Source organism: Planococcus citri, chromosome 5 (assembly GCF_950023065.1).
Source record: "Planococcus citri chromosome 5, ihPlaCitr1.1, whole genome shotgun sequence".
Lineage (NCBI taxonomy): Eukaryota > Metazoa > Arthropoda > Insecta > Hemiptera > Pseudococcidae > Planococcus > Planococcus citri.
In genome coordinates, this window is record NC_088681.1 from 63,413,846 (window position 1) to 63,687,907 (window position 274,062).

Below are 274,062 nucleotides of genomic sequence, written 5' to 3' on the forward strand. Positions count from 1 at the left end.
AAGTGGCAACACTGATTTTTATGATATCACCAAAAAGCCATTCAAAACCCCTAACTATGGGGAAAAGTTCCATTTTGGTAGGTATCGCGGTTATCGAGTAATCCACTGCTGAAATGGATGATATTTTAGGTTCACTGAAAACTTTGACACCCCCTGGCTGCCGTTAAAAATGGGCTAGAGGGCTGCGATTTGCGCCATTGGTCATCCCTTCGGAAGGTCTTTCCACAGAAAAAATTTCAAAAAAATCGCTGAACCCCTGTACCACTTCTTGGTCCAATTGACGTGGAATGACCCTATAGATTTATTTCGTATAGTTTACATAAGTCCGGTGGGAAGAAAATGTTCTCTGATTCGTTCTTACCAAAATACTCGTACCTAATACGTAGTCTAAAATTTGAAATGAATTACATTGATGAAAAAACTGAATAATTGCACCCCCTCCCCCTCCGCCGATCCTCTGAGATAACTTTTTTCTGAAAAGGGACATCCTAAGGAACATTTTAAAGCAAACTATTCAAAAAAAAGGTTGCTTTAATAACAAAATTGTGGCCTCTTTGATTGACAGGTCAACCGAAGTCGTATATTTGCTTTCCAACATAAGACTTGCTAGAAATTTTTTGAACTAGACAAAAAATTCGAGTGCTAAACTGCACTTTTCGATTTTTGGTGAATTTTAAAAAATTAAATTTAGAGCAAAAATGAGAAAAAAAAATCAAAATTTTACCAAATTGACGTAGAAAGCTGAAATTTGGGATATACCCTGTTTTCGACCTTCTAAATTGATTGGAAACAGTATCAAACGATTTTGAGCAGTTCTGGAGCCTCCAGCAGATTTTTGAAACTTGGAATTTCCACAAAATTCCATCAAATGACATTGGAAATCCAAAATTCACGCTGGTTCCTAACTTCACGCTATCATATCTACTTCTGGTGGGTTCAAGTCATTTTGGAGACTCCAGCGACCTTTTTGGAAATTCTTGGAACCTCCAGAAGATTTTTCAAAGTTGAAATGTCTACAAAATTTCATCAAATGTTCAAATAGTCGCTGGAGTCTTCAAAATGACTTTAACCCATCAGCTATCGATTTGATAGTGTACTCATTTACTCCAGTTAGGGTACAGCGTAGATTTTGGCTTCCCAAATGCATTTTATGAAATTTTGGGGAAATTCCAAGTTTCAAAAATCTGCTGGGGGCTCCAGAATTGCTCAAAATAGGTTTAAATCGTTTCCGGTGGATTTGGCAGGTCAGAATTAGAGTATATCCCAAATTTCAACTTTCTAGATTAATTAGGTAAAATTTTGATTTTTTTCTCATTTTTGGCCTAAATTGGATTTTCAAAAATTCACCAAAAATCGAAAAGTGAACTTAAGCACTCGAAATTTTGGCTACAAGTGAATTTTTGCATGCTCTTTCGATCTAGCTTTGTCTAGTTCAAAACATTTCTTGCAAGTCTTACGTTGTTGGAAAGCAAAATCTGCGATTTCGGTTCACCTGTCAATCGAAATGGCCACCATTTTGTTTTCAAGGCCAACTCTTTTTTTGACAAGTTTGCTATAAAATGTTCCTTGAGATATCCTCTTTAAGAAAAAAGTTGTCTCAGGGGATCGTTGTGGGGAGGGGGGTGTGCAATTATTCCTATTGTCATGTACCGAACTATATGGAGGGGAAGAAGCAATTTTTTTGATAACTTGATAAAATGTTTATAACTCGATAGGTAATTTTTTCCCCGAAAGTCAATACTAGTTGGAAGTCGGAATATTTCAATAAAAAGAAAATTCTCTGAGTTGCAGCTGCCCGAATTAAACATTTCGAGATTTTGAGGAATTTTTTTTATTGAGAAAACTGGACCCAAAAAAATTCTCTCGAGTGACAATAATAATGTCCAGGGCTCAAATTTTCAAAATTTTGGTTCCTAAAGTTACTTCTTTCAATTTTCAAAAATTAAACTTTTCCAAATCTTGGTTCTAATGTTTTCAAAAAAAAAAAAAAAAAAAAAAAAAAAAAAATGTTAATAATTCACGAAAATATTTACTTTTTTATTTTTTTCGGGGTGGTTACACTCGAATTACGGTTACATACGAGTAGCTTTGAGTTTAGCTAAAATTTTCATACCTAGTCTGAAATTTTGCCTTGAGTAGCAGGACGTCTCGTTTTTGTCAAAATTGTCGAAAGATGTTGAATCTTGCTAAAAATTGTCGCTTATTATTAGTATTTGCACAAATCCCAAATGTCTCACATTTTTGTTTCAAAAATTGACTAGAAATCCAGCTTTGTTACCAAAAATTATCAAAAAGCCTTGCTTTTTTGTTATAATTATCAAAGCTTCGTTCTTTGCCAACGTTTTCCTATAAAAATCACTTTTCCACCAGAAAGTTGCAAAAAAATCTCAAAAAATCACTTTTTTTGTAAATAATTTACGTAATGCTTGCTTTTTTCTGAAAAATTGATCAAAATTTCTCGCTTTTTACCAAATTGCTAAACAATCTGTCTTTTTTTTACCTTAGTGACCGGCCTAAAATAATTGTCAAGAATTTTGAGTCACGCTTTTTTGCCAAAAAGTTGAGAAATAATTTTTTTCAGTAGGTAAATGCCGAAAAGTCTTACATTTTGCTAAAATTGTCAAAATCTCAATCGAGTTTCATTATTTTGATTTTAATTTGTAATGTTTATTGTTTCGAAGTTTTATTTCACATTTTTAATCAAAATGTTCTGGTTTTTTTTTTGCTCAGGTCTCTAACTTTTTTTGTCACTTCTTTGAACTTTTTTAGTTGCAAATGTTACTCTTTTTTCGTAGAAATAGTCCTGTATGCCAAGATTGAGCCTCTCAAACTGTTAGTTTAATTTAAATATGACCAAAAAGGTGGTTTTCTGCAATAGAACGTGGTGAAGTTTTGGACAATTTTGGAAAATTTAAAACAAAGAGAGAGAAATTAATAATGTGAGTCCTTGTTGCAAACTGCTTCACTTGTAGAGATATATTTTCCTCTGTATGTATTTTTAAATTTCATTTGTAATGTGTATTACTTCTGTAACTGACTCAGGAAATTAAAAAGAGGGACAGGGTGTCCACTTGGATTTCTGTAATGTACCTAATCATGAGTATAGATAATCGAGTACTGCAATAATTTCATCATTTTAATATGTATTTTCGAAATGATAAAATATTTATCATTTGTCGATTTTAATTTAAAAAATTTTCCTACATAAAAACACGTGTGCTTTTTAAGCACCTTTATATAATACATATTTACCTTTTTTTAAAGAAAAAAATAAGTACTAAATCAATACAATTATTTCACAAAAAAAAAAACTTAATCCTATAATATTGCAATACTATCACATGAAAATTCAACTAAGAATATCTTTTTTTTTCGAGAAAAAAGATCATCACTTTTAAACATAAATGGCAATTCGATTATCACTTTCTTCGGGCGTGATCTTCGTTCGAAATGGCACACCACCTCCGGTATCGTCGAAAAATCGTCTAAAAGTGAATTCGAAAAATCCATGGAATGGTTTACCATCATCCGATGCCTCGGAAAAATCAGATGTTACGGAATTACACTCGTGAAGACTCTCAGGATCGATAGGATCGAAGTTGGAGGTATCGGTGAGATAATGTATGGTAGGAATATAGGGTGGTGTAATCTTTCGTACTCCGTTTTCGAAATTAATATCTGAGAAGAACGGATGTTTCTTTATTTCGTCGACGTTTTTACCTAATCTTTGATCTTGGCCCGTGCATAACTTCAAAATTAAATCTATTCCTTCGGCAGATACTTCGCAGTTGGGTGGTATTTTCAAGGTACTTTTCCAATTTATTATCTGCAATGAGTAAATTATTAGTACGAGTATTTGATTTCATCCAACTCTTCTATGTGGATGATGGATGGTTATGATTACCTTATATTGAGTCTCAGTAGGGGTATCAGCTGAAAATGGCGGCGATCCTATCAGCATTTCGTATAAAACTACACCTACGCTCCACCAATCACAAAGTTGCGAGTAGCCAGTTCTGAGGAGGACTTCAGGAGCTATATAGTTAGGTGTTCCGACTAAAGAATGGGCTTGACATCTTTGATGTTCTCGACGTCGTCTCCTTTCCAGTGGTTTGGACTGGGAACATTTACAATTCACAGTGCTGCCTTGATTCCACATATTATCAACCAAGTCCAAAGAGTTGTCGCGATTGTGACCATCTGACATGAGTACAAAAATTCGAGGATCAACAGAGGGGTTCATCGGGGGGCAAATTAGGCTTGTAAGTTCAACTCACCATTATTGTAGTATTTGGAGTCGTGTGTCCATCGAAACCCTGTGCAGAGACCAAAGTCTGTAAGTTTGATGTGACCGTCTCGATCGATCAAAATATTATCTGGCTTTATGTCTCGATGAATGAAACCTATTTTGTGGACACTTTCTACAGCACAAGTCAGTTCTGCTAAATAAAATCTGAAACAAAATAATTATATCGGTGTGAGAAAAAAAACAGGTAGGTAATTTTGGAAGGATAAGATTAATTCTGTCCCAATTCGAAAAAAAATTGAGAAATTTGTCTCATTTAGCGAAAAAATGTTGGATTTCCTCGCGATAATCTTCACTTTGGGGTACTCAGCCAAAAAAAAAAAAAAATATTGAGTCATTTAATGCTTACTTCGCTAAAGATTCTTCGAATATACCAAATTTGATGAGTAAAGACATCAGATCACCTCCAGCAATATATTCCATTATAAAATACAAGTTGTCGTTATCCTAAAATGGAAAAAATTCAATAATATTAACACTTTTGATACAATTTTTTGATCATTCTGCTTCAAAATATCTTACCTGAAAAGAATAATACAATTTGACCACCCATTCGTTATCAGCTTCGGCCAAAATATCCCTCTCAGCTTTAACATGAGCTACTTGTTTCCTCTTGAGCACATCCGCTTTTCGTAACGTCTTCATCGCGTACAAATGATTAGTATCGGTTTTCCGAACCAAAGCCACCTCTCCAAAAGCCCCCACTCCGATGACTTTGATACTGGTGAACATGGATTTATCCATTTTGGCTCGTTTCAGTCGAATATAATTGGATTCCTTCTTGCATAACATCTTACGCATCTGATCGCGAGTCTCATCGCTCAAACCAATCTTCTCCATTTCATTCTCCAGCTGGACTCGTCTAAAGATACGTTGTCTGCATGATTTATGCACGTTTTCGACTCGTTGCTCCATGAAGAACTTAAAAGCTTGGGACGAATAATTGCGAACTTTACAGTCTTTCTGTTGCTTGCATTGTTTGCGTTCGGGTATAGGAGAATGATGCTGGACTGGAGGATGAGGAGGAGGGGTTACTGCCGGAGGTGTATCGATACGTTGCTGCATGGCACTGGCGTAATTTGGAGGGTCTTTGGTGGGGGCAACAGGTGGTGCTGAGGCGGTTTGCAGCAAAGGTCTTGGAACCTGGGTGCTTTTTACAAATTGTGTTACCAGTAGAGGAGAACAAGGAGTTGGTGGAAGGTTATGTGACCAATTTGCGCCGCTATTATGACCAGGTGAGTGAGTTGAATTGTCTAGTTCTGAAGATACACTCGATGGACTCGGTGAACCGGCTGAACAAGAGTAGAATCCAGACGAAGGTGAATTCCGGTAGTCGTATGGTTTAATGGGGTGTTTGTCTAGTACGCTGCTGCAGCCTGAAGAGCAGGATATCATCGATGGTGATGGATTGGGGATCTGGCATAAGGGTGGTGATTGATGGTACGTAACTTGAGGAGGGTATTTTGGAGCTGGAGTGCTGGATGAGGATATCTTTTGCCGTAGATGCAGCGAAGGAGGTGGTGGTAGAGGTGGTGGTCGGCATGCTAGGTGTCGAGGTGGTGGTAGAGGTGGTGGATCGTTGCAGGTGCGCTGGATTCGGGTGCAAGATACTGATCGAGGGGGTTCACCGGTGGTGTTTGAGGCGAGATGGGCTGGAAAGAGATAAAAGTGTGTTATTAATGTGTAATGGATGGTTTTGGGTGGATTTAGAGTGGGTTTTTGGTTTGTAGGGGAGGAAGTGGGTGCACAACTTATTGGAAAGTGATCGGTGAATCTGTGTTATTGTTTTGAATTTTGATAAAAATAAGTAACCTCTTGAACTGGCAAGCTCGGATTACAGGTGCTCAAGTTCATTTTTAGAATTTTTGGGCATATTTTTGAAAATTGGAAAAAAATTCTAAAAATCTGTTTTCAGAGAGATTTTTAAATTTTTTCATAAAGTGTAAATTTTTTTAGGAAAGTGAACCAATGCGAATAATCCCTTCAATTCAACTCCAACACATCAACAACTAGTAGTTTTGGGCCATTCTGGAGCCTCCAGCAATTTTTCAATTTTCTCCAGAAATTCCAAATTGCTCTAAATGGGTTAAAAATAAACGTTGACGACTATAAATTTGGTGGGTGCTTATTGGGCACCCTCTCAACCGTTTTTGGTGGTCACACAAAATTTTGAGAGTTCGAGTTCATAAATGAATTTTTGGCCTATTTTTAAATTCCAGAAAAAGTGAAAAAATCAAATTTTCAAAGATGCCATAAAACGAAAGTTTTTTTTTGCAACATATCATGTGGTGTGTCTGAACAATCCCACAATTCGAAAACGGTCGCAATTTGACCCCTTTGAAGCCTCCAGGGATTTTTCAAAGTTTTCCTGAAATTTAAAATCACTCTGTAGGGGCAACAAATATACCTACTTGAGAACCTTTTGAAATTTCTGAAGAAATTTGAAAACTCGCTGGAGGCTCCAGTAAAAATTTGATGTTTTCGCATTTTCTGAAATTCACAAATTGGCCAAAAATTCACTTTTGAACTCACATTCCTGGAATTTCGCGATAACCACTTAAAACGGTCTAGATGGCATCCAATAAGCACCTACCTACCAAAGTTATAGGTGCTAACGCCAAAGTTGATTCGATGTGTGGGAGTTGAAGGGGATGGGGGAGGGGATGATGAGGGGAAAGGGGGGAGATGAGAGGCTAGAAACCTCGACACAAATTGACAAGAAAAATGGTCCAGGAAAGTCATGATGAAATAAAATTTTGAAAATTTTAAGAATCGTGAAAAAAATTATTTTTTTCAAGGTGTCCAACTTGTCCAACTGTTTATTTACTTGAATTTTATTTTAAACTTTTTTTGGAATTTGATGAAGCTCATCAAAAAAAAATATTATAAAATTGTTCAAAAAAAAACAACACTCACAGGAAGATCTGAGCACTTCAAGTTCATTGACCCCCTTCCACCTCTCATTCCACATTTGAAAAAGCTCGTTTTGAAATTTTGAGAACAATTTTTTGATTCTATCCAGACTTGAATAAATTTCAGCTCCTGAAGTTCATTTTTGAATTTTTGACAAAATACATAATTTTAAAAATTCAAAAAACTGTTTCGAGGGCGATTTTTAAATTTCTTTTTGAAACATAAATTTCAGGGCTCGTGACGGATTTTCTCTCCTAAAAAAGTAACTTTAGTTGGTCTAACCAAAAAAGCTCAAAAAATTACCTCCCCCCTCCCCCAAAAAATAATCAGAACATTTCAATTTGAAATCTAAAACGTACATAAAAAAATGAGATATCCTGCGTTTCTTGAGAAAATTTCAACCCCCGTAACCCAAATTTCAGGTCTTAGCTCATTTTTAGATTTTTGGTCAATTTTTCAGTTTTTTTTTTTTAAGAAACCAAAAATGATCAAAAAGTTACAAAACGAGAGCAAAATATTTTTAATGTAGAAAAAATGACAAAAAACAGAATATTTTAATAAAAAACTTGACCTTACCAACTCGATTTAAATCTCATACGACGGGTGTAATAATCAAGTAATTACAAACACCCAAAAAAAAAAAAAAAAAAAAAAAAAAATAATTTAACAATTACATATTGGCAAAAACTTGAAATTTTTCATGATTTCTGGCAAAATTCTTATTTTTGGGAAAAAACGAGACTTTGAAAATTTTAGCATAGGTAATTTAGGGCTTTTCGACAATTTCTTGTAAAAAAGTGAGACATTTAGAGAATTTTTGGAAAAAAGTAACGTACGATCCTCTCCTCTTCCATTTTCCTTTAAGAACTATAAGAAACTTGAGTTTCAATATTTTGTATTTTTTCAAATTTTTAAAAATAATTATGTTTTTGGAAAAATTTAATTGAATAATTGAAAATGGAATTATGAATTAAAATTTTTTCATGGTAGGTAGGTAATATTTTTTTTCAAAAAGCTCCAACTTTTCCACTGGGAAGTACTTTTGTAACATTTTCATGAACCTTTCCCTCAGCCAACACCTCAAACCTCACAACTCAAAAGTCAATTCGCAGAAGCTTCAAACTCCAATTGTTTTTGTTTTTTTTTTAGAGGGGGAGGGGCGGGGAAATCTTATTGTGTAGTGGGAACAAATTGGTTTAAATTTTGGATTTGGATTTTATCAAAAATTCAGGCTCAAAAATTGGGGGAATTTTTTGACACTCTCATTTTATAGAAACATCAGGACTTAATATTCTTTAGATAGCTTATTGATGTACCTAGATACATTTCAAATGAAAAATTCTGACAATAAAATTGAGATTTGTGACCACCAAACAGAAAAAACAGCTCTACAAAGGTCAGTTTTTTCTCTCAATTTTTTTCCCTCTCAATCTCACAACCCCCTCTCTCCATATTATTCACATCAAAAATATTAGCTTAGAACAAAAAAAAACTTCTGCAAAAATTTTCAAGTGGTTTTCACTGTTTGAAGCATTTTATTTTTATTCTCCAAATTTCAGAAATTCTCTGACTTTACAACAAACCATAAAATATCATTTTAATATTTTTTTTTACTGAAAGAATTTTTCAAATTTTTGAAGTTTGAGGCACCCATATGGGCGACTTTTAGATATATTCTGATAAGGACTAAAATTGTGGAAGAGCTGCCAAGGAATAATTTCCGTTTCAAAGATTTCTTGTAGAATCAAATACCTAACTTGATGGAGTGACTCACATGTCTTCAAGATTAGGAGGATGAATACTCGAAGAATGAGTTAGGGAAAGAATAGTCTCTTGAGTAAAATTGATTCGTGAAATAAAGTAAATTTTTAACCTAAACTCTTTTTACCGCTTTATTGATAATTTTTCGATAAGTTGTGCACTCACTAAATACCATAAACTAAGACTGAGCCCATATTACTTCATCTTGAGTAAAATTAAATCCTATAATGGAACTGATTTATGATCAAGCCTTCTTTTACTCTGTTATTAATAATTTTTCAATAAGTTGTGCACTCACTAAATACCATAAACTAAGACTGAGCCCATATTACTTCATCTTGAGTAAAATCAAATCGAATAATGGAACTGATTTATGATCAAGCCTTCTTTTACTCTGTTATTAATAATTTTTCAATAAGTTGTGCACTCACTAAACACCGTAAACAAAAAACAAACCCACTTTAGCTCATATTTTGCCACATTATGAAGTTATTACAGCGTATTTTTTAGTTCCTGATGTCAATTCGACGATGCGACGCGCGACGTCATCTCTGTTCATTTTTCAATTAATAGAGTTTACAACGAGTGCACAACTTATCGATCAAATATTCATAAACTCGTATTATTTCGCGAAATTCGATATGCGTAATATACAATTGCTGTATGTACCTGAAGAAAAGTTATCTCTGCTCGTATTATCTTCAGCAACCACTTGTTGCTTGAGCTGCTCCAAAGTAGCTTCGTATTTCTCATTAGACAGCCTTAAAGCTTTCAAAGCAGATTCCTGTGCAAAAAATATTGAAATTTATAGGTGTAATTTGTGCTTAATAAAATGCATTTTAATCGAAGCTTTTTTAAACAAACCTGCAGTGAACAGCACAAATCCAGTAACCATTCTTGGTTTTGAGTTACCGATGTGAAACACGAAGGGTTACTCGTTGAATTATTTGTAATTATGGTATTATTATCGAAGTAATATTGTTGCTGTTGATGTTTCTTATTTAAAAAATTCTTCGTATCGTTAACAACACCGTTGTAATTTATATTTCCAGGTATGTTGCCATTGGTATCGCGTATGGAATATTTTATCTTATCGACCGGACGCTTCGCCTCTAGTTTGGGTTTTTGCGATTGAATATTGGCTATATTTCTATAAGATGGCATGGTTTTCCAGCATCAAGCACCTGCGTTCAATGAGATAGGTAAATTATTTACAAATATGTACTATTAAGTGAGTTCATATATACCTAGGTTGTGAGGTTGCGAAGTGATAATTTAAGATTCATTGACATTCGCTTACCTGTCAGCCGATAAATATACGATGGTATTTGTCGATTTTTACATCACCAGTCCATCGTTTTGGCGATTTTTTTGATTAAAATTTTACACACTGGACGCGAACATGTATTTTAAATTAAAAAGTATACACTTATACACTTTACCAAGATGAGAAGACGTAATGGTAATGCCGAAGCCACATACGTGCATTCTTTAAGGTATTCGTATACATAAACACAACACACACACACTACGAAAGAGAGCTAGACGTAAGGTACTTAACGACACCAGCACACAGAAAGACTGTAGACAGAAAGAGAGAGAAAGACGTATTATTGTAACGCGAAAGAATTTCTATTATTTCTCAACAAATACCTCCTTTAACAACGTGTATCGCGTATCATGCATTCTACCGAAGTATTCCATAATTAAAATGCATCTCAAAGACGACGCCATCTCGACGATATTGTGCAAACTAAAACCATTTGAGAAATTTCAACCATCTCATACGTGAGCATTGTAAACCTGTGGCATTGCCTTGCTCTTAGTCTTCGCCATACCAAATTTTTTTCAATTAATAAATTCGCTATGAGGTAAAATACTTAACCAGTGGTGGGAGGTGTTTCAATGTGGACGAGTTCCCGAATTACAGATTACCTACCCATTACGCGTACTAGTTATGAAGATCGAACCGAGCGCGGAATTTTTTCGCGTCGTCATCAAAAAATACCACTTACGCGGTGCACAACTTCATGCGGTGTGCATAGGCTTCCATGGCTTAGGCTACGAGTTGGATCATTAGCCACGTTCGAGTATGTAAATTCGTGTTTAGTTAGACTAGGTCAAAGGTAAATCGCACATACGAGTGTATGCAGTTGATTGCGAATTAGATTTTTTTTTGGTCGATGGTGAATGGATTGTGGTTATCGTGTTCTATGACGATTTGATCTGTTTTTAGTGATATTATAATAATTAGACTGGATGGTGATTTCCAAAAATTTTCTGGAGACTCCAGAATTGCTCAAAATGATTTTAAAATCGCTTCTAGTCGATTTTCGAGGTCGAGTGTGTGGTACTTTCCGAATTTCAATCCTTCAGCTCCCTTGAGTAATCTTTTGTGGGAATTTTGCGGTTTCCAGTAATTTGCTGGAGGCTCTAGAACTCCTCAAAAATGATTTCAAGTCAATTTTAAAGATTGAATGTATGGTATATTCTCAACTTCGGCAATTTAGCTATATTTGGTAACATTTCTTGTGAATTTTGTAATTTCCAAAAATTTGCTGGAGGCTCCAGAATGGCTCAAATTGACTTTGGAATCGTTTCCAGTAGGTTTTCAAGGTTGCATTTATGGTATATTCCAAGTTTTGGCTTCTCAATTTCGTTTGTTGACGTTTTGTATGAGTTTTGTAATTTTTCAACATTATGGCTGGAGGCTCCAGAACTCCTCAAAATAACTTCAAGTCAATTTTGAAGGTTGAATGTGTGGTATATTCTCAATTTCAGCTTTTTAGCTGTATTTGGTAACATTTCTTGCGAATTTTGTAATTTCCAAAAATTTGCTGGAGGCTCCAGAATGGCTCAAATTGACATCGGAATCGTTTCCAGTGAATTTTCGAGGTTGAAATTCATGATGTATTCCAAATTGCAGCTTTTCATCTTTGTTTGCTGATATTTTATAGAAGTTTTGTAATTTTTCAACATTGGCTGGAGGCTCCAGAACAGCTCAAAATCATTTTAAAATCGCTTCCAACGAATTTTAAATATAAATGTGCGTTAGTTTCCGAATTTCAGTCTTTCAGCTCCCTTTACGTAATATTTTTTAGGAATTTTGTCATTTCCAAAAATTTTCTGGAGGCTCCAGAATGGCTCAAATTGACGTCGGAATCGCTTCCAGTGGATTTTCGAGGTTGAATTCATTTTTTAAGGTTTGTTATTTGCTGACATTTTGTAGGAGTTTTGTAAATTTTCAACATTGGCTGGAGGCTCCAGAATAGCTGAAAATCATTTTAAAATCGCTTCCAGTTGATTTTCAAGGTTGAAATGTGTGGTAGTTTCCGAATTTCAGTCTTTCAATTCTCTTACATACCTAACACTTTTTAGGAATTTTTAAATTTCCAAAATTTGCTGGAGGCTCCAGAATTGCTCAAATGGACTTTGGAATCGCTCTCAGCGGATTTTCGAGGTTGAATTCATGGTATTTTTCAAACTTCAGCTTTTAAACTTTATTTGCTAACATTTTGTAGGAGTTTTGTAATTTTTCAACATTGGCTGGAGGCTCCAGAATAGCTGGAAATTATTCAAGAATCGCGTCCAGTTGATTTTCAAGGTTGAAATGTACGGTAGTTTCCGAATTTCAGTCTTTCAGCTCTCTTACATAATACTTTTTAGGAATTTTTTCATTTCCAAAAATTTGCTGGAGACTCCAGAATTGCTCAAATGGACTTTGGAATCGCTTTCAGCGGATTTTCGAGATTGAATTCATGGTACATTTCAAATTTCAGCTATTAAACTTTATTTGCTAACATTTTGTAGGAGTTTTGTAATTTTTCAATATTGGCTGGAGGCTCCAGAACAGCTGGAAATTTTTTAAAAAATCGTTTCCAGTTGATTTTCAAGGCCGAATGTGCGATAGTTTCCGAATTTCAGCCTTTCAGCTCCCTCACGTATTTTTTTTGCAGCAACTTTGTGACTTGCAAAAATTTGCTGGAGGCTCCAGAATTGCTCAAATTTACTGTGGAATTGTTTCCAGCGGATTTTCGAGGTTGAATTCACGGTATATTCCAAATTTCAGCTTTTAAACTTAATTTGCTAACATTCTGTAGGAGTTTTGTAATTTTCCAAAATTTGCTGGAGACTCCAGAATTGCTCAAATGAACTTTGGAATCGCTTTCAGCGGATTTTCGAGATTGAATTCATGGTGTTTTTCAAATTTCAGCTTTTAAACTTTATTTGCTAACATTTTGTAGGAGTTTTGTAATTTTTCAATATTGGCTGGAGGCTCCAGAATACCTGAAAATTATTTAAAAATCGCTTCCAGTAGATTTTCAAGGTTGAATGTGTGGTAGTTTCCAAATTTCCGTCTTTCAGCTTCCTTACGTAATACTTTTTTTGAGGAATTTTGTGACATCCAAAAATTTGCTGGAGGCTCCAGAACTCTCTAAAATGTCATTGGAAACGCTTTTAGTTTATTTTCAGGGGTAAATTTGTGACAATTTTTTAAATTTTAGCTTTTTAGCAGTATTTGGCAGGTAGCATTTAAAAAAAAAGTATTTTGTAATTCCCAAAAATTTTCTGGAGGCTCCAGGATTGCTCTAACAACCTTGGAATGGTTTCCAGTTGATTTTCGAGGTTAAATGTGTGGTACTGTACAAATTGCAGCCTGTTAGCTCTATCAAGTTAATAATGTAGAAATTTTGTTATTTTCGAAAATTTGCTGGAGGCTCCAGAACTGCTCATAATGACTCGGAATCTTTCCCAACAATTGATTTTCAAGGTTAAATATGTGATACAGTCCAATTGTTGGGCTTTAAGCTTTATTAGGTGAAATTTTGAAGCGAATTGTAATTTCCAAAAATGTACTGGAAACTCCAGAACTGCTCGAAATGTTCGGAACCTCTTCTAATTGATGTTTGAGGTTGAATGTGTGAGGTACATTGCGAATCTCTAGCTTTTAGTTCCATCAAGTAACATTTTTTTCTTGGGAATTTTGTAATTTTCAAAAATCGACTGGAGCCTCCAGAACTGCTCAAAATGTTCGAAACCTCTTTAAATTGATTTTTGGGATTGAATGTGAGGTACATTCTAGCTTTTAGTTCTCTCAAAAAAACATTTTGTAGGAATTTTGTAATTTTCGAAAATTGACTGGAGGCTCCAGAACTGCTGAAAACCACTTAGAACCGCTTCCAATCATTTGGAAGATTGGGAAACAATAAAAAATCATGTCATTTACCGAATTTTAGTCTTATAGCTCAAGTACGTTTTTCTTTGAAAGAAATTTTTGTTCCCTAAAATTTGCTGGAGGCTCCAGAGTTTCTTAAAATGCCTCGGAATCTTTACAAATTGATTGGGTTGAAAGTTAAAAATTAAGTACATATTAAATTTCAGTTCTTTTGGGCAATGACGTGAAATTTTGAAGGGAATTGTAGTTCCTAGAAATTTTCTTGAGGCTCCAGAACTACTCAAAATGGTTCAGAGTCTTTTACAATTGAGAAAGAAGTGTCGTAAGAATCAAATACGTGCTGGATTTCAGTTCACTGGCTTAAACAAGTAAAATTTTGAAGCGAATTATAGTTTCTAAAAAATTGCTGGAGGCTCCAGAACTGCTGAAAATCGTTCAGAGTTTTTTCTTATTCTGGAATGAGGGTCATAAAAATTGATTACGTGCCGAATTTCAATTCCCTGGCTTAATCAGGTAAAATTTTGAAGCGAATTATAGTTAGTAAAAATTTACTGGAGGCTCCAGAACTGCTAAAAATCATTCAGAGTCTTTTCTTATTGAGGAAGGAGGATCAAGAATCAAATACGTTCTGGATTCAAGTACCCTGGCGCAATCAGGCGAACTTTTAAAGCGAATTGTAATCTCCAAAAATTTGCTGGAGGCTCCAGAATTCCTCAAAATGGCTCGAAATCTATTTCAATTGAAGGGATTGAGGATCGAAAACCAAGTTCATACTAGGTCGTAGTTCTCTAGCTCAATGAGATGAGATTTTTGAATGAATTGTAATTTCCAAAAATCACTGGAGGCTCCAGAATTCCTCAAAATGGCTCAGAACCTTTTTCTAATTGAAGGAAGTTGGGGGTGTTGGGTGCAAATATCACCTTAGTGTTTTTATCTGAGTCTCCCAACTCTTACTGCAGGTTCACCGCCAATTTTTCAATTCATTGAACAGTTCTTCAATTTTTTTTTTTTCAATTTAAAGATTTCCATTCTCGAAGAACGTGACAAATAAAAACGAAATGATTACACAGCCTTTAGAACATTTTTATTTCGCGAATTATTTTGTTGTTTGAACATCGTTTTAAAATAAATATAATAAATACACATACACGAATTCTAACGTATTTTTTTTTCAATTTTATTTTCTTTTTTTTCTCATCTTCAACATTTTTCGTCACACACAAACAACTTCTTTTCATTTTTTTTCATTTTTCAATCGGGGTTAATTTAATAAATTACATATCTAGCTACATATAATACATATGTATATCGTGTAAATTACACTCGAAAAAAAAATAATCATAACCAAAAAAAAAATCAACGCGTTAAAAAAAATAATCTTCTTTTTTTTACAAATTATATACACACGCACAAGAAGAAAAAAAACTGTATTAAAACAGGTAACAATAATCAATTTATAATATTTTATTTAAATTTTTCTCAATTTTTTTTTCTACACAATGTAATTTGTACTAATTTTTATGTCAATGTAAAAAAAAAAAAAAATAGTAATAAAATTACATAAAAATATATTTTTAAATCACAGTTATACATAATTGTCATTAAAGCTGAGAGAAAAAATAACAATTTTCAAACAGGTATCAAAGAAGAAGAAAAGAAGAAAATCCTATCGTATGTACATTCGAAAAACAATGAAAAGAAAAAAATAAAATAAATAATAAAACATAAAAACATGACTTTTTGTTTTTTCAATAATAAAAATACACACGCAAACACACAAAAAAAATAATAAATTGCCCTCGACTAACTGCGCGAACAGTACAAAAAAAAACAAAAATAACAAACTTACGTACGTTATTGAGCAAACGACAATAAACTCGATTTTAAAACAGCTGATATTTTCTCCTGCTAATTTAAAAACAAAAAATTTCTTCGATCGAAAAAACAGATTTAAAATTTTTTTTGCACTTCTTACTGCTTATCTTATTTTTTGCTTTGAAGAAAAAAAAATCATTATTTTTATTTTCTAATTCAACATTTTATTAAATTCGTCTTACTTGTGTTGTGACTAGAAAGAAAGTTACGCTGCGGGGAAACGAGAAATTTGGAGTGTGCGTAATAATATGATGGCTTATATCAATAAAAATAGAAAAAATTCATCAGTTACACTCGATTAAAAAAAATATACGTAATATTATAGCGAATTAGTTTGAAAAATATTTGTCAAATTATATCTATTCCTTAAAAAAATGGCTGATTATCATTAGAACGAATAACAGTCTTATGATTGCTTGAAAAAAAAATTATCAGATTTATTTAACACGATGTACTTAATTGACGTACTGTTTCATGTGAAAAAAAAATAAAGGCACGAATCAAAAATAAAATTCAGAAAAATACAAAATAGAACACAGAAGTAAATCCAAAATATAAAAAGATTAACCATTCTTGTGAAAGGAATTTAAAAAAAAAAAAAAGGATAAAAATCCACCTTCGATTATACTAAAGCTAGGTACAAGTTGAATAATTCAACCGGTATTCGTCACTGGAAAAGTTTAACAGTTTCATCGATTTCATTTTTGAAAAAAATTATTTAAATGAACTTTCGTCTCAACCATTTTCATTTTTTTTTTTTTTTTTAATAAGTTCCATTCAAAACTGAGCGAATTGTAATTCAAACGTTTTCTATTGGTTAACTCATTGTAAAGCTACACAAGGATATCTCATCGTTAAATTTGAGCATGAGCTTGCTCTAGAAGATTACTTTGCAGCTTTGGTTAAAATGACTCAAGTAAGATATGTATGTGATACAAGTACATAAGAATACAGCACGTAGTATAAAAACACAGAATAGTAGTATAAGACACAAACAGCAATAGTAAAATACTGAATAAGTTGAATATAGGAGTAGATACCACGTTAATACACATTAATTATCCGTTTTACTATACCAAAGGAAAGACATAACGATTGAGGAAATCGAATTCCAACAAAGACGAGCATCCAACGATGTAAAGGAGAAGAATTCTTTCAGCAGCAGGAAAAGCACGTTGTTTGAAATAAATCCATTTTACGAATTTATTTTTTTATGATTTTTTTCCACGTTTGGAATCGAGTTCTTAATATGATCAGGTACATACGAATTTTATCTCATTTATTAATTTATTCAAGTTTAAGTAGAAAGCCAATTAATTTATGAGTGTTTTTGCAGGCTTTTCAGACGACCTTTCACCATTCCATTCAGACATAGGTAACTTTTATGTGCTGAAATCTTAGGTGTTTCAATTTATCAATTTTAATCTCACTGACTGATGAAATTTCAAAGTTTTCATTTTTCAAAAATACTTCTCAATTTTAATTCACTGAAGTGAAGAAAATTTACATTGAAAATTCGGTCTGTTTTTGTGATGCAAAAAAGTTGATAAATTTTAAAATTTAGTCCATGGAATAGGGTTCCAAAGTTACATTTATTGTGATTAAAAAAATAGAATTTTTGAAAATTTTCTGCTGTATTGGTCGTTCATTATCCTATTGCTTGGGAATATTTCTGTTTTTGTGATGATAGTGTAAATTTTAGAATTTTTAAAATTTCACTCCCCAGAAGTTGTGCACTTCAAATTAAACTTTTTGAAAAATTTCAGCTGATTTTCGAGGTTGGTAATTTTAGTTTTCATTTTCATGGATTTTTTGATTTTCAAACGATTTTTCTGTGTATAGGAATTTTGAAAATTTTAGCACATGGCCCAAATTACTGGCACAGCTTTTTTTTTTTTTTTTAAAGAAAATTTTCGAGGTAAAATGGTACCTAGGTAGGTATTGTTTTTTTTTTCTCAAGAAAAAGTGTAAGATTCCAGTTTCTATCTTATCAAAATACTGATTTTTGAACGATTCCCCCATTTTTGGAAATTTTTCTTTCAAGAAAATTTCCAAAAAATTGATATGTTTTTTTTTAAAAGCAAGTTACGATGGACGAATCTAGTTTCAATTTTCAACAAAATTTTTGACTTTTGGGTAATATTTTCCATTTTTGGAAATTTTTCATTTTTCTAAATAACTTTTCGCACCAATTTTCTCAAAATACTCGTCAAAGTTTTTTGAAAAACTGATGCAGTTGAAGTTGATTTTTTCACAAAACTTATGATACATTTATGTAGATTATTCTAGTTCACATTTTCATCAACAATTTGTTGGTTTTTTAACGAATTTTACATTTTTAAAAATTTCTTGGAGCGATTCTTCTTCAATTTTTAACCCCCCCCCCCCCCCCACTCTTCTTCCAATATGAAAAAGTAAAAACTAAAGCAGTTGATTTTATGATTATAGTTTCCCTTTTGAACTATTTTTTTCATTTTTAGGGATTTTTCTAATTTCTTTTCTGGGTCAATTTCCACTCCAACCCATTTAAAAAGAAAAAAAAAAAAAGTCAATAAGAATTGAAAATTTTGATGCAATGATCAAAGACTTTGGTTCGGTTCTACTTTTCTTCAATATTTTTACAAACGAAAACATTTTTATTTTTGGAAATTTCTAATTCGCAAGTGTTGCTAGTCTTTTTTTGTGTGTGTGAAAAATGAAGGGAGATTGAAAATTGATGCAGATGGCGTCAATTTTTTTTAATTAATGAATAATGATTGATTTCACTTTCCATTTTGATCAATATTATTTGATTTCGAAACGATTAATATGGATATGTTTTTTGCCTCGAGAGTCATTCAGAAATCAGGCTTTTGAAAACTTGATAGAAAATTGATCGATTTTTTTGAAAATTCGTTGATTTTTTCTCATTACGTCAAATGTTTTTTTTAAGCCATAATGAAGGATAGTTGTAGTTTCAATTTTTACCCATATTGATTTTTAAACGATATTTTTTTGAACAATTTTCACATTTTAAAAAATTTCTAATTTCTTGGCCAACTTTTTTTTTTTTTGAATAAAATAATGAAAATGAAAATTGATGCCAAGGACATGATTTTTTAAAGCCATAATAATGAATAGTTTTAGTTTCCATTTTTACCCATATTTTGATTTTCAAACGATATTTTTTTAAACAATTATCACATCTTAAAAAATTTTTCATTTCTTAGCAAACTTTTTTTTTTTGAATAAAATAATGAAAATGAAAATTGATGCCAGTGACATGATTTTTTTAAGCCATAATGAAGGATAGTTGTAGTTTCCATTTTTACCCATATTGATTTTTAAACGATATTTTTTTTGAACAATTTTCACTTAAAAAATGTCTAATTTCTTAGCCAACTTTTTTTTTGAATAAAATAATGAAAATGAAAATTGATGCCAAGGACATGATTTTCTTAAGCCATAATGATGGATAGATTCAGTTTCCATTTTTACCCAAATTTTGATTTTCAAGCGATATTTTTTTGAACAATTTTCACATTTTAAAAATTTTTCATTTCTTAGCAAACTTTTTTTTTTTGAATAAAATAATGAAAGTGAAAATTGATGCCAGTGACATGATTTTTTTAATCCATAATGAAGGATAGTTGTAGTTTCCATTTTTAACCATATTGATTTTTAAACGATAGGTATTTCTTTGAACAATTTTCACATTTTAAAAAATTTTTAATTTCTTAGCCAACTTTTTTTTTTTTTTGAATAAAATAGTGAAAAATGAAAATTGATGCCAGCGACATGATTTTTTTTAAGCCATAATGAAGGATAGTTGTAGTTTCCATTTTTACCCAAATTTTGATTTTCAAACGATTTTTTTTTTTCAAAGTTTCCATGTTATTAATCGAACATTTTTGATTGGACGATAATTCGATATTAATTTGAAAAAAATGTATGCAATTTTTTCAAATTAACGTGAAATTATCATTGTTTTCATTCCCACCGTGATTTCTGATTCTTGAAATTTTTTCTCTATTTTTCATTTTCAGCTTCAAAAAATCTGACAACTTGCTGCTTTAGCTTGGGAGATTTCCATGGGTATTTTGGAAAAATCACCATACAATTGGTTTTTTCGAAAGAAGATCAAAAATATTTCGATAGAGAGTCAATATAAAATTGCCTTTTTTGTATTTTGACAAAAATTTGTGGTTTTTTTCTGCAATAAGAATGATGTTTTTCGATGAAAATAGCTCAAAATTGACACAGGTCTGGTGGTCTTTGGGAAAAAAATGTTCCATCAATAAGAGAGGAGGGGGAATATCCAGGGCTTTCGAATGAATGGGATTGAACGAAAGACTTTAAAATTCTTATTGTGTTTTCATTCCCAACCAAAGAGGCAAAGCAGAATAATGAATCTTTTTGAAAAATGAAAATCATCCATATATTTTAATGTTTTTTCTTTCAATGATTTGATGAATCAAACTAGAAGGTCCTTGAAAATTTCCTTAGTCAGTTTTTCTTTTCAATTGCCAAAAATAGGTATTTTCTAGATCACGTCGTGGCTTTTTGGAAGGTGATGGTGTCTGAAATAGCTCTTGTACGTAGACAAATTCGTACATCAACCTTGACTGTAGTTTTTGTTGTTCGGTCTGTCGTTATTAAACATACATCTGACCAAAATTCAAATTGAGTCGTTCAAAAAACAAACGAACGAACGACGATACACTAAAGCATCAACATGCGTACATTTCCCGTTCCAGAGGAAACATACCAACAATAAATACCTAGACGATGTTATAAGTAAAATGCATCACTCATCTCCATTATATTATCGAGACATTAGAGATGCGAACTCGATATTAAAGAGCAGAGAAATAAACAGCGAGGCTGATGAAAACCCACAAGGAAACGGACACAACGGATATACGAGTATGTAAAAACACAGATAGAGAGTAAGAAGAAAAATAGAATTCCTTCTCAAAAAAAAAAACACTCCAAAAATTGGAGAATATGCAGCTCAATACATATGGCAATTTTCTCTCTACCTTTTACATAGATGCACGCTAATGGCAGCGATACGACAAGCACAAGTTCACAATTCGGCCTCGTTGTTACCTTTCACACGTAAACTGCTCCTTGATTATCATTTTCATCGAGATTGATCCGTGATGGAAAAGGTACCGCGCCACCGTCGTCGAAAAATCTACGAAAGGTGAATTCGAAGAATCCGTGAAAAGGTCCTCCGCCGGTTAGCTCGTCTGGTCTTTCGGATTCGTTTGCTGTTGAATTTCTCAGCTTGTCCGGATCGATTGGATCGAAGTTGGATGTATCGGTAGAGTATTGAATTTTCGGAGTATATGGCGGCGTAAGACGTCTGACTCCTTCTTTGAAATTGATACTGGCGAAGAATGGGTGCTCTTTTACTTCGTTGGCGTTTTTACCGAGTCTGCGATCTGAGCTGGTGCATAGTTTTAATATGAGGTCGATACTTTCGCGGGAGATTTTAGGTTGTGGAGGGATTTTCAGCGTCGTTTCCCAGTTGATGACCTGAAAAAGGATAGAAAATGGTATGATTAGTGATGTTGAGGGGTATTTTTAGTACATATTTGAGACTCGATGGTCGAATCTTACTTTGAGTTGCGTTTCGGCCGGACTATTGGCTAAAAATGGCGGCTGACCGATCAGCATTTCGTATAGGATTACACCGACACTCCACCAATCGCAAAGCTGCGAGTATCCTGTTCTCAGCAGCACCTCGGGAGCGATGTAGTTCGGGGTGCCTACTAACGAATGGGCTAAACAACGTTGATGCTGTTCGCGTTTGCGTCGCCTTTCCAAAGGCTTCGTCGGGTAACATTTGCAGTCGGCGCTGTTTATCCATTCTTCCGTCGGTTCCAGCGAATCTTGACGATTGTGTTCGCCTAAGAGAGGGAGAAAGATATTACGTGATTATAGAGAGGTTGTGATAAGGGAGATTACCCAGAAGCTCGTAGTTACGTAAGTGAGCGAAAACTTACCATTGTTTTGGTAATATTTAGAATTATGAGTCCATCTGAATCCGGTACATAGACCGAAATCCGTTAACTTGATATGACCGTCTCTATCGATTAGTATATTATCCGGTTTAATGTCTCGATGAATGAAGCCCATTTTATGGACACTTTCCACCGCACAGGTCAGTTCGGCTAGGTAAAATCTGCGAAACGAGAATTAAAGATGAGAATAAATTCGAAAAATGAGCCATTTGGGATATTTCATTCCACATATCAAAATTTATATTCTATCGGAAAAATATGATTATTGACCTCTTGCCTCTTCCCCCCCAGTTTTATAGCCTAATTTTGAGACCCCTCATCAGCTAAAGCCCCAGCAATGGATGTGTTCGACTGATTGCATGTGTGCTTAGATCAAGAAATTCAAAGGATAAAAGGCTGTTGATAAAAATGGTCAAAAATTATGCTCATAAATTATAGGATCGTAGTATGTAGTTCAAAAATTTTTGTCACTTTGAAGTATCCTGATGATTCTTACTGGTGATTCTGGCCCCTGCCTATTTATCTCGTTGGAAAAAATCCATCTTAATAAACAAAACATCGTCCAGTAAACTAGAATTACTCAATTTTTTTGTCCCAAAATATCTCAAGAATAATCTGTGGAAAATTTCTCACCCCATTATTTTGTTTCTCTTCATTTTTTTTTCAGGAACCCTCGGTTTTTTCAAAAAGGGTTTTTTGTTTGTTTCTTACGAATAATCAACCCAAGTTGAACTTCTCAAGTTCAGCTCCAAATAAGATCTCGAATAAAATTACGTTTTTTTTTTCAAATTTGTGAAACAAAAAAGTCCAGTTTTATTTGAATGAATTTTGACTCGAGCCCCAATTTTGAATTCTTTTTTTTGCTCTTTTTTTGAGGACACAAAAATGTTGACTTTGATAAATTTCGAGCCAACATCCCTCTTACTCCTCCTGCCCACCGAATTGAAGTACATATTTGAAAGTATTTCCTGTCTGAAGTTTTGCTTTTTTTACCAAAATATTTCCCAGAACGTCCTGCTTTTCTGTCTCAAAATTGCTAGAAATGCATTTTTTTCCCGTCAAAATCCCAAGTCTTGCTTTTTTAAAATAATTGATTTGCTTTTCAGAATTTTGAATTTTTGTAATTTTTTTCAGGTTGTGTTTTGAGGATAGAAAAATATTGACTCGAATAAGTTTTGGGTTCACACCCCCTCCTTCCTCTTCCCTTTCCCCTTCCAAACTGGAACATTTGAAAATATTTTTAGTTGAAAGACCTGCTTTTCAGTCAACATTTCAAGAAAAGTCCTTGTTTTCTAGCTAAAATAACAAAAAAGCTCTCGAACAAAATTTTTATTGAGTACTTATCTTGTATTTTTGTTTTTTTTCAGTGTTTTGAATTTTTGTTTATATTTTTTGGTTCTTTTTGAGAATAGAAAAAAGTTGACTCGAATTAGACCTCCCAATCAAAAATCAATTTTGATCCCTGAAATAAACTTCCTGATGAAAAATTGATCTATTTAAAATCGATCCATTGGCTTCCCCCCCCCCAACAATAAAAATCAATTCATTTTTCGATTTTCGATATCGTATGATCGATAATGTTCGAAATGAAAAATCAGTTTTTGGTTCTGAAATGGATTTCTCGATTGAAAATCGATCATTATCGTATCGAAAAACGAATAATCGAACTTCAGAAATCGATTATTTCTCGATTTTTTTTATTTCGTATGATCGATTATGTTTGATGAAAAGCAAACTAACTTTAGCTTCAAAATTTTGCTTTTCGACTGAAAATCGATTAATTTCCGATTTTTTGATGAATCATGTTAGAAATTAAAAATTTGCTTTGGGTTCTGAAATAAATTTCTTAATCAAAAATCGATCATTATCGCAACGAAAATCGAAAATCGATTGATCGAACTTCAGAAATCGATTTTTTTCATCTCATATAATCGATTATGTTGAAAAAAAAACTCAATTTTCATCTTAAAATTTTGCTTTTTGACCAAAACTGGATTCATTTTTTCCGATTTTCGATTTTATATGATGAACCATGTTTGAAATGAAAAATCAGTTTTGGGTTCTGAAATGAATTTCTTAATCAAAAATCGATCATTATCGTATCGAAAATCGAAAATCGATTAATCGAACTTCAGAAATCGATTTTTTCATCTCGTATAATCGATTATGTTTGAAAAAAAAACTAAATATTTTCATCTTGAAAATTTTGCTTTTCGACCAAAAATCGATTCATTTCCGATTTTCGATTTTATATGATGAACACTGTTTAAAATGAAAAATCAGTTTTGGGTTCTGAAATAAATCTTTAAAAATCGATTATTATGATCGATTAATCGAATTTCAGAAATCGATTTTTTATCTCGTATAATCGATTATGTTTGAAAAAAACTCAATTTCATCTTAAGAATGTTGCTTTTCGACCAAAAATCGATTCATTTCCGATTTTCGATTTTATACGATGAACCATGTTTGATGTTTGAAATGAAAAATAGGTGCATTTTCCTAGCCCCCCCACCACCGCCAAAAAGGGTCTAAGTAAGGTCATTCGTTTGTGCTTCGTTAGTGCTTGTTTGTGCTTCAAGTCCGGTCGTTTGTGCTTTAACCCTTTCGGAGATATTGAGAAAAGTTTGTGGGGGGGCTGGGGAAACGTGAGCCCCCCCACCACGGCCATTTGGGTTGAAAATGGTGTCAATCGTTTGTGCTTCGTTAGTGCTTGTTTGTGCTTCAAGTCCGGTCGTTTGTGCTTTAACCCTTTCGGAGATATTGAGAAAAGTTTGTGGGGGGGGGCTGGGGAAACGTGAGCCCCCCCACCACGGCCATTTGGGTTGAAAATGGTGTCAATCGTTTGTGCTTCGTTAGTGCTTGTTTGTGCTTCAAGTCCCGTCGTTTGTGCTTCGCCCCCTCCCAAGAAAATGAGGACACCTTGTGGGGGGGCTGGGGAAATGCGAGCCCCCCCACCACCGCCGATCGGATTGAAAATGGTGGCAATCGTTTGTGCTTCGTTAGTGCTTGTTTGTGCTTCAACTCCCGTCGTTTGTGCTTCGCCCCTTTCCAAGAAAATGAGGATAATTTGTGGGGGGGCTGGAGAAATGGTTTTTGAAAAAGGGGTTAGAAATGGAAATTAAGGGGAAAAAATTGATGAAATCGTTTGTATTTCGTTTGTGCTTGTTTGTGCTTCAATTCATATCGCTGCAACTCCCCTCCCCTTCGAGTTGAGGTTCCTCAAAACAACATGTCAAATAGGGGTTCCCTTAATAATTACAGTAGGGTCATTCCATGTTGATTCGACCAACGTTTTTGAGTCATGTCGTTCGATTTCGCTCAAATTTTTTTTACAATATCTACCCACCCAATAAGTAAAAAACCCGCAATCAGTTTGGTACCAGCCCTCTCAGGGGGCGGGTGGGGGGCCTTCCATTATTTTCACATCGTCTCGAGGTACTGAACTACAGCAGCGCATTTCTCCAAAACTATAGTACTTTGATAAAAACTGATTTAACAGTTCGAAATGGCATTGCATTTTGAACTTTTTAAGCATTTTGAAATTTTCGAAAGTTAAAAATTGAACTTTTAAATTGAAAGTTCAAATTTTAAAATGGCGCTGTAAGAGCGTGCTACCATTTTAAATTCTGAAAAATTTCTGAAATGTATCTTTTGATGATATTTTTAAATATTCAAGTATCGAGATGAGATCTTTCTATGGTGAGGGAGCACCCCCTCCCCCCAAATTTGGGCGAAACTTTCAAAAAAGGTCTGGGGCATGTGATACATCGAATTGTATGTTTTTGGTGACGCTGAACACGAATATGACGTCAGATTTTTGATTGGACCCCATCCACGACCCTCAGCACTACCCCAAATCGGGTAAAAGTTCAAAAAGGGGGTTTGTTCGTGCGACACATGAAATCGCAAGTTTTTGGTGACGCTGAACACGAATATAGCCTTAGTTACCCAAATCGACCTAATTTTACGTATTTCTTACTTATATTTTACTCTGAAACTTGCCATTTTATTTTGAAAAAGCGAAAAATTTGAATGTAAAATTTTGCCTCGACCACCCCCTTCTCTTCTTAAAAAATTCCAATAATTTTAAAAACGTCATGCTATAAGTCCTGCTGCAAGTTTTTAAAAATCGATTTTCGGGGGCAGGGGGTTGAAAATATTTTGGAGGTGACGATTTTTTTTCGAAAGGTAGTGAAAAACTAGTGATTTTTAGTCAACGAATTCCTCTAGACACCCTTTTGGACTTTTACCCATTGGAGTAGGTTCTGGGAGCCATGGGTGAAGTCGATTTGAATAAATAAGGCTATATTCGTGTTCAGTGATATCAAAACATACTATTTCATATGTCACACAAATGAAACCCCCTTTTTTTTAGGTTGCCCTCATTGGAGAGGTGCTGGGAGGCGTGGATAGGTCCGCAATCAAAAATCGAACGTCATATTCGTGATCAGCGTCACCGAAAACATGCGATTTCATGTGTCGCACGAACAAACCCCCTTTTTGAACTTTTACCCGATTTGGGGTAGTGCTGAGGGTCGTGGATGGGGTCCAATCAAAAATCTGACGTCATATTCGTGTTCAGCGTCACCAAAAACATACAATTCGATGTATCACATGCCCCAGACCTTTTTTGAAAGTTTCGCCCAAATTTGGGGGGAGGGGGTGCTCCCTCACCATAGAAAGATCTCATCTCGATACTTGAATATTTAAAAATATCATCAAAAGATACATCTCAGAAATTTTTCAGAATTTAAAATGGTAGCACGCTCTTACAGCGCCATTTTAAAATTTGAACTTTCAATTTAAAAGTTCAATTTTTAACTTTCGAAAATTTCAAAATGCTTAAAAAGTTCAAAATGCAATGCCATTTCGAACTGTTAAATCAGTTTTTATCAAAGTACTATAGTTTTGGAGAAATGCGCTGCTGTAGTTCAGTACCTCGAGACGATGTGAAAATAATGGAAGGCCCCCCACCCGCCCCCTGAGAGGGCTGGTACCAAACTGATTGCGGGTTTTTTACTTATTGGGTGGGTAGATATTGTAAAAAAAATTTGAGCGAAATCGAACGACATGACTCAAAAACGTTGGTCGAATCAACATGGAATGACCCTACTGTAATTATTAAGGGAACCCCTATTTGACATGTTGTTTTGAGGAACCTCAACTCGAAGGGGAGGGGAGTTGCAGCGATATGAATTGAAGCACAAACAAGCACAAACGAAATACAAACGATTTCATCAATTTTTTCCCCTTAATTTCCATTTCTAACCCCTTTTTCAAAAACCATTTCTCCAGCCCCCCCACAAATTATCCTCATTTTCTTGGAAAGGGGCGAAGCACAAACGACGGGAGTTGAAGCACAAACAAGCACTAACGAAGCACAAACGATTGCCACCATTTTCAATCCGATCGGCGGTGGTGGGGGGGGCTCGCATTTCCCCAGCCCCCCCACAAGGTGTCCTCATTTTCTTGGGAGGGGGCGAAGCACAAACGACGGGACTTGAAGCACAAACAAGCACTAACGAAGCACAAACGATTGACACCATTTTCAACCCAAATGGCCGTGGTGGGGGGGCTCACGTTTCCCCAGCCCCCCCACAAACTTTTCTCAATATCTGCGAAAGGGTTAAAGCACAAACGACCGGACTTGAAGCACAAACAAGCACTAACGAAGCACAAACGAATGACCTTACTTAGACCCTTTTTGGCGGTGGTGGGGGGGCTGGGGAAATGCACCTATGAAAAATCAGTTTTGGGTTCTAAAATGAATTTCTTAATCAAAAATCGATCATTATCGTATCGAAAATCGATTAATCGAATCGAATTTCAGAAATCGATTTTTCATCTCGTATGATCGATTATGTTTGAAAAAAAAACTCAAAAATTTCATCTTTAAAATTTTGCTTTTCGACCAAAAGTGGATTCATTTCCGATTTTTGATTCCATATTATGAAGAACCATGTTCGAAATGAAAAATCAGTTTTGGGTTTTGAAATAAATTTCTTAATCAAAAATCGATCATTATTGTGTCGAAAATCGATTGATCGAATTTCAGAAATCGATTTTTCATCTCGTATGATCGATTATGTTTGAAAAAAACAAACTAATTTTAGCCTCAAAATTCGACCTCTCGACCGAAAATCGATTCATTTCCTGTTTTTGATCTTATATGATGGACCATGTTCGATTTTTTCTTCGTCCATTTGACAATACATACATAACAATAATTGACCAAAATTCAAAAATATGCAGATTTTTTCGATAAATCGTTTTTTCTCAACTTTTTGATTTTGATCATAAGAAGTGATCGATCGATCTTATTAAATTCATTTTTATTTTTGATGGAAAAAAATTGACAAAAATTATGATTTTTTTGTTTCAAACACTGATATTTTTGATCGATAAGAAAATGATAGATTTGACCAAAAATTATTGAAAGATCTAACTTGAATAAATTTTGAACCTAATACAAAAACCCTTCCTCAAAATGGAACATTTTAAAAACAGCTTGTTGTAAGTCGTGCATTTTTTCAAAATCGTTCTGAAAAAATTCCAATTTTTTTTTTACCAAAATTACCAGAAATTTCTGTAAATTATTTTTAGTCAAAATCGCTCAAAAATTGTAATTTTTTTCTATTAAGTAAAAAAAAAATGAATCTTTAAAATTTCACATTGATTTTTATGGATACTTTTGAAATTTTAATTATTATATCTAGTTCTTGGCAAAAGTTGTAATGAAATGCTGATTTTCCCTCCCTTTCACTTCACCCTCTAAATTGAAGCATTCTCGGCTAATAGCCTTAATTTTCTATCGAAATCGCAAAAATCCATTTTTTTTGACAAAATTACCAAAAAGACCTGCTTGGGTTATTTGTTTCAGAATTGCAATTTTCCTCTTTTTTTTTGTTTTGGTTGAAAATGGAAATATTTTGGCCGAAAAAAAAATACAAATTATGTTTTTTTCCTCAAATTCACTTTTTACCAAAAGTCGACTTGAAAAATAAAAATAATGAAAATTTAATCACACGCAATCAATTTTTAGGAAGAAGTCAAAAAAATCAAAGAATAATTGTTGATAATGAAATTTTCCATTAAAATATTCCGAGTAAAAATTCGAAAAGCTCAGTTTTTTGTAACTTTTTTTTGTGAGTTCATATTGGCATTGAGTCACCCAAAAAGGCTGATCTCGAAGTGAGCCTTTTCCACCTCCACGTACTTCACCAGCCCTCAGGGAATCTAGTCATTGAACGAGAATGAAAAGGTTGAAACTGAATTCAAACTTATCAAAACAAGAGGTCAAACATTTCTCAAAATTATCCTTCAATAAATTGTATAATCAAGCTCGAGTAAAATCAATCACTTACCTCGCTAATTGTTCGTCGAAAATTCCAAATTTTATAAGTAAACTCATCAAATCGCCTCCTGGTATGTAGTCCATCACAAAATACAGATTATCTTTATCCTGTAATACAGAAAACAGAAAAAAAAATACGTACCATTAGTAAGTATTCGATTCATACTCATAAAAATCCATACAGACGATAATGTTTCTTTGGAAAAATTCTTTCATAATTATTCCAGGTTGGTAAAATTTCGATTAAGTACGAGAATTGGTGGAATCTATTATTTTATGTTCTTAATGCAGATTTTACGAGTATATATTTCTTCGAAAACACCTTTCGATGCGGTAGAATGAATATTTCCTTATGAATCGCAGCTCTACAGAGTACATACTAGAAGTACAAAGTGTTCGAAAATGTGGTAAAGAAAAAAATTCCATACATGGTATAAAAAAGATTTCGCTGTATCCGCTCTAATGACCACACAATCGTATGTTCAAAATGATACATAGTGTAAGCCTTCGGATGACTCATTGTCGGGTGTCCGACGAAGAAGAGCATCGAGTATATACTCGTCATATGATGGGACGACATCGATAGCCCTTGAGTCATCATCATCGCCACCATCGGCCACGATATCGAGCCTCATCGAGAGGCAAACTTGGAAATATTTACAAACACCTCTATACTAGTAAATAATCCAATAATAGTTGATTTTCTTTTCGAATGGGGGGGAGGGGGCAACAGAACGTCTGTATGGTTGGATAGGAAATTTAAAGACAATATAATAAAATTACGTACCTGAAACGAATAATACAATTTGACTACCCATTCGTTATCAGCCTCAGCCAAAATATCTCTTTCAGCTTTGACATGAGCTACTTGGTTTCTTTTGAGTACGTCTGCTTTGCGTAAGGTCTTCATGGCGTACAGGTGGTTGGTATCGATCTTGCGCACCAAGGTGACCTCTCCGAAAGCTCCGACGCCGATCGGTTTGATTTTGGTGAAGACGGATTTATCCATTTTGGCACGTTTGAGTCGAATATAGTTGGACTCCTTTTGATAGAGCATTTTACGCATTTGACATTGAGCTTCGGCGCTGAGACCGATTTTGGCCATCTCAGTCTCGAGTTGTACTCGTCTGAAGAGCCGCTGTTTGTACGATTTGTGAACGTTTTCGATATGCTGTTCCATGTAGAATTTGAAAGCTTGCGGCGAGTATATTCGTACTTTGCAGTCACGTCTCTCCTCTTCTTTCTCTTTGGACATGTGTTTGCGCTCTGGTATGGGCGATTGGTGATCGATTTTGTACGGTTTTTTGTCGATGCCGTTCTGCACGCAGTTGGCCGACGATGAGGCGGAGGGTGGTAAAGGAGGGGTTCGCGATTCGGCCGAAGAAGCCGAAGCCGGACTTTCGGATCGCGATTCGGACGGAGAGAATTTACGTTGCAGCATTGGATGCACGGCGGATGTCGCTCTGGGAGCCACCAATTGGTCCGTCGGCGTGTTACAGTTGTGGTTGTTGGGGCTGGTGCAGTTGTTGTTGTTGTTGGTAGCTGAGGAGGAGTTTACGTGGTTCGTGTGGTTGACCAGGTTGTTATTGAGAGCTTCGTCTTTGGCGCTGGAATTGTACGGGGGTAAGTTGACGGCTCGTTGGAGCATGGTACTAGCGTAGCTGGGGGGTTCGGTGGTGGGCACGGTGGGTGAGGCTGTGGACAGCGAGGCTTGCTGAGGCGGTGGACAAGGACTGGAGCTGACGGCTTTCTGGCACTGAGGCGAAGACTGTTGTTGCTTTTGCTGTATGGACGATGCGTACGATGGCGGAGGAGGGGGTGGTTGAGAAGATACGGATACAGCTGCTGCTGCTGCAGCGGCTGCCGCAGCTGCTGCCGTCGCTGCTGTGGCCGAAGACGGAGCGGTGGGTGCGATGGCCGTTTGCAGGACGGGTTTCTGCACCTGGGTACTCTTGACCGACTGCATGATGATGGGCGGCTGCGTTTTCGCCTGGCGGGCGCTCCATCCGGGTAGCGGCGCAGCTCTGGTAACGGATGCGGCCGGCACCGACCCGGTCGATCCGACCAGCGACGATACGTTGGACGTCGGGCTGGGCGAACCGGCCGACGCCGAGCCCGAGTAAATACCGGACGAAGGCGATTTCCGGTAATCGCCTCCGGTCTGCGATTGCGTCGGACTCTGCCGATTCTGTATGCTGATGGCGTAAGAAGGAGGTGGCGGCGAAGCGACGCCCCCCGTTGACGCCACGATCGGATAAGGCGGCGGTGGAGGATCGACGACACCGCCGCCCGGAGCGTTTTGGTAAAGGCTTAGAGCCTGGATTTGCTGCGTCAGCTGTTGCTGCACTTGCGGACCGTTCTGGATGATCATCGGTTGGCGGCCGGCTACCGCGCTCACTGGGCTATTGCCTCGTTGGTGATTTGGCGTCGAACAAGGGCCGGTGGGTGTGGGTGCCGGAGGTCGCGATGGTACCACAGGGGCCGGAGACATGCGTTTCAACATTTGCTGCATATTCGATGGTACGTTCGGGTAAGCGTGAGGTGGCGGAGGCGGTGGTGGAGTGGAACTGTTACGGGGTGGAGGCGGTGGCGGTGGTTCTGAGAAATTGCTGGGTGAGTATTGGCGCGAGACGAGTTGATGCCCCAGGATATCGTTCAGCTGACGAGGACTGTCCGATCGACTGCTGCCCGCTCCGCTATCCATGGTGGCGGCCGGACTGCTGCGGTGGACGCTGATCTCGCGTTCCAGGCTCGACTTGCGCATCAGTTTCGTGCCCAGACATACGCCTCCTGAAATTGAAAGAAATAAAGTCGTGGATTAGTCAGAGAGTACGATAAGGATGCATGGACTACAAATACATTATAGATCTTTATGTTCTACTGTCTCTAGATGAGATCCAAAAAACGTTTTTTTAAAATATCAAACCCTTTTGTTGGGGGGGGGGGGGTCTAAAAGACATTCACTCCAACTCCTTTATTCAACATTATTCGGATGAAAAGTGCAAGTCAGTTGGTGGTACGATGAGGATGAAATCAGGATGTCTAACAAAATTTCTCCGAAGAAAATATGCAGTACTTTTACAGTAGAGGAGAAGGTACAATTATGGACCCAGGTACAAATATGGACCCCCTATGGTTTAGTGTACAACCACTAGCGCTACGGTCATGCTGGGTACTAAAAATTATACTAGTAGTGTAGTATCGATGATCCATGTACTTGTTTCGGATCCATGCAAACTTGGGTGTCTCTCATCAGCAATTGTTTTTTTTTGCGCATTATTTTCTTGCCAATGGAAAATTTTACAAGTTTTTCATTCAGTAATTCATCAACTTCAAATAAAGTTTGGAAAAAAAATTATTAGCGAAGTAAGTAGCTTAAAATGTGTACTTTCAAAATATACTTTCATATTTGTCTGTACTTCAACTGATTTTCATAATTTTTTTCATTTTTCAAAAACTGATCCGATTTTTTGCATGGGTATAAATATGGACCCCAGGACCCCTAAATTTTTTTACTTAATTCTGATTCAATATTTTTTAGAATATCGAGAAAAGTGTTATTAACAAAGAAGACAAGTCCAAAGTGTCAAAATGGAACCATGATTTTTTCATTTTTCATAAACTTGGCCAATTTTTGCATGGGTATAAATATGGGGTGTGATTTATCGGCACGACAGAAAAAGGCGTTTTAACAACGAAAAAAGGGCATTTTAACAACAGAAAAAGGCATTGCACGGGAAAAGAATTATTTCACGACGAAAAAAGTTTTTGAACAACAGTAAATGATTCTTAACGACGATATAAGGTATTGCCCGACAGAATAATTTAATGCACGTCTATATAATACATTTAACGACAAATCGTGCACGGCAAAAAAATAAAATAGTGAACGACATAAAAAATACGAATTGCACATCCAAAAATTGATAAAAAGCACGACATTAAAAAAAAACACACAGTTCATCTAGTAATTAAGTATTATTGCACAAGTAGTGCTTTTTTGGCTTTTGAGGATCTGCCTCTCTTCCGCTTCTGTCCCAAAGGAATTGACTTCCCTTGAGCAGGAACTTCAATGAACTTTGAGACGAATGTGCATAGGTACATACAGTATGCTTGCACAGTGCTGATTTAGTGTTGTAGGGGCAGGAACAAATTGACGTACATACACTTTTCTTGGCTCGACTCATGCAGATCACCTGGCAGCAAACTCAAATAAAAAATTGGAAAATCGCCAAACGAATTAAAGTCTGAGCTGAACTGAGCAAGAGGCAGGAGACAGTTCACCTTCCTTCCTCCAGAGTGATTTTTAAGTTGAGAAATTGTTTAACAAGAGGAAATTGAGAAAAATTTCAGTTTCTAATTGAAGAAAGAGAAAATAGTGTTTTTAATTGAGGTTTATAACTCAAAGTATATGAGTTTTTTGACCTTGCTCAGCAATTAGTTCAGTCATATGAAATAAAGAAACTCAAATATAAACTTCTTGCATAACAAAATGAGTTATTTCTCTGGAAAAAAATATTTCGGCGGGGAATGATTTATTTTTCCGGGCAATTATTTTTTTGGCGGGGAATAATTTATTTGGATGTGGATTACATTTCTTTCGTCGTTTGTATGAAATCGAATTGTCGTTTGTACCACCCAAGTTGTCGTGCTGGACTGTCGTTGAAAATTGTCATTAGAATGCCTTATTTTGTCGTTCGAATGTTCTGTCGTTCGAATCACTTTTTCTGTCGTGCCAATATATATTCCCCATAAATATGGACCCCTAAATTTTTTTTCATCTGATTTTGATTCAATGGTTTTTAGAATACCGAGAAAAGTGTTACATATTAATAAAGAAGACAATTCCAAAGCATCGAAAAACATCTTTAAATAAATTTTTGTTCAATTTTCTGAACTTTTTATTCATTTTTTGAGGGGGGTCCATATTTGTACCCGAGTCCATATTTGTACCATTTTATGTCACTTTTCTAAATTTCAAAGTTCTCCGTGAGTTTTCAACAAAAAAAATAAATTTTTTTACACAATACATAATTATACTCTTTCAAATGGTATACTCGAAAAAAATTTTTGATAATTTTTTCTACCCTTCAAAGCCAAAAAGCTAGAGGGGGTCCATATTTGTACCTTCTCCTCTACCTTTTGCATTACCTTATTTTTTTTTATCCAGCTTACACCGACCCCCCCTGCCCCCCCCAGAAAAAAATATTTTTGAACCGGTTGGAATTTGTCGATAAAATTTTTTTACAAGTATTAATTTAACAAGTGTTGCCATCTTTTGAGGTACAAAATGAACTTTTTTTTTTAATTTTCACCAATTAATTCATTTTGAGGTTTTTAAAACATTTTAAATCAATGATTCTGAGAAAAAATAAAGTACTCTTCAGGCAAAATGCAGTACTTTGCAGTACTTGCAGTACCGAGGATTTCAATGCAGTACTTTTACAGTACTTGCAGTACTTGCAGTACCTGTTAGACGTAGACACCCTGGAAATAAAGCAAGGCAAGACGAATTTTTTTTTTAAATATCGCATGGGAAAGCATTTTTTTGGTCACTTTGCAGACTCAAATATCAACAAATTTCAAATTCCCCCCTCCCCAAGCTTCGCCTCTCATTCAAGTTTTGAAAAATGGGTGCCGAATTGCCAAATTTGGAATCCACAAGATTAAAAATATTACTTTTTTTTACCCTACATTTTTCCATAATTCTGCCTCAAAATCCAAAAAATTTTTCGATTGTGCTCCTACTACTTGAAAGATTTTTTCTGGGTAATATTCCAGCTAAATAACGTTTCAAAGCCCATTCTCGACACACCATATGAAAAAAAAACTGTATTCTTTGTACCCAAATTTTTCCATAATACTGCCTCAAGCTCAAAATCCAAAAAATTTGGGATTGGGTAGTTAAAACTCTGAAAATCTGTCTTCTGGGTTATATTTCAGCCAACCCGCACCTTTGAGAGCCACTTTCAGCATAGGTGAGAAGAAGTGTATTCCTGATTCGAATTCTCCTCCCTCACTTCTTCAGAAAATAACTGGAAATCCCAAAATTTATATTTGTGCTTCGGCAACTCTGACAATGGTCATCCTTGGTCGCATTTCAACTGAGCCAACGCGTTTTGAAGAACTCTTCTGATATAAATGGAAAAAAGTGGATTTTTGGGGCAGAAATTTTCAAAAAAAAAAATCTCCAAAATCTCAAAATAATGCGTTTGAGCAACATTAATTTTCCAACTAACGTGTCTTGAGGGGCACTCTTCGACTTGAATGAGAAAAATTGAATTTTTCGGTCTCACATTCTTATGAAAAAAAAAACATTTTTGAATCCTTGAAATGAGCGATTGAGCCATGATAAATCAGAAGGAATATATTTTTATTTTTTTTGGATCTTGTACCTACTAATAAAACTAATATTTCTTATGGTTCACTTTCGACATGAGTAAGTACTTAAAAAGTGCATTTCTGATCCCAATTATCTTCCCTCCTCAAAAAGAAAATAAGAATTGAAAATCTCTAAATGTGTGATTGGGCTGCAACAATCTTAGAAATCTACCTCATAGGTCAAAGTCATTTTCCAACTACGAATGAGTGAGTTCTAAGAGACATTTTCGACTTCAGTCAGAAAATTTAAGTATATTTTTGGACACAGACTTTTTCAAAAAAAAATACTTCACAATCTAGAAAATTATGAGATCAGGTTGCAAAAATTATGAGATTTTTTTTCTACGTAATTTTTCATCCCACCCTCGTGCTTTGAGAGCTATTCCTCGACTTGAATGAGAAAAAGTGTATTTTTTGGGCCCACAACCTTTCAAAGGAATGCTCTTGAAACCTCGAAATGTTCAATTGGACCAAGCCGACATAATTTGATTGCCATTTCACACTTTTGACCCATACCTATGTGAAAGAACAAAAAATAGTAAAATTGTAGGTATCTATGTATGTATTTTTGGATACATTTTTTTTTCCTAGAAAAATGCTTCAAAATCTTAATGTATAATTGAGCAGCTCAGCCCAATTTTTCGCAGAAAAAAAAGAATAAAAACCCTTAAAAAATAGATTGGAGCGTTTTTTGGGCGTAATTTTTTGCAGAAAAAAAATGTTTCAACATCCCAAAATGTGTAATTAGGCAGTAAAGCCTCCCCTCGCTGGTCGCTCCCTCCCAATGAGAAATCTCAAATTTTTTGATTGGACAGATACCTCCGGAATTTTTCTTCTTGAGTCCATTTTCACTGGACCGCATATTTTGAGTGCCACTTTTGACCCAGGTGTGCAAAAAATCGAAAAATCGTATTTTTAAGCCCATTTTTTTCAGAAAAACGCCTCAAAATTTTAAAATGTTGGTATAATTGGACAGCTGAGCTCAATTTTTCGAGAGAGAAAAAAAAACAGAAAATATCTGAGAAATTTTGATTGGTCAGCTATAAATTCTGGGTCGCGTTTTGAGAACCACTTTGAACGCAAGTGAAAAGAACTGAGTTTTCTTGGACGTAATTTTTTTTCAAAAAAATTACCTCAAAATTCCAAAATATTTAATAGCCCATCAATTCCCCCTCCCCCTCCTCATTTTGAGAACACTTTCGAACGCAAGTGACTAAGTGAGAGAAAAAGTATTTTTGGGCGCAATTTTTTTCAAAAAAATTCCACAAAATTTTAATATTATGTTGAAGAAGTTGAGCTCCCCCTCCCCCCCCCAGCATCCCCCTAATGGATAATCTCAAAATGTTTGATAATCTTTCTTTTAAACCTAATTCCATGCAACTGAATCTAAATATTTTGAGTGCCACTTTTAACATGAGTGAAAAAAGTTCCATTTTTGAGCTCAATTTTTTTGAAAAAAATGTCTCATAATCTCAAAATATGTAATTTAGGCAACACGAGCCTCGCATTTTGAGAATCACTTTCTGAGAAGAAGTGTATTTTTTGGAGGCAATCCCTCCCCTCTCCCCTCAAAAAAAAACATTCTCAAAATCCCAAAATTTGTAATTGGGAAGTTCAGTCCCTCCTTTGCTCTCTTAATGGAAAATCTCCAAATGTTTGATTGAGCAGTTCCGGCTTCGGAAATATTTATTTCAGACCAGATTCCAACCTCTGAAGGGTTTTGAGGACCACTTTCAAAATGAATGAGTAGAAAATATGTATTTTGGGGACAATTTTTTTCAAAAAAATGCCTCAAAATCTCGAAATAATTAATTGATTGATTAAATGCAATTCTGAAAATCTTCCTTGGCGTATTTCGAGCACCACTTTCACGTAAATGAAAAGAAGTGTATTTTTGGAGTCCATTTTCATCTTCCAAAAACATGCCTCAAGTTCCTAAAATGTCTAATTGGATTTAAATATCCCGAAATGTCTGATTGGACATCTGAAACTCCGGGGATCTTTCTTCTAAATCGGAATGTCTACTAAAACCAAAAAAGCAAATTTCTTGCTTTTTTCTTGCCTACTTTGTGTTTTTTTCTTGCTTTTCAAATATGACATTTTGTACCCCCCTCATATTTTATAAATAATCTTCGCTACCGGCCCTCCCGTTTTCCTTAAAAAAATTATTCGTTGAAGCAAGAAAATAAAAAATTGGCATTTTGGGTAATTTTCCGAAAATTCTTCATAATTAATTAATATTTCATCAAAACGAAGGCAAAATTACAGCTCGAGCGAAATTTTTTTTCAAAAAATCAGTGGTTTTGTTCAAAAAAGAATAAAAAACTCACACTTTTCAAAAATGGTTTGAGTGCTACGAGTATTTCTGGCATTTTTTTATTTACTTAAGTCTTGAATTCTGAAGAGTCCGAGCGAAGCGAGGGCAAAAGCTTTGGAAAATTTGTAATTCGAAAACTAGAATAACACCAATATTAATTAAAGGATTCTACTTTTCTGATCTTCACATTTTTCAAAATTGGTGGGAGAACTTCAATGTTTCAGAGATTTTATATGTGCATTTTTTGGAAATTTTCTTGCTTTTCGAAGGGATTTCTATACTATCTTCTTGCTCTCTTGCCACCCATGTCAATTTCTCACCTTTTTCTTGCTTTCTTGCTATTTTCTTGCCAGTAGACACTCTGTAAATCATACTACAACTCTACTGACGCGGAAATGACAATTGAGTGTATTTTTTGAGCCCAATTTTTTCAAAAAAAAAAGACTCAAAATCTTGAAATGTGCAGTTGATTGCTACAAATTTTGGAATTCTTTATTTTTGATAATTTTGATCATATTTTTACCAGCGTTGGGTCGTATTTTTTGAAGGCCATTTTTGATATATTATTCGAGCTGGAAAAAGTGTATTTATGCCCTTTATTTTGATTGTAATTCGAAGAGGGCTTTTACTAATTTACGTAATTTTTTATTTCTTTTTGTAAAATTTGAAATCTCATCGTATGTTTTTAAATTCTTAGTTCAGGTAGCTGATTTTTTTTTGGGGGTGGGGGGAGGGAGTGCCCTATATTGGCTTTGGTTCTCGATGCTGTGGCAAAAATAAATCGATTGAAAAAATTAGAAAAACAAATCACCGAACGAGTAATCAACGTAATCGAATCGACGTTTAAAATTTTATAAGTTGACGTCAAGTTCCATCGCAAATGAATCAATTTCTTCTACTTCAGTAGTTCTTTTGCAGTATATTTTGTAAATCATCATTTTTTTCTGAAAAGAAACTATTGTTTCGAATCCGGTATGGATTTTTTATGGGGAAAGAAGATAGGGGTGTGTGAGACGATGTGAACATCCATCGTTGAAAGCATTGTAATTCCGAATTTCGATTACATCGCAGAAAATATCTACACTCGAGAGAAATACTATAGAAAACTATTCATCGTATAGGTAGGTATCTAATTGAGCGCTAACCCCTTACCTAGGCACTTTTGCAACTAGAAAAAAAAATTCATTATTGAATAGAAAAAGAATAGAAACAACGTATTAAGTATAAAATGCATATCATGTACTTTCAGACAATAGTATACGTCTATAGGTATGAGTAATTTGAAAAATGAGAATATACGAAGAAGAAAAAAAAAACTCAACTCTGCAGCGTTCAGACAACAGACAATATTTTCTCTTATCGGCGAAATTCATCGAATACCTTCGCGTCTATCGCGATTGTATGCTCATTACTATGATCTAATGTTATCTGCACATTATCTCAGGAATTTAACGCGATTCGTCGCTCACCCTCCCACTGTTTGGTTGGTGAATTTTTTTTTTATCTCAATTTAACGACGTACGATATGAGTTATGATTATGACTGACTGCTGCTGGGCGGAAACGCGAAATCTCGAACTGCTTCATTTTATGTAAAAAAAAATTACGCTTACTTAATACGAGTATGTATGTACCGACGTAATACTGTATAACGTGATACGCAGACGTAAGTGCAACAATTTAACATACTTGTGAAGCATGCGATGTGCAGTACAAAGATGAACAGAGAGAGAGACAATTACAATTTACACAATTTATGTACAATACATTTAAGTACGTACTTATAGTATTGTACATACAATATTATGTGTTATGTGCGTATATCAATGTTGTATTGTAAATGCCATGGTATGTGATGTGTGATGTGTTTTAAAACCCAGACGTGATGCTTATTAACCGCTTAATTACACCACATTAATGAATACTGACATCATTACCGATTCTACGTCTACGTAAATGTTGTACGTATGGTATATAAATGACTCATTGTCGAGAGTGGACATGGACAAGGAGGCGGCGAGGCGCGAAGTCATATTTTACAATCTATCATCAATCTTTATTTACACCATATAAACGTACGAATTGCATTCGTTGTCAAATTACATTATTAGAGAGAAAAAAATGCAAAAAACATAGCGAAGAAGGAAGAAAAGACACGCGCGAATGTGGCCAGCTGCTTTTACGATGAATCGACGATTTTGTTTTGGCGAACTGCGCAACGTGTTCGGAGAACGTGTTTTTTCTAAATCGCTGAAATCGAGATATTTTTTCTCTCTCATTGTTCTGGATTAATTACTTACTAGATGTGTGAAATGCATCGTCATGTGCGAGGGATGAGGTAAGCATTATTCCTTCGCAGACCCATCATCGTGTTATTTTTTTCTTCATATTCGATGTATGTAAGTTTTGATGGTACAAAATTTTAGTTTTGGGGCCAAAGTTGAAATCATCGTTATTTTTGAACTCGGCGTCAAATTTTAATCCATTTCGAAAGGTTACAAGATCAAATCGCAGAATTGAATGGAAAAAATATCGTTTTTGAAGCTAAAGGTTTCAGTTTTGGGGCCAAGTTGAAATCACCGTCATTCTCGAATTCAGTGTCAAATTTTAACCAATTTCGATAGATTTCGGGAATATTTGCTAAGTAAATGACAGAATTCAGCGAAAAATTGTCATTTTTTGAAGTTTGGAATTTCAATTTTGGACCCAATGTGAGAATCATTATTAATTTTGAATTCAGCAGCAAATTTTAACCTATTTCAATGGACCACGAGAATGTTTTTGACCAAATGGCAGAATTTCACTAGAAAATTTTGCATTTTTGAAGCGTAAAATTTCAGTTTTTAGGTCAATGTCGAAATCATCGTTATTTTAGAATTCAGCGCTAAATTTTAATCTATTTTGATAGGTCGCAAGGACGTTCTTATCTGAAATGGTTAAAATGCATGTTTTCCATGGGCAATCGTGAGTTTGCGCTACTTCAAAAGTGTCCCACATTTTGCGAACCAATTTTCGAAAATAAGGTCTCGTTGGACGCACCGGACAGATCGAGTGTATTTTTGTAATTCTGTTTGTTGTTGTTGTTTTTGCAGTCATTGAATTGAAAAAAAAGAGGTTTTAGGCCTTCTTCCTTCTCCCCCTTGTGCAACCTGGGGCTGACAAAATTTTCGTTGTGCGATTTTTTTTGAGTCCTTTTTTTTGATAGACTATGTGGTAAATTTAGATCATTTATCAAGTTGCGATGCTCAGTAGATAATGCAAGTCAGGAATTCATAACAATTTTTTAGGTGCTAATACCGCAAACTGAGCGTAATTTACCGTAATTAGATTGTATTTTTCATAAATAAATGGTAATCACCCTAAATTTTTGGGAATTACCGGTAATTGCCTGGAATTTCGGAAAATTACGGTAATTACCTAGAAATTTTAGAAAATTATGGTAATTACCTGAAATTTTAAAAAATTACGGTAATTACCTGGAATTTTGAAAAATTACGGTAATTACCTGGAATTTTGGAAAATTATGGTAAAATTACCTGGAATTTTGGAAAATTATGGTAATTACCTGGAATTTTGGAAAATTACGGTAATTACCTGGAATTTTGGAAAATTACGGTAATTACCTAGAAATTTGAAAAATTACAGCAATTACCTAAAATTTTGGAAAATTATGGTAATTACCCAGAATTTTGGAAAATTACGATGATTACCTAGAATTTTGGAAAATTACAGTAATTTCCTGGAATTTTGGAAAATTACGGTATTTACCTGGAATTTTGGAAAATTACAAAAATTACCTGCATTTTCAAAAAATTACGGTAATTACCTGGAATTTTTAAAATTTTTGTGATCATTTGGTAATTTTGGTAATTACTGGTAATTTAGTGATAATTTTGGTAATGACTCAGCATTTTAAAAAATTATTCAATTATTGGTAACTTTCTGGTATTTTTTGGTAATTACTGTAATTACCTGGTATTTTTTTGAATACATAATTATAGCGATTTTGGTAATTACGTGGTAATTTTGGTAATTATGATGAGGTAATTTTGATAAATTTCCTATAATTTTTAAATCTGATAAATTTTCTAGTATTTTTGGTAAATTACTGTAATTACCTGGTATTTTTTTGGACGTTCACTTAGGATTACATGGTATGTATCTTAGGTAATTACTAATTAGAGTAATTAGCTTGTATTTTTGGCATATAATTACTCCTGTATTTTTGGTAATTACGTGGTAATTTTGGTAATTTGTGGTAATTTTCTGGTATTTTAGATGTTTACGGGGTAATTACCTGGTATTTTTGGTAATTACTGTAATTATGTGATATTTTTGGTAATCACTCAGTATTTTAAGAAATTAGTCGAGTATTGGTAATTTCCTGGTATTTTTGGTAATAACCGTGATTACTTGATATTTTTGATAATTACTGTAATTACATGGTATTTTTGGTAATTACTCAGTATTTTAAGAAATTAGTCAATTACTTATTGGTAATTTTCTGGTGTTTTTGGTAATTACTGTAATTGCTTGGTGTTTTTTTGGATAATTACTGGTGACTACCTGGTATTTTGAGTAATTATCTTGTATTTTTGGCACGTAATTAACCCGTAATTTTTGGTAATCACTGGTAAATATGTAATAGTTTTGGTAATTAGTGGTAATTCTCTGGTAATTTTGGTAAATTTTCTAGTATTTTTGGTAATTACTTCAATTACCTGGTATTTTTTGGACACATACTGGCGATTACATGGTATTTTAGGTAATTAGCTTGTATTTTTGGCATGCGATTACCCTGTATTTTTGATGATTACGAGGTAATTACCTGGTATTTTTGGTAAAATTACTGGTAATTATTTTGTGTTTTTCATTTTTTTAGCCAAAGTGCACATAATTACCTTCTCGATCGTGAATGCATTTACGTACAAACAGACGTTAGTTTTCGACTCTTGGTTCATTATTGAAATTTCATTTTGAAACCAGAATATAAATTTTTCATCTTGGTAGAACAAATACAAAAAGTCCTGCTGCAAAGTTAGAATTTGAAATTCTATGGCAGAAAGACCTGCTCCAATGTTTGGTTCCAAACTGGTTCGAAACTGGTCGCATTCATTTCAAGGTTCACTTTTCTGATTTAGAAATATTGGTATACTACGCACCAAAAAGTCATTTTCATATTTTTCGAAAATTCAACTGAAAACTAATGAAAATTCAAATCTTGGCAGTAGATTGCGTGCCTTTTTTTCAGTGTGTCAAATTTCGAGCTTCATTGAAATTGACGAGCTTTCAATATCTTCTGCCTACCCCCCTCCCCTCCTATCCGAAGCCTTACCATGTACTTTTAATATGTACATTTCTATTTAGGTGAATTCATTATTGATGATTTGATGGTGAATTAACTTTGTTTTTTTTTTTTGTTACCAGGTGAGAACCAACATATGTACATGTACTGTTGCAAGAGTTGAAGAGCTCAATAATATTAAGCGGGTGAGTCAATTGCTGGTATAATTTACGCAAAAACAGTTATCGATTCTACTTCAAATCCTCCCCTCTCCCCTTCCTCTTATTTTTTCAGTATTGAATCGATAATTTTTACCAAGTTCAAACTCTCGAGTATTATGAAGTGCCCCATTCTCCTCTCTAAAGAGCTCATACCAAAATAAAACCTACATAGGAAAAATGCACTCGTATTTTATATAAAAATTGGCTATAGTAATGAAAATTGAAAACTCACCCGCACCAGACGATTTCCCAAGCCCATTACACATTTCTACCGGCGACGGTTGCTGTTTGAGGTAATTCACCGCTGCTTCGTAAGTGCCATTGGATTGCTTCAGTGCTCTCAATGCTGATTCCTGCGAAACAAACAAAATAAATGAAAAATAAAAGTGAAATTAATCGTCTGGCGTACCCAGACCTACACCTTGGTATTCGAAGTATTTATTAATAGCTGATATTCCAATGCACAGCTGTCGTTATCGTATACGTCTAGATTCTGGCGCCTGGCGCACACTATCTTAGATACTATGTGTATGTACCTATTTCAACAAACATTCGTAGATATGGCCCCCTTCTCTCTTCCCTATCCTCAATGTGACGCGGTGTCCGGGATGGTGGCATTTGAACGCTCGAAAAAAATATGCTGATACAGCGTAAAATTGCTGATATCGTGGCTTTCTAATCGGATAAATAATTCGTACGTTGATATTTTCCTTCTCCTAATCTGATGTTGATTGAATCGATCTGTAGACGTTCGTCTAGTCTAAATTAATGCGATAGGTCACGTTATTATTACGTCGCTGTGCAAGGTGATCTTAAAAATTTTTTTCATCGAATTGCTTACTTAGTTATAGCTCGACCATGTAACGAAATTCCTACCTTCCTATAGTGATAACGGAGTGTATTTTATCACGCTGATTATGACATCTATGTAGTCGCGTCGCGTCCAGACGCCAAACGAAAAATGTGATACAAGGTCAGAGAATTCACCGTGGTCTTTGTTTGTATACTGGGTTCGAATTTTAGTTGTCATACTTTGTATAGTGAAGAGTAAAAGGGTGAAAGTTTTATCATATCGCATGATTGAGCTCTTAGTGCAAGTTTTTGATGTAGCTTTTTAAGAGCAAAGTCTGATCAAAGCTCGTTATTCATTTTTTGATGTCCTTTTGGTCTTTCAGTCTTTTTTGAAATTGGGTACTGGAGGACGAGTATTGATGGGCCACTTCCTGAAAAAATATCACTTTTAGGCCTCTCGAAATCGAATTTTCAAAAACTTTCGCCCTAGCTTCGCTCGAGTCAATTTGTTTCTTGTTTTAAAATTTAAAAAATCACATTTGGGCCCCAAAAATACAAAACAGAAAATGAAAATTTTTATAAGTCATATGAATATGATTCTGAAAATTTTTTGTTGCTGAAAGAAGTTGGAAACAAAGTGTGAAAAATTTTCATTCTAGAAAAACAATGTTCAGAAGGTATTAAATTGGCAATTTATATGGTCAATTTTATTCACTAAATTGACCACGGTTCACTACTCAAAAAAATCTGAAAAAATAAAAAAAAGTAATATAATCAAAATTCTAAAACACTTTTTTTGGAAAAAAAATTCAAAATTTTCTCACGAGATTTTTGGCTAGAATGCAGTGCAAAAAAATTATCTGAAACAATTTCCACGAATTAGTCTCCATGTTCGCCACACACACCACCAAAATTTCAAAATTTTTGGTCGAGTGGTCGAAAAATAGGATTTTTTAACGCGGAATTTCGCGATTTTCTCAAATGCAGAGAGAGGGGGGAGGGGAAGACAACAAATTTTGACCTTGAAAATGTTTTTTGGTTCTCTAAAGATACTTTTGGATCACATAAATATATTCAAAATCCGAGCCGAGGGTCTATTCATCACTCCACACATTTGGGTAGGTGTCCTGTGATGCGAGGTTCTGGTGGGGAGAGAGGGTAGGAGAAGTGAAATTTCAATTTTGACTCGATATTCGTGTTCAGAGGCATCGAATTACGCGAAAAGGACACCTCAATCGTCAAAAATGATTTTTTCAAAAAAATGATATTTTTATTCGTCTCCCTTCCAGTTTTTCCAATTTTTAATCACGGTCCACTCAAAATGTTTTTCTGAAAAAAATGTTATTGGGGGAGGGGGGGAGATTAAAAACTTGTTTGAAAATGCCAGTTTCGTAGGTGTGCTCATTTATCAATCATCATATCTAAAAAAAAAAAAAATAAACAAAGTTGGAAGAAATTATAGAAGGAGGGGGGGAAGGATAACTTTTTTGAGGGATGACTCTCATAGGTACAAAATACTGAAAACTTGCAAAAAAAAATTGGTTCACATGAAGCTGAGAAATTTTTTTCATCTCTATTTCACAAAAAGAGGGATGCCTTAAAAATGGGTCAGGGGGTCCTGGGGGTCTAAAATTTTGCACGTGAAGCTCTATGGTAGGTATCTACTTATTTATGTAGCATGCAAATATCAACTCCAAAGCTTCCGGGGGCCGAATCACCATTTTTATCCCCTTAAGGCCTTTCTCATTTTGGAGGGAAAATTTATCAACTCCCTGGAAATGTTCCTGACCTTTCCAAAAATGCGGAATTCACCGACTTTGGCCAGATTTCCAGGCACTGGACATCCTGCAAATGTACAAGAATATGACCTGCAGATTCTAAAAATACTGTCTGCTCCTCTCTCTCCGGGCTGAAGATTAGCCTTCTACTGTAAGACTGCGACAATGTCCATCAATCGATGGCAGAGGCAGAATATAATGAATGAGTGAAAGAAGAACCCATCACAGGTACGGTATGGTGTACCATGTACCTTTATGTGCCTATTTATTCCAAACAAGAGAAACATTTTTGTCATAGCTTTAATGAAAAATATCGTAAGGCGAGAAAGAGGAGAGATTTCGATGCTCGTATAATACAGTAGAAGATACCCACGAGTATATATAATGGTTTACAACCGCAGCATAATCGTTCGAAGCTGATGTTGTGGTGTGATGCTGGTGAGAAGAAGGTAATCATCATCGGAATAGGAAATTCTTCGCATTACTTTCTTCTCGATATAACAGAGTGTTTCGGTGTCTACGTGTGTCTGTGTTGGAGTTTGAGTTCTGTGCTCTGTTACATTTATATGTATTATAAAGAGGCTGCTTCTATTACAGTTTCTTCTTTAATACTGATTCATGCACCAATACAACGATGATAAATGCAGCATGTACATACATACGAGTATTCGTGCAGTGTGTAGTTGGAGACTGACTTACGAAAAGTATACTTACCATTAGCTACTTCATAGGTAGTATCTATATCTTCTCTGGTATAATATTATGTACTTCTCTACTTGTATGTCTATGTACATTGTACTGCTGTCTATCTCTTTCTGTCTCTACCTTACCACCACAATTTACCTAGACGTCGCGCCACTACCATTGCCACCACCATCAGCCCCGCGAAGAGTATACGCAACGGGCCCAAGTGAAGTGGAAGTCGCATGCCATTCCTCGAATATGCGGGGCGGCCTTGTAGAAAGCGACATTTTTGTCGTTCTTTTTTCCACGACGACGACGACTATGACGCGACGTGGTGCACCGCGACTGCAACCAGTTGACGAGGTGGTAATCTCGACTCGACTCGACTTGACGCAGGCACAGGCACAGGCACAGGCAGAGGCAGTGGTTTTTACACGTGCGTTTTGTTTTGTGTACTTCTTTCTCTCTTTATTCATCTTATTATGATACAATGTTTTGCTCGTTGTCCGTTGCTGGCCGTCTATTGTAAGCTGGTCTGTTTTGCTTTTTGGTGTTTCGTGTCAGGTATTGGTTTAGTGTGGTTTGGATATTGGTATCAGCTTTGCCACGTGATTTTGGCACTCGTGTGTATTCGTGTGAAGAATAATGTTGAATTTGGGTACTTCGAATTGTCTGGATAGGTCGAATGAAACCTTTGGGGGGTATAGGGTCCGAATTTTGGGAGGGAATTGTCCCCAAAAACATACGGTTTTATGTAAGGGCCATTCAAAAAAGACTATACAACTTCAAACGCGCGTTATAAAACAACAGTGCATTTTAGCGCTGATCTCTTGGCAGCACTGAATTGCTTGAAGAATTTCATTTTTAAAACACTCCTCACGAAGTCAGTTTGGTATAAACGTTCGTCCGCCAGAACGATTTTTGTAAAAAAAAGTACATTTTTACACAAAAGCTCATTTTTACCATGTCACAAATTTTGAAAGTCGAAAGCTTTGGTACAGAACAAGAAAGTTTTATGAAAAAGTTCAACTGCCCGTGTGGAAAGAAACCAGAAACCCTTTCCATAAAATTCAACAAAAAATGAATTTTGGCGATGTGCTCAATAATCAGTTCAGTGCAGTAAAGTTGAACTGGAAAAAAACTTGTGCACAACTTGCACGATTTGAAATTTGTGAGAAAACAAAGGAATATCTGTGATATGTTAGTATGCTGTGCTGCGCAGAACATCACCGATATTCCTCTTGTGTCATCACGAATTTCAAATTGTGCAAGTCGTGCACGAGTTTTTTTTTCAGTTCAACTTTACTGCACTGAACTGATTATCGAGCACGTCACCAAAAATTCATTTTTTGTTGAATTTTATGGAGAGGGTGTTTATTTTGGGTCTCTCTGGTTTCTTTTCACGCGGACAGTTGAACTTTTTCATAAAACTTTCTTGTTCTGTACCCAAGCTTTCAATTTTCAAAAGTTGTGACATGGTAAAAATGAGCTTTTGTGTAAAAATGTACTTTTTTTTTTACAAAAATCGTTCTGGCGGACGAACGTTTATACCAAACTGACTTCGTGAGGAGTGTTTTAAAAATGAAATTCTTCAAGCAATTCAGCGCTGCCAAGAGATCAGCGCTAAAATGCACTGTTGTTTTATAACGCGCGTTTGAAGTTGTACAGTCTTTTTTGAATGACCCTGTATTATATTTGATTGGATATTGTTTACCTCAAATTTTGATTATTTTTGAAAGGATAGAATGATGGTTCTGAACATAAAGACACTGACTAATCGAAAAACAAAGGCTATATTCGTGTTCAGCGTCGTTGAAAACATATCAATCGATGTGTCACACTGTTTGGGACCATTGGTTTGAATTTTACTCTTACATGGAAGTGGAAAGGAGATGCTAGGACCCTTGGAGAGGACCCAATTGAAAAAATAAGGTCGTATTCGTACTCAGCACCTTCAGAAATGTACTCATTGATGTATCACATGCTATGTTTCTTTTTTTTTTGGGGGGGGGGGCAGATTTTCAACTCAAATTTGGGGAGAGCTATTCTTCTCGTTCACCTTCAGTTCTCGACTTGAAAATAGAAATCGTGTCTCAAAATAGGACCAAAAGTTCAATCTATGGTAACTTTTCAATTACATAATAAAGTGACCCTCACTTGGAGCGTCCATGGAGTGTTGAATATTCAACTGGAAAACTGAACATTCAACTATAGAATTCAGTAAGTATTCAATTCGAATAAAATTCATCCTACTGAAAATTGATGGAAAGTTTGATATTCAATTGAGAAGTTAGACATTCGACTGGAAATTCTGGGTATTACTGCATTCAGCCAAAAAGTTCAGAATTCAGTTGGAAAATCCAATATTCAACTAGAAAGTTGCACATTTGAACATTCAACTGGAAAAAAATCAACAATAAACTGAAATTTCAGAATTCAGGGGGGGGGGGGAATTGACATTCAATTATAATTTTCTGAAAAGATCAACATTCAACTGGAAAGTTCAACGTCTGACTGGAAGTTTTTTCAAAGCTGAACATTCAAATCGAAAATTCAACTTTCGACTGGGAAGTTCAACTTTCAATAAGTACGAGTGTCCAACTGGAAATTTGAAAAAAAAAATGTTTTTCGATATTCAATTGAAATGTTTGATACCTAATTTAAAATATGGAAAAAATTAATATTCAATTGAAAAGTTCAAAATTCAATATTAATCAACTAAGAATTTCAGAAATCAGCAGGAAAAATCAACTTTTAATTAGAATTTTCTGGAAAGATCAACATTCAATTGGAAAATAGGACAATACAACATTCAAAAGAAAAATTCAGCTTCTGAAATTTTTGGTTGAACGTTCAACCAAAAACTTGGATGTTCAATTCAATTAAAAATTTCAACTGAAAGTTTTTCAAACGACAAACATTCAACTTTGACCAAAAATTAAAGCACACCCAAATAAATATTTTCCAAACCCATCAGAAAAATTAAACAAACCCAAACAATATCACGAAACTACGTCGAATAAGAACCACACAGCAACCAGATACTTAGTCAGAAAGATCCCAAGAGTAAGGTGCCGACAGACGAAGAAAGGAGGAGAGAGGGCATGCAACATTACGATACCTGACGAATAAAAAATTGCTATAAGCGCCGGAAGCGATTCGAATCTGCGGATTAACTTCCTCGAGGCGCCAACCTCGATAGACACGCCGGTGATTAGTCGATTATGTAGATTTTGTTGCTTAGCAGCACAGCAGACCAGAGCAAAGCAAAAGCAGGCAATTCTATGGTGGCGCTGGATGGCGACGACCGACGACGACGTTGACGTGGTCCGAAATATGCAACACGGTTTGTTATATGTATTATGGTGCACTTGATTCGATGAAAAATACGTATAGTCGATGGGCAATTCACTGCTATACTATAATAACTTCTCTTAATAAGTATCTATCCATCCACGCAGGTATACGAGTATTATCGAATGCTAAGATTATTTTGCGGTCTACTATACTTACAGTTCGTTAAGGTTCAGTGCATTCTGAGAAATCTCAAAAGTAGATATTTTTTTTTGTAATGACGTATTTTCCGCTAAAAATCATTCTATGTACATCCTCATTCCTTATCGTATGATCGTGGGCTTCTACGTCGTCGTGTTGTTGTATGGTGATCGTCATTCAACATTATCCAAGTATTATTAGCTTAGCTGTGTTGAAAACTATATCTGAGAAGTCATATTCATTAACACGCCATGGATAACTAATAATTCGTACGTTCGGAAATTACTTCAATGAGTCATATTGGGCATCTCAGTTATGTAGGTATGCTACAAATACATCGTCATTCCATATTAATTTCTACCAGGGTTTGGATTATTAGAAGACAAATTTAAACGAAAAGTTGAGACTTTTGGGGGAACATTGGATGATTTGGGAAAAGTTGAGAAATTTAGGAAAGTTGGGAAGAAATTGTGTCTTCTTGAAGCGTAAATTCACCCTTGCTTGGCTCGGGTCAGATCATTTAACTAGACATATCAACTTCTCACATCAAAAATAATGTTATTTTAGTTGAAATTTTCCACAAAAAAAGCTGTCTCCAATGCATTCCAGTCAAAACTGCCAGAAAGTCCCAACTTCTGCTGAATTATCAAAAAATGCCATATTTTTTGTGAAAAATTCGGAAACAATAAGCAAATTTCTAATTTTTGTAAAAATTGTAATTTCTTGAACTGGACAAAAATAGATCAAGAGTATGCAAAAATTCATTTCCAGCCAAAATTATGGAAATTTCAAGTTTCAAAAATCTACTGGAGGCTCCAAGAATTCTCAAAAAGTCGCTGGAGGCTCAAAAATCACGTGAACTTGCCAGCAGTCCACTCGAAAGTGTGTTTAAATTGGGGTGCAGCGTAAATTTTTGATTTCCTACTTCATTTGATGAAATTTTGTGGAAATTTCGAGTTTCGAAAATCTGCTGGAGGCTCCAGAACTGCTCGAAACGGGTTGAAATCGTTTCCAATCAACTTGACAGGTCGAAAATAGGGCATACCTTGAATTTCAGCTGTCTTAATCAACTAAGTAAAATTTTGATTTTTTTTTCTCATTTTTGACTTGAATTTGATTTTCAAAAATTCACCAAAAATCAAAAAACGCACTTTGGCGCTTGAAATTTTGGTTGGTGATAAATTTTTGCATGCTCTTTCGATCTAGCTTTGCCCAGTTCAAAAAATTTCCTTTGAGTCTTATGTTGAAAAGCAAAATTTGCGATTTCAGCTCACCTGTCAATCGAATTTTTTTGCACTTCACAAATCGTAAATTTTTCTGAAGCTTTCGCCCAAGTTTCGCTCGAGCAAAATCGAAAATGTTTCATTCTCTTTTTAAATTTGATTTTCAGAGGCCAAAAGCCTAAAAAAAAAACGCGAAAAATGAGATGAAAAAATTACAAATTTTGGATTTTAGATTTCAGTACCAATCTTGCAATAGAGCAATGGGAGGGAGGGGGACTTGAATGAAAAGTTAGGAAAATCTGGCGAAAAAGTTGGGTAAATGTCAGTCTCACACCCTCCTCCTCCGACACATTCTCATAGTTAGGGTTTTTGAAAGGCTTTTTGGCCATATCATAAAAACCAGTGTTGCCACTTTACTATTTCGTGAAGTCGATTTTTAAAAAATTGAAAGTTTACGAAAAAATTCGATTTTTTTATTTAAAACACGAAAAAAGGTTTTTATTGGTGAAGTTGACCCATTTGACCCCTATTTTTACGTACTCGTTGAAAAAGTTGAAAAACCCCCTTTCACTCGATGAAATGAACTCATCACAAAAAAAGCAAAATTCGAAAAAATTCAATTTCCAATTCCAAACATCAAAAAAAGTTTAAATTTACTCAGTTGTCTTATTTTGACCTTTTTTTTTGACGATTTTCATGAAGAGATTGATAAAAATTACACTCGTAGCAAAAAAATTAAAATTCGTTTATTTTTTCAATTCACTCAGAATTTTATCGAATTTTGATTTTTTTAAGTGAAAGGGTTACAGGTTTTTGGAGGCCCTGAATTAAAAATAATCAATCGTAAGCTTGTTTTTCAAAAAATTCTGTTTTATGTTTCATCCAAGAATGCATCAAAACAACCACATTCAAATGCCTCATGAGTATGCAAAATCAAGATTTCTTAACAGAACTGACATCTCAAACCTCAAACAGACGTCTTCGTCCTAGGTTAGCACCAGATATACTCAACTTCATCTAACTTATCTTTCGCGTGAAATAGCGTATACCGCTGAGCCGTAAGATGTACAAATTAATAATAATAATAAAGTTTCAGTTTTCAAATTTCATTTCAAGTTTCATTTTTTGTACAATTTGACGAAACAGAAAAAATGCTTGATTTTACCTTTGCCTAAGGGGAGGGGAATAAAATGGTAATGTATGTTTCAGTGTTTTTTTTTTCTTTAAAATTGGGATGGCACTATAACTATGTCGCAAAGTTGATTTTTTGATTTAAAACACCAAAAAAAGTTTTTAGTGGTGAAGTTGACCCATTAGACCCCTACTTTTACGTATATTTTGAAAAAGTTGAAAACCCCCTTTCATTCGATGAAATAAACTCATCACAAAAAAATCTCAAAAAAAATTCAATTTTCAATTTCAAACATCAAAAAAAGTTTAAATTTATTCAGTTGTCTTATTTTGACCTCATAAAAATCGCACTCATATAGCAAAAAAATCTAAAATTTGTTTATTTTTTGAATTTTTTCGAATTTTGATTTTTTTTGAATTTTGATTTTTTTGTGATGAGTTTATTTCATCGAGTGAAAGGGTTTTCTTGAATTTTTCAACAGATACGTAAAAATAGGGGGCAAATGGGTTAACTTCACCAATCAAAACCTTTTTTCATGTTTTAAATCAAAAAAATGAATTTTCTCGCAAACTTTCAATTTTTTTAAATCGACTTTGCGACATAGTACCATCCCAATTTTTTGATATGTTGTTCAGCATGAAAAGTTGTCCATAATATATTTTTTTCAGAATTTTTGAGAGTCGGAACGATATGAAAACTACATTATGAAACTTTTTGAGCTAATTTTTTGTGCGAAAAAAAGTGGCAACACTGATTTCTATGAAATCATTAAAAAGCCTTTCAGAAGCCCCAACTATGGGAAAAATTTCCATTTTGGTAGGTATCGCGGTTATTGAGTAATCCACTGCTAAAATGGATGATATTTCAAGTTCACTGAAAACTTTGACACCCCCTGGCAGCCTTTAAAAAAGGGCTAGAGGGCTGCAATTTGCGCCACTGGTCATCCCTTCGGAAGGTCTTTCCACAGTAAACATTTCAAAAAAATCGGCGATCCCCCCCCTTACCAGTTCTTGGTTGAATTGACGTGGAATGACCCTAATTAAATTGATGCATGATCGTGTCAAATGGTCCACTTTTGAGTTTAGGAACTTCGATATTTCGCTCAAAAGTTTTTGGGGCAGGTGGCTGAGGACGTGTTCTTTTTTTCAGAAATTGAAATTTGACCACAATCGTCTGACCTAAACCGAAACCGACCTCATTTGACATAGAATGGCCCAGGGATACTTTTCTCACTCGATATTTTTTTCTAATCAGAATAAATACCTACTCCTGGGATACATTGCAGTTCAAAATCCGAGTTTGAAAGTCGTGTTTTTATCAAGTCGAAATTTCAAATTACACGAAGAAATTTTCCAATTTCCAATCAATCATTTCCGAATTGATCGAGTACTCGAATTCAAATCCAAAGGTATCGAACACGATTTCATATACTCGTAAGTACAGGGAGAAGAATGATAGATACTCTTATGATCTATAGCAAGACCAAGTAATACAAATTCCATTATAATCACCCTGCCACTATGCCTGCACATCTTCAGCTAATGGTGTATACCTGTTGGAGTCACTGCTGCTGCTGTTGTTGTTTTTATCTGATCACGAGGCTGCTTCTGGTTCACTCGATGGACATACACACCATATACATTACAAACACACATATAGCGAGTAGATAGGTATTTTATAACAATTCACATTTTGGTGTTTTGGTATGTATGTACTTGTGTGTGTGTTTGTTTCTGGTGGAATACTCGCATCCGAGATGTGATGTGTGTTATTTTAAAACTAGTTTGATTTGTTCTCTTTTCATAGTTTTTTTCTCACTCTTACGATCAGATGCATGGCAGTGCACTTTTTTATGGAATATTTCGATTTCGTGTACAATTGTTACGAATTCTCCAATATATTTTAGAATATGGTAGAACTTGACTAGATATCATTCTGTAGTACTCGTATTACGATGGCAAATCTTCGCAATACTGGTTGCCTGCCTCTATCTGGGTATACAGCACTATATGTATAATGCTGCTACACTATATGCATAATATACTGCATCTGTATACGAGTATCTAATATGTGCATATTGCATAGTTTTCAAAGTGCATTCAACGTACATACGAGTATCTTATAGATACTATAGCCAACGTATCGTATAAGGTATAAACAGTTCTTTCACAGCGGTCTGCTTCAGCTTGTGCGCCCCTCGCGATGGTATTTGGTGCATCTACTCTAGTCGTATCTAGCTCTGTTTTGCCTTCTGGCGGACACAGAAGGCGCGCGCCTGCCTACCTCTCTTGTATGGCTCTCGGTCTCGGATTCCACTGTGTGTAATGGTAAGAACGCGGTCTCTCACTCTCCGCTCCAAGGTGCCTGTGCCCGGTGCCCGGTGCCCGCTCACTCCGAACCACACGGCTGGTGGCTGGACCTATTTGATGATAATGTATACGAGATAAAATGACTACTGGTTACCGGTGTTACGCGTTTTATACTCGTACGCCGAGCAGCATAGGTTTAGGTATTAGGTATACCTGGTGCAGGAAGAGAGGCAGAGTATACAGAGATACACAGACACACATACATACATGGAAGGAAATATGTGTGTAGTGGTGGTACGATTTGTGTGTGTGTGAGAGATGGTAGTATATCTTCTCTTTATTCTTCGACGTTATATGTTAGAAAGAGAATAGCGTGCGTATTCCAGTAGCTAGATACCTATATACGAGTACTATGCTGGAGAAAAAAGAAGTTGAACGCACCCTTCACTTCACACACGTCGCTGGTTCTTCCAGCTGTGTTTGTCTTCTCTACAGTTCTACTGGAGACGTGATCTTTCAGAGCTACATAGCTAAATGTGGTTGATGGTCGTTTATTTTTGCAACGTTGATTGTATATTTTTTTTGTTTTGTTTGTCGATTTTTCGATTCGAGTAAATGTTTTATTCGACCAGGCTTTTGATTAGGTATTGGTAAAAATTGTGAAAGAAATTGCATAGTTCGTTTGGTTCAGAAATGAACTGGCTAAGCTAAGGTGACTTTTCAATACGTATTCGAGAAGATTAGGTGTTCAGAATTCGATAAGAATGGCTTATGAACTTGAAGAAACGAGAGCTTTTTAAAAAATGTCCAACTAGAAAGTGCCACCTGGACATTTTTCTTTCCAACGTGGAACTCACTCTTTTCGATTTAAACGAAACCAAGCTAAATTCATAGAACATGCCCTAAAACCCCTGTACTCAAAATTTCAGGTGCTAAAATTCATTTTTTGGTTTTTGGCAAATTTTTGAAAATTGAAAAACATTCAAAAAAACTGCTTTGAAGGCGATTTTTAAGACTTTTTATTCTCATTTTTTGAGGTATAAGTGAACCGAAATGTGAAATATTCCTCGAATTCAACTCCCACACATCAACATTGTATAGTTTTGAGTCATTCTGGAGCCTCCAACGGTTTTCTAATTTTCTCCAGAAACCTCAGATCGCACTGGAAGGGACAAAAATGACTTTCAGCTCCTATAACTGGAGTCAAAGCTTATCGAGCAACCTCTCGACTCTTTAAGGTGGTTAATGTGAAATTCCAGAAGTACGAGTTCAAAATTGAATTTTTTAACCAATTTGTAAATTTAAAAAAAAATTAAAAAATCAAGTTTTTAAAGAAAATTTGAATCAAAAACGGTCAAAAGGATCTTCAAAATAAGCACCAATCAAAGTTATAAAGATGCTCAACGTCATTTTCAGCACTTCGAAGGCAATTTGGAATTTCTGAACAAATTTGAAAACTCGCTGGAGGCTCCAAAGAGGTGAAATCGCGATTGTTTTTGAGTCAGGCGATCGTGTAGACGCACCAGACAGTTTTCACTTTTTCTGGAATTCGAACTCAAATTGGGCAAAAATCAACTTTTATACCAGAACTCCTTGAATTTTTGATAACCGCTTATGAAACGGTTTAGAATGCGCCCAAAATGAACACCGATCAGAGTTATTGGAGTTCCGAGTTCATTTTTCGGATCTCTCAACAGAAGCATCATTCAGAGATGAAATCATTGATTCAACAAAATATAAAAATGATCGATCTATCAATGAATCAATTTTAATCGTATTCTCATCACTTAATCACCTGAATGAAATACCTAATTCGACAAAAAAAAAAAAAACGAGAACCTGAACTAAAAACTTAAAAAAAAAAAAAAAATGAGAAAACCGATTGATTTTTGAAGAAAACTGAATCTTAAACTAAAACCGAAACTCTAATCAGAAAAACTTTTGAAACCTGAAGTTAAACTAAAAAAAATAATTATAGTTGTTCTTGAAAATTTTTCTCCAAAAATTTCATCGAAAATTAGTGAAATTCAACAAAATTGATCGAGAGAAACTTAAAATCCTGAACTTGGAAGCCACGACAATTCTGTGTGATCACATTTTGGAACCGGTTCATTGGTTCGCATCATTTAGCAACCATGTTTTTGACAATCGTCACCTGAAAATTGAAGATAAAGAAAAAAAGTTTGAAACAAAAGTTGTAGAGCGTGAAAAATTGAACCATTTTTGCTGATCGGATTTTGAAACCGGTTCGTAAATTTGCAACTAGTTATCAAAAATTATCTCAGAATTGTGTAATTTTTCACGGCCCTACAACTTTTGTTTCAAGCTTTTTTCTCGGTCTCCAATTTTTAGGTAATTTTGGATAACTGGTTGCAAATTATGAACCGGTTTCAAAATCCGATCAGCAAAAATGGTTCAATTTTCCACGCTCTACAACTTTTGTTTCGAGCTTTTTTCTCTATCCACCAATTTTTAGGTGATTGTCAAAAACTGGTTGCTAAATGTGAACCAATGAACCGGTTTCAAAATGTGATTACACAGAATTGTGTAACTAATTTTTCACGTCCTACAACTTTTGTCTCAAGCTTTTTTCTCGATCTCCAATTTTGAGTATTTTTTGTCAACTGGTTGCAAAATAATGAACCGGTTTCAAAATGTGATTACACAGAATTGTGTGGTTTTTCACGCCTTACAACTTTCGTTTCAAGCTTTTTTCTCGATCTCCAACTTTTAGGTAATTTTTGATAACTGGTTGCAAATAAATGAACCGGTTTCAAAATCCGATCAGCAAAAATGGTTCAATTTTTTACGCTCTACAATTTTTGTTCTAAGCGTTTTTCTCTATCTCCAATTTTTAGGTGATTGTCAAAACTGGTTGCTGAATGCGAACCAATGAACCAGTTTCAAAATGTGATTACACAGAATTGTGTAATTTTTCACGCCCTACAACTATTGCATCAAACTATTTTCTCTATTTACAATTTTTGAGTATTTTTTGTCAACCGGTTGCGAATTAATGAACCGGTTTCAAAATGTGATTACACAGAATTGTGTAATTTTTCACGCCTCACAACTTTTGTTTCAAGCTTTTTTTTGATCTGCAATTTTTAGGTAATTTTGGATAACTGGTTGCAAATTAATGAACCGGTTTAAAAACCCGATGAGCAACAATGGTTCAATTTTTCACGCTCTACAATTTTTGTTTCAAGCTTTTTTCTCTATCTCCAATTTTTAGGTGATTGTCAAAAACTGGTTGCTAAATGTGAATCAATGAACCGGTTTCAAAATGTGATTGAAAAGAATTGTGTACTTATTCACGCTCTACAACTTTTGTATCGAGCTTTTTTCTCTATCTACAATTTTTGAGTATTTTTTGTCAATCGGTTGCAAATAAATGAACCGGTATCAAAAAATTCATATCATGTTTTTGGACCCTTGGTGTGTGAGCCAATAAAAACCGGTTTGAATTTTTTGACCAAACGGGTTTTTCAATTTGTGGACACCCTGTGCATGGACCTGAAATTTTCATCAGATTTCTCTGGCCTGTATTGTTCAAATTTCAATACTTTTCCAATTGATAGATGACTTGCTCCCTTCCCTTCCCTTCCCTTCCCTTCCCATCCCATCTAACAAGAATTCAACATCTACTCTATCATGTGTCTCTACCCGGTTTGAAAATCGTTAAAATTTCTATACAGCGAATCTCCGGATGAAAAAATTTAAAAAATTGCACCATAGATTTTTGGCATCTTGCTCGTCGCTTTCTTCTCTTTTGTATTCGCTGATTACTTATTGCACTGATCGGCGCCGCTCTGCTCATTCGTTCGAAGCATCTCGCGAAGTATACATACCGTTTATAGAAATCGAATGTAAATAAAGAACACAATCCCTTCTTTTGGTGCCTTCTATTATGGCGTTATTGATACCTAGACCTAGATATATGCCCTGTGAGAAATTCTTTCACACGTTAATACATAGTTTTATTATTATTCCGAAAGCACATTGTAGGTAGGCTATTTTCAAAGGTATATGTACCACCACCTTGGATGGCGAAAACGATTCCTCCTCGTTCGTGTGGATCCGTCCGCGTCCATCTCGTCTATCGAATATTTGATTTTCTGCTTGAGGCGAATTTGTGTTTTTTATGCTTTTTTAAACGACTAGCTCAGTGTTTCAGACTATCTTCGTAATGACTCAAATGATTGTATCGAGCGATCGACGCCTTTATTCAATTCGCTATCGAATCGATACAGATACATACAAATTCATACCTACGAAGAGTCTATTGTGAAACACGTCTGGCATTTGTGAAATTTAATCGAATTCGAAAAATGGAAAACTCGTACGTTTTATATCGATATAAATATTCATAATCAAAGATTAAGTATTCTATTTTATAAACAGAACGACCATAGAGATGACTGAGATGAGTATAGGAGAAAATACACAGTTCAAAAAAAAAAATGATAAATAGTGAAACTCGAAAGGACACCGATGTGTTGAGAAGTTACATATACCAGACAGAAAATACCCACATTATGTATAGGTATTCGTATCGGTCGAATTATTGAAATCAGTCAGCCAGCATTTAGCCTTGTTTCGGGTTCGACGAGCAGATGACCAATTATTATTGACCATGCCACAGTACCTACGAAAGAAATTATACTTTCTTCTTCTTCTTCTTCACATAACTAATGGTACCATCCTTCTCACGTCAGAGACAGAAACCACAGCAGGCTCCAACGCGAGTAGCGTGTCTGGCATTCCACGAATTCCACTACAAAATGCGTGTATTCGAAATATGTACTGCTGCTCGTTAAGAAAAGGAAAAAAAATCAAAGGCTACAAGGGTGGATCTGGTTTTGTTGACATAAACCACATGTTCACGTATATGGGGTACTACGAATAGTTACTTTACTCGATAGCTTCGTATGTCATGATGTTGTCAACTCAACTGTCAGTTGATGGAATTTAATTGGGAGAGAGATGAGCTAGAAGGTGGAGAGAAGAGGAGGGTTGAGAAATGGTGTGATATGACAGAAAAAGTGTATAGGAGATTCGATGTTTGATAAAAGTGGCGTGTTTAGTGGACCACTTGAAATGATCGAGTCTGATCTCTAGAGGAGTTGATTTCAAACCCCGGCAGCTAAAATTTCAGCTGCTTGATGGATTTTTTGGATTTTTAAAATTGAAAAAGGAATTAAATTTCGATAAAAATGTTGACTAGAAAAAAAAACTGCAACGTTTGTGAATTTTTTGAGTAAAATTTTGATTTTCATCCTAGCATTTTGAGCCCCATCTGGAGCCTTTAGGGTTTCGATTACTTTCAAACGTGAGCACAAATCAAATTTACAAGAGTTCAAATCAGTTTACATTTTCCTTCTTTTTGTACCACTGATTTCAAAATGTTACGATGAGGAACATTTGAATTTCCTTGAAAAGAATAGATTGGCTAAAAGTAAATTGAAATGAACTTCCGAAAAAAAAATTGAAGTTTTAAATCGTTGTTACGTATTTTGCTTGAAACTTGATAATGAAAAAAAAGGAACCTTGCAATATTTTTTTTCAAAGTCTGACAATATGTTGAAAAGTTACTTTTGAAAATTTGACCTATTTACTTGAAGTATATCAACAATGTTCCAAGAAATTGTTACCAAGTTCAACTCAATTTTTACCACAATAATTCATTGGTTTTCGGCAATTTTTAGTCATTTTCAAGTGTACTTTTTGCTTTTATTCTACTTTGACGATTGATCAAATTTTATTGGTGATTTTTCATAATTTATGCAATTTTTACGACATTTTGCTGAAATTTTGAAATGTTTTACTAATTTTTGGACATTTTTAGTCGTTTTTATGCCATTTTACCATACATACGTATAGTTTTGGCAAATTTTACGAATTTCATTAAAAGTTGTTTAATTTTTAAAGAATTTTTATACAGTTTTTCGATGAAACTCTACGTAATTTTTTCAAAATTTCATTCAATTTTGGTAATTTTCCAATTCTATCAGATTTTCATTACACAAATTTTAAGATATTTGATCAAATTTCAATCACTTTCGACCATTTTTGTGACATTTTTACAAATTTTTCAGCAATTTTTGAAAAGTTTGGGTACCTACTTAAATGTATTGGTTTGTTCATCAATTTATGGTAATTTTTATCAACCGAGAATTCAGTTTGACAAATTTTACAACACTTTCTAAAATAAAGATAAATTTTCATGCTGGTAAAAATACTCAATCGATTTTTGTGATAATTATATCGAGGAAATTTTAGATTTTGGTCGTTTTTAGATGTTTTTATGTCACTCTAATAAGGGAACGTTTTGATTTTGAACGAAACTGATCTTGACCTAAAGAGCATGCTCCGAAACCCCCGCGACCAAAATTTCAAAACTTGAGTCCATTTTTAGATTTTTGGCGAATTTTGGAAAATTTGAAAAATTGAAAAAATAATCAAGTTTAAGAGCGATTTTGAAATTTTTCATAAATTATAATTAGGTATCTATTTTTTTTTAAAAAGCGAAGTAAACCAAAAAATGAATAATTTTCTCGATTGAACAACTATTATTTGTAATTTTGGGCCATTCTGAAGCCTCCAGCGATGTTTTAATTTTCTCCAAGATATTTCAAATCGTCAAATGATACAGAGTAATATGTACATCACCATCAAGTAATGCGTTGATATACGCGAAAAAAAAATTAATACAAAGCCAGACTCTAAGCTTTAAGAGTCCGAAGTGCACGCGAGAAATTCATCATCATCTTCGCCATCCCCCAGCTACTGTGCATCGTGTTATCTCGGCATGTAGCCGAACCGTATCTGTCTGACATGAGCACGAAAAATATGACCAATAGAACGACCGTCGCCATCAAGGAGGAGTTTTCAGTGTATAGAAGTAGCTCGGGTAGGTACTCGGTGCAGCGCGGCGCAGCATCATCTACGATGCAATATACACTGCACTATGCTGCACTGTATACGAGTATGCTGTACGTACACATATGTCTTCAATATATACCTACATCTACAATGCATACTCGCGCACGCGAATTCTAATCTGTGTTGTAGTATCACGTTCCGACAGCAAGACAAACGGGATTAGGATTGGGACTGGGTAGTGGGTACTACTAGGGGAGACATCGGCGGCCAGAGAACAGAACAGATCCAAGACAGTGTGATGAGGTGGTAGTGGTGATTGCGATGATGGTGATGGTGCTGGTAGCGGCGGCAATACACATACACATATAAAGGAATTTTTCATCTCTTGGATATTTGCTCCTCTCTTCTTCGAGTACACACGCGAACGTACACTCATATACATATAAGAAGCGGGCGCGCGCGCGACAGGGGTTAATTTGAGATCTCTCTGTCTCTCGCGCGCGACCACATCTGGAGTATGGAATGTGGGCGCAAATAACCTCTCCTCGCCATACTATACATAGTACCCCCTGGTATATTACGTATAACATTCGGGTCGAGTTTTTTTCTCCTCTTTTTTTTTCCATTTCATTGCCGTTTTTTAGAGGCTGTAATAGTAGTCGTAGTACCATTAGGATGGTTTGTTGTTGGTGTTTTTTTTTTTGGTGTGGAGTTGCCCTCTTCTTATCTTCCCATCTTTTTACTATTCTTTGTGTGAAATGTCTCCTATTGTAGCACCAATGTCGCTGGCTCACTTATTCCACGAGAATTTGGTCATCGAACTATTGCCAATGTTAGAAGAATGGACTCAGAGTATATCTAGCTACGGGATTTTACTCTTCAAGTCTATACCCAAATTTTGGCGAGAGAAAACTTTCAACTTTTTCCAACTCAGCAAACTTTTTTCTGCGATGGGGGGGGGGGCTAAACACCCCCATACAATTGTAAATCACCATAAAAGAATAGAATAATTTTTGAAAAAGTTGACTGCAAAATGCAGCCAAAATTGTAGGTATAAAAATACTCTTGAATATTGTTTATCAGCAGTATTTTGTAGGATGAGAGGTGAGGGGAACTATAAACGCGTTTTTATTGGTCGGAGTGAATTTCAGATTCCCTGTGCTGGTAACGACTAAAAACGAAAACTGTCGAGAGGATCTCCAAAGTATAAGCACCAACCAATACCAAAATTGAAGATGCTCTACGTCATTTTCGGCGCTTTCAGAGCAATTTGGAATTTCTGGACACATTTGAGAACTTGCTGGAGGCTCCAGAAAAGCCAAATTGCGATTTTTTTCGCGTCGGGCGATTGTGTGAACACATCAGACGATATCTCGTCGAAAAACCCGTTGGTGATAGGTCTCTTTTGAAAATATAGATATTTTTTTCACTTTTTCTGGAATTCCCAAATTGGTCAAAAATTCACGTTTGAACTGAAACTGCTGGAATTTCGCGATAACCGCTTAAAACGGTCTACAGGGTGCCCAAAATGACCACTGATCAGAGTTATACGTGCTTTAGTTCATTTTTGGGACTTTCAAAGTGATTTGAAATTTTTGGAGCGGTTTTTAGATTGGTCTAAAACTAATAATTGTAGATGTATGGGAGTTGAATTAAAGATACTATTCACTTCGGTTCACCTCGTTTAATAAAAAAAAATTATGTTAAAAATCTCAAAATGAACTTGAGATTTAAGATTTTAGTGGGGAGGGGAGGGGGGTTGGGACGTGCTCTTCAAGTCTAGCTCACGTCAGTTTTGTACAAATCGAAGTGTGAGTTCAAATCAAAAGGTTCCCTTATCAGTGTGACATAAGAACATCTGAAAACGACCGAAAAATTACCTTGAATTGTTCAAAAAATCAACACATTTTCGCAAAACTTAAAAAAATGCTTAAAAATTTGTAAAAATGCTACAAAAATGGTTGAAAGTGACTGAAATTTGATCAAATATCTGTAAGTCTGAGTGAAATATCCCAAAAGTGCTCAAATACCGAACGAATTGTATAAAAGTATGAAAAATTTGATGGACTATTACCTGCAAAAATGAATGAAATTTTGAAAAAATTGCGTAGTGTTTCTTTGAAAAAACGTAGAATAAAAATCTCTAAAAATTATTTTTAAAATTCAATCAAATTTTGATGATATTGGCAAAAGTTGCAAAATTCACGCCCCCCCCTCGCTCCCAAAAAACCCCTCACAATATGAACATTTTTTCTGACAAAATTTCACACCTCTTGAAAATGTGATTTCTGCCCACTTTTGAAGGCAATCAAAACGCTGAAGGCTCCAGATGAGGACTCAAAATGCTGAAATTTGTTCGAGAGATAGAAATCAATTAAGTAATGGAGAATAAAATTTCACAAATTTTACTCAAAACATTTCACAAACGTTGCAATTTTTTTTATTGTTAAAAAGTCAACATTTTCATCTAATTTTAAATTTTCAAAAACGATGCTTTTATATGAAAAATTTGAAGTTTTTCATCAATTTGGTCATTGTTTTTGAAATGTCTCAAGTTGATTTTCTATGTTTGAAAATTTTTGAAAATTCGTCCATCTTCGCAATTCTCCCAACTCAACAGCTTCTTTCCGGTTTTTCACTACTCAGCAAACTTTTCCCGCAAATTTCTCAACTATTTGCCAAGTGTTTGTGCCATTACCCCTCCTCCTAGTCGGTATACGCCTCTGATTGAAAAAAATCACCAAAAAACGATGAAATTTTTGTAAAATTTTTATTAAATGCAGCCAAAATTAAAATCAACAAAAATGACTTCGAACAGAAAAAAAGTAGGATAAAATTAGGCAAGTAAATTGCAGAAAAATTGCACAAGACATTGCAGAAATGACTCAAAAATATAAATAAAGCATTAAAATTAATAAAAATTTTGAAAAGTGAAGAAATTTTAGTAAAATTTGACAAAATTTTCCAAAAATTCGTGGAAAAGTGTTGAAAACGCGGTAATTAAAATTTAAAACTATGTAAAAAAAAAAAAAAAAACCTAAAAAAGGATTAAAATGTAAAACTTTGGTGAAATTTGTCAAAATGCATGAAAAATTATTCAAAACTAAATAAAAACCTAATGCACTGAGAAAAGAAATTTTAATCATTGAAAACAAATAAAACTCATTTCAAAATATTAAAAATGTCTTAAACTGATGTATTTGTAAAAAAAAAAAAAAAAAAATTAGAAACGCCTTGAGAAATCACTGAAGCATAACAAAAAACTGCTGGAAGTGCATGGAAGTGTTGAAACATGTGAAAATGAGTAAAAACTCACAAAGATGGGGGGGGGGGGGGGAGAAGAGAGCGAAACGAAAGAAATTGACTTTTTGTGAAAAAAATAGGTACTCAATAATTTATTTTTCTTGAATTATAAATTTTGGAAAACTTCAGTCCTCGCTTTGTTCAGGTCTGTTGGTTTTTCTTTTTCAAAATCAAATTTTCTAAAAATCTATTTTTTACACTTTAAAAAATAATTAGGTAAATCAAAAAATAAACTCTCATAAAATTTAAGGTTTTTTTACTTTTTGAAACTCAAATTCCAAAATTTTTAAACCAAGAAAATCAAACTCTTCGCATAAAAAACATTGCTTTTTCAATCATCATAATATGAATTTTCGAAAGATGTTGCCCTCAGTTCGTTTGGGTCTGTTTGCTTTTCTATCAAACTTAAATCTATACAAAATCGTCATTCAAATTCTACAATTTTGAAACCGAAAAGATCAAACTTTTCACATAGAAACATTGTGTTTTTACCTCCACACCGATAGCTGGAACGCTCGGAAACGCACCATTCGATAGCCAAAACTATAAGGTTTTTTTGTGTTAGCAATTTTATTTCTGCAGATTCACTTGTAACGATGCCTGAATGGAATGAACAACATTACAGTCATTACATACAAAGTGGCTAAAAAGTTGGTTCTGATTTTCAAATTTCAAAAAGTTTTAGTTTTTCGCCAAAAAATCAAAAACTAAGCATCCTAGAAAAAAACTAACGACATTATGTCGATTGGAAATTTAATTCTCTACAATTTTCCTCAACCTCATTTTTTCGTAGGACACTTCGTTTCGCCTCCAGATCGATTTTCATGAGCAGAGTTTACAAATTTTTCGAAAGTTCTTTGCAAAAAGTTTTTGTTTTTTGCCAAAAAAATCAAAAACTAAGCATCCTAGAAAAAAATTAACGACATTATGTCGATTGGAAATTTAATTCTCTACAATTTTCCTCCACTTCATTTTTCCATAGAGTGCTTTGTTCCTCCCCCAGATCGATTTTTATGAAACGCAGTTTGCAAATTTTTCAAAAGTTCATTTCAAAAATTTGCAAACTGCGTTTCATAAAAATCGATCTGGAGGAGGAACAAAGCACTCTATGGAAAAATGAAGTCGAGGAAAATTGTAGAGAATTAAATTTCCAATCGACATAATGTCGTTAGTTTTTTTCTAGGATGCTTAGTTTTTGATTTTTTGACAAAAAACTAAAACTTTTTGAGATGAACTTTTGAAAAATTACGCAAAATGAATGTATTTGTTAATTCCATTCAGGCATCGCGTCGTTACAAGTGAATCAGCAAAAATGAAATTGTAACACAAAAAAGCGTTATAGTTTTGGCTATCGAATGGTGCGTTTCCGAGCGTTCTAGCTATCAGTATTGCCAAGTAATGATTTTTTAAAATGTGATACCCCTATTTGGATGACCCTTTTGCCCTCCCTTGTTTCCCTTTTAAAATAAAAATGTCCATGTTTGAGGCTTCTAAAAATTGAACAGGGAAAACAAATTTTTTTTATTTTCTCATCTTTCTTTCTATTCGGAAAAACTGATATTCCCCCATACCCGTCGGAAAATTTTCAGTCCCCCCCCCCCTCCTAAAATCAAAACCTTTAGTTTCGTTACTGATCAGATTCAATCAATCATTTGAAATCAGTGATTAAATAAATGAAAATAATTCGATTTTATGATTTTTTACAACTATTAGGTATGATTCAATTCGTTCTTTTCTCATTTCTACTTCCTGACTGATCCCATCAGTCAGGATTGCTAAAGTTACTGATTCGACAAAAATGAAAATGACTGATTAATTATTCAATGATTTTTCACTGTTCTGCCAATAAATAACATCAAAATCAGTCGATCATTTGCAGTGGCGTAGCCAGGATTTTCTCAAGGAGGGGGCAAAACCAGATTTATAGTCATGAAAAATCGCAATGAGGGGTAATTTTCTGGAAATCTATTGTAATGTGTGGTGATTTCATGAAAATTTTCGGAAAAAATGGGTTCAAACAACGAAAAAACGTCCATTTTTGCATGTTTTCTTTCAAATTTTTGCTCTCAGGGGGGGGCATGGCCCCCTTCGCCCCCCCTTGGCTACGCCACTGATCATTTGGAGTTATCCGATTAAGCAGTCATTCAGTCACGAATGACTCAGTTTTGGGTTTGGCTACGTCATGAGGAGAAATTTTGAGTACTGAGCACTGAGCAGGTATACCTTTCTAAATGATAATGATTCTTCTGTCCTGCTCCTGCTCCTGCTCCGATTTTTTGTCGAGGGGGGAGGGGGGTATATTGCTCTAGATCATTCCTCGAGTTAATCGACCTGTCCAAATCCCACGTGATTCGCTACCCAACAAACAACCTGTCGAATCTTTCCACCATCGCTCGATGGATGCCTCATCATCAAAAATCTGTTCGAGCTATCAAGTTACACTAACGTGTACGTAAGATGTTCGCCAATAACAAACCGCTCGTACGAGTATAATACACCGTATGCGTTTATTACTAAGTACGTTACGTAATCGTGAAAATATGCATGCACGCTAGCTTACAATTAGCTTAGCTACTCGTACAACTACAAATACACGCTGTCGAAAAAAGTCACACTACCGAAGTTGGTTGTATGTTGTATAGGTGAAATGTGAAATGAAATTGTATACCATACAGACGATAATTAGTCGCATATTCGCCGGTTGTGAGAGGTTGTATTTGGTCAGAGTGTGCAGTATTATTACGATGTAGTAGAGCACGCTTGCATATTATGCTGATTATCGTAGGTACTCGATATACTGTTATCATATCGTGGTGTACGCCGACAACTACTTACTGCTGGTAGAGCGATGGTGATGATGGTGGCAAAGAGTGAGACGACTCGACGACTCTATAGCTCATCGTGCACGAGGTTTCTGCGAATCTCGGCAAATATTTTTCCCATTATAATTATGTACTTATGCTTACTTAGAGAGACTCCAACACGAAGTTAAAATTCTTCTTCTCAGCATTATTATGATAGTCTATACAGTAATAGGTACTTAGTATATACCCTACGATGTATCATTTCCAAGTACATTGACATCGTATATGCGTTGGTCAGCAAAATACGTTACTACTTTTCGCGTTACGACATTTTTTAAAAGATTTTTTTCTTCTTTTTTCTATTCTAGCTAGACACGGCGGGTTTCTTCGAAGTCTCTTCGACATCGCAGCTAGTACGTCGTCCTACGTATACCTACGAGTAGATGTATAGATATTATACGAGTATACCCCGGAGGATACCTTGTTCTGGCTGTCTGAGTTGTGGTGCTTATACCTACACGTTGGTTTGGTCGTGTGACAAGGCAACGAAGAAGAAGGAGACAACAACCGCAGGTGTTAAATAGCAACGATGCAAGGACATCCTCGTTCCAGCGGCAATGCTCCTTTTTAAACTCGTCGTCGTATGCGATCGTACGATAGAGACCAATATTATTAGGTCAAGTAGTTTCGGTAAGTGTAATTTTTGACAATAATAAAAGGTGTTTTGAAATTGAAACTAGGTAGAGTTGGTTAATAGAATGGTTATTTGCTCGGTAGCGATGAATTTGCATCCGTTTTTGTGGCGGAATTCTACTGTGGTGGGAGGGTTTGTGAGAGGGGAAGGAAGCAGGGGCGATCACTTTAAATTTTGATCACTGTGAGTGGTCATTTTAGTCATTTGCATTTGAATGTCTCCAAAAAATTGAGAGATCGAGGTGGATTAGTTGCACTGATGATAAAAGTTGACCAGGAATGACCAATTTTTTATGTTTTTCGGTCGATTCATTAGGAAGTTTCATTACCAAACTGATTAAATTAGATCACTGAATGTTTTCAAGAAACCAACGGATTCGATTTAATGATTTTTCACCGCCATTCCAGTGATTAATATCTGAATCAGACGGTCATTTGCATTTCCACGATCTAGTCATAAAATTTACAGTTTTTGAAGGTCAGCATGGGAAAAATACTCTTGATGCAGAAGTTACGTATGTTGCATTATTTTTAATTACTCTAGTAAAAATGAAAATGAAAATTTCTCATCTATAGGACGAGAAAAGTCGAAAAATTGTGGTGGAGGGGGGGGGTAAGGGTAGGTTGAAATTAGCCCATTGCAAATATGTGTGAGAATAATATGAACTTGATCATTTGTAGAAGAAAAGGAACTTCATTCTGGATTCTGTCAAGGTATAAGAGAGAAAAAGTGTATGTTTATTATGTGGAATGTGGCAGTGTTGAAATTCGCGTCTGGTGTCTTTCTGGTTTATGTTAGGAGTGTTACGATAGCATCTTCACCACGCAAAGATGTACTCTTCTGGTATTGAAATCCCCATTTAAAAGATGGAATCTCGTCCTTTCAAAATATACCTACCTACTCGAAAAGCGATAATTTTATTTGTCAAGGTTTGAGGTGTTGATGGAAAATTTGGTCGTTTTCGTTTCATCGTGTTTATGGATAAAAATTGTATTGGTTGGGGAAAAAAATCCTCCATTTCAAAAAATGAAGAATAAAAAATGCCAGAAAATGGTCCAAGTTTATATAAACACTGAAAGGGAACTGGGAAGTGTCAAAGAAGTGGAGCAGAGTATCGTATGATTGGTTATGATGAGTTATGATTTAAAGAGCAGAGGAAGAAAAAAAAACAACAAAACTGAACTAGAATCGCAAGTGAGAACATAACTGTAACAACACGACGCGATGAACACTTAATTACAAAGAACCTGAATGTCTGCTTATTTCAACGTACGTACTAAATGCGGATTTATTTGCGATAAACGTGTAAATAATTTCCGATAAATAGGTTCGAGATATGGCAACAGGATAGGATGATTGAAAACTACTCGAGAAGCTGGATGTTTGAGCGAGCATATTTACCTATCTGGTTCTAGAAGTGAGCTCAAAGCAGAACATGAATGTGGATAGGTGACCCCTGGGGCCCTGGGGTACAGTTGCCTGAACATTTGAGCCAAAGAAGCAGAAATTTGAGCACATTTTACCCATCCAGCTGTGGAAGTGTGCTCAAAACTGATGGATAAGTGAGCTTGGGGCTCGAGTGCCTCAATTCTGTTTAACCAAAGATGCAAAATTTTGAGCACATCGACCTATCTGACTCTAGAATAAAGCTTAAAGTGTAAAATCTGTGGATAAGTGGACCCTGAGGTTCAGGTGCCTAAACTTTTGAACCAGATGAACCAGAGAAGAAGAAATTTGAGCGTATTTATCCATTCAGCAGTGGAAGTGGGCTTAAAATAGGTGGATAAGTGACCCTGGGGCTCAAATACCTCAATTTTGTTGAGCCAAAGGTGCAAAAGTTTGAGCACATTGACCTATCTGGCTCTAGAATAAAGCTTGAAGTGGAAAATCTGTGGATAGATGGACCCTGAGGCTCAGGTGCCTAAACTTTCGAACGAGCCTTCATCCTTGCAATTTTGATAAAGGAAGTACAATTTTTCTGCAATTTTGGTGAAAAAACTGGTGGGTTTTAAGGCAAATGATGACAAGAAAAAAACAGTTCTTTTTGGGATTTTGGCAAAAAAAAAACTAGACCTTTTGGCAATTTTGACAAAAAGCGGATCTTTTTTACTGTTTCTACTGAAAGTGTTTTTTTTTAATTCTGACAAAAAAGTAAATTTTTTGAGAATTTTGATAACAAGTAAATGAATTAATTTATTTGAGCAAAAAAATAAGAGTTATGGAAAATTTCGACCAAAAAAATGTTTTTTTTTGCAATTTTGGCAAGAAACTACTTTTTTTGGAAATTTTGACAAAAAGTTAGTTTTTTTTACAGTTTTTCAAAAAATTGTTTTTTATTGACAATTTTTATTAAAAAACTAATTTTATTGCAGTTTTGACTTAAAACCAGTTTTTTTTTCTTAAATGCAAAACATTTAAAACTTTTTAGAAATTCTGACTAAAAAAAGAGGGTTTTCTGAAATTTTGACAAAATGACAAAATGTGAGTCTTTATTTTTACTGTTTTTACAAAAAGGTGTTTTTTCTGCAAATTTGGTAGAAAAACTGTGTTTTTTGCATTTTTTTTACGTAAAAATCAGACTTGTTGATGCAAAAACAGCAAGACTTTCTAAAAATTTCGAACAAAAAAAATTTGGAAATTTCAAAAAACTGATTTTGTTTTGGTAATTTTGACCAAAGAACTGGATTTTTTGGCAATTTTGACCGAAAAACTGATTTTTTGGTAGTTTTGACTTTGGAAAACCAGCTTTTTTTAAAAAAAATACAAAACATGCATGACTTTCTAGAAATTTTGACTAAAAAAAGAGTTTTCTGTAGTTGTGACAAAATGTAAGTTTTTTCACTGTTTTTTCAAAAAATTGTTTTTTTTAAACAATTTTGACCAAAAAATTGATTTTATTGGCAGTTTTGACTTAAGAAACCCAGTTAAAAAAAACAAAAACAAAACAAGCAAGACTTTCTACAAATTTTGACTAAAAAATGGGGTTTTTTCTAATTTTGACAAAATGTGAGTCTTTATTTTTACTGCTTTTACAAAAATGTGTTTTTTTTTACAATTTTGATTTAAAAAAATCAGACTTGTTGATGAAAAAACAGCAAGACTTTCTAAAAATTTCTAACAAAAAAAATTTGGAAATTTGGATTTACAAAAAGTTTTTTTACAATTTTGGCAAAAAACAAGATTTGTTGGTAATTTTTACAAAAAGTGAATGTTTTTTACAGTTTTTTCAGAAAAGTGTTTTTTGATGACAATTTTAATAAAAAAAAAACAATTTCTTGCCAGTTTTGACTTTGAAAAACCAGTTTTTTTTTTAAAAAAAGTACAAACCATGCCAGATTTTCTAGAAAGACTAAAAAAATTGGGTTTTGTGCAATTTTGACAATAAGTGAGTTTTTTTACAGTTTCTTCAAAAAAGTGTTTTTTTGACAATTTTGACCAAAAAACTGATTTCTTTGGCAGTTTTGACTTTGGAAACCCAGTTTTTAAAAAAAATACAAAACATGCATGACTTTCTGGAAATTTCGACTAAAAAAAGGGGGTTTCTGCAATTTTGACAAAATGTAAGTTTTTTTAGTGTTTTTTCAAAAAAGTGTTTTTTTATGGATAATTTTGATTAAAAAATCGATTTTTTAGCAGTTTTGACTTATGAAACCCAGTTTAAAAAAACAAAACAAGCAAGACTTTTTTACAAATTTTGACTAAAAAAGGTGATTTTTTGTAATTTTGACAAAATGAGTCTTTTTTACTGTTTTTTCAAAAAAGTGTTTTTTTTAATGGATAATTTTGATTAAAAAATTGATTTTTTAGCAGTTTTGACTTAGGTATGAAACCCAGTTAAAAAAAACAAAACAAGCAAGACCTTTTACAAATTTTGACTAAAAAAAGGGGATTTTTTGTAATTTTGACAAAATGAGAGTCTTTTTTACTGTTTTTTCAAAAAAGTGTTTTTTAGACAATTTTGATCAAAAAACTGTTTTTTTTTTGACAGTTTTGACTTTGGAAACTCAGTTTAAAAAAACAAAACAAAACATGCAAGACTTTCTACAAATTTTGACTAAAAAAGGGAATTTTCTGTAATTTTAACAAAAAGTGAGTTTTTTAAAATAGTAATTTTTGACAATTTTGGTAGAATTTTTTTTTCCATTTTTGACAAAAAAAAAGTATTTTTCTCCAATTTTGACAAAAGCAAGATTTTTTGGCAATTTAGATTGACAAAAGTTTTCTTGAAAATTTTGAGTATTCCTATCTCCTTTGTAAATGCTTTTTGAGAACTGCAGTTTGCGCCATTAGTCTTCTCTTATCGAGTTCTATCTACATACATCAAAAATGGTTGACTCTCGACGCTAAAAGCTCGACGATTTGACTCAGATGCCTCAATTTTATCTAACTAAAGCCTGGGACAGACGATCCAATATATTTGACAAACCAGGTTTGTCAAATTGACATCGTTGATAAAATTTATCAACATATAATCAACATATATTTGGTTGCATCAGTTGCATGGAAAGTCAAATATATTAGATCATGTAAACGCTCTGATAATCTAAGTTTTTTTTCTCCAAATTTTCAACGTTTTGTTGATCGATGACACCAATTCTGAAAATAGAAATTATTTATATTTTCAGAATTGTTGTCATCGATCAACAAAGCTTTGAAAAATATGGAAAAAAACTTAGATTATTAGAGCGTTTACATGATCTAACATATTTGACTTTCCATGCAACCAAATATATGTTGATAAATTTTATCAATTTGACAAACCTGGTTTGTCAAATATATTGGATCGTCTGTCCCAGGCTTAAAGGAGCAGAAATTGGAGTTCATTGACCTATCCTGCTCTAGAAGTGAGCTCAAAAACAGAACATCTATGGATAAGTGACTCTGGGGTCCACGAGCCTGAGTTTCGTCGAACCACAACCAAATGAGCATCGACCCATCCGGCTCTTGAAAATGCGCTCAAAATTTTGGATGGACAGCCCTGGAGCTCAGATGGCCCAGTTTTGGGAAACCAAACATTGACCTACTCTGCTCTAGAAGTGAGCTCAAAACAGAGCATCTATGGATGGGTGACCCTGACCTCCTGGGGCCCAGGAGCCTCAATTTCGTTGAATCAAAACCAAACAGGGTGACTTTTGAGCTCGTCAACCCATCCGGCTCTTGAAAGTGTGCTCAAAACTTCGGATGGGCGACTCTGGAGCTCTGGTGCCTCAATTTTATTCGATTATTGAGCCAAATTGAGCAGACGTTTGAGCCCATTGACCTGCCCTGCTCCGCAATTATGCTCAAAATGGACCACTTGCGAATACTGGACAGGGCCCTGATGCTCCGAAACCTCAATTTGCTTTCTATGGAACCTGAGCTGCCACCATCCTCTCTGGTCCTCTGGAGCCCCCTTGCCCCATTCTTACGACAATATATTTATACTACATATTAATTGTCAGCATCTTCTCTTACCTCAGTATATCCCATGCTGATGATCTGCGTCAACGTTTGTCTCAGCGCATTTAAATCCTTATTGTCGAGTCCGTTCGAATTACTGCTCAGGCCGGATGCCGAACTAACGCCGGATGTCGTCGATATAGTCGAGATTGTGCTAGCGGCGCTGGAATAATTATCGTTGCTGCTGGCTCCTCCGCCGTTGGCGAACGGCAGCAGCGAATTGCGAATCTCAGCTAATGCCTTCTGATGATATCCCGAAGCTCGGGTATTCGATCTGCCGGATGTTGCAGGGTTCATGTTTAATATTATGGGCTCTTGGCCCATCACTAACGAAGCGAGCCGTCTATGGCCCACATTAGAAAAAATCGCGCGACAACGACGCACACTCGATTTTTACTATAATATCATTTTATTATTTCGAAAAAAAAAACCAACGAACGAACACACTATAGAGAAAAATACTCGATTTTTTTTGATTTCGATTTCCAACACAAGTAGTGATGTAGGTAAGATAAATTAACCACTACCTACAACGTTTTCGCGGAAACATATCGAAAGATTAATATATTTTCTCGAATAACCAACGACTATGTGTACACATATTTCATCTGAGCCATCGGATTACCGCGCATTTATACTCTTTTTTATCGCTCGGATTGGTAGCTCTTGAGATAATTTCCAATATGGCCGAATATGTACCTGGAAAAATTCAAGTCAAAGGTTAAAGGTCGAGTACATAAAATTATACATACTATGGTATATACTCAGCTATAGCTTATTAGGTTATCAATCTAATAAAATGGTCGAGATTATTTTGTTGTTTGCTATTGTGAAATATTTGAACTACGAACAACATTAAGTAAGTATTGGAACCATAAACCAGAATAATATCACTCGAAAATAGACATAATTTGTATTAAAAATTGATTACAAAAATTATAGTAATGATGCAACAAGTGAACATTCACATCAATTAAATTGATAAGTTTTTTTGATTCTATTGTATTTATAGGAACATTTTGTGAACTGAACCGCAGCAATTAACAAGATATTCTAGTAATCTAGCATTGAAATCAAATTTTAATTGAGGAAAGAATCCGTCGAATGAGTACAAATGCCATAGAATTTGAAAAAAATTAAGTGTGTTGAAGTGATTAGTTCTACATGATTAGAAAACTGTTCATATTGGTGTAATTTATCGTGTGTTTTTTTGAATAGAACTGTATCAATAGTATTTTATGATGTGATACAGTCGATTAGTTGCTCCATTCGTCAGAGAAGTTCATCAAAAAATGAGTTATTCAAATCGAATAATCGAGTAAGGGACTATAGTAGTGTCAATGTTAACACTCGGATATCACTTGAAAATGTAATTCAAATTGTGCATCATTCTGTTGAAATTATTGAAACCTTGCTTGAAATTTCAATGATAAATTAATTACTAGAGGAACACCACTCGACGAACAATTTAGTTCAATTTTATTCACATATTTCACTGACAACGAACAATCTCAAAAAAGTACAAGAGAAGAAGGTATTCTATAATAGGAAAATATTTGTACTAATTACCGAATTATGGTGAATATTTTGCAGACTGGACGATTTGAATACGGATATTGAACGAACAAATGATACAATAATCACTGATAGAATTTATTCGCAATGTAGTTGAAAATTTATCCGAGATAGAAAAAAAATTATAGAGAAAAAACACACACAGAGAACTACTATGCTGGTACACGAGACGAATTCTTGCAAACAAAAAGAATTTAGAACGAAATATAAAACATGGTAACGCGATTAATAAAACAAATATACACGCGAATGATTTCGAAATTATAATATTTTATTTGCACTGAACAAATGCACACGAATTATTACACGACACTAGAATTTTCACACTCGTTCAGGCAGCCATCTTGCTAGTTTTGGGTTTGTGAACTACATTGGAATGTTAGGAATTTATCAATAGAGGACACAACTACAAGGATATCAAACAACGGATTGGTATGAATTTACTAGAGTGATAACAAAGACGATTACTTTCACACACAGAGTAAAATGGTGGATTTAAATTAGCCATTTTTATCGTTTTAATCACTCCGTTGGGCGAATAATTAGCGATTAGGGATTGATTATGGAGCTAAAAATGGAGATAAATTAGTAATAGGGTGGAATCCAGCGTTGAAATGAGGTAAATTAGAGAGAATGTTGAAATTCCTGTAGTGATGCGATCAGGATTTGTGTCAGAAGTGGTTGGGTAGGTAGCGGAGTTGAAATGATAGGTTTGTGGCGTAATTACGCGGTAATTACGGTTCAATAGTGAAATATGTGATAAGGCGTTATCACTAGTGTGTTTTTGACTAATCGTTAGCCGCCGCAAAACTGGATTTTACTCCGACCAATGAAAACGCATTCCCCACACACAAAAGGATATAGTCAGTATAGCATACTTACAATTTTTATTAAAAATAGATTCAAACTGCCTAATTTCGCTATTTCGCGTGATATTAATTTATTGTTTCAATTATTATTCATTACAAATGACTAATGAGTAATTTTTCTATGCAGTACCTACCTACCTATGCAATCATGTCATTTCATTTATTATAAATAAATAATTGATAATTTGATAACTGTAGCAACTAGCAAAGCTTGCTCGCGATATTACAACTCATTTCAAAAATTTCCAGATAATTCTTCAGTCTGAAAAGAATAAATTTTGATCTACATACGTACATTTTACAAATATGAATGATCACTCTGATCTAGAAATCGATTAGATTAGAATGAATTGACTTTTCAAAATGCCGAAGGGCTTAATATGGTAAAAAATGATTTGTATTCTCACTCTCTTATTATATTTCCTTCTCATTACTTATTTTGTTTTTTCTCGTCATCTAATTCTAAAGTAGGTAGTACAAGTTACAAGTAGTTTTTCAGTTCTCAAAATTTCTAATTAATAATAGGTACGTATTCTCCTTTCTAGACCTGGAAATCAGTCTACTGTGGAAAATCAACTCAGAAAATGTTGAGTAAAATTCCAGATAACTGAGATAACTAAATATACTTATTCATCAAAGAAGTTCGTGAATCGGTTATGGCTTATGAACGTTTATTTCACTCTCCTTTTTTATTTTTTCACAATTCTAAAATTGAAGATTGAAATTTACAAAAATAACACGCAACACTCACAACAGTGTTATCACAATTTCAGTGGGAGGTTATGGAAACATAAAACACGTCGTTTTCATTGGTCAGAGTAAAATCCAATTTTGCGGCGGCTAACGATTAGTGTGTTTTTGTGATCAAAAGTGTTTTCGGATTCTATTGAATAATTTCACATTTTTGAATAGTTCTTTTGTTAATTATTATTATTCTATGAGTGTTTTTGATGTGAAATTCAATAGTTTAATTAATCAATCGTATCTCCAGTGACTTGTGAAATTCTTTTGTATTTTCTATTGTTAATAGAATTATATTGTGAAATGGTTTGATGTAACTTTCGATGGTGTTTGATGCAGTTTTCAAGATAGAAAATGGAGAACATCGCTCAATTGGACGAATTTCTCACGAACGTTGTTCGTTTCACTGCTCAATACAGCTTTGACAAAGCTAAGGATATATGTGTAAGTGATCTAGGATTTTATTCTACGAAGGAAATTTCTCTTTTGGCCTCAACGAGGTTCCTCAAGATGATGGTTTCTAATTCTAATTCCAATTCCAAACACTTCGAATGTGTTTAATGTATTATTTTTTCAGAGAAAAGAGAAGATAATGACGAACACAGGAGCTTATAAAGATCTCCTGAGCCTATTACCCTACATGATCAGCGTTGAAAAGAGCTATTCCGAAATGGGATTTCTAACTGCTAAAAGTAAAGTTGCAGTCAAAAAAGATGTGAGTTGAAAAATAGTTTCAATTCTATTGGATGTGTTTTTTTTTTTTTACTGAGATGATTTTTTTTTACAGAATACTTTGAAGTCAGCTTATTTAGAGATAAAATCCGATTGCGAAAAAATACAACCGAGCGAAGCCGAATACGAACGTATCCTCAAGGAGATCATCTCCTGGACTGAAATCAGATGCCAGCTAATTGATTCGTATCCTTTGATGTGATAATTTATGCTCAATGAAATCAAACGATTCGAATCAAATTGATATTATTTCCTATCAGAATTGATACAGTTATAACAAAATGTACACCACTGCCACGTACAATAAGCATTTAAAAATGCAGGAGTTCATAGATTCGTTGAACAGTATTGTGAACAATGCAATGGCGTCGTATGCGCCTAAAACTATGGCGAATATGAAGATACTCATTGAGTAAGATATTCTATTGATGATGATTTTTTATGTGATCATTGAATTTTGAAATCAATACCTAATAGTTGATCTATTGATATTGTTCTTTTTGATTCCAGATTAGAAACGTCTTGCTTACTCGATCTCATTTACGCTCAATACTTTCTAGAGAACTGGAACCTAGTTCGGTGCACTTCTCATATCAGCTCAGCAAAGTCGAATCTTGTTATTTGGGAGAATACCTTACAAAATAAAGAAGTCAGTATTTTTTTTTTTTAAAGAAAAAAAATTATATTATTGGATATTGAATGAAATGGCTGATCATGCTCGATGTTTGTTTACAGACTTGGAGATTGAATTTCTTACGCATGAATACGGTACCGGAGCTGTACAGATGGCTGATCAAATTCAAGACCTTCCTACTGGAGAAATTCTCCGTATATTTTTACATGATCATAAGACAGCAAACATCTGTCAGCGATTTGAAAACAATCTGTGGTAAAAATCGACTGGAATTTTTACAAAAGTAAGTGTCCTCTCGTGTAAGTTTTTGTGAAAATGGATTGATTTTTGTGTCTTGTTTCCGCCATTTTTATTACGAATATCTGTCGATATTACAAGTATTATGTGTGGTGAGTTTTGTAGTGGAGGGATTACTATCGACTAAAGTAAACAGACAAGAGAGGATATAATGTTTTCGTGGTGTTTACATTTCATATCTCTTATCTAACGTAATTCCTTCGCGAGGCGTGTCTTCTTCAGAACCTCCCTGCTTAGGTCGATCGAACGTGTGAAATGTGTTTTATTTGAAAGAAAAATGAGGCTAGCAACAAGTGTGATGAAAATTATTTATAGGCTGTAGCTTGAAATTCGACGAACAGCTGTAGGTACCAAAAAAAAAAAAAAATCAAAAATGACAACAGATAGCACATTGAAAATCATACTATGATCATGATGAAAAAATATCTCAAGTTTATAAAAAAAAAACTGAAAAATCAATTTTAAAAAATAAAAAGATTGATACTCTGTAATCTCCGTGTCAGAATATCAAATTAATTTCAATCGTCTTTGATTTCAGCTTGAAAAAATGTGCTTATTCATTTTTCTATTCGAATCGTTTAAAAAGTAAAAAATAAAATAAAAATTATTATAATTTGAACTCCTGAAAAGTATCAAAATCATTTCAAAAATGATGAGATGTCGGCAAAATTTTGCATAATTTTTAACTAAAACTTGTTAGAAATGGCATAAAATTGCTCAATGTACAAAAAGACTAAAACATTACCTGTTGGTATCATTGAAAAATCACTGAGCACCTTTGAAATGATTTTTCAAATCAATAAAAACAGTTGAAATTTTAGTAATACTTTGAAAAACTTGACAAAAATTATTGCCAAAGAACATATTGAAATGTTATAAAAACACAAAATATTACAAAAATCATTGAAAAATCACTAAAAACTGATGAAATGCCATGAAATGTTGCCAAAAAAACAAAACAAAACAGGAAAACACTAAAATCACTCAAAATATTACCAAAAAGGTGATGGCATTCCATTGAAATTGAGAAAATTTGCTCAAAAAATCGCAAAAACTTGTTGAAAATACTACCATGAAAACACCAAAGAAAAATTTATTAAAACCGATAAAAGAAAATTCTCAAAAACGAATAATTTTGTTAAATCGTGTTTAGATTATTGATGATTGCCTAAAAATGATGAAGTATCGGTGAAACATAAAAATTGTGCATAATTTTGAAAATTACCAAAAAATTGAAAAATTTTAGTGGAATTGATAAAAACGTATACAAAACTGTTTAAAATACGTAATGGTCAAAACCTTTTTGAAATGACAGGAAAATACTGAAAATACATTAAAATTATCCAAAACCATACAGAAATTTACCAATGAGTGATAAAATTTCAGCAAGATTGACCATAATTCTCATTAGACATTGTGAAACATGTTTAAAATAACATTAAAACGCTAAAAACAATAGAAACAAAAACACTTATAGCATAAAAAATGTTGTTAAATTGTGGTTTTACAAATTATTGCGAATCAGTAGTGTAACTTGACACCCCTTCTTCAGGGGAGGGGGGAGGGTTCGAAATCAAGATACAAGATATCGTATAAAAAAGTGTATTTTTATCGAGCAAAAAATTAATTTTTTCAGGGTGGGGGGGGGGGTCGTTCCCCAAGAGTCAAAAATGATGAAAAAAATCGAAAATTCACCCATGCTAGGTCCAATTTAGGTAGAAAAGTTTGAAATGTGACATCCTCCTCTTTTCCAAAGCCGGCTTGGGAAGTAGAATTTAGTTTGGAAGTCCTTTTAGAGGTGATTTTAAATCGTTCTGGAGCATCCGGTGACATTTTGAAAATTCCCAGTTCCCAAAAAATCCTTCAGAAGCTATCCGAGTAAATTTTTCCCCCATTTTAAACGCGATTGAGTCTTGTTAGTGACCCATTTGACTGAATGGGGGGGGGGGGGGAGTAGATACACACAATTTTTGTAAAACGATTAAGATTTTGATTTTTTTCCGTCTTTTTTTGGCTCGAATTTGATTTTTAAAAATTTCTATAAGTTTCAAAAATTGAAAATTTTGAGCTCTTGCAATGTTTTGGTCAGAAGAGTATTTTGATGCTCTTTTAATTTAACTTAGTCTTATGCATAAATTTCTTCCCAGAAAAAATATTTTTCACAAAGACTGACTTTTTTCCCTCAATTTTTTGAAATAGAACCATCGATTGAATTTTTTGTTTAAAGTATCAGTTTGAAAACTGATTTTTCTATAAATTCAACTTTTGCTGAAAATCACTGCTGCCTTCCGCCAATGTGGGCCAGGGGTAAAAATGTCAAGTCTGGTGAGAATAGTTCACATTCCCTCAAGTTATGAGGATGATTTTTCATTTTCATTTTGAGGTCTTTCGCTTAGTTTTCACTCAGTGTTTGTTTTTAGTTTTTAGTTTCTGCTTTCATTTTGGTTACTTACTTACTTACTTACTTACATTCATTTCTATAGAAAAATTACCTAATTTTTACATTTGTTTTCCAATTTTCATTTTTGTTATTCATTTTCTTCATTTCATTATTTTTTCTCATTTTGTTTATAATTTTTTTTACTTTTTCGTTTTTCATTAATTTTTCAATCTTCTCTTCTTTTGTTATTTTTTTGGTCTCTTTTTTTATTTTCATTAAATTTGTATTCTTCATTTCATTTGGTTACATTTTTTTTGGGATGGCAGATACCTATTTCATTTTTTATATTTTTTCTCTTTTTTCAATTTTATTTTAAAAGTTATTTTGTATTCTCCATTTTTAATTTTTTTTTCACATCAATTTCTCATTTTTTCACTTTTTTAGTTCATTTTCATAATTTTTTATCTTTCATTTTTCAACAGTTTTTTTTTCATATTTAATTTACAATCATAATTAATTTTTGTTGTAATAATTTTAGGATTTTTTTTTTGTATTTTTGATACCTATCGTTTTAATTCGTTTTCAACACTTTTTCATGAACTTCTGGCTAATTTCTTTCAAACTTAATTAGGTACTTACTATAATGCCAAGTTTTTGTGATTTCAATTTTTTAAAAATAATTTTCACATGATTAACTACGTATTTTAAATCTTTTTTCATGCATTTTTGGCAAACTCCATTCAAATGTTACTATATTCTTTGGTAACTTTCAAAGATTTCAATGCCTTTTTTTTGAGTATTTTTATAGTGTTGTTGTTTTCAATTCTTTTTCATCCATTTTTGGCTAATTTTATTCATAATTTCATCAATTTCTGCTACTTTACAGTAATTTTGATACTTTTTGAGGGTGTTTACTTCATTTTAACGATTTTTCATGCGTTTTCATTAATATTTCACAGGTTTTTTTTTCTGATTTTCAGTAATTTCAAACCTTTAAACATTTATCGTTTAACACGTTTTTAATGGTTTTTCATGCATTTTGGTCACATTACTCACATTTCATTCGGATTTCTTCAATTGTGGTTTACAGTTTTGCAGGTTTTCTTGCTCTTGGTTTTCAATTTGATCAGTTTTTTTCACGATTAATTTCGTTTCCAGAATTTTATTTTCATGTTTTTCCATTATGTTTTCTCAAGTTTGTTTCTTGCTTTTTACGGACTTTCGTTTGCGAACAAGTCATTTATACGAACCAATTTGTTCTGATTCGTTCGCGAATGAGTCACTTACATGAATCAATTCGTTCGCGAATGATTCATTAAAAATTGAGTATATGAATCGATTCGTTCGCGAACGAGTCACTTACACGAATCAATTCGTTCGCGAATGATTCATCAAAAATGGAGTAGGTAAATGAATCGATCGTTCGCGAACGAGTCACTTAAACGAATCAATTCGTTCGCCAATGATTCATTAAAAATTGAGTAAATGAATCGATTCGTTCACGAACGAGTCACTTATACGAATCAATTCGTTCGCCAATGATTTATCAAAAATGGAGTTAATGAATCGATTTGTTCGAGAACGAGACGTCGAGTCGAGTCACTCATACGAATCAATTCGTTTGCGAATGGTTCATTAAAAATTGAGTAAATGAATCGATTCGTTCGCGAACGAGTCACTTATACGAATCAATTCGTTCGCCAATGATTCGTCAAAAATGGAGTAATGAATCGATTTGTTCGCGAACGAGTCGTCGAGTCGAGTCACTCATATGAATCAATTCGTTCGCGAATGATTCATTAAAAATTGAGTATATGAACCGATTCATTCGCGAACGAGTCACTTATACGAATCAATTCGTTCGCCAATGATTCATTAAAAATTGAGTAAATGAATCGATCGTTCGCGAACGAGTCACTTAAACGAATCAATTCGTTCGCCAATGATTCATTAAAAATTGAGTAAATGAATCGATTCGTTCACGAACGAGTCACTTATACGAATCAATTCGTTCGCCAATGATTCATCAAAAATGGAGTTAATGAATCGATTTGTTCGCGAACGAGTCGTCGAGTCGAGTCACTCATACGAATCAATTCGTTCGCGAATGATTCATTAAAAATATGATTCATCAAAAATGGAGTAAATGAATCGATTCGTTCGCGAACGATTCACTTTCAAAAATGGAGTAAATGAATCGATTTGTTCGCGAACGATTCGGTAACTATTGAGCAACTCGTTCACGAATGATTCACCTAGAAATCAGATTTTTATTTGAAGAAAAGTTGGTCTTCTCAAGCTAAATTCGTGAGAGTTTTTTTTGGCTCTAAATTCGATTTTTTTTTGTATCGATTCATTTTTTTCACGACCGATTTTGTTTCTAAAATGTCATTTTGTGTTTACATTTTCTTTTCTTGCGAGTACAATTTGTTTTTTGGTTTTGATTTTCGATTCGATTCGATTCTATTTCTTTCATTTCGAATCAGTTTTTTCAAGATCGATTTCATTTCTAGAATTTCAAGTTTTTGTTTTTCCATTTTGTTTTCTCGTGTTCAATTTTGTTTGTAGAATTATTCCTTTGTTTTCATTTCAAGGTTGTGAAGATGAAAAGTTTTGGTTCCTTTTCACAATGAGGTTTTTCAATTTTTGATGCCTGTTTTTTAAGGGTGGGGAAGGGGTAGTGTAATGCCATGGAAAATTGATAATGCACCGTAGAATAATTGGTCAACTTTATTTGAAACTTGAAATCATGTGTTAAAGTTTCTAGAAAAATTAATCCATATTTTCAAAGTTGATTTTTTTCAAATGATTTTCCCCAATTTTTTATTCATTTTTTTTCATTATTCTCACCTCAGGTTCCAAAATATATCTCGTAAATGTGGCCACGAAACGACCAGTGTGATGTTGGTATTCGACGCTTGCGGTATCAAAAACTGGCACGGTCCTGGGTACAGATGCCCATTAAAAAATACCAAAACCGAATCACCAAGTACCTCGTACTACGTCATGTTACGTCATCCCGAAGTGAGTACTCAAAAGACAAATTTCTTGAAAATAATGATAGGGTAGAGGGTCAATATCGTACTAATTAAATCTGCTTCATTTATGACGAAATCATACCAATGAGTATTTTTTTTTATCAATGTGCAGAAACCAAGCGAGCCTTTGAACGTAATGCCAACGATACGACGCATCCTGGTGGAACATTTTTCCGATATTTTATTCTTAGATCGAGTGGTGTGTCGTTACATTAGCGAAGAAAACAGCACGTATTTCATTACCAGTATCGAGGAGAAAATCAGCCTAGTCGCTTATTACAATAGTAAAAAGGACGATAAACAATCGGACATCGATAATTATATACTCGAGTTGGCTTGGATGATACGTAGTCATAGGGTATTTCTAAGTTTGAATTCGAATAGGTAGATGAGCAACATGCCACATTTACTTACCAAAGAGTTATATTGATGAGAAATACTATATTTGCCACTGTGATGTGTTTACCTTTATACCTATACATAGTTTTATATTCGATTGTTATGCAAAAAGCTATTATCTAAGCTGAAAAACGATAAATAGATATTATTAATTACGCGTTGAACAATTCCAATTACAATATTGTCAATCAAATTCTTCGAAACGAACCTAATACTCGGTTACTGAGAACTATATACAAAGGTATGAAAGAGAGGCAACTCGACTCGACTCGTATTCGTATCCGCAGTAGGTATTGACTCGCGATAATCGCAGAATGGCTTACGTTTTACACATGCTCAGCGTATTTCGCTTCACGTCCGGATTAAGACCCGGCTCGAGCGTAGATAACCCTACTTTAATCTGCGTAACAGCAGCTGCCTACCTGATTCTGATGGCTGGTGAAATTAACGCCTTCCTTTATACCTCAGACGGTGTGTACAGATTCGAAATATCGTACCAGTTTCTATGCTACGTGTACGTAGGAGGCACCCAGATCATATCGTGGTATAATCGACATTCGGTCATAGCCTTATGCCACCGATTGGCCAACCGGTTGCCGGAATTCATGGGAGATGCGGCCGCCATCGAGACCGAAACCACATTCAAGAAAATTGCTCGCAGCTTCGGTGTCGGGTACTGGATCACGATGGGGTTGTACGTATCGGCTCCTTGGATCAATTTCCTACTGCAGAAATTCAACTACCACGATCCGAAGTCCTACCCGATGCCATTCTGGTTCGCTGCCCTCGAGATCGACTCCATTCTAAAGTACTTGGCCATCAATGTTTTGCAGACGATTATGTGCACTATGGTGTTCGTCGTGTATTCGTGCTCGTTTAGTTTCATTATTTGCGTGTTGATTAATCTCAAGGCTCATTTGAAAGAGATTCGAAGAAGAACGAAGGAGCTTACTAGAAGCATGAAGCTACTACATGATGAAAAATTGAGAATGATCGTAAATGGTGCCAGTAAAGAGGAGTATCAACGGTATGAAAGCATTCTGGTCGATGAATTTGTGGAAATTATCAGATATAAACAAGTGTTATACGTGTAAGTATTGAGTCCTGTGCAGAGGCGTGCCAAATGGGAGACACCACCCCCCTCCCCCCCACTTCCTCTGACAGAAAAATTTAAGCGAAAAGTTGGGAATTTTGGAGGCAAATTGGGTGAGTTGGAAAAAGGTTGGAAAAAATTGTGCAAGCAGGAAAAATCAAAGAACTATCAAAAATCGTGGGTTTTTACTTCTTAAATTATACATTTTCAAAAGTTTTCACTGTCGTTTCGCTCGAGCCTGATCATTTTCCTTTTTCTTTTTTCGATCAAAATGAAAGAGTAGAAAAATTGACTTCTTACATCAAAAATAATGTTGCTTTACTTGAAATCCCCCCCCCCAAAAAAAAGGTCTCTCCAATGAATTTCAGTCAAAACTGCCAGAAAGTTACAACTTCTGCTGAATATATCAAAAAATGCCCTATTTTTCGCCGAAAAGAAACAATATCACTAATTTTTGGCCAAAATTGGTTGTTTTTGATAATATAAAAATAATTATGTACTGAAAAAAATGAAGAATCATTTTGAAATGTTGAAGCTATGAAATTCAACTTTTTGCACTGAGGCAAACTTGGATTTCATTGTGCAAATTTTACAAAAATTTTCAAGAATGAAAAATTAACTTCAGAAATTCTATAAACATAACCAAATCAATACCTACTACAGGGTTCCTGCAAATCCTGAAGTTTTTACTCGATATGATTTCAAATTATCAAATTCATTTATCCTTTTCCTGGCATTTTGAAAAACATTTCGTTAAAAAGGGCTCATTTGCCGATTTTTTTAGAACTTGAATTAACACACTTTTGAGAGCTTTTGCCACAGCTTTTCTCGGGCTCTTTACTCTTCATTTTCCTAATAAAAAAAACGTACTGTTCAAATTTTGAACAATTTTCCAAGTTTGAATCTGAAAAATAAACTCCTTGCATTATGAATTTTTTTTTACTGCTCAAAACACTAATTTTTGAAAATATTTGGCCTCGCGACACTCAAGTTCATTTGCTTTTCTTTTTAGAATTTCAACTTTTTTTTAAAAATCGTCATTGTAATTTTAAAATTTTGAAACAAAAATAATAAACTCCTTATAATTCTTTACATAAGAAAACATCGTTTTTATATCACTCGAAATACTAATTTTCGAGAGCTTTATTTTTTTCAATTTTCTATCAATTCTTTCCCATTTTTCAAAAGTTTGTTTATGTTGTAAAAAGTTTTTTATATTTTGGCGTTGAAACTTCTTATATTGAAAATGATTTTTTTTACCTCATGAATTGTAAATTTTCTGAAGCTTCGCTCGGGCAAAATAAAAATTGTTCTGTTTTTTTTTTTAATTTGATTTTCCAAGGCCAAAAGGCTAAAAAAAACACGAAAAAAACTCCAAATTTTTTCCAACCTTGCGATAAAATAATTCAAATTTTTTTGAAAATTAAAAATTATTCAATATTTTTGTTCCTAACTCCTTCCAAAATTTCTTCGAACCGCATCTGGCTAATTATTAGAATGGAGAAATACTTTAGAGGAGGGGGCCGGGTCTGGGTTAAAATATTGAGAAAATCTGGCGGGAAAGCTGGGAAAATTGCAGTTTCACCACCCCCTCTACCCCCCTCCCCCCAAAAAAAAACCACACATCACTTCGTCACGCTTCTGGAGCTGTGCGAAAATAATGTGAATAAGAGTGAAATGTGTAGTACCTGCGAGGTGAACCTTTTCCTGATGTGTTTCAGGTATGCCAAAGATGCTGCCGAATATTTAAGGTGGATATTTAACGCGGCTCTGGTCTGGTGTATCATGGAGATTGTGATGACTACTTATATGGCTACTCAGGTATGCAAAATGATTAGCTGGAGAGGGAAAAGGTATTTGTCTTGGGTTGGGGGTTTCAATTGTCCACTAGTGTAAAGTCAAAAGTGCGTTCTTGTGCTGATTTTATAGATTGATGCGGATGTTGTATTCAAAATGAAGATAATGTCAGTGGTTACCAACGTGACTGGGTCGTTTTTGCTGTTCTGTTATGTCGCTGAGACCATCAGCCATATTGTAATTGAGTATTTTAAAATGATGCATTTTGATTGCTTTAAATGAAGTGCTTGCTCGAACAGAAATGCCAGTTTGATTTTTTGATAAGTTGGAGGATGGATCCGAAATTATTTTTGGTCCTTGACTCGAACCCCAGACTTGACGATTTTCATTTTTTCTCGCTTTCTTTCGACATCATCTCATAATTTTTTCGCAAATCACACCCTTCAATTTTCCAACAAAAAAAATCCAAAGGCAACTCACCCTAATGCGGTTAAAATCTCGGTTTCTGAGATTTAAAGAGTGTTTCTAGCCTTACCTCGAAATTAAAAGTTGAGGTGATATTTCGTAAATTTTATCATTTTTTAACAGTTTTTTTTTCTCAATTTAACAATTTTTTGGACTTTTTTGCTACTTTTTTTCAATTTTAAATAATGAAATCTCTATTCGTTTGAACATACCTTACCTAATTTAATTTTTTCCAAACATTCAATTATTTTCTTTCAAGTTGGAAAAAATTTCCATTAATTTTGATCAATTCTTCGCAATTGAATGGACATTTTTAATTTTGTCAATTTTTTCCTCGGAATTATCGACAAGTTCTACGTAATTTTTGCGTTAAAAAATAATCTGGGGTCTGGGATGAGTTGAGGAGGGGGAAGGGAGATTGAAATTTCAAAAATATTTCAGGTGCATGATTCTCCTTTCGAGGCTAATAATCAACTCGGTAATGAAATTCTTGAAACTAAAGGAAATGAAAAGTGTACCGGTTTTTCAAATTTTTGGGTGCATTCAACCTCATCCCCTTCCCCTTTCGCTCTTGCCAAACATGATCTTTAATTATGCACATTTTATTACCATTTTTGAAAATGTTGAGGCACATGAATCCTCCCCATTGGATCTAAAGGTGATGAAAACTATTTCCTGAACTAAACGTGGCAAAAAATTTAAAAAATATATGAAAAATTTCGATTTTACAAATTTTGAGACATTTTTATCTTTTGTGCCCCCTTTCTTTACTCGATATGGGCTCCTCATAGGTATTTCAATTGTTTATTATTTTTCCAGATTATTCGTTTCATTTTATCAATGCAAAAAAAATTCTTTAAACCAAAATTGGGCCTCTAGAGAGTTACATGGCACTCAAAATTTTAGAAAATTCAGGTTTTTGAAAACGCTGATTCTAATTCTAAAACTAGTTTGACATCGAAATTGTGCACGTAAGCCACAGACTGAGAGGGAGCTCTGGGCCTAAAATTTCGAAAAATCCAAAATCAAAATTGAGCCCTTCAAATTCTAAGGGGGGGGGGGGAGGAGTTTGAGATCTGTGAGAGGAGGGAGAGTATTACCTAACTGGAGCCGAATAGATGATAATTTATCAAGTTACCGTATAATGTATGTAGATCAAAAGACCATACCCATTTGCTAATTACCTAAGGACAGAGTAATAAAAGGAGGCTACCAAATTCGTCATTCCCTGACTCACCAAAGTAGTAATCAACAACACTACGCGTTTGTGTTTCACTGATTTAATTAGTATGAATATAACCGAATTAGCCGAAGTTTAACACATTATCCGAATAATCACTCAAGTCGCGAGTCAAAACGATCACGAATCGAGTAGATTCAATTGAGGAGCGATATTCCAAAACGCCCTTAGTCCACTTTTTGAAATTTTACAGGAGAAGGAAAAAACGTGGTACGTAAGAGGTTACGTTACATTTGGCATTGGTGATTGTTCTGTTACCTACCCAAACACTTCCCTGGTGCTATGATTTAAACATTTTTACGTGATATGTTGATTAGTGCCTCTGAGCGTTCATGAAAGTGACCTATGTTGACAAAGGCCGTTTTGGAAAATTTTTTTCAAAATGTAAAGTGATTAATGTTTTAATAGCTATTTCTCAACTGTTCGTCGAGATTATTTTTTTTAAAGTTGTTTTTCATTTCATCGGGTGAAAGGGGTTTTTCAACTTTTCCGACAGATAGGTACGTAAAAATAGGGGTCAAATGGGTCAACTTCACCTATAAAAACTTTTTTTCATGTTTTGAATAAAAAAATCGCGTTTTTTTGCAAACTTTGAATTTTTTAAAATCGACTTTGCAACATGTTACCATGCCACTTTTTTAATATTATGTTGTTCAGCATAAAAAGTTGTGCATAATATATTTTTTTCAGAATTTTTGAGAGTCCGAACGATATGAAAACTATGTTTTGAAACTTTTTGAGCTAATTTTTTGTACAATATAAAGTGGCAACACCAGGCATCGTAGCCGGTCACTTTTATAGTGACTTAGGTCACTTTTATCACGAAATGTAACTTTTGGTAACTTTTTTCATCAAAAAATCACTATTGGTCACTTTTCTTCCAAAAAAAGTCACTTTTTTGTTGTTTTTTTTCGTTTTTTAAACAAAATTTTCATCCAAATTATCGTTTTTTTACTCATTTTCAAAGGATTTTATGACAATTTTCTTTATTAAACAATTTCAGAATTTTAAGAACACAAATTTTTACTTTTTGAAACATCAATTTTCGAAAGCTTTTGCCCTCGCTTCGCTCGGGTTTGTTTTCTTTTCTTTTTCAAAATAAAGAGATTTTTTTTAAAAATCAAGTTTTAAAGCCAAAAAATAAACTTCTTACAAAAAAACATGTTTTTTTGCCTCTCAAAATACAAATTTTCAAGAGCTTTCGCCCTTGATTAGGCCTATCTTTTTTCATTTTCAAAATCAACTTCCTTCAAAAAAACATCATTCGAATTCTAAAATTTTAAAAATAAAAAAATGAACTCCTCGTTCTTACATTTTTGTTTTTAAACGGATTTTCCGGTGGGGCCAGGCGGGAGAATAAAGTAATAATTTTTAGGTGAGATATTGAAAGTTTTTTTGCTTTTGTTTTTCGATTTTTTGCTCTCCTGAACGCTGGAATTTAAAAAAAAATGGTCACTTTTTTGGTCACTTTTTTCACTGATAAAAGTCACTAAAGTCACTTTTTTTAGAAAAATTTGGCTACGATGCCTGGGCAACACTGATTTTTAAGATATCACCAAAAAGCCTTTCAAAACCCTAACTATGAGAAAAAGTTCCATTTCGATAGGTATCGCGGTTATATTGAGTAATCCACTGATGAAATGGATGATATTTGAGGATCACTGAAACTGGCTACCTTTAAAAATGGGCTAGAGGGATGCGATTTGCACCATTGGTCATCCCTTCGGAAGGTCTTTCCACAAGAAAAATTTCAAAAAAATCGCCGAACCCCCTACCACTTCTTGGTCCAATTGACGTGGAATAGCCCTGCTCTTTAATTAAAACACATTTCCAACAATCATTGGATGAAGGCCGTTTTGGCGGGACTTTCATTTTTTAATTTTTTTAAAAATTGGCTTTTTAGATGGGATTCGCGCTGTATTTGGGTAGATTAGAAGTGTAGGTATGAAAGTCCATACATTATCCACCAGAAGGCGCCAAAAAACGCAATTCGAAAAAAATGGTCTTAAGTGTGTTTTGGAATATCGCTCCTCAATTATATACTGAAGTTGGAATTAGAACTCTGTACAAAGTACATCGTTCTTCACCCCCCGAAGGGAAAAGAGAGGAAACACAGCTAGTTACACTAGCAGTGTGGCCATATTCCTGCCTGTAACATATGCCCCTTCTGATCCTGTCACCAGCACTCCGAAGAGCACTGGAGACAAGAACAGAACAAGACACATGCACAAACCGGAACAAACCACACTCCTAACCCCCTGCCCCTTCTGTTTTTGGGTCTTTTGATCGTAGGAAATAAACGTTTTAGAAAAGAAATTTTGCCCACTGACAAACAAAATTTTTCCATAATTGGATATTTACAAATTTTCCTAACTTTTTTGGTATTCCCACAATTCGAACTTTCATAGACTTGTGACTCTATTCGGACTTTTTTGGATTATCGGAAAAATCTGTCAAATACAGCAAATTCGTTTGCACATAATAAACAATTACAAATATAAGATATGCATATTATAAAAAGATTAACAATCATCAAAAAATTCACATAGAGAAAGAATACATATACATATACATAGGAACATCATACAAATAGAAAAAGCTACATAATCTTTCCTTATGTCTTTACTTTACATAAGGTTGTAGAAAAATATTTCACAATGAACGTGATTAATAAATAACAATTATACAAAATTTACATGTCAAATCCGATTTTTTTGTTTTTTACAATAATTGTCAAAATCTTGTCACCGTTGACTTGGCCATTTACTAACGTCATAAACCATTTATCGTCGTCGTGGACCATTTATCGTCGTCGTAGACCATTTAATCGTCGTCGTGAACCATTTACTAACGTCGTAAACCATATGTTGTCGTCGTGAACCATTTACTAACGTCGAAAACCATATATCGTCGTCGCTGAATCATCATTTTTGGACTTCGTTGAGTTTTTATCATTTTCGTTGTTCGATAAAAAATTTTACAATTACCTTATGGGTACATGACATGATTTGAAAATGATGATAAAGATTATGCATGATGGATGCAGAAAAATAAAGTACACACACATAGTCATAAGAAATGAGATCGACACCTATGTTGTGATTTGTTGTTGTCTTTTAGGCTGATTGATTAAGTGCCAAATTGAAGAATTTGATCGAAGTTTTCTTCATATTGCTGCTGATTTTGGAAAAAATTCCTCGAATAATCAAAATACTATTTAGACAGCAGTTTATAGTGAACACTGTACCCTATTTTTGGCATGTTATAAGCCTCTTTTGTCGTGAGAATACCTATCTAATGCTGACGATCATGTAAATGAGACAAAAAGATGATGATAAATTAACGAATTGATTAATTAGTTGACATTTGTCAATAAAAATGAAAATGATGATAAAAATTCGACCTAGTAACGAATATTACGACAAGACATGAAAAGGACAATATGGACACAAGTAGATAAATGCACAATAAACATGAATATGGCACATAAGTAAATAATTTTCACGTTGTGATACATAAATAGATAAATAATTGAATAATTGATTTTTTTATCGAATTTTCTTGATAAAAATAAAAATAGACACTATCGTAGGTAGATGATAAATAAATGGAAAAGAAAAAAAATTTTTTGACTAAGTAATTAAGTAATGATTAAATTTCTATTCCCTACGTCAGCTTTTTGTGTGTCAATTTGCAATTGATCTTTTTCAATTTTGGGTTCACTCTAATTTTTCACCTAACTTTTCCCTATTCTAAAGCAATAATATTGGATTGGAAAATAGCAAAGTTTTGTATCTTGAATTCTTTGCATTTTTGATATGGTTATTTTTTCTAAAATAAGTCATCGAAAAATTGACCTAATTTCACTTTTGTGCTTGAACTCACTTTTTGATAATTAGATTTTTCAAATAAAAGATTTTTTCGTCGTCCTGTTTGGCTATTTTTGAAACATTCTTCAGAATGTGTGCCTTTTTTGCGATTTTTTGAAATTTGTAGATAAGACGATGAGAGAAATTTTGAAATTTTTTCAAATCATTTTTCTTTTCGAATATTTTCTTCTTTTTAATGATTCATCATAAAAAATCTTTGATGTTGATGTGAGTCAAGCTAGTGATATTTTGCTGTGAATGGAAAATCATTATACATGATAAAAATCAAATGGTGTTAATACCATGCAGTAAGAATAATGGTTAGGTAAAAATATACGTAAAAAGACAATTCGAACCCGAAATCGAAGATTAGTGACGAGGCGGCGGTAGAGGAGGGAAGTCTCGATCGAAGTACGTTGGGTCTCGAAGTTCGATTCGCATTAAACGAAGAAGTAGATTGAAGAAACCTCTCGGAAATGACAAGGTTTTATTTTCCCATTTGGGTTCGGTCCATCTCTTACGCGCTTCATTTACCGCTTTCGTGTAATAAACGTAGGTACCGTTGAAGTTATCGCCACCATTGCTCAAAATATCGTCGATTTTTTTATACGAATCCGTTTCTTCAGCCGAATGTCTCATTATAGGGAATACGATTAGTTCCTTGTTACCTTTTCGTTGTAACAAATCAATTAGGTATTTGAACTGCTTCTTGAATTCATCCGCTGGTACTTTATTTTGCGCTTCGAAATTACCGATAGACAACATGATGCTGTTTGGCAAACTGACGTATCACTCTAGCTCAGCAGCAAGATCTTCGATTTTTAGAAGTCTTTTCGAAAATGAGTCTGAGAAGTCGGTATGGATTCCTTGGGCTGTCAGCATTCCATAAACGTAACCGTCGCCGAGTAAACACGAATCCATGATGAACATTACGTTTTTTCCATTTTGAAAGTGCTTTGTTTGCACTAATCCGGTTCGAGCGTATCCGGTCAGTTTGAAAGGCTGGAGCGCTGAAGGTGGAAGATTGTAGATTTTGTAGAAGCCAGCATCCGTTTGGTTTTGGAATTGAATTTCGTGTTCCGTTCGTTCCACAGATTCTAGGAGTTTTTTGACGTTCTTTACAGGTGATTTTCGCGATGATCTATCGATGCGTTTTACATCTTTACGCGGTTTTTCGATCTTTCGCGGTTTTACGATTTTGCTGACCATTTTCGAAGCAGGTAAATCCTCCTTTTCATGCCCCTCATCGACTTCCATCTGCATATTTAAAGCTTGAAGCGTTTCCGCATGGGGTCGGCGCGGGGTAGGAATCGTCCTTGGATTTAGCCGTCTTCGAATTGGAGAAATTTTGAGGTTTTTGGGCGGAACGAAGTCTAAATCCAGAGCAGCATTACGCTTGAATGTCGGCGAATTTTCGTTAAAAATTGGAATTGCAATTATTGGGCGTTTGAGATTTGAAGCGATTTTTGGATCGATGATAATCGGCGTTACTGGTTGAATATCGATAATTTCTGGTTCTGGCAAGTTTACGCTTGGAGCTGGCACAGGTATTGGTTCGTCGACTGTGTGAGAAATCACCTCATCGATTGTGATGATTTCTGGATTTGTCACCATTTTAGGAGGTGATGGACACTCCTGACAATTTTCGTGCAGGTCCAATTTTATACCAGGGTATTGTTTAAGCAGTTTAGTTCGAAATTCTTGGTGCTTCCTCTCCACCGCCGCCGTCATTAGCTTCTCCTCCGATACTAGCCTCTTGGCCTCACGTTCACTGGTATGAGCTGTTGTTAGAGCATTTCGAAGGTTGTTCACCTCGTTCGTGAGAGATTCGATTTTGACTAAAGCTGCTGCATTCTCTGCTGCGGCAGACTCATCTGAGATGACGAATTTACTGATTCGAGGTTTTACTATTGTGCGGTGGTGTTCGAGGATGCTTTGGCCACAGGATAACCTTGCACAGGTTTTTACGTTTCGTCCCGTTGGGTCTAGGTCGTTGCCAAAATGACCTCTAAAACAATCCCTGTGATACAGGCAGCCGCATCCGGCCAAATATGCCAATTCGGTTGGTTTAGAAGATTCCGGTTCCTGGGCCATGTTGTTGTAGCAGCTAGCACACGTAAACGTAGAATACTGGAGCTTCATCCTGTAGTGACAAGTTGTAAGATGATTGATAATTATTGAACAATTTTGACACAAATTTTTTACGACGAATTGCACGCGGTTTACCGAACACGAGTGTATTAGACATAACGATGTTCCTATTTTGTGAATTTTTTGTTGATAAAATAAAATAAAAAAAATTTTTTATAAACGAGTGCGTAAATAAAATGCATTTTCATGCAAAATTTCTTGATTTGTGTTCAACAAGGATTGAATAAAAGAGTTGGACCGCGTTGATCTAGGAGGGATCCTATCTGGATAAAAATGCATTCCTTCTGTTGTAAAAACAATAGGGTCTGGAAACGGATATGGTTCATTTGGATCGTATCGATCATGTACAATGCACAGGTAAATGTATAATTTGTTGTGATGTTGGTTTGGACGATGAATATAAAAGTTTGAAAATATATGCGAAACAGATTTCCATCGATCCGATGATTCGTCGGTTTCGTTCCAACGTAGTTGATTTTCGAAAAAATCCGTTGATTTGCGTTTTTGTAATATCCTAGGCATGATCAACGCAGTCCAAACCTTTGATAGAAAAAAATAAAAAAAAATTTTGATGATAAATATGAATTAACCAAATACAGAAAATTATGACCAAAATAAAATAAAATAAAAGCACACTTTCTTCTAATGATCGCAAATTGATTCGCAAAACTGATGCCTTTTAGACAATAGAATCGAGATTCCAAAATCGAAACATCGAAATACGCGTCTGATTGTTGACAAAAATCAGGAATCGCGGAGGATCGAGAGAATTGTTACGAATTTGCTGTTGGACATAATTGAACGTATCAGGAATTGAATCTCGTTGATTTGGTCTATGTCGTCTCTGCATCATTCTTTCATATCTGTATTTGCAATACAGTACTTTTTGTTCATGCCACATGACTGTTTTGTAGTTTTCAAAATATGATGTATCATCATCTTCGTAAAATTCCAATTTCTGGCGATGATATATCAAAGGCATCTTGTTCAGTTGCGAATCAATTTTTCTCAATTTTTTAGTGCAGACTCCAACTGAAATTAAATGAAAGAAAAAATTGTGCGAAAAAAGATAAAATCATCTTCTGATTTTTTAAAAGAATAAAAGAAATGGTGAAACAACTTGAGCTAGACCTATTCGAAAATTTGACCTAATCATCATCCTCAAATTCGATCCTTACTATGCGATTGTTTCTGACTACAATCATGATTCGTGGAATTCTGATAGGATGCTGATGCAAAACTGACTGACTGGTCCCATAGATTGCATGTATCGTGCTAAAGCGATGAGGACGATCTCTGTTTATAGTTGTGAAATTAACCGTTATTCCGCCGGCTGATAATGTGACAGGTGGTCTGGGTCCATCTGGATTTTGTGCATCTAGGATGATGTTGTAATATAGATGACGCATAGTCAATAGATTGAATATTCGGTCATTTCTGCTCATAGTGAGAGTTGGGAAAAATTTCAGCCAGTCAGTTTTTGGATCAGTTTCTTCCTCCTCTTGAAATTTTAATTTGTTTTGATAGTAAGATAACTCTGGTCGTAGATAAGGAATGATATCGTATACTGGATCAATTTCGAATTCGGCAGGAAGAGACATGACTTTTGACTTACGTTGGTCTGGTGAATGAGATGATTTCTTGGATAGATTTCACTCGAATCGAAATTTTTTCACTGAAATGACAAAATTTTCACTAAATTTACTTTGAGTGATATTATCAATATCATAAAAGAAAGAAAAAGAAAAGAAGAATAAAAAAAATAAAAAAATTAATAAATTTAGTGAGACAGTAACTGAATAAAAAGATGAATTTTGTTTCATGAAGAATAAAAAAAAATAAAATAAATAAGAAAACCAAAGATGAATTTTTTGACCACGAATTGATGATTAGACCTATCGAATTGATTAGTTACGACGACGATTTCTTCGTGGTCTATGGAGAGCATGATAAGCCTCCAGATAGGCTTCCATTGGGTAATTTGATCTGAATGGTAATCGCTCAAAAGAATAGAGTCTGCCATTCATAGCTATAATTCTCCAACTTGGATCTTCTATCATCATCGGACGATGACGATAAATTAACCTGATTAAGCTCATCCATAAAAATACCCTAGCCATGTATAGCATTTCTTCGTCATTATTCGTAAAAATAATTAACTGAGGATGGAACTCCCACATACTATACGCCATTTTCGTAAGTCAAAATTCACCTATCTGAATAAGACACTATTTTAAAATTTTGATTCACGAAGTAAACATACACAATGATTGAAAATACTTGAGAAGCTTCTCAACTTACGTGATGGTATACGCTTTATATTTCAGCTGGAATCTTTACACTCGGTGAAATACCTCGAAAAATTGATGATTTCGCGATAATTTACGAAAAAATTTTGAAGAAATAGCGATTAATTACGCGGTTGTAATTTAATAATCAAGAAATGACGCGGAAAATAACGATTAGAAATAAATTCGCACGAAAAAAGCACACAAAATAATACACTTAAAGAGCAGAAAGAACAGACTGGCAGAAAAATTCGTGCTGTAATTCTTTTGCCAGGGAAAAACCACGAGTTCCCCTCTCCCTTCCGCACCGTCCGTTGTTGCATTCTTTGAAACGCAACTTGCAACGGTTTGAAACGCGTTTTGATGCGTGAGAGTACCAGAATCGACCCCCCCCTATACGCTTGACAAAAACTCTTCAGATTTGAAGCGTTCTCGTCGTTGTAGCGGAACAATAGAGTTACAACGATATACGGCCTTGAATTCGTTGGAACTTTTGCGTTGCATTGTTGTAAATTATGATGTTACGACGTGAAATATTTTTAGTTCGGAGTTAGGCGATATTTTACGATGGTACATTTTTGTGCATGAATAAAAATGCATGATTTACGAGGTTGAAAGTTGAATAAATTTTTTATGAATAAAATCGACATGTTTTTCGAAAAATAAATGCCCCACGATGTGAGAAATTTATTTTGATGTCGTTTTGGAGAATTTTTATGACGAATGCTTTCTTTTGGAATATTTTTTGATGAAAGCATTTCTATCTTTTTCGAATTCTTTTTTGAAACTATTTTGAGATTTTCTCCATTTATCATCAATTTTTCTATGACGTAATTCGCCAACTCCATCATGATTTACTTTCCAGTACCAAAGGCGATTATTGCGTTCAACAATGCCTTTGGTTCTGACATCGTACTCGAATGCAAATTTTGATGATTCTGTACGATTTTTGAACCATTTTTCGACACGTTCCAACACGCATGGTGGGATTTTGGGATCGATTCGTAATTGTAAAAGCATATCGAGCCATGTGGCGGAGGGAGGGAAAAATGAGTTGTAGGTAAACCAAAATCGCTCAATAAAATCATCTGACTCGTCACAAATACATCTAGCCAAAGTAGAAAATCGCTCATGTAAGGTGATTTTGGTTGAATTCAAGGTACTCAACGGATGTTTATTTTGATCAAATTTACGTTTTCGTCTGTAATCTTTTTTATCAATCGAGATTAATGAAGCTAGATCCTTAGATCCTTCTCCTTCAGTCCGAGTGATCCCCTGGGAGGAAACTCCACCTTGTTGTGGAGTCCCTTCATCCAATGCGTCATGTCGTCGACGAGAAGAAGTAGGTAAATTGGATCTAGAAACGTCTAGATTGATGCCAGATTCACGAAAATTTGAATCATAATTTCGAATTTTTGATTTGTACTCGATGACATTCAGATGTTTTAATTGAAGGTGCAAATAACAACATTTGCTAGACGATGGGAGATAGAAAATTGAGAGTAATTTTTCCATACCTGACACGAAAAATTACTAGTTTGTAACACGATTACACAGTAAGATAACACTAAGAACTACGACTGAACTGGACTATTCAAAGTATCGAAATGATTGTCAGAGAATTTACGACGTTGAGTGGTTTAAATTATCTAAAGTCATCGTCGCTTTCATCTGGTGATGAATATTCGTCATCAGTTTCATTTTCGACGTCTGAGTTATGATTTAATTTTTTGGAATTATCATCTTCCATGTCTGAATTCTCTGACTGATCATTTTTATCATTAAAATAATAGTTAAACATATTTTCAGCATATTCCAACTCGTTTTCTTTTTCATCGTCTGAAAAGTATCCAGAGTTGGATTGTGCCTCATTATTCACTATTTGCTGTTCTTCAGCGTTTCCAAGTTGGTAGTCATAATCAAAAATTGAGTCATATACCTCTGAATCGTAATCTGAGCCATCGTCAATTATGTATTCTACTGGTGTGAAATCTATGTCTTTTATTTCACTTTTAGGCTTGTAATTGCCATATGAAATTTGATTTGAGTCGAATACATCAGATACTTTAGGTTCATTTTTAGGCATTTTGAAATTTTTAAGTTGTTCAAAATTTCCAAACATGGAGTTGTAATTTTTTGGTTTTTCCTCCATGTTTTCTGATTGTGAATAAATTTTTTGAATACATGATATTTCATTCATCATTTCATTATCATCATCTGATTCTGAGGATTCAGTGATAAATTCGTTCAAAGCATCAAAAAGTAATTTGTTATCTTCATGATATGTAAAATTGCCAAAAATACTATTCAGAGGTTGACTATCATTTTTATCTTCGTTTGAGCAATCTTTCTTTTGAGTTTTACAGGTGTTTACGCCAGTAGGTGTAATTGGCTGTTTACGAGGTCTTCCTCTTCCTCTTTTGATAGGTTGCTCAGACGAGGTATTAGTAGGTAGGGGCTGCCCCTGCTGATTGGTGTTCGAATTTGGAAGTACACTAATTGATTGATCAGCAGGTGGCTGCACTGGTTTTGTTGGTTGTGGATCATGAGTTTCAGGTTTTTTATCACGATTTTCTGCTCGCTTATCGCGTTCAGCATTTTGTACTCTAGTTTTTAACACTTGAGCAGCTTTTTCAATGACAAATTCTCGAGGTTCTAATTCCACCTCTTGATCCACATCCAACTCCAGTTCTTTTTCATGAGTTGTTAGGTATTCATGAATTTTTTCTTCCATGGTTCGCTTATCAACTTTGGACTTTAACATTGCATCAGATTCCAGTTTTGTTTGTTGCGCTTTTGTTAAGAATAATGTCAATTGACGAATATTGACAAAACGTTCAAATTTGTTCTTATGAGTTGATTCGATAATATAACAATTGTGGGCAGGACGGCCTTTTACGATATAAGGTCCGCTTCTTTTGGCATATAATTTACCAGTAGTGCCCCTCTCAAAACTGGAATGTCTGTGCTCGGTTAAAAGCACCATATCGCCGTTTTCTAAAGGTGTTGGGTCGCCATGGAGTTTGTTGAATAAATATTCCTCCTTTATTCGACGAAGATGGCGTTTCTCACGTATGAAATTTTCAATTACTTGACGATTCGACATTTCGTCAATTTTTTGAATTTGCATTTCAGAAGTATACACTGCCTTTTTGGCTAAACCATCTGCAATGATGTTTGTATAATCAAATCGTCTTGCGAAGACGTGTAAAATTTCGCAATTTTCAAATTTAGACATTAAATTTAAAATTTCCTTGAAAAGTTCTTTGTGAGTAACTTCCTTGTTTCGAGAATTTTTCCATCCATTTTTCATCCATGTATGGACCGTTTGATTAATTGCTTTTACAGCATAATTCGAATCAGTGTACAATTTTAATTTTTTTACACCATTGTAAAGCATAATTTGTAATCCTACACCGATTGTGATTAATTCTGCCAAATTGTTGGAATTTCTAAACAATGGATGGGAAATTCATTCTGAAACATTGTGATTGCCTTCAGGTTTTATACAAATTCCTATTCCGGCAATCGCATTGTCATCGCCATTTCTCGAGCAGGCGCCGTCCGCTGTTATACGAACATGGCCATCTCGATCAGGAGTAAAATCATTCTTATTTAATTTATTTTCAAGCAGGTATTTAGAAGTCACCGATTTAAACTCGTTTTGTGCAGCATTTTCGATCAGTTGTTTTAAACCTTGTTTGAAATCAAAAGTTTGATCAGGAGTTGCAAATCCTTGCGCTAATTCGTCAATAATTCCCCAAGCTTCATTTGGTTTGAAACCATCGTCAGTTGGGGTATTATTTATTTCTTGCTCAATATCTTCAATGTGCCTATACCATCCATGGTGGTCTCGTTTCAGATCGAATGAAGTATTAATTTTGATTCGTAGTTTATCACCAATTATTCGCATTGTTCTCTCAACGAGTGACGACATAGGATTATAGGGTGTTGTATGACCGATTTTTATTCCATAAGAACGTAATAAAATGCACCACTTATTGCTAATAAATTGTGAAGCATTATCGGTTATTACTTTTTCTACCTTAAATCCACGATTTTTGATGTCATCTAAAACTGATTCCATTGCTTTGCAAATAGAATTAGTTTTTATGTTGAACAATGTTCGTAACCAGACCTTTTTTGTGAAGACATCTTTTGTTACTAACAAATATTTTGGATGGCCTTTGCGAGATGCCACTGGTCCAAAAATGTCTACTGAAAGTACACTACCTATGGCGAATGATTCGATCTGAGCGTACTCCATTACCTTTCTCATTACATAATTTTTGTTCATCTTACATATAATGCACGATGAAGTGATTTCACGAATGTAAGACAAGGCATTTGGTCTGAAATAGTGACGTTTAAATATCATTTCGAGTTTGGCAGTACCAATATGACCATATAAGACATGAAGATAATCGATGGTATCACGAAATAATGACGCAGGTAGCACAGGTACTTTATGAATTTCATCATATGAACGATACAAAACTTCATTGTTATTTTGATCAGAAATTAAACAATATTGACGTTTTTTCGAGTTTTGGCTTTTTATTGCCTGTTTTTCTGAAGGTTGATGATTTGCTTTAAGAGCTTTTACAATTTTTTTACAAAAATCATCTTCAGCTTGTTCAGCATGAATTTCAGCAAGTAACCTGAGGTGTTGTTGAGCATGCACTTCGGTGAATTCTACTTCTAGTGGTGGGATTTGAGTCCACTCCACTGTATTAAGACATAGTTCTAGTTTTTGGGGTTCGAAATCCGGATCGGGTTTGTAATAATCCGGCATTTCTCCACCTATTGATCCGATTGTCAATTCCGGCGCTTGAACATTGAAAAGCTTTTTACTTTTGCTTTTTATGTCATAATGGATATCAAAACCACTGAGTTCTGTTATCCATGCTGCAGCCTTTCTATGCGTTTGAGTGAGAGTCTTGAATTTATCTACGATGGATTTTAGATCTGATCGAACGTGAATTTTTCGACCCATTAACCACATGGTTAATGAGTGCATAATTTTTACAAGAGTCATCATCTCTTTATCGTAAATTGTGAATAATTTTTGATGACTTTTCAACGCATAGCTAGCATACATTACGATTACTTCCTCACCTTCGATTACTTGGTAGAGGACAGCGTTCATGGCGTCGGGAGAGACAAACGTGTTCAAGTAAAGATCTTCATTCTCTTTGGGAGGCATTAATTTAAAATTTTTCAAATATTCTGCCTTCAATCTGGCAAATGCATCATCGTGTTTTTGTTCCCAAAGAAAATCTTTATCTTTTTTCGCAAGTTTGTAAAATGGTGCGAGTATTTGTTGATACTCTGGAATGAATCGTTGATACAGACCAGTTAAACCAATCAACCGTAGCACTTCTGTCATGTTGCTTAAAATGAATTTACCATTTTTAGTATGTTTTTTCTCGAATTCCAAAAATTTTTCAATTTTTCGTGATTGTTTAGCAATCGTGCCTTTTTCGATTAAAAACCCTAAATAATCAGTCCTTTCGATAAATAAAAATGTTTTTGTGGCATTGAGAGTAAGACCTGCATCTCAAATACGTTCGTAAGCCTTAAAAAGACGCTCTCTAAGTTGGTCAAAAGTTTTACCAGCAACCTTTACGTCATCTACAAATTTGTGAATTCCTTCTAGATCTCTGAAAACTTCATTGATCATATGAATAAATTCTGCACTTGCGGTTTTTACACCATAAGGCATTCTCAAAAATTCATATACTTGGCCATCAAGTTGGAAAGAAGTAAATTTGCAAGATTCTTCATCTAGAACCAACTGCCAAAATCCAGCAGTAAAATCTAAGGTGCAGAAGAACTCGTCATCTCCACCGTCGAAAATTATGCTTTCAATTGGAGGTGGCTCTGTCATGACATTTTGAAGAAAAACGTTCAATTCACAAGCATCTAAACAAATTCTGAGGTCACCTGATTTTTTTACTACTGGTTGCATGGTGTTGATGTAAGGCGATTTTGAAGGTCTAACCATTTTACATTTTATCATCCATTTTAAATTTTGCCTAATTTGGTCCATAAGTCTTTTTGGAGGACGGTATTTTTCCCCCACCCACTGTTTTAAATGATCATCACCGGGTTTAAAATTGAATTTTACTTTTTCACCCTTATATTGACCTGGGTACTTACTATGGATTGGAGCAAAAATAGCAAACTGTTTGTACGTTTCATCAGCAGTTTCCTGCGTAATTTTGCCCTTTTCAGCCAAAATGTTCAGATTTTTACGTAAATTTTTTAAATAAATTTCAGCATGGTTATCCATTTCGACATCGATGTGCATATTGGTGGTATTTGCGGTATACTGGGCTGTATCGTACACGATTTCGTTTTCATATGCCTCAACATGATGACATTGAAAAATACGCATAGCACCTTGAAAAGTAGATGGATCTAAAAATTTCAGAGTTCTACGCTTTTTGGCGTTCGGTTGACAAAAAGCGTATCCTCCGTTAAATATATTTTGAATATTTAATACTATCATAGATAAACGACCAATTATCGCGGTATGGTGGGGAGTATCAATAACGTAAAAAGGTATTCTTAATCTAATATCGTCAAAGAATAAACTGACTAAGACCATACATGACATGGAATCTTCAATTTTTCCATTTGCCATTCTTAGCTTTACAGGGCGATTTAATAAAATATATTTTATGGCTTCTGGATGATTTTTTGTTAAATACGATACAGTGGATTTAGCCAAAACGTTCGGTAATGCGCCTGTGTCAAGTAAAACTGCCAATTGTTCGTTAATGGCTTCTGTTTGTTTACCAATTCCCAATGCAACAACATGAGATTGATCTTTTTCAGTTGTTATTGGATCAGGAATTTGTGATCTTTCTAAATTGGTCATGTCATGTTCTTTGACGATATTTGTAAAATCGATATTATCAATAAAATTTAATGGATAAATACCACGATGTTTTGGAGTTGACGGAGGTTCATCTTTGTTTTCAAAAAATCCAGTTGGACAAAAATTTTCCTGAAATTCTGATAATTCTTTTTCATCTTTTTTTAGGATCTTTTCTGACAAATTCACCCTCTTGTTCTTTAGGTTTTTTCGGTTCAAAAAGACCTTTTCTATCGATTCCATCCCCTTTTTTCAAAACATGAATTTTTTTCTGATTATCGTTTTCAGAATTTTTTACATCTTTGATAGATGATTCAGTTTTTTCTTTGTTAGGACCACTGTCGTTTGTGGTGGGGGTGAAAGAATTTTCTTTTTTAATGGGTTTGTAATTTTCTGAATCTGATTTTTTAGCTAAATTTTTCATACGATTAGTTGTTTTTTCGTGATATTCAGCAATTCTTTTTAAGATTTTTTCGTTGTGCATTTGAGCCTCCGTCATCTCCTTGTTTAGTGCATTCACCACCTCCTTGTAGGTAACGATACGCGGAAAGTACTTTTTACAATTGATTGAATAATGAAATTTTTCTTCAATAGCGATTAGATCGCGGTTTTCATCAATCATTGGCCTTTCATATTCTTTACCTTGACTAAAAGCTTTTTCAGTAGCACAATAAACAAACGATGGGGATTTCCATAGCGATATTCGAGGATCTTTTGTAAAATATGCAAGCATTTTGCGATGAGCCGCATGACGTGACAAAGAAACACCTTTTTCGCCTACACATTTTGGTTTTACGAATGGTGGTAAAATTATGATATGTTTTGCACCTAGACTGCATAATAAATCTAAAATTTTCATAACATCATTTTTTATGACTTCGTAAGGTTTAGTACCATGGTTGTATTCAATTTGAGATAGACCTACGACAAATCTGTCTTTTTCGAATTTTGTTTCTTTTAAAATTGAATATAAACGGGGGAGAGAAATTTGGTCACGCAGGTATGGTGGCATCTCTGCGTGAGTCCCTAATTCGTGTCTCTGAGCCACGAATGCAAGACCGTCACCAATAAAGACATATTCAGAAAATTGGGACAATAAATTTGGGCCTGGTGACGACTCGCTAGGTTTAGGCCCTTTGCCTAGCGTTTGTCGTTTCCCTTCTCCGTTTCGGTGGGAGGAGGGGGAGGAGGTGGATCGGCAGTATCATCAGTATTATTATTATCATTACAAGAATTATCATCGTTACCTGTATCGACTTTGTTGATATCGTTGAAAAATTTCTTCGCATCATTCTTGAATCCTTTGCCAGCCATACCTCCCTTGTTGGTTTGTAGATCGCGGTTGTCCTTTTTATAGTTGTCATGGAATCTTATTTTTTTGACATTCGAATCTCTACGCACCTTCGATAATCGATTAATATACGCGGTTAATTCGACTAGATTATTGATTCCTGGATCGACTCCATCAGGCAAGACAGTATTAGGAATTTTCGATAAAATGTTTGAAATAATCATGGTATCAGTCAAAATTTCCATATTTTTCATGGATGAAATCCATTTTTCAAAGATCATGGACATACTACGTGTGTCTTTTGCGATTTGCAGATGATCCCTGAAGAATGCCAGAGCTTCTTGTTGAATTTCTAGCGACCAAAATTCGTCAAAGAAAAATTCTTTCATTTTATCAAATTCGTCAACATCTGATTTTGAGTCGATCCAATGTTTACTATTGGACACGTTGATAAGACCACGAAAGATGAGACATTTTTGCGATTCGTGTATGTTGATGGTTGCTGTGTAGCTTTCAAAGCGACCAACAAAATGATGAGGAAAATACTTGTTTGAATTATCGAAATTTATACCAAATTTTTCCAACGAAGACGGTTCGATAGTAATTGTCTTTTTATTATTGACACCATGACCACCAGTGCAACGAATTCCTTGATTTAGCTTTTCAGTATTTGCTTTACACTGATTTGTTAGAGCTTGAATCGTGTTTATCATCTCACCGGTGCATTCCACAGCTTGAGAGATGTGATTATCGACTTTCGTGTTTAAATTTGCGATATTTTGATTGGTCAATTCACGAAATCCAGCCAATGCGGTGGCATTTGCTTCATCAGCTTGCTCCAAAGTTCTCACCTCGTTGGTGACATGTTGATTCAAATTAGTAATATCATCCGTGTTTTTTATGGCTGTTTGGAGTAACTGTTGATGAAGAGCTTTAAGACGTTCTATGCCTTCATTGTGATCGAGCACAGTAGGAATTAAGCCGGTGGTGATGAAATCGTTGCTCATCTTGATTTGATCTTGTACCTCTCTGTGATTATTTTCCACTCGACGATGAATATAATCATTATGGGTGTTTTGGGCAACTTGATAGTCTTGCATAGCAACACCAACTGCAGCAATTGCGTTACTGTTATTCGTCACAGTTTCACCCATCGTCACAGAAAGTTGACTCAATCGTTGGATCGCAGCATTATGATTAGCAATATCATTGGTATTTTGTCGAATACCAGCTTCAGCTTCGTCAGCACGAGCGCCTAGTGCATTTTTGTAATATTGCACATATTGTTTATTTTTACGTAGCACATCTTTTATGTCGAAATTATCAGCCTCTGGAATTATCGGTTCATCAGGCACTGGACCAAATTGCGGAAAACGATTTTCGTGATTTTGAGCCATATTCGGTGGACTAAATTCGGCACTAGAATCACTGATAAATCTTGGCAAAGTTACCTGATTAATATTCGTTCGATTAAAATCGTAGGAGTCCCAGATAAACGATGGAGCTGAGAATTGAGGTAGTGGCTTTGGCACAGGATTGATCGGCGTGAAGATTCGTTGAGGTTTGATGTCACGTTGCAATCCTGATGATGATGGCTTCGGTGTTGAAGTATTAAAGACGAACGGTTGACTCGCGGATGATACCGGATTCGCGATTGATTTTTTACACACGGATTTTTTCGAATTTAATCGGCGTTGTTTATTCGCTAAACTGTCACGAGTTTGAGCCGCGGTACGTTTACGAACTCGATAGGGGCGGGGAATGACGAAATCTTCTTCACTACTAGACATAAAAATCAATTTGCGAGAAGAAACGACAATTTTCCACTAAAAATCACAAGTTCAAAAAAGCACAACAATAAAGCAAGCACTCGACAGAACGATCAAATACATAGTGACTGAAACTTATTGCAACGAGTTCAGAAATGTTCATAAAAAGATAACAGCCACTTTTGGTCGGATGTTTTAACCTTGAACCGAACTATTCACTAGCACTAGGTACTACCTTGTTTGATCGTGAAAACTAGGCACTAGCAGACACGATGCACGATGAATTTTGAACAAAAATTCACGAAGCGACTAGAATTTTTTGTTCACAGGTTCAAGAATTTTCCCTTAAACTAAACACATTCGACTTTTGTAATAAATACATGATTTTTATACACGAAAATGATTACAAAATTGACTAGAAAATACACATGTGGGGGAAATTTTTACAATGCAAATATATGCATGCACTAGGTACCTGTTCACACTCACACAAAATACAAAATTTCAGTCACACATGCCCTTAAAACCGAATTTTCGGGCGCCAAATGTGAGAGGAGGGAGAGTATTACCTAACTGGAGCCGAATAGATGATAATTTATCAAGTTACTGTATAATGTAGATCAAAAGACCATACCCATTTGCTAATTACCTAAGGACAGAGTAATAAAAGGAGGCTACCAAATTCGTCATTCCCTGACTCACCAAAGTAGTAATCAACAACACTACGCGTTTGTGTTTCACTGATTTAATTAGTATGAATATAACCGAATTAGCCGAAGTTTAACACATTATCCGAATAATCACTCAAGTCGCGAGTCAAAACGATCACGAATCGAGTAGATTCAATTATATACTGAAGTTGGAATTAGAACTCTGTACAAAGTACATCGTTCTTCACCCCCCGAAGGGAAAAGAGAGGAAACACAGCTAGTTACACTAGCAGTGTGGCCATATTCCTGCCTGTAACAGATCCAAAAATTTTGAAGTCAGCCCATTCCCAAAATCGAAATTAAACTACCTTTCAGCTCTAGAAGGGGGCTTGAGGTACAAAGTTTTAAAAAATGCTTTTAGGAGTACCTATACTGACTTGAAAATTTTTGATGGCTCTGATTCTAATTCTGAAATCAGTTCTAACTTCGTCCCCAAGGATAAAAATGGTAAGAAATAATACAAAACTAAATTTTTTTATAAATTTAAAACAAAATTTCATGTTTTCTTTTTTTTGCAAACTTAAGTTGATTTTCTTTTTTCTATCAAGAGACCAGACGATGAAAAAAAAATGATTGTTTACAACGCATACGCCATGATAAAAATTTTTAGAAATCAGAAAATTTTAGATTTGAAACTTTTTTAAAAGCATAGAAGATCTGAGAAAACCAGTTTTTAACAAATGAAGATTTTAAACATAATTTCGTTCAAAACATAACGTTTGTTACGACTTAACGTTTTGAACATGATTTGATCCAAAAATCCAAAATTGAAGGTTAGAAATTTGGAAAAGCGCATACATGAATATTGAATTTTTAGCTTTCAAAAGCGGTGGTTGTAATAATTCTCAATTCAGTTTCACCCCAAATTCAAAAAATGAGCTTCTCCTCTCCAGAGCTCCAAACAAGAACATTTGTACTCGAAATCTCAAAAAATTCAACATTGGAATTGAAATAAGGTTAGGTACAGATTTTTAAATATGCCTAATTCTGGTTTTGAAATACGTTTCGCTATAAAATAATAAATTATTACATTTTTTTGGAATTTTCGTTCCCATTTTCCCTCATTTTCTGGGGTCTCAATTTTGATTTTGGGGGTCAAAATATAGGGTTTAAAATTTACATTCAGCACCTTCAAAACCTCGTAATCCGATACTCGTGTAATTTTTTCGAGATGACCAGAAATTGTTTTCATTTTTTCCTCCTCTCTTTAAGGGACAATATTTTTCAAAAGTACTCAAAAAAAATCAAAATTTCAGAAAATTCCATCTGAAAGTAGGTACCTACTCGGTATGTATATTTACCTACATATCCAATGAGGGAATTACCCATTCAGAAATGTAATTCTACCACGTCATTTTTTTCTTAAGGGTTTGAATTTTCGAGTAATGAGACCATTTCCTCCAAAATCTCAATCTAGCACAATGATATGCTCCCTTCCACAGCTCTTTTCGGGGTGAAAATTATTCTTCGAGGTTCACTTTTCTTTAATAATTAATTTCAGATTTTAAAAAATGAACATGTCATGGCGATAAACTGTTTCAAAATGAATTAAATACCGATTTTTCAAGATTTTTACCTTGAAAAAGTTCTCAGTGACATAAAATTCTACTCTTCAAAAAAAAAAAAAAAAAAAATATGGGGATCACGTGAATTTATTATTTGCAGATTTTTGTTTTTCAGGGTCAGTGAAATCGATACCCTACGATGCGATGACAAGATGATGTGTAAAAATAATTACAATATTGATTTGAAATATTTTTGAAGAGAAGTTTGCCCCCTTCCTCCTCCCCGTTTCCCTTCCATTTTTTTCAAACCTTCATACTTGGAATTTTTTAGTGAAAAAAAATCCTTGAATTGTGCGAATTTCTATTATTTTTAAATTTTTTTGGGCAAATGAACTTTTTCAAATGGGCTTCAATAAAGTAAGGTCTGAATCATTTACAATTTTCACCTCACACATTTTCAGGTTTCAAGTCAAAAAAGTTAACGAGATCACAATTTACTCGTGAATGAATTTTTTTCTATTTTGGCTTCAATTTTGGAGACCTCAGCCCTGCTCCTTAAGGCTGCATCGAATCCAAAAAGTTAATAATACCAGAATTACCATATTACCTAATGATGATTTTTACGGGGAGGGGGGGGGGGGGGTTCGGCCTCAATTTTGAAGTTTCACCCCCTTCCCCCTCTTCGACATTCCATATAATGTAGATTGATGAAAACCATTGTAATGAAGCTGGTATAAGTTTGTGGAGTAAAAGAACGACAAATTTTCAGGGTCTCATTTATTTTCCAGTCAAATTAAACCAATGAGGTGTTTTTAAGCAAAATTTGTTGCAATTCTAATGTCATGAAAATTGATGAAATTTCCCGTAAATTTTTTAAAAAATTGCTGGAATTGTCCAAATTATTGACAAAATATCCTGAACAGTAGAAGAACTGTTTATTATGGATAAAAGATTGGAAACAAAGAATGAAACTTTCAATGTTTGTTTTCCCACTTCCCTCTTCTCAAAAGCAATGTAAAAACTGGCATTTCTGATTCACAATGATGGCATCGAGCTTTAATGCAAAGTATTTTGATCAACGAAGTTGATCTTCGTGAATGGCTCAGTTCCTAAAAAAGATCAAATTTTTATTGCAGAATGAAAACTGCATGGAGTACTTTTACGATATACCCTGGTACTTGGATTTCATCAAGATTCGTAAATTGTTATCGATGATGCTATTACAAAGTCAACGAATGATCGAGATCAAACCTTTCAAAATGTACACGATGAATTTGATCTTGTTTTCGAAATCATTGAAAGTGATATATTCGTTATTGAATTTTTTACTCTTAGTTCAACGCGAGTAAATTTAATTACCATTTATTACGAGTAACTAGTCTGTATAAAGTGTTATAATTAGAAACACGATAATAATGACATTTAAAAACGAAAAAAAATCGAAAGGTTGTATTTTTTTATTACCCCCCCCCCCCCCACATAAATCAATTAGTGTGACCTGGAGAGCTGACACAAAAAATTAAATTCACTCAAAAAATGGTACCTATATTACAATTGAACTTCTTGATGGAGGAAAAGTGTGAAAAGGGGTTGAGGACACCTCTCACACTCACAGGCATATTAATTAAGAATACCTTCGAAACCGTTACTCGATTTTTTTCCAAGTTGAAAAGTTTTAATTGGACAGCTTAGCTACGTTTAAGACAGACCTATCATTTGCTTTTCGAAGAAAATTACCAAAGTGTGATGTTTTCTTGGCATTTTAAAAACAATACACTAATTTATGTTGCTAATTAGATACTTGCGAAGTTTTTCAACTTCTCGTAGCACCTTAGAGAAGTCTAAATTGACACATCCAATTATCTAAAAAACTATTTGACACTTTGAAAATAGTCTGACCTGTGACCATTTAACATAAGGACTAAGGAACGTACCAATCGGTCATTTCTATGGATCATTCGATAAACATACATGTATAGAAAAGTCGCCTCCATGCAGGCGACTAAAATGTCGCTAATTCGTAAAATACTCGAGGGTAAAATCGTGGATTTATTCTTATTCTTATTTCTGCTCTCCGGCGGTATCATCGAGAACGAAAAATACCGAAAATTGGAATCGCTGTACTCGGTCTTCATCACCTCGGTGACCTGTATCGAAATGCTAGGATGCTCGGTCGGGTTCACGAATGCGGGCGAATTGGCCCATCGAGTCGAAATCCTAATCCAGGTATCGGCTCACGTCTATTTCTTATCATTGCACTGGATCGTAAAAGCTCACAAGAAATCACTGCTGATTTGCGTCAAACATCTACGAGGAGATGCTCACGATATGGGCGAACAGGCTGCTCAGCTGACCGAGGTGCTATTTCGTAAAATTCTCGTCGTCGTGCTGTCTATTTTCATCCTGTTCCTGAGTCTGATCGCGTTCACTTCGATTTTCATACCTTTAGTGACGGATTTCGATTTCAAAGATAAGTATATCTACGTGATGCCTTTCTGGTTCACGTGCACCGATTCTGGCGAGAGTTATTTTCCCATCGAACGACTTTGCTGGACTATCGACAGTTATTTCAAGTATTTCGCGATGAATTCGTTGGAAATCGCGTTGTTCTCGGTCGAGGCTTTCGTGTATATTACCACGTTTATATTTTATACCTGCGTGCAAGCTCATACTGTGGCTCATATGAGGATAATTACTGCGAAAATCGAGCATATGCGGAGGGAAATGGTCAAGTATGAAGAAATCGCCTCGTACGATAGGTCGGTTGGTGCAGGCAAGATGTGGAGGGATGGAGTTGTGTGTCGAGAGTTTCTGGAGATGGTCAAGTATCATCAGTTTATATTCAAGTAAGATGTGGAAGTTGATGGTTGAATGTGATTTGAAAGTTGCTGATTTTGTTTTTCGAATGAAACAACTTGAGTAGTATCGTTGATGCAACTAAATTAATTGATGGCTCTCGGTGATCCGGACAAAAAATCTAACCGGATGTGAAAAACAAAGATTTGTTCCAGATTTTGATACCAATATTAGATTTTTCGAAAATTTCCAGTCTGTACTTATTCTTTGGAGCCCATTTTGGCGGTTGAGGTCGAATGGTTTCCAAAAATGAATTCTGAGACACACTTGAAAATACAGATTTCAATACCCAAAACCCATGTATTTTATAGAAATTTTCAATTTTTTACCTCCTCTTTAATCTGAAGTCTAATTTGGGATCTGGGGTGAAATACTTACTTTATAAAAATAAATTTTGGGGCGTTAAAACCTCAAATTTTGATACTGGGTCATTCAAGAAAGACTGTACGATTTCAAACGCGCGTTATAAAACAACAGTGCATTTTAGCGCCGATCTTTTGGCAGCACTGAATTCCTTGAAGAATTTCATTTTTAAAACACTCCTCACAAAGTCAGTTTGGTATAAACGTTCGGCTGCCAGAACGATTTTTGTGAAAAAGTACATTTTTACACAACAGCTGATTTTTATCATGTCACAACTTTTCAAAATCGAAAGCTTGGGTACTGGGCAAGAAAGTTTTATGAAAAAGTTCAACTGTCCGCGTGGAAAGAAATCAGAGAGACCCACAATAAACACCCTCTCCATAAAATTCAACAAAAAATGAATTTTGGTGACGTGCTCAATAATCAGTTCAGTGCAGTAAAGTTGAACTGAAAAAAAAACGTGCACAACTTGCTTGATTTGAAATTCGTGATAAAACAAGAGGAATATCGGCGATGTTCTGCGCAGCACAGCATTCTATGAAGAAATACATTTCCAAAAAACTCCCCAATCTGACTTTGTGAGGAGTGTTTTAAAAATGAAATTCTTCAAGGAATTCAGCGCTGCCAAGTGATCAGCGCTAAAATGTACTGTTGTTTTATAACGGGCGTTTGAAGTTGTACAGTCTTTTTTGAATGACCCTGTACAAAATGTGATATTTTTTTAAAACATTTTCAGTCAATACCTCCCAAAAGGAGCCCATTTTGGGGGTTTTGGTGAAATGGTCTCTAAAAATGAATTCTGAAACGCCTTAAAAAAACACATTTTGAAACTATCGTATTTTGTTGAAAATTTTCAAATCTTATACCTCCTTCCTGAAGCCCAATTTGGAGTTTGGAGTTAAATTGTCTTGAAAAGTAAATTTTGCAACTTTTGGAAACCCAGATTTTGATATCCTTATGATATTTTGTTGAAAATTTTTAAATCTTATACCTCCTCCCTGTAGCCTAATTTGGGGTTTGGGCCCAAATTGCCTTAATAAGTGAATTTCGCAACTTTGAAAGCCCAAATTTTGATACCCATGTTACATGTCTTGAAAATTTTCGTTCTTCACTTCATTTTTGGAGCTCTTTTTGAGATTTGGAGTCATTGATGGTCTTCAAAAATGAATTCTGCGCTCTTAAAAATCCAGATTTTGATACTGATACCTATGGTACTTTTTTGAAAATTTTCATATTTTTTATCTCTATTCTGAAGCCCAATTTTGGGTTAGAAGTCCAAAGGTATTCAAAAAAAAAAAAAATATGCCTCCTTAAAAATCCGAATTTTGATACCAATGTTGAAATTTATTGAAAACTTCAATTATGAACTTCTCTTTAGAGCTCCTTTTGAAGTTTTGGGGGTAAATGATCTTCAAAAATGAATTCTATGCCCTCAAAACTCAAATTTTGATACCAATATTGCAAATTTTTCACCTCCTCTTTGAAGTTTTTTTTGTGTGAATTTTGGGTTGAATGGTCTCCAAAAATGAATTCTGTGCCCCTTTAGCCCACAGATTTTAATACCCATAATCCATATTGTATTTTTTCGAAAATTTCTAAATTTTGTACTCAAGTCCTCTTTGGAGCTTAATTTGGAGTTTGACTCAAATGGTCTTAAAGAAAGAATTATGCGCCCTTAAAAATCCAAATTTTGATACCAATGTTGAATTTTATGAAAAACTGCAATTTGAACTTCTGTTTGGAGCTACTTTTGAGGTTTTGAGGGCAAATGGTCTTCAAAAATGAATTCTACGCCCTTAAAAATTTAGATTTTAATACCTGTCTATATTGTATGAACTTCTTCGAAAATTCTCAAATTTTGTACCTCCCCTGTGGAGCCAAATTTGGGGTTTAGAGTCAAATTGTCTTCAAAAGTGAATTCTGCTAATTGAGAACCTCACATTTTAATACTTATGTTCAATTTTTTTTTAACATTCCCAGGCTATGGGTCCTTTTTGAAGATTATTTGGGACCAGTTTGTGGTGTAGCGGGGCCAAAATTTTTGTACCTTTGAAAACTACAAATGTTATTTTAATATCCATGTTGATTTTTTTCAATTTTCAATTTTGTACCTCATCTTTGGAGCTCCATTTGATTTTTAAGGTTGAAATAATGGTCTCCAAAAATGAGTTCTGTGTCCCTTCAAGTCACAGATTTGAATACCCATATTGTATTTTTTCGAAAATTTCCAAATTTTGTACTCCCCTTCTGTGGCTCAATTTGGAGTTTGGGGTCAAACGGTCTTAAAAAGTGAATTCAGTTATGTACTTTGAAAGCCCAAATTTTGGTACCCACGTTATATGTTTTGAAAATTTTCATTCTTCACCTTTTTTTTGGAGCTCTTTTTGAGATTTGGAGTCATTAATGGTCTTTAAAAATGAATTATGTGCCCCTTAAAAATCCAAATTTTCATACCAATGTTGAACTTTATTGAAAACTTCTACTTTGAATTTCTCTCAAGAGATCTCCTTTTGAGGTTTTGGGGACAAATGGTCTTTAAAAATGAATTCTAAGCCCTTAAAACTCAATTTTAATACCAATGTTGTATATATATATATTTTTAATTTTCAAATTTTGTACCTTCTCTTTGAAGAATTTTTTGAAGTTTTGGTATCCAAGAATGAATTCTGTGTCCCTCTAAACCACAGATTTGTATACCTACCCGTATTGTATTTTTTCTAAAGTTTACTAATTTTGTACCTTCTCTCTGGAGCTGTATTTGGGGTTTAAGTCAAATGGTTTTCAAAAAAGAATTAAACGCTGTTAAAAATCCAAATGTTGATACCGGATACCGATGTTGAGTTTTACAAAAAACTGCAATTTTGAACTCCTCTATGGGGCTCTTTTTGAGGTTTCGGGAGCAAATGGTCCTCAAAAATGAATTGTACACTCGTAAAACCTCAGATTATGATACATATATTGTACTTTTTTGAAAATTCTCAAATTTTGTACTTCCTCTCTTGAGCCACATTTGGGATTTGGGTCAAATTGTCTTCAAAAGTTAAATCTGCAAATTGAGAACCTCACATTTTGAGTTTGATTTTTTGAATATTCCCATTCTGTGCTTCCTCTTCGCAGCTCTTGTGCCTTTAAAATCAAATATTAATAGCTACGTTGATTTTTTTTAAAATTTTCATTTTCGTTCCTCATCTTTGGAGCTCCATATGATTTTCGAGGTTGAAATGGTCTCCAAAAATGAGTTCTATGCTCCTCCAACTCACAGAATTGAATACCCATATTGTACATTTCTCTCGAAAATTTCCAAATTTTGTGCCCCTTTTCTGAATCTTAATTTGGAATGGGGGAAAGGGGTCAAATAATCATCATGCACTCTTAAAAATCTGAACTTTGATAAAAATGTTGAATTTTATAAACTCCAATTTTCAACTCTTCTCTTCGGAGCTCTTTTTGAGGGTTTGGGGGGGGGATGGTCTTCAAAACTGAATTATATGCACATAAAACTCAGATTTCAATATGTATTAATAATATTGTATTTAATTTTTTTTGAAAATGTTCAAATTTTGTACTTTCTCTTTGGAGCTTTTTTTTTGAGATTTTGACATCAAATAGTCTCCAAAAATGAATTTTGCTTTCCTTAAAGCTGGATTTTGAGATGAAATGATAAAAATACTTAAAACAAGGTGAATAAATTGGGAAATTACACAAAGTACATTATATTAAAAATGAATTGAAATAAAATAAAATAGCTATACCTTTGAAAATTAAATTCGATGAAATTGGATTGAATAAAATGAAATTTAAAAAAAATAATAAAATCAAAAAAAAAATGAATGAAAATAGTGAAATAACGTGAATCAAATTGAAAATAGATCAATTTGAATTGAAAATAATTAGGTAAAACAGATATCAAGTAAAAGAAAATTGAATAAGAAATGAATTACTCGAAGTCTTGAACTAATTTCAAAACGAATTAAAATAATATAATGAACTAAAAATGATCAAAATTGGATTGAACTAAAAATTAACTGGGATAAGTTGAATTAGCCACAAAGAAAATATGTTTTCAATTCGATTTCAATTTACATACCTAAGTAATTCTATTCAGATTTATCCTTTTTTTTTTTTTTTTTTTTTTTAATAAAAAAGGGCATCAAGGGAAGAGGGATTTGGAGGTGCTAAGTCGAAAAAATAGTCCAATATAAATTTTGAATTTTTATCAAAATTAAAGTCATTTAGGTGTCCTTGAGTGGTAATAAAATTCCATTTTGAGCTTTTTAGAATTCTGAAGATGAAATTGAATCTTTGATTTATTTTCTAGAAACCTTCGCGAACAGATTTTTTCCAAGTTCAACTGGTCTTGAAGTTGATTCTTAAGATCTGAGCACTTTTAGTTGAACCGACCGACTGTTATAGGTTCAAGGAATAGCAGGAGAAAATGCATGTCGAATGAATTGCATACTCAGTTCGCCGTAAATACCACGTCCGCTGTATTTACGGCAAACCGAGTATGCAATTCTATTAACACCATCGTATTGTCCTCAATATCATCGTCTCTTCGTGGTTTTTCTGTTTTATGTAAATTTCTTTTTTGATGGTTTCGTATTAAAATGTGTTGCATGCTCCAAGAAGTGATATCTAGTTCAGTTTCATTCGAAAAAAAAAAAATTTGAATTTTTGAATCACCCCATAAAAACAAAAAATGTTCATTTTATTTCATTTTTTTAAACTTAGGGTTGAAGCTAATGTGATACCTTTCTTGTGTTGGATCGTATCTGCGTCTTTATCGGTGTTCTGCGCCATTTCAACATTTTCAGCTTTTATTGTAGTCACAGAGGCTAAATCGGAGGTACAGAAACAGATTACCTATTTAAAAATTGGAATATTATTAGCGAACGTATCGTTTAATAGGGATTAATATTTGGATTAATTTCAATTTTTATTTTTGTTGCCAGAAACAAGGGGAGATGATGTTCAGAATGAAGATCGCATCTGTCATAGCAAATGCTGGTGTTATGTTCTTTCTGTATTGTCACGGAGCCGAAGTCACCATGCACGTGGTAAGAGTTCTTAAATCATTATTTTAGATTTTAATTCTCGAAAGATTTTTTTCTTTTTTTTGGGGGGGGGATTTCTGTATTGACCTCAAATTTAATGATGAATTTAAAAAAAATCCTTTGCGACTGATGGAATCAACTTTGAACACTTGCATTCAACAATTGATGCACTATTACCCCAAATTCCTTCGTTACGACTCATTTCGACTGGCAAACGACTTGATTTTTTTTTATTAATACATATATTTTTCTCAAATTCCATGTTTTCACCTTTTGTAAATACTACATTGATTCATTTTTTTTCTCTATACCTTTTGAACAGCACGAAGATATTCATGACGCTCTTTATGGCACACCGTGGTATTCACAGTCGATACGATTCAAAAAGTTACTCATATCGTTCATGATTCAGATTCAAAAAGCGTTGCAAATATCAGCTTTCGGAATGTACAAGTTGAACTTGAATTTCTTCATGACGGTCTGTCGTACGATTTATTCCGCGTTGAATATGTTATTAATGGCGTTCACCGATATCAGAAGGATGTGATGTGCGAAATTCTGACAATTTGGATCTTTTATCTCCTGTACTGGATGGATGTGCTATACCTACTGTTTTCACTAGTATTTAATACCTTTTGGGTTTTTTGCACCATTTCTTAAGTTGAAAATATATGAAAATGTGTTCACCATTTCTAAAAATGGATAGGAAATCAGCTAACTTGACAATTGTACTGTAGGATGATAAATCGAATATTTAGTTAGTTAGTTGTTACGTTTTGTTGAGATGAAATAAAGCTCTAGTTGTTTACGATTTGCAGCTGCAACATTCTTTCATATCTGATTGTTGGTTTCATGGGTGTATTATTTTTATCCTTTTCGTTTTCCAAGTTCTCGATTTCAGTTTTTTTGCTCATTGAGAAATTTGGTTGAGTAGTTGTGTCAAAGGCATCTGAAAATCAATAGTGCCCAATTTTGAATGGAGAAACATCATTGAAAAAAAATACATTATTTTGGGGTCAAAATAACTGCTTGAAAGACAAGCGAGCTAAAATGTGTCAATTTGGCATTATGATGCATTTTGAGCGGTTCTCACCAATTTTCTTTGTTTCAACTGAAAATCATTTCCCTGGTTTGGAAACCTTCTGTATTAGAAAGCAGTTTTTGAGTGACAGATTTGTATTATTCTATAAAAAAAAAAGTTTCAATATTTTATTAGCGAAGTAATTTTCTATAATAGGGTGGAATATACAAAGTTTTGCCAAATTAAAAAGCAGTTCGAGTGAAAGCTTCAATATTTTATTCGCGAGGTAATTTCTATACTTACTTAATAGGGTGGAATATACAAAGTTTTGCCAAATTGCATTAACCTATCACTGCTCACTTTACAACTCATTAGTAATTATTTGAATTACATGATTCAAGCTGTATAATTTGAATGATAGCCTGCTATAATTTTCACTGATTTGAATCTTGTTGTTGGGCAATACTTTGATTATTCATTCTTTAGGTAGGTGAAAACTCTAGCTCTGCTGTTATTTTCATTAATAATGTGTTGTGCACTGTGTATCGCAATCGAGTTTATTCAACCATCATAAACATCAGCTATAATGGACAAACGGCTAGCCCTGCTTGAAAACTTTACAAAATTTTTCCTTGCAACTACAGGAATTTCTCAGAGCCCTGAAGGTGAATTATGGGAACCAGTGTATTCATTATTTGTAACCTCAATTTATATTATCGAGGTAACTGGAAATTATGTTGGGTACGTGTCGTTTGATTTAAATATTGAACAGATAATTGAAATGATATTCCGTCTTGTTGGCCATACCTACATGATATTAATCCATTGGTTCATCAAGTTGAATAAACAATCTGTTTTGAAAGTGACCACATCATTGTGTGGCTGGGATACGCCTCAATTCATAGGTGCTGAGGCCACCCTAATAACACAGAAATCTTTTAAATTGATAGGCACAGTTACTCTATCTATTTACTCTGCTACCATGTTGACATATATGTTGATGTCGATATTTGTCGGCATTGCGACCAATTTACAAGCAGAGGAAGTGTACATCTATCTTTTTCCATATTGGTACTCGTGCAAAAGTGATGCCATTTTGTGCTGGAATGTGGCTAGCTATTGGAGTTATTTACTGAAGAATGGGTGCCAGTTCACATTGATGTTTGTGGAACAGTTGGCGTTGTTTAATTGTGTTACTCTGTTTGTTCTTCTGATTCTGTACTTTGAAGCGCACAAAGAAGTTTTGAAGAAAAGAACAAACGAGCTGAAGGAAAGAACTGATGGTGTTTTTGAATCATACTGGCATCAAGTTTGGAATAACAGAAGTGAAAGGGATCAGATTAAATCCAAGCATGGTGAAGTTTTCAACCAAGGGTTGATCCAGTTCATCAAGTATCACCAATTCCTTAGAAAGTACGTCTTTAATTTTTCTTGCTTTATGTGTTGTTCATTGTGAATGAAGATAACAATCGACTAATGACTAATGAGTGAATTTTTCATTTACAGAGTATTTGTGAATGCTAAGCCATTGCTTATTGGATTGCTGAGCCTAATATTGTGTTTCATCTGGTTGCTAATGTTGTTCACTGTTTGTTTCATTATGGTAGAGGTAAGTGTTCTTTTAACCTCTGATGCTACTTTTTTGTTCCATTATGAAATGTTATGCTGACCTTGTTTTTTTTCTTCTTTCAATTCTTTATTAATTTTGTTTTCATTTTGTTTCCATTCTCAGGATAGTGGTAGTTTGATTTATAAGATAAAAGTGGGCAGCTTAGTCATTATGTCTGGTGTAGTTTTTTACTTAACGTGTTACCTTGGAGAATTAACAAGCAATTTGGTGAGTGATGCATTACTTAATCAATATTAAGCATATTTTGGAAGTCAATCAACTATACATATATTTTCAACAGAATAATTCATTTGCTGAGTTTCTATATGATACCTCTTGGTATGAGTTAACACCCAAATCAAGACAATTACTGGCAATTGAACTACTCCTACTGCAGAATTCATATCGCATCAAAGCCTTTGGAATGTATTTCATAAATATGGAAAGATTTGCATTCTCAATGAGGTCTATGTACACTGCTCTGAACATGTTGCTTATTTCATTTAGGAAAGCTTAATTTCAAGAATTTAAACTAGGTACTCAATGATATACTTTTAGCTGTAGATATCCTTAATTTGATGCCAGTTGGGAAAACTTTCACGAGATGTTCCCAGTATTCTTACTTTAAGGAAATTATTTATTCATTGTAACTCTTCAATAGTTATGGAATGATGTGATCAATTATTAAAATAACCATGTTTATTTGACATTAGAATGTATAGTTTTCAGGAAGATTTCTTAAAATAGACAGTAGCTACAGTGTCAATTTGTCACTAGTTTTTAGATAGCATGTCAATCATGATGACATGAGACATACTTAATTTACATACTTAATTATAGTTTTTGTGCTTTTAATACTGTTTTGTTTTGTTAAAAACTGGAAACCCATGGTTGATAAAACAAGCATAGGTACCCATGAATTTTTTGCAAGATGTTGCTCCAAAAAATTGTTACTTGTTAATTTGAATATTTTCTTTAGGATGGTTAAAATTTTGATCACAATATAATTAGCAGTCTTGCCAGTAGTTAAGGCGGGGATCTATGGACAAGGTTCCCCTGCGAAGTATGCAACCTGCACAACGCAACGCGCGTTCGCGAGTCGGATACCGGGTTGGTAATGCCATGGGTGGGGTGAGGAGGGGAAATAGTTCGCCACGTGATGTTGTGAGAGCTGATTTTTTTAATTAATTAGTAATGAATCAAAGTACCAATATTTAATCAAATTAATCAATTTCATCGATTAAAAATAATTACACAGGTATAGTTGTATGTTTCGTACACTAGCTACATACAAGTATTGCAAATTATATATGACCCCCCCTCCACCCTTCGTTCTCGACCATTCATGCCCTGAAATGCAGTGTATGTGTAATTTTATTCTCATCGAGTCTTTTTGGGAAAGATTTGACTCTGCCACACACATAGACATAGACATAGGCATAGACATACGAGTATTTGCGAAAATCCACCATATTATTTGTTCTATGAGTCTTTAATGCTTTTTTTTCTTAAAAGGCTCGAATCTGTCTCACGCGCATATACTCGTACATGTCAAAATGCAAAGTGAAATTTTTTCCCACAAATCTGTACCATTTTTTTAAAAGACTTAACAGGATCACACATATAATGAGATACTTACAAAGTACCATTTTTATCTGTCTATGCATCTTAAGTGCTTTCTAATAAGGTTTGAAAAAAAAGGATGGTGTCTTGAAAATCGTTGACAAAATTAAGAGAGTTAATGGGAAAGAAAAAATAATGTGAGAACAAGAACGAAAATAGGTATATTCAACAATACAAATTATACATTTCTAAAGACCAGATATTTATCTGGCAATAAGAATTGAACATGCCTGGACAAATCATTCAAATGAAAAAGACATTAACTACAATCGCCAATATAGACACAAATGTGTGGTAGGTAGGCCACTTTGCAAAAATTAGGCTTCAAAAATTCTCGAAAATGTTAGAAATCATGGGAAAGGATGTGTAAAAGGTTTCCAGGCTCGAAGTGTAGGTGTAGGGGGTAGAAGATACCAAAATTAAGGGTAGGAAAAAGAGAAATTACGAATATATAAGAAAGTAGATGGTTGGTGAAGAGATCAGTTGTCTTTTGATTTTTCAAGTGGCTATTTTGCAACTAAGCATCACATACGAAAACAGTGCTTGTGTGTTTTTTTTTTTTGGTGCTCAAATCCGAACCTTTATAGTAGATACTGTGATTTTTTTCTAGTTTTTTTTTTGAATAAAATCCGAATAAACTGAACAATTATTTTTCGAAGTTTTTTTTAAAAAAAATTTTAAAAATAAAATGGAAAATTCCGAGAATTTGAGTGGTTTGGAGATCCCAGTAGACGAAGAGGAGATGTTTAATATGCTACTTGATGCAATACCGAATTCGCCACCAGATATTTCAACAGCTGAAATCGATCAGATATTGCCTCAACCATCACCAGGGCCATCTCACGCCATACCTCAGCCCTTACCTGGGCCATCTCACGCAATATCTCAACCCAAGCCCCCTCACAAGCAGCTGGTAAATTTTTTTTCTTTTTTTACAATTTTTTAAAAATTATGCTTAATGCGATATTTATGTTTTGAGTACCATTCTGGGTAAAAGTGAAAAATAAAATTAAGACATGTGGATGATTTTGTAAAAAAATCTAATTTTTTTTCATTAAAAAAACTAATCAAAATTTATATGCTTATTTCTTTTGAAAAAAAATTCAATATTACTATTTTAATTTTTTAGAATTTTGAAATTTTTTTTGGTGTTCCCGTACAATGACCATGCTAATTTCGATGTGAATGTCGACCCATCCACATCCGTCACTTTTGGATGCCACATGTCGATGTGAATTTCGACCCTGTGTCGAGCTAATTGTCGATGTAATTGTCGACTGATGTTGATCTACATTCGTGTCGACAATTGGCTCCACACAGGGTCAAAATTCACATCGACATGGGGCATCCAAAAGTGACGGATGTGGATGGATCGACATTCACATCGAAATTTATGTCGACATTGTCGACCTCCTGCTTCGTTAAGTTATAGAATTTGAGTTTCAAAATTTTTAATTTTTTTTCCAAAAATTATTTCCTCTGATGTGGCTATTGCTAGTGCTGAAAACAGCATCGATGCAAAGTCCACTTCCGAAGAAGTACAGACGAAAAGTCTGTATAATCAAGAAGTTCAACAGAAATCCCTTATATCAAAGATGGTGCAATACTTTATCTGCGAGTATCAAACTAATCCATTTTCATGTCGACATGCCGATGTTGATGTTGATGTGAAATCCGACATCAACAAATACATCCACAATAACAACCTCATATCATCTACAACTCCAAACTGCGGAAAAGTGAATAATTTCATCAATTCCCTAAAAAATTTGTTTTCCACATTGAACAAGATCATATTTTTGAATGTTTACTAAAATTTTAAACACTAAAACAGAAATTTTAATTTTGAAAAAGTGGTCGACATAGTTGTAGATGTAAATTTCGAGCATCGAATTTTACATCTACATGTCGAGATGGCATGTCGAGGTATCAGAAATAATGAGAAAATTACGAAAATTTTCATTTACCTGGCTTTTGTATGGACAGAAGATTCCTACTAAATAATTAATTGATCACTTTTCCATCATATGTTGGAAAAAAACGTAGTCGATGTAAATGTCGACGTCGACAATTGTTGTGCGGGTTATAATACTGGAAGATTTTTTTTAAAAAGTGACATATCTGGCTCTTTTATGTGCTCTTCATTTTCAATCTGGATAAGAAATAATGGTGAATTTTGATTTTTTTTTCAAAGTAGAAAAAAAGAAAATAACTGGTTAAATGCATGCATAGCTTAATACTTACCTAAATCATATTTCAAGGTTTTCTGTACCTCTTTTTTCCCCACCCCTCCCCCTTTCTCACTATTACAAAAAAAATAATTTTCATCTTTTTTTTTATTTGTTAACAGCATTTCACAATTTGACCCCCAAATATTTTTTGAAATCATAGATTGTCTCCTTGGGGCTTCAATCGTAATGTTAGCCCAAACAAATGATTTTTTTTGTGAAATTGTTGCCGAAAAATTCAAAGATGTCTGGAATGAAAAATTTCCAGAAAATTTCAACGAAACTGAAAATTTTATACAGGTTTATTTAAAAGAAAAATTCAAGAAATTCCTTCTTACCATTTTGCATTTCAATAAAGAGACCATTAACATAATGGAGGTTTTTCAAAAAACAAAATATATAAAATCAAAAAATTGGGAACAGTACACTCATGATGAAATTGCTCATGTATTTTCTCTTCCTCATTTTTATACTAAAATGGATTTAATTAAAAATTATCAAAAAGAAGAACATGCTGAAGATTTGAAATACTTTCTTGTAGATCCTTTTTTTGAAAAATGGAAGTTTTCTCAAAAAATTAGAAACGAGTTAAATTTACCTAAATTATCTTGGACAGAATTTATAGAGGAAGTGCAGTTGCTGTATGCACCAGCTGAATGCTTTCTCAAGAGTTGAGGGGAGTGGTACAAGGAAAAAATGAAACCCAATGCATCGTGATTTTTTTTTTAAATAAAAAAAATAGGGCTTGGAAGAAATCATTTTTCTTTGTGGTCATTTATAAACATTTATGATCCCTTGAATTTGAAATGTAAACTACAAAAAAAATTGAAAAAACATTTTTTAAAAAAAGTGGCACAACTTCGATAAGTATTTAGATTTTATTTATTTATTTTTCAAAATTTTATAAAACAGAAAAATAATTCCAAAAATCAGCACAATTTTGAAATAGGTAATTTTTTTTTGAAAATGTTACAAAAATTGATTTAAACATGAAAAAAAATCCAAGCCCTACCAAAAAAAGAAACATTCAGTAAAAAAAAAGTTTTTTTCTTTCTCTATACCCACAGATGAAGAAGTTGACGATTTCTACGAAGTTTTGGGCATAACTTCAAAAGTCATCAGGAAATTCTCTGCTGAAGCAATAACAGTGACTGCTAAATTAAAAGAAAACCTAGACAAAGAAAATCCCGAAGATTACTTGAGAAAAGCTCTGGATAAATTAATCAATGAATTTGTTATTAAAGATTTGAATCCTCATGATAGAGTTGGTTTAGTTATGGGTACTGATTCAGTTGAGAAACCTATCTTCATTTCATACAGAGCACCAAGTCAATTTTCAGCCGATGTAATTATGAATGAATTTTCTAATGTAATTCAAAGCAACAAATCGTTCTTGTCAGATGAACCCTTTAAAATAAAAGTAACTAGAGTTAGAATGCCTGATGGTGAAGGGCGAAGGAGAAAATTTGATAACACTAGGCAACAATTTTTGACCTTTTTTTTGTTTTCGGGTTGAAAATGGGCTTAATCGATAGTTTAGACCCTAAAACAAAAAACAGAGTGGGGTTTTTCAATTTGAGTTGTTTTTGTGGTCAGGAGAGATGATCAAAGTTGCAAAAATGGCCGTTTTTGCCCTATTTCACGAGTCTGTGGCGACAGCAGTATCATGTTTCAAAAAAAACCAAGGTCATATTCGGATTCTACGCACTTTTTTAAGTAAACATCTTTACTGGATTTTTGATTTTCGAACATTCAAGCGCATATGGAAGATTTTTGTTTGTAACATATTTTAAAACTCGGAGCGCGCGACGCTGGCGTTACTCCACAATGTAATCGTGGCGCGGAACTGTGTTCGCGCGGGCGAGGTTCTCGTGCAGTAAAAATTTCGTGTTACAAACGAAAATCTTCCGTATGCGCTTGAATGTTCGAAAATCAAAAATCCGGTAAAGATGTTTACTTAAAAAAGTGCGTAGAATCCGAATATGACCTTGGTTTTTTTTGAAACATGATACTGATGTCGCCACAGACTTGTGAAATAGGGCAAAAACGGCCATTTTTGCAACTTTGATCATCTCTCCTGACTACAAAAACAACTCAAATTGAAAAACCTCACTCTGTTTTTTGTTTTAGGGTCTAAACTATCGATTAAGCCCATTTTCGACCCGAAAACAAATATGCCGTTGCCTAGTGTAATTTACCCTATGAACCATTCTGCAAGAAAAAAACCTCGATAATAACGATAGATAATCCTCATGATAATTTATGTTTACCAAGAGCACTAGTTGTGGGTCAAGCTTTGGTACATAAGGATGATAGCAAGAATGTTTGGAATCATTATGATCTCATTATTAAAAAAACTCGAGATTACCAGCTATTGTGTGCTCAGAAATTATGTCGAAAAGCGAAGGTTGATATCAATATAATTGGCGGTGGTATTGATGCCCTCACTAAATTTCAAGAGCATCTGAAATATTACAGAATTGGTGTGTTTGATGGGGCTGATACTCATGGTCGCATTGTATCGTTCAAAGGTGATTCAACTTCAAAGGTTTATATTTTCCTATTCTATCATCGAGAACATTATAATAATGTAATCATTAGTTTGAAAGCAGCTTTTGGTTTTGATTTTTTCTGCGACCTGTGCTGTGTGGGGTATCATCACAAAGGCGAGCATAAGTGTGAATACGCCTGCTATCAATGCTTAAAATTACCTAAATGTGAGGTAAAATCATTCAACGACATGATAAAATGTGATAAATGTCACAGAGATTTCCATGATCAATTTTGCTATGACAACCATTTACAGCCTGGTCATTTTGAAAGAAATCTGAGTGTGTGCCAAGGTTTGAAATATTGCTACAAATGCAGTAAATTGTATTCGCTTAGATCACTAACTCAGAAGCATGACTGTGAATCTCATGTCTGCTCAAACTGTAATAAGAGTGTACCTCATGACCACGTCTGTTTTATCAAAAGGATCACCTTGTCCGTAGATCCCCGCCTTAACTACTCTTGCCAACAAATTTCTTCCATTCTTTTATCTTTTTCTTTGCTTACTGACTCTCTTGAATTCCACTCATATCCACATCCATAGTTTTTTTTTCATGATAAACAACTAATTTTTTTACTGTTGAGGGATAATGCACCGCTGGATATAGCTCCACCCATTTTGCCAATGCTAGTAACGTTTGTGAAAAATGCGCACTCATTCAACCTATTCACACAGTTCAGAAAACTTGTTTAATAAACTTATGTATATTTTTTCATAACTAACATGGTATTTCTTTGCTTTTGTTTTCAGTTAGTAAAGTGGCAAGTGATGCGAGTTGAAATATTGCTGAATTTTATGGGTAAGTTATCAATAACCTTCATACATTTTTTTAAATGACTAATGGTATTTTTTGCCTTTTGTTTTCAGTTACTGTAAGTAATGCTGATTAGTATACTAGTGGCAAGTGATGTGGATTGAACTGATGCTGAATTCTATGGGTAAGTTATTATTAACCTTTACACATAATTATATTTTTTTAAATACACACTTAGTAGGTATTTTTTTCTTTTTGTTTTCAGTTGCTGTAGGTGATGCTGATTAAACTGTCCCTGGATTACAAGGGTAAGCGTGTTGTAATGGATCTTTGTACATTTTTTCATTACCTATTCAGTATTCAGTGTTTCATTTTGTTTGCTTTGTTTTTAGTTGAGGTGGTAAATTATGTAAGGAACAAACCGTCTTTGGATTCAAAGGGTACGTGATGAACCTTGATGGAAATTTTTCATTAGATGAGCTGTATTTTATTTTTTGGCTTTCTAAAATTAAGATACATATAAGTATGCTTAAAGATCAAGTTGTTCTCTACTATAAAAAGTGATGAATCAATTGAGGAGCTCATTGCAAAAGTAGCCCTTGTCACATGAACCTATGCAATCTTCAAAGCTCTCCCTTGAGCGTACCCAGTATCATGAATGTAAACTCTATAATGCAATTCCTCTCAGGGCTACTCAGGGTAGACCAACTTGACGGTCATTTCATCATTACAACACGATCTCCGCAATTGGCAATAGGTGCAATCAAGTGAAAAGGGTCTAAAAGTTCATGTGACAAGGGCTACTTTTGCAATGAGCTCCTCAATTTAAATAGGACTAACCAAAGAGGCGTTTATAATGGTGTTCAAAGGAATGGTTCAATTCCTGAGTCAGACAGTGTAGCTGGTGAGTAAAGATTTTACATATTATTGAAATAGTTACCTCTTTTTAAAAACATAATTTTTGCTTTTATTATTTTCTTTTAAATGATTTTTTTGCTAAATTCAGTAAGTAGGTTTTTTTCAAGATCTTTTCAAGTAAGAAGGTACTTCTTGCTTTTATTTATCTGATTTCAGATCATGTTTGAGCAATATTCTTATTGTTAAATGAACAGTAATGGGAATTAGAAATATATGAACTTACTTGCAATTCCAGCTGTTTGGTAAGTATACTCAATTTCTATGTTCATTTCATTTCATTTTTTGATAATATACAATTAAAAAATGTAATCTAAAAATTTTAAAGTTGTGTTTTAAATTCATTTATTTAAGCTGACAACTACCTAATAATTTTTCATAATTTTTGATGTCGTTTAGGTATCTACTAATGCAATTGAATTTTTTTCTGCATCAAATTTTTGAAATTACCAATACCCCTTTGTTTTTTTAACATGCTTGTTTTTCCCTTTAGTTTTTTTGCTGTTTATTCTTAATTTGAGTTTGAAAGAACAACTGCGTTTTCTTAATTTGAGTTTAAGGGAACAACTGTTGTTTTTTTTTCATTAAATTTGAAGAATGATACTATTACCTACCCTTTGCCTTTATTTGTTTTTTCATTTTATTTTTTTACTGTTTTCTTGATTTGAGTGTAAAGGAATTTGGTTTTTATTTTACTTTTTTTTTGATTTGAATTTAGAGGAATAAGTTTTTTTTTTTTCAAAATCAGTTGATGAACTTTGAAGTGATTATGACTTTATGCTGATTAAAAATGGCCTATTCCTTTTCAAAATGACATATTTTCTTATTTTTTTTATGGTACCTACTAATGTGAATTGATTGAAAATTGTTTTTTTTTTTTTGTACTCACCTAGATATAATTTTGTAGCAATTTAATATCATGGTGAACCTTGATATCAGTGTGGCCATAGTAAAAGCAGTAAATGTGTAAGAATCTCATATAGGGTTGGCATGACTGGCATGAGAGAACTTCCAATTAAAATGTTATGATTTGCCAGCAAATTAAGGTAATTACACAAATTATGGCAAGTACATACAGTGAAAACTTCTTAAATGTTATAACGTTTGTCCCAGGCTGATATTTACAATGTTCATTTGGACATAGTTCACACACACATTCTACCTCTAAAAAGTGCGTTAGTCACCGAACTAAGAATTTGGCAAAAATTGGTAGTAAATGTGCTAAAAATAGGTTAATGATTCAAAAAAAATGCAAAAAAAAGTATTAAAAATTATGCCAATCAGAAAAAATTTCAGAAATTTCATAAAAATTGGCCAAAAAACAGGGTGAAAAAGTGTTGGAAATATTTTGAAATTATGTATGCAAGTGAAAACATGAAAACCCCTATTAAAGTTAGTTAAAAATAGTAACATTACTTAACCAATGCTCCAATCACAATAACCAATGGAATTTCTAGTAATTAGATACAAAAGATTGAGACCAAACAATTTTAGTAACATTAAGCGATTGATAACAATAACTGTTATAATTTATAATAATTATTAGTGGCTTTCACTGTACCTACCAATAAACTCAATGATATGAAAAAACTCACAATCACAACCAAAAAAAAAAAAAAATACTAAAAAAGGAAAAAAGTAAAGTGAAAATTTGAGAAATAACTCAAACTGAAATAGCTAAGCATTGAAAAAAAATTGGAACATCGCAAGAAACTCACTCAAAATATATTCAAACACGTAAAAATAACAAAATAAAAGTAAAAAATAAAAAATAAAATAATAACACGCCGAAATAAATGGTAAAATATGAATAACAAAAAACAATGAATTACGTACCTAGGCTATAAGTAGGTACATAAAAATGTAAAAAGAATAGAGAGAAAACAAAAAAAGAAGAAAAAAATGCTTCGTTAAGTTAGGTAAATTTATCACATTTTTACGTCATCGTAGAACAATCTAGCATTCAAAATACTGTTTTCAATTCTCGTTGTAGGATTTAAGTCACAGCTTGTAATATTTCACTCATAGTGTTATCACAATATCATCACCACATAGTGAAATGTTTCTTTCCTTGGGTACTATGAAGTATGTAATCTTTGACGATGTTTTCACTTTGAAACGAGAGGTAACGTTCGATTTGATTTTCGTCCAATTGCAGACCTGCCAGTACGATCAAAATATTTGAAAAATAATTTTTAAAAAAACCCTCTACATACTCGTAGATGCATTAAAACTTTACGTAGGTATTACTGAATTACCATACCGTGGTATTTATGTAGAAAATCCAATACGAGATAATTTTGAATTTTCAACGCAACATTGGAGTTTAGTTTCTTCATCATGAAATTCAACCAGTATCCAAACACGATGGGAGTATCGGTGTGACTCTCGTGGGTTGTATTTCTGAGCAATAAGAGTGATATTTTCAGATTCTCGCCATATCAGGTTTGAGGTTCCACACATAAAGAAGTTTTGAAAAACTTACCTAATGGTATAAAGTGTACTCTGAGGTAAGGTTGAGAACGTCCTCATCATTTGGATGTTGGCGTTTATGCTGAAAGTTTGCGAATTAATGAATAACAATGGTTTATTCACGTTCATATGCAGTTCGTTCTTCAATGGGAACATCCAACCGTCTAAAATGATCCCAAGCCTGTCAACGAAAAATAAAAATATATTGGTACAAAGATCGAAAACCTTAATTCGGACTGTGGTATTCGACAAGATCATTTTGAAAAATGCCAGCTTTTTGACCAATTGAAAAAAAAATACAAAAATATAGGTATAAAAAAAAATTAAATTCAGAACCACTAAAATTTCAAAAACAAAATTATAAACTCACTTGAATCGATCATCCTTAGCAAGCGCATAAATGGACGTAGCTCCCCCAAAAGAATGTCCCATAAGAACTGGATCAGATAAATCTATTTTATCCTGCGAAAAATATACAAGAATTGAAAAAAAATGCTTCGAATCAATATTAGGTAAGTATGATAAATTACAACACTGGTATTTTCAGCGATTGACACGCATGCAACGTCAATCATCGTCACATTGTTCGAAATATGGCGTCATAAGGTCGTAAAATATTCGCGATAAGTGCCTACCTTGAAACAGCTCAAATCGAAATTACTTCTGAACTTGTTTTGAAAACTTCCGTTATTTATTTGGCTCAATAATTGAAGAACTTTGCTACACTCGTAACTTCTGTATTTCATCTGCGAAAATATTTACACACGTCAATTGAGTGTACCTACATATTGTCTTCGTCTATACATAAACCTCTACCTACGTAATACATAGGTACTTGTAGAAAATGTACGTATACACACGAATAAGGTGTCAACATTTTAAAACAATAACTCGACCAAGTAAATAGTACCTATTTAGCTTACGTACACATATAAGTTCATAAAAGTACAGATTATGCATACCTGCCCATTTCTTAATAGGTAATGTTGCATATCCATGGCTACAAATGGTTTGGCCAGTATGTAGGTTCGTTCATCTCGATTTCGAGCACTCTCCGATGCATAATAATACGTCAAACTGGCCGACTCGTCTCTGTGGGGGGAAAAATCACGTAATAAATTCGATCACAAGTTAGGTAGGTATTCCACAAAAATGAACAATGAACGTGGGTCAGTTATATGTACTCGTATATCAATTCGCTATCCATACCTGTGCTCTAAGCATACGACTAGATATCCTCTGGATGCTAATTCGTTGCATATGGTCGAACATAGGAATCTGGTCGCACCATAGCCATGTGAGAAGACCACCACTCGAAGCTTTTTCACCTGATTTGTGACCGGTTCTTCCCATAGGGTAGGAATGTAAACATCTTGCAGCGAAATACACGACACGTTTAACAATAATATACGTACAAGGAATACAACCTCTTATGTACTTAGTCATCGATGCCATTTTCTTACCTTTGCCCATAAGCCACAATATGAATCGTAAAACCACTAGCCAAAGATTTAGTAAAATTGAGAAAGATTCGATGTATTTGTCTTCCGGAAACCAAGGCACCCATCTGTGACTATTTTTCTGTGCAAAATAACCAGACACACATTAAATTAAAATACAAATCTAAAATACCTTATTAAATAATAGGTAAGTTATTGTGGATTATCTTACATCTAAATAGTGTATATTGGCATCCGTTGGATAAATCAGACGAACGAATAGAGAATCTTTTGAACAGTTATCCATAACATCTACACATCCTGTGATGAATGGTCCTGAAACATTAAACGAAATTTGGGTAAATACAAGATCATTCGATTCCAAAATTTTATCTAATGCTAAAAATTGGCTAAATTTACACATAATATGTATTTATCAAAAGCTCAGTATATAAGCTACCTATCCAAAATCCAAAAATTGCCAGTTTTTTTCAAAATGATCATATTTTCATCATTTTTTACCGTAATTTACCCGAGTTCGTAATACGGATATAGACGGGGAAAGGGAATACCTATTTTACCCTAAATTATTCTAAACGCCATAATTTTATGTCAACTCCAAACAAAAAAAAAGTTGAAGAAAAGTTGATCAACTTGACCAAAATTTACCAAAAATCCACCTTCAACAATTTGTTTGATGCAGTAATTATCCATTACCTAGCTTTACCGTAAATGTTCATGAACAATCAAAATAGGTATCCAACTCTACAGCTAAAGTTGTCATCCAAGAGGGGGGAGGGGAAGGGTGATGGAAGTTTGTGAACTTTTTTAAAATTAATACCTACCTACTTGTCGATTTTACAAAAATAAAAATGAATAAATAAAAAAAAGTTCAATTCCTGGTAATTGTGGTAAAATTATAATAATTTTGAGGTAATTACCGTATAATTACCTCAGAATTACAAAAATTCTTCAGTAAATCGGTAAATCCTTTCAAATTATTGTTTGTAGTAATTACCTCATCAATACAATAAATTTTGGTAATCATGGTAAAAATATGTATTTCTCTGAAAATTACCTTATAATTACCATAATTTCCCAGTAATTACCTGATTACTATGATTTTCAAGAGTTGGTTATTATTTGATTTTGATAATTACAAAAATTTTTCAGTGAATACTTCAAATTACAACAAATACTTTTCTAGTAATTACCTCATCATTACGGTAAATTTTTGGTAATCATGGTAAAATTACGGGGTAATTTACAGTAACTTATCGACCATTAAAATTTACCAATGAGTTCATTTTAAAAAAATCACAATAATGAACTGAAATTTACCGGTAATTACTGAATATTTACCGTAATTTGAAGGTAATTACCCGTAAATTATTTCAATCTATTGAAAATTACCGTAATTTTTCAGTAATTATGAATTTTTCCTGAAAATTATTAAAATGCCAACTGAATTTATTGATAAATTGAATTAAATCTATATATTAAAATTATGACCGAATTCTTTTGACTCTGAGATCTCAGCAACGGCTGAACCGATTTTGATCGACGAAGTCTCAAAAAAAAGCTTTTGACCCGTAGATGTGCAGGTTTTTATCAAAAGTTCAAAAAGTTGTCCCGAAAAGCTCAAAAAAGCTCAATAATTGATTTTAGCCTTTACGTAGCGCATTTGACGTATATGCAGTAGTACGTATATTATAACTTGAAAGAGCATCAAAAGAAGTTACATGTTGAAAAAAAAAGTTTACAAAAAAGTTGCGTCTTAAAGCTCAAAAAAGCTCAATAAATGATTTTAGCCTATACGTAGCGCATTTAATGTATACAGAGAAGTACGTATATTATATGTACCTTGAAAGAGCATCAAAAGAAGTCTAATGTCAAAGAAAAAAGTTTACAAAAAGTTGTGCCTTAAAGCTCAAAAAAGCTCAATAACTGATTTCAGCCTATACGTAGCGCATTCGATGTATACACAATAGTATGCATATTATACCTTGAAAGAGCATCAAAAGAAGTCAAATGTTGAAGAAAAAAGTTCACAAAAAAGCTGTGCCTTAAAGCTCAAAAAAGCTCAATAATTGATTTTAGCCTATACGTAGTGTATTCGATATATATAGATAAGTACGTACATTATACCTTGAAAGAGCATCAAAAGAAGTCAAATGTTGAAGAAAAAAGTTCACAAAAAAGCTGTGCCTTAAAGCTCAAAAAAGCTCAATAATTGATTTTAGCCTTTACGTAGCGCATTTGATGTATATGCAGTAGTACGTATATTATAACTTGAAAGAGCATCAAAAGAAGTTGCATGTTGAAAAAAAAAGTTTACAAAAAAGTTGCGCCTTAAAGCTCAAAAAAGCTCAATAATTGATTTTAGCCTATACGTAGTGTATTCGATATATATAGAGAAGTATGTATATTATACCTTGAAAGAGCATCAAACGAAGTCTAATGTTGAAGAAAAATGTTTACAAAAAAAGCTGTGCTGTAAAAAGCTCAAAAAAGCTCAAAAAAGCTCAATTATGACTGGATTCTTTTGACTGTAAGATCTCAGCAACGGCTGAACCAATTTTGCTCGACGATGTCTCAAAAAAAAGCTTTTGACCAGTACATGTGCAGGTTTTAATCAAAAGTTCGAAAAGTTTCGCCGTAAAGCTCAAAAAAGCTCAACAATTGATTTTATCCTATATGTACGTAGCGCATTCTATATAATACACAGTAGTATGTACATTATACCTTGAAAGAGCATCGAAAGAAGTCAAATATTGGAGAAAAGTTTACAAAAAAGTTGTGCCTTAAAGCTCAAAAAAGCTCAATAATTGATTTTAGCCTATACGTGGTGCATTCGACATATACAGAGAAGTACATACGTATATTATACCTTGAAAGAGCATCAAATGAAGTCCAATGTCAAAAAAAAAAATTACAAAAAAGTTGTGCTGTAAAGCTCAAAAAAGCTCATTTTGTCATGGTTTTGAGAATCAGCCCATTTGATCTATACAAAGAAGTACGTATATTATACCTTGAAAGAGCCTAAAAATAAGTCCAATGTCAAAGAAAACATTTTACAAAAAAAAGTTGTGCCATAAGCTCAAAAAAGCTCAATAATCGATGTTAACCCTATACTCAATGGTTTCAACATATATGTACAAAAAAGTATGTATATTATATACCTTAAAAGAGCATCACAAAAAGACAAAATCTTGAAGAAAAAAAGCTTACAAAAGTCTGTGGTCAAAGCTATGTGAAAGCTTGAAAGTTTTAGCCATGTAGTATTTGATCTTATTTTATGTGTAAAAAAAATATACAGATTGTACATTGATAGATCATCACGAAAAAACCATTCTAGACAGTAAAAAACTTTGGAAAATTGCCAGCAAAAGTTCAGGGAATGTTTGAAAGTTCATTATAACAGTTTTTTGTCACAGCAAGATCTCTGCAACGGCTGAACTGATTTTGATGAACAGCCACTTGATAGAACGGTTTTAAATAGTAGATATGCAGGTTTATGTTGAAAGTTCAACAATTTTCACCATGAGCTAAAAAAGCTCAAAACACCATTTACTAAATTTTAAAATGTGAAGTGAAATTACAACAAAAAATTGATTTTAACTTGGATCTTTCAGGGTACAACATAAGTATTTTTGTCTACCCATTAAAAATATGGCCTAATCAATTATTGAACTTTTTTAAGCTTACTACACAATTCTTCATACTTTCAACATGAACTTGCACATCTACACTTTGAAGCCTTTCTATCAAGAGGTTGTTATTTTCGGTGAAATACCACATGTCACTAAGTTTTGAGGTTTTGCTTAACTTTTTTTAGAAATTTTCAAATGTTGATGGTAAAAGTTAAGGTAAAGTTCAAAATTTTGTGACATGCAATATTTGACCTATACTCTGCATATTTGATGAATACACAGAAGTAACTATACCTAGGTATATTATGTATGTACTTTGAAAGAGCTTTACAAAAAGATAAATCTTGGCAGGCTTTAGAGAAAATTTGCAAAAGTTCAACACAGAACTTGAAAAAGCTGGATATAAGCTTATTAAATATATAAACTGCTGAACTGATTTTCATGAACGATGTATCAATAGAAAGCTTTAAAGTGTAGGTGTGCAGGTTTATGTTGAAAGTACAAATGGTTGCATTGTGAGCTGAAAAAAGTTCAATAATTGATCTTATGCATCCTCAATGTGTACATAAAATTACTTAGGTACCTATATTGTACGAGTACCTTGAAAGATCAAAAACAATTTTTGACAGAAAAACAATTTTGAAAGTTGACTGTAAAAGCTAAGCGAAAGCTCAAAATTTTGTGATAGGTCGGATGGTGATTTATAAAATTCCCATGAATCATGGAGACTTCATAAGTAATCATCCATCCACAAAAAAAAGCATCATGGAGGCATTGGAAATTAAAACTTACAAAGTACCCATGTATCATGGATACTTAGTAAGTGATTATTCAATAAATAAAATAGATTGAGGTTAAAGATCTTCACAATTTGCGCACATGAACGAGTCATTTGTGTAGGGGCAGGGAGCGCGCAGATTGAGTCATTATACAAGGTTGAAAGTTTTTACCAATTTATGTAGAATGTAGATGTGCAGCAGATTGAATCATTTTAGTCGAGGCTTTAACAATCTTAGCAAACAGCAAAAGAATTACCGAGATTTTTGGTGATTTCTGATAAAAAAAAAATGATTTTTTTTTACTAAAAACAATCAATTTTTGTAAATTTAAAAAAAAAACGAGATTGTTGATTTGGTGAAAAACAAGAAAGATTGTCAAAATTTTGGTACGAGTAGTTATCAACAAAAAAAATTATGTACTTTTTTTGTACTTATTTTTGTCACTTTTATTATGACCATAGGGTAAAAAACGAGTCTTTTTTTGGTATTTTTGGTAAGAGTTTGCAATGTTGCCAAAAAGTGAACATTTTTGTAAAAGTTAAGAAATGAAACCAGGACTTTTTGCCAATTGTTGGAAAGAAAGGTAATACTTTTTCGCAATTTTTATTGGAAAATGGGACATTATTTTGATTTTTGATGAGAGTGATTGAGTGTTTTTACTTTTAGAAAACGTATTTGGAGAAAAAGCGATGCTTCAGGGTAATTTTTGGTGAGAAAAGTTGAAATTAAGTACCTATTGGCATTTTTTGCAATAAAACAAACTTTTTCTTTTAATTTTTGAAAAAGGCACATTATCTTTCACAATTTTTGGTGAAAAGCAAGAATCACAATGTTAGCCAAGAGAGTTTTTTGAGAATTGGATATAAGCAAAGAAACACAATTTCATGACTTTTCAATAATTAAGTATGTATTGAGAAAAAAGTAAAACTTTTTAGTGATTATCAATCAACAATTTCTGGCAAAACAGGTAGATTTTTGAACAATTCTTTGGGGGAAAAAAGTAAGCTGAAGATTTTTTACAAATTTTAATAAAAGCAAGATTTTTTATCAATTTTTGCCAAAAAGCAAAATTTTGACAATTGAAAAAAAAGCTTTTTGATGATAATTGTCAAAAAAATACCGTTTCGCAATTCTTTTTGAAAAAGTTAAGCTCATTTTTTCAAGTACATACCTATGCTATATGTATTTTGAGAGAAGATAATTCTTTGATTACAAGAGGTTCCAAAGCTGATTTCAAAGTTGAGGAAGTGTTAAAAAATTTTATATGTATACACTTTGTGATCATTTTAAGTATTAGTTGGTGAATTTTTAAAATTATTATGCATTCACGTTTTGAAGAATCGCGCAGTATGCGCGATTAACGGGTTTGCTAGTTTTTGTATTATTTTGTTCATCAATAATTATTGTAAATCAAATTTGCTAGTAATTACTCAATAATTACGGTAATTTGAAGGTAACTACTCGACACTTACAGTACTATGGGCAGAGCTTGAAAACCAGATAGATATCACTCTCGGTTTTGGCTTTGGTTTTATGTTTTTTGAAAAAGTAAAGGTTTTTGTTTTGGTTTTTTAAAATATCATCTATCTCATTCTGGTTTTGGTTAAAGATTTTGATTTCAAAGGAATAAGTACTTTGTGTTGATAAAATGAAGTCAAACTTGGGGAATGGGATTTTTTTGGGAACTAGAGTTGACCTCTGGTGTGGGGAGGGTCAAAGTTGAAAATTATAGAAAGGTCATTTTTTTAGAGGGGCATCACATGACCCCAAATGGATGAAAAGGGTCCAAAATCATACCGTTGGAGAGTACCCTATCTGTCATCAACATATCACAATTTTAGCTTCCTGGGTCATCCCCACTCCTTTTAAGATGGAAAAAACCGAAAATAGGGGCAAAATAAGGGGATTTTAACCTTAATTCTGCTTTAGATGGAGTGGGGATGACCTAGGAAGCTGAAATTTGGATATGTTGATCACAGATAAGGTTATGTCTGATGGTACGATTTTGGACCCTTTTCATCGATTTGGAGTCATGTTATGCCCCTCCAAAAAAATGACCTTTCTGTAATTTTCAACTTTGACCCTCCCCACTCCAGAGGTCAACTCTAGTTTCCAAAAAAATCCCATTCCCCAAGTTTGACTTCATTTTATCAATTAGAACAAACTAGAACGATCCTAGGGATATTCCGTTATAACCAAAAGATCAAGGTATGTATCATATCCCACTTGACAATAGATTTGCCGCTTTCAGCCGAAACGCCGGTTGTTTTTTGCATAACTGCCACTTAAAATGCGCTCAAAAACGACAGTGAATTTGCCGGTGAAAAAACGCCGGCTACTTTTAAGAAAACAGCTACTTAAACAGCCAGCGAATTGCATTTTTTTTTATTTGCCGATTCGCCGGTTCTCCCTAGTGTAAAGTCGCCAGCTACAAGTGGCTACTTTTATAGAAACAGCTGCTTTTAAGCCGGGTGTTGATTCGCTGATTACAATGCACATGCGCAACGTATGTTTCACAACTCATTTTCAAAAAATTTAAAGGAAAGTACGAAGTGCAGAACATGTATACCGCTGGAAAACCAACATTTTAACGTTGCTGTGATAGCTGAATGGTGAGCGCTCTGGACTTCCACGCAGGAGTCGTGGGTTCAAACCTCGCTTGGGTTAGAAATTTTTTGTAGTTTGGTAGATTTATCGGCGTTTTAATGAATTAAACAGCCACTTTAAACAGCCGGCGTTTTTTTACCAGCAAATTTACTATCATTTTTGGGCCGGCTTTTTCACCGGCTTTTCAATCGGCGAATCTATTGTCAAGTGGGATCCTCATATCCTGCCATATTATCATATAAAACCAACCATTCCAGTCAATTTCAGCATAGCTCATTGATCACGGGGATGACAAGCAACAGCTTCAATTTGCCCAGTTTAGTCAGGTATTCAAATATCGGTATTCTCTAATCGATCAATTTGATCAAGAATGATGACTAGATACAACCTCAAGTTTTGATTCTGTTTTTCAAACAGGTAATTTTGACTAAAGTCAAAAACCCTGAAAAGTTCCTTATACAATGGAGGCACAATGAAAGCATTCAAACTCCTTATTTTTTTTATTATTAAATAAATTTTAACCGCGAAAATGCATGTTTTTTTCCATAATTTTGGGCACGAGTTTTCATTTCCACCGAGCAAATCAATCAAGAAAAGTACAAAAAGTGAAAACAAGGTGAGATATGCATGTCTAGAAGTAGGACTGAAAATTAATAAAGGGAAGGCCAAGACCGTGTGCAAAGGGTTTGTAACTGATAACAAATTTGCCCAGCTGGAGGATGATGAAATTGAAATGGTTGATGGATTTGGGTACCTGGGCCACGATATGACAATGAATAACAATTTCAATGTTCAACAGAGAGATATCCAGGTCCAGGAGAATAAAGGTATCATGGGCAGTATACTCGGGGCTACAAGGAATAATCAGAGAGAAGTCAATACCGATATGTCTGAGAAAGAAGGCAGCCAATCAATGCATCATCCCAGTGGCCTCAAATGCTAGTGAGGACATGGGCATTCACAAAGAAGCTGGAAGATCGAATTGTCAAGATGCAGAGGCGTATGCAAGACAAATGGACAGTGGAGAAAATTTGGGAGACCACAGGGATGACTGACATTATGGAGACAGCTAATGGTAAGCGGAGTAAGTGGTGCTGGTCTGGTCATGTTGTCAGAAGTGGCGGTCAACGATAGGTGATAAAGACTACTCAGTGGAGACCACACAGAAAACAGGCACTGGGGAGACCAAAACGGAGATGGGAAGAAGTCGCACCTCGGGAGTTATAAGGTCACATCTCAAAAAAGTGAAATTTTACAGGAGGGTGATTTTCTTATTTTTAAAAACTTGATTCATTATTTTTATCGACTTATAATTAATTGTGAGGAATCAATAGCACCTCATTTTAAAGATCTGGTTCCTACCTTCATTTAGCATAAGAACACTTTGAAAAATAAAATCTTAAAGAGGAAATATTTCAATGTTTGGAAAACATTTTGAGTTATAACCTTTCATTAAAGTTGATGTGGAGGCGAAAGGAAGCGTCTAAAAAAAATTTCATGACATCAAAGTTGTAGAGAATTAAATTTCCAAACGACATAATGTTGTTAGTTTTTTTCTAAAGTGCTTAGTTTTTGAGTTTTTCTCAAAAAACTAAAATTTCATGATAATGTGCAAATTCATTTTTCTGAAAAGTGATCAATTTAAAAAAAATTTTCCATTTGGTACAAACAAATAAAAAATACACTCCTTGTGACTATTTCTAACTGGCAAACATTCAAAACAATCAAAACTATTTGTTAACACTTTGTATGTACGAAATTTGCTCAAAAAAGGTGGAGTTTTTTGAGATGTGCCCTTATAACTCCAAACAACTTGCAATGTTGTTGAGATTTTGAGTTAGGCCATTTGCGTTTTTTACTAGATCTAGATGATGTACCCAACTCAAAGTGTAATTTTTGGTTGGGGGGGTCATACAAACCCCAAAAATGCAAAAACATCAAAATCAATTTTTTTTGAGATGTGACCTTATTACTCCCGAGGTGCGAAGAGATACGGACATGTGATGGAGAATGGTGAAGTACAGTCCAAAACCAGAGCTAGGTAGTGGAAACAAGTTGGGGAGGCCTTCATCCAGCTGTGGATTGAGAAAAAGGGCTGAAAAGAAGAAGAAAAAGAAATCAATCAGGTATCAAAAATGAAGATAGAACTGGATTCAAAATATCAAAGCAAAGATTGAAATTGGAATGGAAATTCGAGTTTAATAACCTGTTGATTTTATTAGGTACTCTAAATCGACTCCGACAAGAGTGAAAGAGGGGGGGGGGGGTGTCGAAAACTGAAATTTCAACCAGCAGGAATCGTTTTTGAACTCAATGACGAATTGAATTCACGAAAAAACAGCATCAGAAGGTCAAAAATTGTACATTTTCACAAATCCAATTTTTGCATAAATATTCAATACGAGCAATCGATAATTCTGATTTAATTCTCAACAACTCGCGTTTTTCATTTCCTCGTAGTCCGACGACGACGTCACAACATCTTGAAGTACAACAACCTCGTAAAAATGATATGTACTTTGATTGACGACGTAATAATGCCAATATTATGAGAATAGGTATCTCGACAGTTGTTTCATACGAGGCTTGTAAGGAAGTAAAAGTAATTACATTTGAACAAACAAGAAGGTGTGTGGATCATCATTTAAGTATACTTGTGTGCAACTCGGTACATGGGCAGAAATTGATGGGTCGAGTCGAAGGTGCAGTTGATGAGAATAGGTTATCGCAAAAAAAAACAAACAGGAATACGTTTGCGGTAGGTAGTAAACTTTATAACAAAAGTTTTTAACGAGTCAGCGAAGGTTGGGAAACCTATAAACTTTATTCAATTCATCAAATAATCACTTTGTAGTTGGTATTAATAGCTTGAAAAACAGAACATCTTTTTCCAACTAACTCTAACAAGTAGATAGCTAGGTAGCTTAGCATGTACCTACTTAAATGATAACAAAAACAAGTCATCGTTTCTTCGCAGAAACGAAGAGAAAGGGGGAAGCGAGGTCGATCAGATAATATCCTCTAATCGTTCAATTTTGAGGTGAAAAAAAAATACACGAGAGTACAAACAAAACGTCATTTTTTTAATAACTCGCCACACATTAATCGATAAACGGGTAATTAAACATCGAGTAAGACTAATTACAACTTGGACGACGACGTCGTGAAGAAAAAAAACTCAAAATTTATTCGCTAACGCCAGGTAGAGGGGTCCATTCGCGATACTCTTTCCTCCCCCCCCCCATTTATGGATATAAGGTTACATACGCCCGATTCAGTATCGAATATCGAATAATAATAATATTATATGTACCTATACTGTATGTACAGTATTTTGATATGGGACGAAACCGGTTGCGCATAGTCGCGCGCTTCTCATTATAACGTTACTACGTATCCTTAACCTATTTCCCATAATAATGAAGCGATGGTTGCGGATTTCTCACTTTCTGATTCGACGATCGTTGTGTTTATTTATACGTACAAGTACCTACGTCGTCGTTGTCTCTTTTTCTATATGTACGACTGGTGTTGCGACGAAAATAACGCCAACGCCTCCGCAGCAACCAAGTGTCAAAAATCAAAATCAGGCCAGAGGAATTTTCACCAAACCAATCAGCGGAATAAATAAATAATTAAAAAGCATCCAGCTGCATTGATTACGAGTTCGTTGAATTTGTACGGAAATTTCCATCCGAAAAAATAGTAGGTATGTTTTTCTTCAACGATGAAATACTTATTGCGAATCTTTCACCTTCCTACACCTCTCCTTTCCATCATAGGAGTTACTGGGAATGAACTCTCTCGGGGTGAGAGGCAGTCACGGATGGTTAATTTGCTATGACAACTTACGACATTCGTTAAAAGCAAAAAAGAAGACGATATTATATTGCACGTGCTTTTCGTATGTATGTAATGTTGTACCTACTGTACCCATACGCCTTGTTTACAACATGCCTGAGTAATTAACATTATAATGTAATTACCGGCTAGATTTTATTCCGCATTGTTGCAATAAATATACAAAGAATTGTGTGTACTTTTTCGAGAATTGTAGGTACTGTTTGTAAATAGATGTTTTGTGAAAAGTGATACGAGGTGCTCATTTGTTCATGAACTACCTAACAAAATTACCTCCTGTTTTTTCTCCAGTGTAGGAAAGTACTCGTGGCCAGTTTTTATTTGAACGACTAATGCTACAGGAATCATTTTTTTTTTTAAATTGCAAAATTTTTATTCCTTTTTGAATGAAGTGAGCAGGTATATTGGATTTTTCGGGTATCAAGAATCTCTGAAGTAGTCGTGTGAAAATTAGAGTGAAATTCTTCTAATGAAAAATTCATTCTCACGTGGAAAATTGATCTCTGTATTCAAATTTTTTACTAATACTGAGCAATTCTTTATGACTGACATTTCAAGTAGGTAGGTATTTATCAATGAAAAATTTCAGCTGGATTCGATTTTACAATGTTTTGTGTGACTTTAAAGATTTTGGAAAAATTGGCGACAAATCCTGAATGTCACGTTAAACTTTTGAAAAAAAAAAAAATACCAATAAAAAATTTCAAGGTGTTGCTAAAATGATGTCAAACTCTCACAAATGATTTTCTGACATTTTCTCAAACTTGAAAACAATAATTTAGGTAATTTACTGGTAGTTTTTGTAAATTTTCCAAAATATTACTGGTCATTTTTGGTGAAATACTGGTAATTTTGTGATCAAATTAGGTACAGGTAATTTTTTGATACATTACAAGCAATTTTATGGTGAAAAGTTGGTATTTTTTTGGTAAATTTCTAGTAATTTTTTGGTAAATTATTGGTAATTTTTTGGTAAATTACTGGTAATTTTTTGGTAAACTACTGGTAATGTTTTGGTAAATTACTGGTAATTTTTTGGTAAATTACTGATAATTTGTTGGTTAATTACTGGTAATTTTTTGGTAAATTACTGGTAATTTTTTGGTAAATTACTGGTAATTTTTTGGTAAATTACTGGTAATTTTTTGGTAAATTATTGGTAATTTTTTGGAAAAATTGCTGGTAATTTTTTGGTAAATTGCTGGTAATTTTTTGGTGAATTGCTGATAATTTTTTGATAAATTGCTGGTAATTTTTTGATAAATGACTGGTAATTTTTTGGTAAAATGACTGGTAATTTTTTGGTAAAATGACTGATAATTTTCTGGTAAAATACTGGTAACTCTTTGGTAAAATGACTGTAATTTTTTGGTAAATTACTGGTAATTTTGGATAAACAAAAATTGAGAAATCGCTAAAATTGAGGAATTGCTAAAATTGAGGAATTGCTAAAATTGTGCTAAACTATCGAATCTTATAAAAATTTTAAAAAACGTATTTTGGTAAATTACTGATAATTTTTGTAAACTGTACACTAAATTACCGAAAAATCCCATGTTTCATTTTTTTTTGTTAAACTAATGGTAAATTGATAGGTTTTCACCTCTTAGTAAGATAATTAGTTTAGTTCATGGTTAATTATGTGTCTCTATGTCAACTAGATTCCAGGTATAATTAGTTCAAATTCAAATTCTCCAAGGAAATTATAGGGTGACAGGCAACTGATGTGAGTTTGATCAAAATTCATCCGTAAATTCCAAAATTGTCCCCTTTGTGATTTGAATACTTCATTCTTACATACTAAAATTACTAAAATTATTCTTTTGATAAAAGTACATATAGTTGAGCGACTATATTTTGACCGGCGTTGTTATTCGAGTGAAATATCTTTTCATTATGAAGTACCTACACATATATGTATTATAAAGAAGTTACGTAATTACTCCCGAACCTAAAAGCCTCCGGAATTAAGACGTTAATTTGAGTTAAGTATATAATTCGTGTTGAAGAAGATAGGATAAGGACTAGAACAACTCGCACTCAACATCCCAACCTCTCATTCAACTCAAACCCCTTATATTTTATAGCTTTACAAATTGTGTGGTAAAAAGTTGGCATTTTTTTGCAGTAATTTTTTGGTAAATTACGTAAATTTTTAGTGGATTACTGGTAATTTTTTGGTAAATTACAGGTAATTTTTTGGTAAATTACAGGTAATTGTTTGGTAAATTACAGGTAATTTTTTGGTAAATTGCAGGTAATTTTTTGGTAAATTGCAGGTAATTTTTTGGTAAATTACAGGTAATTTTTTGGTAAATTACAGGTAATTTTTTGGTAAATTACAGGTAATTTTTTGGTAAATTACAGGTAATTTCTCAGTAAAATACAGGTAATTTTATAGTAAATTACAGGTAATTTCTCAGTAAATTACTAGTAATTTTTTGGTAAATTGCAGGTAATTCTTTTGGTAAATTACTGATAATTTTTTGGTAAATTACTAATAACTTTTTGGTGAATTACTGGTAATTTTTTGGTAAATTACTTGTAATTTTTTAGAGAATACCGTCCATTTTTGGGAAATAATTGATGTTTTTTTTGATAAATTACTGGTATTTTTATAATAAAAATTGCTAAAATTATGCCAAACTTTCAAAAAAGATTTTCTCACATTTTTTCAGCTTTTGAAAATTTAAAAACAGTAAGTTTGGTAAATTACTGGTAATTTTTGTCAACATTCTACTAAATTACCAGCAAATCACTGGTCATTTTTGGTCAACTAATGGTACTAAGTAATTTTTTTTTTATAGTAAAAAACTAGACATATGTATTTTGGTAAGTACAAGGTGCCCAGAAATATCGAGTACCCCTAACAAAGTTTTTCATTAAAAATATAGGTTGGCAACGTGAAATAGATGCATATGATTGGTGGAATGTTATCTCTCCAGTCCAACAACCAATCATGTGCTATCATTATTATCATTCACTGTGACCAACTGAAGTATTTTAGTAGAAAACTTTTTTAGGGGTACTTGATATTTCTGGGCACCCTGTATATCGCAAGCCATTTTGTGGTGAATGACAAGAAATTTTAAAAATAAATTACTTGGTAAGCAATTCTTGGGTAAATTGCTGGTATTTTAGATATAGAGTCCAACATTTGAGAAATTGGAAAAAAATGAAGAAATTGCTGAAAATGATGTCAAACTTTCAAAAAGACTTTCTGGAATTTTGTCGAGCTCGAGATTTTGAAAATTTAAAACCGGTAAGTACGGTAAGTTTGGTTAATTACTGGTAATTTTTGTAAACTCTCTACTAAATTACCAGCAAATTATCATTATTTTTTTTGCCAAATTAATAGTACTTTAATTTACTAAGTACTAATTTTTGGTAAATTTGGCAAATGACGAGCAATTTTTAATTTTTGAGACTTGACATTTCATCTAACGACGTTGGAAATCCGAAATTCACGTTGGACTCCAACTTAAACATGCTATGAAGTCGGCTGTTGGACAGTTTGAGTCATTTTGGAGACTCCAGCGATTTTTTGAAAATTCTTGAAGCCTCCAGTAGTTTTTTCAAACTTGAAATTTCCACAAAATTTCATCAATAATGCAGTTGGAAACCCACAATTCATTTTGAAATTACTGGAGCCTCCAGCAGATTTTTCAATGCTCGAAATTTCCATAAAATTTTGCAAAGCAGAGCTGGAAATCCAAAATTCATTCTGCACTTCGATTTCGATACGCTATCGAGTCGATTGCAGGTGGATTTCAGGTCGTTTTGGAGCCTCCAATTACTGATCAAATTATAGGGAATTTTTCTAAAATCAATTTCAAGCCAGAAAATCTTACTAGGCTCATGGTACGTAAAAAAGGAATCGGTACCTATTTATTGAATAATTCGCCAAATAAATTCCAATTTGACAAACTGCAAAATTTTAGGAAGCTTCTGATAATGGATTTTTTAGTGGTTGTGGTTATGTTCAAAATACCTCTAGACCTTCCAAAAAATGCATCATTCAACAAATAATGTAGATGAACTGGCAACTGGCCATTACACGAAAATTAGTTAGTTCTATTTTAATTTAATTACCGCAGCTTTCAAGGCCTTCGCTCCGCATTCAAGGCTAATTTTTACTCTTTTTTTTTCTTTAAACATCAAATTATGCAAAATAAGATAAAATAATATGTACCATCAAGTATATATAACATAACAAATCATATTTTTTTCAGTTTCAATCTAATGATTATGACCTTCTTGGGATTTTTTTTCACTGATGAGTAGTCCAATTAGGTACGTACACAGGTACCTACTCAAAGTATCAAAAAAAAATTTGGAATACGTAGGTATCAAAAAATCACGTATTTTTTTCAATTAAACTCTACCCTTTCCCCTGGCAAAGTATTCATTTTTGAAATAATCCTTTGAATTTTTTTCAACTCTCTGTGACATCTGAAAGGCGAGCCAAGCAACCCCCCAAGTACGATAAGTTTCCCTGTGGGTGAAGGGAGGAAGTGGGAGGGGGTTCACTGAAAACCTTCAAACTTCAAACTCTCATAACTCTAGAATTATGTAAATTTCTCAATATTTTGCCAATCAAACAATACGTCAAATGTCGAAGTGGACAAGTTGGTGGACAGCAGACACGATAGTGGTGTATTTCGTCACGCCAAAGTCTTGTGGCATGCGATAACTTCAAAATAATGTATACATAAATAAGTAAGTAGCAACTACTAAAAAATAATAAATTCGAATATGCATGGTACGTCGGTCGGTGCGAACAAATCGACTTGGGAACGAGTTATTACCATAGCAATAATGTATGACAGGTGCCTATTTGACGTAGGTGTGCGATAATTTACTAAAGTGATACGATAGCTAACCTATAAGCATGGGTACCTAATACAAGTCTAACTCGAAGTATACACAGATAAGGCCCAGATTTAGGTGACATAGGGTACGTTCACCTTTATAAAAGCAAAGTAAAAATGATCAAAGGACAACACAAAAAGGCATCAGGAGATTTTCCTCACATCTGAGAAACAAACACCTTTATCAATTACAAACTCACGCAAAAAAATTAAATATCTCGCAAACAGGAAAAAAATCCCACCTGAACGAGAGAATTTATCCGAAACGAGATCTTTTGTCTTTGTACGAGTAATTAATAAGTTATCCGTATTGTAATAATGTTTTTCACAAGCTTACCTTCAGGAAAAGGTAACGTTTTCTTCTTACTCCAGGGCCAAAACATGATTGCAAACTGTACTCGAAAATGTCCTCTTCTCGAAACCAACACCGACAAAAGTGACAATTTAGAAAACAATCCCGAAACTAAAAATTCGCATCACAGATTTCTGAAAAAAGAGCGAAACTGATAAAAAAAGACAAAAAAACTGAGTCACAAGGCAAACACACCGAAGCGGTAGCGCGTCGGATAAACACAAAAATATGTATAATATACGCTGCAAAACGTTACAAACATTCATGGTCACCTACTTTCTACGTAATGTCGAACAGGTAGGAGGTAGGTTCAAAGTTACACGAGAGAAGAGCAACATTCGATAACGAATCGACAGCATGATGAGTGTTCGAGTTGGGAATTCATTCTACGATGAACGATTTGATTGATTTGCGAGTGTTTTTGGAATCGGAGCTGATCTGTAGGTTGATGAGTGAATTCGAGTATCGATCTGAAAATAATAAAATGCGAATATATTTTTTATTAGGTACTGTTTATTATTTTGATGTGTGAAGGGATTTCGTGAGATGATTTTATTCGAAGATGATCGTTCTTTCAAAATAATACGTATTGATCGTGTTTTTGATTTCCGCAAACTTGGTCGACGGTCATTTCAGTCCAATATGGTAGGAGTATTCAGCAATCTGAAGGCGAAGCCATTTATTCCATTTTTAGAAGAAAATTTGGTGAACGATGAGCGAAGCACTGGCACTGGTAAACAGAATCGAAATCTAGAGCTGGAATGGAATTTCTTCATAGAAAAAATCAGAGTTTCAAGAAAAACCCTAAGTACAGCGACTAAATCTCATACTTGGAGTATTTTTTAAAATTTTGATTGAGCTTTGTGAGAGGAGGAGGAGATGCTAGGGGCGTTATATGCAGTTCAATCAAAAAGCTGAAATCATATTTATGTTTAGTGTCTCCAAAAACATGTCAATAATACATCTCATGGCCTGATAATTTTTTTCAAATTGATGACCAAATTTTAGGTGGCGATGCCCCTACCTTTTGAGAATTCCCATCCTCAAAATGGTGACCAAATTTCAAAAAGGTTTTAATTATACAAAGCTCGTTTTTATGGCGCCATTTTGAGAAGTGAGAAGTGAATAGTGAATTTCAAATAAATCAACAGAACTTTTCACTAGTGAAATCAAATTTCCAGCCTGAAAATTGATCAAGTTGAACTTATGTATGGTCGAATATCTGATTAAATTAGAAGCTGGAAAGCTGAACTTTCAATCAGAAACTGGGATTTTTGATGAGGAAAGTCTAACCTTCATTTGAACACTTGAAAATCAACTTTTCAGCTGAAAATTCGAACTTTGAGCAGAAAAGTTGCACTTTCAGCAGAAAAAGTGAACTTACTGGCTCAACAGTTGAAGTTCCAGTCAGAAAGTCAAACTTTTAGCCAGAAGATTAACATTTTGTATTGAGTACAATAAAAATCTCGAGCATAAAAAATATGGATTTTCCAGTCAGAAAGATGGAGTTTATGTTAAGAACTTGAGCTTTTAATAGATAAGTTGAACTTTTGGTTGAAAAGTTGATCTTTTGGTTGAAAAGTTGATCTTTTGGTTGAAAAGTTGATCTTTTGATTGAAAAGTTGATCTTTTGGTTGAAAAGTTGATCTTTTGGTTGAAAAGTTGAACTTTTGGTTGAAAAGTTGATCTTTTGGTTGAAAAGTTGAACTTTTGGTTGAAAACTTGAACTTTTGGTTGAAAAGTTGAACTTTTGGTTGAAAAGTTGAACTTTTGGTTGAAAAGTTGAACTTTTGGTTGAAAAGTTGAACTTTTGGTTGAAAAGTTGAATTTTTCGTTGAAAAGTTGAACTGTAGCGAGAGTGAACTGTGAAGTATCTCTTCTCGCTACAGAACTTTTGGTTGAAAAGTTATACTTTTGGTTGAAAAGTTGAACTTTTTGTTGAACTTTTGGTTGAAAAGTAGAACTTTTGGTTGATAAGTAGCACTTTCAGTTGAAACGTTACATTTTTGGTTGAAAAGTTGAACTTTTGGTTGGAAAGTTGAGCTTTTGTTTATAAAATTTGAACTTTGTGTTTTCTGAGTGAAAAATTGAACTTTTACTTGTGAAAGTTCAACTTTTGTTTGATGAAAATGAACTTTAAATTGTGAAAGTTGAACTTTCGATTGAAAAATGGAACTTTCACTTGTGAAAGTTCAACTCTTGTTTGTGAAAAATGAACTTTTGGTTGGAAAGGTGAACTTTTGGTTGAAAAGTTGAGCTTTTGTTTGTAAAATTTGAACTCAATGTTTTTATTGAAAAATTAAAGTTTTATTTGTGAAAGTTCAACTCTTGTTTGAGAAAAATGAACTTTTGATTGTGAAAGTTGAACTTTTGGTCACAAAAGTTGAACTTTCAGTTAGGAATGTTTATCTTTCAGCTGTGAAAGTTGGATTTTTGAATATGAAAGTTGAATTTTTCGTTGTGAAAGTTGAACATTCGGTCGTGAAAGCTGAACTTTTGGTTTAAAAGTCAAAACTTTCACTTGAAAAGTTCAACCATCAAGTGAACAATTGAACTTTCCACCTGAAAGCTCAAAGAGAAATGTGAAATTTACAAACTTGAAATATGAATCACATGGTCGGAGTTTTCAGTTGAATGGTGCTTTCCAGTGGGGGGGAGGGGGGTGTCTTAGTTTCAGTTATTGAGTCAAAGTTTTAATTGAAAAGCTGAATTTGACTCCAGTTTTGAAAGATGAACTTTTGACAGGAAGATCAAACTTTCAGTTGGGAAATCGTGCTTTCAGCTTAGTAGTCAAATTTTTCATCATGGAAAGCTCGTGTGGAAAAGCTGAACTTGAAAGTGGGTAAGCCAAATTTTCAGTAAAAAATTGAATTTTCAAAACTTTCAGTGGAAAAGTCAAACTTTTGGTGGAAGAAATCAAGTTTTCGGTGGGACAAGTCAACTTTCAGATGGAAAGTTGAACTTTTCATGGAAAAGCTGAATTTAAAGTCGAATCGTGCAACTTTTGTTTGACGTGAGCTTTTTCAAATTTTCACAGCAAATTCAAATTTTCAATTGGAAAATAAAAGTTTTTATAGCAAAGTTGAACTTTTCATTGGGGTCGAACTTCCGCTGCAAAGGCCAACTTTCAGTTGAAAAATTGAATTTCTCGCAGAAATGTCAAACTTTCATTTTGGAAAAGTGTCGGATAGTCAAATTTTTCAGACAGAAAGTTGAACTTTCAGCAAGAAAGCTAAACTTTTCATTACAGAGCTCAAGTTGAGAAGTAAAATTTTAATACTTGCCAAGACAAACTTTCAGGTAAAAATTTGAGCATTCAGTTGAAAAGTTGAACTTTGAATTAGCAAGTCAAACTTTAAGAAAGAGACTTGACCTAAGAACCCCAATAAGTTCTAGAATCAAATTTCAGAGCACATTCAATAGACCGAATTAGGTCTTTTTGCACTAATTCGCGTGTAGTTTTCACCTTTTTCGCACATTTTTGATTATTAAAAAACACCTTTTACAATACGAAAAGTTTCGTATTGTAAAAGGTGTTTTTTAATAATCTTTTTGCACTATTTATAATCAATTTAAATTTTTCTTGACGTTTTGGTTTCTTAACCGGAAACTGAGGCATTTCAAAGGCTTTTCGTAAAGTTCAAGACTTTTTTCCCAAAAAAATATGGTATTTTGAACAATTTTTTCATTCTATCAATATTTTTTGTATGACCGAATCGAAATTGTGACCATTTTAAAAACGTTAATTTACAAAGCTCAAAACTTCAATTTTTCTCTCCATAACTAGTCAAGGTCAGATTGATCTCTCGATTTAAAATTGTGTCATTCTTAATAATTTTTCTTCTCATAATTTTCTACAAAATTAAAAACTTTCATATCATTTTTTTTTGCAATTTTTAAATTATTAAGTCTGATTTAAATAAATGATACTTTTTTCCAACTTTCGAGAGATGATCATTTTGAGTTTTAAATGAAAATTGATTCGTTTGATGATTTTTTTTCCTAGTGTTAATTAATTTTTTCCATGTCCTTTTTTCGTGACTTCAAAAATCCATATCTTGACTTTTGGGAGTCCTGAAGCCACATTTTTTTTACTTCTCAAAGACTTTGAACTCCATAAAAAAAACACGATTTTTAGTTTTTCCACTTCAGTTTAAGCTATGTTTTTGTATGATTCAAAGCGATGAATTTTTTCAAGATTCTCAAATTGAAAATTAAAATTATGAAGTCAAAATAACTGGGATATTTTCAATAATTTTCTACGAAATTGAAATCATTCTCACCGGTTCCTTTTTTTCTCCAAAATCATGATTTTTCACCACGTTACACATTTCAGTGTTTCAGAAGCACTCAATTTTTGAATTCCTTTTTACATAACTGTGAAGCTCTTACTTGTAACTTTTGACTGACCCCTCCCCCCCTCTGCACCAACATAGCACATCACTACCTAATTTGAAAATCACCCAATGCCTTTTGATTAATTCGAGCTGATGTTCTGTTGGGAATTTCTGACAGGAATCAGCTCACTTCTGCTCAAACCTTCGAACATCGCCTAGACAATAAAAATATAAGAAACCTAAACAAAAGGTAAATGACTGTACACGACGGCGCACAGATGCGCACGCACCGTAACATTCGCTATCTCCGATACTTTCAGATGCAGAAACATCACCAGACAGAGACCAAGACATAGAGCTAGAGCTACACTTAGACAGAGAAACAGACAAATTCATCATCGCTGTAAAGATGGATAAGTAATTTTCGTAGGTACCGTCGATTTGACCGACATTACTGACTGGAACCGGTGTCGACTAATATGAAGGTTATGTAGGTATGTACCTACTATACGAATTACGAATACGAGTACATAGGTACAGCAGCGGTTACCTATCGTAAAATCAATCCGCAATAAATCAGAAAACCATCCATCCACCGCCGTAATAGTATGTAAACATTGGTACACTCGCTAGCGCGCGGTCTACGATCGGTTACGAAATATCCATAAATGTGCCGAAAATATTCTTTCTCTTAAAAGTACTCGCGTAATTATTTTACGTAGGTACTACCTAAGTATAGATTTGGCAATGAGAATGAACGTACCTATACCGTACACGTAAAGTATCAATTAGATCGACCTTCGAGAAGATCGCATAACTTATAACTATCGATATTTACGACCAGAGAGACGAGAGTTCGAAAATTGATCGCTATTGGGTAATTTTATAGTTTTTATCGAGAGCATCAACCTGTACGAGTAAGTATGTAATGTACTATAAAACGTCAGATTTGAAAATGTAAAAAAAGCGTTTCGATGCGTTTGTTTTTTTTTTCTCAACATCTTTCACAGATTAAGAGGGGGAGGAGGGATTTGAGAAACGTTTTTGATGGAGACTCACAGGAGTTTTCAGCAAGTTTTCAAAGGTCTGACAAACCTACTAAAATCACGTCAAACTGAAAAATAACGCTCCGGCGTTTCGTCAGACTTCCCTTTTCAGTTGGAATTCTAAATATTGAAAGACTTTACATCCATTTTTATTTGAAGGATTCTGACCAAATTTCGACAATAAATGGGAAAAAATTTGAACATTTTTCAAAAATTTCAATTTTTTCTTTTAATTTTCCATTTTTTTCAAGTTGAAGGAAGGGAGGGAGGGAGGGAAGGAGGGAACTCCACGTAAGAGGACCAACATTGTTTATAGGACTGAAGAATTTTTTTTCTACATAAAAAACGAAGTTTGATTCTGACCATAAAATAAAATTTTCCACTGTTCCTCCCATACTTCAATTTTTTTATCAATTTTTCCCCAACCAACATATTTTTTGGGAAACCAAGGAAGGTTTCTTTTGGAAGGGGAGGTATTCAAAAGGATCTTGACTCCTGACCGTAAATGAAAAATTTTCAAATGTTTTTCACAAACATCAATGCATTATTTCCCCCAAATTTTTTATTGGGCGGGGGGGGGGGAGGAGGGAGCTGGCACGGAGGAAAGGTTTTCCTCGAAGAAGGAATTATTATTTAAAAGGATTTTGACCCTGAATAACAATTTTACAGTTCAATTTTTAATTTTTCCTCTGTTTTTTGAAGGGTTTTCAATCAGGCGAGAGGAAGCGAGGGGTGTAGAAGGGGAGGGTAAGAAAGGCCTCCATACAAGACGACTAACATAGTTTTGGAGGCAGAGAAAATTTCTTTCTTGAAACGAAAATTGATCTAGAAGAACTTTTACCAGAAATGACAATTTTTCAATTTTTTGTACCTATAGACTTTAATTTTTTATGTTTTTTATTTTTACCCAATGTTGGGATGACGGAGGGGGGGGGAGGCTGAGTAAAGTTTTTTATTGAAAGCAGGTCGTTTAGGATTCCTGCTTCAAACTATTTCATTTTTACTTTTTTTCCTATTTTAGCGACCAACACAATTTGAACGTTCACGAAAGGTTTTTTCTTGGAAAGATTAATCAATCAGTAAAATTTTGGAACAGTCCCTCAAATGCATCATCCCCAAAACTTTCATTATCCCGAATGACTACTTTTTCTCAGAATAAAATTTTACTCGAACGTTTTTTTCCTGAATAGGTACTGAATTCTTGAATTCAATTTTCTAAATTAACATTCACCGAATGAATTTTTTTCAATTTAATGTAATTTCGAAATATAAGAATTTCTTTGCAATTTTAGCTACGAAGCGAAACTTTTAGACAATTTTGATTTTAAAAATATGTCTTTTCCGAAATTTTGATAACGAATCAGAATTTTTTCACAAATTTGGCAAACAGTTTTAGGTAAATGACCAAAATAACAGTGTTTTTGTGACTTTGGCAAACATTTTGACAAAAAAACACATTTATTGGCAATTTTAACATAAACGAGTATTTTTTACAATTTTTACAAAAAATCGTTTTTTTCTTTTGGCATAAAGAGTAAGATTATTTGGTGACACAATGAAAGACCATTTTTTTCTGCAATTTCAGTCAAAAAGAGCCAAAAAAACAGATTTTTGGTGGCAAAAAGAAGCAAGAATTTTTGGGAATTTTAATTATAAAAAAAAGGATTTTTCAGCAGTTTTGGTAAAACAACAAGACTTTTTTGCAATTTTGGCAAACAATTTTAGGCAAATGACCTAAATATCAGTGTTTCTGTGACTTTGGCAACAATTTTGACAAAAAAAACACATTTTTAGCCATTTTAACATAAACTACTATTTTTTACAATTTTTACAAAAAATTAGTTTTTTTTTCTTAGAATATTTTGGTACAAATAAAGACAAAAAGTAAGATTTTTTGATGACAATGACATGATGAAAGACCATTTTTTTTCCTGCAATTTCCGTCGAAAAGACCAAAAAAACAGATTTTTGGTGACAAAAAAAAGCAAGACTTCTTGGGAATTTTGACCATAAAAAAAGGATTTTTCAGCAATTTTGGCAAATAATTTTAGGCAAATGACCTAAATAACCTGTGACTTTGGCAAAAATTTCGACAAAAAAACCCATTTTTGGCCATTTTAATATAAACTAGTATTTCTTACAATTTTTACAAAAAATTAGTTTTTTTCTCCTTACAAATATTCTGGCATAAAAAGTAAGATTTTATGATGACAATGACATGATGAAAGACCATTTTTTTCTGCAATTTCGGTCAAAAAGACCAAAAAAACCAGATTTTTAGTGACCAAGAAAAGCCAGACTTTCTGGGAATTTTCACAAGAAAAAAAAGGATTTTTCTGCAGTTTTGGAAAAAAATCAAGAATTTTTTGCAATTTCGATTCAAATGAATGGGATTTTTTTATAACTTTATAAAAAAGTAGAATTTTTTTCAATTTTGGGCACAAGAGTAAAATTTTTTTGTAAGTTTGACAAAAAGCCCACTTTCTTTTGGCAATTTTGATAAAAATGAGTCTTTTTTCGGTTTTCATGAAAAAGTACCTAGTTTTTTTCACAATTTGGGTACAAAAAGTAACATTTGTTTGGAAATATGTACTATAAAATACAATTTTTTTGCAATTCCGAAAAAAAAACAAAAAAAACATATTTTTGGTGACGAAAAACCCCAAACCTTTCTGGAAATTTTAACCAAAAAAAAGAAGAATTTTTCAACAATTTTGGCAAAAAACAAGACTTTTTGGCAATTCTGATTAAAAAAATCGTCTTTTTCGACATTTCTGATAAAACAATGATGCTTTTTATAATTGTTCAAAAAAGTAGAATTTTTTGCAGTTTTGGGCAAATTAGTAAATTTTTTTGTAAGATAAAAACCACTTCTTTTGAATGTTGGCAAAAAAACAGATTTTTTTGTGACATGAAGAGCAAAGACCTTTCTGTAAATTTTCACCAAAAAAATGTTGATAATTCTTAACTACGAACAGATTTTTCTACTTGTTAGTAAGCAATTTTTATATAAGTGGCGGATTTTTTACAATTTGGGCAAAAAACTGAACTTTTATCCACTTTTGAGCATTTGCAAAATTGGGACTCAGGAAAAGTGAATTCGAGAGCAATTCAGAGTTTTCCTATTTAGCAAAATATACTTTAAAAATCCAAAAACGGGTTTACGTACAAGGGAACGTCTTGAGGTGTCCGCCTCCGATTTGAACGGGACCGCGATTTTTGGAAAGAGTATGTTCTAAAACGCACAAATCCAAATGTTTCAGCTGTCCAAGTTCATTTTTCAATTCCTGGCGAATTTTTGAAAATCCAAAATTGACTTTTTTTTGTGATTTATGCTTTTTTTTAAAAGTACGTACTTGATCAGTAAAAATGTTCAAAATGCGTCCTAAAACTGATATTACCCCCCAAATCCAAATTTCGCCATTTCCAGCCATTCTGGAGCCTCCAGCGCGATTTTTCAATTTCTCCAGAATTTTGAATTTGCTCCAGAAGGCGTGAATATGAAGTTGGGCAGCTAAAAATCGAGTTGTACATTATACTCGACCTGTTTAACGAATTTATCCACATTTGAGCCGATTTTGGAGCGGACACCTCAAGAGTGGTTTTTTGACCAGCTTTTTTCATAGGTAGTAAGAAATCCAAAAAAAACAACATTTTACCGTTTACGAGGAAATTTTTGAAATTTGCGCGAATCGCTGTATTTCGAACACAACAAACCCCCTGAGGCCGAGTTCCGCCATTTCCAGCCATTCTGGAGCCTCCAGTGCGATTTTTCAATTTCTCCAGAATTCTGAATTTGCTCCAGAAGGCGTGAATATGAAGTTGGGCAGCTAAAAATCGAGTTGTGTGTTATGCTCGAACTGTTTAATGAATTTATTCACATTTGAGCCGATCCTGGAGGGGACACCTCAAGAGTGGTTTTTTGACCACCTTTTTTTCAAAATAAATATATCCAAAAACCAAAAATTCCTCGTTTGTGAAAATTTTTTTGAAATTTGCGCGAATCGCTGTATTTTGTCATTAATTATCCACAAGAGAGCGAATTTCGCCATTTCCAGCCTTTCTTGGGCCCCCCTTTAATTTTTGGATATTTTTATTATGAAAAATCTGGTCAAAACCCCACTCTTGAGGTGTCCTCTCCAAAATCGGCTCAAATGTGAATAAATTCGTTAAAAAGTTCGAGTATAACACACAACTCGATTTTTAGCTGCCCAACTTCATATTCACGCCTTCTGGAGCAAATTCAAAAATTCTGGAGAAATTGAAAAATCGCGCTGGAGCCTCCAGAATAGCTGGAAATAGCGAAATTTGGATTTAGGGTGTTAATATCAGTTTTAGGACTCATTTTGAACATTTTTTCTGATCAAGTTCGTTCTTTTTTTTTAAAAAAAGCATAAATCACCAAAATAGTCAATTTTGGATTATCAAAAATTCGCCAAAAATCAAAAAATGAACTTGGACAGCTGAAAAATGTGGATTTGGGGATTTTAGAACATGCTCTTTCCAAAAATCGCAGTCCCGTTCAAATCGGAGGCGGACACCTCAAGAAGTTCCCTAGTTAGAAGAATTTTCACTTGGAAAATAAAGCATTTTTGAATAAATTGGTTCAATTTTTTTTGAGGGAGGGTCCCACTAGAGGGGCTTTTTGCACAACATTGTTTTGGACTTCGTAAAAATTAAAAAAAAAAACGCTAGATTATTTTTTAATAAATTACAACATCTTCAAGTTCAGGAAGTGAGAGCTCAAATGCTCAAAAAAAGTGATACTTCAAAATCAGAGCCATCTTAATACTTTTGATGAAAATCGAATTGATATTAAATTATTTATCTTGAAAATAATAAAAAAACAATCGGTAAAAAAAGTGTATTTCACATCGATGCGATTGTTTTTTTTTACATGACACATAAAATATTAAAATAATCAATACTGAAAGGTATACGCTTAAAATTAAGAAAAAAAAAGAAAAAAAAAACGTAAAAAATGAAACGCGATAAATAATAGGCATTTGCAAAAAAAAAATTATCGATGGATTTAATGTACAAATGTACGAATAATTTACATTTCTCCCACCCCTTCTATTTCTATACCCTATCGAATTTCATTTTCAGAAAAAAAACACACACACACAGGCATTTAAATAGGTAAGTAGTTATATTAAGCAAATACTCTTTACCCATAGGTACATTTAAAATCACATTCACAATCACACAATCACACCCACACACAATATTTTGTAAACAGGAATGGCGTAAAAAATAATAATTTAACACATAGGTATACAAGTACAGTACACAAAGTCTCACACGTTGATGATGCTTCTCATAACATTAAGAAATACGATGAGTAGGTACGAATTCTCGCTACTGGCGTTAGCAAGACATAGGCATTGTTCCGCAGATGGCGATGTCGAAGTCGCATTCGCGAACCTGCGAACTTGGCCATAATATTTGTGCATTTCGTAAACGCGCATCTTTTTCTCACGAGTTCACCAAATGCACACAATAGTAGGTACACATTAACACATTTTATTTTTGGTTTATTTCACTCGATCGAATGAAAGGGAATAGCTCTCGAAAAATGACGCGATATTTCGTAAAAATAATCGCGACGAACTAGTAAAAAATGAGAAGGAAAAAAATTGGTAACATATCACACGTCATCTGCAGTTCGCATTGGTTCTAAGACAACTTATCTTTCCGGCGTTTCAGTCGTAACCGGTCTGGATTCGGTGGTCTCGGTGATAATTTGCAGATTCCTGATTGGTTGTGTAACTCTGGACGATCCGAGGCTTCTTTCAGTCGTGGGCGAATATTTCAGCTGACTAATGGGCATACGAGTAGGAGACGCGAGTAGCATTTGAAGCAGATCAGCGTCATCTGCAGCTGCAGCCGATCGAGTTGGTAACCGGTTCTGTGCAATTCTACGATGATGGGGTAGCTCTTGTCGGGGTGAAAACTGCACATTAGGTCCGGCATAAGGGGTTTGACTTGGAACTGGGTAAATTCCGGCGGCTGGGTTTGGACCGTAGGGGTAATATTGTTGGGGTAGGTAAGGATTAATGTACGGGTACGGGTTCGAGTATGCAGCTGGGTTGACTAAAGGTGAATTGTAGGGGTAGGGTCCTGGAGGGTAAGGAGATCTTGGATATGCGCCTGGATGAGGATAGTAGCCTTGTTGTCCCAATGGTCCTAGTCTGACTTGTAGATAGTTGTATATGATGGCCATTAGTTCATCTCGTAAGTTCGGAGGTATCGAGTAAGGTAGAGGTTGATCGTAATAGTGAGGTTGCATTTGGTAATTGGGCGAGGCTTGGCCTCCGAATGGCACGTTCAAAGCGTAAGGCAGCGTTTGAGGGACGGCAGGTAGACCTTGCTGAGGCAGCTGATGAGGAGGTAATGGAGGAGCCTGTCGAGGAGTTACCTCTTGCAAATACTGCTGAGTTTCCTCCGAAACCGCCACGTGGTGTCTGCCTGCAGCAGCTGCAGGTCTGTACCGACTTATGTATCCGGGTGGGCCGGATGGATGGACGTATTTACGAGTTCCGTACGCAGGGACCTCGGTTGTGGTGGATATTTCGTTGATTTCTTGAGGTACTGCTTCGACGTCAACTGTTTGGTAACCGATCGATTCAGGAGAGGCTGTTCTGACCACTTGAATTGGTCTCAGTTCGGACATAAGGGCGTCCAGATGGGGTGGAAGGCCACCTCCGGCGTAAATGTGGCTCATTTCGCCTCTCAAGTCGAATCCTCCTCGGCTCAATTGCCTTCTCAGGCTGTTACCTCCCTTGCCTTTGATATCTTTATCTTCGACTGGTCGTTTTGAAACTAGCACTTTACGTAGAGGGTTCGCGACTCCGTTAGTGTGCGACGATTTACCCTCATCTGCTCCTCGATCTTCTCCCGAAGACGAACTACTGGTACTTTGGGTATCATTGGCAGGGAATCTGCGACCATTAATACCGACTGCTTCGTCTTCTTCTTCTTTGGCCTTCTTCGGAATATGCTGAATGACTGGGCCTTTAGTCGATCCGTGAACCAAAGGCACATTCTTCAATATAAGCACAGGTCTTCGGCCAGGTTCGCCACCACTTTGATGATGATGCTGACTACCTATAGGTCTGGCTGTACTGTAAGGTGTGCTGGTGGGTGGATGAAGCATCGAGTTCTTGAACCCTGTTTCATTGTTGGCGGTATACGAGACTCGTTTCAATTCGCCGGATTCGTCGATAAAACCGAACATGCCTTTGACGTTACCCAGCACGTCTCTGGTTTCGATTTTGAAGCTGCCGTCGGCTGCCTCGTAACCGTAAGTGTAGGTTCCGTCATCGTTGACTTTGTTTATTTGCCGAATTATTGGTACGCCTTTTTCTTCGGTTGACGAGGACGATGAGCTGTCATCGTCTGCGCGAGTCGTTCTCAAGCCAGTTAATAGGGCGACGATTACCAAGCCTGAAATTAAGACGCTCTGAAACACAACAAACAGATACGGATGCCGGTCGCTCAGTCATCGCCATGCGAATGTCTACGTAGTTGTTTCATCGGGTGAAACGATGTAGATAATTGTGCAATTATGATCTAAGTGTGCGATATAAGCTGGGAGAGATTCAAATTGGTGGACAGGTTTTGTGATATTTGAGGAGAGAAATTAAAAAAAAAATTGGAGTCTTGGACGAGTGAAAATCATGCAATAGTGCTCCTGAAGTCCTGAATGAATATTTTGGAGAGTGATTGCCTTCGAAAGGTGAAAATCAAACTTCTTAAAACATCTTAAAAGACTCTCGAAGAACCTTTTCAACATAATTCTTTGGTATCTCGAGTTCAGTGTTCTTGTTCAATTCTCCTTCCATCATCAAAAATGTCCTCCCAATATTTGAGAGTTCTCCTGATTCCCCTTCTACATCTCATTTCTCAAGATAATAATATTAAACCACATGTTTTCCTCCTAGTTCATCAAAATGAGCTTTTTCAACAGCATTTTTTGAAACAAAAAAATTATTCTCTTCACTCTAAATAATAAATTGAAAAAATATTAATTATTAACCAATTTTTACAAAAAATGCAGTATTTTTGGACGAATTCAGGACTTTTTCAAGACCTTTTCAATTACTGAGCAACCTTTTCAAAAACAGAACAAAATGAACAGAAGCAGGACTTTTGGAAACAAGTGTTTTCAATTGTTTCAAATACAGGAGCCACAGGAGGATATGAGCCGAATCAGCTGAACTTTATTGAAGACTAAATTCTTTGAACATTCTGAAAGGATAGAATAAGATACGGAACATAGAAAATTTTCGAAAAATTTGTGTTTCTTTTAGTCAAAATTTTTTATACGTTCAAAAAAAATGAAAAAAGAATTCAAAATTCCAAAAGAAAAATCATTTTAAAGAAAATTTCAAAGTTAGATTGAAAAAATCAGCAAAAAATAAAGATTGAAAATTTGAGCCAAAGGAGCAGTACTTGGGCTAGAAATTTTTTTAAGCTGTTTCAAGGGGAGGGAAAGGGAGAGAGAAGAGGACTCAAAATTTCTTTCAGTCAAATTTTTCTCGTGTTCAAAGTGTTCATAAAAAAAAGTCACAAAATTAAAAATTTCGAAAGAAAAATCAAATCAACATAAAATTTTGAAAGTTTTTGATTGAAAAAAAGTGCGAAAAATGAAGATCTTTTTGACAATTTTGGTAAAAAATCAGAATTATTTTTAACAGAAAAATACGTTTTTCAAAAGTTTCAATTTACAAATTATTGGGAACGACGAGGCTCAAAATTTTCATATTTTTAAATATTAATTTAGGGGCGAAGAGGCTCAAAATTTTTCCACTTTCAAAAGAGAACTAGAAAAATGAGAAAAAAATTGAAAATTCTGAAAAGAAAACTCGAATAATTGAAAAATAACATTAGTTTTTCAAAAAAAAGGAGATTTTTTTTGCAATTTTGACTAAAAAACAAGATTTTCAACGAGAAATGATTTATCAATGTTTCAATTTGAGGATGAAGTAAACATTTTTCCGATACCAAAGAGTAAACAAACTGAACAAAATCAGTATTCTGATAAAAAAAAATGAAAAGTTGGAAAGTTCGATCGTTTGATTTTTAAAAAATTTGAAAAAACAAGACTTCTCTTGAATTTCTTCAGCAAAAAGTAAGATTTTCAGCAATTGCAAGTTTGGAAACAATTTTGGCAAAAAAGTAGGATTTTTAGCAGGAATTTTTTTCAAATATTTCAATTGAATATTTTTTTGGTGGGAGGGGGGGTGGTAAAAAAATATTCATTTTCAAAGACAACCGAAAAAATTGAAAAATCGAATACAAAAATGGAAAATTTCAACATATTTTGATTTTGAAAAAATTGAAATACAGAACTTTCTGCAATTTAAAAAAAAATATGGGTTTTCAACAGGAATTATTTCAATTGGTCAATTTAAATATAAAGAGAAGTGTGGGAAGGGGGTGGGGAGGCAACATTTTTCCGTTCTGAACAAAAAATGAAAATGCAGAAAGAAAACAAATAATAAACGAATACATAAATAAAAGGTCAGTGTTCGATTGAAAGAAATTGAAAGAATCAGCCATGACTTTTTTTTTGAAATTTTGGCAGTTCTCTGTTAAGCAATTTTAGCAAAAACTTGGAAATTTTTTGCAATTTTGACAATACAAAAACACGTTTTTTTGTGCCAATTTGGCAACAAAGAAGTAGAAAGGCCAAAAAACAGAATTTCCAACTGAGATTCAGAAAAAATGTTTCAATTCGACAATTGGGCGTGAGGCAGAAATTCAACATATTTCCATTTTTGGAGCGACCCCTCCCCTCCCCCTTCTCAAAAAAATTAAAATCCGGAAAAATAGAAAAAAGACACGTACAAAATTCTAACGTTTGATTATCAAAAATAAAAATGGAGGATTTTTGGCAATTTTGAAAGTTTTTGCACATAAGGGGGATTTTAAAAAAGAATTTTTCCAAATGGTTCAATTTTAAGATGGAGGGGGAGGGGGAGGGATGAGGGATAACATTTTTAATATTTTTGGAGGAAATACAAAAATTAAAATTTTGAAAGAAAACGAGAATAAATGGAAAGTTTTAGCATTTGATTAAATAGAGGGGGGGGGGGGAGAGACACGACTTTCATAAAATTTTGGCAAAATAATAACGTAAGATTTTTTTTGCAACTTTGACAGGAAACAAGATATTCTTGCAATTTTTGGAAAAACATTTTTTTTGTGCAAGTTTAGCAACAAAGTACTCGTAAAACTTTTTCGCAGTTTTGGCAAAAAAGCAGGATAGAAAGACAAAAGTAGAGAGAAAATATGTGAGAGAGGCAGATATGTAATTTGAATTTCTTCATTACCAGCAGGGTCGGTAGCATAGACACAATTTGCATATAAGAAGATGGAGTAGGATTCAAAAATGCTGTTTTTTGAGACATTAATCCTAAAAATATATTTTTTAAAAAACCACCAAGAACTGTTGAAATTTTTACCAATTTTGTTCATCAATCAATAATTTCAAGCAGGGTTTCCCAAGCTCGAAAAATTAAAACATACCAACAATATCAAACTTTAACACCATTAAAATTTTCTTCAAATGTGTTTTTTCAAAATTTTTTTCAAATAATTGTGGCTAATAGATGGATAAATTTTTAAAAAATAGGAAAAGAGGACAAAAACTTCAGCCTTTTTTTATTTAAACCTCGAAAAATTACAAGAAAACGTGAAACGAACGAAAGATGAAACTTTGAATTTAGATATTGTCAAGTGATATTTCAAGAACTTGACAAAATTTCAAAATGCTACAAACAACCTTTACTTGAGACGTTGAAAATATATCCAAAAATTAGAGATTTCCGAATCCTTCAATTTCTTCCAGTTGTTCATTGATTTCACGACACATTAAAAATAAATGATGATCACAGACAGACTAATTAATTTGATCATTATCAAAAGCAAAAAAAAAAATAAGAATCCGTATTTGACAACTTTTTTCACATTATCTTATCACATTTCACTTGAAAAACACCGTTTTCCAACACCGAGAGGTAGGTCTGTCTACTCTACATTTAGGTACACCAAAAATATTCATCCCCTTTGGCAAAGTGCACTATTCGGTACTGGTATTGTATAAATTAAGGAAAAATGCGGTGAAAAAAGTCAGGCACTCGAAATCTACCAACTTCTATGTACTTCTACATACGAGTACGTAGGTAAAAATCTTCTTACCTTATTAGAAATAGCACAGAACTTCATGACGTCCGAGTACAATACACCAGATGACCGAACTAACATCTGATGTCATATTTTAAGTTCCCTATATAGTTTTTCTCGACTCGCATCAAACAATAATACTTCTCTACGGAGTCCTTGCCCGGTGCGAAAATTTGCCCCAAAACAATGAACCAATTCCCATAATATTAAGTCATATATGCGATATAAACAAAACGTCTATACCACTACTATTCATAGTCTCAGTACCTAATTCTTCATCTTACGTACACTAGATACACTATACGAGATCTACGTACGTAAAATATTTTGGCAAATAGATAATGTCTGGCTGATCGAAAAATTGGGTGAATTATGGATAGCAGCAGTAGGTACACTAGCGTAATGCTATGCAGTTATTATTATTTTTACATTCGATAAAAATCGCCACCTATAATAACCGGTTTGGAAATTATCGCCTGGTAAACGCTCAACGCTCCTTAGTAACTTCAAATCGTAAACGCAGCTAAGGTCATAGCGACTCTTTTTTTTTTAGATTATTATGGTCATTTTGTAAATTATGCAACACGTTTAATGAACCGAGGTCGACGCACTGAACAATGCACCGTATTATTGGTCGACTTCGATCGCATAGGTAGGAGGAGGCTGGATTACATAGATTTTGGCTGGAATCTATGCATTCGATCGCGATCCTCATCTTGTAAAGTATCGATTGAATTTTCCATCATGCTAAACGTTGAACTTCAAATTAAGACAACCATATCTTCTCTAAAAAAATTCAAAATTTAGCTTGCTGGATTTGCATTTGAAATTTCTCAAAAATTGCCAAATTTTAAATCTTCAAAGAAATGGAAATTGTGGCAAAAAATTCATGCAACAAAATGCAATTACTTATTACTTATCAAAAAGAATAATGCATCATTGCTTCGCTTTTTTTTCTTCAAATTCTAAAATCAAATTTTTTTCGAAAATATTATCAGAAAAGCAGCTGGTAAATTTTTAAAGTTTGAATTTGGATCAAAAATATGAAAAAATCAAAATTTGCTACATAGCTCACGAATTACGACCGAATAATAATTTTCCACGTTATTGTGACTCTTTCGACGAATTTCGCTAACGAAAACACATCTGGTGTTATTTACCAAAGCTGTACATGTACAAAAACAACTGCGATTTGGGCGATAATTCGAACAAAAATTGAACACCATCATTTTGTAAACACATATCTAAAATTTATACTGCGACATTTTAAATCATGCACGTGATCGTTTATCGTACTAAATCACAATTGATAAAATACTCCACGGTTTTTTTCACCGCCAAAAAAACGGTTAAAACTTCGATAAACATTTTTTAATTATGAGGGTGTTACATTCCACATCTGTTAAATACTATCATGCCGCATTGAAAAACAATTTTATAAATCACTTAGGTGATAATCCATATAACCTTTGGAAATTGGTTACCCACAGAGGCGAGTCGAACGAGGGGGGGGTCTCACCCCCGGACCAAAAAATTAAAGCGAAAATTTGGGTATTTTGGCGAAAAATTGAGCGAACTAAAAATATGAAGCTGCAGGGAAATTTGGGAAGAAATTGCGTACGTAAACAACAATGATTCTCAATTTTTGCCAAAATTGTTCTTTTTGAAAAATATAAAATTTATGTCCTGAAAAACATGAAGAATTACAAATTTTAAAGAGCTTCTGTTTCCGTCCCTCGCTCGAGCTCCATTTATATTTTGACAAATATTATAATTTCCTGAAAACTAAAAATGCTAAAGCCATGAAAACCAACTTCCTGCGTCATCAAGAATTCAAGAATTCTGTTCGTTTGACGTCTCGAATTATCAATTTTTCACAGCTTTCGCCTCTGCTTCACTCGGGCCAGATCATTTTCCTCTGAAAAAAGTTGAATAATCGAATCGAGTGATCAGCGATGAGACCCACCACAGGGTGTAAAATGGTGTTCTGCTCCCTTCATTGAGAGAAAAATATACCTATTACTCGCTGCTCAGCAAACAAACACGATGAATTTTCATCTGCGTAATCGAATATACAAATAATTCACCTCGTTGGTACGGTTTCGTGTACCATTATGTGAATTTACTCGTATATGACAGTTTTAACTGCCATATGAAAACAGATGGCCAGCCCAATATGCATTTTTTTCTAATTTATTTCACAATTAGTAATCTCTGATGGAAAAATGATCATTTAAAATGAAAATAAAAGTAGAGCTTGATCGTAGTTTCCTGAAAGCATTTTCGTTGTGAAATCATACATGTACTCAACTAATTGTAAGTCGTCATACGATTATTTTTTTTTCTGTGAAATTCCAATTTCCTTTTGCTATACGTTCACGTTCAAGATGACAGCCAAAGCGATCGGTTTGTGTTTAACGTTATCGTACTTTTTTCTTTGCGTATTGGGTGAAATGCAAATAACTCCAGAGCAATTTGCCAACTTTAAAGGGTAAGTTTACCAATATATCCATCGTGCTTAAATTTTAAAAAAATAAATAAACACGAGAAATTCTATTTTTTTGAAGGGGGGAGAGGTTCTGAGCATTTTTGAGGCGGACTTGAGTTGAAATAATGTGAATCCAGCTCCAGCATTTTAAAATAAATAACAATATTTTTTTTTTCTTGAATTTCGACCAGGATTGTGCCCCTTTTTAGCCTTTTGTCTGCGAGTTCTAAGATTCTATTTTGAAAATTAAAATTGTAGCTAACCAGAATACCAACCTAAAATTATGAACATCTCACGCATTTGAAATCACTTTGAAAAATTATAAATTCCCAAAAGACGCAGCTAGAACTTCCACAGGGTGATTCGAGGAGGCTCCAAGGTATGGTACAAAATCAAAACGTATGCAAAAGAAGGCGCGAAAATCCATTTCTTTGCAACTGGAAAGGGGTAGGAAAAACTTTCAAAGTCGCAATCCCCAAAAGGTACGTTAAGGGCACCCACAGGATATATGTACGTAGTACATACCAAACTGCAGCCCCTTAGGTCAATTTGAAGTATTGACGGCGTGAAATACAATTTTTCAAAGCCAACAAAACACAGAAAATGTGTTTTCCTATCTAGGGTTGAAAAGTACTACTTTTCCAACCTCGCGAGAATCGCTCGGATGTAAAAATAAGTACTTTCCACCCTCGTTCAGGAAAAATTACTTCATTAAACTCGGAGAAAAAGTGATTTTGAACTCGTGTGAGTTGTTCCCCTCACTTCGTTCGGGTCACAAACCTCACCCTCGTCAAAAATCACTTTTTCGGCCCTCGTTGTGTAATATACTATTTCTACTCTCCAAATTGCTCTGGAAAGCTGATTTCTAGATATATTATAGAGCAGGCAAACAGCGGTTTTAAAAAGGAAAAAATTGGCACATAAATTTTTTCTTCGGGAATGTGTTCAGATGAACCCCCTGAACTACCAAAAAGCCCGAACCTCCTAACCCTGGAGCTAATTTTTTTAGGGGGCTAAAACCGGTTCCGATTTAAGTTTTTTGGGATTTACTCCGAAAATATTAGGTTTACGAGAAAAACTACCATGACTAAAAATGTTCCCCTTCAAATTCTCGACAATTTGATACTACGCTCGATACCCATACCTCAAGAGGGGTGTCTGAAAAAAGGGGTGGAAAGAGTAGGTGTTTGAAAAAAAGTCAGTCCAATAAATTGATCAAAGTTACCACTTAATATCATTCGTTTTCGCTCAAATTTTTTTTACAAAGTCTACTCACCCAACTATTAGTCACACCACCATTGATTGGTCTTCATCCCTCCCAAGGGGTTGGTGGGGGATGCTTGGTTTTTTAAGTAACACACAACTGAATCATATATTTGAAAAACGAATCTGGACATGCAATATATCGAATGGTATGTTTTCGAGGTCGCTGAATACGAATACCAACTTATTTTCTGGGTCCAACTCCTCAAAGCCCCTCTGTGCCCCAAAAAGGGGGTTAAAATTTTGAAAAATCGTGAAAAGTCGAGTGATATATCGAATGGTATGTTTTCGAGGTCGCTGAGTACGAATATGAACTTGTTTTTTGTGTCCCACCCCCCATGTTCCTCTGGGCCCCAACAAGGGGGCCAAAATTTCAAAAAATCATCAAAAAGTCGAGTGATATATCAAATGAAATGTTTTTGAGGTCGCCATGCAGGCGCAAATATAAACTTATTTTTGGGTCCCACCCCACAATATCCCTCTGTGCCCAAAAAAGGGGCCAAATTTTGAAAAATCATGGAAAGTAGAGTTATATATCAAATGGTGTGTTTTCGGGATTCTATTTTGAAGTTTTTTTTATCAATTTATGAGTTTTTTCAGCAAAAAAAGAAACATTATAAATGATTAATTTCATTTAAATTTCCCATGAAAAAATAATTCGAGTGGCACGTAAGAACCTAGACAAAATTTAAAAATAGAAATTAGTTGGATGATTATACATTTTATTTCAATGAAATTCGACAACACAGTGAAAGTCCTGGTTCCATTTTATTTTCTATTGAAAAATAATCAAAACCTGCAGGTAGGTGAGTGAGCGTTTTAAAGAAAAATCTTGAGATGTAAAATGTTTTCTTTGCAAAATGAGCGTTCAAACTTTTTGAACAGCGATCCCAATAATACCTTGGCAATGCGAGTAGCTCTACTTACATCTCCCCTCCTCCCGCCGAAAGTTAGTCCAATCAGTATTTTTGAGATGAATTTTCAGAATTTTTTCTAAAATACTTAATGGTGTGAATCTTTAAAGAAAAAGATCACACCATGTTTTTTCGTCAACTTCTTTGGGGCTGAGAACCATTGTGCTTTGGATTCTAAAAATATGTGTTCAGCGATCTTGAAAACATACCATTCCATATACTTATAACTCGACTTTTCATGATTTTTCAAAATTTGGCCCTTTTTTTGGAGCGAAGAGGGACATTGTGAGGTTGGACACGAAAAATAAGTTCATATTCGTACTCAGCGACCTCAAAAACATACCATTCGATATATAACTCTACTTTCCATGATCTTTCAAAATTTGGCCCCTTTTTTGGGCACAGAAGGATATTGTGGGGTGGGACCCAAAAATAAGTTCATATTTGCGCCTGCATGGCGACCTCAAAAACATTTCATTTGATATATCACTCGACTTTTTGATGATTTTTTGAAATTTTGGCCCCCTTGTTGGGGCCCAGAGGAACATGGGGGGGGTGGGACACAAAAAACAAGTTCATATTCGTACTCAGCGACCTCGAAAACATACCATTCGATATATCACTCGACTTTTCACGATTTTTCAAAATTTTAACCCCCTTTTTGGGGCACAGAGGGGCTTTGAGGAGTTGGACCCAGAAAATAAGTTGGTATTCGTATTCAGCGACCTCGAAAACATACCATTCGATATATTGCATGTCCAGATTCGTTTTTCAAATATATGATTCAGTTGTGTGTTACTTAAAAAACCAAGCATCCCCCACCAACCCCTTGGGAGGGATGAAGACCAATCAATGGTGGTGTGACTAATATTTGGGTGAGTAGACTTTGTAAAAAAAATTTGAGCGAAAACGAATGATATTAAGTGGTAACTTTGATCAATTTATTGGACTGACTTTTTTTCAAACACCTACTCTTTCCACCCCTTTTTTCAGACACCCCTCTTGAGGTATGGGTATCGAGCGTAGTATCAAATTGTCGAGAATTTGAAGGGGAACATTTTTAGTCATGGTAGTTTTTCTCGTAAACCTAATATTTTCGGAGTAAATCCCAAAAAACTTAAATCGGAACCGGTTTTAGCCCCCTAAAAAAATTAGCTCCAGGGTTAGGAGGTTCGGGTTTTTTTAGTAGTTCAGGGGGTTCATCTGAACACATTCCCGAAGAAAAAATTTATGTGCCAATTTTTTCCTTTTCGCCCTCGCTTTTTTACGTTATTTTCCTGCTCTATTGACAGTCGACACTCATTTGAAACCTCGAAAAATCTATTTCGAATTGCAACCAAGAAAATCATTTTGAGATCCACCAAAAAATCCCATCAAAATCACCGTCAAAAAATTCATTCTAAAAATCACAGAACGAAAATTCACTAAAAATTATTACAAAAAAATTAATTTGAGATCAGGAAAACAGCCATTGGAAAATTTACTTTCAAATTCATCACCTCAAAAAAAAAGTCATCACAGTTCAAAACCAAAAACCTCATTTCAAATAAACGCAAAAACATTCATTCAACTTGAAAAAATTGATTTAAAGTTGCGAAAAATGTTTATTCGAAATCACTCTTCATCAAATGGAAAATTGTATTCTGAATTTGTTTTAAGTAAATCATCATGAAAAAATTCGTTTAAAATTATGCATCATAAAAAAATGTAGGTGTTCGCAAACTGAAAAAAATCGCGAAAAGAATTCATTCGGATTGCAGATAATCGCGAGTAAAATAAGTATGTAAGTACTCAATACTTAATCAATAAATTCCGTAAATTATTGTTATCACTCTTTAGGTCAGATCCTACAACAAATTGCGGATGTGACAATAAAATGCAGAACTTTTGCAACGAAATAATGAAAAAAGTGAAAGATCCAAAGGCAATAGGAAACTTTGTAAGGGGTTATCCATTATGCCAGTCCATTACGGTTAAAGGGAAACAAAGCTGCGGTGGAGGATCAGCTGATATAACCACCTACGCAATCGTTTGTGCTTGGGCTCAAGAAGTTGCAGTAAACAATTTGTACTAAGTTTTTGGTAAAGGTCAGACACAAAATCATTTGATGAGTTATACTGTCGACGATGATGGAAATTGCCATTTTGATAAAGAGTATCAGTACTAGCGATTAATTGAAATGAGATAAGTGAAAAAATTATTGTAAAGTTGAGATGTATTCTTCTTGTATCTTTTAAACCTGATTTCAATTTGTGTACAGAATTAATATTAAATTTGCATGAAATATTTGAAAGTTCAAATTGATGAAACGAACACTGAGGCACTAATTTTCAACATACTTCAACCGGTTCGACAGTTGGAAAATTTTTTGACTCGAATGTTCTTCGGACGGAGGAATGGACCAATTTTGTATTTCGTGGTTTAAAAGTGTACCTCAAGTTACTGAAAAATTAAATAATAAACTTCATTTCGCTATTATAGACTCAGGCCTGTACAAAAATCATAAAAATATTCGGACCCGATCTCATTATAATTATTACGACCGGAAACGCGGTATTAATTACGTCCAGCAATTCGGCCAAGGCGAAAAAAAAATACTCGCAGATGCATAAACAGTGATAAGAGATATGCAAAACTCTAAGCTAAAATGAATTCGATCAATTGACGTAAACGGGTTAACCTTTAGTTCATAGGTAGTTCAAGCTGCGTGCTTCGCATCGTGTTATGTGCAGTTTACCACAAAAGAAAAAATAAATAAAGGAAAAAAAAATCTCTAGGTAATTAAAACCAGTTGTTTTGCTCGCTTACCTATATTACGATTGTTACAAAATTACCCCCTCCTCACCCATCTGGCTTCTGTCGTACATCACATTAGGTAGGTTATTACTTTTTTTTCAACACACCGTTCTGGCCGATATAAACTAGATTTTTTCGTACATGCCTATACAACAATTAGAACAATGAAGCGAACAAATAGTATACCTATGGGTTCTTAATTCGGTCGTCATCGCTACTGCGGCCAGCCATCGGGGATCAGGCCGCTGACCGCTGACCACTGACCGCCGCCGTCGACTCGTCGTCATTTATTGTTTAGTAAGTACACATAAATGATGCAATTCGAGCTGTGCTCGACTTGGCGATATTATTACGATTTTAAAAATACCTCTATAAGAGTAGGTACATCGAATAATACAATCGTATGTACGAGAAACACGTGAGAATCATCGCATTAACTTCGGATAATATGAAATTCCACATAAATACTACATAACCTAGAATACTTGTATTACGCAAAAGGAGAATGTTATCGTTTATTAACTTCTGCTTAGCTGTATATGATGATGTGATCTACCATACGAATGCGACGACGATGAAGGGAACCACCGAGTTACCTATTACGCCCGTCAATATTATAATAATGCACTATTTTGCCAACTAAACCTTGAACGAGTTTAACTTGGGGTCGAATGCGAATGGACCGTGAACGTCGCGAAAAATTATGTAGATCGCGATTTCGATCGAGAGATTTGGCTCGGTATAGCGAGGTATGGATTTTATGGACGGTGTTGTTGGGTGACCTAGAGGGGTGAGTTTGGGCTCCTGTAGCACAACAGAGTAAAGCCAATGCAATGAGCTTTTGAAAGGGAACCCCTGGAGATGTCGGCTTCCGAGTTTTGGAAAGAATATGATCTGAAACCCTCATAGTCGAAATTTCAGCTTCCAAAAATTGATTTTTCGATTCGATGGTGAAATTTTTGAAAAATAAAAATCGACTATTTTTGAGAATTTATGCTTTAAAAAAATGCATAATTAGGTACTTCTTCTTCAGTAAAAGTGGTGGGAAAGAAGTCCTAGAACAAAAATATCAACTTCCCCGGACCAAACTCTGCAATTTCCAATCATTCTGGATCATCCAGCGTGATTTTTGATTTCTCCAGAACGCGTGGAAATCAATTTGGGTCAGCTAAAAATCAAGTTTTGGCTTCTTATCGATTTGTTCAAAGGGTTTCTTCACGTTTGAGCCAATTTCCAAGTGAACACCTCGAATGCGTTTTCAAAATTTTTTTAAAATTGGTAAGAATACTTCCTGAGAATTTTGACGAAAAAACAAAGAATTTTTTTACAGTTCCAGCAAAAACTGGAGTTTTTTGAGAAATCTTGACAATGGGCACTTTTCAACAACTGTGCTGCCAAAAATTAACGCCTTTTTCACTCCCCCCTCTCCCCTCCAAATTGACACCTTTTCGTTAACTTTTCCAAAAATTAACACTTTTTGACTGACAAGGAAACCTCTTGAGGTGTCCGCCTCCGATTTGAACGGGACCGCGATTTTTGGAAAGAGCATGTTCTAAAACCCCGAAATCCAAATTTTCAGCTGCCCAAGTTCATTTTTCGATTTTTGGCGAATTTTTGAAAATCCAAAATTGACTATTTTGGTGATTTATGCTTTTTTTAAAAAAAGTACGCACTTGATCAATAAAAATGTTCAAAATAAGTCCTAAAACTGATATTAACCCACCAGAAGGCGTGAATATGAAGTTGGGCAGCTAAAAATCAAGTTGTGTGTTATACTCGACCTGTTTAACGAATTTATTCACATTTGAGCGGATTCTGGAGCGGACACCTCAAGAGTGGGTTTTTGACCAGCTTTTTTCGTAATAAAAATATCCAAAAATTAAAGGGAGGCCCAAGAAAGGCTAGAAATGGTGAAGTTCGCTCTCGTGTGGTTAATTAATAACGAAATACAGCGATTCATGCAAATTTCAAAATTTTCTCACAAACGAGAAATTTTAGATTTTTGGATATTTCTATTTTGAAAAAAAGCTGGTCAAAAAACCACTCTTGAGGTGTCCGCTCCAGAATCCCACTCAAATGATGATAAACTCGTTAAACTGATCGAGTATAACACACAACTCGATTTTTAGCTGCCCAACTTCATATTCACGCCTTCTGGAGAAATTGAAAAATCGCGCTGGAGCCTCCAGAATGGCTGGAAATGGCGAAATTCGCCCTCGTGGGGTTTGTTCATGACAAAATACTGCGATTCGCGCAAATTTCGAAAATTTTCTCGCAAACGGGAAATTTTTGATTTTTGAATATTTTTATTTTGAAAAAAAGCTGGCCAAAAAACCACTTTTGAGGTGTCCGCTCCAGAATCGGCTCAAATGTGGATAAATTCGTTAAACAGGTCGAGTATAACACACAACTCGATTTTTAGCTGCCCAACTTCATATTCACGTCTTCTGAATCAAATTCAAAATTCTGGAGAAATTGAAAAATCGCGCTGGAGGCTCCAGACTGGCTGGAAATGGCGAAATTTGGATTTGGGGGGTTATTATCAGTTTTAGGACTTATTTTGAACATTTTTATTGATCAAGTACGTACTTTTTTTGAAAAAAGCATAAATCACCAAAATACACTAGTCAATTTTGGGTTTTCAAAAATTCGGCAAAAATCAAAAAATGAACTTGGGCAGCTGAAAATTTGGATTTCGTGGTTTTAGAACATGCTCTTTCGAAAAATCGTGGTCTGGTTCAAATTGTGGGCGGACACCTCGAGAGGTTCTTTTTTGAGATATGATAGCAACATTGCTGGTAAAGACTGGCTTGCCAAAAAAAAACATTAAATAATACCTAAACTTTGAACTTGGTAATAAAACTTCAGTATTTTCAATATTTCAACATTTTGAAAATAAATATTCGGTATGTATTTTTCAATCCAACTATAGGGACTAGGGACGTACCTATCTCAACGGTCAGGAAAATGTCTGAAACGAACAAAGCCAAATCGAAATTTCATGCAAAAATACATCATCGGCCATTTTAAGTGTTGAAGTTTAAAATGCATTTTTTGAAAATCAAATTTGTGCCAAAAATGGAAAAAATCAAAATCCAAACAAATTGTCTTGGAAAGCTAAAAATTTTTGTGCACCTCCTACCTCATTATATTGGCCCTTCGTATCGATTGGAAAAGGTTTTGAACTATTTTGGGCAATTCTGCTGCCTCTAGAAAATTTCTGAAATTTGTAATTTTCCCAATCCCATGAAGCTTAAAAGTTTATATATGTTAGGTACCAAGTCCGAAATTGTACAATTCGGGGTTGGTACAGCCAATTTTGTACCATCTCCGAAGTGTCCGGACCAAGCGTGAATATTACTTTTTCATCGGACTTGGTTTGTACAATGCCCGGAGGGTCCGGACAGTGTGTTCGACTTGGTACAATTTGTGTTGTGCAAAGTTCGAAATATAGTTTTATAATGAATGAATTCCAATTTTACATCCCTTTATTCCATAAATATTGAACTAAATTAAAGGAAATTTAAAGATGACTCTAAAATACACACCACCAGCAGAACTTTCAGGTGCTGAAATTCATTTGTTGATTTTTGGGGAAATTTTTAAAGATTCAAATATTGCTATGCTCACTTCTCAAAAAAAAAAATAAAAGATCAAATTGAGGTACTTACTAACTAAAATGCTGAAATTTGGTTTTGACTCTCTATTTTTAACTTCTCGAGTCGTTTGGTGGTGGTTTTGATTTTTTTGGGCGGTATTTATGCACAGGCAACTTAGGCAGCTGCCTAGGGCTGCAAATTTTCGGAGGCAGCAAATTTTGAAGCGTTTTCATCTCGATTTTTGCGATTTTTTTTATATTTCTAAATTGTATAAGTATAAGTATTTAGAGCAAAATTAAAATTTAGCATAAACCTGGATTAGCCATCGATCTTTATGACCTTTTCGATAAATTTTTTCAAAACCATTTTGTATTAGTATTAGTTCAAATCCAAAATTTTTTCAATTTTTTAAAAAATTACTGGAGAAATCTGCTATTAACTCATAAAATTGATAATATGGTAGGTACAAACCAAATTTCAGCCTTTCACGACAATTTGTTAAAATTTTGACTTTGAAAAATCCATAAAAAAATGAATTTGGAATCTAAGTATTAGTGCGTAGTTTTCAAATGAGTAAGGCACGAGAATTTCACGACTAGAGAAGTTGAAAATAGAGAGTAAAAACCAAATTTCAGCATTTTAGTTAGTAAGTACCTCAATTTGATATTTTTTTTTTTTTTTTTTTTTTTGAGAAGTGAGCATAGCAATATTTGAATCTGTAAAAATTTCCCCAAAAATCAACAAATGAATTTCAGCACCTGAAAATTCTGCTGGTGGTGTGTATTTTAGAGTCATCTTTAAATTTCCTCTAATTTGGTTCAATATTTATGGAATAAAGGGATGTAAAATTCGAATTCATTCATTATAAAACTATATTTCGGACTTTGCACAACACAAATTGTACCAAGTCGAACACTTTGTCCGGACCCTCCGGGCATTGTACAAACCAAGTCCGATGAAAAAGTAATATTCACGCTTGGTCCGGACACTTCGGAGATGGTACAAAATTGGCTGTACCAACCCCGAATTGTACAATTTCGGACTTGGTACCTAACATATACACATTATACCCAAATTTTAGCATTCCGAATCGATTGAACGTGATTTCAAATCGTTCTAAAGCTTCCAGCCAAATTTTGAAAATTTCAAATTTCCAAAAAGAAAAGAATCTTTAAATCGACTTCAAAATGTGTGATTTTTCTTTCAAAGCGTCAAAATGTTGAAATTTTGATTTTTTTGGGACTGGCGTGTGGTAAGTGGGAGGGAGGTTAAAAATTGACTAAAAATCTCTCACTTCCCTTTTTCTTTTTTTTTTGATCAATACACTACAATTTTTTGCCGAACACTTTCTTTTGAAAAATGTGAAATAAGTATTTTGTAATTAGAAAAAGTTGAATCTTGACTTTCGGATATTCCAAGAAACAGTTTAAAATTATTTTAACACAACGATTCATACAATGGACAAATCTTGAAAAATATTTTCAAAAACTTTACTTCAAGAAGATTTTCCATCTTAGTCCCTTATGTTGGATCAACGCACGCCAACAACAACAGCAGCAAGAGCGATAGGTTGCCTATGCAATACACTCATAGGAGTAACAATATTGTATGCAATATTAATTCACACTTACCCATCTCAACGAATCAACAGTAGTTAAGTAATGTATGTTTCGATCAAATTCCTCCCCTCCATATCTTGATCCTGTAAGCAAACAAATTGAAAAAAAAAATTAACATTTCATGTACATTTTTGGCTGTGTAATGAGTACTTTCTAAACAGATTTTACGTCAAAAAAAGCTGCAGGAATTTTTCTAAAAAACAAAAAGGATACCCCATTTCAAAATCAAAAAAATTATTATGAAAATTTTTACAAAAAAAAAGTTACAACATTTTGTTTACACACGTTCCATGTTCTCAAGTTCAACTTTCTATAGTACTACAAATAAGATTTTCTTCAGATTAGAAACCAGGTATGTACGTACTTGAAGTAGGTACATACAATTCATCAATGTAACTTTGGTTGCCAACTTTTTCTTTGCAAGGGATAGCACAAAATTCATCAATTGAACGCGAGAGCATTTCGAGTAAATTGTTCATTTTTTTTTGTTTCTCAATAATGATAAAATTCCTAGAAAAAAATAGGTTCATTAAAACCTAGATATTAATTTTGGAAATGAACTATTTTGAAATAACCAAGGATTTTGAAAACACATAATTTAAAAAAATTTTGTTTTAAAAACAGAACCAGATTAATAGTGCAGTCATTTTAGCAAAATTTTTAGTCGAACCTCGAAAAAATTGGGGGCAAGCTGAATTTCACATTATTTGTTCAGACTGGTATCTAAAACAACCCATCAAAAGTTGCACTCCGCAACTTGACTGCTACCCCCGCAAGAGGTCATTAACCTTTCCCGAAACATGTTTTTCGGCTTTATCGCCGAAATGAAGGGTCCGAGAGGGAAAATGTTCAAATAAATATTATTCTACGTTAAATTTCCTATCACCATGACCAGTTCAGTTTTTCCCAAAATGGCGATTTCACCCTTACTAAGGAGGGGGTAAAGTTGTCAATTTTATGAAAATTGTTTTAAAAAATGAAAATCGACAATTTAGAACGTGAACTTGATTCACGGTACACTCGAAAATATTTTGACCAAAGTTGCACACCGCGACCTGTATGCTAACCCCGCAAGAGGTCATTAACCTTTGCCAATCTACGTTTTTTGGCTATATCGCCGAAATGAAGGGTCGGAAGAAAAAAGTTATTGGACTAAAATTATTCTACGGCAAATTTCCTATAAGCATGACCAGTTCAGTTGAAATATACATATTTTTCGATTTTTGGTGAATTTTTGAAAATCAAATTTAGGCCAAAAATGAGAAAAAAAATCAAAATTTCACCAAATTGAGATAAAAAGCTGAAATTTGGGAAATACCCTATTTTCGACCTGCCAAATCGGTTGGAAACTATTTCAAACCGTTTTGAGCAGTTCTGGAGCCTCCAGCACATTTTCGAAACTTGAAATTCCCACAAAATTTAATCAAATGAAGTTGGAAAAAAGAAATTCACGTTGCAATCTAATTGAAGAGCTCTATTCCAAAGTGGGTTAAGTCATTGTTTCCTCCAAAAAATGCATTTAAAGTTTTTGATGCTGAAATTTGTTCTGTTTCCAAAGGTCGGTGCACCTTTCCTTTCTTTGGGCATAGAACAATTAGTTGTAGAAAAATTTACTTTGAAAAATCGATCACTTAACCCACTTTTGAAGTAAAAATCTCCGTAAAACGTGCCTTTTTTTGAAATGACTTAACCCACTTTGGAATAGAGCTCTTCAATTTATACACACGCTATTTAGTCGACTTCTGGTGGGTTTGAGTCATGCAACCTTTTGAAAATTCTTGGAGGCTTCAGTAGATTTTTGAAACTTGCAATTTCTATGCACAAAATTTCATCAAATGGAGTTTGAAAGCCGAAGGTTAATTAGGATAGATTTTGTGGAATTTTTTGAAAAACAGAAGTTTCTAAAAATCTGCTGGAGACTTCAAAACGGATTGAAACTGCCTGTAACCCATCTCAGAATAATGTCAAAAATGGGGTGTCTCTGTTGAGTAAAATTTTATGGAAATTTCGAGCATTGAAAAATCTGCTAGAGGCTTCGATAATTCGTTACCAAAAAGTTGCTGGAGGCTACAAAACGACTTGAAATCTACCGGTAGTCGACTTTATAGCGTATTGAAATTAGTTTACAGAGTGAATTTTAGTTTTCCAACTGCTTCTTATGAAATTTCAAGGTTCTAAAATCTGTTGGAGGCTCTAGGAATTTTGGAAATGTCCCTGTAGGCGCCAAAATGACTTGAACCAAAACCTGCAGTCGACTTGATAACGTATTGAAATTGGAATACTTATACTGTGAATTTTGAATTTCCAACTCTGTTTGGTTAATTTTTATAGAAATTTCGAGCATTGACATATCTGCTGGAGGCTCCAGTCATTTCCAAAAAATCGCTGGAGGCTCAAAATCGACTTGAAATCTACTTGCAGTCGACTCCCTAGCGTATTGAAATCAGTTTACAGAATAAATTTTAGCTCTCCAACTGCTTTTGATGAAATTTTGTGGAAATTGCAAGTTTCAAAAATCTACTGGAGCCTCCAAGAATTTTCAAAAGGTTGCATGACTCAAACCCACCAGAAGTCGACTTAATAGCGTGTATAAATTGGATTGCAGTGTGAATTTCCGCTTTCCAACTTCATTTGATTAAATTTTGTGGGAATTTCAAGTTTCGAAAATGTGCTGGAGGCTCCAGAACTGCTCAAAACGGTTTGAAATAGTTTCCAACCGATTTGGCAGGTCGAAAATAGGGTATTTCCCAAATTTCAGCTTTTTATCTCAATTTGGTGAAATTTTGATTTTTTTTCTCATTTTTGGCCTAAATTTGATTTTCAAAAATTCACCAAAAATCGAAAAATATGTATATTTCAACTGAACTGGTCATGCTTATAGGAAATTTGCCGTAGAATAATTTTAGTCCAATAACTTTTTTCTTCCGACCCTTCATTTCGGCGATATAGCCAAAAAACGTAGATTGGCAAAGGTTAATGACCTCTTGCGGGGTTAGCATACAGGTCGCGGTGTGCAACTTTGGTCAAAATATTTTCGAGTGTACCGTGAATCAAGTTCACGTTCTAAATTGTCGATTTTCATTTTTTTAAACAATTTTCTTAAAATTGACAACTTTACCCCCTCCTTAGTAAGAGTGAAATCGCCATTTTGGGAAAAACTGAACTGGTCATGGTGATAGGAAATTTAACGTAGAATAATACTTATTTGAACATTTTCCCTCTCGGACCCTTCATTTCGGCGATAAAGCCGAAAAACATGTTTCGGGAAAGGTTAATGACCTCTTGCGGGGGTAGCAGTCAAGTTGCGGGGTGCAACTTTTGATGGGTTGTTTTAGAGACCAATCTGAACAAATAATGTGAAATTCAGCTTGCCCCCAATTTTTTCGAGGTTCGACTAAAAATTTTCTTAAAATGACTGTACTATAATGGAAAAATTCAAATTTTTTGCACAAAATAAGCATTTTTGAAAATTTGAAAGTAAGTATTAAAAATTGTTGTTTCCAACCCGCCCTTTCAAAATTTGTTCGAATCACAACTGGTCAATCGGCTAGAAGAATCCGGGGGGGGGGGATACCGGCTTGACGAACTGAGGAACTTCAGATTGAAGAAAAATCGAAGAGTAACATCATTTTTCATCATTTTTTCTCAAATTTAGGATGTGAAAGCATATTGAGGGGCCATCAGGAAAAATTCATAAAAAATATTTATCGAATTTGTTGAACTCGACTTAATTTTTGGTAGAGTGGTGGGGGGGGGGGGTAATTGGAATAATTCTTCGAGCAGTTTATATTGAGTTTTGACGAGCCCAATTTGAAAATTCACCATTTCAGGGAGTTCCAATTGAACACCTGCGTGATAATTTATTGGCCAGATTTCAATAGCAAAAAATAGTGACAAATTTTTTTCCCCGTTCTTTATTGACCAGTCAGATTAGATAATTTTTCAATTTTAGTCGATCTAGAACATACAACAATCGCGTTGTTGAGCCAAATCTAAAAAAAATGTCAAATTTCGCCTGAGAAAACGACCATTTGAAGAAATTTTAGCAATTTCTTAGTTCTATAAAATCCGGTCAAAAATTAAAAAATTGATCAATATTTTGTTGACTGAAAATCACTACGTTTTCATTACTTGTTCGCCACCCTTGAAAAAAAAAAATCACCAGTCTTTAGAAATATTTTTAACCCCCCCCCCTTTCTCACATATCGATTTTTTTCTTTTTCTTTTTTTAGTTTGGTTACCATTCAAGTTAGTATTCTGAGAATAAAAATATGTTTTCAAGAATAAAAGATGAAGAATGTTTTTTTTTTTTCATTTTCAACTGTGATTTTTATACTTTTTATGAGTGTAAAATCGGATTTTCTTCTTTTTTCATTTTTCACTACTTGTCAAGCAAAATTTCTGAAACTCACTACTTTCACTGCCAACTTTTGAAATCATCACTTTCACTTCCTGTAGACACCCTGTGAAATTGCGACCGTTCTGTCTCGTTTTTACACGAAAAATCACAGAAATGTTCAACTATTTCAGTTCATTCCCATTTTCTTTATATTGACCTTCTACTCCAATTTTTCCAGTTTTTTGACTGATTGATACGTATTTGAGGTTAAGAAACGAATTCCCAAAAGGGTGTTGAAATGACAGGATCTCATCTTCTTCTCTCATCCCACTCAAATCAGAATTAAGATTTCCAAAACAAAAACAGCAAATAAATCAAGATAAATTGTAAAAACTTGGTTAACAATTCTGAAAAATCGAACAAATGACTAAAATTCCATAAACGGCGGTCAAAGTTGCAAATTACAGTCTAAGTACATCAATAAAAGTGCAAGTACTCGTATAACCGAACCGTTTTGCAAATCGTATCAAACATAATTGGCGGAATCGAGAACGCGAAAAAATTACCGCGTAATTACGTAATCGTATCGGACAATTCGTCTGGTTAAAATTATAGCTCGGCGAGATGATAATTTCTACGTCGATGGAAAAATTCACCTTGAATTTACCATCAAGCTACGATCGAGCTTCCCTGTATATTAAATTGTTAGTGTATCTCCTCGATATCGTCATCACACCTGGACCAGCCCAAGTTCGTGGAAAAATTTTATTTTAGGCCCTCTATGACGAAATTGCGTCGATGCGATAAGTTATGGGCGCAATGTACAACTCACCACGACATCGTTTCCTGTATTTGCATCGCGATTCGAAGAAAGAAAAGTACAAGTACTCGTACCTACATAAAAGATCACAACAACAACCATAACCACACCGTTTACTCGTACATACTATAATCGTCGATCGAGTAATTAAATAATTAAGCGGGCTGAGATTGACAAGATTTTCAACCGGAATGTGGCACAGTTGGTCGTTGGACGAGCTGCGAGCTGCGTTAATTGTCGATTAAACCAGCCCACCAATACGTTTATGTAGGTATATACCTAAGTGTAAGTAATATCGAGAAACGTCGATGATGCAATTTGTTAACTTTGCAATTTTTTTCCTCCTTGGTTATCGGCGTTTGCTTTGTTTTTTTTTTTTTTTTGATACATATTGTTTCGACGTTATTATTACGAGTGTATATGAACCGGGCAGAGATTACGAAAAAGCAAAAACAGACACGACAGAAGAGAGTATAAGTAAATGTGGGTGACAGAGATTTTTCAACATGCCACCAAAATGCCATCAGCCATCAACAAACAGAAGAGGAGGAGGAGGGAATTACGCAATTAGACGTCTCGTGATGAAGCGGCAGTCGCGTGTCGTTCAATTGTTATCTCGTTATTTGAAGAATGTATCGATAAGCGAACCGCGAGTAAATAAATTGCATGCGATACAATGTGTATTACAATGTAGAATACACCACCATACGTACATATAACTTGCCTGGGTATACTGGTAACTGGCAGCCTGGCAGGTATGGTCGTATTATGATGCATTGCATATACAACAACTGTATAAGTACGAGTATATTATAAATGAGGATCGAGATCGAGTTTTGAAGAGATATACATAAGTAGGTACTTGTACAAGTACACGAATGAGCAAATGAAAGAAATTATGCACGAGTTTTCGCGTACTTGAGCTATAGTCGTGTCATATACATACCTATGTCGACGTACGAGCATTATTATCATTATTAGTAAGAAGGATTATAAGTACTTCCTAATTTAATGTACCGAATAATGAATAAGTAATTTGTAGTGGCGTTTCGATCCAGTGATAATACATGTATTTAACGGCTCTATACGTCTTCTCGTATACTATAGGAGCAGAAATGTTTAAAAAAATCATCCTGGCAAGCTGCGCTCATTTTCAGCCGAATTTCCGCTAATGTTATGACTTATGAATGAGCAAACGCAGTGAAATGCATCTGTACTTGCTCACATGACAGAGGTGAAGAGTGGAGACTAATCTGATCTTCATTTTTAGTTGTCGATTAAAATTTAAATTACTAATCAATTTTTACGATTTTATTCGAGGAGGACTTTTTGATTCTAGATTTCGATCTACGTACAAGTAGGGTAAGGTTGCCGAAATCGTACCACTCCCTAAATCGTACCACCTGCTACTTTTCATAGAAGTAGCACTCCTATAATTTTTTTGGGGTACTAGCTGAAATGTGTCAGTGTTGCCACCTACTATAAAAAAATAAACAGCCAGATTGACTAATATTTGACACGCGTCAATTTAGAGAGAATGTTCTGGTTTACCTCCGGGTAAACCACCCACAGGCGAGAATAACGTGTACCTTAGGGAATGTTACGATCAGGTTTACCTAGGGGTAAACCCCGACGAAAATTTCAAGGAATGTTACCATGTATGTTTACTCGAGAGTAAACCCAGACAAAATTTTTAATTTTATCATGCTATCATGCATTTGGTAAGATAAGATTTTGTTTTCAGTGTTGGGGGGCGCGCTCGGCACCTTAACCTAACCTCTCTTTAATAATTACAAAATCATGCCGAATAGGACCATGCTGCTTTCTAGTTTCTATTGCTCAACTATACAATATTGTCCAAAAAATTCATTATTCTATTAAAAAAATCAAAAAAATTGATTAAAATAAAATCAATTTTCTGTCAAAATCAAAAATCAACTCGTAGGTAAATGGTAAAAATGAAAAATTGTAAAAAAAAAATTGAAAAAATTTGTGCTCAAATAAAAAAAAAAATAAAATAAAATAATTATTTGCCTACACAATATTTTATTATTTTATCTGTCAAAATCAAAATCAAGCAAAAATTGAATTAGGCTATCAAAAAAAAATTAAATCTAAAAATGGACTTTCCTTGAAGTACACTTCATTCTCACTCAGGATAAGGGTAAACCTTGTTTTGGTAAACCTGTGTTTTTACATTCTCTCCAATTCGACTTCTCACTAATATTTGTGTAACTTATCACAATTTAAAGAAAATATGTGGTTGTGATCTATATTTTTTTCGATGTATGTGAGGTGTTGGAGCCCTGATAGGATTAATCAAGTGGGATTTTTTTCAATGGATCACATGAAACACATATTTATGCTCATTTCATCGCGCACAGATGTCAGTTACAAGTATATTTTATGACAGTGCTGCCAGTTATTCAAAAAATGCCAAAGTTGCCCAAATTGTACCACATCGAGGTTTCCTAAATCGTACCATTACATTTGCATTACATGTAATGAGTTCCCTAAATCGTACCAGGTAGAAACTATAAGACAATTGAATAACAAGCTTTAAGACAAACATGCACAATTTTTTTCATTTTACAAATCAAAATATGCGTTATAATGGATACAAATGAAAACTGTATGCTTTTTCTTGAATTTTTTTACCTCATTTCATCTATTTCCTTCGAAATACGACTAAAATGATTGGGTAGTACAACTTGGTGAACTGGTGGTACGATTTAGGAGACTGGTTTCCCAAATCGTACCACTTGAAGACCATTGCGGAAACTGAAATAGCTCCTCTCCTTGAAGAATAAATTACTCTATTGATACGTCATTAGATAGACAAGGCTTCAAGCTACAATTTAAAAAAAAAATCAGTCAAAAAGAATGAAAATATGGCTCTCTAGGTCCTAAAAACCAAGAAGTGGTACGATTTAGGCAACCTTACCCTATCATTAATCATTTTTATTCTTTTGAAAATAATTTTTTTTTAATACGACAGAACTTTGAATCACCAACACGAAGGCCAGGGACGAAGCGAAGAGGGGCTAGGGGGCAGCCTGCCCCCCAGTATTCCACAAAAGTTGGGAAAAGTTGAGAAATTGTGAGAAATACAAGAAAGTTGGGAAAATATGAAAATTCCGACAATAAGTATTTTAGTTTTGGAGTTTTCAAATATTAAAATTTTTTCCAACTTCTGAAGCCAAACCAGTTTCTAAGTCTAAGATTTTCCCAACTAAAATTCACTTTTTTTTCAAAAATTTTTGCCCTCGCTTCGCTCGGACCAATTTATTTTTCACGCTTGAAAATTTCAAGAAACTATTGATAAATCTCTTAAAAAGTTGAGATCAGAAAAACCGAATTTTTTCATTAAATTTGATATTGTTCTACTTTTTGAATTACAATTTTTCCAAAGCTTTTAGGCTCGATTCGCTCGGCCCAATTTGATTCTCTTCTACTAAGTTACAATTTATTCAAGAAACGTATGATTGAATTTGAAAAATATTGAGACCAGAAACACTGGATTTTTTCATTAAAATTGATGTTCTACTTTTCCATTTCAAGTCACATATTTTCCAAAACTTTTGCCATTGCTTCACTCGGGCCAATTTAGTTCTTTTTTCACTTTGAGAATTTTACAAAACCACTAATAAAATTAAAAGAAAGTTGAAATCAGAAAAACCGAATTCTTACATTAAAATTATTGATGTTGTTCTACTTTGCGAACTACAAACTTTTCAAAGCTTTCGGCCTTGCTTCGCTAGGCCCAAATTGATTCTCATCTACAAAGTTACAATATTTTTGAAAATCTGTGATTGAATTTGAAAAATGTTGAGATTAGAAAAACCGAATTCTTTCATTAAAATTGATGTAATTCTACTTTTCAAATCATATATTTTCCAAAACTTGTGTCCTCGCTTCGCTCGGGCCATTCAAAATGCTTCTTTAAAAATTTTTAAGAATGTGAAAATTAAACAGATAAATTCCAGAAATACTCATAGGTAATATTCAAAGCTTATAAAAAATGCAAATGTTTTCATTTCTTTCGGAACAGAACCACTTGCTTTTCAAAATTTTTTAATACCAGAGTGTTCAGCACGTTAAAATTTTGATTATAGTCGGCAGAGTTACAATTTTTTGGCTACAAGATGTCGTGATACAATCCCCTCACTACTTGTAACTTAAATACCCTCTTTTTTCATCCAACTTGGGAATTTTCAGTCAAATTAGTTGGGAATCTTAGGATCTTTGCCCCCCCCCCAGCAAAACCACTTCGCTACGTCCCTGACAAAGGCTGGGGATACTCTTGCAAATTTTGGAAGCTCTCGAAAATCAACGAGTCAAGGTTAGCTTTATGATTATGAACCAAAATTAGATAAATATCGGAATTCAACATTCAAGATCATATACGTGTAAGTTACCAGGGACGAAGCAATGAGGGATTAGGGGGCAGCTTGCCCTTTCCCACAAGGTTCCGCAAAAGTTGAAAAAAAAATGGGAAATTGTGAGAAATTCAAAAAAATTGAGAAAATACAAAAATTCCAACAATATTTTACGTAGGTACCTACCTAGTTCCAGAGTTTCAAAAATTCAAATTTTTTTACAATTCATCAAAGCTCATTTCTACTTTTGAAGCCAAATCTGTGTCTGTCTGTATCTTTGATTTTCCAAATTTTTATATTGAAAATGCAACCCTCCTCTCCTCACCACTTGTGATTAAAATAATTCCTTTTATCTTTTAAAATTGAAAATTTGAACGATGAAAGAATTATTAAGATTAAAAATTTGAACGATAAAAAATTTACAACACTGAAAAATTTTCAAAATTAAAAAATATTTGAAAATTTAAAAAAAATAAAATTCAAAAATTTTTAAATAAAAAAATTAAATAATTGAAAAAACACTTTTTATTGAAAAAAAAATAAGAAAAAATCAATTCTCATCAAAATTTTCTTCACATTTTGGAAAAATATAAAAATATAATATGCACTTTGATTTTTTCATGTTTTGTAAAATTGTGGGGAGAAGGCTCATCAGCACCACTTATTTTTCATCCAGGAGGCTGAAAATTTCATGGCGTGATTTTCTCACCCGAGGTAACAACTTTGGTGGATGAGAGCGAAAAAAACGAAAAAAAAAAAAACGTTCCGCAATAAATAAGGTACATCGTAGTCATTATTCAAAATTAAAATATGTTATAGTAGAACTAAATTCACAACATAAGAATGATTCAATGCAAAATAATAATGATTTAATAAGAAAATTATAAAATAAGTAGATAATAATAAATCAATTGATAATGAACAATACATTCTTTTTAACAATAAAAATACCTATCAAGTTGAAAATGATTTGAAATAAAGCAAGCAAAGGTAGCCTCACTCCAGTTGAAAGAATTCGTGAATTTTTTTTTCTTCTGATATAAAATCAAGGGGCACACATGAATAAATGTTCCACCCATACAAGGTACTCATATTCCATATACTTTTCAAAAGCATTCGAATTTTTACTTGCAGCTTCTTTTGGAAATTTTTATAGCAAACATTTGTCGGCTCTTGTTTTCAATATTTTTCTGACTTGTGAAAAGAGAGTCTTCTAATCGAAACATGAAATACAAATCTGTAATAACCTTAAATTTAAAAAAATAAAAATCAGATTGAAACTTGAAAAAAAAATGGCGCAAAACTCCATTCTTCCATCCATTTTTGCAGGAATTTACGGATCTGCGACATTGGGAAAAGATTAAGTAAGCACAAAATAAGTACATAGACTATACCTGATTAATCAAAATTTCACAAAACTATAGATATGTACTTCGAATTGGTTTATCTTTGCAACTTGGTGGTTCGTCTTCGCCACCTGGACAATCCTTTCTTCCGTCACATTTTCTAGAGTTACATATCATTATTCCGCCAGAATTAGGACAAGAATATTTATCATTAGGACTCTGTCCAGGGCATCGATCTAATCAAAATAAAAAAGGATGGTATGTTCAGATAGGCAGCTAGATCACATAAATGCGTGATAAGTAGTAAATATAGGTAAGTTTAAGCTATACAAAGGTATGCATGCACTCATGTTTGAAATTTCTGAAATGATAGAATACGTAGTGACGATACCTAGAGGAGGGCAATCAAATTCATCCCAATCTTCTTTCGGACACGTGATAACCTTATCGCATCTGCCTGACGACGGAAAACAGATTCGCGAATCCATGCAGGGAATTTCCGTAGTAGACGAACATTGGGCGATATCATCAGGTTCTGCGAGAATAAATATAACGAATTGTCGCAATCAAAACTCGTATCAAAAACCACCAAAATGTAATGTAACAGGTGATCAAAATACAATAATTGCCAGTTACCAAAATAAGTTCGTGGTACAGACGCAGCCTGCAACGAGCCAAATCTTTTACCAGAATGTAAATTACTCCAAATAGCAGCAAATCTGTACATCGAAAACTCACGTTTAACCTCAGTGAATTTTTTCACGTCGAAGAAGAGTTCGAAATCAACGACAGCACTTGAAACATTTATAGATTTTGAACTTCTGCAATAATGAAAAGGAATTAAAAATGGTTCATTTTAAATGTAAGTCTCCGTGATACGCCAACGTTGCGAAAACGAAAACGAATACAAAAAAGAGCATCTTGGAGCTCCACATGGAGCTAAACTTCAAATTTTCAAACTTGAACAATGAGAAAGGTATCAAAAGCGGCGCCGGTGGTCAGTTAAATTTCCAAATTTGTGTAACATCGCATGGGGTTGTAAGAACATTTCCCATTGTTTAATTTCCGAAAAATCACCCCACCCCTGCTGTGTTACATAAATTTAGAAATCACAATGGGTGGTAAAAACCTTTCCCTTTGTGTTCGCTTTAAAATGTAACACCACGGGGGTCCTAAATTTTCTTATCTACAGTGTTATCTTTCCCATTGTTCAATTTTAAACATTTCAAATTTGGTTATTTAAACACCTGTAGGTGTTTCATTTACACAAGTTCGGTACCTAGACAATGAAAGCAGGTGGTTACCCTTTCTGAATCAAATCCCACCAGTCATTCGTGATTATGCTGTGCTCCCAAGAGGTTCTCTCAGTGCTTTTGGAGTCGCATTATGCTTTCAAGATGTACCACCTTGTGCACTAGAGCTATCAGAATAGCATAGTGTATTCAAAATCGCGTTGTGCTTTTTTTGAAAAATGTGTAGTGCTATTTTTCAAATTTGCGTTGTGCATTTTTTTTGAAATCACCTTGTGCTTTTTTTCAAATTCGCGTTGTGCTTTTTTTTGAAATCACATTGTGCTTTTTTTTCGAAATCATGTTGTGCCTTTTTCCCAAAATTGCGTCATTTTTCTTTTTCATAATCGCGTTGTGCTTTTTTCTTAAAATCATGATTGCATTCTGCTTTCAAAATCCCAATCACCTATTTTCAATGTTGCGTTGTGCTTTTTTGGAAAATCGCATTGTGCTTTTTTTCTCAAAATTGCATTGTGCTTTGTTACAAAATCGCGTTGTTTGTCTTTTTCATAATCGCATTGTGCTTTTTTTTAAAAATCTTTGCCTTCTACATTCAAAATCCCAATCACTTTTTTTCAAAGTTGCCTTGTGCTTTTTTTAAAAATCTCGTGCTTTTTTTCTCGAAATCGCGTGCTTTTTTTCTCGAAATCGCGTGTTTTTTTTCTCGAAATCGCGTAGTGCTTTTTTTCCAAAATCGTGTTGTGCGTTTTTTTCCAAATTGTGTTGTGCTTTTTTATCAAAATTGCGTTGTGCTTTTCTTTCCAAAATCGCGTTGTGCTTTTTTTCCAAAATTGCGTTGTGCCTTTTTTCAAAATTGCGTTGTGCTTGTTTTAAAATCATGATTGTGTTCTGCTTTCAAAATCCCAATCGCTTTTCTCAAAGTTGCATTGTGTTTTTTTTTCAAAATTGCATTGTGATTTTTTTCGAAATCTCGTTCTATTTTTAAAATTTGCGTTGTGCTTCTTTTCAAAATTGTAAGGTGCTTTTTTTCAAAATCGCAATTGGGTTGTGCTTTCCTAACTAAAGAGGCTAAGCACACTGTTACACTGTCTAGTTTCTATTCTAATTTTGTCTCTTTTTTAAAATTTAGCATGGACCTTTCTAATGAGTTTTGGGTAGTCTCAATTTTCTTCATAATTTTTTTTGTTAATGTCCATGTTTGGGATCCGTAAGCCAAAGTAGGCAGAATGCATGCATTAAAGATCTGACTTTTAAGATGGTTCTGATAAGGTCCTTTAAAAATATTTTTTCAAGTGCCCAATATTTTTTCCAAGTTAATGTTATGCGTCTGCTTACTTCCTTTTTTGTACTATCTTTAAAAGATATAATTTGACCAAGATATATTGCTTCTAATACTATTTCTATTTTTTGACCTTCAATTTTGATTTCTTTTTCTGTATTTTTTGAGAGAATTTTGGTTTTTTTATAATTCATTTTTAGCCCTGCAATTTCTGCTTTTTTGCTCAATTCTACAATCATTTGTTCCAGTTCTTCTATGCTATTAGCGAATAAAACCACATCATCTATTCCCTTATCCTCCCAATCAGTTGACCCAGAAACCTTTTCTAGCCCACAATTAAAAAGGTCAGCAGAGAGGGGGTAACCCTGCTTTACCCCTTTCTCGATATCAAAATACTCTCCTACTATGTCTGTAATTATCCTTGCCATTAGGTTAGTATACAGTTCCTTTATTATTTTTACCATAACCTTTGAAATACCCTGTTCCAGGAGAGCCCTTTGCAGAAAATTGTGCCGCAGCGAGTCAAAAGCTTTGGCAAAGTCTATGAAGGCTAAGTGGATGTTGAGCTGATATTCATTACTTTTTTGGATTATCATAAGTACCTATAACTATATTGACTGTGTGAAGGTGATCAATAGTTGAAAAGTTTTTTCTAAAACCTGCCTATTCTCGCATTTGTTGTTGATTTAATATATTACGTATCCTATTGCCTATGGCTTTTGAGAAAATTTTAGAGATAGAGGTTTAGAAAGTTCAACTCTGAAAGAGAAAACTAAACAGGCCCGAGGGCAGGCTGAAGGTTTCCAAATTTTTTAATTTCAGGAAGTAAGCTGCTCATCAAGTTTCTCATTTGTTTGGCATGGAATTATGAATTTTTCTTTAAAAGCGGCATTTTTGGAGATTTTCTGAAATTTTTTGTTTTTCCGCTTTATTTTTAATAGGAAATTACGCATTTTGAAAAATTTCTTTTTCGCAACACACGTAGGCAGCTTTGTAAGGGAATTATGCAAAATCATCAAAATTTTCACTTACGTAACAGCCACCAGACGTATTGACATTTTTTTCGTATGTATGCCAGTTTCGTAGTATGTGGTAATATAATCTTTAAGGCTGGAGGTAATATTATGCTCGAATTCTTTGTACAATGCACTAGAATGATCGTTGAAATCGTAAGAATAATACTGATCAATCCAGAAATAACTTTGAATAATAACTGAAATCAAAAGCAGAAAAGTTTATGAAACGTGTTATATTATTCTTCCGACAGAAAACAGTTATGTCTCAAGCGTGTCCAAATACAGTTGTTTGCAAAAGAGATAGGAGCAAGAAAAAGCCAACAGACGTGAAAAAGTTACGCACATTAGTTGCTGCTAACTTCGACTAACTACCCTTGTTTTTATGATTAAAAATAGAAAATCTCACTCTAAGCAGGAGATTTGCTTGATTTCAACGAAAATCTTATTTTATAAAGGCCAGAACAACCTTATTTTTCTGTACGTGATAATTTAAGAAATCCAAAAAGTTATGGTAAATAATTTGGATGTTCGAGGATGTGGGATAACTTTTCATCTTTACAGAGCGCAAAGCATAAACCAAGTAGGTAAGTAGTATGTACCAACCATTGTTAGGACAATCAAATTCATCTTCCCATTGACGACAGTCCATTTTTGCATCGCATCTTTGACGTGCGCGTATAACAGTGCCATCTATACATGTAAATCCTAGCACAAAGGATAGGTAGGTACATATTAAAAAATTTTAATGTAGTACGTTACTTTCAAAATGCTGACGCAAGTGAAAAATTGTTCCCAGATCACTAACGGAGATGCAGAAATATTTTCAGTTCTTTTTTCTCAACATTTTCTCAAAAAGAAACAGAATCGCACCAACAGAAAATTCATGTATATTGTATGTATTAGCATACCTGCATCAATAGAAACCACAAAGTTTCCGTCATTTGCCGTGACTTTGCCGAATTGCATACAAAAGATCTGATTAAAATAGATGAAGTCGATTTAATACGTAAACTACCTACATACAAATATCTTTAAAATTAAGAAATTAAAAGAAAATAAAAATCTATCATACAAGTTGAAATTACCGAAAGAAACATCACCACGACGGCCACCACACCACTTCTCAATGAACATCCGTCACAAAAATATTTCGCTTTGAACATTTTAAATCAAATATGACGTTCTTGTAACATGCACAATTGCACACCATACAATCACAAATGATGAAGTTGAAATGAAATTAAATGAGATTTTTTCACTCTATTGCGAATTTGGGACCATAAGCTCATCTAATCACGCTCGTTTATACTTCCTGCAGGGATTCCCAAACGCTTTTAAACCACCTCAAATAAACTCAGGCTACTCGAAATTAGGGATATTGAGTGAATTTTAGCTTTTCAATTTCACCGAGTAAAATTTTGTAAAAATTTAAATCTTTCAGAAATCTGCTGTAGGCTCCAGAAGTGTTTCATTTCACCGATTCTGTTCATTTTATATGTCATTCCTCTCCAAATTTTTATCGCAGAAATAAGATATCAATTACCCCAGTCTTTTCCAAAATATTTGAAAAAATATTCCATACAAGATTAGCAGCCTTCTTTGTAAAACATAACTTACTCCACCCATCCCATTTTGGCTTTCGGAAAAATATGAATACTACTTCTGCAATCTATTAATTTGTTCATGAGCTGATATTGAATGGTCTCCAACATAAGAAAAGTCTATTGGCAATTCTTTGTGACTTGTCCAAGGCCTTTGATAGGGTTGATCACACAATTCTGATAGAAAAACTGGAGAGATAATGGTGTTAGAGGAATACTACTAGATTGGGTCAAAAGCTACCTATCTGATAGAGTCCAAATTGTAAAAATCAACAATAGCACATTTTCTGATGTGGAACCTATTAAACAAGGAATTGCTGATGATACAACAGCTCTTCTAGAAATTACCCAGTTGGGTGAAAATCTGCTCTTCTGCCAATAAATATGCGGTAAAGAGCAGTTTAATTAGCGTTTTATACTTCAACGCAACTTTAAACTGCTGCCATGCAGCAGATTTTACAGTTTTCAAAATCACGCTTCAATTCAGGGGCGTTATTTGAAGCGACTTTTTCGGTTGTTACATTTTCTGCACAGCAGAATAAAATTTCTGCTGATAAACACGCCACAAAAATATTTCGTAGCGTATTTTTATCGCGTAAAGCCGCTACGCTTCTAAATTATGTGGCGTATTTTTGCACGTTGAAAAAACCAGCCACAAAATACGCTACGCAAATATTTCGTAGCGTATTTAATCGCGTATTTGCTGAAAAACGCGCGTAAATGTGGTATTTTGCGTGTGTGTTATAAGTTAGTATATAAATATTTGTTCTGTTCTACCAAGTTCCCTGGTGGAGTAGGTTGCAAGGAGTCCGCTTACAGATCCGGGGACCCGAGTTCGATCCCCGCTGGTGCCGAAAAATTTTTCACAAATATTGATCAATGGCAGATTTTTACGCGTAAATAAAATACGCGCCGATTTATGGGCAGAAAAGGCATTGGCGTAAAGTGTTAAATCTCCTGCCCACGTTTTTATGTCGCGTAAGAGCAGATTTTCACCCAACTGGGTAATGAAGGTGTTGATAGAGATCAGATTCAAAGTACCATAAATGATTTGATAGCTTGGTTTTCAGCAAACAAAATGATACTCAACTTGAATAAAACACATTATATGGGATTTGGGAAGGTACCTTCCTCTATAACTGAAACTTACAGTATAATTGAATCAACTAAATTTTTAGGTGTCATAATAGACTCTGACTTGAAATGGAATATCCAAGTGGATCATTTAATCAAAAAACTCTCCACCTATACCTACTTAATAAGACAACTCCGTGAAATTACACACTCACATACTCTAAAACTTGCATATTTTGGCCTATTTCATTCTAATCTGAGCTATGGAATAGCACTTTGGGGTAGTAATCACAGTCAACTCCACGTGTACTTCTAATACAAAAAAGGGTTTTAAGAATAATGTTTCAAAAACATCCAAGAGAATCCAGTAAATCTGTCTTCATTGATAATAACATACTGCCAGCTCCATGTGAGTACATACTTCCACTGTGTATTATGATAAAGAATGGAATAATTAACCTAAAGGTACCTTCCCACTCCTATGAAACACGATTTAAAAATTTGGCAATTGGTGAAAATTTAAGAACAAAAATCATGCAAAACAACGTTGATTTTATGGCCTCAAAAATTTATAATAAAATACCCCAGGATTTAAAAAATATACCATCAAAGAAACATTTCAAAAATAAACTTAAAAATTGGTTACAGAGATATGCGTTCTACAGTGTTGAAAAAATGCTGCAGCTAGATGGATAGCAGTTCTTCAAGTTTATTTTGTATTGTTTTTCTATTTTTTTTTTTTTTTTTTTTTTTTTTACCTAAATCTTACTTGTAACATATTTCCAAATGGCATGTACTTTGTTTATTTTGTATCTATTAATACCTACCTAAATTTTTGTTTGTACTGCCCTGACATTGTAATACAGCGAAAGCTGTCGACTACAATAAAGAATTTGAATTTGAATAAATTACCCAACTGACAACTCAAAATTCAAATCCCGTCAATAGAATTTACACACGTACAATGTACATTGTATATATGCGCACATGCACATGCACCGTGAACCACGATATCAAGTTGTCAACTGATAATTTTTTTAATCAGGCATAAACGTACTGAATAAATTGAATTGAATTGAATTGAATATACCTACTGAGAGTCATGTGCAAACATGGATCGTAATTTATTACACCCAAGCGCATCTAGCTATTAAAACATTTTATACGAATGAAATAATTTCCTGCGATAAATTTATCGACTAAAAAATTATTTAATCTTTTGAAAGTTGCAAAGGTTTCCAACTTTTGTTGGGGAAGGAGGAGGGAAGGAGGAGCTTTTGAAAAATTCATTTTGAAATCTTGGAAGAATTCCAAACTACTCGTAGGTATAAGTAAATCTCCACCAAAAATTTACTCATCACCAACATGATAAACAAGAAAATTCATCAGAATATTCATCAAATTCAATCCTAAAAACCTCATTTGAAAGCAAACATTAACCGTTTATTCATCACAATAAATGATTTTAAAATAATCACACATCTCCCCCCTTCGGCACACCCCACTCGTTATTCAAAATAAAAAATAGTAGAACTAAATTCAAAACGTAAGAACGATTCAATGCAAAATTAAAATGATTTATTAAGAAAATTGAAAAACAAGTGAATAAAATGAATTCACGATTGAAACTTGAAAAAAAAAAAAATAGCGCCAAATGTTATTCTTCCATCCATTTTTGCACCAGTTTACGGACCTGTAACATTGGGAGAAGATCAAGTAAGTAAGTAGGTAAGTATGGTACAAGGTACCTTGAATACCTATAGACATTTACCAGGTTAATAATTTACTCGATGAATTAAATGATTATGTCAATGTGACTTTTTTACATAGATATTGAGAAGCATACTACAAAACTTCACAAAACTATGTACTTTGAAATAGTTTACCTTTGCAACTTGGTGGTTCGTCTTCGCCACCTGGACAATCCTTCCTTCCGTCACATTTTCTAGAGTTACATATCATTATTCCGCCAGAATTAGGACATGCATATTTATCATTAGGGCTTTGTTCGGGGCATCGATCTAATCAAAATAAAAGAGCATGGTATGTTTAGGTAGGCAGCTAGACCATTGCAAGTATACGTATAGGTTAGGTATAGAATACGCAGTAACGATACCTAGAGGAGGGCAATCAAATTCATCCCAATCTGTATCCGGGCACGTGACAACCTTATCGTATCTGCCTGACGATGGAAAACAGACTCGCGAATTCAAGCAGGGAATTTCCGTAGTAGGTGACGAACAATTGGAGATTTTTTCTGCAAAAATAAGCGACCAAATTGTCACAATCAAAATTCGCTTTACAATCAACCAAAATGTAACGTAAAAGGTGATTGAAATACTACAATTGTCAGTTACCAAAATCATTCTCTCCGAGCGAAATACTACCATTCGCAGCCTTTGTTGGGTGAGGGGGGAGGGGGTGTGCTTTTGAAAATTTTTATACCTATTTCATTAATTATGGTGGCGTTAATTATTTCTCGGTCCAATCGGTTATGGTACTTCTTGTGATTATTTTTACAAAAAATATCACAAAATTAAGTGAAATTAAGTATGTACATCTTGGGCTATTCTTGGACGCAGACAGGTGCGGACTGGATCGGCTGAAAGCCCTTGGAAGATCCCCCCCTCCGCCTCCAGAATTTGTCTCTTTTTTTTATTGATATTTGTGAAAAAACGTCGATCTGACAAGAGAAAAACTGGAGTTCTTTTTTGGAGGGGGGAGTGGAGTAGGTAGGGATGATTTCTTTCAAGTAAAAACTTGAAATTTTCCAAAAAACGATTATTATTAGAAATTGTGTGTAAGAAGTAGTTTTGTTACATGTATATTATATGCGTTTCTCACACTATTTTTGTCGTCTGGATGCGTATGCCGTTTCCGATACCTCTTGGGGTGCGGTGCATATTCGAATGTACCGATTAGTAGTTATCAGTAGAACCATGGGGGGTAAAAACTGTATCTGAATGTCCGTTGCAATATGACCGCGAATGTCCCAAAAAGTGTATCTGAATGTCCGTTTGGGTTTTTGCGCTTACAGGGGTTTCTAAAGTAGGTCTAGGTACATCTGTTGAATATAATGTAGTTCAAAAAATTTTTCTTGGCAAATATTTCGCATTAATTAATAATTATGCTAAATTGTAGAAAGATATCATTCCTGAAACCAGGGAAATATTTTGTTAGGCAGTGGTGCCAATTTTTAAATAATTTTTGTCAATTTCAAAAATTTGAAAAAATAGTTGAAAACTTACCTACCTGTGAAATTGTTTTGATTTTTGAAATTGGAAAAGAACATTTAGGTTTATGTTTTGAAAATTTGGAGATTATTACAATGAATCGTACTAGCCTATAGGCAAATGTTAAATATCAGAGAAAAGGTATACCTAATAGTCATGAAATGATCTACTCGTAATTGTAAGATCAAGAAAGATATTTTAGAATTTTCTTCAGTTCTCAATCAAGATTATAGGCACATACGTTTTAAACAATTTTTTTTCCATCCCTCCCCCTCTTCTTGGACTATAAGAACATTTCAGCTTTAGCCTGAGGAATTTCATATTTTGTGTGATTTTACGTTGGATTTGAAAAATATGAGTGGAGATTACTTTGGCTAAAACATTGAGGTATGTCCAAATTCTTGAGAGGGAGAAACAAAAGCAGGCGATAAAGGTCAAGAAAATCAAAATCAACTTTTTAGAGCAATTCGGAGAAGAGAAACCTCACAAATCGACTTGGAAGGCTTGAAAATTTGCATGTGCGTTTTGAGGGGGTCCTTGATATGCCTTTTAAGGGTTTAGACTTTTCAGCTGTAAAAAAGTAAATTTTTGTGCCTTCTCTATGGTTTTTAGCCTGATTTTTCTGAAGTAAAAATGCAATAAGGCTTAGGCTATACAGTCGATCATAATTCCAGGATTGGGAGTGGGGACTCTCATAAATCTATTTTGGGGTTTCATGAGCCCATCTTCATCGACCTTACGCTTATATAGGCATTTTTATGCTACATGCAAGGTATGTAGTTGTACTTTTCATTGGGTTCCATATTCGTCAAAACCCAGATGTTTGGGAATCCCTAGTCATACAAGGTTTTTTTCACTTCGGACATTCGGATACACCTTTTGGGACATTGGCGGTTATTTTGCTTCGGACATTCGGATACAGTTTTTACCCCCTGTGGTTCTATTGTATTCTACTAATCGGTACATTCGAATATGCGGCCTTGGGGTGTTGGCTGGTGTTGGCTTGTGGTGCAATTAGTAGCTGTGTGTTTGCTACGCAATATTTTTACGATACAAAGATACAAATGAGAGGGGTTTTGCGATAAGGGCCCTTGTGGTGATATTTCGATTTTTTCAGGAGAGAGAAAACATCGAATTGCTTCGATTTTTTCGATTTTTTTTTTTTTAATTTTTGGGTACAGTGTTGTCTTGCGCATAGGTTGGATGGGAAATTTTGACGAAATTAGTTCATCATCGCCTGATATCCGTGATTTAGAAAAGGGACCTTGTGGTGAACAGCCGAATTTACACAACGTTACAGACTACCCCGCACAAAAATACTCAGAAATTCGGATTCGCCATGAAATTTTACATAGGTAACAACAATAAAATAATTTTTCCATCGACCCTTTTTTTTAAAAAAAAAAGTCAAAAACAAACAAAAACTTTGTTTTTCGATTTTCCAAAAATGTGAGTTTTTGAGTATTCATGTTCAAGTAATTTTTAAAACAAGAAGTTGATGAGATAGGCGAAATCTGATTGCACCATTTGATTTCTCGTGAAAAAGTAAGTCAGAATTGCCAATAAAAAAAAAAAAAACATCGAATCACAACAAGGACCCATATCGCGAAACGCCTCTCAAATATAGATTTTATGATGCGACGAATACGCATTAGTTATTGGCAACTGCATTGAGTTGTGTTTTATTACCGAGGGGTTATCTTAGCGACCATGGGTGACAGGGGTGGAGATGTGTAGATTCTCCCACCTATTTGGGTACAAATATACCAGCAAAGAGTTGGGCTGAGCACATAGATCTCAGTCGTAATAAGACTTTGTTGAAGTAAATTGTCTGTGTTAGCTGCTGCCATTTTTCCCTGGTTGCCAAGAGATATGTACCTGCTCTGTTGCTGTATTGACGAGTACAAATGGAATACCAAGTATTACGCGAATATGTAAGTGACGTGAGTTATCTTACTGAGTACTACAATACATGAATGCTTATTCAGATTATGCCTTGCTTTAAATATTTGATTGATATTTTGATGCATTGTACTCTCAATGCACATAGATATGGTTTATTGCATTAGGGCAATGATGGTAATTATTAATTAGTGTAATGGTTATGTGATTATGATTAGTACAATGATCATCTTATGATACATGCATTGTACATCTTGTTAGTGAGTCAGGACCCTGCAGGGGACTCATAGAGGTACCACTACGCAGTATGTGTGATGAGCCATACCGGCGACGGCGACGATGTGGCCTCTCAGATAAATCTTTGTTGGTGCCAGATCATTCCGTTATACTGATACTGACGGGTGAACCATGGGTGAAGCATCCCCGAGATTGAGATTGAGATATCTACGAGTTATCTATGAGTTATTTACAAGTATGGCATGATCTATGAGTAGTACGTGTGTGTACTCAAAAGCGATTATTTTTATTACAGATCGCTATTCATCCATCCAAGTTCCAGCTAAGCCAGAACTCCGGACCTGACAACCTCAGTTGATTGATTTTGATATTGCTTTAGTTAATTGGCAAATCTGCATATTAACGTTTTATTATACCTGACAATTATGTTTGATAATTAATAAATTGTTGTGTGGTTTGTAATGGCTATTTCCTGACACATTTTTGAGGTACTTTTCGGAGTATCTCTTACATGTGTAAATTAGTCCAGTCATTTTAGCAAAATTGTTAGTCGAACCTCGGAAAAATTGGGGGAAAGCTGAATTTCATATTATTTGTTCAGGTTTGTCTCTAAAACAGCCCATCAAAATTTGCACCCCGAAACTTGACCGCTACCCCCGCAAGAGGTCATTAACCTTTGCCGATACAGGTTTTTCGGCTGTGTCGCCGAAATGAAGGGTCTGAGAGGAAAAATGATGGAACAAAAATTGTTCTACGCAAAATTTCCTATCAGCATGACCAGTTCAGCTTTTTCTCAAAATGGCGATTTCACCCTTACTAAGGAGGGAGTAAAGTTGTCAATTTTATGAAAATTATTTTAAAAAATGAAAATCGACAATTTAAAACGTGAATTCGATTCACAATAGACTCGAAAATATTTTGACCAAAGTTGCACACCGCAACTTGTCTGCAACCCTCGCAAGAGGTCATTAACCTTTGTCAATCAACGTTATTCGGGTATATCACCGAAATGAAAGGTCGGAGCGAAAATACTTAGTGATTGAACTAAAAATTATTCTACCCCAAATTTCCTATAAGCATGACTAATTCAGTTACAATAGGTATATTTTTTTCAAATTTTGGTAAATTTTTAAAAACCAAATTTAGGCCAAAAATGAGAAAAAAAATCAAAATTTTACCAAATTGAACTATAGAGCTGAAATTTGGATATGCTCTATTTTTGACCTGTCAAATCGATTGGAAACGATTTCAATCCGTTTTGAGCAGTTCTGGAGCATCCAGCACATTTTTGAAACTTGCAATTCTCACCAAATTTCATCAAAGGAAAGCGGAAATTCATTCTGTAAACTAATTTTAATACACTCTGAAGTCGACTGTAAATTGATTTCAAGTCGTTTTGTAGCCTTCAGCGAGTTTTTGGAAATCACTGGAACCTCCAGTAAATTTTTGAAGCTTGCGATTTCTACGAAATTTCGTCAAATGGAGTTGAAAAGCCGAAAGTTGATTCGGATAGATTTTGTGGCATTTTTTGAAAAACAGAAGTTTTTAAAAATCTGCTGGAGGCTCCAAAACGGATTGAAACTGCCTACTATCCACCTCAGAGTAAAGTCAAAAATGGAATGTTCTGTTTGGTAAAATTTTATGAAAATTTTGAGAATTGAAAAATCTGCTGAAGGCTCCAGTAATTTCCAAAAAGTCGCTGGAGGCTCCAAAACGATTTGAAATCTACGAGTAGTCGACTTCATAGCATATTGAAGTTAGATTACAGAGTAAATTTTAGCTTTGCAACTGTCATTTATGAAATTTTAAAATTCTAATATCTGTTGGAGGCTCTATGAATTTTCAAAAAGTTGCTGGAGGCTCCAAAATGACTTAACCAAGCTGCAGTCGACTTGATAGCTCATTGAAATTGAAGTACAGGGTGAATTTTGGATTTCCAACTCTGTTTGGTAAATTTTTATGGAAATTTCGAGCATTGAAATATCTGCTGGAGGCTCCAGTAATTTCCAAAAAGTCTCTGGAGGCTCCAAAACGACTTGAAATCTACTTGCAGTCGACTCTCTAGCGTATTGAAATTAGTTTACAGAATGAATTTCAACTTTCTAACCGCTGTTGATGAAAATATTGTAGGAATTTCAAGTTTCAAAAATCTGCTGGAGGCTCCAGAAGTGCTTAAAATGGTTTGAAATAGTTACTAATCGATTTCGCAGGTCGAAAATAGGATATATTCCAAATTTCATCCTTCTAAATCAATTTGTTAAAATTTTGATTTTTTATCATGTTTGGCCTAAATTTGATTTTCAAAAATTTACCAAAAATATAAAAATACACTTTTGCACTTGAAATTTCCTCTGCTGATGAATTTTTGCATGCTCTTTCGATCTAGCTTTGTCTTTTTCTAAAAATTTCGTTCGAGTTTTATGTTGGAAAGCAAAATCTGCGATTTCGACGACGTACTTACCTATATATTTCGGCGAAATAGCCGAACAACGTAGATTGGCAAAAGTTAATGACCTCTTGCGGGGGTTGCAGACAAATTGCGGTGTGCAACTTTGGTCAAAATATTTTCGAGTCTACCGTGAATCGAGTTCGAGGATCCTTACCTCCCCTCCAGGGGCACCTTCCATACTGCTTGATGCACGCAAAATGACATAAAAAACATAACATTTCCGTTAGGTAGGTATATCGTTTTCCTCTCGAACTTGTACGTTTCGATCGAAACAACGCCAGTGAGCTCGTCAAGTTACATTAATGAATAATGAACATTTACGAGTACTTAGTTCGTTGATGAAAAATTAGCAATACTTGTCACTTGATCTAGCTGATAAAACAATATTGCGGACTCGGGTATATGAAAAAAAGAGCAATAAAAACACGCGTTCGAGTACACATTACGTTTGAAAAATCGAATAAATTTTCAACTTCTTGACGTTGGAAAAATAAAATAAATTTTCAACTTCTCAACAGTGGGTGTGACATTAGTGAGATTTCGATGGTTTCGAAAAACATCGTAGGCGCCTATAAAATGCAGGTTAGATAGGCATCTGGCATACTGTACTTCATTAACGAGTATGTGGAACGATTCTAATACGTAGTTACAGTCTTTAAGTACTTACACGAATATTTGAACTGTGCGAATGGAGTTTGTGAACTGAATCGAAGCAGTCAGTGTGTCCCTTCAGGTAATAAATTTCACTAAGACGATTGTACGATTGCTTCTCTCGTTCACATTTGACGTGGAAAAAATCGATAGATAAGTTTTTAGATACTACTTACACTTTTTAGAATTTTTTGAAATGGGCAATAATCACCCAAAAAATTGGCACCACGGCGATCTGAAAATTGGGAGCTCTTAGAAGAGTACCTACAACTGTAAATCCCTTAATTCTTACCCACTTGCGCTTTTTGGTCGTTTAAAATTCCGAATGTGTTCCCAAAATTGAAAGAATTGAAAGATACCAACTTGTAATCAACATATCCTACAGGGTGTCTAATAAAATTTCAAAATGAAAAAAAAGGACATAAAAAGGACTTTTAGAAGGACTTTCGGCAGGTCATTTTTCGAGCATAGCACTTATGGAATTTTTTGAGGTGTAGGGGGGGGGGGGTGTCAAAATTTTTTTCAAGATGGGAGGTTCAAATTTTTCCCTCAAGTTTTTAGCCAAGGGAATTTTAGCAGGACTTTTAACAGAACAGTTTTTGAACACTTGGGATTTTTTAAGAAGGGGAGGGAGTGGGTTGAGATTTCTCCGTCAAGTTCGGAATTTATTATTAATTAAGGAAAACACAAACAAACTGGCCCTGGCAAAGCGAGGGCGAAAGCTCTCAAAAATTAGAAGGTATTTTGGGAGATATAAAAAATTATGTTATCTTCTGTAATGGGTTACTAAGTACGAGTATATTATTTTGCTTCAAAATTTTGAAATTCGAATAATTATTTTTTTTTGAAAATGTAAAATCCGAAAAAAAACTGAGCAAAGTGAGGGCAAAAGCCCTCTAAAATCATCATTTCGAGTTCGAGAGATACAAAAACGATGTTTGTATGTGTGACGAATTATTCGTGTTTTGCTTCAAAATTTTAAAATTTGAAGTATGATTTTTTTTGAAAATTTTTAAACTGGAAAAAGAAAAGCTAACGGGCTCGAGCGAAGCGAGGGCAAAAGTTTCAGAAATTCAGTATTTTGAGACGTATGAAAACGATGGTTTTTTGTGTAATAAGCTACCCATATTTTGCTACAAAATCTTAAAATTTAAATGATGACTCAACACCCCAATTCAAAAAAAAAGAAAAGTAAACAAACCCGAGTGAAGCAAGGCTAAAAGTTTTCATTTTAAAATTTCATGTTTTGCTGAGAAGTAAAAAAAATCTGTAAGGAAGGAGAAGTTCATTTTTCTGACTCAAACTTTAAACATTTCTTGAATTTGAACAATAAGTCATGTATCCAAAAAAAGAAGAGCAAATAGCCCGAGCGAAGCGAGGGCAGATGCTCACAAAAATGTGTGATTCAAGTTCTAAAAAAGTCGACAAATGAGCCCTTTTCTACAAGTTCAAAATTCCGGAAAAAAGGGGAAAAAAGTTGAAAATTTGAAAAAGTCACTTTGAAAAAAAAGGACTTTTGTAGGATAAATAGGAGTGTTAGACACCCTGATCCAAATGTCAGATTCCTAGGTCATATACTCGTCCCATTTAAAGTAAAAAAAAAAACTTATTTTAGCCCTGTTTTACCCGATTTTTGACCACACCCCACGCCTAAAATTGACATAGGGAGCCTCAATGTCCAGCATACAATGGGATGATGCCACTTCAGTGCTTTCAAGTGGCTGATTTCAACCTTCAAACTCTATTATGACCTCTCTCCAGGGTCAACAAAATGGATTTTTGGGCTATTTTACGTGTTTTTCGACGTTCAGGAAAGCCTACTGCCCCTCCAGCTCCGACCCGGAGGGTTCGAATTTTCATTTTTTTAATGGTCATTTAAAAAAAAACGCCAGCATCTTCAAGTTCATTCACAATTGAAAAAAATTCAAAAAACACTAAAAATCGTTTCAAATAATTTAAATTTTGCACAAAAAATCATTATTCATTTTTAAAAACAAAAAAATTCGTTCGCGAATGATTCACAAAAAATAATTTAATTCGTTCGTGAATGATTCACCAAAAATTGAGTAAATGAATCGATTCGATCGCGAACGAGTCACTTATACAAATCAATTCGTTCGCGAATGATTCATCAAAAATTGAGTGAATAAGTAGATTCGTTCGCGAACGAGTCACTTATATGAATCGATTCGTTCGCGAATGATTCATCGAAAATCGAGTAAATGAAACGATTCGTTCGTGAACGAGTCGCTTATACGAATCGATTCGTTCGCGAACGAATCACTTATACGAACCGATTTGTTCGCGAATGATTCATCAAAAAATAATTCAATTCGTTCGTGAATGATTCACCAAAAATTGAGTAAATGAATCGATTCGATCGCGAACGAGTCACTTATACAAATCGATTCGTTCGCGAATGATTCATCAAAAATTGAGTGAATAAGTAGATTCGTTCGCGAACGAGTCACTTATACGAATCGATTCGTTCGCGAATGATTCATCGAAAATCGAGTAAATGAAACGATTCGTTCGTGAACGAGTCATTTATACGAATCGATTCGTTCGCGAACGAATCGCTTATACGAACCGATTCGTTCGCGAACGAGTCACTTATACGAACCGATTTGTTCGCGAATGATTCATCAAAAATTGAGTGAATAAATCGATTCGTTCGTGAACGAGTCACTTATACGAATCGATTCGTTCGCGAATGATTCCTCAACTATTAATCAATTAGTTCGCGAGTGATTCACCTAGATAATGATATCAATCAATTTGTTCAATCGCCAATCGGTTGAGAAGGATTCGATTCAATTCGATTCGATTCACTTGGCTTGAAAACAGATAAAATTCCTATACAATAAATAGTTTCCACCAAACCGAATCAATCGTAAATTAATTGATGCGTTTGCGAATGATTCACCAAGAAATCAATCAATTTATTTAATCGCCAATCGTTCGTAACCGATTCGATTCGATTATAAACAGATCAATTACTGTACAAAATATGTTTCAAAAAAAGTGAATCAATTCGTTCGTAAAAGATTTTCATTTGAAGAAAAGTCGTCGGTCTTTTCACGCTAAATGCGTGATAGTTTTTTTTTTGTGTATTGTCAACCTTTCTCAAACGCAAAATTGGGTGAAGCATTTCCCATGGGCTCAAAATGAGCTTTTTTGAGAAATTGTTACATTTTCTGTATAGTTTTCCAAGGTTCATGTGCAAAATTTTAAATTTTCATCGTGAGTACTTTTTTTTGATAGTGTTATGACACAAGAAACACATTTTGAAGATTTTTTTAAGTTTTCAAAGATGACCCATCTTGAGAGAAAATTTGAAAAAATTTCCAAAAATAGTACTCACCTGAACATATTTTCAAAAGGAAAAAATTCAAAAACTATATACTCAATTTAGGCAGCTGAAATTTTGGTTATTCGGGATTCAGACCAGACCATCGTGGTCTTTCCAAAAATGATATATTGAGAGGTTTCCCTGAGAAAATAGGAGTTCTTACACTGCACTGAGACCCTTTTCCAAAAAATTCCAAGATGCTGGGGAAAAAAGACACGGAAGCAGAAAACGAATCAACAATCATTGCTTTGATTTTTGCGATTCACCACCTGCGAATCGTTTTGTTTTCGTAGCAATATCATGTTTACTAAAAACGAGAAAATTTAATAATTTTCGACAATAGGTTCAACTTCGCAATTTTTTTCACTCAAAACAACCAAACGACGAATAAGCAATGGAACTGAAAAGAATCGTGTCCTTCTTACCCTTCGTACTTGGAGCTTTAGCTTTGGACACGGAATGGTGGAAACACGCGACTATTTATCAAATAATGCTGAGATCATTTCAAGACAGTGATGGCGATGGAATCGGAGACATCCGAGGATTAATTTCCAGGCTGGATTATTTGGTCGAGATTGGAGTAGATACCGTTTACATAATGCCATTTTATCCTGCTTCGGGGTTTGATGACGGTTACGATATAAAAAATTTTAAAGAAATAGATCCTGTCTATGGAACGATGCAAGATTTCGAGGAGTTGATGAGTGAAATGCAGTCTAGAGGTTAGATTGACTTAATCTGGATCATGAGATCGTTTTGACCACAGTCTTGAGAACAGATTGGTCAATAAGCATGTTATATACTCAATTCAACCGATATTTTCCCATTATAGGTTTACGTTGTTTAACGGATTTGGTGATCAATCATACCAGCGACGAGCACGAATGGTTCCAAAATTCGATCAAAAAAATTCCTCCATTCACAGATTACTACGTTTGGAAGGATCCAAAAGGATATGATGATAAGTACAAACCTATTCCACCGAATAATTGGGTATGGTTTGAATAAATCTTCAGTTCCACACTTTATTGATTACCTAATTCTGTTTAACGAGTCAGCTTAGTTCTTCATTTTTTCATCTAAAATTTCAGTTCAGCATGTTTAGTATGAGAGTAGATGGTAGCGCTTGGACATGGAACGACGAAAGAAATCAATTCTATCTGCATCAATCGAACATACAACAGCCAGATTTAAATCTGAGATACGAAAATGTCAAAACAGAAATAACGGTTAGTTGATCGGTTCTGAAGTCAAATTAGAGTTTATTCAACTTCAATAAACACGACAACTAAGGGATTTTCAATCGCATTCCATCTTTGCAGAATATAATGACACACTGGTTGGAGAAAGGAGTCTCTGGATTTCGAGTCGACGCACCCACGCTTTTTATGGAAGATGAACAGCTTCGAGATAATCTGCCGTTAAGTCCTGAAGCTACAGTTTTCACCATGTTTTCAGAATGTGAACGTACTTTCAATCACCCAGATAATTTCAAATACCTGCACGAATTGAACGTGTTTCTGGAGCAATATGATCGAGAGAAGGAAAGACCAATTCAAACGTAAGTATCTGATATTTTTAATACTTAATCCTTCTTTATAAACTTTAACTATGTTCATTGTTCCTTATATTATACAGGTTTCTACTCGGAGAAACATTAGGACCAGTCAAAGGCGTTATCAAGTATTACGGAACAAAGGAATCCCGAGCAATCCATTTGCCACAAAATTTTCTTCTCGCAGGTTTATTTTTCTTTGCACGAAGCAAATTCCTAAATGCTCGACAACTCAACGATTATCTTCACACTTGGCTCGACGCTGTGCCTAAAGATATGCCATCAAACTGGGCTGTAAGCCACAACGCAATTTTCCAATAACCACCCATAAAATTCCGTTTTGAAAATAAATGTTTTCCTTCTTTACAGTTGGGCAATCATGATCAAGGCAGAGTCGCACATCATTTCGGTGTAGAATACAGCGCTATTATGCTAACTGTGGGCACCCTGCTGCCGGGAACATGTTCGCTGCACTATGGAGAAGAGATCGGCATGGGGCAGAACAATTTGGTTCGAAAAGTGGACAAATACAATAGGCTTTTTCATCGCACACCCATGCACTGGGATGATACCAAAAATGCTGGTAATTCAAATTTTCAAATTAAATTAATTCATCATACGGGTCACCATCCCTTACTCTTAGGTCATAATAGTCCGACATATGACAACAGGAGTAATTGCACCCCCCCCGCCGATCCTCCGGGACAACTGTTTTCTTAAAGGGGACATCCTAAGGAACATTTTAAAGCAAACTTGCCAAAAAAAAAGTTGGCCCTACTTACAAAATGGCGGCCATTTTGATTGACAGGTCAGCCGAAATCGCAGATTTTGCGTTTTAACATAGGACTTGCAGAATTTTTTCAAACTTTACAAAGGTAGATCGAAAGATCATACACAAATTTATCACCTGTCAAAATTTCAAGTGCTAAAGTGCGTTTTTCGATTTTTGGTGAATTTTTGAAAATCGAATTTAGGCCAAAAATGAGGGAAAAAATCAAAATTTTACCAAATTGACCAAGAAAGCTGAAATTTGGGATATATCCTATTTTCGACATGCCAAATCGATTGGAAACGGTTTCAACCCGTTTTCAGCAGTTCTGGAGCCTCCAGCAGATTTTTGAAACTCGAAATTCCCACAAAATTCCATCAAATTGGAGTTGTAAAGCTAAAATTTATTCTAAAAACTAATTTCAATACGCTACGAAGTACTGCAGGTGAATTTCAAGTCGTTTTGGATCCTCCAGCGACTTGTTGAAAATTCCTGAAGCCTCCAGCAAATTTTTGAAACTTTCAATTTTCACAAGATTTCATCAAATGGAGATGGAAAGCTGAAATTTACTCTACACTCCAATTTTAACACCCTCTGAAAACGATTTCTGGTGGATTTCAAGTCATTTTAAAGCATCCAACGTCTTCTTTGAAAATTACTGGAGCCTCCAGTGGATTTTTGAAACTTGAAATTTCCCAAAATATCATCAAACTAAGATGGAGAGTCGTAATTCATTCTGCAAACTAATTTCAATACGCTACGAAGTTGACTGCTGGTGAATTTCAAGTCGTTTTGGAGCATCCAGCAACTTTTTGAATGGTTGTATGACGTTTTTTTGGAAAATTAAAATTTCCTAAAAGTAGCTGGAAGCTTCAAAACCATTTGAAACCACCACGTAGTCTGCGAAGTAAATTTCAGTTTGCCAACTCCATTTGATAAATTGAAGAGCTCTATTCCAAAGTGGGTTAAGTCATTTTTTTCACCAAAAAATGCATTTAAAATTTTTGTTGCTAAAATTTGTCCTACATTTCCTTTCTTTGGACATAGAACAATTGCTTGTTGAAAAATCACTTTGGAAAATTGATGACTTAACTCACTTTTGAAGTAAAAATCTCCGTAAAACGTGAATTTTTTAAAATGACTTAACCCACTTTGGAATAGAGCTCTTCAATTAATGTTGGGGAAATTTCAAATTTCAAAAATTTACTGGAGGCTCCAGTAATTTTCAAAAAAGTCGCTGGAGGCCCTAAAATGACTTGAACCCACCTGAAGTCGTCTTCAGAGGGTGTTAAAATTGGAGTGTAGAGTAAATTTCAGATTTCCATCTCCATTTGATGAAATTTTGTGAAAATTTAAAGTTTCAAAAATCTGCTGGAGGCACCAGTAATTTTTTGAAAAAGTCGCTGGAGGCCCTAAAATGACTTGTGCCCACTTGAAGTCGTCTTCAGAGGGTGTTAAAATTGGAGTGTAGAGTAACTTTCAGCTTTCCATCTCCATTTGATGAAATCTTGTGAAAATTGAAAGTTTCAAAAATTTGCTGGAGGCTTCAGGAATTTTCAACAAGTCGCTGGAGGATCCAAAACGACTCGAAATTCACCTGCAGTACTTCGTAGCGTATTGAAATTAGTTTTTAGAATAAATTTTAGCTTTACAACTCCAATTTGATGGAATTTTGTGGGAATTTCAAGTTTCAAAAATCTGCTGGAGGCTCCAGAACTGCTGAAAACGGGTTGAAACCGTTTCCAATCGATTTAGCATGTCGAAAATAGGATATATCCCAAATTTCAGCTTTCTTGGTCAATTTGGTAAAATTTTGATTTTTTCCCTCATTTTTGGCCTAAATTCGATTTTCAAAAATTCACCAAAAATCGAAAAACGCACTTTAGCACTTGAAATTTTGACAGGTGATAAATTTGTGTATGATCTTTCGATCTACCTTTGTAAAGCTTGAAAAAATTCGTGTAAGTCCTAAGTTAAAACGCAAAATCTGCGATTTCGGCTGACCTGTCAATCAAAATGGCCGCCATTTTGTAAGTAAGGCCAACTTTTTTTTGGCAAGTTTGCTTTAAAATGTTCCTTAGGATGTCCCCTTTAAGAAAAAAGTTGTCCCGGAGGATCGGCGGGGGGGGGGGTGCAATTACTCCTATTGGCATATGCCGGACTATAAGATTGTAGTAAATAATCAATACCTATCTATAATCTCATCTCACAGGTTTCTCCACTGCCACTGAGCCTTGGCTACCGGTGCATCCGAGTTACTGGAATATCAACGTGAAAAGCCAAAAAGACACGCCGAACAGCGTGTTGAATTTTTTCAAAGATTTAATGACCGCTCGAAAAACCGATACAATAAAGCACGGTGATCTGAAATTCCACATTTTATCAGACTGGGTATTAGCGTTTTCTAGAACTTACAAGGAAACCATTTACATCGCTGTGATGAATTTGGGAACGGAATCGGAACCAATTAAATGGGCTGGGATAAAGAATCTTCCAGAAACGCTGTTTTCGGCAGCTTCCAGTCCTAATTCGCTGTATAAAAAAGGGTAAGCGATGGCAGATCCGATCTAATCAACATGTTGACTCTTTTCCCTATAAGATTAGCGACGTCTTGTTGACAATTTTCAGTTTCAAAATGGAAACGAAATCGTCAGAGTACGTTCTGAGGCCTCATTCTGTGCTCATACTGACATCAGATTCTGTAGCTCCTGCAGTTGGAAGCGGTTGGTCTCTAATACCCTCATTGATGCTACGTGCTGGTAGGTTCGTGCGTGATTTAATTATCTAGCGAGTTCAAAGGATGGATACAAACAATGGCAACAACGTTCAGAAAATTAGACAATAAATTGATAATAATAATTCAGTTGATGAAGATGAACAATACGTTCTCTAATAATAAGTAAATAATTATGTTGATAATGATTTGAATTAAAGGGAGCAAGGGTAGCCTCGCTCCGGTTGGAAGAACTCGCAATTTGTTTCTCTTTTGAGATAAAATCAAAATAAACTTGAAAACAAAATTGTTGTTGTTGTTTATTTGATTAATCGGTTCAGCGTCCATGGCACTATTCACAATTACAGTACAATTCTTTTTGCATCAATTTGAGGCCTGATTATGCTCTCTCCCAAAAAGATGATTTTTGTAGTTTTCAACTTGGACCCTCCTTACTGCAAAAGTCGAATGTAGCTTCCCAAAAGAATCCTATTACCCATGTTAAATTTCGTTTGATCCATCAGAACAGGCACATGTCCTGAAATTTGATAAACCCACGAGTGGCCATAACTTATGTGGGCACTGATTCTAAAGAGCAATTTTGTAACCCTAATTTCCTTTTCTGACCACAGACTAAATTTTTGCTAAGAAAATCATAGAATTATTTTATTAGATGGAACAATTCGAGAAAATGCATTAGGTATAAGTACTTACACAACAAAATTAAAACCAGTTGTTTATTCATCAGGTAAATATTTTAATGAAGGTAAACCTTTGTAAATACGTAAACATATAATATTTATATCAGAATGTTGTTGCTGTTGTTGGTTTGTAGATCCATCTGATGAACTGGCTAGAGTGGAATCCAACCACGTACGATCTTACCAGCACGTGCTAACATATTAGGTAGAAACCAACCGTTTCCACTTTCAGGTTTGGGAGTAATTACAGAATCCGATGTCAGTATAAGAACAGAATGAGGCCTCAGAAAATACTGTGCCGATTTCGTTTCCATTTTGAAACTGAAAATTGTCAACGAGGCATCGTTAATCTAATAGGAAAACAATTCTCCATGTCAATCAGTTCGGATCTAACATTGCTTACCCTTTTTTATACAGAGAATTAGGACTGGAAGCTGCTAAAGTCAGCGCTTCTGGAATATTCTTTATTCCAGTCCATTTAATTGGTTCCAATTCGGTTCCCAAGTTCATCATAGCGATGTAAATAGTTTCCTTGTAAGTTCTAGAAAACGCTAATACCCATTCTGATATAATATAGAATTTCAAACCACCGTGCTTTATTGTATCAGTTTTTCGAAGACCCATTAAATCTTTAAAAAAATTCAACATGCTGTTCGGTGTGTTTTTTTGGCTTTTCACGTTGATATTCCAGTAACTCGGATGCACTGGTAGCCAAGCCTCAGTGGCAGTAGTGAAACCTGTGAGATGAGATTATAAATAGGTCAGATAGGTGTATTGATTATCTACTACTATCTTATGACGTAAGAGTAAGGGATGGAGACCCTTGAATTACCAGCATTTGCGGTATCATCCCAGTGCATGGGTGTGCGATGAAAAAGCCTATTGTATTTGTCCACTTTTCTAACCAAATTGTTCTGCCCCATGCCGATCTCCTCTCCATAGTGCAGCGAACATGTTCCCGGCAGCAGGGTGCCCAAAGTTAGCATAATAGCGCTGTATTCTACACCTACGTGATTTGCGACTCTGCCTTGATCATGATTGCCCAGCTGTAAGAAAGAGTAGAAGAACTTTTTTCAAAGCGAAATTTATGGATGGTTGTAGGGAAATGCGCTGTAGCTTACAGCCCAATTTGATGGCATGTCTTTAGGTACAGCGTCGAGCCAAGTGTGAAGAAAATCGTTGAGTTCTTGAGCATTTTGGAATTTTACTAGACCGGTTAGAAGGAAATTTAGTGGCACGTGGAATGCTGGCGATTCCTTTGTTCCGTAATACTTGACGATGTTTGGGATTGGACCATATGTTTCTCCGAGCATAAGCCTGTATGAAGAATCCAAAATATTACAATCGGTTTAACAGTTGATTTTTGCTTATTCTGCCAGCCAAAGTTGCATTCCAAATCAGCAAAAAATCATTGGAACAATCTGTGATATAATAATCTTTCATTATATCTTTGAGTCCAGCGGCGGACTGACCTATTATGTTGACTGGCGATCGCCAAGGGCTCCAGAACACCAAGGGACTCTATGTTCAAACCAAAAATATACTATTTCCATTCTCTTTGAACAAGAATTTTTGCAGCCCTCGTTTCGTTCGGGCCTGTTTGCTTTTCTTTTATTTCAAAATTAAAATTTTCAGGTAGCCGCAATTGGAATTTAAAACAAAATGTAGAGCGCGTTGAAAATCAATAGGGGTCTACTCATAAGACGAAACAGTGATTCTTTCCTTTTACACGTGTTCTTATGGGAAATTCGTAATTTTTGAAAGTCAATGATTAATTCTGTAACCAAAGCTAGCAAGGTGATTTCTGTTTTAAATGAAGGAAGAAGCTTCTACTCTTCCAATACTTTCTTATTTTTAGCGTACTTAGGTGCCAAGACTAGGGTGTGGTCTGGATAAACTGGAGTGGCCAACAGTGAAACAATCCATCATCGAATGCTTCAGGGACCACCCAGTTACTGTCAGAGTATGCACCCAGAAGGAGTAACAGCTTCAATCCTGATCTATCAACCAAACATCGACCAGTAAAAGCCCTGTAAATAACCCATTAAAATGCGCTACCTCAAGCTGTAAATAACTATACCTAGTTAGATTTTTCAAAACCTATGCATGCCCTAAATATATTCTTCTCAAAACCATAAACTTAAACTAATTTAGTGTGGGCTTCATTCTTGTATTATAATTTCTTTTTTGTATTATAATGCTGTACATATTTGCAAAGTAGAACAAGTTAACTAATCATACCGATTTTCCTACATTTTTCAGCGTGTAATAATTAGCCATATCTAGTATTGTACTCTTAAGTCCAATGTGAGAGGCTGGTGTGAAGCCCTTAGCAAGTGCACCGGCCTCCTCGCAAATGCCCCCCCCCCATATCCGAAACCCGTGTAATGCAAAGGGGAGACAAACACTTGTTGACCCCCCCCCCAGGCACCAAATTCTGCTCCCTAAAATCCTTTTCCCAAGATGGGTTGGGGGACTCCGACTATCTGATAGGCATGCGTGAATATACAAAATATACTTTATTCAAACGATACTTATTCTGCTTTATGCTTATGGGATATTTACCTACATTGAAAAGGGCGACTTGAATGATGCGATTTTTAGGTGTTTAAAAATGAATTCCCAAAGTACAAAAAACGATTTTTAATTTGAAGCAAAAAAACCATCATTGGATGATTTGGTGAATTTATAATCATTGTTTGAAGTTGTGAAATTTCTCATAAGAACGCATGTAAAACGCAACCATCATCACTGGTTTGTTAGTTCCATGTTGGGCCAACAAATGTCAGCCTCTTTGGTTTTAAATTCCAATATTCAAATTTTGAATCATTGTGGAGCCATAAAATAGGTAGACTCATTGTATCATCAAAATACAAATTTTTTGAAAACTTTTGCCCTTGATCCATTTGGGTTCTTGGTTTTTTTTTTCAAATTAAATTTTAAAGAAGCTTGAAAGCACAACATTATACCAGAAACTCAAAAGTCTCAATTTTTGCATAAAATTGACATACCTAAGTCGCAAAATGAAAAATTTCATGTTTTGAAAAAAGATTCAGAAAAGATGTACTCAATCTATTATTCTCAAAAATTACTGATTTTTACCAAAATTATCAAATTTTTGCTTAAAAATTTTTCATTTTCAAAACTATTGAAAAGCATGGCATAGGTACTTACTTACTTGTATTTGCCAGAAATTACCAAAGTATCTCTTCTTTCCAATAATTCTCACGAAGTTCTTATTTTTGCTAAAATTGTCAAAATCCACTCTCTCATCTTTAACGCAAATATGGCACATACAAACCATTTGGATACAGAACAAAGGAGCTTGTAGTTTCATTGGGACTTCATCCTCTCAACATACCTCAGATTGAAAGCTACATATTATAAGCAGTATCAATTTATTATACCAAAGAAAAATACTTCCTACAGATCAAACAGAAGAGAAGAGGTGATTCTGGCCAGAATTCAAATTGGATAAGTATACTGCATTGACACACAGATCACTTTTTACTGAAAAATCCCTCAAGAAATGTGACACAATATTGTTGTCTTAATATGCAAAGTGGCTAACTCCAAGTTTTGACCAAAATGAGTTATGAGGGTTATCTGATTTTTCTTCACTCAATTGAAGGGCTAATTGTGAAAGTCGCCTTAGTCATTTTTTTGTTCACACAATTTTAAATATTTTTTTTTCATATTTCATCAATTTTAAAGGGAAAAATGAGTAATGTTATGCATTCTGGAATAGTTGAAGATGTTTTTTTCTGAAGCAGTACAACAACGTTTTCATTGATTTGTACAGAAATCACTGCTGACTAAGGCAACTTTCTCAATTAGCCCTTCAATTCATAAGTTGAAATCTTGAAAACAAGCTTGTGCAGGCCCATTTGTCTATTATCTGTGGTTGAAGTCGGGAAAAATATCTAACTCCGCCAAAGGATAACATACTGTGTATTTAGCTACATACGCAAAACTGTTTCATTTTTATGTTACATGAAAATGAGTTTTGAACACCATCTGAAAGGTGAACACTTTGTATGTAACTTCCAACATTGAAAAATACAAATTACCTGAGATGAATTCATTGGTGTAGTATCCGCGTTAGTTCCAGTTTCAGTTTTCAGTTTTTAGTTTTCACTTTTTTAGTTCCAGTTCCAGTTCCAGTTTCAGTTTTTTCATTTTAGTTCCAGTTAATTTCAGTTTTCAGTTTCAGTATCAGTTTCAGTTTTCCACCCCTGGTTGGCCACTCTGCGTATTAAGACGACGATACCCGCACAACAATTGTTGACGTCGACATTTACATCGACAACGTTTTTTTCCAACATATGATGGAAAAGTGATCAATTAATTATTTAGTAGGAATCTTCTGTCCATACAAAAGCTAGGTAAATGAAGATTTTCGAAAATTTTCTCATTATTTCTGATACCTCGACATGCCATCTCGACATGTCAATGTAAAATTCGATGCTCGAAATTTACATCTACAACTATGTCGACCAATTTTTCAGAATTAAAATTTCTGTTTTAGTGTTTAAAATTTTAGTAAACATTCAAAAATATGATCTTGTACAATGTGGAAAACAAATTTTTTAGGGAATTGATGAAATTATTCACTTTTCCGCAGTTTGGAGTTGTAGATGATATGATGTTGATATTGTGGATGTATTTGTTGATGTCGAATTTCACATCAACATTAACATCGACATGTCGACATGAAAATGGATTAGTTTAGTACTCGCAGATAAAGTATTGTACCATCTTTGATATAAGGGATTTATGTTGAACTTCTGGATTATACAGACTTTTCGTCTGTTCTTCTTCGGAAGTGGACTTTGCATCGATGCTGTTTTCATCACTAGCAATAGCCACATCAGAGAAAATCATTTTTGGAAAAAAAAATTAAAAATTTTTAAACTCAAATTCTATAACTTAACGAAGCAGGAGGTCGACATAAATTTCAATGTGAATGTCGATCCATCCACATCCGTCACTTTTGGATGCCCCATGTTGATGTGAATTTCGACCCTGTGTGGAGCCAATTGTCGACACAAATGTAGATCAACATCAGTCTACAATTACATCGACAATTAGCTCGACACAGGATCGAAATTCACATCGACATGTGGCATCCAAAAGTGACGGATGTGGATGGGTCGACATTCACGTCGAAATTAGCATGGTCATTGTTGTACGGGTATATGTAATGTGAATGTGACAATCCAACACATCATACAATCATGTAAAATACTGTAAGTAGATATATGAGAAATTCAGAAACAAAACACTTGCGGTCAATTTTAAATAGGTATGCACATGAAGATAAAGAAGAAATGTGTAAAGTTGTTCTTGTTCCTAATTTGTGCAAGGATTTATAATTTGTTTCAACTTATGTATTTGTTTTGCTTTGTTGAATTTTAAATTTTGTTGAACTTTGTTGTATTTTTGTTGAATTTTTGTTATATTTGTATGAACTTTGCTATATTTTTGTTGAGACTATTTTGTTGTTATATTTCTATTATTTGTTGTTAATTTAATTTCTGTTGTTGGATTGTTGAAGTTAAAGGCCAAGATGCCAGACGTCATCAAATAAAACTTTTGATGATGATTATGATGATGGTGCTTTTTTCAGAAAACTGTAAAAAAAAATTTTTGATTTTAAACAACATTTCTAAAAATGGTCATTTTTTCAAAAAATTTTGAATTTTTACTTTTAAAAAAAAAATTATCCAAATGTCTCGCTTTTTTGCCAAAAACTATCAGAAAACCATTCTTTTTGCAAAAATTGTCAATCTTGTTTTATTTTACCCAAAAATGGCAAAAACTGCTTTTTTCATCAAAAATTGCCAAATCTTTACTTTGATGCCAAAAAATTATCAAAAAGTCTCTGTTTTTCATCAAAATATTTCCAAATGGTACAACTTTTTAAAATTAAATAGCTTCATTTCAATTTGTAATACCCAAGTATTCTGAGTGTTTTTGTGATTTTTTATTTTTGTATTAAAATATTTTGCTCGCATTTTGTCACTTTTTTCGCTACTTTTTCGAGCTTTTTCGGTTACGAAATTACATTTTTTGGAAGGAAAATGGAGTACGAGCCTTGCCCTCGCTCCACTCAGGCCAAACTCATCACTTAAATTTTAAAATTTTGGATCTGAAGAAATTAACTTTTTTTCTCATACCAGTTGAAAAATTATCAGTCCACACCCACTTCCCACTCACCACCCCCCCCCAACCCTGATCGACGTATTTTTGCAAAATCAAAAAAAATTGCCTGAACATCCGCCAGAATCCTCCAAACGACCGGGTCCGCGCCTGTCTTTGAGTTTTGTTATTTTTCCATAAAAATCTCAGGTAGGTATCACCTGAGTTTCCGAAGAAAGAAAATGAAAATATATAAGTGCATATTATTTACGTTTGAATTGGTCTTGCATTCACTTGATCATATTGCCCCAGAAACACGTTCAATTCGTGTAAGTATTTGAAAGTATCCGGATGATTGAAAGTACGTTCGCATTCTGAAAACATGGTAAAAACAGTCGCTTCGGGACTTAATGGCAGATTATCCCGAAGTTGATCATCTTCCATGAAAATCATCGGTGCGTCGACTCGAAATCCAGAGACTCCTTTCCCTAACCAGAACATCATTATGTCCTGCAACGATGTTGAATGTGATTAAGAATCATTAAAGTGAGGTAAACGCAAGTTTTAATATTAAAAACCCAACTAACGCTTATTTCGTCTTTGACTAGTTGGTTTCTTAAATTTAAATCTGGCTGTTGTATGTTGGCTTGATGCAGATAGAATTGATTCCTTTGGTCGTTCCATGTCCAAGCGGTGCCGTCTGATCTCATAACAAATATACTGAACTGAAATTTATTAGATGAAAAAGTAAAGAATTAAAGTGACTCAGTAAAAAAAATCACCACTAATCAATAAGGTGTGGATCTGAAGATTTATTCAAATTCTACCCAATTATTCGGTGGAATAGGATTGTAGTTATGATCATATCCTTTTGGATCAACCCAAACATAGTAATCTTTGAATGGAGCAATTCCTTTGATCGACTTTTGGAACCACTCGTGCTCATGGCTGGTATGATTAATCACCAAATCCGTTATACAACGCAAACCTACTCGTATATAAAAATATCGATTGAATTATGTACATAAGAAGCCAATATCAATCTGTTCTCAAGACCATTATAGCCAAAGCAATCTCACCTCTAGACTTCATTTCCCTCATCAACTCTTCGAAATCTTCCATCGTTCCGTAGTCAGGATCTATTTTTTTATAATTGATGATATCGTAACCGGTATCAACCCCGGAAGCGAGATAAAATGGCATTATGTAAACGGTATCTATTCCTATCTCGACCAAATAATCCAGCCTGGACATTAATCCTTTGATGTCTCCGATTCCATCGCCATCGCTGTCTTGAAACGATCTCAGTAGTATTTGATAAATAGTACCGTATTTCCACCATTCTGTATCCAAGGATAGAGCTCCCAGTACGAGGTATAAGAAAGATGCGATTCGCCACAGTTCCATTATTTTTCTAACAAACAAGATCCGAAACTGTGTATGAATCTGCGAAAAATTCGTGCCACGTTACTTCAATTTCACTGATAACATTTTGATCGAAATGAAGATTCTGATTTATGATGAATTGTTGTTTAAATGCCCCTGTCCTCGGATTTTTGACATTTTGATTGAACATTGTTAGACACCTGTAAAAAAAATTGTGGACCAGAAATCTTCCCACCTTGTTCCACCCCATTTGACCATTTTTCGGGGGGGGGGGGGGGGGAGGATCACACTTCAATGAGTTCTGAATAGAAAATGTCGATTAAGTATACCCAAAATAAATGTATTTACAAGAATTCACCCAATTTTGCATCTGATAAAGGTTGACCTGAACACGAATATTGAGTTAGATTCACAGTTGGACTCTTCTAAGAGTCCCTTTTGGGTGTAGATTGCCCTAAAATTGAGTTTTTCGCCAAAAAATGTTTTATTATAGCGCTACTTAAGCTCTGTAACTTCCTTACTCAATGCTGATTCTTGATGGTCCTTGTGAAGAATACCATCGGATCATCGAACGATGTCATTACTAAAACTGGGGAAATTTTCAGAGCCCAGTGGTGCCAATTTTTTAGTTATTATTGCCAATTTAAAAAAAAATCAAAATATCCATTTTTTTTCTCGGTCAAATGTGAACGAGAGAAGCAATCATACCATAGCTTAGTTAAATTATTACCTGAAGGGACACTGTTTCGACTCAATGCACAAACTCCATTCGCACAGTTGGAATATCCGTGTTTAATGACTGTAAGTATTAAAATCGTTCCACATACTCGTAAATGAAGTACAATATATCCAACCTACTGCATTTTATAGGCGCCCAAAAAGTTTTTCGAAACCACCGAAATCTCACTAATGTCATACCCATTGTTAAGAAGTTGAAAATATTTTATTTTATTTTTCAAACGTCAAAAAGTTGAAAATTTATTTTATTTTTCAAACGTCAAAAAGTTGAAAATTTATTTCATTTTTCAAACGTAAAATGTACTCGAACGCGTGTTTTTATTGCTCTCTTTTTCGTGCCCGAGTCCGCACAATTGTTTTATCAGCTTATTAAGTATTGCTAATTTTTCATCAGCGAACTGAGTACTCGTAAATGTTCATTAATGTAACGTGATGACTTTACTGGTGCTATTTCGATCGAAACATACGCGAAGTTCGGATGTGGGTTATGGATCCTCGAAAAAGGCACATTATCGAAAAAGTCATAGGTCCCTACTTGACCTGTTCAGGGGAAAATGGTCCAGTTTCAAAAGACAGTAGGTAAGGTACCTGTTTGAGATTCTGCGTCAAGCTAACTTTCATGGGTGTTTTAAGCGGTTGAAAATTTGTAAATCGCTTATTTTCTAGCACATTCGTGCTTTAAAAATCTTATTTCAAAAAAAAAAAAAAAACGAAATTTAAATTGGAAGTGATGACAAAAAAATTGGCACCATATGTTTCTGCGTTCTAAAAAATTTCCCAACGTAATATCTTTCGCGACATTTTGACATAATTAATGAAAGATATGCTTATTTGTGTAGAAAAAATTTTTTTAAATACGAAATCAGCCGAAAGTAAGCGATTTGCAAATTTTCAACTCCTCAGTAGAACCCTAAAACTGGTCTTGGTCGACGCAGAATCTCAAATATCATCTTTTGAATTCGGCCATTTCCATTTCTCCCAAAACAGGTTGGGTAGAGGTAGAGCAAAACAATAAACTTGTTTTGTTTGAAAATACACCCTCTCTGAGGACCCATAACTCCCCTCCAGGACCATCTTCGGGTTTTCTGAGCGACTTTTTACTCCAAATGAAGGTCTCCAGTCTCCTTTGACGTTTCTATCACGAAAAAGTTTTGTGTTTAATATTTTCTGTTGGTCATCATGGCGAATAGAAAATAATAACAAACAACTTACGATAGGTTGTTGGATTCCACCAATCACGTGCATCTTTTCCACGTTGTTGACTTATATTTGTGTCAAAAAACTTTCTTTAGGGTGCTGGATATTTCTGAGGCACGCTGTAAATGACTTCGATATAGATTTCTTCGTCTTTCGAGCGTTTTTTTTTGTTTTTTTGGCTTGACTTAATTAAGAGAAATGAAATAGCTGCACTACGCGTTATTACGCTACCATAAGTTCGGTACTGAACTCATTAAGAAATTATTGTTTTTCAGAAACTAAGTACTTTTACATTTATGTTCGTGCGATTGAAATTTATAGGTACACATACCTACTCGTGCGTACTTATTAATAATAGAGGTACCAAATACTAATACCATATGCTCGTTAGCTCGTCGTATAAGGTGACTACCAAATAATGGGGCTCTCCAAATTTCAACTCAAAATTTTGTACCCACGAATTCTGCTTAGTTGTTTCCATAAGTTATCATAAAGAGCAAAAAATGTCTCATTTTTGAGAGCCCATGCCCCCCTTCGAGGCTGACATTTTTTATCCATTGCAATAGTCATCACATTATTCAGAACTCAGAAGTCTTTTTGATAGGAGTTCTATACTTGAGTGGTAAATTTTTGTGAAAGGTGATGATTGTGCAATAAGTTATGTACATTGATAAAATGTGTTAAGAATGGCTTGAATGGCGTAAAAACACACGAAAAAATGAGCATTTAAAATAGGTAAGCAAATAGCTTCATTTTGGAGAGGCTGTAGCCTTGTCAATGAAAATTTCAGCATGAATATTCATCTTCAATTTGTTGACAAAGATGGTATTTTTGTAATAAGTACCGAGGTGCCAAACTTGTATTTTTTTTTCTCAAAAATTAAAAAAAATGCCAGTCCAATTTTTTGATGTGTTATTCTGTATGAAAAGAACTAAAACTGGAAATTTTTTCAGAATTTCTACTCGCGGATATCGTGGTGTGTTCAAATTAAGTATAAGTAAGTTTTTGAATCATTTTTTTAGGTTTTTGAAAGTAAGAACACTGATTTTGACAGCATTCGTCAATTACCCTCTCAATGTGCTACAATTTGAAAAAAAAAAGTTCAAAATTCTATGCCATATTACAACCCCAGCAATTTGCAACTGAAAATTTTCATTTTCGGCCATTTTAGAAAACTTTGAATCCCCACAGCTTTGCCAAAAAAAATTGAAAAAAGTCAGGTTTGCGTCATTCGTCATTGTTTGATGACCTCTACACATGATCTGATTTTGAAAAAAATCGAAGACCCCTCGTGCAAAAATCTGCTGATTTGGCATGGAATGATCCACTATTTCTGGGAAAAGCACAATTTTTAGAAATTATCGGTCAACAAATGATACTTCTTTGCAATCTTCGTTCAAATCAAATCAACTTTATTTTTTGCAATAGGCAGCATTGCTGCATTTACAAAGTCGACTTATTTACTAACCAAGATATTAAAAAAAAAAAAAAATGAATAATAATGAAAAAATATGAAATAAAATGAAATGAATGCGCCATGTACAGCATTATAGAGGTATAGGATTAGCACAGCTATTTAAATAAACACCTTCAATAAAAATAATAGAATATAAAAAAAACCTAATTGCAATAAATCAGAAAAAAATACATTATAAAAAAATTGAGATATGTTGTACATTCATAAAGATTCTTAGAATTATTTACAACATCATAAAGTTATCTGTTACACAAAAAAATTAAAAGGAGACAATGATGCTGTATAAATGATCATGACTATTGAAGATGATAAATCTAAAATACAAGGAGTTACTGAAAGTTCAGTTTCTAATGCACTTTGCACTCAGTTATGTAACAGCGTCCATATACTCATCTATTGAATAAAATGCTTTTTGTAGCAGCCATTTTTTTCAGAGTTTTAGAAAATAATTTTGTGCAATTGATAATTTTGATTTCATTTAGAATTTTCTTATAAATTTCTGCAGCCGTGAAGTCTATACTAGCTTAGTAAAATTTAGTCCTGACTATGTAGCAGTTGGCTATTTCTAGTATAATGACTATGTTGAGGGGTATGTAATTTTACTATGCCCTTCTTCACAATTTGGGACATTACATAGATATCTGTATAAACAGGGTAAGGTTAAAATTTCATTTGAAAGTAAGAAATTCTTGCATGATTCTGTGACTTGCATTTAATAGATGATTCTTATTGCTCGTTTTTGTATTACAAAAATTTCTGCGCGTCCACATCGTGCGGGGTGGTAACATGTTGCTGTTCGATGGACTTGGAATCGATAAACATGGCCAAAGTAGAATTCTCCAGTTGGTGGAACAAGGGGGAGGAGTGGCAAGCTGAAGGCCAAACCTCTACATGAATACGGATTACAAACAAGAATGCATAACAGCTGCAGAACACCAACAACTCACTTGTTCCAGCCCCAGGGAAGCTCAAGAGCTTCAGAGTGAGAAGGCAAATACCAGCGCCTAAAAACTGGCACATTCAGCTAAGGGAGCAAACCCCAACAGAAAACCATGGTGGAAGGCAATGGGAAACGAACACCATTATATCTCCCTAGAATATTATATGGACATCAATTCAGCAATGGCCCTAAGTCTCTGTCAGGCTGATCCTCATCCGCCAAGGTAGCCGGATAGGGTGCTAAGAATATGCGGAGTTAAAACAAGGCAGAACAACATTAATGTTGCAACCTGGAACGTACGAACCTTGTATAAAATTGGACAACTTGCCAATGTAACCAAGGAAGCCAGGAGATTACAAATCGGCGTATTAGGAATAAGCAAGACCCAATGGACTGGAAATGGCAGAAACCGGGTAGATAAGGATTACGAAATGATATACACTGGAAAAGACACACACGAACTAGGTGTGGGTATATTAATACATACCAGAATCAGCGATAAAATCAGTGCCATAATTCCAAAATCAGAGAGGATAATATTTGTGAGATTGGAGGTCAAGCCGAAACCAATCATGATAATTCAAGTTTATGCGCCAACAGCAGAAAGCAGTACAGCAGAAATCAATAACTTCTACAATGACCTAGAAGAAGTAATGAACTGCTCAAAAAACAATGATGTTGTGTTTTTGATGGGAGACTTCAATGCCAAAGTTGGGAATGATCATGGCCGTAACTCGTTTGCGCACAAATGGGGGAAAATAACCGCAGCAGGTAGAGGTGGTTTGCGCACAGGATAGCTGTAGTGACCACAACTCGTTTGCGCACATGTATACAATTATTGTACATAGTTCCTAGCTTTTTAGATTCATCGAATGGGTCACTAGTCACTACATTGATATAGCAAAGCAGTGCTGTAATGTGAAAATTCATAGAGTGGGTTCTGTGATAGATAGGTACTTTACCTACATCTCAGCACATGATAATATTAACTATCGATTGATGTTAAATTTTTGTCATTTCGCGAAAAATTGACGATTTTATGAATACTTCTATTACCCAATTTTTTCATACTACATATGCCAACTTTAAACTAAAAATACTCGAAATCTTCGGTGAACACACAGGTATTTTAATATTGCAAAATGTTCGTAATTTCATCCCCTTTAAAGTGGGTGTTTATCGAAAGCTCTACATGCAACCCTTCAAAAGTTCTAGAAGTTTGAAGCTGCGAAAACAAGGCAAAAACCAACCGCGGATGGTAAGTATTGAACTTTGAATTAGAATTACTCAAAATTTTCAACAAACACATAGGTATGTTAATACAGTAAAACGTTTGTTATTTTATCCTTTTTGGCTTTTTAAAATGGTTTTTTATCGAAAGTTCTGCCTTCTACCGTTCAAAAGTTCTTGAAGATCAAAGTTGCGGAAGTCGGAATGTGGGTCGCCTAAAGCTGACAGTCCTAAGCCTGTGAACGTGAGAGGGAAAATATGTGCGCAAACGAGTCGTATTGTCCCTATATGCCCCTAAGTTTCCTGTGCGCAAACGAGTTCTAATTTTGTGCGCAAACGAGTTATGTTTTCCCCCATTTGTGCGCAAACCACTTGCAGCCATGATCATGGTAGCCAAGTGGCAGGGAAGCACGCACTTGGAGAGCAGAATGAAAGAGGAGAAATGCTCGTAGAGTTCGCAGAAAGACACGATCTAATAATATGCAATACCTGGTTCAAACAACATGCAAGAAGATTATACACATGGGTCAGTCCTGGAGATCGAGCCAGAAACCAGATAGACTACATACTTGTAAAAGGAAGATTTAAGAACATAGTGAAGAACTGTCATACATATCCTGGTGCTGACTGCAACACTGACCATAAGCTACTGGCTGCAAGGTTCGAATCCCGCCTGTACCTAGGTGAAATTTTTTTTCAAGCTGATTTTTTTTCAAGTAAGTAATTATATTTCTTTTAATTGAAAAATTGTTATCATTGCGTTTTATATTCTTGAATTTTAACCTAGAAAATTGGTTCTGCTTTTTTTTTCATCTAAAAAAAAATAATTTAAAAAATGAAAAAAATTAAAATTTTACCATGTTATGTTAGAAAGTTGAAATTTCGTGTGTAAATTCATTTCTGACAATTCAAATCAATTGGAAATAGTTTCATACCATTTTCAGTAGTTCTGGAGCCTCCAACAGGTTTTTGAATGTTGGAATTTTGACAAATAAATAAATGAATAACATGCACTAGAAAAAAAATCTTCAGAAGAGAATATTGAACCCTCGCCTCCACAAGTTTTTTAAGGAAACCATGTTTGAGTAAAAGTGAATGCAAATCTAACCCAATATTTTGTTCATAAACCCGACGGTGCCACGCATTTGCCATAAATGTGCCATGCCACATGTCACATAATAGAGCATATAAATTTCGTTTATCATGCAACATTAATGTAACATGAGCAGAGGCCTTTTTCATTGGCATATCTATTATACATTTCTGCATCATGTTAAAATTTCATAAATGGCACATGAAAAACGAAATTTATAGGCTGTATTATGTGACATATGCCATGGCACTTTCTAAGTACAATTTCATGTTACATAAATTTTATCCCTCCCAAGTGACATAAATGTTGCATGAAAAACGAAATTTATATGCTCTATTATGTGCCATCAGCTATGGCACATTTCTAGCCTGATTTCATGTCACATAAATTGTGTTCTTTCCAGGTGACAAAAATGTTGCATGAAAAACGAAATTTATATGCTCTATTATGTGCCATCAGCTATGGCACTTTTCTGTTGTCATTTCAAGTAACTTGAATAGCATTTCATTCAAGTGACATAAGTGCTCCATGAAAAACGAAATTTATATGCTCTATTATGTGCCATACATCATGATACTGCAACAACCTCTCCGACTATCTCTTCAGTGAATTCAACTTGTACTACGAATGTAATCTTGAATAATGCAACAACCTCTCCGGGTATCTCTTCAGTTAGCACAACGTGTACTCACACTACGTCGCATACTTCGAATGATGTTGTAATCTTAAATACTGCAACAACCTCTCCGACTATCTCTTCAGTGAACACAACTTGTACTACGAATGTAATCTTGAATAATGCAACAACCTCTCCGGGTATCTCTTCAGTTAGCACAACGTGTACTCACACTACGTCAAACAGTAAGAACGAAACCGATACGGTTCCAATTTATAACAATGCAACATCTTCAGTGATTGATGGTAACAATAGTTTCTCTGATTCAACGCCGATGACCACTGACAACGAAAGATTAAACGAGTTTCGGCGAATAATTTTGAAACACAACTTGACACGATCTGCTACAGACGACATATTACATTTTTTTAAACCTCAAGATATGCCGATTACTTACTGAACAATAATGGTACGCCAACGAACTAAACTCGGGATAGAAACTTTTTCGAATGGGGGGCAATATTATTATTTTGGCGTCGCGAGTGGGTTATTAAATTTTAAAAATTGTTACAAAATGCCAAACGACGGAATCATCAAGCTAAAAATAAACGTTGATGGGCTACCGTTGTTTGGCAGTTCTAAGAAAAGTTTGTGGCCAATATTGATGCAGGTCGACGGCGATCTGCGTAATGAAGTGATCATGGTGGCAGCGTATTGGGAAGGGGAAGGTACGGAATCAGTTACCAGCGACGAATTTCTCACCGACTTTGTTGACGAAGTTAATGGATTAATTAATAATGGCATTGTTATTGATGATAGAAAATTTGAGGTACGTGTTCAAAATTTTATCTGCGATGCGCCAGCGAAGGCGTTTATACTGGATATTAAAGGTCATACAGGGTACAGTAGTTGTCATCGTTGTTCGATTCGAGGCGAGCGAATTGGAAATCAAACATCGTTTAGAAAAAATCCAAAGGAAGAAACACCGGTGAATAGAACAGCTGCCGATTTTTTAAATGTAGTAGATCCGGATCATCATAGAAAGAGAAACAACGAAGAAACACTTTCACCTATCGCCAATATTATCGATTTTGATGTAATACTCGGATTCCCCTTCGATTACATGCATCTGATGTCATTGGGAATAACAAAAAAAGTGTTAGATTACTGGGTAAACGGACTGCCAAAAACTGCTGTAAATAAAGGTTCAAGTAAAGTTAAAATGACGAGCGATGACATAAAAACTGCGAATACCGTATTATTGAGAATCAAACCGTTTACTCCTGTCGAATTCCAGAGACGTTGTCGAAACATTGACGAATTCGCGTTCTGGAAAGCCACCGAATTCAGACAATTTTTAATTTACACGGGTCCGATTGTTTTGAGTCAGATATTTTTTCCACATGATACCTTACGATGGAAGATGTATCAAAATTTTTTAAAGTTTCACAAAATAGGTCGTTTGTTGTTAGGTTGTGAAAATGTCGAAACAAATGCAGTTGAAGCACAGAAGATGATCTCAAAATTTTTGAAGGAGTTTGAAAAAATTTATGGTGGTGATCTGATCAGTCACAATTTTCATTCTTTAACGCATTTACCAGAAGACGTGTTACGATACGGTCCCGCGGACAACTTTTGTTGTTTTCAGTTTGAAAGTTTTTTACAGAAGGTAAAAGGATTTGTAAAGCAGGGAAACTTACCGTTGCAGCAAGTTGTTTTAAAGTATAAAGATCAAAGGTTGGCGGCTGTAAATCTAACTCGAAATGAAGACATCGAATTTTTCAAAAGGCATTCAGTGGATCGATTCGCAAAATTATTTATTAGTGATTCGGATTTAAGCCATTATGAATTGTACGAAAAATTAAAAACGAAGGAATTTACGATTAAGACAAAACCAAAAAATCCGATTTTTCAGAAACGAGAAATGAGAAATTCGTTCGTGATTTCCCGGAATGATGATATCTGCGTTGTTTTAGAAATTATTAAATCCTTAAAAAGTAACGACGTCTTTCTAGTGCTGGGTAAATTTGAGAAAAAGGAACGTTTCCTGAAGAATTATTTCAAAGTGGAAATGGCGCACTTCAACGAACGGAAACCGATGTTGTTCCCATTGAATTGTATAAAAAGTAAACTCTTTGCAATGCCACTTACCGATGATGAAGAAACATTTGCCACAATTCCGATATCACATATCTGTCGTTTTGCAGCCCCGGAGTAAACTATGCCGAAGTTTTAGTTTTTATGTTTAGTTTTTATGTGTAACACCAAAATTTTTCTATTAATTTCATATTCAACATTTGTGGTTTTATAGGTACTCAGTCGATTTCATTTCGTCAATTGTCTCAAGTTTAGGTATAGATCGAGTAACGGTAGTGTATGAAGGGGATGAACTTACTTAAATTTTCAACAAAAAAATCTAAAATGCAAACATTTTTGAAAAAAATTTCAAAATGTTCATTTTTAAGAATTTTTTTTCTTAAATTTGAAAACTTTTTACGAATAAATTTGACTTTGTTTGAAGGGAGCAATTAGATTTTAGTTACCTACATAATTTTTGAAAAATTTCTAAAAATTAGTTCGTGAAAAATGAATAGAAATGAGTCTCACTGGATCTCTGCGACGAAAAATTCAATATTTCTTAATGTTCAGTAGGTAGGTATATTAAATCAGTCAACTCATTTCCAAGTTTTTTTCCTGGAATTTTTGAAATTTCAAGTTTGGTTTCCCCGAAATACGAACATTCTCAAAATAAAATCAGAAATTGTTCATTTTAGAAAATTTTTTCTCAAAGAGCCTTTCACGATGAGATGGTGAAATCAGTACTTTCTCCAATTGTGACGATTTGAAAATTTGAAAAAAAATTCCCAAAATGCTCAATTTTTAATTTTTTTTTTCGAAACTGTTTGCATTTTTGATTTTTTTTTGTTGAAAATTCAAGTAAATTCATCCCATTTCTATATTCTCACCGGATCTCACTGTGCAGAAAAATTTGATATTCCATTAGCGTAATTTTGGAAAGTTGGTTATTTTTTTTTCAAGTCAAAAGTTGATATTCAGGAATTTGTCAATTTCTTTTAATGGAAATCAATATTTCTTAAAAATAAGACTGTACCAAGTTCAATGTGAAAAATTTTTACGAGTCAAAAATTTTGTACAAATCCTTCTAGCGCGAAAAAACATTTCGTCTACGTGGGAGGTACTGATTTTAGAAAAAATATACCCCTTAAATACATAATTAGAGTTGCCTCTCTCTTTCTCTCTCTCTCTCAAAAAAAAAAAATGATTTTGAGTATGAAAATCTGGTATTTACAAAAAGTATGTACAAAAGTTATGAATTTCTTAGGTTTTTTAAAGAATTTGCTGGTTTTGCTATAATATATTTTTTTTAATAACATTTGCTCCAACTTCGTTTGAGCAGTATAGTTAATTTCACGTTGATCTTCATAAGCTAGCTTTCTTAATCGTCTCTGAAACGACCGATAGTTACAGAATAATTATACCTACGAGCATGGAAAAAATCCAATAAGTAGAAATACGAGGGTTTTTAATTTTTATTTGTTTTGTTTTGATTGATTTTAGAAGGTACATATTTTTTGAGCATGGCGGCATCATTTAAAATTGTATCAACAAAAAACGTTGACAGCGGAATCGTGGAGATATGTACGGTTCCAACATGTTGGTTCATCGAAGGTGAAAAGAAGTTTTATTACCCACCTCCGAAACACGCTACAGTAAAAAGGATTTCATCTGGAAAAGAACCTAATACAAAATGGCCTGTGTATTCGGTTGAAAATATTCATCATGTCTTGGGTAAGTTGAAAAATCAGGTATAAAATTTAGGTAAGAAGGTATACTTTGATGGAAATTTTAAATCTTATTGTCTAATTAATAGACGATTATGATAAATGCAAGCCGCTCGAAGAACAGCTTCTCCAATCCAGTTCGGCTTCATTAATTGCACCCCGTAGGGACGAAGTTCATGAAAAATCCGATAAAGATAAGGAAAAATCCGATAAAGATAAGGAAAAATCCCATAAAGATGACGAAAAATCCGATAAATATGACGACGAAAGCAGCGACATAACATCAGGTAAAAATACAAATTTTAAAGTTCAAACATTTACCTATATCCGTGAAAAAAAATTTGGAGCCGCGAAAAATTATTTTTACTATCAAAGAAAAAACAGCATGTAAAAATTTCTACACTAAAAAATGTTCAATTTTTTTTTAAATTGAAAAAAATGACTCACAGAAAAAGTATAATTTATGTATAAAGTGCAATAGCAAAATTATATGTATAGTTCTTTCCAGCACTCTACTTAACGTCCCCGCATATATATTTTTCGCGAAAACATTCAAAAAATTTGAAAAGTAATGTCAATTTTTACTTTAATCTGTAATTTTGTTTCAGACACGGACAAAAGTGATGATACGACTCATCCCACTCCTGAAAATAAAAGAAAACGCGTGAAACGATTTGTGGTGAAACCAAAACGAATGAAATACTTGGGTGAGTTTTAAAATCCAGAAACTTCACGTACCTATACATCGTACCTGTATTCGAAGTTTTATTTTTTAATAATATGAATTTCGCTTTCCGTCTGTTTAGAAGAAGATATCATCGATATCAAAAATCGGCTTTTCTTAATTGAGAAATCTAATAGAAGTCAACAAGATGATATAAAAGAAATTAAAAACCTCGTCATCGATTTGGCCCGTTCTTCTAAAAGACATATGGACTTCGATAGCTTTCCACTTGAATGCATGGATGATTTTATGCAAATGGAAGAAAAACTGAAGGATGTCGATTATTTTGAATCGATGGTAATTCATACTAAGATACCTACTGAATTTTTACTCGAGTACTTTTTTTTTTGTTTAGTTAGAATATTTATAAATTTTGAATTTATGCTGCATAAAGGCTCACATAGGAATTGTGTATAAATGAAATTCGAATTAGTGAAGTTCTCAATGACCAACATTTTTTCTATTATTGCTCGGACGTGAATGGGACTTGATCCCGCATCCAAAGTACATCAAATGCCGGTGTTCTACCGATTGAATTTACCCGAATGCCTCGAAGAAATTTTATATTTCGTTAATTTTATTTTATTTTTTTGAAAATCGCTCATTTTCAGTCATTAAAAATGTCAAAAATTGTACTTTTCGAAGTGAATGGTTATTTTTTTGTAATAGACACAACAAATTTCCCAAGAAATTCAGTAAATTTCAATTTTTTTGAAAAAAATAAAAAATCCATTTTTACTGACACTCTGAAATTACTACATAGGCTACATATTAGTAACTTTTGGTTACTTTCTAAAAATGTTGGTTACTAAAAGTTATTTTTTTCTAGTTTTTTTATTTTTTTTTACAAATTTCCTTTTTCCCCCCAAAATTATAACTAGAATTTTTGAAGAAGAAAAAATTAAAATTGTTACGAATTTCATTTTTCCTGATTTGATGGTTTTTCTTTAGAATTTGTTTGGGGTTTTTCTAATTTTAACAAAGTATTGCTCATTATTTTTGAATTTCTCGATAGTTTTAACTGGATTTGGTTCTGTTTTGATCGATTTTTACATCTTGAGTTGTAGCGGTTTTTTTAATGATTTTGTTTTGAATAATTTTGATGTTTTTTTTTCGCTTGAATTGTTGCTGAATTTTATCACCTCAAATTCTCGTAATTTCTTTATAACAATTTTTTCTTTTGAATTTTTAAGAATTCTTTTTTTTTGGTTTTTCAATGATTTTCCCGCAATTTTCATTTTTTTTTGTGTTCAAATTTTTGCAAAGATTTCTCCAGTTTTGATGGAATTTTTAACTTCGAATTTTCACGATTTTATTTTTGCTTTAAATTACGGTTATTTTTTTGCCTTAATTTGGACTGTTTTCTTAGCAGTTTTTTATCTGGTCATAGTGCTTTAAAAAAACTAGCTTGTGGAATTGTGAATTTTTTTCTTCCAAAAGTTATGATTTCCTTTGAATTTTGATAATTTTTTTAGGGAGGGAGGGAAGCTTCTTCATGATTTGATGAGTTTGTTTTTTCATTTTCATCTTTTGTGGTGGATTTTTTTTCGGAGTCTTGATATCTTTTATTCGTCGATCCCTGTCTTCTTTCTCTTTCCCTCTCAGTTATGAGAAAGGTCCTCAGGATTTCCTCTCTCTCTCTGAACAATTTTTTTTTCAAGTACGAATTATTTTTTTCTTTTGAGTCGTCTTGAGTTTTACTCGAAATTTTTTGATGATTTTTCTCAAAATGTTTGTGGTTTTTTCTGTAGATATTCATACTTTTAATTTAATTTTCGCGAGTTCCATGTCCTGATTTCTCATTGATTTTTCCTGAACTGAATTTTCGAAAGTTTTCCATTTTCATCCCTTCCATAATTTTATTTTGAATTTTATGGGTTCGTTTTTCTGACTAAATTTTTGTTCTTAATTTCGGCGAAACCTTTTTTCTTGAATTTTCGTGACTTTTATGAAATTTCCTCCTAATTTTGCGCCAAATTTCAGTAATTTTCTTCAGCTTACATACATTTTTGTGGAATTTTTTTACAGTTTTTTTTTTTGAGTTTTGTTTTGGTTTGGATTTCAAGACTTGATGTTTTTATTTCGAATTTTTTGGGGAGCTTTCTTGTTTTTTTTTCGCGTTTTAGTTTTCTCTCAATTTCAATAATTTTGGTTTGCATTTTTTTTTTTTTTTTTTTTTTTTTTATTGAAACTTGTGTCAATTTTTTCCAGGTTTTGATGTATTTTATTCGCGAAATTGAGGATTTTTTTTTGAATTTTGATGTTTTTTTTCTGGTTACTTTTTCAGCTACCAAAATGGAAGTTTTTCCTATAGTTAGGGGGTTTGAAAAGTTTTTTGATAGTATCATAAAAATCTGTGTTGTCACTTTTTTTCGTACAAAAATTAGCTCAAAAAGTTTCAAAATGTAGTTTTTGTATCGTTCCGACTCTCAAAAACTCTGAAAAAAATATATTATGGACAACATTTTCATGCTAGCTGAACAACATATTAAAAAATTGCGATGACACTATGTCGTAAAGTCGATTTAAAATAATTTCAAGTTTGCAAAAAAATATGATTTTTTTATTTAAAACATGAAAAAAACTTTTGATTGGTGAAGTTGACCCATTTAACCCCTATTTTTGCGTGTCTGTTGAAAAAGTTGAAAAGGGTTCAAAATTACGAATATACAGGGAGTTTTATTCATCTTTTTCATCTAGATTATTGAATATATACTTCAAAACGTTACGTTTGGCGCAAATTACAGGTTTCTAATTTTCCAGGGATTCCCAAAACATCGAAATTACGAAAAATCAGAAAATTGGATTTTTGAGTACCAGCGCAAAATTTTATTGAGCTCAAAATTTGGTATGATGGAGGTCTTTCAGATACTAATAAACTGTAAGCAGCTTTTTAGCGGGGCTTAGAGGGGTAGGTCCAAAATGGTGGTTCCAAAATTTTCCAAAAATCAAAACCCCCCAATTGCTGCCCTCGAGGGTTGAGAATAGAAAAATCACCTCGCATAACGTTTATTGGGTTCAAACAGATATTTTACGCTGAAAAAGTTTTTGAAAATGATACTCAGTGGTTCCTAAAATTCTTTTTTTATTCACAACTTTGGGAACCCCCCTGGAGCCCAAAAATGGGGATTCGTATTTGGGACATTTTTTACAACATTTTATGAGTGATCGAGTCGATAAGGTAACTGTGCAGGGCCCAAAAAGTGGCCTTATCGGGACTCCTTTATTCAGTTGCCTTATTTTGGCCTCTTTCTGACGTATTTTATGAAAAAGTTGATAGAAATTACACTCGCAACAAAAAAATAAAAACTAGTTTATTTTGTGAATCTTTTCAAATTTTAATTATTTTTTTTTGATGAGTTCATTTCATCGAGTGAAAGGGTTTTTTAAATCTCAAATTAATCTGTTTCTTCGTTTTTTCCTGGGCAGAAAATTACGTTTATAAAATATGTGTGTTATAATTTTTTTTTTTTTTTTTAGAAAACTTATCTGACGGATTTCGGAGGGAAAAGCCTGAAGGAAACAGTACCAGTCATAATGAAGGCGGTCCTGACCCCAGGCATCGTTCGCAACAAAATAAACTTTACCGGTCAAAACAACAAATTAACATTTTGTAAATCCAGTATTTACAAAGTTATTGAAAGTGAGTACACCTGAACAATATTAAATTTACATGACAGGTAAATAATTCTTCATTTTCATTTGTTTTTTGCAGAAGTTTTGAGTGAAAAACATGGTAAAAACGAAGCGGCGGACATACCTGCCAGAATTTCGAAGTGGTTACGGTATACGCATGATAATTGTAAAGAGAAGAATAACGAAGATGCGTAAGTCCAAAAATCGAAGGTATATAGGACCGTAATTCAAAATTTTTACGGTTAAGATGGCTCGGAGGTCTCAAATCTTCAAGTTGTTTAAAATTATAATTTAGATTTATCGTTTCGTGTATTTTTAGATTTTTATAATTACAGATTTTTTAGATCTTATTCTAGAACTGTTTAGTTAAATTCAAAATTTAATAATTGAGAGGCGTTTCGCGATATGGGTCCTTGTGGTGATTCGATGTTTTTTTTTATTGACGATTCCAACTTACTTTTTCACGAGAAATCGAATGGTGTAATCAGATTTCGCCTATCTCATCAACTTCTCGTTTTAAAAATTACTTTAACATGAATACTCAAAAACTCACATTTTTGGGAAATCAAAAAACATAGTTTTTGTTTGTTTTTGATTTTTTTTTTTTAAAAAAAGGTCGATGGAAAAATCATTTTATTGTTGTTACCTATGTAAAATTTCATGGCTAATCCGAATTTCTCAGTATTTTTTTGCGGAGTAGTCTGTAACGTTGTGTAAATTTGGCTGTTCACCACAAGGTCTCTTTTCTAAATCACTGATATCAGGCGATGATGAACGAATTTCTTCAAAATTTCCCATCCAACCTATGCGCAGGACAACACTGCACCCAAAAATAAAAAAAAAAAAAAAAAAATCGAAGCAATTCGATGTTTTTTCTCTCCTGAAAAAAAAACGAAATATCACCACAAGGGCCCTTATCGCAAAACCCCTCTCAATTTTTTTCAAGAAACAATAATTCTTTATCATCTCTTTTCATTAAAATACTCTTATCATTTAAGATCAAGTATGATGCAACTATAGTCTGGTAATTAGTGGCCAAGGTAGCCTTACATAAAGGGAAATGAGAATGGTACATACTCAAACAAAAAGGTTCATTTTTTTCTGGTTAATGATCAACTGATTCAACTGAAGTGGATAAAACTTGATCACATTTTGCAACAAGTTAAGAGAGACTTTGTTCTCAAAAAATTTGCTGGACACCAGTTGATGTGTGCACAGGGTTTGATATGAAAGCCAGTTGTGATTTATGGTACTGTGTAGTTTGTCAGAACACCGTCATATTTTACAAACTCGTGTGAACGATTGCACTGTTTATCTCGATCATTTTTCAACTGATTCAACTGAAGTGGATAAAACTTGATCACATTTTGCAACAAGTTAAGAGAGACTACGTTCTAAAAAAATTTGTTGGACACCTGTTGATGTGTGCACAGGGTTTGATATCAAAGCCAGTTGTGTTTTATGGTACTGTGTAGTTTGTCAGAACACCATTACCCATTCATATTTTACAAACTCGTGTGAACGATTGAGAAAATTTATGGAATAATTTTCTACAAATTTCTGCGTTGTAAGGCACGCTCATATTAATGAGAATCGCTTATTTAGGTATAGTTGATGACTGTAGTTGATGTCAGAGTAATACTGAGGGAAACTGTACTAATAAAACCTTCGATAACAGTTTATTGCTACGATATCTTCATGCATTTCACTTTATCATGAAGAAATGTTCGAAAGAATGATTCAAAAATTTTCTGATAATTTATAATAGCTACATACGTTGACAAATTCACTATATTTTGGTAAATTCGAAAATTTATTTAATTCAATATTTTCTCATTAAAGAAATTTGCATCTTTATTTCTTTTTAAAAAATATGTTGATAGTTGTAAGGCTACCTGACCTGCTATGCACAACTCGTTGTTGAATTCACTTTTTTTTCACTTGTAAACTATGTATAAATTGCAATTATGTATTTACAGTTGGCATTTTTTGACTTGTTGAAGACGTTGTCACCCTACACACATTTGTGTTACATAATATGCGAATGTTCTTATTTTAATTTGTCATTTAAAACTTTTTTGACAATCTCTTGGAGAAATTTTGTAATGTAATTAATTATGGTTTGCATTTATTTTATTTTAATCTAAGTTTGAAGGCTAAACTACACATTTACTGTGCATCATTGAGTTTATTACACTGTTTTTTTACTGTGATGCGTCTATTTTCTTTCAATACTTTGCTCTTCAAAGTATACCTATGTCATTTTTTGGGACATTCAGGTGTCATGTCATTCCTATGGGCCAGGAGACCCCCTACAATGGGCGCAATTCAATATCTTATCCCAGTATATATAAATATTAAAAAAAGTTAATGACCCACATGTTTTGAGGTAGTAGAATCTGAATTTTATAATATTTTTTGTGGGGAGAGGTGAGATGTTAAGAGCGGGAGAAATGACAAATTTGAGCATATCAACGTGCAATACATCAATATGTATGTTTTTGAGGTCATAGAATCCGAATTTGATAATATTTTTTTCATGGGGTGAGGGGATGAGCCGTTAGCAGGGAAGAAATGAACATTACTTTTTTCAAAAATAATTTTTCAAAGAGATACCATTTTTTAAATGATGGTGATTTACATGTTTCTATAAAAGTAATCAAATACCCTCTAATCCCGCGTACTTTTTGATTTACATAGGTTCAGTAGTATGTTTAGGTGTAGAATTAGGAATGCATGATTTTTGGGTGCTTGCAGGTGCTCCTAGGATTATTTATGAAATTTTTCAGTTTTCAAAAATACATAATTTTGATGCAAATCTCTCCAATCTCACACACATGAATTTTTCTCTTCTCTCAAAATACGCACTTCATCCACATCCCTTAAAAAAAAAAAAACAAAAAAAACAATCAAATTCGGATTGTACAACCTTAAAAACGTGCTTTTCAATGTGCCACACGTTGATATGTTCAAATTTTTCATTTTAAGGTCATACAATCCGAATATGATGATGATATTTTATTTTCAAGAGATATTTTTTTTTGAGTGCAATTTAAAGCCTGTGTTCAAAGCAGTTTTATGTTGCATGGGGAGATATGTAGTTATGTCATGTAATCAAGAAACTTAAACAGTAACTAGAAACTGTATCATCAAAGTGCCAATTTGGTAAAAGATTTGCGGCATCTTGTGGTGGTTTCATGAATACATGCCTATTATTTGTCATTGCAAGTTTCAATTTATGTACCATCATTATGAGCCCTTATATTGCACAATGTGAAAAGTATATAATACCATCATTTAAAAGTGCCATTTGTAGTGATGATATGATTGCCCATAATTCCAACAAATTACGACTCACTTCATAGCATGCCATTTTTCAGTCACAATTTAAACCATCTGTATACAGTACTGAAATATGACGTTTTTAATGCGCATATTTTAGTTCTTGATAATGAGACATGGGTGGTGTTTTTTGAGTGCAATTTAAAGCATTTCTTTAAAGCACTTTTATGTTACACTGAGAGATATGTAGTTATGTAACATAATGGAGTCACTTGAGCTGTGATTTGAAACTGTATCAATAATGTGCCAATTTAGTGAATGATATGCGGCATCTTATGGTGGTATCATGTGTACATGCCTATTATTTGTCGTTGCAAGTTTCAATTTAAGTACCATCATTATGAGCCCTTATATTGCACAACCTGAAAAGTCTATAATACATCATTTGAAAGTGCCATTTGAAGTGACGAGATAATTGCTCATAATTCCAACAAAATTACGACTCAGTTCATGGCACACCATTTTTTAGTCACATTTCAAACAACTGTAAATAGTATTGATATATGACGTTTTTGATGCGCATATTTTGGTTCTTGATAATGAGACATAAGTAGTACTTTTTCAGTGCAATTAAAAGCATTTCTTTAAAGCACTTTTATGTTAAGTTGAGAGATATGTAGGTTTGCAACATAATCGAGTCACTTAGAAAGTGACCAAAAAGTGTATCTTTAATGTGCCAATTTAGTTTGTGATATGAGGCATCTTGTGGTATTTGGGTCATTCCATGTCAACTCAACCAACGTTTTTGGGTCATGTCCTTTGATTTCGCTCAAATTTTGTTTACAATATCTACCCACCTAGTAAGTAAGAAAGCCGCAATCAGTTTGGTCCCAGCCCCCTCAGGGGGCGGGTGAGGAGGCTTCCATTATTTTCACATTGTCTCGAGGTACTCAACTTCAGCAGCCCATTCCTCCAACACTATGATACTTTGATCAAAACTGATTTCACAGTTCGAAAGGGCATTGAATTTTGAACTTTTTAAGTATTTTGAAATTTTCAAAAGTTGAAAGTTGAACTTTCAATTTGAAAGTTCAAATTTCTAAATGACGCTGTAAGTGGGAGCTACCATTTAAAAGTTTGAAAAAATTTCCATAGATGTACATTTTGATACTTTCTTGAAATATTTAGGTTTCAAGATGGAACTTTTGACGGAGGGGGAGCACCCCCTCCCCCCAATTTTGGGTGAAACTTTCGAAAGAAAATCTGGGGCATGTGATATATCGAATTGTATTTTTTCGGCGACGCTGAACACGAATATTACGTTAGATTTTTGATAGGACCCATCCACGGCCCCCAGCACCTCCCCAAAGGGGGTAAAAGTTCAAAAAAGTGTTTTGTTCGTGCGACACATGGAATAATATGTTTTTGGTGACGCTGAACAGGAATACGACGTCAGATTTTTGATTGGACCTCATCCACGGCCCCCAACAATTTTTTTGGGCTTTTACCTATTGGGGGAGGTTCTGGGGGCCATGGGTGAGGTCGATTTAAAAAAACAATGGCTATATTCGTGTTCAGCGTTATCGAAAACATACTATTTCATGTGTCACACGAATGTTACAATTTTTTGGGGGTTTATCCCCTTTGGGGAGGTGCAGGGGGCCATGGACGGGTCAAATCAAAAATCTGACGTCATATTCGTGTTCAGCGTCACCAAAAACATATTATTCCATGTGTCGCACGAACAAAACACTTTTTTGAACTTTCACCCCCTTTGGGGAGGTGCTGGGGGCCGTGGATGGGGTCCTATCAAAAATCTAACGTCATATTCGTGTTCAGCGTCGCCGAAAACATACAATTCGATATATCACATGCCCCAGATTTTCTTTCGAAAGTTTCACCCAAAATTGGGGGGAGGGGGTGCTCCCCCTCCGTCAAGAGTTTCATCTCGAAACCTAAATATTTCAAGAAAGTATCAAAATGTACATCTATGGAAATTTTTTCAAAATTTCAAATGGTAGCTCCCACTTACAGCGCCATTTAGAAATTTGAACTTTCAAATTGAAAGTTCAACTTTCAACTTTTGAAAATTTCAAAACACTTAAAAAGTTCAAAATTCAATGCCCTTTTGAACTGTGAAATCAGTTTTGATCAAAGTATCATAGTTTTGGAGGAATGAGCTGCTGAAGTTGAGTACCTCGAGACAATGTGAAAATAATGGAAGCCCCCCCCCCACCCACCCCCTGAGGGGGCTGGGACCAAACTGATTGCGGCTTTCTTACTTACTGGGTGGGTAGATATTGTAAAAAAAATTTGAGCGAAATCGAAAGACATGACTTTCAAAATTGACTTTATTTGGTTGAGCTTGACATGGAATGACCCATTTGTCATTGCATGGTTACATTTATGTATCATTATTATGAGCTCTTTTGTTGCATGACATGAACGGTCTATAACGCATCATTTGTAAGTGCCATTTTTAGTGGCGAGATTATTGCTCATAATTCTAACAAAATAACGACTAACTTCATGGCACACCATTTTTTAGTCACATTTCAAACAATTGTAAATGGTATTGATATACGACGTTTTTGATGCGCATCTTTTGGTTCTTGATAATGAGACATAAGTAGTACTTTTTGAGTGCCATTTAAAGCATTCCTTTAAAGCACTTTTATGTCACGTTGAGAGATATGTAGGCTTGCCACATAATCAAGTCACTTAGACAGTGACCAAAAAGTGTATCTTTAATGTGCCAATTTAGTTTGTGATATGCGGCATCTTGCGGTGGTATCATAAGTACATGCCTATTATTTGTCATTAATGGTTAGATTTATGTATCATCATAATGAGCTGTTTTGTTGCATATCATTTGTAAGTGCCATTTTTAGTGGTGAGATTATTGCTCATAATTCCAGCAACATAACGGCTCATTTCATGACATGCCATTTTTTGGTCACATTTTAAAACACTGAATATGGTATTGAAATATGACGTTTTTAAATGCGCATACTTTAATTCTTGATAATGAGACAGAAGTTTATTTTTTTGAGTGCAGTTTGAAGCATTCCTTTAAAGCACTTTTGTGCTACCTTGGGAGATATGTTGGTATACCACATAATCAAGTCACTTAGACAGTGACCAAGAAGTGTATCTCTAATGTGCCAATTTGGTGAATGATATGCGGCACCTTGTGCTGGTATCATGAGTATATGCCTATTAATTTGTCATTGAATGGTTAGATTTATCTATCAGTATTACGAGCTCTCTTGTTGCATGACATGAACAGTCTATAATGCATCATTTGTAAGTGCTACTTGAAGTGATGAGATAATTGCTCATAATTCCAACAAAATTACGACTCACTTCATGGCACGCCATTTTTCAGTCACATTTTAAACCAGTGTATTTAGTATTGAAATATGACGTTTTTAAAGCGTATATTTTAGTTCTTGATAATGAGACATGAGTGATATTTTTTTGAGTGCAGTTTATAGCATTCCTTTAGAGCACTTTTATGTTGAGTTGAGAGATATGTAGTTATGTAACATAATCAAGTCACCTGAGCAGTGATCAGAAACTGTATCAATAATGTGCCAATTTGGTGAATGATTTGTAGCATCTCATGGTGATATCATGAGTACAGGTATATTACTTGTCATTGTAATGTTTGATTTGTGTATCATTATTATGGTCCATTTTGTGGCCCAACATAAATAGCCTATATGGCATCATTTATAAGTGTCATTTACTGGGGTGAGATAATGACTCATAATCCCAACGATATAACGACTCATTTCATGGCATGCCATTTTTGGGTCACATTTTAAAACACTGAATATGGTATTGAAATATGACGTTTTTATAACGTATATTTTAGTTCCTGATAATGTGACATAAGTGATATTTTTTTGAGTGCAGTTTAAAGCATTCCTTTAGAGCACTTTTATGTTGAGTTGAGAGATATGTAATTATGTAACATAATCAAGTCACCTGAGCAGTGATCAGAAACTGTATCAATAATGTGCCAATTTGGTGAATGATTTATGGTGATATCATGAGTACAGGTCTATTATTTGTCTTTGTAATGTTCGATTCGTGCATCATTATTATAGTCCATTTTGTGGCACAACATAAACAGCCTATATGGCATCATTTATAAGTGTCATTTACTGGGGTGAGATAATGGCTCATAATCCCAACAGTATAACGACTCATTTCATGGCATGCCATTTTTGGGTCACATTTTAAAACACTGAATATGGTATTGATATGCGCCATTTCAAAGTCCATTCATGTCACTTCAATATGGTTTGATTTCTTTCCATAAAAGTACAAGTTTTATGGCATGAGATAATTGCAACTTTTTTATGTCACGTACTTGATGTCCTATTTGAAGCACTTTTATTTCTTGTCATGAAATGACGCAATTATGTCACTTTTATGTGCCGAGGGTGCCATAAATTTCGTTTTTTGGCACCGTCGGGAAGACTTCAGAAAAAATTGGTGATATCCCCCAAAAAAGTACCTCACAGTAAAAAAAAGGGGGTTTGAAAAAGAACGCGCGAGGAAGGTTCATCGCCATTGCAAAAAAAACTTCAAAAAAATCTCCATAATACAACTGGAAAATATCCAAAAAAAAAATAACCCAAAACAAAAAATTACTGATATCTACATTGCAGGGAGTTGGAGAATGATTGGTGGTACCTACTTACCTGCCTACATACCTACTTCAGAGTTCGCAAATAAATAATGAACAAAAATTTCCCAACTTCCGCCCACTTCTTTAGACAACTAGGTAGCTTCCATTTCCAGTATCCATGATCAAGTTTGATTTGATTAGACTTCATTAGAAAGTGAGCGAAAGTTGGCAAATTTTTGTTCATTATTTATTTGCGAACTCTGAAGTAGGTACCACCAATCATTCTCCAACTCCCTGCAATGTAGATATCAGTAATTTTTTGTTTTGGGTTATTTTTTTTTTTTGGATATTTTCCAGTTGTATTATGGAGATTTTTTTGAAGTTTTTTTTGCAATGGCGATGAACCTTCCTCGCGCGTTCTTTTTCAAACCCCCTTTTTTTTACTGTGAGGTACTTTTTTGGGGGATGATAGTTTCCCAGCTAAATAGTCTATGTGGTCAGTCCAAGTTAGACTGGAGTTGATGTATACTCCCAAAAATTTTAGACATTCAATTTTAGTAAATAGGCAGTGCCAAATTTAAATTTTGTGTGCTGTGACCAAAATATATTAGGTTTGTTTTCTCAACATTTAATTTCATTGTATTTATTCTGAACCACGCTACCAAATCATCCACAATCTGCTGTACTGAGACACCCATATTCATAGGAATCAGTGCTGTTATGTCATCTGCAAATAGGATCAAGTTACTCCTTACATTTTTTGGAAGGTCATTGACATAATAAATAAAGAACAGAGGTTCTAATATTGACCCCTGTGGAACTCCTTGCTCAACTGGGTATTGTTCAGAGAAATGGTATTCTCCATTTATACATATCTTCTGTCTTAACAATTTGTGTTTCTATTTTTGAGAAAGGATGAAAAAAAATCCCCAAAACATATGTATACACCACTCCAAAATACACATCAGACATCACCCTGCAGAAGAGAACACTTGATATTGCCCGATTGTATAGGATTTTTTTTTCAAAACATGTTCTGAATTCCTGTCAACTGGTCATATTTTTTCATTCTCCACAATTTCTCTAAATGTCTTACTTTTTGACTTATAGAAAATTCGCGTTCGCAAGAAAATGACGGACCAGCATACCCCCTGTTATAGTGCCCTAACCGTTTCTACTTTCTAATGAGCTTAAATTCGAAGGGAAGTGTTGAAAAGTGAGTGAAATTTCAATGGCAAATCCATCGCATGATGAATGTTGATTTTTTTCTACAAAAATGTCAGCCTTAATTTCAAGGAATTTGGATTTTAAAAAATTGTTAAATGGCTGAAGGTATGTAAATTATGGGGTATACCTTATTTTGCAAAGTTGAAGTTTTCCACCTCCCAGCGTTTGTTTCATCGATTCGAACTTCCAAGTACTTCTTTGTGGTGGATTACAAAATCATAAAATCAACGAAGATCAATAGTTATGCAAATTTAATGTTGATTATGTACCTACACAAATATTAAAATCAGATAAAAGATACTAATTATTGCTAAGGATACTGAATGTCTTTTGAAAAATGGCAAATTCCGTCTTTGCTATTAGGGACAGTATAAAACATCACATGGTTTGCTTTCTGACCTTTACCAAAAACGTAGTACTCCCAACTTGTTTTAGTTCCTTTAACCCAAGCGCAAACGACTACTTTGGGGTGTATCTCAACTGATCCTCCACCGCTGCAGCTTGATTTCCCTATAGCTGTTGTAACCAAACATTGTGGATAATCCTGCCGGAATGTTCCTGTTGCGTTTGGATCGTTGAATGATTTTATTATATTGTTGCAAAAGTTCATCATTTTATTGGCACATCCGCAATTTGTGGTAGGATCTGTTCTAAAAAGTGATATCAATAAGATGAAATTTGATTATTATCGATTTTTCTTGCGTACCACTGGCCCAGGGATGGCGGTCCCGAATGATTTTGTTGGGGATCACGGGTCAAGGATCCATGTTCACAATGTAAATGATAAGGATGGAGAGTCGAAGTTCAGGTTCAAGGTTTAAAGGTTTCAAGTCCGCCCCACAAATGCTCAGAATTATCCCCTTTCCCACTCATCAAAAAAATAATAAAAATGGTTTGAAAGGTTTTTATAGGTAGGTACAGAGGTTTGTTTTCAGAGTCGACTCTTCAGTGTCTCTGACCTTCTCCCACATATTAGTAAACTTACCCTTGAAAGTTAGCAAATTGCTCTGGAGTTATTTGCAATTCACTTGATACATAAAGAAAAACGTACGATAACGTTAAACATACGCCGATATAAACTTTAGCTGCCATACTTGAACGCGCGCGTGTTGTAAAAGTAAAATTGAATTTCACAGAATAACTCCGTTTAGTATGTACTCGTAGTATGATTTTCACAACGAAAATGCTTTCAGGAGACTACGATCAAGCTCTACTTATAGTTTCATTATATGTGTACAATAATAACTTTTACGTCAAAGCTTACTTATTGTGAAATAAATTTTTAAAAAATGCGTATTGCGCTGGCCAGCTGTTTTCACATGGCAGCAGGGTTGGGTATCTACGCGTAGAATAACCTATTCTACATTTTGGTGTAGAATGCGTAAAATTTGATGTAGAATGTGTAAAATGCGTAGAATAGACGTAGAATGTGTAGAATGCGTAAAATACGATGTAAAATGCGTAGAATGCGACAAAATCACCCATCTAAAAGCCAAAAATATTGTTTATTTATCAAAAATGTGATTTGAAAAATGAAAGTTCAACTATTTTGTTGAGCAAATTAAATTGGAAATGTGAATCTTCTTTTTGATTATGTAACCTGATTATAAAATAAATGATGGAAAAAATGAAAAAATTAAGTTTTTTGAAAAAAATTGTCTGCACATTTACCTATTCTACACATATTCTACGCATTCTACACATTCTACGCATTTTACATGATTTCCAGGCTATTCTACATGTGCTATTCTACGCGTAGAATGTCCATGTATTCTACATGGTGTATTCTACGGCACAACCCTGCATGGCAGTTAAAAGTGTCATGTAAATTCAGTACCAACGAGATGAATTATTCGATTACACAGGTGAAAATCCTTCGTGTTTGGTTGCACCCTCTGGTGGTTCTCGCTCATCACTCGAGTGCTGAAGCACGCAATTTTTTTCAGATGATTACGAATAGGTAAATAACGTTTCGGGCTCGTGAAAAAAACGATTCTCGAATCGTTTGAGATTAATTTTTTACAGGAAGTTTTGACTGGAATGCTAAGTTTGATCGGAGAAAGGAAAAGAAATTGAAAATATACAATAATTTAAGAAGTAAAAACCCATGGTTTTTTGGTACCAATTTGGTTTTCACTGTTTACACAATTCTCTTCCTATCTTTCCCATTTACAAATCATCCAACTTTTTCACTAAAATTCTCGCCTTAACCTTTCATTCGGAGGGGGGGGGGTGAGACACTCACCACACCCTCCCGTTTGTCACATCTTGTAGGTAACCAGTAACCAATGATAAATTGATTCGAGTAGCAGAATTTTCCGAAGGTCATACGTCCTATTATTACCTACACGATTCATAAAATTGTTTTCCAATGCCGCATATTATGGTAATATAACAGATGTGGAATTTAACACCGCCATTATTAAAAAATGTTTACATTTATCAATTGTGATTTCGCACGATAAACGATCACGATGGTGTTTAATTTTTGTTCGAATTCTGTATCACCTAAATCGCAGTTGAGTTTGTACAACTTTGGGTACATAATACCAGATGTGTTTTCGCTGTAGCGAAATTCGAAAGAACCAGAATAACATTGAAAATTATTGTGTATTTAGTCAATTCGTGAGCTATGCAGCATTGCAGCAAATTTCAATTTTTTCACATTTCTGATCAAAATTACATATTAAACTTTAAAAACCCAGGAGGTTTTCTGATGATATTTTTGAGAAAAAATGCTGATTTTAGAATTTTAAAATAATTATAAGCGAAGCAATAATACATTAATTTTAAAGGCATATCCAGCAAGCTCAATTTTGAATTCTTCTTGCAAAAATGTCAGCCCTGATTTCAATGAATTTTGATCTAAGATATTTTTAAAACGATTATGCAGGTGGATACCTATAACCTTTGAGAAACTTTCAGAGAGAACTTTTGCTTTGTCTTTTAAAACGGAAATTTTCGACAAATAATGGAGAAAAGAGAAGATATGGTTGCTTTAATTCAAAGTTCAATATTTAGCACCATCAAAAATTCAATAGGTAGATCCAGGGGCACGCTCGTGCCCCACCCCGTCATCCCCCTCTGAGAGAAACATGAAAACGAAAACGGTCCGGAACACGAGCACTGGCACTGATATTCTGTAACCGACTCATCTTTGATCAAGCCTGCGCCTGTGTGCCGCCAACTCATTTTACTAAGAAAGCGTTTGTCAAATTGAAAAATTGAAATTCTTCATTTTGAGACTATAACGAAGTTTCTACGATGAAAATTCACGAACTTAGACTTTAGCAGAATTTTGTCATTTTTGTAAAATTCTTCGTAATCTTACACAGGGCTACTGAATAGACGGCTGAACCAATGTTGATGAAATTTTGGAATTGGGTTCTACTCATCAATTGAAGGGCTAATAATTGTGAAAGTCGCCTTAGTCATTCTTTTGTTCACACAACTTTAAACATTTTTTTTCATATTTCATCAATTTTAAAGGGGAAAATGAGTATTGTAATGCATTCTGGGATAGTTGAAGATGTTTTTTTAATACTTGACCATGAAGTTTTTACATTATTACTGAATCAGGACAACAACGTTTTCATTGATTTGTACAAAAATCACTGCTGACTAAGGCGACTTTCACAATTAGCCCTTCAATTGTTCAGACCTAATAAAATTAAATTTTGAACATTTTGAAATTTGACCCTTTACCCCCCATTTAGGGACCCAAAATTTCGAAAAAATGAAAACTGATATTAAAAACTGAATCTATGGGTTGAAATGTATAAGTTGTGAAAATTTTAATTTAATCGGATGGTTTTGAAGGATTTTAGAGCTTTCTAAAGTTTTGCTGTTTTGTCAATTTCATCCATTTTCAAAAAGCAAAATATATAAAATAATGGGACCAAGTTAAATTTTGGAATTAGTAAAACCGACTATTCTCATGTTTAAGGAATCTATATGTGACCGTCACCGACCATCTGTCGCAAAAAATCAAAAATGTTTTTTCGCCTATTTTTGGGCCTTAAATGGTTTAGGGAACGGATGGTCGGTTTCATCACGTACGGTCACATATTCAAAATTTCAACTCATTTACTTTCTAATTAAGCTCTGCAGCTTTGATTAAATTTGTGCAAAAAGAAAGGGCCCTTACATTTGAATGCAATGCATACTCCCATATAGTTTTGCCATCAAGCGCAGCAGTAATGTGTTGTAGTGGCTCATTCACAGAGCAGCTGTGGTTCGATTCCCACCCAACTAAACTATTCTTTTTTCAAATTTTTTTTAATGCGTACTTTCTTTCAAGTAATAGGGAGTTGGGGAAATTTTTGTCTAGACATAAATTGAAGAGGATGAAATTTCCTTTCAATGGGTACAATTATTTCTCAATTTCATATGGAAATTGCGAACTTGGGCTTCGATAAGATTTGAACAATAAAATGCTAGCAGTAGTGCTTTCAAGAAAAGAAAAACAATCCGAAGGCGATAAAATGGATAAAACTCTGAATGTCTGAACATTTTGGTTCATTAAAATATCTATTTCTTCACTCAAAATTTTGAGTAATCTTAATTCAAATTTACGCTACAAAAATCTAATTTATTCGTTTCATGATTTCATTAATTACAATTAATTTCCTGCAAAAGTATTTGAGTAATATCCAGCGAATTTTTAAACATTCTTGGACCTTCCAGCTCATTTTTGAAACTTGAAAATGCAGTTGGAAAACCGAAATTTATTCTGCAAGCCAATTTGAAATACCCTATAAAGTTGACTGCAATTGGATTTCAAGTTGTTTTGGAGGCTCCAGCGACTTTTTAAAAATTACTGAAGCCCCAAGCAGATTTTTGTAACTTGAAATTCCCTCTAAATTTCATCAAGTGGAGTTGGAAAGTCGAAATCAAATCTGCACTCCTCTATCAAGTCAACTTCAGGTGGATTCGAGTGATTTTGGAGCCCTAGTGACTTTTTGAAAATTCCTGGAGTCTCCAGGAGATTTTTGAAACATAAATTTTTATAACACTTTATTAATTAATGGAGTGAGAAAGGTGGAATTCTGTTGCAAGTTCATGTTTCAAAAATCTGCTGGAGGCTCCAAGAATTTCCAAAAAGTCACTAGAGGCTCCAAAATGACTTGAACCCACCATCGGTCAACTTAATGATGTGCTGAAGTTGAAGTGGACTATTTGATAAAATTTTATGAAAATTTCAAGCATTGAAAATCTGTGGAAAGCTCCAGTAATTTTTAAAAAGTAACTGGAGACTCCAAACCGGCTTGAAATCTACCAGCACTCGTCTTAATAGCGTGCTGAAATTAGTTTTAAGAATTAATTTCGGCTTTCCTACTACATAGGTGCACTTGTTTGCATTAAATCAAATCAACTTTATTTTTTGCAATAGGCAGCATATGCTGCATTTACAAAGTCAACTTATTTGCTAACAATACAGGAAATAATACAGATACATTAAAAAAAGAGAAAACAAATGCATAATAAAATAAGATGGAGGCACTGGAAGATAAGCACACATATTTATTTAATATAGGTAGGTAGCCTAAGGACTTCAAAGCAGTAAATTTTGTACCCATACCAAAAAAGAACAACTCGCAAAAATGCTCTGAATATAGAACCATTGCACTGATGAGCCACTCACTGAAGCTACTACTCTCCATCATAAATGCCAGAATTGAAAAGAAGATAGATGAAAATCTAAGTGAAACGCAATATGGCTTTGTAGCGAAAAAAGGGACGAGAGATGCAATTGCCCTGCTGAAAGTGATCATTCAGAGAGCACTGAATGTAAATAGGGAAATCATTGCTTGCTTCATCAATTATGAGAAAGCATTTGATCCTGTCAACCATGAGAAGATGTTGGAGATCCTGAAAAAATACAACATTGATGACAAAGACCTGCAAATAATCAAGAACCTGTACTGGGAGCAGAGTGCTAACATCAAGATTGGAACTATAGATACTGGACCTGTGTATAAGACAACCAACTGCAGGTCGAGGGGAACGGAAACGGTAAGGAAAACTTGAGTAACGCCAATTTATCTCGCTGGGTGATCTTGGCAGCGGGATAAATTGGCGTTACTCAGGTTATTTTGCCAAGATGGCTGCCAGTTGGTTGTCTTATACGCAGGTCCAGTGTCTATAATTGGAACTGAGTACTCGGAGAACGGATGCGGAGTAAAGAGAGGTGTGAGGCAAGGATGCCCCTTCTCCCCCAGGGTGTTCAACGTGTATGCAGAAGAAATAATGAGGGAAGCGCGAATCAAATGAATGGGCTTCAAGATCAACTGCAAGAGAATAAATGAAATTAGCTATGCAGATGATAAAGTGATCCTTGCTGGGACAGAGGCGCAGATGCAGAAGATGATCAACCAAATTAACAGCGCAGGATTGAAATATGGGATGAAAATAAACGCAGGCAAGACCAAGGTGATGAGATTTACAAAAGGAGACGATAAAGAGGTCAAAATCAACATCAGAACACAAGAAATTGAAAATGTAAACCAATTCAGATACCTTGGAGCGCTGATAAACAATGATGGTAAAGATCATAAAGAAATTAAATCACGGATTGGGATGGCAAAAACCGCTTTCAACAACCTTTCAAATGTGCTGGGAAATCAAACGATGAGTATAGGTCTGAGGAAGAGAATTATGCGATGCTGTGTATGGACCATTCTGAAGCATTCCTGCGAAACATGGATCATGAGTGCAGAATGCGAGAAGAAAGTATCTGCTTTTGAGATGTGGTGCTATCAAAGGCTACTACGGATCTCATGGAAGGACTTCATTACCAACAAGGAAGTATTAGCAAGAATATGAGAGGAGCGGAAAGTTGTAGTAGAAGATATCAAAAACAGAAAGCTAAAGTATTTAGCTCATAAAATACGAGATAACGGTATTTTCATGCTAGCAGTACAGGGGAAAATCCAAGGAAGATCGGTGAGAGGGAGGAAACGATCTGAGCTGTTAACAACAAACTCACCAGCCAACTCTCCCTGTAAGACCCTGAAAGAAACAATCAAATACGCTAGAAACCGGCTAATATAGATGGAAATATACGCTATCTCCTGTAAAGGAGTGCGACTACGACGACGACGACGATCTTAAAAATAATAGTCCACTCAGTTATGTAACAGCGTCCATATACTCATCTATTGTATAGAATGCTTTTTTCAGCAGCCACTTTTTCAGAGTTTTAGAAAATAATTTTGTGCAATTGATAATTTTTATTTCATTTGGAATTTTGTTATAAATTTTTGCAGCCATAAAGTCTATACTAGCTTGGTAAAATTTAGTCCTGAATTGTGTGCTATGTAGTAGTTGACTATTTCTAGTATAATGACTATGTTGAGGGGTATGTAATTTTACTATGCCTTTCTTCACAATCTGGGCTATCATGATACCTGTATAAGCAGGGTAAGGTTAAAATTTCATTTGAAAGAAAAACATTCTAGCATGATTCTTCGTTGTAACCCTTTCGGCCTTTTCTTGGCATGTAGGTAATTGGGTATGTTGGAGTTTTTTTCAACTTTAAAAATAATTTCCTTTTTGACCTCCGACTAAATTTGTGCTTTGAAAATTCTCTCATTATCATAGTATGATTTTATTCGATGGAGCAATTCGCGAAATTACGTATGCACAGGTACCTACTAACACAACAAAATTAAAAGGAATCGTTGTTTATTCATTGAAGAAATATTAATGAAGGTAACTAAATCTATTCGGCATTTTGAATATGTATTTAATATCTGAACATTGTTACCGTTGTTGGTTTTTGTCCATCCATGAACTGGCTAAATTGGAATAAAACTACGTACGAACCTACCAGCACGTTGCATCATATAGGGTAGAGACCAACCGTTTCCACTATCAGGTTTGGCAGATATTACAGAGCCCGATGATGTCAGTACAAGAACAGAATGAGGTCTCAGAAAATAATCTGCCGATTTCGTTTCCATGTTGAAACTATAAAGATTCGTCAACAAGGCATATCGTTAATCTCGTTGGAAAAAACTTCTACACGTCAATTATAGGAGCGATCGGATCTCCCATTGCTTACCTACCCTTTTTTATACAGAGAATTAGGACTGAAAGCTGCTAAAGTCAGCGTTTCTGGAAGATCCTTTATCCCAGTCCATTTAATCGGTTCCAATTCCATTCCCAAATTCATCATTGCGATGTAAATATTTTCCTTGTAAGTTCTGGAAAATGCTAATACCCATTCTGATACAATGTGGAATTTCAAATCACCATGCTTTATTGTATCAGTTTTTCGAAGACCCATCAGATGTTTGAAATAATTCAACCGGCTGTTCGGTGTGTTTTTTTGGCTTTTCACATTGGTATTCCAGTAACCCGGATGCACCGGTAGCCAAGGCTTAGCGGCAGAGGTGAAACCTGCGAGGTCAGATTATTAGATACCTAGGTGTATTGATTATCTACGACTATCTGATGATCTGAGAATAAGTCATTAGGACTTTGAACGTTGATTCATTTTACCAGCATTTTCAGTATCATCCCAGTGCATGGGTGTGCGATGAAAAAGCCTATTGTATTTATCCTCTTTTTTAACCAAACTGTTCTGTCCCATGCCGAGCTCTTCTCCATAGTGCAATGAACATGTGCCTGGCAGCAGGGTGCACAAAGCTAGCAAAATAGCGCTGTATTCTACACCTACTTGATTTGCAACACTGCCTTGATCATGATAGCCCAACTGTAAGAAAAAAAAACTTTTTTAAAAGTCGAATTGTTGGATGGTTAGGGTGAAATGTGCTATGGCTTACAGCCCAGTTCGATGGCATGCCTTCAGGTACAGCATCGAGCCAAGTGTGAAGCAAATCATTGAATCCTCGAGCATCGTGGAATTTATCTAAACCTGTAAGAAGGAAATTTAGTGGCAAATGGATAGCTGGCGATTCCTTTGTTCCGTAATACTTGACGACGTTTTGGATTGGTCCGTATGTTTCTCCGAGTAGAATCCTATACAAAGAATCCAAAATTATATACTATTAATGTGATAAAATAATCTTGTTTTGTTATTTTTCCATGCAAGTCTTATCGCTTGAGGTTTCTGAAGAATAAAAATGAAATGCAGGTATTATTTTACGTTTGAATTGGTTTTGCATTCTCCAGATCGTATTTCCCCAAAAACTCGTTCAATTCGTGTAAGTATTTGAAGGTATCCGGATGATTGAAAGTTTGTTCGCATTCTGAAAACATTGTAAAAAATGTCGCTTCAGGACTCAATGGCAGATTATTTCGAAGTCGTTCATCTTCCATTAACATCATCGGTGCGTCGACTCGAAATCCAGAGACTCCTTTGTCTAACCAGAACTTCATTATGAACTGTAAAGTGCAAATATTGAATGCAATTAAAGCAATCCTTTGGTTGGGCTATGATTAAAACGAGATAAAGGCAAGTTTGACATCTAAAAAATCAACTGACGTTTATTTCAGCTTGAACATCTTTATTTCTTAAATTTAAATCTGGCTGTTTTACGTTCGCTTGATGCAGATAGAATTGCCTTCTTAGGATGTTCCATGTCCAAGCGGTACCCTCTTCTCTCCAAGAAAATATACTGAACTGAAATTTTCGATGAAAAAGTAATGATTATTAAGATGACTCGGTTAATGGAATGTAATCAATAATGTGTAGATCTGAAAATTTATTAAAATCCTATACCCAATTACTCGGTGGAATAAGATTTAAATTATCATCTAATCTCATCGCACCAGCCCAAACATAGTAATCTTTAAATGGAGCAATTTCTTTGATCGACTTTCGGAACCACTCGTGGTCTTCGCTGGTATGATTTATCACCAAATCTATCACACAACGTAAACCTATAGAAAAAAATATCGTTTGAATTAGGTAAAAACTTAAAAACCCAATATCAACCTGTTCTCAAGAGCATGGTCAAAGCAATCTCACCTCTAGACTTCATTTCCCTCATCAACTCTTTGAAATCTCCCATCGATCCGTAGTCAGGATCTACTTGTCTGTAATTGGTAATATCGTAACTGGTATCTACCCCCGAAGCAGGATGAAATGGCATTATGTAAACGGTATCTATTCCTATCTCGACCAAATAATCCAGCCTGGAAATTAATCCTTTGATGTCTCCGATTCCATCGCCATCGCTATCTTGAAATGATCTCAGGAGTATTTGATATATAGTCGCGTGTTTCCACCATTCCGTATCCAAGGCTAGAGCTCCCAATACAATGGATAAGAAATACGCTATTCGCCTCAGTTCCATGGTATTTTATTATTAAAAAAACCTGAAACGGTGTAAGGATCAAAAGGGTTGGACATACTGACAAAATGGCGGCCATTTTGTTTGACAGACTTGCACAAAATTTATTGAACTGGATAAAGCTACCAGTCAAAATTATTTCAAGTGCTAAACTGCGTTTTTCAATTTTTGGTGAATTTTTGAAAATCAAATTTAAGCCCCAAATGAGAAAATAATCAAAATTTTACCAAATTGACCTAAAAAGCTGAAATTTGATATATACTCTTTCTGCGATCTGTCACATCGATTGGAAATGGTTGCAAACCGTTTTGAGCCATTTGTGGAAATTTCAAGTTTCAACAAAAATACTCGAGGTTCCAGGAATTATATCATAAGTCGCTGGTGGCTCCAAAATGACTTGAACCCACCTAAAGTTGACTTCATGACGTGTTGAAATCGGAGTACAGAGTGAATTTTGGATTTTCAACTCTGATTGCCAAAATGTTATGGAAATTTTGAGCATTGAAAAATCTGCACAAGACTTAGGTAATTTCTAAAAAATTTCTAGAACCTCCAAAACAACTTGAAATCCACCACTACCAGCAATCGACAATCTCCTTGATAGGTCACGCCAGCAAAGTACCTTTTGAAGATTGTGTACACGACTGATTATACTCACTCATGCACAGTCAAATCCCTCCGGAACCAGCAGAATTTGTGAGAGGAAGAGGAACTAGGGAGCAGATCCTTAACCTCAAACTACTGGTCGAGAAAGCACGTGAATACAATGTGCTCACAGTGCTATGTTTTGTAGATTACAAGAAACCGTTTGATTGCGTACAGTGGCAAAAGCTGTGGAGAATTCTACTTGAGATGAGTGCACCAATACATCTGGCGTAGCTGAAGCTGATAAAATAATTGTAAGAAGTGAGCATGGCAAGTATCCAAATCAACAGAGAAACAACGTCGGAGAAATTCCACCCAGAGAGAGGAATACGACAGGGCTGCATTCTATCCCCACTCCTGTTTAATCTATGTGGAGAATATATAATTTGTGAAGCGCTGTAGCAGATGGTATCAGAAAGCGCCAATGATGATAGCTCAGGCAAGTGATAGAGAGGAGTATCAATCAGAGGTGTATGATGACTGGTTTTCTGAAGTGTCTGGAAGAGGTCAGTGCAGAATATGGCTTGTTGCAGATAAATAAGGCAAAGACAAAGATCATGATTGTGAATTGGCCAGAGAACAATTCGCCTGAAATCCAGGAAATTGAGAGAATCAAAGTGGTGAATCAATTTGTATACCTGGGATCCATTGTTGATAACAAAGGAGACAGTGAAGCCGAGATAAGACGCAGAGCACAAATCACACAAAGTGCCAGAAGACTTAAGCACAGATTAAAAAAAAATAGTGAAGTTTTACAAAAATTGTGTTTTTTTCATTGTCATTCTGTAGGTATTGGGCCCATTTGGTCGTTTCTATTTATCAAGATAATCAAGTTTTTAGTGAAAAAGTCGAGAGAATCAATAATAGAAGTTTTGATGGATTTCGATGTAGAACATATCTGACTATTGCTTGTTAAAGTATCAGGGTCGCAGGTGCGCCCCAATCGGAGAAAAATGGAACTAAAGTTTTTCCAAGAAGGGCCCATTTGGTTGATTTTGTTTTTTTCGTGATAAATTCATTTCTGAAGACTTCTGAAAAAATACCCTCCAAATTATACTGCACCTAGTCGCCAGCGGCAACATGTATATTGTATACCATTCAAAAACATGTTTTACCTAGGTGCAGCGCTAGTCGTGTGGCCCTGGTAATGGATTGCAGAGCAGGAGGTATGGGTTCGAATGTCACCTCAGGAAGAAATTCAAAAAAAAAAAAATTACGATTTTTATTTTTGAGTTGAATTTTGACAGAAAATGTAATTTAATAATTTTTTTTTTGCTTTTGAACAGAGTAATGAATTTTTTATGTAAAACTTTAATTTATTAATCATTGTAATTCAGGTTTAAAAGATGTACTCAGTCATAAACATGAAAAGATTGAGTAAAAAAAATCGCTATGGCAGGTGGGTAGTAGGGGAGAGAGAGGATGTTTTTGACAGTTGCTGGTTTGACAAGTTGGTTTGATTTTTTTTTAGGGTGTTTTCACTATTATGTGGCACAGTCATCCCACAACTGATATTTGACAACATTTACCAGATACCAAATCATGTGATAAAAATTGTATTTCAGCTTTTGTTTTGAAGTGCTGTTTTTGGAAAAAATTTTCATCTCACATTTTGAGCTCCTGAAAAATAACCTTGAGGAATTTCGTCAAGAGCCTAAGTAAAATGAAATCTCTGATTCCTTCTCGTCAATAATCACTAATTACCTTTTTGTGAAAAGCTGATACTTTTTTCCCACAGCCAGTTTAAGTAGAAATGGCATAGTGGGGATGTTTTGGACACTGCGATAAATTCGTGTTAATTTGTTATGTTTGGGTGTGAGAATGTCTCAGTTTTATCCGACAAATCCAGGAAAGACTTTCAATGAGTCTGGAATGATAAATGCTAATCAAGAACGATTTGAAGTTGCCTCCTGAAAATATGTCGATTCGAGCAGGCCAGCACTGGCTGAAAAACATGGCATAAAAAAGTCGACTCTTCAACATTGCCTCACTCATATTAATAACAATCCGAGTCAACTGAAATTGTGTGAAATTGTGGACAAGATACTGACAATTAATTTCTAATGGATTGAAATTTGGAATTTCCAAAAATAAACATTCAAAAAAAGTCTTTTCTCAGCATGTCCAAAACATCCATCTATCGTGTCCAAAACATCACCCACTTGTCCAACACATCCACCCAAAACGTGTTTTCTTCAAAGTCCAGTGGTTTGTTCAATTTGGAACTTAAAATTTTTTTGAATAGGTCAAAATGTGCGCGTTGAGATCTTCTTTCAAATAAGACCAACCCCACCTTTCTAGGTGTTTCCTGTCGCTCGCAATTTCAAATCAAAGAAAAGTGTCCAAAACATCCTCCCTCTCCCCTAATACATATACTTGACATCAGAAACAATAATCTTCAATTTTAGGTATGAAGGGTTTTGGGATTACATGTAATTTCAGCTTTTTTCAGAAAAAAAACTTTGAAGGCGATTTTTTCAAAAGTTGAGCTTTTCAAATTTTTAATTATGGATTTTTTGTAGGTTTTTTTGCACTTTTTGGGCTTCTATCCAGCTCATATGATTGCTCCGGAGGTCTACTTTACCCTCCCCCCTCCCACCCATAACTCAATATTGACCATTATAAGTTTTTAAATAGATTTTTTTAGATTTTAGAAAGTGGTAACAGTGATTTTAACACCATTCGTTGATTACCCTCTCAAAGTACTACAATTTGAAAAAAAAGTTCAAAATTCTATATCACGTACAACTGGAGAAATTTGCAACTGAAATTTTCCATATTCGGCCATTTTGGAGAACTTTGAAGCGCCACAACTCCGTCAAAAAAATCGAAAGAATGTCCGGTTTGCGTCATTCGTCATCGATTGAAGACCTCTACACATGATCTAATTTTGAAAAAAAAAAATCGAAGACCCCCTTGTGCAGAAATACGCCGATTTGGCATGGAATGACCCAACTGTACGAGTATTTGAAAAAAAGTGTCGAAATTTCAAGTTTCAAAAATCTATCGGATGCTCCAGAATTACTTAAAATGGTTTGAAACCATTTTCAATCGATATGGCAGGTCGCAAATAGAGTATACCTCAAATTTCAGCTTTTCAGATCAATTTGGTAAAATTTTGATTTTTTCTCATTTTTGGCTCAAATTTGATTTTCAAAAATTCACCAAAAATTGCCAATTTCAAAAAATTTAAAAAATATTCAAAAACCTATCGAATTTTTTTCGGTCAAATGTGAAGGAGAGAAGCAATCATACAATCGCTTTAGTGAAATTATTACCTGAAGGTAGGTACACTATGCTTCGATTCAATGCACAAACTCCATTCGCACAGTTCAAATATCCGTGCGTTTAAGAACTATAACAACTATCAGAATCGTTCCACATACATCAAGTACAATATCATTCCATCCTATCGTATTTTATAGGTACCTAGAGTGTATTTTCGAAACCACCGAAATAACATCAATGTCACATCCATTGTTACGAGAAGTTGAAAATTTATTTGATTTTTCCAACGTCAAAAAATTGAAAATTTATTTCATTTTTCAAACGTACCCAAAATGTACTCTCGAACACGTGTTTTCATTGTTCATTTTTCGTGCCTGAGTCCGCAGTATTGTTTTATCAGCTTATAATTGCTAATTTTTCATCAGCGAACTGAGTTAGGTACTGGTAAATGTTCGTTAATGTAACTTGATGAGTATAACAGAAATTTCATCTTTCTTATGCCATTTTGTGCATCAAGCAATTGGGAAAAGGAGAGGCAGGGGTCCTCAAAAAGGGCACATTACGGAAAAAATCGTGTTTTTTTATTAGTATTTTTTTTTAAAAAGTGCCAAATTCTGCCAAATAATTTTTGAACCCAAGGACATGATTATTTGAAATGCACTAGGTAGTGGTATTTTTTTTTGAAATTTGCGGCGATGACCAAAAAATTGGTACCATTGCCTTCCACAGTTCAGAAATATTTCCCCAGTTTTGGAAATATTATCTTTCGATGTTTTGACATAATTAATGCGAGATATTTGGTTAAAAAAAATTTCAAAATACAAGTTTACCCAAAAGTAAGCGATTTGCAAATTTTAAATTCAATATCATGTTTTGGAACTCGGAAATTTCTCTCAAAAACAACAGATTTAATCAGATCAGAGTCTTGATAAAATAAACGAAAAATGAAACAAAAAAATTGGGTAATTATGAAAACGCTATTCTAGTTGAATGAGAAGGGAATGAATTTGCGAATCCCTCACAAAACCGCAATAAGTAGATCAGCAGGAAAAATCTTAATGGATATAATAATTTAAAAAGTTTCACTGATTCGGAATTTTTATGAACCAAGAGCCCCTTTATAGATGAATATTCAAACACCTATTTTACAAAAAAAAAAAAAAGTGCAATAAATCATCCAAGTGAAAGAGAAAATCCGTCTAAAAAAATCACATCTACAGAGAAATATGAGCTCGTAAGTAGGTATATGAAATGTTATAATATTTAAATAGGCAGACAGGTAGGTATGGGTTGGTTGGTTGGTAGGTAGGTAGGTAGGTACGAAGTACATGCGACGAGCACTGATGGCTTAGAAAATGCCGGCGAGTATTACATATTTAAGGTGTATTACACGTTTTTGTGTAATAGGTTATATTTTTAACGAAGAAAATTTACATAAATAATAATAATTTTTATAATATACGAATTACACGGTTGTGGGAATTTTTCGCAGCCATATGTAATATACGAATACGAAGCTATACCTACCATACTCGCACAATCATATACGTATACGACGACCATGTTACAATTACAGCACCGATTCGATTGTACAGGTGGGTACTGTAGGTACTTTGAACAGGATTATGAGTATATTCTATGTAAATTTTCAATAATTGGATTAACAATACTGTCGTGTGCTTGTGTGGGTCTGCGACTTTGAGCATGGAAATATACGAGTATACAGACCGTACTCGAGCACTTCACCTACATACGAGTATCCGTCATTCATCATCACTGGCCATACACACAGGTATGTTTAATGTGCGAACTGCGAATACTCGTACATTTGATTGTAAGTCCAACATATCTACGTCACTTCTTTGCGAATGAGTAAAACCCATCCGATATACGAACTACCACGATGATGATGAAGACGAAGATGATTCGAGCGAGATGGTACAACACCTATAGGTCTGTGTCAAGTACCATAAGTACTTGGGTAGGTAAGGTAGGTCTAGGTACATTAGAGCAATGCTGATATTCTCGTGAGAATTGGCGTTATTACGTCGAAAAATAAAATAAAATAAATCAACAGTCACGAAGTGCCTATTTCTATCTCTGTTTCCCTTTGAAACATCAATCGGTCGTTCGTCTTGGTACTGTCTGGGTTCCAGAAAGAATTAGAAAAATAATCTTTACACCATCCAGTTCGATTATGTTTATTTCGAAGTATATGACGCTCCATAGATATGGCAGAGAAGAAACGTCCATAGCGCACTTTGGGTGTTAAAAATTATAAAGTTAACCAGTTCAAGTTATGGCCGATGGGGGAGGGTGGAGGGGGGTAGGGTTGAACCCCACAAAAACGTAATTATGAAACCCGAATTGACAGCTGATTAAAAATAGATCATGTTTTTACAGGGCTTCCAACAAACTGGCAAGTAAATTTTTGGCGAAATTTTAAAAATCAGATTTGGGTCCAAAAATGGGAAGAAAATCTGAATTTCACCAAATCAATCCAGATAGCTGAAATTTGACATGTGCCATACTTTTGAATCTTTAAATCGATTGAAACCAGTTTCGAATCGTTTGAGTAACTAGTTCTGGAGCTTTAGTAAAATTTCTGAAAATTGAAATTTTGACAAAATTTTACCTCGTGAACTTGAAGAGGTAAAATTCACTCAGCACTCAGATATCGACATGCTGAGTCCATTTGAGGTGCAGGTTTCAATTGGAATGGATTTTGGAAAATTGATGTATGATCCGTTGGTGGGTCACTAATACGCGCTGAACACGTTTATTCGAGCTAAATGTTAATTTGGACTCATTTCGAGGCTCTTTTTGGAAATATTGAATTTCCAAAAATACAGCCGAAGGCTCCAGAACGGCTTGAAACCACCCTCGATCGACTCAGCATATTAAAATTATATTTTATGGTCAATTTAAGCTATCCAACCTCATGGGGAAATTTTTTTGAAAATTTCAACTTATAAAAATCGGCTGGAGGCTCCAAAACTGACCCAAAACGTCATAATACAATTTGATCAATTCCCCGGGGGTGGGGGGAGTCGAAAACCGAGTAGAAACATGTCAAATTTCAGCTTCTTGATATACACATAATCAGGTAAAATTGTAAATTTCTAGTGCATTTTTCACTTTTTGGCGAATTTTTGAAAATCAAACAATCAAAAATGGAAGAAAAAAATTAAAATAGATTAATTTTGGTAAGATTTTAACTGAAATTTGGGAACACTTTAATTCGGCAAAATTGTAAGTTATTTTTAGTGCATTTTTCAATTTTTGGATGAATTTTTGTTAATCAAACAATCAAAAATGGGAGAAAAAAATCAGAATTTTACAAAATTGATCTAGAACGCTAAATTTTGGTAATGGTAAAATATTTTCGTCCCTCCCCCCTCCTTGAATCGATTTGAAACGATTTAGAAACGTTTTGAGCAGTTTTGAGGCCTCCAACAAATGTTTGAAAATTGAAATTTCCAGAAAATTTTACCAAAATGTACTAAAAACGCCCCAATTTTCTAAAATCGGTTCTTGTCAGTTTGAAATGTAAATTTTTCAAATTTTCAATAATGAAATCGATGGAGAAATAGACGTTTCCAAAATGGCAGAACTGATTTTGGAAAAAAGATGAGTAATCAGTCGAGAGTGTCACTAATAATGCACCAATCGTGTCGCTCACGTCTATTTGCACGGCTCTAGAGTCCCCAAAAAGTGGCTGGAGGCTTCAGAGGAGCCTGGAATTACCTTCAAGCGACTCTGTATTATTCAAATCAAAGTATAAAGTAAATTTCAGCTTTCCAACTTCATCGAGTAAAATTTTTATGTGAAAATTTCAACTTTTAAAAAACTGCCTACCTACACAGGCTTCAGAATTGCTCAAAAGGTTCAAAACCTATCATAATGCATGGGGGAGGGGGAGGGGGAGGGGGAGGAGGGTCAAAAAATACACCCTGAATTCCAAATCTTGATTTTTAATGCAGATTTTTTTCGTTTTTTAGCGAATTTTCTGTAGAAAAAATTTGCACCAAAAATAGAGTAAAAATCAAAATTTTTCCATGCAGATCTAGGAAACTGAAATTTTGTATATAACCTATTTTTGACCTTTCGAATCAATTGGAATCGGTTCCGTACAGTTTCGAGCAGTTCTGGAGCATTCAGTTGATTTTGTAAAATTGAAATTTCCGCAAAATTTCACCACATGAAAGCGGAAAACTAAAATTCACTACGTAATCTACCCTATTTTTAACACATCGAGTCAATCAAGAGTGATTTTAAGCCAATTCCGAGAGTATATTTGAAGTAAATTTCAGCATTCCGACTTCATTGAGTGATATTTTGAGGAAATTTCAATTTTTAAAAATTTATTGAAGGCTCCAAAAATGCTCAAAATGGTGCACAACCGTTTCCAATCAATTCTCAGCGTTGAAAATAGAATATCTACCAAATTTCAACTTTCTAGCTTAATTTGGTAAAATTTTGATTTTTCCCCATTTTTGGCTTTTTGATTTCTAAAAATTTACAAAAAACCTAAAAATACTTTCCAGCACCTGAAATTTTGATTGTTGACAAACATTCTGCAAATCATAAAACCAACCCAAGCAACTGTAATTTTTATATCACGAAAGTTTCAGAACACGCCCCTTCCAGAAAATAATCTCTCTATCGCTGTAATCAAAACCGGACACCTCAAATACGCAGTTCCCTCGTTAAATACTCGACTTTTAATGTACATACTCGTATTTCCATGTACCATGTACCTATAGTTGCTTACAACTCGCACCGTTCGGCGTTCAAATATCTATATAATGTTCGAACAACTGCCGGAGCTAATACCGCGTGTCGCACCGAGTTGAACTTTGTAACCCAATCAACCTACTTTATTGCAGATATTCGATTATATAATTCCAAAGCACCGGGCGGGGTAAGGGGACGTTCATCTTGTTCGTGATGATTTTGATCTACTGAGTCAAAGCTTCGTACTTGCTGTATCACGCTCACGTTTGTACGTAGGTTCAGGCACCACGTAAATTACGGTCTGAGGAATGTGTGGTAGATCTCTATAATAATATAGAGGCACTGCCTTCAAGTAGGATCAAAAATTTCATCCCTCAAGACCTCCCTTCCCCCACCCACCTCGAGTATCAAACGAAAAAGAGTGCAATATGTCAAATTTTCCTACTCTCTTAATATGGTGATGTACCCAACTACTCACCTCAGCTGACTAATCACGTCTGTATTGGGAAAAAATGAAAGTGAGACCTTGATGAGAGATGTGCAAAAGGGGGGGGGGAGGAGATTCCTCCAACACATCGACTTGAAAGGCAGAAGGGATTGAGTCCAGTTCCCAATCAAATTGGTCAAATTGAACAAAAATTTCATGAACTGAGTTCTTTAAACCCTTTTTCCTCCAAAAATTGAGCAGTTTAGGATCATTTTCGACATTTCTTCGGCCCTAGATTATTCTGCAACACTCCCACTTCCCTTTTCGCCAGGATCTTGTTTCATTGCTTCATTTTTCCAGCAGTAAATCCCTCAGTCTACAATTCAAAGAGTCCAGAACAGTGTTCAGCCACTTTAGGTAACACGATAGTTTCCGAAACCCTACAGAAAGCTGTCAAAAGCCTCGAGAGTGGATCTATCTGAGTCTATAGGATCAGTTCGAGAGAACTCTATAGCTCGCCAGCCCCACTGGCTAGAAAAATTTCACACGTTCTTCTCCTCCTTCGTCGTCTCCTCTCGGCTTGATCGTTAAAACAATCAAATCAATTCAACGCAGCACCATAGCTTACCTATTGCCGCATTCGTCGATCGTAATAAGTATAGCTGGGTATAATAATAAAAAGTTATGCAGTATGCACGTCTCGTCGCCTTATTACGTTTAAAACGGTATGTGTGTTTTCCACAGACGCGTACCTCCAATATATACGCGTACTTAAGTAGGTACCTACGTATTGACCTTGAGTTGAAAACGATTCCGGTGCTAGATAGTGAAAGTGTACTGCAGGATTCGATGACTCCGGTAGATGCGATAGCCGGGGCCGGGCTCACAGCGCGTATACATATTATATTTGTCCACTATTATGCGTTTGCGTACCTCTCTACCTATCTAGTATAGGTACACAGAGTAGAGGTCTACATATCTATTCTATGTACACGCTACACTATTTGTATGTAAGTACTATGTCCACGCAAATATGGCTCTTTCACTTACGTAACGATACGATTGTCATCGTAGAATCGTACAGTTGTTATTCGTTCGGAATACCAGATTATGTACATTGTACGTAGTACGAGTAGTTCTGTAGTATGTGGCTAGAGCTACGTACACGAAAAGTTGTCACCGAGATATTGGATCGTGTCTTGCTGGTGCACTGTGTGCTGTACTATACAGGTGTAAGTTGGATCAGGATGTTTGGCTAGTTCACTTGTAGCTATGGTGCAGTGTGCCTTGTTAAATCGTAGATGAACATACCAATAAGTAAGTAGGTACCATTGCCATTTCGTGTAGAAGAAGACACGATATCAGTTGACAGAAATTCTGTAGAGGTTCTTGCTGGTCACTTACTGCATTTGCATATCCAATGGTCGAATTTTAATTCTCAATTTATAATGACGATGATGGTGATGATGATGATGAAGAAGACGACGATGATGTCGAAGAACTTATCTGGAATTTTTCAACTTCGGACTTCTCATGCTCTGCAACTTGTGCTCCAAGATTTTTTCTGAATCACAAAATTTTCAGCAACCTACTTCAACTGGTGTCAAACCCACTAACTGATTTCAAAAATTGTTCCACTAAAGTTGGTTCAATTTTTCATGCCTTACACTTTTCATCACAAAAATTAATGCTGTAGATTAGGGATTTTGCACAGTTAAAGTTTTCCACCTCTCACCCCCCACCCACTTGTTACCTCGGTTGAGAGAAACACTCTCTATTTCATAATTTTGGTTATCTCCAAAAAAAGTGGTGCTTGTAGCCCCCCTCCCCAAACTGAAAAAAATGAAAAAAAGTTCGATTTATCAAAATGTTTTGTTCATGCATCACAATTTTTCCAAATAATCCTCTTTTCAAAAAAAAATTCTCCGAGCTTATTAAATCATATTAGGTAGTCTTTTAATAAGGAGCCCTCAGAGTTGAAAAAAATCAGAAAAAATGCAAACAAATCAAAATCAGGGAAAATTTTTTGAAAATATCTTATTCCACACCAGAATTGCTCTACATAACACCATTTTTCAAGTGAAAACCTTCGTCGGATCCTTAAATGATGTTGACTTTTTTGTAAGGAGCCCCCCCCCCTCCAATTTGGGAAAAATAAAAAAAGATAAAAAATTGATTTTTGCAGAAATGTTGAAAATTTTTCAATCATGTGCAGAATCTTTCAAAATATGAGTACCTTTTCAAAGAAAATCCTTACCTCGCTATCCCAAATAATGTTGGTTCCTTTAGCCCCCCCCCCCTCGAAAAAATTTCAAAATGGTTCATTTTTGCACAGAATACTTTTAAATAACGTCGTAAAAAAAACTCTAATTCCCAAATGTTGAAAAATATCGAAAATTGATGAAAAATTGATGTCTGTAAGAATAAATTACATTGAAAATTTGTCATCACTAAGCAGAATACTTCGAGGTAATTGTTTTTTGAAGAAAACAGTCCCTAGGACACCCCCTTCCCCACCCCCAACAATATTGGCCACCTGCATACAGACCTCCAAAATTGAAAAAAAATCAAAAAAATTAACCTAATTGGTATTTTTTTAAAAAATTTAATCTCCTTTAAGAGTTATTCCTGTGGCCCAAATTTTTGAGTTATTTTTACCAATTTTCGAATGTTTAAGGTGATATGAACAGATTTCAAAAATTGTTTCATCAGAACTACTGTTCAATTTTCAAAGTGTCACAACTTTTACTTCAAGTTTATCCGCGTATCCCAAATTTTTTTGCAATTTTAAAAAACTGGTTACGAACCAATGAACCGGTTTCGAAAATTATTCAATCATCAAAATTGGTCACGTTTTTCAAGTCCCAGAATTTTTGATCAAAAAACCTTTCTGTATCTTGAAATTTTAACAGTTTACAAAAAGTAGTCGGGAACCGTGGAACCGGTTTCATTGGTTCAATTTTTCATGTGTCACAACTTTTGCTTCAAGATCATTCGTGTATCCCAAATTTGTAATTTTCAAAAACAGGTGACAAGGCAATGAACCGGTTCGAAAATTATTTCATCATAAAAATTGGTCACGTTTTTCAAGTCCTACAGTTTTTGGTCAAAAAACCTTTTCTGCATCTTGAAATTTTGACAGTTTACAAAAAGTAGTCGGGAACCGTGGAACCGGTTTCAAAAATTGCTTCATCAAAATTGCTTCAATTTTTCATGACTCTCAACTTTTGCTTCCAATTTTTGCCTGTACCTATCTCAAATTATCAAGTAATTTTTAAAAACTGGTTATGAGCCAATGAACCGGTTTCGAAAATTATTTCATTATCAAAATTGCAGGTCACGATTTTCAAGTTCTACAACTTTTGTTCCAAGAACCTTTTCTGCATCTTAAAATTTCACAAATTTGCAAAAAGTAGTCAAGGAACCGTGGAACCGGTTTCGAAAATTGTTCCATCAAAATTGATTCAATTTTTCATGTCTCACAATGTTTGCTCCCAATTTTTACTTATGCCTATCTCAAATTTTCACGTAATTATTAAAAACTGGTTACACGCCAATGAACCGGTTTCGAAAATTATTTTACAAAAATTAGTCACGTTTTTCAAGTCTTACAACTTTTATTCCAAGAACCTTTTCTGCATCTTAAAATTTCAACAATTTTCAAAACTCATTTGGGAACCGCGGAACCGGTTTCAAAAAATGTTTCCATAACAATTGATTCAAAGTTCAATGTTTCACAACTTTTGCTTCAAGTTTTCACTTGTATCTCAAATTTTTGAGTCATTTTCACAAAAATGAACTTGTTTTGAAAATTTGTTTTGTTTCCATGTCTCGCAAATTTTTTTGCTAGAATTTTTTAAATATCCTGTGTTTTTGAACCCACAGCAATTGAAAACTATAGTTTCGGGAATTGTGAAACCGGTTTCGAAAAAGTGTTCCAATTGTTTATGGTTTGTAACTTTTGTCGCGTGCTTTCCTTCTGTATTTCAAATTTTTGAACAATTTTCGAAAACTGGTTTCAACCCTTTGAGGTGGTTACCAAAGTTGGTTCATTTTTAATGTCCTCCAAAGTCTATCCCAAGATTTTTTTCACATGTTGAATTTTTGAGTAGTTTTCAAGAACTGATAGAAACTATGCATGGAACTGGTTCCTAGAATTTTTTTGTCAAAATTACGCAATTTTTCACGTTCAAATGTTTTTTCCTGTACCTCAAATTTTTGAGCAATTTTCCTAAACTAGTGTTGACTCTGTGAACTGGTGTCCAAGAATTGTTCCATTCAAGTTGGTTCAATTTTCGTGTCCTTTACTTTCATCCCAAGAATTTTTCTGAGTGACATCTGCCTCAAATTTTTGAAAACTGTTCCAGCAAATTCGCCAGGTTTTGCATGTCTCAAAAATTTTGTTTCAATTTTTTTCCAGTGTTTCAAATCCACGAGTTATTTTTGAAAAACTGGTTGCGAGTCAATGAACCGATTTTAAAAATTGTTCTTCCAAAACAGGTAGTTGAATTTTTCAAATTCTATTACTTTCATTTCAAGTTGTTTTCTTCATTCCTCCAATTTTTGGCAACTTTTCAAAAACTGATCGTGATCTTTCCACCTTTGATATTGTTCGATAAATTAATCATTTACTAGATCATTCATCAAAACTTACTCGTACTTTTGCACTTGTATCTCGAAACAGTTCCGGTTTAACGGTCGCCAATTTCCACCAAATATGTATCAAGTTCACACGGTCGCCTATAATTTTCCTATAACTTTCTGTCGAGCGACTGGACGCGAGTAATTCTCAAACATGCACCTAGTATCATCACATGGCGCGCATAAATTTACATAAATATGGAAACAATACGACCGGAAGATTCGATATCCTGTTTTTCTCATCGTATATTAGGTAGGTATACTCGTATAACGTCGTATCGCAGTATTCGTTTCCCTCTTTTCGGCGAGAAAAATCCTATCAATGGCCAGTGCGGCGATGTAATTTCTCGTCGTACTCGTATTTCCGCCTCTATCGCCACACGACGTAGGTACCTAGCTACCTATACTAAAGTATAAGATGCGTGATTAGATCGAAAAAATATAATCCCAACGCGTAATTGTAGCCATCTGAGCGGAGAAATCGACTCTCATCGAATCATAATTTTCATGCATTGTTTTCGTTTTATTTACTTATTATTATTATTAGGTAGCTATGTTAAAATCATCGAAATCAAGTAAATCATAGGTACACATATAAACGAAGGCGAACTTCGCCACCATTCGTGGTCGCGAAATTTCCAATTTCAATACGAAATTCTCTATGTTTTACCACGCCTACGATTGAAAATTTCCATTTAAACCGCAACACAGGTTCAAGAACAATGACCAAATGGCCTCTTCGAAAGATAGGTAAGTTAATTGAATTTTCAGTTCGGTTGTGGGTATTCATAGCGCTAAAAAATTTATGTATTATCGGATTGAAAAATCATTCAACGTGTGTAATTTTAGTTCTTCATCATCGTTCAATCGAAGGTGATCGTGATCATGATCACATATCGGACTGTGGCTAATCGATTATTTCACACCAGAATCGTTTTTTTCGATCAGACTTCTTTTATTTTTCGACGAATAAATAAAATTTCACGAATTTACTCATTACCGCAGACAAAATTGCAGAATCATATGTATCGCGAGAAATAATATCAACTTACCTATTAGGATTTTGGATTAATCATTATAGAGCATTGTTCACACTGTATAGATTATCAAGTTCATACATTACGGAGAGAGGAGAGAAGGAGGGAGGAAGAAAGAATTGATCGTCTCCACCCAAGGACAACGATTCATTTTTCCATAAGTACATACCTTTAAGCATAGAGAAATGAGTGAAATTATGAGCACAGTTTTTCAAAATGATTCAGCATTTTTGTACTTGCTAAATTTGTTTTTCAAAATAGTACCTAAATTATAAATTATAAAATTAAAATTAACGTACTCGCAGATAATTAATTTTGGATGTAAATTAATTACATAATTTGAATGATAATTCACGTCCTCCCCCGAACAGATTACGTTTAATTTCAGTGAATATCTGAATTTACAATGACATTATTTATTTTTCTTGTTTAGTTTTCCAAACGGTTTCAAAAATTAGTTGAAAACTAGGACTGACAAATCATATAGAAAAATTTTCAAATTCGACTTTTTTTTACTAACGAGTCACAAAATAAACGATACAAAATTCGTAAAAATTGAAAGTTTTCAATTTACCCAATTCTTTGTTTTTTTTTTTATTCAACCCCAAATTATGACCAGATTATGATTTATGGAACTTAAGATCACGTGGGTATTTATCGCCAGGACAACCATTCTTTTCAGAATTTCGTAGGATGTGAAGATCAGAGTCTCCCTGCTTCGATATGAAAACAAAAAGGGACGAAAAGGGGGAGAACCGGAGAAGAGTAATGTCGAGATGTGGAATTTCAAAAAAAAAAAGTATGTTCGAACTCAATTGACACGTCATCATACACGTTTTAGAATTTTTTAAAAAAAATTTTGAGACAAAAGAGGCAGTTTGAGATTGCCACTATTCAGAAAGGGTATCCGAACTCAGAACTTTCAAAACCCTTTAAAAAAATGTGTCATACGTCAGTTTCAACTAATTGATATTTATAATTTTCACAATATTGAAGAGGGATGGAGGAGAGGGGGTTCAGAACGCAAGTTCTGGGACACTGGTGGGTGACCCAAAGAGGGGTGGTCGAAGAACTTGAGTAAATTTTCAAACTCAACGACTCGAAATCGATAATAATTGATATATGACGCTTTAACTTTGAATTATTTCTGAATCTTAATAAAAACGAAGAGGAGGGATTGATCCCTCAAGGGTTTTTGAGATCTCATTTCGAAAAAGGATAAAAAAATGTCTTCACGATGATTTTTTTTTTAGTTATTTAAATGATAACTATAATTTTTACACCAACGTTTCAGCTCAGAAATTTTTTTTAGCAAATTTTCATCTTGACAATTCAAATTTAATTGATATTTTGACGATATTGAAGAGTCTGGGGAGGGGAGGGATTCAGAACGCATGTTCAGGCACACGAGTGGGAGAGCTAGAGGGAGTGGGACGAAAAAATTGAGTCAATGTTTGAACTCGACGACGTCTTGAAATCGATAATAACCAAAATTAATTTCTTTAAAATCTTGATTAAAAATGGTAGGTGGGGGGGGGTTGACCCCTTTAGGTCTGTTTACATTTCATTTCGAAAAATAATTCTGTTGCAAAAAGGTAAAGAAATGTCATTGCAATAATTATTTTCAATTTTTTTATAATGGTTCTTTTCATTTTTACACCAATTTTTCCAATTTTTGCGCTCACGTCAAAAAAAGTTGTGCTTTTTTCAACAAATTTCTGCAAGCATCAATTTTTTATCTTTTTTTTATTTTTCCCAAATTGGGGGAGGGGCTCCTTACAAGAGAGTCAACGTCATTTAGGGATCCGACGAAGGTTTTTACTTGAAAAGGGTGTTATGTACAATGTACATAGAACAATTCTGGTGTGGAATAAGATATTTTCAAAAAATTTCCCCTTATTTTGATTTATTTGCATTTGTCCTGATTTTTTCAACTTTGAAGCTCCTTACTAAAGGACTAATATGATTTAAAGAGCTCGGAGAGTTTTTTTTTGAAAATAGATTATTTGAAAAAATTTTTTCATTTTGATTTTTTTGAAAATTTGAGATACAGGGAAAAACTGGAAGCAAAAGTTGTGAGATGTGAAAAATTGAATCAATTTAGATGTAGCAATTTTCGAAACTGGTTCCACGGTTCCCGACTACGTTTTGCAAACTTGTAAAATTTTAAGATGCAGAAAAGGTTCTTGGAACAAAAGTTGTAGGACTTAAAAAATACTATGACCAATTTTGATGATGAATTAATTTTTGAACCCGGTTCATTGCCTTGTCATCACTTTTTGAAAATTACTTCAAAATTTGGGATACAGAAAAAAACTGCAAGCAAAAGTTGTGATACATGAAAAATTGAACCAATGAAACCGGTTCCACGGTTCCCGACTACTTTCTGTAAACTATTAAAATTTCAACCTGCAGAAAGGGTTTTTTGACCAAAAATTGAACTCGAAAAACTTGAACAATTTTGATGATAAAATAATTTTCGAACCCGGTTCATTGGTTTGTAACCAGTTTTTGGAAATAGCTAACAAAAATTGGGATACGTGGATAAACTTGAAGTAAAAGTTGTGAGACATGAAAAATTGAACAGTAGTTCTGATGAAAAAATGTTTGAAAACAGTTCATATCAGCTCAAATTTTCGAAAATGGGTAAAAATGACTCAAAATTTTGGGCACAGAAATTAACTCTGAAAGGAGATTACATTTTTTAAAAATACTAATTTGTTTATTTATTCCTACAGACATGGATTTTTTATAATTTTTCGATATTTTTCAACATTTGGGAGAATTTTTACAACGTTCTTCAAAATAATTCTGTGTAAAAATGAACCATTTTCGATTTTTTTCGACTGGGGGGGGGGTCTTGAGGAAACCGACATCATTTGGAACATCAGGGTAAGGTTATTCTTGAAAAGGCACTTATTTTGAAAGATTCTGCACATAATTGAAGAATTTTCAACAAATTCCTGCAAACATCAATTTTTCATCTTTTTTTTTATTTTTCCCCAATTTGCGGGGAGGGCTCCTTACAAAAGAGTTAACATCATTTAGGGATCCGACGAAGGTTTTCACTTGAAAGGGGTGTTACGCAGAACAATTTATTATAATGTGGAATAAGGTATTTTCAAAAAAAATTCCCTAATTTTGATTTATTTGCATTTTTTCTGATTTTTTCAACTTTGAGGGCTCCTTACTAAAACAATAATTAATGATTTAAAGAGCTCGGAGATTTTTTTTTTGAAAATAGATTATTTGAAAGAATTTTTCATTTTGATTTTTGGGGGCCCAAATGTGATTTTTTTTCATTTTAAAACAAGCACAAATTAGTCCGAAAGTTTTAGAAAATTTGATTTCATTTCTTTTGAGAAGTTTATATTGAAAAAAAAGAGGAAAGATCCAAGCAAAGCGAGGGCGAAAACTTTTGAAAATTTGTATAGAAAACGATGATTTTTTATGCGAGGAGTTATTTTTTGGCTTTAAACATTTGAAAATTTGAAAAAAAAAATTCAGGATGTTGTCTTTGAAAAAGAAAAGAGAACAGGTTCAATAGAAGGCGAAAACTCTAGATAATTTGTACTTCGAGAGGCATAAAAACGATACTCTTTATTTCGCTCGGGCAACAGCTTTTCAAGCTTTTGAAAATTTATGTTTTGAAAAGTAAAAAAACAGTTTTTTTTTCATCACGAGCTCTTCTTTTGGCCAATAACCTTCTGACAAGAGCGAGCTTGGAGCGAAATGCTCCTTTTGCCTCCCCCTCTCTACTGCCCTATTTCGAAGATAAATATTATAGGTTCTCAGAAAGGTTCATCTTGTTCTGGGAAAGATAGTCCAGTTTCAAAAGTGGTATTTATTGAGATTCTGAGCTGACCTAGGCCATTTTCGTCAAAATCTGAGACAACTTTTAATGTTCTACTGGGAGCTGTATTCTTAGGGAATTTTGTATTTTGAAAATATGTTTTTCTGCAAATATTTCGCATCAATTATTTCAAAACAACGAAAGCTATCATTTCTGAAACTAAGGAAATTTTTTGGAATAAAATGATGCCAATTTTTCGATTATTATTGCTAATTTAAAAAAAAACAATAATAACAAATTTTAGTTCTCACCTACGAATTTTAAATTAATTTCAGCTGTCAAGTTCTGGTTTCAAATGCTTCCATC

At 34.3% G+C, this 274,062-nt stretch overlaps 15 protein-coding genes and 2 long non-coding RNA genes across 18 annotated transcripts; 9 read left to right on the forward strand and 8 right to left on the reverse strand.

The window, feature by feature from the left end:
• Nucleotides 1-3,123: 3,123 nt before the first annotated feature.
• On the reverse strand, nucleotides 3,124-10,772 carry LOC135846936 (serine/threonine-protein kinase LATS1-like). The gene is made up of 8 exons (XM_065366299.1): nucleotides 10,281-10,772; nucleotides 9,845-10,164; nucleotides 9,650-9,764; nucleotides 4,829-5,958; nucleotides 4,656-4,753; nucleotides 4,278-4,453; nucleotides 3,905-4,200; nucleotides 3,124-3,826 (listed from the first exon to the last, which is right to left on the reverse strand). The coding sequence occupies exons 2-8, from the start codon at nucleotides 10,142-10,144 to the stop codon at nucleotides 3,395-3,397; spliced, it is 2,547 nt and encodes an 848-aa protein (XP_065222371.1). The 5' UTR covers nucleotides 10,145-10,164; nucleotides 10,281-10,772; the 3' UTR covers nucleotides 3,124-3,394.
• A 4,446-nt stretch (nucleotides 10,773-15,218) lies between these two features.
• On the reverse strand, nucleotides 15,219-76,099 carry LOC135848925 (serine/threonine-protein kinase Warts-like). Its single transcript, XM_065369021.1, has 8 exons — nucleotides 75,709-76,099; nucleotides 74,155-74,838; nucleotides 43,834-43,954; nucleotides 30,187-32,189; nucleotides 29,410-29,507; nucleotides 22,025-22,203; nucleotides 21,639-21,928; nucleotides 15,219-21,554 (listed from the first exon to the last, which is right to left on the reverse strand). Exons 2-8 carry the CDS (start codon nucleotides 74,461-74,463, stop codon nucleotides 21,126-21,128), a joined length of 3,429 nt encoding a protein of 1,142 aa, XP_065225093.1. The 5' UTR covers nucleotides 74,464-74,838; nucleotides 75,709-76,099; the 3' UTR covers nucleotides 15,219-21,125.
• A 400-nt stretch (nucleotides 76,100-76,499) lies between these two features.
• LOC135848926 (KICSTOR subunit 2-like) lies at nucleotides 76,500-84,971 on the forward strand. The gene is made up of 8 exons (XM_065369022.1): nucleotides 76,500-77,768; nucleotides 77,902-78,039; nucleotides 78,112-78,242; nucleotides 78,328-78,468; nucleotides 78,567-78,705; nucleotides 78,792-78,973; nucleotides 84,223-84,391; nucleotides 84,518-84,971. The coding sequence occupies exons 1-8, from the start codon at nucleotides 77,679-77,681 to the stop codon at nucleotides 84,791-84,793; spliced, it is 1,266 nt and encodes a 421-aa protein (XP_065225094.1). The 5' UTR covers nucleotides 76,500-77,678; the 3' UTR covers nucleotides 84,794-84,971.
• Nucleotides 84,972-85,114: 143 nt separating this feature from the next.
• On the forward strand, nucleotides 85,115-111,321 carry LOC135848927 (uncharacterized). Its single transcript, XM_065369023.1, has 4 exons — nucleotides 85,115-85,894; nucleotides 87,619-87,718; nucleotides 87,827-87,931; nucleotides 111,002-111,321. Exons 1-4 carry the CDS (start codon nucleotides 85,119-85,121, stop codon nucleotides 111,212-111,214), a joined length of 1,194 nt encoding a protein of 397 aa, XP_065225095.1. The 5' UTR covers nucleotides 85,115-85,118; the 3' UTR covers nucleotides 111,215-111,321.
• Nucleotides 91,256-106,244, reverse strand: LOC135846995 (uncharacterized). Its single transcript, XM_065366371.1, has 2 exons — nucleotides 105,838-106,244; nucleotides 91,256-95,411 (listed from the first exon to the last, which is right to left on the reverse strand). The coding sequence occupies exon 2, from the start codon at nucleotides 95,408-95,410 to the stop codon at nucleotides 94,058-94,060; it is 1,353 nt and encodes a 450-aa protein (XP_065222443.1). The 5' UTR covers nucleotide 95,411; nucleotides 105,838-106,244; the 3' UTR covers nucleotides 91,256-94,057.
• Nucleotides 111,322-117,245: 5,924 nt separating the features above from the next.
• LOC135847538 (uncharacterized) lies at nucleotides 117,246-118,949 on the forward strand. The gene is made up of 3 exons (XM_065367100.1): nucleotides 117,246-117,930; nucleotides 118,037-118,141; nucleotides 118,461-118,949. The coding sequence occupies exons 1-3, from the start codon at nucleotides 117,784-117,786 to the stop codon at nucleotides 118,683-118,685; spliced, it is 477 nt and encodes a 158-aa protein (XP_065223172.1). The 5' UTR covers nucleotides 117,246-117,783; the 3' UTR covers nucleotides 118,686-118,949.
• A 969-nt stretch (nucleotides 118,950-119,918) lies between these two features.
• Nucleotides 119,919-121,747, forward strand: Or94a (Odorant receptor 94a). The gene is made up of 4 exons (XM_065367050.1): nucleotides 119,919-120,572; nucleotides 120,666-120,768; nucleotides 120,892-120,996; nucleotides 121,070-121,747. The coding sequence occupies exons 1-4, from the start codon at nucleotides 119,941-119,943 to the stop codon at nucleotides 121,283-121,285; spliced, it is 1,056 nt and encodes a 351-aa protein (XP_065223122.1). The 5' UTR covers nucleotides 119,919-119,940; the 3' UTR covers nucleotides 121,286-121,747.
• A 6,093-nt stretch (nucleotides 121,748-127,840) lies between these two features.
• On the forward strand, nucleotides 127,841-128,388 carry LOC135846927 (uncharacterized). The gene is made up of 3 exons (XR_010559044.1): nucleotides 127,841-127,969; nucleotides 128,038-128,108; nucleotides 128,190-128,388. It is a non-coding gene; the product is annotated as an uncharacterized LOC135846927 (long non-coding RNA).
• A 2,161-nt stretch (nucleotides 128,389-130,549) lies between these two features.
• Nucleotides 130,550-149,113, reverse strand: LOC135846926 (platelet-activating factor acetylhydrolase-like). The gene is made up of 10 exons (XM_065366288.1): nucleotides 148,859-149,113; nucleotides 132,983-133,086; nucleotides 132,775-132,892; nucleotides 132,521-132,683; nucleotides 132,274-132,403; nucleotides 131,947-132,057; nucleotides 131,682-131,773; nucleotides 131,325-131,492; nucleotides 131,103-131,242; nucleotides 130,550-130,999 (listed from the first exon to the last, which is right to left on the reverse strand). Exons 1-10 carry the CDS (start codon nucleotides 148,902-148,904, stop codon nucleotides 130,884-130,886), a joined length of 1,188 nt encoding a protein of 395 aa, XP_065222360.1. The 5' UTR covers nucleotides 148,905-149,113; the 3' UTR covers nucleotides 130,550-130,883.
• A 9,992-nt stretch (nucleotides 149,114-159,105) lies between these two features.
• Nucleotides 159,106-165,621, reverse strand: LOC135848082 (uncharacterized). The gene is made up of 2 exons (XM_065367857.1): nucleotides 165,465-165,621; nucleotides 159,106-161,721 (listed from the first exon to the last, which is right to left on the reverse strand). Exons 1-2 carry the CDS (start codon nucleotides 165,528-165,530, stop codon nucleotides 159,946-159,948), a joined length of 1,842 nt encoding a protein of 613 aa, XP_065223929.1. The 5' UTR covers nucleotides 165,531-165,621; the 3' UTR covers nucleotides 159,106-159,945.
• Nucleotides 165,622-188,513: 22,892 nt separating this feature from the next.
• On the reverse strand, nucleotides 188,514-193,803 carry LOC135847814 (uncharacterized). 2 transcript variants are annotated; one of them, XM_065367533.1, is made up of 8 exons: nucleotides 193,643-193,803; nucleotides 193,466-193,532; nucleotides 193,161-193,262; nucleotides 192,574-192,754; nucleotides 189,649-189,833; nucleotides 189,404-189,547; nucleotides 189,061-189,248; nucleotides 188,514-188,913 (listed from the first exon to the last, which is right to left on the reverse strand). In XM_065367533.1, the coding sequence occupies exons 1-7, from the start codon at nucleotides 193,718-193,720 to the stop codon at nucleotides 189,085-189,087; spliced, it is 921 nt and encodes a 306-aa protein (XP_065223605.1). In that variant the 5' UTR covers nucleotides 193,721-193,803; the 3' UTR covers nucleotides 188,514-188,913; nucleotides 189,061-189,084. The 2 variants fall into 2 exon arrangements, with proteins under 2 accessions (XP_065223605.1, XP_065223606.1); XM_065367534.1 differs by having other exon boundaries at nucleotides 188,514-189,007; nucleotides 189,099-189,248; nucleotides 193,643-193,802.
• A 9,848-nt stretch (nucleotides 193,804-203,651) lies between these two features.
• Nucleotides 203,652-212,385, forward strand: LOC135848683 (alpha-glucosidase-like). The gene is made up of 9 exons (XM_065368647.1): nucleotides 203,652-203,786; nucleotides 207,400-207,778; nucleotides 207,889-208,049; nucleotides 208,148-208,285; nucleotides 208,379-208,617; nucleotides 208,695-208,905; nucleotides 208,981-209,194; nucleotides 211,593-211,926; nucleotides 212,009-212,385. Exons 2-9 carry the CDS (start codon nucleotides 207,451-207,453, stop codon nucleotides 212,166-212,168), a joined length of 1,785 nt encoding a protein of 594 aa, XP_065224719.1. The 5' UTR covers nucleotides 203,652-203,786; nucleotides 207,400-207,450; the 3' UTR covers nucleotides 212,169-212,385.
• A 445-nt stretch (nucleotides 212,386-212,830) lies between these two features.
• On the reverse strand, nucleotides 212,831-220,342 carry LOC135848426 (maltase A2-like). The gene is made up of 9 exons (XM_065368328.1): nucleotides 220,015-220,342; nucleotides 219,763-219,923; nucleotides 219,523-219,660; nucleotides 219,207-219,445; nucleotides 213,916-214,111; nucleotides 213,627-213,840; nucleotides 213,198-213,531; nucleotides 213,012-213,115; nucleotides 212,831-212,946 (listed from the first exon to the last, which is right to left on the reverse strand). The coding sequence occupies exons 1-9, from the start codon at nucleotides 220,340-220,342 to the stop codon at nucleotides 212,831-212,833; spliced, it is 1,830 nt and encodes a 609-aa protein (XP_065224400.1).
• A 7,737-nt stretch (nucleotides 220,343-228,079) lies between these two features.
• Nucleotides 228,080-229,911, forward strand: LOC135846700 (uncharacterized). Its single transcript, XM_065365939.1, has one exon. The coding sequence runs from the start codon at nucleotides 228,187-228,189 to the stop codon at nucleotides 229,828-229,830; it is 1,644 nt and encodes a 547-aa protein (XP_065222011.1). The 5' UTR covers nucleotides 228,080-228,186; the 3' UTR covers nucleotides 229,831-229,911.
• A 1,150-nt stretch (nucleotides 229,912-231,061) lies between these two features.
• Nucleotides 231,062-232,613, forward strand: LOC135846701 (uncharacterized). Its single transcript, XM_065365940.1, has 4 exons — nucleotides 231,062-231,422; nucleotides 231,505-231,702; nucleotides 232,024-232,122; nucleotides 232,222-232,613. The coding sequence occupies exons 1-4, from the start codon at nucleotides 231,212-231,214 to the stop codon at nucleotides 232,554-232,556; spliced, it is 843 nt and encodes a 280-aa protein (XP_065222012.1). The 5' UTR covers nucleotides 231,062-231,211; the 3' UTR covers nucleotides 232,557-232,613.
• Nucleotides 232,614-235,624: 3,011 nt separating this feature from the next.
• On the forward strand, nucleotides 235,625-237,988 carry LOC135846702 (uncharacterized). The gene is made up of 2 exons (XR_010559008.1): nucleotides 235,625-235,782; nucleotides 235,855-237,988. It is a non-coding gene; the product is annotated as an uncharacterized LOC135846702 (long non-coding RNA).
• An 8,682-nt stretch (nucleotides 237,989-246,670) lies between these two features.
• LOC135848427 (maltase A1-like) lies at nucleotides 246,671-255,191 on the reverse strand. Its single transcript, XM_065368329.1, has 9 exons — nucleotides 254,864-255,191; nucleotides 254,615-254,775; nucleotides 254,378-254,515; nucleotides 254,039-254,277; nucleotides 253,716-253,911; nucleotides 253,432-253,645; nucleotides 252,996-253,329; nucleotides 252,758-252,897; nucleotides 246,671-246,726 (listed from the first exon to the last, which is right to left on the reverse strand). Exons 1-9 carry the CDS (start codon nucleotides 255,189-255,191, stop codon nucleotides 246,671-246,673), a joined length of 1,806 nt encoding a protein of 601 aa, XP_065224401.1.
• Nucleotides 255,192-274,062: the final 18,871 nt, after the last annotated feature.

Coding starts and splice junctions, on each gene's coding strand:
- LOC135846936 (XM_065366299.1), bottom strand. CDS start 10,144: ATGCCATCTTATAGAAATATAGCCAATATTCAATCGCAAAAACCCAAA. Junction 9,765..9,844: donor ATTTGTGCTGTTCACTGCAG/GTTTGTTTAAAA, acceptor TTTTTTGCACAG/GAATCTGCTTTGAAAGCTTT. Junction 4,754..4,828: donor AATTGTATTATTCTTTTCAG/GTAAGATATTTT, acceptor TTTCCATTTTAG/GATAACGACAACTTGTATTT.
- LOC135848925 (XM_065369021.1), bottom strand. CDS start 74,463: ATGGGCCAAGAGCCCATAATATTAAACATGAACCCTGCAACATCCGGC. Junction 32,190..43,833: donor TGGGAAATCGTCTGGTGCGG/GTGAGTTTTCAA, acceptor TTTCAATTTCAG/GAGGCGTATGTCTGGGCACG. Junction 22,204..29,409: donor TTCGACGAACAATTAGCGAG/GTAAGTGATTGA, acceptor CTCGTTTCGCAG/ATTTTACCTAGCCGAACTGA.
- LOC135848926 (XM_065369022.1), top strand. CDS start 77,679: ATGGAGAACATCGCTCAATTGGACGAATTTCTCACGAACGTTGTTCGT. Junction 78,469..78,566: donor AATATGAAGATACTCATTGA/GTAAGATATTCT, acceptor TTTTGATTCCAG/ATTAGAAACGTCTTGCTTAC. Junction 78,706..78,791: donor ATACCTTACAAAATAAAGAA/GTCAGTATTTTT, acceptor GTTTGTTTACAG/ACTTGGAGATTGAATTTCTT.
- LOC135848927 (XM_065369023.1), top strand. CDS start 85,119: ATGGCTTACGTTTTACACATGCTCAGCGTATTTCGCTTCACGTCCGGA. Junction 85,895..87,618: donor TATAAACAAGTGTTATACGT/GTAAGTATTGAG, acceptor GATGTGTTTCAG/GTATGCCAAAGATGCTGCCG. Junction 87,719..87,826: donor CTACTTATATGGCTACTCAG/GTATGCAAAATG, acceptor CTGATTTTATAG/ATTGATGCGGATGTTGTATT.
- LOC135846995 (XM_065366371.1), bottom strand. CDS start 95,410: ATGAAGCTCCAGTATTCTACGTTTACGTGTGCTAGCTGCTACAACAAC.
- LOC135847538 (XM_065367100.1), top strand. CDS start 117,784: ATGTTCATTTTATTTCATTTTTTTAAACTTAGGGTTGAAGCTAATGTG. Junction 117,931..118,036: donor TCACAGAGGCTAAATCGGAG/GTACAGAAACAG, acceptor TTTTGTTGCCAG/AAACAAGGGGAGATGATGTT. Junction 118,142..118,460: donor CCGAAGTCACCATGCACGTG/GTAAGAGTTCTT, acceptor CCTTTTGAACAG/CACGAAGATATTCATGACGC.
- Or94a (XM_065367050.1), top strand. CDS start 119,941: ATGATATTCCGTCTTGTTGGCCATACCTACATGATATTAATCCATTGG. Junction 120,573..120,665: donor TATCACCAATTCCTTAGAAA/GTACGTCTTTAA, acceptor TTTCATTTACAG/AGTATTTGTGAATGCTAAGC. Junction 120,997..121,069: donor GAGAATTAACAAGCAATTTG/GTGAGTGATGCA, acceptor TATTTTCAACAG/AATAATTCATTTGCTGAGTT.
- LOC135846926 (XM_065366288.1), bottom strand. CDS start 148,904: ATGTTTTGGCCCTGGAGTAAGAAGAAAACGTTACCTTTTCCTGAAG. Junction 132,684..132,774: donor ATTGTGGCTTATGGGCAAAG/GTAAGAAAATGG, acceptor TTTCGCTGCAAG/ATGTTTACATTCCTACCCTA. Junction 131,000..131,102: donor TTTTCTACATAAATACCACG/GTATGGTAATTC, acceptor TCGTACTGGCAG/GTCTGCAATTGGACGAAAAT.
- LOC135848082 (XM_065367857.1), bottom strand. CDS start 165,530: ATGTTAGTTCGGTCATCTGGTGTATTGTACTCGGACGTCATGAAGTTC. Junction 161,722..165,464: donor TCTGTGCTATTTCTAATAAG/GTAAGAAGATTT, acceptor GTTGTGTTTCAG/AGCGTCTTAATTTCAGGCTT.
- LOC135847814 (XM_065367533.1), bottom strand. CDS start 193,720: ATGTTCAAAGCGAAATATTTTTGTGACGGATGTTCATTGAGAAGTGGT. Junction 193,263..193,465: donor TGTGGTTTCTATTGATGCAG/GTATGCTAATAC, acceptor CCTTTGTGCTAG/GATTTACATGTATAGATGGC. Junction 189,834..192,573: donor ATACGTCTGGTGGCTGTTAC/GTAAGTGAAAAT, acceptor TCATTATTGCAG/AAGTTCAAAATCTATAAATG.
- LOC135848683 (XM_065368647.1), top strand. CDS start 207,451: ATGGAACTGAAAAGAATCGTGTCCTTCTTACCCTTCGTACTTGGAGCT. Junction 207,779..207,888: donor GAGTGAAATGCAGTCTAGAG/GTTAGATTGACT, acceptor TTCCCATTATAG/GTTTACGTTGTTTAACGGAT. Junction 208,618..208,694: donor AAGGAAAGACCAATTCAAAC/GTAAGTATCTGA, acceptor TATATTATACAG/GTTTCTACTCGGAGAAACAT.
- LOC135848426 (XM_065368328.1), bottom strand. CDS start 220,342: ATGGAACTGTGGCGAATCGCATCTTTCTTATACCTCGTACTGGGAGCT. Junction 214,112..219,206: donor AATGCAAGACCAATTCAAAC/GTAAATAATATG, acceptor TTCTTCATACAG/GCTTATGCTCGGAGAAACAT. Junction 213,116..213,197: donor AATTCTCTGTATAAAAAAGG/GTAAGCAATGTT, acceptor GACAATTTTCAG/TTTCAAAATGGAAACGAAAT.
- LOC135846700 (XM_065365939.1), top strand. CDS start 228,187: ATGCCAAACGACGGAATCATCAAGCTAAAAATAAACGTTGATGGGCTA.
- LOC135846701 (XM_065365940.1), top strand. CDS start 231,212: ATGGCGGCATCATTTAAAATTGTATCAACAAAAAACGTTGACAGCGGA. Junction 231,703..232,023: donor AAGCAGCGACATAACATCAG/GTAAAAATACAA, acceptor ATTTTGTTTCAG/ACACGGACAAAAGTGATGAT. Junction 232,123..232,221: donor AAAACGAATGAAATACTTGG/GTGAGTTTTAAA, acceptor CCGTCTGTTTAG/AAGAAGATATCATCGATATC.
- LOC135848427 (XM_065368329.1), bottom strand. CDS start 255,191: ATGGAACTGAGGCGAATAGCGTATTTCTTATCCATTGTATTGGGAGCT. Junction 254,776..254,863: donor GAGGGAAATGAAGTCTAGAG/GTGAGATTGCTT, acceptor TTTTTTCTATAG/GTTTACGTTGTGTGATAGAT. Junction 246,727..252,757: donor CTATATGATGCAACGTGCTG/GTAGGTTCGTAC, acceptor ACTGCCATGCAG/GGTTGTGCCGTAGAATACAC.